The sequence below is a fragment of the Herpailurus yagouaroundi genome, unplaced genomic scaffold, assembly GCF_014898765.1.
Source record: "Herpailurus yagouaroundi ecotype Mexico unplaced genomic scaffold, PumYag 181, whole genome shotgun sequence".
Classification (NCBI taxonomy): Eukaryota; Metazoa; Chordata; class Mammalia; order Carnivora; family Felidae; genus Herpailurus; species Herpailurus yagouaroundi.
Genome location: NW_024412412.1, coordinates 20,121,181 through 20,371,268, shown reverse-complemented (window position 1 = coordinate 20,371,268; position 250,088 = coordinate 20,121,181). Strand labels below are relative to the sequence as shown.

At 38.2% G+C, this 250,088-nt stretch overlaps 4 protein-coding genes across 30 annotated transcripts in view; 1 reads left to right on the top strand and 3 right to left on the bottom strand.

Annotated features, from left to right (window-relative positions):
- Positions 1–24,741: 24,741 nt before the first annotated feature.
- FGL1 (fibrinogen like 1) lies at positions 24,742–77,763 on the bottom strand. Of its 3 annotated transcripts, XM_040490056.1 has the most exons (9): positions 77,609–77,691; positions 53,035–53,183; positions 42,410–42,489; positions 40,278–40,458; positions 32,872–33,031; positions 32,515–32,612; positions 29,204–29,292; positions 28,824–29,011; positions 24,742–25,098 (listed from the first exon to the last, which is right to left on the bottom strand). In XM_040490056.1, exons 3-9 carry the CDS (start codon positions 42,479–42,481, stop codon positions 24,939–24,941), a joined length of 948 nt encoding a protein of 315 aa, XP_040345990.1. In that variant the 5' UTR covers positions 42,482–42,489; positions 53,035–53,183; positions 77,609–77,691; the 3' UTR covers positions 24,742–24,938. The 3 variants fall into 3 exon arrangements, with proteins under 3 accessions (XP_040345990.1, XP_040345988.1, XP_040345989.1); XM_040490054.1 differs by lacking the exon at positions 53,035–53,183 and having other exon boundaries at positions 77,609–77,763; XM_040490055.1 differs by lacking the exons at positions 53,035–53,183; positions 77,609–77,691 and adding an exon at positions 44,098–44,217.
- Positions 77,764–78,045: 282 nt separating this feature from the next.
- Positions 78,046–161,073, top strand: PCM1 (pericentriolar material 1). 25 transcript variants are annotated; one of them, XM_040490030.1, is made up of 45 exons: positions 78,050–78,356; positions 79,253–79,486; positions 79,905–79,970; positions 82,910–83,073; positions 90,923–91,040; positions 92,706–92,951; positions 93,962–94,231; positions 94,948–95,118; positions 95,303–95,419; positions 96,884–97,066; positions 102,057–102,234; positions 102,388–102,477; positions 104,816–104,925; positions 106,632–106,848; positions 108,652–108,850; positions 110,013–110,186; positions 110,699–110,856; positions 110,972–111,207; positions 112,325–112,479; positions 112,619–112,748; positions 113,715–113,855; positions 114,355–114,545; positions 116,567–116,770; positions 118,098–118,317; positions 118,419–118,564; positions 119,082–119,272; positions 121,305–121,476; positions 124,159–124,517; positions 131,578–131,742; positions 134,003–134,059; positions 137,085–137,257; positions 137,600–137,731; positions 141,717–141,837; positions 143,195–143,350; positions 143,606–143,739; positions 145,874–146,008; positions 147,011–147,208; positions 148,800–148,862; positions 149,086–149,221; positions 149,517–149,677; positions 152,417–152,492; positions 153,038–153,294; positions 154,980–155,072; positions 155,182–155,299; positions 159,558–161,073. In XM_040490030.1, the coding sequence occupies exons 5-45, from the start codon at positions 90,945–90,947 to the stop codon at positions 159,686–159,688; spliced, it is 6,660 nt and encodes a 2,219-aa protein (XP_040345964.1). In that variant the 5' UTR covers positions 78,050–78,356; positions 79,253–79,486; positions 79,905–79,970; positions 82,910–83,073; positions 90,923–90,944; the 3' UTR covers positions 159,689–161,073. The 25 variants fall into 25 exon arrangements, with proteins under 25 accessions (XP_040345982.1, XP_040345968.1, XP_040345966.1 ...); XM_040490029.1 differs by having other exon boundaries at positions 79,902–79,970; XM_040490034.1 differs by lacking the exon at positions 82,910–83,073 and having other exon boundaries at positions 78,048–78,356.
- Positions 161,074–162,990: 1,917 nt separating this feature from the next.
- ASAH1 (N-acylsphingosine amidohydrolase 1) lies at positions 162,991–212,953 on the bottom strand. The gene is made up of 14 exons (XM_040490057.1): positions 212,708–212,953; positions 188,840–188,886; positions 180,378–180,468; positions 179,897–179,983; positions 176,996–177,074; positions 172,139–172,213; positions 171,204–171,249; positions 170,452–170,596; positions 169,853–169,907; positions 169,650–169,731; positions 165,651–165,782; positions 165,423–165,546; positions 164,940–164,996; positions 162,991–164,034 (listed from the first exon to the last, which is right to left on the bottom strand). The coding sequence occupies exons 1-14, from the start codon at positions 212,783–212,785 to the stop codon at positions 163,945–163,947; spliced, it is 1,188 nt and encodes a 395-aa protein (XP_040345991.1). The 5' UTR covers positions 212,786–212,953; the 3' UTR covers positions 162,991–163,944.
- Positions 212,954–231,107: 18,154 nt separating this feature from the next.
- FRG1 (FSHD region gene 1) overlaps positions 231,108–250,088 on the bottom strand; it is a 21,877-nt gene continuing 2,896 nt past the window's right edge. Inside the window, exons 4-10 of the mRNA XM_040490025.1 lie at positions 242,627–242,752; positions 241,332–241,389; positions 239,805–239,919; positions 235,678–235,782; positions 233,015–233,106; positions 232,410–232,520; positions 231,108–231,219 (exon numbers count right to left, since the gene is read on the bottom strand). Coding sequence (XP_040345959.1) covers positions 231,183–231,219; positions 232,410–232,520; positions 233,015–233,106; positions 235,678–235,782; positions 239,805–239,919; positions 241,332–241,389; positions 242,627–242,752 — 644 coding nt within the window. The 3' untranslated portion in view covers positions 231,108–231,182. The remainder of the gene's footprint in view (positions 231,220–232,409; positions 232,521–233,014; positions 233,107–235,677; positions 235,783–239,804; positions 239,920–241,331; positions 241,390–242,626; positions 242,753–250,088) is intronic.

Here is a 250,088-nt window from a genome sequence, read left to right as displayed (position 1 = left end):
AGAAAGAAAGAAAGAAAGAAAGAAAGAAAGAAAGAAAGAAAGAAAGACAAAGAAGAAAGACAGGGAGGAAGGGAAAAAGGAAGGAAGGAAGGAAGGAAGGAAGAAAGGGAGAAAGGAAGGAAAACTTTCTACTATGCTGACTGAAAAGTACTGAGGGAATGGTGGAATTAGAAAATCATCATGCCATGAGTCATGGAATGGAAAGGAGAGGATGTTTACAGAGTTACCAAATTTCTCCCCATAACTTCCTCTAATTCATTTAAGGGGAAAAACAATAGTAACTCGCCCATGGAGAAACCTCCGCTACATCACTAGAACCAGGTAATCAAAATGATCATCATCAACATTGAGACCAACTGACATCAAGTGACTCCTGATTTGATGCCCTGAGATACACTTCTTGAGGCACTTTGTGTTGTGCATCCTGAACTAGGACACATGCAAACCTGAGCTAGAAAGAAACCTCAGACAAACCCAGACCAAGGGATAACTGTACACAATAACTGGACTGCGTTTTTCAAAGTGCCATGGTCAGGGAAGACAAAGAAAGACTGAATAATGGTTCCACGGGAAAGAAGTCTCAAAGCTATGACATCTGAACACAGCAAATGTTACTGGATTGGACGCTTGACTGGGAGAACACATAGCTACAAAAGAATACTTTGAGGGTAACTGACAAAATTTGAATGTAGGTTTGGGGTTAGATAACATTTTATAAAAGTTTTATTTCTTTATTTTGAAATTTTTACTGTGCTTGCAAAAGAGAGTGTCTGTATTCTTAGGAAATACACATGAGTATTTGAGGGTAAAGGAGAAAAATGTTGCCAACTCTCTCAAATGGTTAAAAAAATTCATGTGTGTGTGTGTAAAAAGAGAATATGTGTGTGCAAATGGGGCAAAATGGAAGTACTGTATATGAGTGAAGGGTTACAGAAGTTTCTTGTATTATTCTTGCAACCATTCTATAAGTTTGAAATTATATCAAAATAAAACATTATGCAAACAGGGTCATCTAAATTTATGTAACTCTTGGCCCATGTATCTTAGTTTTAGGGCTGGAACATAGACAAGATTTTACTAAAACTTCAACTAAGATTTTAAAGGCAGGGATGTATAACTTGAAAAGGTGAAGGTTAATTACTATCCTGCCTGCCTCAAAAGAGAAATCTTTAACAGAGATTGCTTAGGGTTTTACAGCCACACATGCTCATTTTAATATGTATAATCTTAATTTAGCATTTTAATCTACCGTATGAATCTCCTATTTATGTCAGTAGAAGAACATATATATTTGAATTATTTGAAATGCAAACTGTTTTTCTTCCATCTCATTAGTTTTATCGACTGTATTCATTTTCTGCTTTTGCTATGATGAATTCCCACAAACTTCATGCCTTACAACGACACAAATTTATTCTCTAACAGTCTGGAGGTCGAAAGTGCAAAAGAAGTCTTAAGGGGCTGGTGTCAAAGTGTAGTGCGGCTGGAGCCTGTGGGGAGATTGTCTTTCAGGCCTCTTCTACTTTGGGGGGCCACAGGCTCTCCTTATCTCCATCACTCCGACCTCAATGGCCTTGGCTTTTCCTATATTGTTGCCCAATATCCCTCTGCTTCCCTCTTGTAGGACGCTTGAGATTGCATTAGGGCCTACTTGGATAGTTCAAGATAATCTCCTTTTCCCCAAATCCTTACCTTGATCGCACCTGCAAAGTTCCTTGTGCCCTGTAAGGTAAATTCACAGGTTCTGAACACTAAGATATGGAGGGCCATTATTAAGCCTTAAAACACGGACTGTTTTACCTACTCAGTCTCTGTCCACCAGAAAACTAAATGAAATATTTGGAATTATAATAATTTAGGAATTACATCATATAAATTAGAATCTTTGAGAAAAAAATGTCAAAGCTAAACTTATAATTGTATAATGTTATTCAGTTTTAAGGTTTTTTTCTTTAATTCAGTTCTCTCTATACCGAAGAAAGATTCTCAATAAAAAGTAGCTTATTGTGAAAAATAATAAACGCGAATCAGCTTTGGAACATGGTAAAGCTTACTGTAATTACCTGTTCATTCATTGAACAAATACTTACTCAGTGCCAAGCTCTGTGGTAGATATTGGCCAGTAGAGAAGAGGCTGTTTCCATCTGCATTTTTCTCTCATGGCAGACTGTATATCTCATGATGGCTACGAAATCATCTCCCACTCTACCGCTCATCTGACAGTGTGAAGTTTTCACTCTTCCTAGTGAGAGGTGGGAACTGTATTCCCTTACCTTGAGTACAGGCAGGCCTGTGAATACAGCAATTTTGCTACGTGACTTCTGAGGTTGGGTCATAAAGATCAATACAGCTTCTGCATAGTTCTCTTGGGACGATCACTCTTAGAACCCAACTCCCACACCGTGAGGAAGCTTAGCCACATGGAGAGGCTAACATGTTGTCTTACATGAGCATTCCAATCAAAAGCTCAGTATCACCAGCCAGACATATGACTAAGGAAGCTTTAAAGAATAAGTACATTCATCCAGTCAACCCCCAGGATCATGAAAAATAGTAACAAAATAATACAGCTGTTTTAAGCTACTAAGTTTTGGAGTTATTTGTTATACAGTGATAGATGACCCAACATCTCTTATTATCTACTCCTTTTGTGAATATAGATCATATTTATGCTTACATTTCACAGCACAACATACAAAATTTAGAACAAAACCTGCTTCTTATCAATTTTACTAAACTAAGTGATACTATGTGTATATCGTTCTTCCAGAGCAAAGAATAAAATAGCCGAGTAAACTCAAAGTGCTTTGTATGCGTTTCTTAAGTGGTGACTGATGAGATAAAAGGATCAGAGCGAGCCAAGCAAGAATAAGTGAGAAATTCTGAAGCTTCATGACCTGCTGGAGCAAAATCACTACTTTTTTTTTCTGTCTCATCAAGCCATTTTGACCTTCAAAATTTCTCCACAAAATCTGTTCTTCTTCAAGCATTTCCCATGTCAACATCTATTATTATCATCCATCCAGTTGCTTGAGCCAGAAGCCTCGAAGTGATCCTTGATGTCTCTCTCCTTCAGCACCCATTTCCAGTCAACACAAAGTCCTTAACCATTTCTTCCCACATAGTTTCTGAATTTCTACTATTCTTTTCATCTCCTCTGGCATCATCTCAACATAAGTCTACTTAGAAGTTCCTGAAAATCTCCCAAATCTTTAGTCTGCCTCAATTTTTTGCATCAGAATGCAAATCTGATCCCAGGGGCTCCTGGGTGGCTCAGCTGGTTAAGCATCTGACCCTTGATTTCAGCTCAAGTCATGATCTCCCAGTTTGTGAGATTGAGCCCCATGTCGGGCGCTGCACTGACGGCTCAGAGCCTGCTTGGGATTCTCGGCCTCTCTCTCTCTACCCCTCTCTCGCTCATGCATGCAAGCACTCTCTCTCTTTCTCTCTCTCTCAAAATAAATAAATAAACTTAAAAAATGTTTTTAAAAAGAATGCAAATCTGATCCCATTACTGTCCTGCTTCCTTTTGAGAACTTCTCACTGCTCTCAGAGAAAGGGACCAAATCCTAAACATGGTCCACAAGGCCCTGGATAACTGGACTTTTTCCCCATCTCTAGATTCTTCCCCTCATCCTCTTACCTTGCATTCTAGTCGTGATGACCTTTTATTGTCTCCATGCTTCTCCCACCATGAAATCTCGTTGACTGTGATCCCTCAGTCTGCAATGTTCTTACCTCCTTTTCTTTTTTTTTTTTAATTTTTTTTAATGTTTATTTATTTCTGAGACCGAGAGAGACAGAGCATGAGTGAGGGAGGGGCAGAGAGAGAGGGAGACACAGAATCAGAAGCAGGCTCCAGGCTCTGACCTGTCAGCACAGTGCCCGACGCGGGGCTCAAACTCACAAACCACGAGATCACGACCTGAGCCGAAGTCGATCTCTCAACCAACTGAGCCACCCAGGCGCCCCTTACCTCCTTTTCTTGATTACTACTTATTTAACAGTCTGAGCTCAGTTTAATAGGTCCCTTTCCCAGAGAAGTCGACCCTAATTCCCCAGTCGAGGCCCAGTACTTTGCGCTTTTACATCTACCATGCTGTGTGGATTAAAAACGTGACAGGTACAAAAATCAATTCATGAGCGTTCACATTTTCTTTCCACCACCCCAAACACCGAAATCTCTTATAAGAAGCTAGCTTCATTTTTGAGGGTAGACCAGATGGGAAAAGAGAGGGGGTGGGAGGCCCGAGTGCTAGGGGCTCTTCAGGCTGAAGGCCGGGAAGAAAACTGGGAAAGTTCATTTTTTTTGCCAGTGACTTGCTGCTGAAGGCCATATTGAAAATGCAAGGTACAGGAAAAGATGCTAAAGAGATTTTCTTGTGCAATAATAATGGATTCTCCCTTGTGTATTTCCTGGAAAGACTGCAATAAAGATTTGAGTTGTTTTTACTTAATATGTTCTGCTGCACTAACCAAGAGAGCAGCTGGTTAAAACGGTTACACATTGAATATTAATTTAATGACTCTCTCTTCCCTTCACCCCCGCTTGCATACAAACTTTATAAGGTTGATGTCTGCATCTGTTTTGCTCATTATTTTAGCCCCCATGTTTGCACAGTGAGCTGCAGATGCTGAATCCATACTGGTTGAGTTAACGTGTGATTTGGGGCAATTTGCTTATCCTGTCCGGGCTTCAATTAGCATTGCATTTTGTTTCTCAACTTTTCTTTTCTTTTATTCTTCTTATTTTTAAATTTTTTATGTATTTATTTTTATTAATGTTTATTCACTTTTTAAGAGACAGAGCATGAGCATGAGCAGGGCAGGGGCAGAGAGAGAGGGAGACACAGAATCTGAAGCAGGCTCCAGGCTCTGGGCTGTCAGCACAGGGCCCGATGCGGGACTAGAACTCACGAACCGTGAGATCATGACCTGAGCGGAAGTCAGACGCTTAACCCACTGAGCCACCCAGGCACCCCTCTCAACTTTTTCAATAGAAATAGCACCAGCTGCAGAGGAGAAAAAAATATTTACCTCCTGGAAGTCTGGGTAGCCTGGAGCAGCCAGTTACAGTTCTGATATTTCTCTGGAGTTTCTTTGAAGTTTCATGTTTCATCTTCAAACTTATTTAAATGTTACATTCTATGCCATTGTATGTCAGCATTTATTTAAAATCTAATGTAATTTTAATATCAAATTGTTTAGCAAAAATGAGTGGCATTGTACCTTTCACCTTCAGGGCTGTGCAAACCTCACATCTGTTGAGAAACACATGTATTCATTAAACGATCTGGAAAGCTCCCTTTTTGCTCAAAGCGTTATGACTCTTTGATTCTAACAAGTTGAACAACTCATATTTACTGTGTTCAAGTCACAGGAGGAGAACCCAAGGACAGTCAGATAAAGTGTGTGCTTTTAAGGGAACTGAGCTGTGATGACAAGTCATATGCATGTACAAAGATAATATTATGAGGTAGTGTAGAGTGAATGCCAAGTGTGTGGGGCAGCTTGTCAACACAGAAGAGTCCAGAAGAAGGATTAGGCCCTTTAGGCCTCTATTTCCTCTTTGGTAACAGGGATAAGGATGCTCACAACTTTTATCTCAGAAGGTGGTTATAAAGCTCAATAAGAGGGGTCCCTGGGTGGCTCAGTTGGTCAGTTGGTCAGTTGGTCAGTTGGTCAGCTCTTGATTTCAGCTCAGGTCATGATCCCGCGATTCAGGGGATTGAGCCCCCATGCTGAGCTCTGTGCCGTGAGGAGCCTGCTTGGGATTCTCTCTCTCCCTCTCTCTCTCTGCCCCTCTCCTGTTTGCACTCTCTCTCTCTCTCTCTCTCTCTCTCTCTCTCTCTCTCAAAATAAATAAATAAATAAACATTAAAAAAAGTTCAATAAGATAAAATATACCCACTTACAAATAAACAGTAGTATTGTTAGGAATCCAGGGGCATTTCAGTCACATGGTGGAGCCTTGAAATATGGGTCGACAGACAGGCATGGGGAATGGCCTTCATGAAGCCAGGGAAAGAGAAATACACCACCAAAACTCAGGAAACTAGGGGCACCTGGGTGGCTCAGTCAGTTAAGTATCTGACTCTTGATTTCAGTGCAGGTCATGATCCCGGTTCGAGACTGAACCCCGGTTGGGCTTCATACTATCCTGAGCCCACATAGGATTCTGCCCCTCTCCCCTTCCACTGCTGACGAGCCCTCTCTCTCTCTCTCAAAATAAATAAATAAACTTAAAAAAAAAAAAACCTCAGGAATCTAAAAAGAACATAATCTTTATTGAGCTGAGAGCTCAGTTAGGGGAGATATCTCTGGAAAGGCAGACTATTGCAGACCTTGAATTCAAAGTTCGGGAATTTAGAACCATTCCTGTGGGCTTTATTTTAAAGAGGTAAGTCCCTTGGAATAATTTGGTTCATATTTTGAGACAGCTGGGAACGTTTTGGTGCAGACCAGAGGGCTATTTTAAATGTTTCAACTCCTTTAAGAATATTAAAAGGAGAAATGAAGAAACCAGATAATCGCTTGCAGAGATCAAATGTCATGATTGCAATATTGCTAAAAGAATAAAGGAGAGTATGGTTGCATTTTTTAGTAAAAAATGAATTGGCATTATGCCAGGTATGGGAGAGCAGGATAAAAATACATTCAAAATGGAGTTCCAATATACTTCTTAATAGGAAGTTAAAAGCAAGTGGTCTCCAGCATAATTTGGAATAAACCCAGCATCATGGAATGAATAACAGATGGTTCAAATCTTAACCTGGTCAAATCAAATCAGTTCTGTATGATGAAACCTTGACATTTGTAGAAGGCTGAGCTTTCTGGGCACGATGTACAGGAAATCATACCTGGTAATGGTGATAATTCTACACAGTTGATCATTTAAATGGGATATCTGAAAATCAAGGAAAAAGAAAAGATACTGTTAGTGTACAGCATCAGAATTTGTTTAATGGAAGCATCTAAATGCAAAATCAATCCCTATTTTAAGAAGTTCCTATAAAGCATACCTTCTTGTACAACACAGGAAAAAGAGCACAAAACTTAATGTTGAAACTGTATGCATTGAGCGCTATTAACGATGGCCACATTTGGACACATAGTATAGAACATGTACACTTTGTGTAGAAAAGAAAGCAAGTGTATGTTTAAATACATAGTAGTGTATTTGCTAGTGTATGTTTAAATAACCCTGGAAAGATACAAAATAAACTTCATCATGATTCATCTCTAGGACACAAGAGTAAAGGGGAGAGATTTCTTTGTGCGCTCTTTTGCATTTTTAAAAAAAAATTGGTGTGTACCAGTTATGTCGCCCAAAAAGCAGATTAACAAATGAAATGAAGCGGCTGCAAATAAAACGGTTATTTTTGACGTGGTTTCTGGAGATTCGATGTTCAATGTATGAATAAATAAGCCAACTTACCTCGCATAGTTAGATGGTAAGCTAGTTAAGAATCTGCATTTCACACGAGTTCCTAGGGGACACTGCTGCTGGGTCTGGGGACCACACTTTGAGAATCACTGTCCCAGCAGTTCTACCAGCAATGAGTCACCTCATTGCTGTGCTGGAGAACACTTCTTCACACTCCAAAGGAGAAGTAAAAGTGTGCAATGAGTTGGAAATCAGACCATGGAAAACATTAGCAAAATGTTGTAAGTCTAAAATGTAGCAGGATCTAAATAGTGTGTCTAGGCAAATAGCTCCTCTGAGATCTTCTCAGTGAGCCATAAATCAACACCATGCCCAGCACTCGGCTACTCGTTACAACTCATGCAATGACATGGAAGATGCTTCATCTGGTTAAGCAAAGGACAGCCCCTGTATGATGAGTCATTTAAATGTTTCTCCTAACACTGAATTGCATCGAAAGTATAACTCAAATTATTTCCTGACAAGTTTTGGTATCCCTTGTATTTCCTTCTCATTAATTTTTACCCAAATTCAGATCTGTCAATGCTCAGTGTACAATAAACAATTTACAATTTTCACATGGTGAATCAAAAGCCCATGAAATACAAAGGTGGGCTTACAGACCAGTTTTTCTGCTAAGGTCATGTAAGCTTAACATCTCTCATGGCATTTCCTCATCTAAAATTGGGTAAAGTGATAACTACCCCAAGTTTGGTGTTCCATGATGGTCATAATTATGTCTGCTATATACTGGACACATACTAAGTGCTTTACGTGCATTCATTCATTCACTCTTCATAACTACTTTATGAGATATGTACTATTATCATCCCCTTTTCCAGAGAGGGAACTGAAGCCCAGAGAGGTTTAGAAACTTCTCCAAGCCTGATATATAAACGGCCTTCTGTTCTTTTAATTTTTTAATAAATTCCCCTGATATAATTTATTATAAAGGTAAGGAAAACACATGTGCATAGTTGATTTGTAATATATTATTTTGTGTGTGAGCACATGATATAATACTGTATCGTTAAGACCATGGTATAGAAGGCTGTTGAATCCAGGCAATTTCTGTATGTTGGGTATCACACTCTTTTCTAGCTTCTGGTAAACGTTTTTTTTCTGAACATTTCTCAATTGAGGCATAATTGACACAAAACATTATATTAGATTCAGGTGTGAAGCAACATTAATGGTTTAATACTTGTATGTGTTGTAAGATGATTGCCATCAATTAGTTAACATCTATCACCAGACACAGTTACACATTTTTTTCTTGTGATGAGAGCTTTTAAGATTTACTCTCAGCAACTTTGAAACATGCAACACAGTATTATAACTACAGTGACCATGTTGTACATTATATCCTCATGCCTTATCTATTTTATAACTAAAATCTGTGTCCTTTGATCTCCTTAACCCATTTTCTCCTCCCATCTGCTACCCACCACACTCTGCCTCTGAAAACCGCCAATCTGTTCTCTGTGCTATGTGCTCAGGTTTTTGTTTGGTTTTATAGATTCTACATATAAGTGAAATCATATAGTATTTGTCTTTCTCCATCTGACTTATTTCATCTCGGATGATGCCCTCAAGTTCCATCCGTGCTGCTGCAAATGGCAAAATTTCCTTTGCTTTTTATGGCTGAATAATATTCCATGGTATATACATGCCACATTTTCTTTATCCATTCATTCATCATTGGACACTTAGGTTGCTTCTATATCTTGACTATTATAAATAATGCTGCAATTGACATTGGTGTGCATATATCTTTTCGAATTAGTGTTTTCATTTTCTTTAGATAAATACCCAGAAGTGGAAATGTGTGATCATATGGTAGTTCTATTTTTTTTTTTTTGAGGACTGTCCATACTGTTTTCTACAGACGGTGTGACAGTTTATATTCCCATCAACAGTGCACGAGGACCCCCTCTTCTCCAAATCCTCACCTACACTTGTTATCTCTTATCTTTTTGGCATAGACATGGAAGTGATTTTCAATAATGTCAGATAATTTCTTTCTTTTTTCTAATGTTTTATTATTTTATTTTTTTTGAGAGAGAGAGAGCATGAGTGAGTGAGGGGCAGAGAGAGAGGGTGACAGAGTATCTGAAGCAGGCTCTATGCTGACATGCTGACAGCAACCAAGCCCAATGTGGGACTGGAACTCAAGAACCTTGAGATCACAACCTGAGCTGAAGTTGGACACTCAACCAATTGAGCCACTGGGGCCTTAATGTCAGATAATTTCTAAACATTTAGCTAACTAAAATCAAAGGAAATACTTGATTAGCTCATTTATTTTTCCATATAAATTATTATAATTTAGAATATAACCACTAAACAATGAAGAACTATAACTTCAGAATGATAGGATACTCCTTTATATCTCTTAATCAGAAATTCATCATCCTCTCGCTATAGGCAAAAATTTCTTAAATTAGTCATAAGAAACACTAACCACAAAAACAAGATTGGTAAGATTTTCACTTGTTTGCTTCAAGAACTATTCACCAAAAAATACCACTGAGAGAGTGAGAAGGCAAGTTATAAATTGGGAGGAAATATTTGCTGACCTTACATACAACAAAGATCTTATAGCTAGAGTATATATAGAAAGTCTTTAGGAGAAAGATAAACATCTGAACCTTAAGATGAGAAAAACACTTGAATAGGCAAATCAGCCTCTTAGTCACCAGAATATTCCCTATTAAGACTGGATTGAGACACCACTACATACCCAACAGAATGGCCAACGTTTAAAAGAAACAAAAACAAAACAAAATATCTGATGATACCAACTCCTGGTGACAATATGGAGCAAGTAGAAAGCTCATACACGGCTAATGGAGATTTCAATAGAAATGCAACTTTGAAAAATTGTCAGGATTTACTACAGCAAAACATATGCCCACCTTATCCACCAGGTACACACAGAAGAGAAATTCATGTTTTTGCTCCCTAAAAGGCATACCCAGCAATGTCTCAAGAAGATTCAGAGCAGATATATTCATAATAAACCCAAACCTGAAAACAAACCAAATGCTCACCGACAGAATAGATATGTAAGTTGTGGTATCTTCATATAATGGAATATACTACAAGCAATAAAAAGGAAAGGACTACCTTTGCATGGAACAAATTGGGTAATCTCACTGACAAAATGTTGACTGTAAATAGCCAGACATAAAAGTACCTACTCTATTGTTTCTCTCTATAGATGTATATATGTCTACGTATTTGTATTCATACACATACATACATGTTTATATATTTATACATATATACATATATATACAACTTTATATGTTCACGAATAAGCAAAACTATGGTGATAGAGGTTAGAATAGGGACTGTGTTGAATGTTGGAGGTTGGGGAGTGGTAATTTGGAAGGGGCGTAACAGAGCTTTTGGGTGCTGGAATACATTGTATCTTGATTTGGGTGGTTGTTACACACGTGAATACAAATGAAAATTCACCAAGCTGCACAGTGAAAGTGTACACATTTAACTGTATATATGTTCCACCTCAAAAAAAGGAAAACAAAACCAATCTCTCTGGTTAATGTTATGAAATATACATTTCCATGCTAAATAATTTCTAGCTCTGGAAAGATGAAAAGAATGAAAAAGTATTGAATATGAATCTAGTCAGAAGGATCCACAACTGACTTTGCAAACTATGGAAGTGACATGGTAATGGTACACTTTAGCCTTAGTATTGTGAGCATGTGTCAGGGGAGTGTTTGGGGAGAATATTGAATAACTAATGCACAATGCTTTCTGTTGAGTAATGCTTGCTTCTAATTGCTTTAAATTGGTGACTCAGAATCTGGAGGAGGAGGGAATGGAATCTTTCCCACCCTCTTCTCCCACATGGCGCCCCCACTGACCACAAATTCTTAGCTTTGACTCTTATTCAGAGTTTTCAGGCAGATTTTATGGTTTTCCCATTCTAAAATACAAGTTGTATAAATAAATGACACATGCTTAAGGCCCCCAGATGCCTTTAGATATTTCATAGACTTCCCTGTGGGCCACCTCTCTCCCTTCCCATCCCTCTGCCCTCTTCACTCATAATGTAACAGACTGGACATTTGGACTTGAATTAGCAGGTGACAATTGAATTTCTACTTTGTACTTCATTTGTTTATTGTTGCAGTGGCTCTAGGTGGGGTTTTATTACGGTCCCATAAGATTTCAACTAACAAGCTTTTAGAAATTGCTTGAAAGTTTACATCTACCAAAGTAAAACTTGTGTGATGTCTCTATGAACGTTAACATGTTGGTATACCATGCTGCATTCTGTAAAACTAACTTGGAGCACATCAAATCTAACTAGTAAAGATAGAATTCAGTCAGATCTGACCCTCAGGTTCAAGGATATATCCTGCCAGGTAGGTAGAAGGGAGAAGCTAAAATATCTGCATAGCAGCATGGCTTAAAGTGTTTGCAAGGCCAGGATGCCTGGGTGACTCAGTCAGTTAAGCAGCTGACTTGGCCTCAGTTCATGATCTCACAGTTCGTGGGTTCAAGCCCCACATCAGGCTCTATGCTGACAGCTCAGAGCTTGGAGTCTGCTTCGGATTCTGTGTGTGTGTGTCTCTCTATGCCCCTCCTCTGCTCGCTCACTCTCTGGCTCTCAAAAAAAATGAATAAACATTTTAAAAAATAAATTAATAAAAAAGTTTTGCAAGGCCAGCACATTAGAAATGGTGAAGAATTTTTGTAAGCTCTTTTCCCACTCAACACTGACTATATCAAATTTGTGGGAGGGAAATATACAGGATCCAGAGAAAGGACTGAACATTATGTTCTTTTGTCCCATGGCAGGCAGGTGCCGATCAAGGCTTACAGGGTGGCATATAATTTTGATATTTTACATTTCTTCTACTGCTCCCCACCACCAGCTATATGAAAGACATAATCTTTTCTAATTGCTCTGCATCTGAGGGTGCCTGAAGTTTCATTCATTCTGAGTTTGGGCTTTGGTACAGAGACGATGATTCAAAGAGGTGCTTCCTTCCCTTTGTTCCCGTAGATAATTGCAAAGGGAATCCTTTCAGGCTTAAATCATTGGGGCGTTCGGTCAGATGCATGAGTCACAGTTGACAAGGGGCTAAACATTTAAAAATGAATTTGTTAAAATAATTCTAACATAGAAGAATTAGAATTTTATTATAAAAATCTTCCCTTTTTGAAAAAAAAAATTTTAACATTTATTTATTGTTGAGAGACACAGAGAGGCAGAGTATGAACAGGGGAGGGGCAGAGAGAGAGGAAGACACAGAATCCAAAGCAGGCTGCAGGCTCCAAGCTGTCAGCCCAGAGTCCGATGCAGGGCTCGAATTCACAAACTGTGATATCATGACCTGAGCTGAAGTTGGACGCTCAACAGACTGAGCCACACAGGCGCCCCAGAAAATCTTCCCTCTTTTTTTTTTTCCAGTTTTAAATAAAACATTCCTGTATTAATGGTTATTTACCTTTCTTTTTTAGGTAGAATCTAAAGAATTGGAATTTCTAGTTCATTTTTCCTTAGCTTTGTGGGATTTTGTTTTTGTTTTTGTTTTTTTATGTTTGCCCTTGCTTCTTTCTTCCTCTATGATCTATTTCTTTCTCCTCAGCTTGGAGCCTCTTTATATAGGTGTTATGTGCGTGAATTCCAGAGCAGGGATGCTTGGGTTCAAATCCCAATTCATTGCCTACCAGCTGTGTGGTCTGAGGCATTATTACTTAACCTCTCTATGCGTATGTTTCTTCATTCATCAAAAGGGGATGATTATTATAAATCTCCATTCATAGGTTTTTTGGAGGATCGATGTGTAAGCAGAAATGAAACACCAAGAACGGCATCTGGCACTTGGTAAATACCATGTCAAGTGTCAGCTGTATTCCTGTTCTTGCTGAAGGATTCTCTTATGCCTTTTGCCCTGATTTTCCCCTCTTGGTGCTGTTTCTCTCTCAGCCTTGACTTAGCCTTTGCTCTACATCAACATGCTGAATTCATTTGTTTGTATCTTGGTGTACATTCCCCCCCCCCCCCCAGTTTTGAATCATAAGATTCTCTGGGTGCTAGAGAATGACCTTATTAACCACCAAAACTTTGGTATATACAGTACGTTAAGACTGTCGCTTGCAAAGTGATTCATTTATCACCCACTTCTGTCATGCATTGGTCATAAGACAATCAAAAGGCACAGATTAAAAGAACACTCATCTACTTTGTTATGTCTTGGAAATAATGTGTATTATTAAAAGCACAACTCCAAATCACAAAATCTAAGATTTGGGAGAGACCAAAAAGGTCACTTGGTTTAACTTCCCAACTAATGTTTTGCTGCATTTGCAATATTCTCTGCAAAAGGTCTAGCCTCAATTAAGTAAACCCCATGATGATAATCTTATGAAGTCAAGAGGCAGATTATTTTATCTTTTATATAGCTCTGATTCTGGGGTACTCTAAGTTTAGCCAAAATTAGCATATTTTCAGTTTCCATCCCTCATGTATTTTAATGAAGTTATTTAATTTACTCTTGAGGTCTTGTATAAAATATACAATATAACACATCTTTTCATAAAACTTCTTCAGATATTTGCTGACTACTGACATGCTTCTCCTAGAGTTCTCTGGATATACAAGTTGAGCTATATATTACTCATCTTGTCCACTGTGGATAGTTTCTTCTGAATCAGCTTACGGTTTATTTTATTTTAATCTTACTTTAATTTATCCTTTTAATTTTGGCAGCAAATTAAACTCAATATTCCATATGTAGTTGGCTGAGTCCAAAGGTGCCACTACCTATATCTACTATTCTGATTCTAAATATTATACTTATACTCCTATTAATGGACCCCACAATCATATTAGCTTATTTTTGGTAGCTACATAATCTTTGTGAATAACAGTGTATTAATTCCATCCAACTCACGGTCCCATACAGATCTGATTTGTAGCTCATTCTTTGCAAGTTCCATAGCATGTTGTACAGACTGTTGTTGTAAGACAAAGTGCAAAGGCAGTCTAATTATTTTATTGTGTTTTGATTCTAATTTATTCTAATTATTTTATTGTGTTACTGCACTCAACTATGAACTCTGCATAGGTTAATTTTTCATTATTTTGTTGTGGTAACTAATAATATATCTGTTACTCAAAACATGTTTATCAAATATATTTTTAATTAATCCTTTATACTGCTCTTTAAAAAATTTATTTTTTTCTAATTTTTTTTAACATTTATTCATTTTTGAAAGGCAGAGAGAGACAGAGCACGAATGGGGGAGGGGCAGAGAGAGAGGGAGACACAGAAGCAGAGGCAGGCTCCAGGATCCAGGCTCCAGGCTCTGAGCTGTCAGCACAGAGCCTGACGTGGGGCTTGAACTCACGGACTGTGAGATCATGACCTGAGCCGAAGTCGGCCGCTCAACCGACTGAGCCACCCTGGCGCCCCCTTTATACTTCTCTTTAAAGGTAACTATCGTTAACAATCATTACTGTACCATAATGTCACATAAAATTTTTGATAGAAGAGGCCCACAGAGATGAATACGCCCATCTTCTTCCTAGTGGCCTGCTTATACCAAACCGTCCGGCTGAAGGGTTGTATAACTTGGATCTAATCAGCATCAGGATAAGGGATTATTAAACCCAAATGTTTAGTCAAGTGTATGCACTGTGTATGTATACATCCAACTGTACAACCATTGGAAACATTATGTAAAGAGTGTGGATGGCTTACAGCGGACAGTCAGTATCCACCATGGCAAAGTAATCAGCTTTGGAAGACTAAATGGACCCATGCCAGGGAAACCTGATGCTGGAAACCTTCAGGGAATTTTGCTGCCTTGGCAGTTATAGGGCATCCAACAGCCTGGACCAAGAAAACTTATTTAGAGAACAAGCATGCCTTTCAAGAGACTGCAATGAATCCAACCTTAAACTAAATGCCTAGAAGATTATTTCTATTTATTGTATTTACGTTGTTTGTGCTTTTATAGGTACTTCCTACTTTTTCTTATCTTATCTTATCTTATCTTATCTTATCTTATCTTATCTTATCTGGTTCATACATAACCTTTGGTAACAACTGCTGTAACTGAACACAGAGGAACAGCTATCACAAGACTTTAAATTCTACTCGATTTAATAAACTTGATATTCAATTTCCAGCTTAGCTTTGATAGCAAAACTTCAAAAGGATAATGGATAGAAAATATTGAAACAAGGTCTTCTGACATTGAGCTCTGGTGTGCACAGAGGGGATATGGAACACTGAAAAAGGAGGTGTCCGTGTCTGTGATGTGATTTGCGGGGTGCATCCAGACACAGCTCCCTTCCTTCCTTTCTGTCCAGAAATTACCGACAAAAAAGTTAGAACCAAAATAAATAAAGCTGTTGCTCGGAGGGCATTTCCATTACCTGAGAAGGAAGGGAAGACATTCCTGCCCTTCCTTATTATTACCTAAGGAGGAACCGGTGAATCAGCACCTGAGAAGGTACAAGAGAGAAACTACCGGAGGGACTAAGTCCCTGACACCAGCTCCTAGTGAGTGAACTTGTCCCCACGCCCAAGCATGGAGCCTTCCCAAAGACTCTGAGCAGCTGTGGCAGAAAATGTGGAATGTGAAGGCCTGGGCCAACGTCTAGGGAGTTCACCAGGCTGTCCCCTTACAGAGGAAGGGCCAGAGGCAGGAGAGGAAAAAGCTTGGATTCTCCTAGAATTTGATCTGTGAAGAACATGGACTCTGGGTGGCAGATTTGCCACTGTGACTTTGCAGGGTAAACAAAGCCGGTGTGATCCCACCCAGGAGGCAGTAGGCACAGACCCACAAAGCTGTCTGTGGGCCATTAGAGGCAGTGTCTGCTCGAGCCCACTTTGTGCAGGCAGCGAGAAGAGGCCTCCACTGTGCTCGGCTCTGGAGACAGCGGTCACAGTGTCTTACCAAGATGACAGAACCTGAGCTCTGTGAAGAGTCTCAGGTCTGGCACCCCCTTTCCTGCCAGCAAACACCAGCGCTAAAAACAAGCTAACAAGAGTGCCCTCAGATCCTGTCGCTGCTGGAAACTTTCTCCATCACCCAGTGTGCACAATCCCCTCCTAACACCGAAGAAGGCTCCTTCTGTTTTCTTTCCGGTACTTCAGGAAATTTTAACAAAATGTTTTTTAGGTAAAATGAATAAATATTTATTTTAAAATATTTAAATTGCTATCTTTTAAAGCACTGTCTAGCCCGGAAAGTATTCTTCACGTCTTGGCATGGAAGACTGTGTTTTGGCAGGTTTTATTTATGGATATAGGAAAAAAAGAGTAACTGAAAATGGCCAGACTGCTCCACACTTTACAAAAAAAAAAAAAAAAAAAAAAAAAAAATTCCCTCTGGGCCAGCCTCCAGCATGGAAAAATTTGAGTCTCTAAATAGGCTCTTTCAGGAAGTTTTGGATGATGGCAAAGATGGTATAAAGAAACGTGGTGTGAATGTTTTCCTACGAAAAACTAAAGTGATCAGTGAGCTCCAGGGATTCGTATTTTGTTAAATTATAAAACCACGAGAGGAGCAGCTGGCCTCCGTGGCCCCTTGGCAAGTCCGATCCAGGCTTGCGAGGTGGAGGAATGAGCATGGGGGGTTTACCAGCTGTCTTAGCATCCTGCCTCGGGCACCCGACCCCCCAGAGTTGGTCAAGACTTTGGGAAGCACACCTGAGAGCCAGGTGCATAGTGTAATCACCACCGCATACTGTGTTCTTACTCTGTTTCAGACAACTGTGGAGAACGTGAACCTGAACTTCTCACATGCACTTTTCTCACAGTTACGTTCATCCTGGAAAATCATCCTTGAACTGAAACCAGTACATCAAACTGCTCTACTTCTCTGAACGAGAAGAGTATTGAGGAATGACACCAAGGATCTTGAAAGTTTGGAGTGAGTCAGATTTATTTATGGAGCTTTTAAAGAATTAAGTGGCCCTGGGGCGCCTGGGTGGCTCCGTCGGTTAAGCAACCCACTCTTGATTTCGGCCCAGGTCATGATCTCGCGGTTTGTGAGCTGAGCCCTGCGTCGGGCTCCTTGCTGACAGCTCAGAGCTTGCCTGGGATTCTCTCTCTCTCTCTCCCTCTCTCTCTGCCCCCCCTTCAAAATAAATAAATAAACTTAAAAAAAAAATTAAGTGGCCCAGACCTACAACTTGATATTGAAAACAGCCTTGAGCGTAAAACACACTGCCCTTCCAAATTCCAAGTTCCTTTGTGAACATCCTACTACATGCTGACTCATCATATACAAACCATATGCAGATGTTCTTTAACCCTGGGTTTCAAAAGATCCCTACTTAGAAAAAGTTCTTAACCATATTCACCAAATTCCTTACATAGCCTGAAAGCTTCCAGAACAATTTCTTTTCTGGTCCTACTGGTCCGAGACAACATGGAACTCTTATGAACATATCATTTTAATTTGACATTGCTTACCTTGCATAATCATTGCCTCTATAAAAGTCTCTCAGCTTTTGACTATTTATTTACATTTTCAAGTATATGATTTCCTGCACTTCACCATGAGTAAATACAGGAGGATATGATACTCTTTCAAACCACAGCTATTAGACCAGCCCCAAAACTGCAAGGGCATCATGGTGATTTTCCACCGATGAGTTTCCCCGTGTTGTTTCAAATTTAACTTTCTCAGAACTAGGGAAACCTGGGCTATTTTAATCTTTCTAAAAACTAGTGATTTTAGTTTTTAGCTTTTTAGCTGGTATTCTCTCTGAAGGACTTTCTTTGAGGAATATGTGAGTTACTAAGAATCTGAATTAGTTGGTTGGCTACCAGGAGAGGACAGAGAAGCCTTTATAACTGACTTTTTCTGGGGTTTCATTTTACATTTCAAGAGCTCTGTGTTCTAATATCACTTACCTGAAAAGAGATACTGCAGGTGTAATAGAGGAAGAAAGTAAGAGAGTTAAAGCAGCTGGCTTATGTTAGCTACCTTTAAGAGCTCCAAACTACCTGCTACTGAATTTTGACGTGTATGATAATTCCTAAGGGTATAATCACTCCATTCGGGATACAAGCTACAAAAGGAACCACAGAGAGAGCTAGTATCCAACAAAGCAGTATCTGTTTAGCACACTGAAGGAAAAAAAAGTCAAATTACCCCTAAATCCGAACTGTGCAATGTTGTCGCCTTCTAATGAATGTAAAAACCTAGTACCTCTAAAATATGCTCCTGGCCCATTCCAATTGCTATGTGACCTTGGAGAAACCTCTTTTGAAGTTTTCTGTGTCTGTAAAACCTGGGTAATAATACTATCTGTCCCAGATGGTTGGAATTGTGTGAATTAATTAGTTCAAGCTGGGAAAGTCTTTGATACTGTTAAGTGCTGAACATTGTTAGTGTTATAGGTGCAGGTGGAGGCAATATTACATAGCACATCTATAATTAGAAAGGCCTAGAAACTGCAAACAATGCCAACACCCCAGGAGTTAAGTTAGGGAGACAATACCCTATGTCATTTTCTCCCTGAGACGGGGTTGGCTTGTTATGACTGAAGGCCTAATTCCTTCTTTTATCCTCTTTGAAAGGTTGCAGCTTGTCTTAGACTTGCCCACCCCAGAGCATAGTCTGTACTGGGTGTAGATGCTTTTTAAGGCAGTATTCTAAGTGAAGGGCCAGCGTCCGTGAGAACACAGAGTACAGCCGTGGCTTTACAGTGCTTGTGAATTCTTCTGAGTCAGGGGAGTAACAAAGTCCTTTCCAGAAATATCTGTCATCAGAAAAACGCAGAAAATTTCTTCATCTATAAAATGAAGGGAGAAGTCCAAACCTCCTTTTAGAGATGAATAGCTTTTTTGTTTTTTCAACCAAACACAAAAATATCACGAAGTATTATATGGAACCTAAATATATAAAATAGAAAAAAAACAAAACAAAACAAAAAACAAAAAACCCTGAGCTGTGTTGAATGAAAGAAGAAAGGGAAAAACCTCTGCGTTCCCTGCAAGGAGCCTGAGTCACATTGTCAAAATGTAAGTCTCCCCTGGGTCCATTCTAGAGACCATGAAAGCAGACAATGTCTACAACAGGTTTCAACCTCTAATTTTTGAGGATTTGATTTGATTCGATTCTATTTATTTTTCAATATACTTTATTGTCAAGTTAGCTAACATTCAGTGTATATAGTGTGCTCTTGGTTTCAGGGGTAAACTCCCATGATTCATTGCTTACCTACAACACCCAGTGCTCATCCCAACAAGTGCCCTCCTCAATGCCCATCACCTGTTTTCCTTGCCCTCCCACCGCCCCCCCCATCAACCCTCAATTTGTTCTCTGTATTTAAGAGTCTCTTATTTTTTTTTTTTAATTTTTTTTTCAACGTTTATTTATTTTTGGGACAGAGAGAGACAGAGCATGAATAGGGGAGAGCAGAGAGAGAGGGAGACACAGAATCAGAAACAGGCTCCAGGCTCTGAGCCATCAGCCCAGAGCCCGACGCGGGGCTCGAACTCACAGACCGCGAGATCGTGACCTGGTTGAAGTCGGACACTTAACCGACTGCGCCACCCAGGCGCCCCTTAAGAGTCTCTTATAAGTTGGCCCCCCTCTCTGTGTGAAACTATTTTTCCCCCCTTCCCTTCCCCCATGGTCTTCGGTTAAGTTTCTCAAGTTCCACATAAGAGTAAAAACGTGATATCTGCCTTTCTCTGACTGACTTTCCTTTGACTTATTTGATTTTGGAGGATTTTAAATCTTAGTAATATTAAGAACCTGGACTACTGGGCTCGTAAGAAGATATAGTTTATCCAGAGCTGTAATTCATTTTCTATGTTATCTTCTCTGGAGAACCCCTGACCATCTCCTCTCCTCACACCTCCAGCCCTTGGGGAAGGTCACACAGCACTCCGATTCACCACTACAATATTCCTTTTTTACCTTCCTCTTTTTCATGAGCATTACCACCACCACCACCACCATCATCATCATAGTCAATGTTAACAGAGCACTTCGTACTTTTTTCTCCCCCTTATCTCCAGGGCATGTGTATGTTCCAAGACCCTTATTGGATGCCTGAAACTGGATAGTTCCCAGCCCTATGTGTCCTGTTTTTTCCTGTACGTACAAACTTATGATAAAGTTTAATTTGTAAATTAGGCACAGTAGGAGCCTAATAACAATTATTAGCAACACAGAACCATTACAACAATATACTTTAATAAAAGTTACGCCAATGTGGTCTCTCTCGCTGTCTCAAAATACCTTACTGCACTGTACTCTGACTTCTTCCTGAGATGCCGTGAGATTATAAAATGTCTACATGAGGAGACAAAGGGAGGTGACTGACACAGGTGTTGTGGGCTATTAGGCTGCTAGTGATCTGAGGATACTTCAGGAGGAGGATCGTTGCTTCCAGAACACGGTTGACCACAGGTGACTGAAGCTGCGGAAACCGCGGAGAAGGGGCTCTACTGTAATGCCACGCACAGTATTATCTCATTTAATCTTCCCAACATTACTGTGGGATAGCTCCATTATTAATAGCATTTAAAACTTTTTTTTAAGTTTATTTATTTTTGAGAGAGAGCGAGAATGAGGGGGGTAGGGAAAGAGAGAGAGGGACAGAAGATCCCAAGTGGGCTCTGTGCTGACAGCAGCCAGCTAGTTGAAGGGCTCGAACCCCAGACCATGAGATCATGACCTGAGCTGAAGTCGGATGCTCAGCCAACTGAGCCACCCAGGCACCCCTATTATTCATATTTTAGAGATGAAAATACTCAGCACAGAGCTGTAAAAAAAAAATGGCAAAGATAAAATTTAAATTCCTAACAGTCTGGGCAATAGCTAAGCACAAAGCCATCTTGTTTCTCACTCAGTGTAATTCCTATTTGTTGACTTCTCTTTCTTCCCAGCTTATCTTGTGCTGGTCAAAGGATAGCTTGTGGGCTATATGGATGGATCTTGATTTTACGACTCATAGCCTTTCTGAAACTGTAGGTCTTGGACAGACTTGTGAAGTTGGTACTTTGATGTTTCAGGAACACAGCCCCTCTCCTTCCTTAAAAATGCTTTTTGTCTCTTGGTAGAAAGCCCTTCCGGCAAGGTCAGGCAATCAGCCTTGATGCATTTCTCTATCCTTTGCTCTATTTAAAAACAAAAACGAAAAGCACTCCTGAGTTTGCTGGCCCTAACATGTAATCAGCTGATATAAATTAAAAGCATATTTGCATTTTATTATTTTACTTTATTTAAAAAAAATCTCTGTACCCAACATGGGGCTCGAACTCACAACCCCAAGATCAAGAGTCACGTGCTCTATGGACTGAGCCAGCCAGGGGCCTCTAAAAGCATATTTGCATTTTGAAAAGTAATGGAGCCTAATAAATAACTCTTTAGTGGTGAAATGCGACTGAGATCTTCCTCATCTCTTGGCTTCAGGTAAACTAGTCCAGTTTCTATCTAAACTAGTTCATTTATATCTAAACTCCTCAAATGACCTATTTTCTCTAACTGCTTTTATTTTGGGCCTCTGGCTATTCTCCCCGCAGTCCATTGAAATTAAACACACACACACACACACACAACATTATCACTAAATCCAGTGGTCTTTCATTAGAATGCTTTCTTTTTCATCTTTTTATGGCCTTAACATTTTTTTTTATTCCTTCTGCATTGAAAAACTATTATCCTGAGATTTATGTAATTTACGTGTTTTGCTCCTCTCCCACTTCTCTGTGGAATCGTTTAGGGTTTTTTCCCCCCCTCCTTTAAAAGCTTTTCTTCTTTTGATCTCCTAATTGTGTGATTTCTTCAGGCTACTACTTGAGCAAATAATACCCATATTTAAAATTGTCACTGGTGCCCCATATTTATACCTTCCCAAAGTGTGGCATATGGAACACTGTTCCCACGAGACTGCATTAAAAAATGAACAGGCAGGAGCCCTGGCAGATACTTCTCTTCCTGCATGTTCTAAAGACTGTAAACTTCAACATTCTCTTTCATGATCTTACTTCCAGATGGAGTGACCATGTAACACAATTCTGACCAATACGGTATAAATTGCAGTCTGTTGACCCTTCACCCTTCTTCCTGTTTTTGACATGGACTTGAAGCAGCGAGAAGCAAAGTGAATTGCAGACATAGCAGCTCTCACACTGCACGTAGGCCGGCAACGTTCTGCCTTCTGAGTTCTTAAGGTGCACACATCTCTATTTGTTCGGACTGGAGTAATCAGGTGATTTACACCTTGCAGCTGACCATCCTCCTAACTAGATATAAAAGTGCAACATAACATATGTCCCTCTTAGAACTTCAGAATGCACAATAGAATATTAAAAAGAAGAAATCGGGGTGCTTAGGTGGCTCAGATCGTTGAGTGTCCGCCTTCAGCTCAGGTCATAAGGTCGAGCCCCACTTTGGGCTTTGTGCTGACCTTGCCAGTGCATGTGCCTGCTTTGGATTCTGTCTCCCTCTCTCCCTGCCCCTCCCTCACTCATTCTCCATTCTCTCTCTCTCTCTCTCTCTCTCTCTCTCTCTCTCTCTCTCAAAAATAAGTAAACATTTTAAAAAAGAAGAAATCTGTTTAATTTTGCACAGATCATCTGTGGTCATCTCCCAAACTCATTTGAGCAAGAAGCCCTTTTGTTTCCTGTATTATTACCATCCCATAGAACTGTTTCCTACATTGTTGCTTTCAAAGTGTGATCCCTAGACCAGCAACATCTGTATCATCTGGAAACTTGTTTACAAACAAAAACCTTGGGGCCCAGTCCCAAATTGAAATCTATATTTAAACAAGACCCCAGGTAATTTGTGGGGCATTAAAGGTTGAGAAGCCTTGCTTCGGAAGCAGTGCTTAGAGGATAAAGCACAACTAACTTTAACATCTTTGTATGACCTATTATTTCAAGACATCTGTTAGTATTATCCCTTAATGCCTACTTCACTAACAATCACACAGTTCTTATTCATTGCTTACTCTGCACAAGGCATCATTTGAAATGCTTGTGTGATCCTCAGCCTAACCCTGTGAGGCAGGTACTCTCATAATCATTTTACAGATAAGACAGCTGAGGCTCGGAGAAATTAAGTAGCCTACCCAAGTTCACACAGCTATCCAGTGGCAGAATTCTTGGTTTAAGGACTTAAGGATCCCTATGCTATATTGCTTCTCTAACCTTTTTTTTTGTTTCTTTGCACTTTCCTACTTTGCATACTTTACACAAAGGTTTACAAAGATCTCCCGCCTACACCAGTTAAAAAAATCTCAGCTCAAAAAGTTCTTCCAGGAAGGTTTTTGATCCTCTTCCCCCAAGCCAGGTCAGGTCCCTGCTATACATTCCCCAGGAACATATTTTTCCCTCATGCTTATCAGATTTTAAAATTATATTGTTTTGATTATATGTTTCGTGCATGTCTTTATAAAAAAAGAAAGAGCTTCATTTGGTCTTGAACTATATCCTCTGTGCCTGATAGTTGGTACTCGAATATTTTTTAGAATATCTTGCCTTAACTCTTACTGTTACTCTCACTTGAAAGGTTCTTTCCCTCCACCTCACCTATTCAAGTTCTATCCACAAGAAGCTGTAGCATGGTAGGGGCACCCAGGTGGCTCAGTCGGTTGAGCGTCCGACTGCAGCTCAGGTCATGATCTCATGGTTTGTGAGTTCAAGCCCCGTGGCGGGCTCTGTGCTGACAGCTCAGAGCCTGGAACCTGCTTCCGATTCTGTGTCTCCCTCTCTCTCTCTGCCCTTCCCCCGTTCACACTCTCTCTCAAAAATAAGTAAACATTAAAAAAGAAAAAAAGCCCTAGCATGGTAGCAAAACATTGGATTTCATATCGGAATTGGTATCTGAATTTGAATTTGAGTCCTTGTACGTATTAGCTTTGTAACTTGGAGCAGTCACAAAATCTCAGAGCCACAAACTTCCAGGTGTGTTACATGGGGATGATAATACCTCACAGGATTGGTATAAGAATTAAAATGTGGCTTCTGAAAGAAGTGTTTAACCTATACCAACAGCTTAAAAATATAGGATACTGTCATATAGCGATTGAGATCCTAAATTGTGTCTCCGAGTTCCAGCTCGGTAGCAGAGACTTGAGTTCACGTCCTAATTTATAATATTTATTGTCTATATAGTTGATTTACCAATCTTTTTTTTATTGTTTTTTTCATGTGTTTTTCAACGGCATTCATACTTAATTTATTATGTACTTATATTTGTGTTATTGCCTAAACATGGTACGTTTTCTGCACTGTTGTCTTTTTTGTTTAGCGTAAGCGCTTATCGTAAACTTCTGCATGCAGGAATTCAATAATCTGTATTTATTTGAAGGACTCACGTATTTGCTGTGCTGAAAGTGCAATAAGTAATAAAGGTCAGTAGGAATGAAAAGTAGCACACATAACAGTTGCCATCTATGTGTGTATGTATATGTTCAGAGGTCCAATTTTTCAAAGCACTTTAAAGCGAGACGAATTGCAGAAAGAAAGCCCAACAGGGAAAATCAAACACTATTTGGAATAAAATCATCTGGCCTAATTTTCATAACCACAGACTTCAGAGAATACCACCATCCATGCCAGGTGAGCCACACAACCCCATTGTCCGTTTTAGCAGCATAGGGGCCCTTGTGGTATAAGCCATTCAGGTTTGCAGAGTGACACCTAGTGGGAAGAGAAAATAAACACAAAACAATCAGACTAGAAAGCTCCTTCCTAAGCCTTTTCGATGAAAGCGTTTGACTATGATTTCTGCCATTTTTCAGACAAGGGAGTATCTATCTACTTATGTACTTTTAAGGTTTTATTTATTTTCGAGAGAGCACGCGCGCAAGTGGGGGCCAGAGAGAGAGGGGAACACGAGACCCCAAGCGGGTTCTGTGTCGGCAGCAGTGAGCGCGATGCGGGCTCAAACTCATGAACCCGAACAAGATCATGGCCTGAGCCAAAGTCAGATGCTCAACAGACTGAGCCACCCAGGCGCCCCAACAAGGCAATGTTTATTAGTTTCCAGAAGGCGGGAGGTTTCTATGGCAGATGGGTTTAACTGATGGGTTTGTGTGCCCTAACAAGACTCAGGATATAGCCCAGGTCACCTGTCGTGTACTGTAAAAGAAGCATTTGTGGTCTTAATAGCTTTTAAACAAAAAAGCAAGCAAAGAAAACATGACCTTGTAACCTTTGGCCTTTGCAAGAGTGGTATGATTTAAGGAAACAGGGTGTGGCAGGGCGCTGTGTAACCAGCTTCCCTGGATAATTTGCACTTACGTGTTCACCTCTCTGCTGCCAAGATTTAGCTTTCGTGCTGCAGACTCCCTCCCCCCTCTTTTAAAAATTGCCAACATATCCATTATTTTAACCTCAAGGGTAAGCAAACAAAACCTAAACCACCATTTAAAGTTTTCCCAGCAATTGACCAATAATCATTTGTCCAAGTTGCTGAGTTAATTTTTTAGCCTCTATTTTTCCAATCTAGATAAGTGGGTTAGCTAATCATACATTTTAAAAATGTCGCACTTCCTCCTTTAAAATCTGTAAATTTTGTCCCTGATATGGATAGCTAGGCGTATGTGATAATTTTCTGTGTACTGTTAGCAATGAGTCACTACATATTTCTTTATTGATTAACCAGCGAAAAGATGGCAGACATTAGGGTATAAGGAGAACATCTGCAAAGGATGGTTCTGAAAACTCTATGGAAAGTACCCAAACTATTGAATCAAAAAAGCATATAATTTACCCATAGATGCTGAATGGTTGGCTTGGTCCACTTACCAGCTTAGTGATTTGCTCCTGCCGACCATCCTGACAATCTCCTAATTTAAATCTGAAACTATGTATGCTGATGCTGCAAATGTCAAAGCCTACTGTGTTTTTAAAATTACCTGAAAGGTAATGTTAGAAAAGAAAATACTCTAAAGTTAGCCTCTGGAATATATATTTTGGCCCATCTCTGTTTTCCTAGAGACATCTGTGCTGTCAGCACTGAGCCTGATGTAGGGCTTGAGCTCACGCACCACGAGATCATGACCGGAGCCAAAATCAAGAGTTGGACGCTTAACCAACAGAGCCACCCAGGCACCCCTCTTTTTATTTTTTAAAGTAGGCTCCACACCCAATGTGAGGCTCAAACTCACGACCCTGAGATTAAAAGTCACATGCTCTAACTGACTAAGCCAGCCAGGTGCCCCACCTCTTAGCTATTCTGAGACCAATTGTCCAGCATCTTTCAGTTTCTGGAAAAGGACTTGCAACCACACTGGGAGATGGTTGGGGCTCTGTTGGTGAATGCATTTGCAAATGCAGAGCAGAGAACACATCAACACTCAGTGACCGCTTTGCCATGTGGAGAAAGAACGTTTTGTAAGTGAGTAATAATTATGAAGGGCCAACACTTCATGTAAGTTAGAAGAACTATAGGATTAAAAAAAAAAAAAGGATAAGGAGGAAGAAAATGATAGGATTAAACTACAAGAAAAGGAGACATGTAGACGTAGCACCAAGCTTCCGGAACAATTGACTTTTTCTCTAACTTTACTGATTTTCCACCTCTACAGACATATTATCTCATTTGACTTCACGGATAATGATGAGTTCTTAGGCAGCTCCAGCTCAGTAGCTACCTTTCTTTGTCATCTCTGAACCCCAATATCGAAAGTCAAGTAAATTATTTATTTGCCTGTGTTAATATGTGTGCCAGTTGTCATTTAGACGCAATCCAAGCCAAGTCAACTAGGTAGGTACATGGTAATATTAACTGATATGATTGTTTTTTCTGTATATGTGCTTCTGTTCAAAATCAAACATTAAGGGATGCTTGCAACTTAGTGAATTATGTGTCAGTTTTATATAATGCTGATAATTTTTACATAATGCTAACTTAGAAGGACAGGGGAAGTAAAAGGAGGAGGAAGAGAGAGTGACAAAGATGGCCTTTTAAAAGAACAAGAAAACCACTAGGGAAAAGACTATCAACACCTTTGGTTTGTTAAGTAGGGATGATACCTTTGTTTCTCTGTTCTCTCTCACTGATGTATGTGCTCTAGTTCCTTTACAAGCAACCAAAATTTTATAAAGTGACACAAAGTAAAAAACAAAAGCAAAATCCAGAGAAAATAATGATTTTACAACCACTGAGTTTCAACTTGACGCACCACACTACCCACAACTAGCTGTATCTCCACAGAATCTACAACTATAAAACCAACACCTTGCAATCACCGAATGCTCACAGGGAGGACTCCCATGATTTTCAGGAAAGTTAACATATGCCTGATATACCTCTACTTCATAAGACAGGATTCTAAAATGCTTTGTAGGTACTTATGTAAGAAAAAAAAGGTTAAAATTTGGATTTGGAACTTAAATGAATAGTCTTCAATAATTTGGAAAATCTGACACTCCAGGAATACTCACTAAAGATTCTATAATGGAAAATTTAAATGTCCACACATTTTGAAGTAGTGTTTGTTTTCTAACAAGAAAAGAAGACGTTCAAAACTCATGCTCTGCCTAACAGTTGGGGCACATCTGCTTTGCAGACAGCAGACGCATCAGGTTATTTTTAAGGGAGACAGTATGAAGTTTCCATTCTTGCCTAAACTTTGTAATTACAACAAAGGGAGCTGTCTGGAAACCATCTTGGGTGGAGAACAGTTCAATGAGTCAAGCATATCTGGACTAGAGGAGAGAAAATATTGAGGAATACAATAAATGTCTTCTCATCCACTGTCTGCAGCACTATGTTGAAAAGGAATTACAATTGCTCTTTAACTACTGAGAAGAAAATCTGGTGAAGTGTAAGAAGGCAGAATCCAGATGAATAAAAGGAAAAACTTAGTACGATAAAAAAACCCCGAGTGAGCTAGCTGATAAAGTAACACTGAAGTATTCAAGCAGAGGGTGGAATTAAGTGTCAGGAATACTGTAGAGGAAATTTCTGCACTGAGAGGAGCTCAGTGGAAGTCACTGTGATCTAAAAGTAGTATTACATAGAAAAATTTACAAAAATAACATGGCCATCACGTGATAAGAGAAGGTAAAGACCAAACTGGTTATTAGAACACTGAAAATATTTCTCTTATGATAAATGCTCCCTATTCTTTCATGTCAATCTGTGGCCAACTATTTATAACTCACCCATAGTTCAGGTTGCAAACAATCTTTGCAGAAGTGGTAATTTGATTTATTTCTGTAACACCTTTCAAGCTTTATTAAGGCACACAATGAACAAATCCTCAAAAATACTTCATCACTGAAGAATTCTAGTAAGTGTGATTACATAATAATACCAGTACTACAAAGAAGACAACATTACCTCATGTTATAATTAATGCCCACCAGTGAGATATCATCAACACCATTACAATAGTGTTTATAAAATGTCAAACCTGTTAAACCACCAGCCAGACTGATCTTCTTCTGCACAATTCCCTTCGTAGTTGTCATTATCTCTGTCCCGTGTGCTGAATTTCATTCTTTGGTGACTAGCCCACCATTGCACCTCAGGATTAAAATTCCCTGTAAGGGAGTCTCCAGCTGTTCCAGAATATTCGCCGATATTCAACTCATAGGAATTCTAAAGACAAAGAGGCAAGTTCCACTATCAGTTGTCACTGTAATATGATAATTTAATAATTAATGTTAGTTAATAATATGTTTATTTAATAAACAAAAGACAGGTTCTATCGTGTATTTTTGTTTCCACTGACTTCAGGGTTTATATTTTACACATTAATTCATAATGTTACTTATTTGAAAATTTTACTACCTTTTCATCTCCAACTTTAAAAAGTTTATACTGTGCATAACGGCTATTTTTTTCAAAATCTGCAAGGTCAATTTTTAAAGTGTAGTCTCCTGAAAAAAAAAAAAAACAACAAGAATTAATAGGATATTTCTGAGGTGTGAGATGACATTGATTTATTGAATTTTAAAAATAATTCATAGCTCTATTTTACTTAAACTGTTTCCTTCTGCTATCATTCCGTTTTCAAAGAATAAACAGTGGCTCTATTGTATTTACAACACGAACATTTCATTGTGTATTTTGCTTGAAAAGAGCTAGGAACATAATATTGAAGGTGGAAAATTTCTACTAGATTTATCATAGGTCAAGTCTAGTACAATTCACTTGACAAAGAACAACAGAAACTAAGTTATTATTTAGCTAATACATTAAGAAGCCTAACAATGAAAGAAGAGAAGTTTTAAGAAGTTTAAACATTTATCTTCTTTTTCTTACTTTCAGTAAGAATGTTAACCTTAAAAGTAAATAATAACTAGTTGGTCGCATCAAGCCATCTTCTTTTCTCCATTGTCCCATCATTTGTGAATCACAGTTACTACTCTTTCTCTTTTTTGAAGAGTCAGGAACCAGAAAATTGTAAGTCAAACAAACTGTTAGATAATATATGTTCTATCCTCCTACTTCGATAAATAAAATTTCACAATGACCTAGAAGATCAGGTTTGAACTTACGGTCTTAGTCTCCTTGGGATCCAAGCCAGAACATGGAGGCCCAGGGAGAGAGACCCTCTGGCCCCATCACCCAGGTCTTGTCTGTGGTCAGCCTCCTCTCTTCCTATCCCTATCTCTGTCTCCATCATGCACACAAAAAGGGCCTCGACCACGTTTGTGCACTTTCTAGGCTGCACATCCAAGCTCTGTTTACACCCACACTGAAAGTTGTTGCTTTACCTCCCCTCAGGCTCAGCGATGTGCACACCAGTAACACCATCTTCTCAAGGGGGCTAGATGAAGAAGAGGCATGAACAGGTTTTGGAAACAAGCTCAGGGTTGTTTGGGCAGGAAATGCCAGCTTGCCCCTTACTGAGTGTGGGAGGAGTGTAGGCTTCCAGTGACCTTGGTGCTTTAGTACCACAGGCCCTGCCCCCCATGGAGCTCTCTAAGGTGGAATTTTGGAAGAGGCCCCTCTAATCTGATGGAAGGGCAGTAATGGTTATGTGAGCCAAGACTCTGAGGTGGATGAGAACAGTAAGGCAGGCTAAGTTAAATACCTTGCATTATGGAAGAGCTATAAAGTCAGTCTCAATGTTTCAGGTAACCATCTAAATATCTTTATGGACAATAAATAAATAAAAAGGGAATTATAGACTGTTCCTAAATTAATATTATTGCAAACACTTGCAGTCAAAATTTATGTAATGGAGATAAAGCTATTTTCAGGGGAAATTCACTAGCCTTAGGTGCACTCACAATTAAAGAATGCAGGGACAAAGGCATGCTTTTCCTTAGGATGATGTGGTATGTGGTTGTGAAACCTAGAACTGATAAATACATTTTTGCTGTCATGAGAGTAGCAGCCTGAGTACCCATTAAAACACGAAAGGGAAGCAGATGTGTTGGCAAAGTGCATCTGGGTGAATGAGCATTTAATAATAATTTAACGACTAATTTGAACTTTGTATATTTGCAAGGAGCTAAGGGTTACGTCGTGGAGTTTTCATAGTTTTGATAGGAAACCCGATAAATATTAATGTGCAAAAAAGGCACTATGATAAATGTTATATATATCATAAAATACTCAAAATAAAATAAAATAAATACATTGAGGGAAGGGAAATCTTATATAAATTTAGATAGCATTGATCACAAGAAGGACAAGCAGGGTTCTAAGATTATTCATCTTCTATAGCTATTATTCTGGTGTCTCAAAGATCCCTATAATTATAATCCTACTTATGAATTGTGAATATAAAAACACCAGTCACTTCCCCTAACTTGAATGAAACAAGCAAACCCTTGCTTTTATGTTTAATGCATTGCCAGTGTGATATAGCATGCTTTGTTAAGCAATACAATTGTCTTTTATGAAACATTCTAAATCAGACCCGAATGGGGCTGACTACAATCTCAGACTTACAATTGAGGCAAGGAAGGCAATGAGTTGGAGTAAATGAACATGGCAAAGAGAAGCTGAGAAAATTCATCAAATGATATTTTAGACAAATACTGAACTCTAGGAGAAGATACACATGTACTGGTACATAGCAGGAAATGTATAGATGTCTGCAATTTGAAATATATCAATAAAATAAAATAAAATGGCTTGATGGATGGATAGGTATGTAATGAAAACAATTAAAAAAACCCCAGCAAATGGTAGTGTAGAATCCAGGTGGTAGGTTGAATCTTCTTTCCGTTTTGCTGTATCTTTGAAATTTTTCAAATTAAAAGTTGATGGGGATGGAGACAGGATATTTATTAGGGTATTTGACTGTATAAAACAGCCCCAAGTGCCCAATTCTTTGCCTCAGCGTTTGCAATGCTAATTTTAACTCCTTCCACTGAGTCTACTTCTTTCCCCCTTAAATTCCCAGCAGACCCGGAAGCTGGTCACACACCCATGAGCAAGCCCAGCCAAGATCAGCAGAACACAGACCTGATGAGCAAAACGCTCAGCCAACTTGTAGATTTGTGAGGAATAATAAATGAGTGTGGCTTTAAGCCAGTAAATCTTGAAGTAGCTTGTTACACACTTATTATGGCAATAGATAGTTGACCCAGTATGGCTATTTTGAGGAGTTTGAGGCATTAAAAAAAGAAGGATTAGGACACTACATTTCCTTTCCATAAATTGAAAATAAATAGATGAGAACTCTCCCACCTCAGCCCAGATCTAGTTTCATTGCCTCTAGTCCTAGTTTTAAGTGGCCACATTTTATAAAGGGGATTGTTGCTCAAAAGGGATCACTGGCATCTGCAAAACACAGCACTTACTGAATTCATTCCATTGCCTATGGTTTAGTAGAAAACATTTTAATGTGTTTTTTATTTTTATTTTTAATGCTTATTTATTTTTGAGAGAGGAGGGGATGGGGGCAGGGAAGGGCAGAGACAGAGGGAGACAGAGAATCTGAAGCAGGCTCCAGGCTCTGAGCTGTCACAGTACAAAGCCTAAAGTGGGGCTCAAACCCATGAACCATGAAATCATGACCTGAGTCAAAGTCTGAAGCTCAAATGACTGAGCCACCCAGGTGCCCCTTTAGTGTGTGTGTGTGTGTGTGTGTGTGTGTTTTAACTATACTTCAAGTGAATTTGATATCAGACAAACCTTACCTTGTGTGGTCAATAAGTGAATATTTTTATTACCCAGCCAATATTCGCCATTTTCTTGAACAAAATTTCCAAAGCCATTTTCATAGTCATTCCAGCCTCTAAAAAATTTGAAATGAAAGCTGATTTTAGCAGAACCCAAAAGAACCTTTGCAGTAGTAACTAAGGTGCCCACCACCCTCCCCAATTACCCCCCCAATATATATATATTTTTTTTGATTAGCAAATGCACTTTCAGTATTCTTATTTAGAAAGAGTGAAATTCTAATTATAGACCTCAGGATATAATAAAAACGCTTTACTTGTTACAAATCTCACACATGCTACTCCAAATAAATCCTTGCATCATAATTAGCACACCTGTTAAAGTTCTCACTGCCATCAGATCGTCTCTGAATTACAGTCCATCCTCCTCCATCAGACATGTCACAGTAAACAGAGAATTCTGTTGGGCTCTGGAGAGGTTTGATTTTGTAAAATCCACTGCGCTTATACCCATCATTAAAAATCTCCGAACAGTCTGTTTGCAAAACAAGGTAATGTAACATTTGTTATATGCCTTTTTTTCCCCCCATAGGAGCCTCTGGATAAGATTAATCAATACCAATGGAGATAGATAAACACATGGTGTAGATAATCAGCTTTTTAAAATTGCATCTTGTATATCTTCCAGTAGATATTAGGAAAGCCTTATTTCCTTTTCTAGTATTCAATTTTATCTCCTTGACATGATCATGAAAATAAAAAAGAAATAAAATAGGGATTTGGTTTCTCATTTCTGATTTTTGTGCAAACACTTAAAAAATGATATATGTTCAATCGATTATAGCATATTTAAGTGGAACTTATAGCCTTATCTGACAGAATAAGAGAACTTATCTCTCCTAAGAAGCTAAAATTAAAGTAGAAATAGAACCTCAAGCAAATAATATAATATGGGTTATCTTGACTTACAGCATTATAAATCATCCTGAACATCTGGAGATGAATTCAAAATAGTAATCTTCTTGTTAGATTCTTATAACCTCCCAGTTTCAGCAGATTTTTTACTAGCCCACTGAAATTTCCAACAGTCCATGCATTCTTAGGTGCTTTTGCTAAAAATCGCAAGCTTCTGCTCTTCCTTTTATCCCCACATTCTTTTTGCCAGGATATTTCTTTGACCTTTGAAGCAAACATAACTACCAGTCTGTCGCCAAAAAGTAGTATCTGTTTCTTAAACTACTTGAAGGTAGAATAAATTAATATCCACTGGGTCTCATCTAGGCTGATTTGTACACACTTTTAGAGAATTTGGCAGTATGGACCTCACTACAGTTTCAACATCCAGGAAGCTGTGTAAGGGGTGGTTGAAGTAGGTGGTCACCGTCAAGAGATCGTCTCAAGAATACTTAGTTACAGAGTTTTGAGTAAAAACACTATAACTTAAATTATAGCTGACTTTCACATTTTACCCTCAGCATTTTGTTAATTTCCTTCCTTTAAAAAAACAACCTTTTCTTTTCTTTTCTTTTCCTGATTGGATAATTCCATTCTGCTAGCATATTTTAAAGTTCTTTCTTCTTTTTCATTGTTTTGATGCCAAATTGTCGCAACTCCATTTTGTTACAAGTGAGATATACTGCATGCCAAAAAGATAGAATGGGCGGTAGGAATTAGACAAGAAAATAAAGACTCTTTGTCACTTTCTGAAGCCCTCACCAGGTTAAGACCAATCATATACTACTGCTGTGGTGAGATGTTCATCTTTGTGATGATTTAGGCTATATTCGTGTATTTACTTCTGAGATTCAGAAGCACATTCTTTGTGCGTGTTGGATTCTTAAAAAAAAAGAGAAAGAGAGAGAAAGAGGTCCTTTTCTGGCAATTAAACAAGAAGAAAAACATCACCTAAAATTAGTTCAATGTTGCTCAAAAGCTTACATTCTGTGGTCAAGTAGATTGTACAACACTTTTCATTAAAGTAAGCAGATTTTAACCCTGTTAAGGATAGAGCTCTTTGCTTACATGTAATCTCCTACCAAAGAGCTGAAGAGTAAAGACTCCAAAGATTCAGGCTGTTTTCCAGGCAAATATGGAAATGATTAGCTATAACATTTGCCTCTGGAAAACTTTGTGAATATAGCATGTGGAGCCAACATTTTCTATTTGTTTCTATTTTATGCCAACTGCAAGTTTGTGTTTTTAAAAATGTGTCCTTCTTCCCAGAGGAAAAAGCCAAACATAACTTAAGATCCAGAGCAAAGCTTTCAACTTAAAAAAAAAAAATCAAAAACAAAAAATACCCAACAAATTAAAAAATCTCAAAGAAGCATGAGTAGCAAAATTGCTCCTATGAAAGAAGTTAGAAATAAGGAGGCTGCCTTGGGGAAATGTGAAAATGGGACTTGCACCTCCACAGCAGGAAGTTCAAACAATGTAGGGTATAAAACATTAACTAGATATTTGAAACTATGATTTTCAAAATGTTTTGACCCACTCAACTCCCCAGATAATACGCAGGCAAGGGCAGGATTAGAAAGCTCCGTGTTCCTGGGACTTAAAAAAAAAAAAAAAAAAAAAAAGAGGGGGATTTTTGGATGCTTACATAATACTAGAGTGAGGCCAGGGTTGCCTGCCCTCTGACAAACACTGTGCTAAACTGGAAGAGGTGAATGCTTTCTCTGATCATGCAGAAAGCAAGCCATGTTGGAAGGCTTCCGAATGTTTAAGCTTCACAAAGTGACACGACAGCTTGCCAAATGGACTTTTCCCTTTTGTCCCACAATGGTGGCTGAGCTCAAAGCTGAAGTCCGAAGGCACTAAGTACCCCACATTCTAAATTCAAAGAAAGGCCAGCATGAGCTCAGTTGCCCCCAAAGGCATGCTGGGAAATGCTAGAACTAGCCCTGCTGTAGCCATTCTTTATCCCCACCTGCCCCGTGACATTAGAAAGGAAACAAGAAGAAAGGATGCTGGTTCCTTGGAGAGGGCAGGATTCTTGAAGGGTAGGGTGGGTAGGCTCTCTCCTCTGAAAACAAGGGAGAGAGTATATAACAATGTGGATAGATAGCTGACATTCATTGAGCACCTCTTTTGTATGAAATGCTACTGTAATCATGTTACATGTGTTAACTCTGAATCTTTACGACAAAGAACCATTCTTATCATTCCCATTTTACGGATGAGGAAAATGAAGGATATAAAGATTAGGTAACTTGCCCAAAGGCTACCGCTACCAAGATGGGCAGCTGGACTTTCAAACCAGGCTTCAGAGGCAACACCTTAATCACTACACATGCCTCAAGTGACTGTCTTGTAAAGATTGAAGGCCTTGCAGGAGGGGATCTGGCTAAGCCAGTGGTCTTGTTGGCTGAACAGATGTGATGCCACAGGCTGTAGTAATTATCACCAATTAATGTGAATTTGGTATCTTTTACTTTAAGTACATAATTTAATAGCAGCCAAAAACTTCAAAATAAGATACATTTAATTATATGTTGTATAAAATCACATGATTTGTGCATTATCTGCACAAATTGCTAGGTTATAAGCAATTAGGTGTTTTCAACCATGAGATGAATTAGAATTCAGAAAACAAATTAGTAATAAAATAGTAACTTGTAAATAAGAACAAAGAAATGTATATTTCTATAGATGGTATACATGAATATTTAATTTTTTTAAGTTTATTTTTTTACTTTAAGGTAGAGAGATAACACACACAAGCAGGGGAGGCGCAGGGAAAGAGGGGGAGAGAGAAAATACCAAGCAGGCTCCATACTGTCAGTGTGGAGCCTGATGTGGGGCTTGAACTCACGAACTGTGAGGTTATGACCTGAGTCAAAATCAAAAGTCAGACAGTTAACTGACTGAGCCACCCAGGAACCCCAATGAACATTTGATATTTTTAATTTAAGGAGACCAAAAATATAAACTTTGGTAGCAAGTTCTTATATATTTTATACAATATTATATATTATGTTAAATATATACTTTTTGGAATTTATGGTTATTATATATTTATCAAGGGTTTGCCTGTGGCAGGCTCTTTAGTACTATTTGTCTATATGCTACAAAATAAAGTACAATCAAACTATATATTTCATACTGTATTCATCATATATGAAGAATATTACATAGTTCTACTAACTTCTGGGGTTTTTTTTTGAGGTGGGGGAGGGGGGTAGAAAGAGAGCACGAGAGACAATCTTAAGCAGGCTCCTACCAATGCTGAAGCCAATGCAGGGCTCGATCCCACAACTGTGAGATCATGACCTGAGCCAAAATCAAGAGTCAGATATTCAACCGACTGAGCCACCCAGGTGCCCCCCTGGATTTTTTTTTTTTTAGCTGTTATATCCCAAACCAGAAAATGTCTATCATCTATCTTATTTTATGTGCTATAATGTTACAAGACAGACAGACAGACAGACACACACACACACACACACCCTACAATGGTTTGTATAGACCCTGACCATATGACTCTTCCATCCAATTCCTGTTTATACAGTCAGGCCTCCTCTGATCTTGGTATTTTCATTTTCTAGTAACTGATTTCTGCCTTACTCCTTGGTGACTTCTTGTCTCCCACTTTTTGTCATTTCTTGTGGCCCAGCACTCCTGACACAGGGATTGGAGTTTCAGCTCCTAAGCCTGAGTCTTCCCACGACTGAGTTTTCTCATACACAGTCCTACTAACAAACATCCAATCACCTGCCTCCTGACATTATTGAACACTTGAATCTGTGTTCACAACCTGTTCAGAGTTCCTGGGTTTGGGGCTTAGTTTGGAATTTGTAATAATGGTGCTTCTCTTGCATCCATCAGTTCCTTGCCCTTGTGACCAGCCGTGTACCTACTTTTGGAATCACATAAGGTGCCAGTAGCGTTGGTTTCTTCCGAACCCTCTGTCCTTGGCTTACAGATGGCTGCCTTCTTGCTGTAGCCTCGTATCATCTTTCCTCTGTGCATCATTGCCGCTGTAATCTCTTCTTATAAGGACACCAGTCAGACTGAATTAGGGCCCATTCTAATGGCCTCATTCTAACTTAATCTCTTCTTTTAAGGCCCTATGTCCAAATACAATCATATTATAGACATTGGGGGTTAGAGCTTCAACATATGAAGCTCATATGGGGGGTGCACACAACTCAGTCCATAAAACAAAGTCATCAGTCAAATGGCTTTTCGGCAATTCTGGTTACTCCCTTCTCTGAATCAACCTTGTTATCAACAATGATTGGCCTGATTAATCCAGTGAGATCCAACCCTGAAATCTGTTTCTTACATTTTCCACAGTCTCAGGTAGGTAGCTGAAACCTGCTGAGTGGATAAATGACCACATTACAATTAGGCCTCAACATTCGTCGAATGAAAAGGGTATTCAATTGCTACAATGCCTTACCTCCTATCTGAAAAGAAGTAAAGCCTTCTATACTAGGTGGCCCCAGGAAATCTCGGTCCTCCTCAGCCTGTGGGAAGAAATGTGGGGAGAAGCCTGACCTGATTCTGGTCTTGAACAATCTCATCCACACCCATCAGCAGAAGCACAAATCCTTTGCAGTCTTGTAGGGATTCTCATTTAATTGGTCTGGAGTAGAACCTGGACACTATTTGTAGACAGTTTCCCATGGGTCAATTGCCTTCCTGCATATTTTGCAAGCAGAGTATATGTTCTGGACTATTTTTTCAGGGATCTTTGTATAGTAAACAGCCTTATAAGATAGAGACAGTGTCTCCCTCTAGAGCAGATGGCAGGTTAGTTTCTGCCCACTTTCATAGAAATAACTCTCTTGCAAAGGAGAAAAGACTGGGCAGATTTGCTTGTAACCCATTATAAAAGATTGAGATTTACTAAACTCAGGGTTCCTCACCTGGACACAGCCCACTGCCTGCACATTCTCCACATTGCTTCCTTAGTATTTGCAATCAAGTGATATTGGTACAAACATGAAGTTCTTGTCTCGGACCCAGGAGTCTCTTATCTTCTGCCAACACCCGTGAAACCGAGGCAGGCTAACTCTTTAGGTTGCAAATGGAGTAAAACCTCAGACCCTCCACAGTTCTTCATAGGCGTCAGCATTTTAACAGTCACCAGGTGATTCTATCTGTAGACCTGGCTGAGAATCACCGTCTTCAAGGAATGTCAACTGATTGTACTTCTTGTTCAATTGCTCTCCTGAGCCTTCTTTCACTGATGTCTTCTGAGGTTCTAGTTCCTGTTCTTTGCCCTGAGATTGCTTCAGACAGTCTCTTTGTTTCCCAAGCCTATTTTTACCCGAGTTGTCTTTGGTTCCTTTTTGTTCCATGCCGCCGAGCCACGAGCCATCATCACCCTACATCCATTCCCTCTACCACAGGCCTCTGTCTGATCCTGAAATGGGGGAAAAGCAGTTGGATTCCAAGAATCAAGGGTAAGGGATCAAGTGACTGGACAACAGTGTCAGGAGCCCTGGGCAAATGTCTGACCAGAAAGAGATTAGGTTCTTGGTAAAGAAAGAAAAAGGGAACATTTCATTGAAGCATAGTTTCTAAAATTCTCATAATTCTTATATGCTTCACTGATGAGTATATTTAGAAACACAAAATAAAGATGTCTTTATTCTATCAGCCTGGAATCTCTTTAGCCTCTGTAGTTTTTCAGTTACAGTCAGATATATTTTCCAACTTATATTTGCTTATTTAGCTATTCCTATCTTTCTGTACTACCTTGTTTTCATTCATAAATGTGAGGCTCTGTTATTTTCCAGGTACTCTAATGGGCAACAGGGAAGAAAGAATGATGAGACATCATTCCTAATGAAGTGCCTGCTCAATTGATCAGGATAGACTCATGAACAAAGAAATTATAATACATCATCCCAGTAGCTAGAGCAGACATATAAACAAAGTGCTGTAGATGGCATCCTCCTTACTGACAACTATGGTTTGTTTACTTTAAAAGATGCCTGGAGGAAGGCAAATGAATAGTTCTCTATAAAGAATAATGATATGTGCAGTGAATGTGTTGACAGACAGTTTAAGATCATTAAGTTTCTGGGTGGAAACAATGACCTAATCGAAAGGAAAATTATCAAACCATAAAATATGCACATAAAAACAACCCTTGTATTTCCCTAAATAATTGTGATCCCTTTTTCTCTCTCTGCCCTTTTATTCTATTACCTCATTTACTACCCTAAGGCACATAAGGGACTCAGAAGGGAAAACTGTATAAATGTAACGAGAAATGCTACACAAAAACAAAACTGTAAAATTTTTCAGATATGTCATTTGCACACCATATGTAAACAATCTCTTGTCTTTGATCTCTCTTTAAACTACAGAAATTCTAAGATATTTAGCATTGACATTAAATATCCCCTCAGAGATAAGAGAGAGAAAAGGATGGCTTTTCTGGGTGGCTCAGTCGGTTAAGCGTCGACTTCAGCTCAGGTCACGATCTCAAAGTCTGTGAGTTCGAGCCCCGCGTCGGGCTCTGTGCTGACAGCTCAGAGCCTAAAGCCTGCTTCAGATTCTGTGTCTCCCTCTCTCTCTGCCCGTTCCCTGCTCATGCTCTGTCTCTCTCTGTCTCAAATATAAATAAAAACATTTAAAAAAAAAACTAAAAAATTATTTAAATTTATACCAAATTCACATTTGGTATAATGCTTCATGCTGCTTGTTATTAGAATAGGAAAAGCTCTTTAGCAAAACCTGAAGTGACCAAATAATGAGCACCACCATTGCACAGGGGTGTGAGTCATAAGTTACTGAAACACTTAAGAAAAATAGGTTCTGACCTGCATATTGCCTTTTGCCTCCAAGGTCAATGACAATATTCTCCTCTCCTTTATCGAGGAACTGGATTTCGTTCTCATGCAAAAGCCGGGTGATCTTGACCTGTTGCTGTTTGACCCGGGTCTCGAGCAGGTGCACCTGGGCTCTGAGTCGTGCTTGCTCCCGGAGACAGTTCTCTAGAGCCTGCAAAGGAATGTGAATCTCATTCTCACTGGGAAATAAATGCCTAACAAGTTGGACAAATTAAGTGATTCAACTTTGTCCCCAGCTCCCATTTCAGAATATTATTCTAACCAGAACATGGTATGAAACTGATGCTATTTGATACTATTTGTTATATGAAGAATATGTAATTATGACTACAGTAAAGTGCTTGAGCTAGAATTATATATTAATATGAATTAATCTGAATGACTACACAAAGAGCTTTAGACTCATCTTATTTTATCCTCATAATGATTCCAGGAGGGAGGAATTGGCTCCATCCTGGTAAGGAAACTTGCCCAGGAAGTTCCAGCAGGTAGGAGAGGTCAGGATTCAAATCCAGTTCGAGATCCCTGCTCTCAGTTTCTACATGACAAGAAAGCAAAAATGCTTTCTTGACAGCATCGTTGTGCATTGCTAGTGTGTCAGTCTCTAAAATAAACAGGGCTTTTGAAAGACCTTTTGGTATTAATGTTTTAAAAATTTAATCGAATACTTATAATCTGATGACACGTGGTCACCTTTATAAGAGGATACTTATTTAGACCCTCATATCCCTGAGTGTGTCACCCATTTACCTGTGACTGGAAATTCTACTGAAGACACTTTAACTTTTGCTTTTTTGTTTTTCTTTCAATTATTTCAGACAGGGATGGGAGGAGCCTGAGTTTTCCAGTTAAGTCATTTATCTTCTCTAAAAGGGCAAAACCTCAAGAATATTGCCTGTGCATGAATTAATCAGCTCCTTTCTAAACTGGCATCTAACTGAGAACGCTTGAAAGAGAAAGCAAATGTTGTGGGTGGCGGGGGGTGGTGGTGGTGGGGATTAATTGGGAAGGTGAGCTGCATAGGTGGGTCTCCTGGAAGAGGTACCGAGGCCAAGAAGCTGCAATAAAGGCTCTTGGATACTCAAGGCTGGAAGAGTTACTAGAGGTATAGTGGGGAGAAAAGGACAAAAGACAATTTTTTTTCCCATTTTCCACTCTTACCTTGACATCTCCATTTGCAACTTATGATCTGCGAAGAGTGTAAATGTTTACTTTTGAGAAATTATGAATTTTCATGTGTAATTACCTTCCACTACTACCTTTATACACGTTATTGCCTAAGCCATCAGATATGTTTCCCAATTTACAATTGCCTCTCGGTTCCTAACTTTATGTACTGCCTTATGCCCTTCCGTAATTAGGAGGACCCATCATGTTCCTTCCAGGCACTCTGCTGGCTGGTCAGAATAGCACAGCTGGACACTCTATTTGGGACAAAGAGGTACATGGTCTTAGTGAGTTTATTTAACATTTAGGAGTTTTTTTTTTTTAATTTTTTTTTCAACGTTTATTTATTTTTGGGACAGAGAGAGACAGAGCATGAACGGGGGAGGGGCAGAAAGAGAGGGAGACACAGAATCGGAAGCAGGCTCCAGTCTCTGAGCCATCAGCCCAGAGCCTGACACGGGGCTCGAACTCACGGACCGCGAGAATTCTCTCCCAGAATGTCGAGTAAATGAATGTTTCCTCCCTTTTACTTATGAGTGGAGGAAGGCATGAGTTCATTGTAATTACTGTCAGATAATTTGTTTAGTTTATACTAACAGTGTTCAGTATTGGAAGGCTCAACTTTGGGAAAGCCACGGGTCAAATTTAATTACTATGGATAGTTTTAAACTTCTAACATTAACTACCCAAGTAACCCCAGTAACTCCAAAAAGATTTTACTTGTTTATGGCAAATACTGGTTTTGACTTTTAGAAAAAATTTGAAAGCACTTGGTAAGTGCCTATTACGTGGCAGGTGCTTCCACAAACCCTTTTCATTTTTCCCCCCTTAGTTAATTTTTTTTTTTCAGTGACAAATTACTATAGGTTTTCTGCAAAATAAGAGAAAATCCAGGTCAAAGCAGGCATTCTAGAAACATCAGTAAATGAGCTTACCCAGCTCTTCCTGCCCATTACCAGAGCAGTGGTGACAAGCAGAAAACTGAACATCTTTGCCATTTTCTCCATCGAAACGACTGCAAGAACAAAATAAATTTCATTAACTTATTTACTGTGAGTTTTTCATGAGACCAGAGTTGCGTTCAGACCAGAGGCGATCCAGGATGCTGGTGCAACGCCGTCTCTAATCTGAGAGTCTTCAAGGAAATTCTCCTGGACTTCCCCATGCCTCCCTCACACAGAATGATGCTCTCTGTGACCTCAAATAGGATCGAACCTGTTCAACTTCAGGAACAGAGAAGGGGTGCCTGGATAGCTCCATTGGTTAAGCGTCCGATTTTGGCTCAGGTCATGATCTCACGGTTCATGGGTTTGAGCCCTGCCTGGGGCTCTGTGCTGACAGCTCAGAGCCTGGAACCTGCTTCAGATTCTGTGTTTCCCTCTCTCTGCCCGTCCCCGACTCGTGCTCTATCTCTCAAAAATAAATAAACATTAGAAGAAAAAAAGAAAGAAAGAAATAGAGAAGGGACTCTGACTCTCTTTGAGGGTCCTAATGTTAATGAGCCTCTTGTGCAGAAAAGGCATAGGCTCTGTAAACATGAGGGCCTGGGTCCATATTTTGGCTGAGTCACTTCCTCATTGTGGGACCCCAGGCAACCTACTAAAATGCTCCTGATTTGTAAAATGGAAATCATAATTTCTACCAGACAAGACTGGGGCAACTTTGACATAATATTTTTAGATACCCTGGCATAGGATACGTGCCTAATGAACAGTCACTTATTTTGTATATGGAAGACTGCTTGTATGTATTCAAAGAAGAAAGGGAAAAAATACAACTTAAAGAGGTGATATACATTGTTTTAGTTGATGTCTTAATGTACAGGCAAGCTACTAAGATAATAGAAAACTTTCAGCTCTGTTTCAAGTTGTAGAGGAAAACTCACTTTACCACTTCTTGAGATTATTTTTATACATTTTTTAATGTTTATTTATATTTGAGAGATAGAGACAGAATGTGAATGGGGGAGGGGCAGAGAGAGAGAGAGAGAGAGAGAGAGAGAGAGAGGGAGTCACAGAATCCGAAGCAGGCTCCAGGCTCTGAGCTGTCAGTGCAGAGTCGATGTGGGGCTCAATCTCACATACTGTGAGATCATCACCAGAGCCAAAAGCAAGAGTCGGACGGACACTTAGCCACCTGAGCCACTCAGGGGCCCCTAGAGTGTGAATTTTTAGACAGTGTGAAATTTGTGCATTACAGAGAGTAATAGTCTGCTAGATTGAATTGTATAATTTTACTTCTGGCTGACATTTGCTCTACTATGAATGTAGAAATGCTCTGTGTATTTTATAAGCATCTTCTTCAATTCTCAAATAACTCCATACGGCAAGTACCATTATCTCCGTCATACAAATGAATGGCTCAGAGAGGTTAAGTCACTTCCCTAAGATCACACAGCCACTTTATGGAATATGCAGCAACTGAGCTGAGGGCTTTCCACCTTGACAGCCCAAGCCCTTAACCTGAACTCCACACAGCCTTCCTCGTTATCCACGTATGCCTGCAATACACAGGGAAGCAGGCTGCATGGACTAACGGGAGTCCCTCCCCCTTTGCCTTCTCCAGTTAACATCAGTCTCTCTCCTGAACGTGGCTGTGATTTATTTGTTCCTGAGTCACGTACTTCTCCAAAGGAACGTTAGGTTAATCTGGAGGAGAGGGGGCAGCTGGCCTGAAGCAGAGGCAATCCAAGGGAATGGTAGTGTTTGCAAATGTTTATTCATTATCAGCTGTCTCTCTGCTCCGTTCTGTGCTGCATACTGTGAAAGAATAAACACAGCAGCCTCAGTGAGACAACGTTTCATGCAAGAAATGAAAATACCTATTAAAAGGGAAATTAAGGACAATATGAATTAAGCATACGTGAAACTGTATGTAATTCAATATAAAAAAAAAACTCTGAACTTTCCCAGACCACCCCTCAAGACAAAATTAATTACTTCCCTCTCTGTGACCCCCCCCTCTCCTACATTTACAGACCAAAATAGCATTTATCCACTCAGTAAACACTGTTTGCATGCCTGCTGTGTTCCAGGCACTGTGCCAAGTGATAGAATTATCATTTGGTCAGTTTTTCACATGTCTAGTTAGAAAAACTGCTTAGAATAAGATTTTTGAAGGCAAAAGCCCCACCTTGCTAATGGTTGTATACCCAGTATCTAACTTATTACTGAGATCCCTGTAAATTTGTAGTTGTCTCTGACAAAAATTTTCCCCAGGAAGGAAAAAATCTTTCTCGGAGATGAAAATGTGCTTTCCTTGCTGTAAAACTAGTGTGTTTGCAGTGACAATACTTCCTCCTTCCTCCTCTATATTTATCCTGGTCAAGGGGAAAACAATGGGCTGAGTGTATTTTTGAAAGTAAATGTTAGGAAGGAGTTAGAGATTTTTGAGGCGCCTGCGTGCCTCAGTCATTTGAGCATCCAACTCTTGGTTTCAGCTTAGTTGTGATCCCAGGGTCATGGAATGGAGCCCAGATGTTGGGCTCCATGCTCGGCATGGAACCTGCTTAGATCCTCTCTTTCTCTCTGTCTGCCGCTCTCCCCCACTTGTGCTCTTTCTCTCTAAAATAAAAGAAAATAAATTAAAAAAAAAAAAGGAGTTTAGAGAGTTTTGGTTGGATTGAACACATGAATTTATATTTCCTTTCCCGCAAAACCCCGCTAGGAAAGGAGTAAAGAAAAATGGCAAAGACATGAATTGACAAGGTCGAAGAGAAAGGGGGCAGAGAAAACACCTGGGGTGCAATGTCATCATGTTTTAGGTTGTACAAAGCGTAAGGGGGAGCTGGCAGCGCTGCTAAAACTGAGGAACAAGCAGCAGCAGTGGGGACCGTCACAAATAGCAAGCTAAGCAGCCCTGCCGCGCCCCACCCGGGTGCAGGGCTGAAGGCACCAGCCAGCTTGGAAGGCAGGGTGGAGGTGATGGCCTGGCATTCACATCCTCACCTAAACCCTGAACAGTGCATGAATACTGCTTCTCCCAACCCGCCAGACAACAGGACTTACTTTTTGTTGTTGTTGTTTTACTCTAAATCCAAGTGAGTATAACATATAGTGCAATAATGATTTCAGGAATAGAATTTAGTGATTCATCACCTACATATAATACCCAGTGCTTAACACAAGTGCCCTCCTTAATGCCTCTCACCCACTTAGCCCTTTCCCCCACTCAACACCCCACCAGCAACCCTCGGTTTGTTCTCTGTATTTTAAGAGTCTCTTATGGTTTGTCGCCCTGTTTTTATATTTTTGCTTCCCTTCCTCTATGTTCATCTGTTGTGTTTCGTATATTCCACATATGAGTGAAATCATATAATATTTACCTTTATCTGACTGACTTATTTCACCTAGCATGATAACAGTCTAATTCCATCCAAGTTGCAAATAGCAAGATTTCATTCTTTTTCATCGTGGAGTAATACCCCATTGTATACATATACCATATCTTCTTTATCCATTCATCCATCGATGGATATTTGGGCTCTTTCCATACTTTGGTATTGTTGTTCGTGCTGCTATAAATATTGGGGGTGCATGTGCCCCTTTGAAACAGCACACTTGTATCCTTTGGATGAATACTAGTGGTGCAATTGCTGGATCGTAGGCTAGTTCTATTTTTAATTTTTTTGAGGAACCCCCATACTGTTTTCCAGAATGGCTGCACCAATTTACATTCCCACCAGCAATGCAAAAGGTTCCTCTTTCTCTGCATCCTCACCAACATCTGTTGTTGCCTGAGTTGTTAATGTTAGCCATTCTGACAGGTGTGAGGTGGTACCTCATGGTGGTTTTGATTTGTATTTCCCTGATGATGAGTGATGTGGAGCATCTTTTCATCTGTCAGCCATCTGGATGTCTTCTTTGGAAAAGTGTCTATTCATGTCTTCTGCCCATTTCTTCACTGGATTACTTGGTTTTGGGGTGTTGGGTTTGAGAAGTTCTTTATAGATTTTGGATACCAACCCCTTTTCTGATATGTCATTTGAAAATATCTTCTCCCATTCCGTTGGTTGCCTTTTAATTTTGCTGATTGTTTCCTTTGCAGTGCAGAAGCTTTTTATTTTGATGCGGTCCCAGTAGTTCATGTTTGCTTTTGTTTCCCTTGCCTTAGAAGTCCTGTCTAGTAAAAAGTTGCTGTGGCCGAGGTCAAAGAGGTTGTTGCTTGCTTTCTCCTCTATGATTTTGATGGCTTCCTGCCTTATGTTTAGGTCTTTCATCCATTTTGAGTTTATTTTTGTGTATGGTGTAAGGAAATGGTCCAGGTTCATTGTTCTGCATGGCACTGTCCAGTTTTCCCAACACCATCTGCTGAAGAGACTGTCTTTATTCCATTGGATATTCTTTCCTGCTTTGTCAAAGATAAGTTGGCCATATGTTTGTGGATCAGTTTCTGGGTTGTGGGTTCTGTTCCTTTGGTCTCTGTGGCTGTTCTTGTGCCAGTGCCATACTGAGCAAGACTCACTGTTCACTGAAGTTGAACCAGAGAGGCTCCAGGTAACATGACCACAGGCACAGTGGAGGTCAGGGGAGAGTAGTTTGTTCCACAGGTTGAGGCACCTCTCCATACACCACCAGGACCCATCTGTCCTGGCAGCCAGGCAGCCCTCTCTCTACTCCTCCCACTACTTTCCAGGCCAGAGACCATGAGATTTCTCTCCAGAGGAATGAACAGGCTCACAGAAAAGATCATCAGAGGCTAATGTAGGGCGATTCTCCAACAAAAGAGCCTTGTCCTCGGCTCATCATTCTCCAAAGAAGCCCACGGGTTGTCAAGCCTCATTCATGTACCCAGGAAAGGTACAGACACAATATTTCGCTTATTTCTTTCAAAGTAGTTCTCTCTGAAGGGAGGCATATATTAAGTTTCTTTCTATATCTGTATTTACTTAACAGTCTAAAGAGAAGCACTTGAATACCAAATGTTCCATATGATAACACTGGGCAGAAATCCATACAATGGCAATTAATTTACCCTGAAGATGTATAACTTGCCTGTTTTAACTTAACCCTATCATCTAACATTGTAAACAAAGTAAACATTGCAAATGAAGAAAAAAGTGCAGTGCTGAGTAAATTACAAGGCTAAATGGCCAAAGAAGTCACACAAAACCCAAGAACATCTGTGATATCACTACAGAAAAGCTCTAATAAGCATTTGTAGATGCATTTTTTTCAGTAGGTCATACTTTTATACATTAATAGAATATAATTTATAGCCATATTGTTGAGAAAAATTGATATATTACTCTGTTTGCCTAGTAACCATTTAATATTCAAGCGTGTATTGGGTGCCTGCTTTATGCCAGGGGCTATGTACACTTAGCTCTTATATTTAGCTTATATTCAATATATTGAATTACATCTAAAATATTAGCTTATATTAAAATATACAGAAAATTAAGTTTAATAATGACACTTAAAATTGTTCCCACTGTAAAGAAACACCCTCCATCTGTTTCAGAAGTGAGAAGAGACTTGCCAAGAAAGAGAAGTATGAGCAAATTGAGACGATGAATAGGTTTGCTATCAATTAATATTTTCTAATTGATTAAAATCATCTTGGAATTACACTTTAAAAATTTTCCAGGTAACTTTTACAATTGCCATGAAAACCATGATCATTTTTTTTTTTTTTTAAGAAGTCAACACCAACTACACTAAAAAGCCTTAGTTACAATATAGTAGTGTCCTCAACTATGCATGCAGATACTGAGATATTTACAACGTAAGGAAAATTTTGGGTAGAAATGGATACCCTAACCAAGGGCAGGTGATGTTATAAACAAACACATTTTCATTCCCATCAAGGGGTAGTTTCATGTTTCTTTTGTCTAGGAGTTCCTCGGAGAATCTGTCATTACCATTGGTCCATCTGTTCAAGAGTCTGTTTGTTAAAAAAAAAGAAAAAAAGTCTGTAGAAGAACAAATTCTTACTGCAATTACAATAATTAAAATTTTTTTCTTACTGTTTATTTATTTTTGAGAACGAGAGAGAGAGAGACAGAGTGGAAGCTGAGGAGGGGCAGGGAGAGAGGGAGACACAGAATCCGAAGCAGGCTCTAGGCTCTGAGCTGTCAGCACGGAGCCCAACGCAGGGCTCAAACTCACGGACTGGACCATGAAATCATGACCTGAGCCGAAGTTGGACACTTAGTGGACTGAGTCATCCAGCTGCCCCATAATAATTTGCTTTAGATGTATCGTATATGTTTAGGTATGAAGATATTTCCAACTTTTGTTTTTAATTTAATTTTTTATTTTTTAAAATTTATATCCAAATTAGTTAGCATATAGTGCAACCATGATTTCAGGAGTAGATTCCTTAGTGCCCCATACCCATTTAGCCCATAACCCCTCCCACAACCCCTCCAGTAACCCTCCGTTTGTTCTCCATATTTAGGAGTCTCTTCTGTTTTGTCCCCCTCCCTGTTTTATATTATTTTTGTTTCCTTCCTTTATGTTCATGTGTTTTGTCTCTTAAAGTCCTCATATGAGTGAAGTCATATGATGTTTGTCTTTCTCTGACTAATTTCACTTAGCGTAATACCCTCCAGCTCCATCCACGTAGTTGCAAATGGCAAGATTTAATTCTTTTTGATTGCCGAGTAATACTCCTATATATATATATATATATATATATATATATATATATATATATATATATATATAGGAGATATACATCTTCTTTATCCATTCATCCATCGATGGACATTTGGGCTCTTTCCATACTTTGGCTATTGTTGATAGTGCTGCTATAAACATGGGGGTGCATGTGTCCCTTCGAAACGGCACACCTGTATCCCATGGATAAATGCCTAGTAGTGCAATTGCTAGGTCGTAGGGTAGTTCTATTTTTAGTTTTTTGAGAAACCTCCATACTGTTTTCCAGAGTGGCTGCACCAGCTTGCATTTCCATCCATCTTTCATATTAGGCATAGTAATCAAACACTGTTACAGTAAGATTTATTTTCTTAAAGATTTCCATGTCCATGGTATACTTTTGTTCATTTAAACATAATTATATGCAACTAAGTCCTAATAAAATATAACAATATCTAAAATATGTTTCTTGTTTTCCTCCATCAGAATGAAAGAAAAAAAATGGGAGAAAACAAAGAGAAAGAATCTAATTACTTTCAATGACTCCTCTCCATAAATCATATTGGAAAACAGTATAGGTTGTCAATGTGTCTACTGTTGTCTGTAGTAAATTTCAATAATTATTTATAGTATTTCACTGGAAACAAGACTGATCTTTCCTAAGAAAAGCTGAGATGGTGAGTGGTGTTCTCTAAAGATCATCAGGAAGGAAAAGCTCTCTATAAAAGACTTGAGCTTGTCTTTGTTTATAAAATATATGTAGTATTTCCCTACTTTAATCAGAAACACTTCAAGGCCATTGTTTTCTGCTACATTGCCCAACTTCTACCTATCTTTTTGCAAAATAGAAGAGGCAATTATATTTAGACTTCAATACTATTGTTTATTCTCTCAGTTAACATATTGTTTAGCACTATGTAAAACTGTGATAAAACTGTGATTTTAAAATTCTAGTATTAAGAAAAAAATTAAAAGTTCACACTGTAAAAAACAGATATAATTGAAAGTAGGCATATGGACCGTTATTTGTACAACAATGTTTATAACAGCATTATACACAACAGCCAAAAGATGGTGTGAACAATCCAAATGTCCATCATCCACAGATGAATGGGTAATCAGAATGAGATAACATACACAATATTAACCTTGAGCACCTTATGACAAGTGAAATAAGCCAGACACAAAAGGACAAATGTTGTATGGTTCCCTCATGGGAAGTACCTAGAATGATCAGATTCGTAGAGATGTGTTTGTTATGTGTATTAATTTGAAATATATGAAATTGCCATTGTTGTAGGTCAAAAATATTCAAACGTATACCATTTTTGTTACAGTTCAACCTAATGTATTAAGAAAGGAACAGCTAGACACTAAGGAAATTGAAATTGTATATTCAGATATAATGAACTATTATACATATGTTTATAGCCTGTCCCCTCCCCCTCCCAACTGCTATCTACAATGTAAGTGCCATGAAATGGAGAACTTGATCTTGTTTGTTTCTGCTATATCCCAGTGCTGGGTAGATAGGTACTGAATTAGTTTTGTAGGGCTGCTGGGGCAAATTATCATATAGCTGGTGGCTTAAAGCAACAGAAGTTTATTCTGTCACATTTCTGGAGGGTACAGGTGTGAAATTAAAGTGTCAATATGGCCATGCTTCCTCTGAAAGTCTTGAGGAAAGAGTGCTTCCTTGCCTCTTCTAGCTTCTGGTGGTTGCCAGAAATCCTTGGCATTCCTTGACTTGTAGTAGCAACACTCACCTCTGCTTCCACTTTCACATGGCTGTCTTCCCTCTGTGTGTCCCTGTATCTAAATTTCCCTCTCCACATAGGGACACCAGCCCATTGGATTAGGGCTCATCCTAATCCAATATGACCTTGTTCCAACTTTTTTCATCTACAAAGACCCTATTACATTCACAGGTAATGGGAGTTAGGACTGAACGTATCCCTTGGTGGGACACAATTCAACTCGGTTCAGGTATTCAACAAAATATTTGTTGAATCAATAGAAGGAAAGTTATGAACTGAAGTTAGAATTTTAGAACTTCCCAGCGTCTGTTATTGTAATCTTACAGTTTCTTATTAGACACCAAATTCTTTTTGTTTGTTGAATTTGTTAGCTGTCCCTATCAGATTCCCTCTGCTGTCTCCTGTCTTTTAGTGGTGATTAGGAATGTTTCATAATGTTCTTTGGCTTTTGTAAAGTTTGTTTGATTTGCAAATATGACATTGGGGTGTGTGCTAGCTTATATTGTTTTAAAAAGAGATATTTGAATTTATAAAATCCCAAGAAAAAATAAATAACTGAAAACTTAAAGCTTGATGTATTTAAAATTTGACTATCTTAATAGGCTAAAGCTACTATCGTACCTATCTCATAACAAGTTATTAGTTTGACTCATATTTTTCAATTGGTAATAAATATCAGGCAGAATTACAACAGCTATGCTGCTATTTTCTTTAAAACCTCATTTGTACCTTTACGGTTATTTATCACTTAATTTTTAAACTTGTCATAAAGTTCAAGTTTTAAAAAGTAAACAAGTACCCTTCCACATGATGGAAATTTCTGTAATCATTTGCAGAGTCATAAATATGTAAAGTTTTTTTTTTTTTTTTTTTTTTTTGAGAGAGAGAGAGAGAGAGAGAGAAAGAGAGGGCACACACACGTGCAAGCAGGGGAGAGGCCAAGGGAGAGAGAGAGAAAATCCCAAGCAGGCTCCACACCCAGTGCAAAGCCCAATGCAGGGCTTGATCCCACGAACTGGGATCATAACCTGAACCAAAATCAAGAGTCAAACGCTGAACTGACTGGTGCCCCAAACATATTTTTTAAAGTCGTTATATTAATTTGATCATATTTAGAATAATTCAATATGCCAAGTCATCTAAAATTCCTCAGTGCCCTCGCTGTAATAGTAAACATATTCCACAATGTTGAAGAAATGCTTAGGTATTAGGTATTTCAAATGCTTTGGAGGTCTGGTCTCTATAATTCATAGAGTAAACCATTATTATTTTACAAATCTGGCTTAAGATAAAATTGTATCAGATTATTTAATTCCTCACTGTACATTTGTATTTTTTATGTGTTTGCTTTGGGCTATTTCAAAACTTTAAAGTTTTATAAAACTAAAATAGTTATCAAATGGCTCTTCTTTGACATACTGTGTTATTTGATATTAAATTATTCTAAATCTCTAAAGCCCAATTTCTTCCCCACTAAAATTTTTTTTAAGTTAGTTGACAGTGGATTAAATTTAAAGGCAAAAATGTTAAGTTTGGAACTGAAAAGTTATACAGCTGGTACATAACTTTTATAAACAAAATTATGAAACAAAAGTGCATATTAATGTATTTTTTTAAATGAAAGGATACAAGATAAAAGAGATAAAAAGAAGAAAGAGCTATTGAAGGAAGCATGGTTAGTAAGTTAGCATTCACAAATGGACTGCACCCTTAATGGAAGACAGTTACTTAAAAATTCAGCCATAAACACAGACTTAGAGACTCCTTTAGGCTATTTTTTTTTCCTTTTTCTGAAAATGGAACATAACAATATCTTTGTTATTTATCTTAAGGATTACTCTCAGTAAAAACCTTAGAAAGCTAAATAAGTTAGATTCCCAAAAGGTAGAAATAAAAGCATTTCTGAAGATTTTACTTCTGAAATGGAAATTGTAACATAACCTATTTTCTTTTCCATCTTGCATATTAAAAACTGCAAATTCTATTATTTACATCAAAGTCCCATCCAATTCATTCAAAATGTGCTGGGAATGGAAAGGAGATATAATCCTGAATTTATTTTCCAAGTTGCAAAGGTAGGCTTCTCTCTAGTTAACCTGGCCTAAGAGCCCACGGTTGTTTCTTGAGTTATGCTTAATATCATACCTATGAAGTCAATTAGCATTATTACAATTATGTCAAAAATACAGAGATGTTAAATACCTTGCCTGAAGTCAAAAATGAGTCAGAGACACAGATCAGGCTAGATCCAGCCACTCTGCCTCCCAGGATCCTCTAACTGCATTCAGATTTTGTAATTGCTTCTCTGTTATTTGATTAGAAATAGGGACAATGTTGATTCTGGCTTTACTCTGGAAACAAATATATGAGGAAATCAGTTTAACTGGAAGGAAAGCTAAAAAAGTAGATTCAATGACAAATTGCAGTATTCTGATCTTTTCCTTTTTTTCTCCTATTAGTAAGAATTTTTATGAAAGAGCTAATAATAGATCATTAGAAAAATACATCTCTGGTTTTGTTTTTTTTTTCCAGTTCTTATTTTTGTGCTCATCCACAGAATTTTTGTACTTGAACTTTGATAATGCTCAGCTGTAGATGAAGGAAAACCAAAGTTCAGTTGAAGCTTTGCTTTATAGTACTAATGATAAAAAAGTTTTACCTATAAAGGTATGGATTAAAATGTCATTTCAACTACAATATGGAGAGAAGCCCAATTTCTCTTAGTTATAAAAAATGTGGCAAGATAATAATTGCCAAGATGAAATAGTCAGTTTAGTTAATCTTTAAGAAAAGCAAAATTCTCGGGGTGCCTGGGTGGCTCAGTCAGTTAAGTGTCTGACTTTAGCTCAGGTCATGATCTCAAAGTTCGTGGGTTTGAGCCCCACATTGGGCTCTGTGCTGACAGCTCAGAGCCTGAAGCCTGCTTTGGATTCTGTCTCCCTCTCTCTGCCCCGCCTCCACTAGTACTGTGTGTGTCTCTCTCTCTCAAAAATAAACATTAAAAAAAATTCCCTTAATTAGAAAAAAAAAATTCCCTGAGGTGCAAAATTGTGAAATTTATCCGGAAACATCAGTTAAAATCTGAACAAGTTGTTCCTGTTGTTTTAAACTCTAGAGGAGTTTTGAACGTGTAACAGGCAACTTGTGAGCTCCCCTGGTTGAGTAATGGTTTCAGACTGGAAATCCAGGTTCATCATTTCTTTCTTCATTCTGATGTAACTCAAGCTGTTGTTTGCTATTTGTTCTGTGATCCCTATTTATTAACTCAGATTCCAGTAAAATGCGGAAGTTGTGTTTTCTTTCTGTTCTTGGTTGTTTTCTACCGTCAAGTTTTACCAACGTTTAACCTGTCCTTTGAACATTTTCCTGTCATTTACTCAGAAATTTTAAGCTTATCTAGAAAAAGCTAATCCTGATGACTCACTGGAAAGAAAACCAGTTAGGTTGAAGTTGAGGGGGAAACAGGATACATGATCCCCAAATATGCCACTTTGGCATGGGGCTTATTTCGAGCTGAAGACAGTCAAGCCCAACAGACTCTAGGAGAGCTGTTTGCCTTCCCTTTTACTGCTTAAAAGAATTTAAATAGAGAATCTGTACCAGGAAGGAGTTACTACCAAAGATAACCTTTTATCAGAAAGACATTGGCAAACATTTGTTTACCAAACATTTGCTCTACTCATCTTCCTGTGACTTTTTCTTCTTCCCTTGTAAAGCCCCAAACCTCTACCAGAGTCTCCTTAGCTCATCCTGGCATATGAGCTTCAACTGTCTGACTGCCTTTTGAGTCTCTGTCTTTGGGACTTTCATAAGCACAAAATTTGTTCCTGTCCTATTAATCTGTCTTATGTTAATTTAATTATTAGACTAGTCAAAGAACATGGAGGGGAAGAAGGGAAAAGTTTTCCCTCCTGATGAAGTGATGTATGCCCACAGAAGTGGAGGTTATACATTCATAATTGTAGAGAATTCAAGTTGCTGACATTAAATGTTAAAAGCAAAAGTATGGGGATTATTTGGCTGATTTGATAATTACCTCAATGGTAAAAGAAATATTTTGAAATGCAAACCTATTTTTTCCTTCTTGTATTCCTTTTGCCTTCTCCCCAGCCAGCATTTAATTAACCTTGTGCTCCCTTCTTCAGAAGCGGGAATAACCATGACAATGAGTCTCACTTATGTGCCAGACATGGTAAATATATCATAACTCATTCAGCCACAACAGTCCTATGAGCAGACATTGTTACTATCTCCATTTGACAAATGAAGAAACCGAGGCACAAAGGCTTAAGTAATTTGCCCAAGGTAACATAAGTAGCACAAGGTAGAGCCAGGATTCAAAGTCACTTGCGCTGAGAATCTGTGCTCTTCACCATTAAAGACGGATACTGCTGTCTTCTGAAGACTTGGCCAGATTCATTGCCTTGGGAAAAACCTGGAAAAAGCGAATTAGACACTAAGGACAGAATCTGGGGATAATGTTGTGTGAAAGCATGCCAGACACTGAGTTTGCTAGGGGCAACATTATTCCTTTCATACACAGATGCATTGCTAGAACATGCAGGAAGAAATGTCAATAGGAAAGGTCAAATTGGTGACCTTGCACAACTGTACCAAAGCTATAAAATGAGAATGAGACCTGAGATCGTTGGCTGATAGAAGTGTGAGAAAATGATTTAAGAGGAGTGGGTTACATTCAGCATTGGAGGAGACAGACCAGAAACAGAAGTATTGGGATGCACACTTTAAGGCACAATCCTTAATGCAGCTTCACTGAAAGATAGTGAGGTTATTAAGGCTTACATCGTAAATGAGCTTATCTAGAAGTTGGATTTTACGCATTTACCCTAAGTGTGATTAGCTTCTCGGCGACTAACTTATGCTCAGCAGTTTCTCAAGAGGTATATAAAACAGAAAAGCTAACACATTAATTTAGAAAAAGAGACTTGCTTAGTAAGATCATCTATTCAGTTATTTGCACGGAAAATTCCTCATGGGTGGGCAGAATCACTCTGGAGAGCAAGTCAAAAGCATTTTGGATACATAAAGAACATGAATAAAGGGCATTGGATAGGCTTTTTTGTTTTTCAAAGTAAAGTAATTAGACAGACTTTTCTTCTGTGGCCTGAGAATATTTCCACTGGACAACAGGTATAGTTGTACCAAGATCAGGTCGCTCTGGCTCCTGGACAGAATTGGATGAGCACCGACAAGTTCTCTCCTTCTCCTTTCGGAAGATCTTATTCAGAGAACTCTCAATTCATACATCAGTTATAGCATGATTGTCATCCAACCCCTCTGGACCCTGGATTGTGTCTGCTGGATTGGACACGTGCCCATTATCTGATATCTGACCCAGTCCCAGTGGGAAGGTTTAATTCCAGCTCCCCCCATCTCCAGGCAGCACAAGCCTCTAGCAGCAAACATGTCTGTTCTCAGCCCCATCATGAACTAGACTCAGACAACTGATCTTACATTCCTTAGCATATGCAACCAGCCTATATTTCTGATGGTTATATTTTCCAACCTTAACTCCCAATTCAGGGACATGCACCCTTTATGAGACTTTTAAAATCCTGAGTACAATGATCACATTTTAAACTCAAAATGTGCCTTTTACTGAAAGATTTAGAAATGGAGCATATTGTATCAAGCAAAGAGGTCACCAAGAACTATCTTCATTCAGGCAACTAACAGAGCCTTCTCAGGGGGAAGTAATGAAACTCCTTCCTAAAATGTTGGTTTGGATATTATCTCAGGCAGAGTTCTCAAAGAATGCAAAACTTGTTCTCACATAGCATAGGTCTGAGAAATTTCTATAGAAAAGCATATTATTATGTTTTAATTATTTTTAAATGTTTTCTTTATTTTTGAGATAGAGTGCGAGCAGGGGAGGGGCAGAGAGAGAGGGTGACACAGAATCCGAAGTAGGCTCCAGGCTCTGAGCTGATGGCTCAGATAGCTCAGAGGGGCTCAAAACCATGAACCGTGAGATCATGACCTGAGCCAAAGGTGGAAGCTTAACCGACCAAACCACCCAGGTGTCCCCAAAAGCATTTTAAAATTAGTAAAACTAAACCAATATTATAGAGAATCACCCTATTTCTATAGTCTACGTAACTAGTTAAAACTTAAATTAATAGATGCTAAGTAAATAGCTCCTGAATTAATTAATCCATGCCGTGACATATGAATGATATAGTCAGTGAGTGAAAACAATTTACTGAAAATTGCAAGAACTGCATTGATATTCAGGCTCTGTCGTGGCTCTCTGAACCTCAACTTTCTCATCTGTAAAATAAAGCTATTAGATCAGCTAGTCCCCTTTGAAATTCCACTTTGAAATCCACTCCCACTTTGAAATTCTTCTCTTTCGATCATTTGTTATTATCTACAAGGATCCTCCCTAGAGCATAATGAGGATTAAAGTTTTATATCAAAGTTAAGAGAGTTCAAAGGCTGTGATGTTTGCAAAACAGTTCTGAAACTTGGGGATAATGGAAGGAAATTACAAGGCAGAGAAGGAAAATGTAAACAGGTATATTAACTGTGAGTATTCTCTTCTCCACAGAGATACCCCATGAGCCTTCTCTCATTTAATCCGTGGACCCAAACTGCTGCCATGTTGACGGGGCTATATAACCTCCCATGTGCAGAAGTATCCTTGACTATGTCCTACCCCTAACTCTTCTCTTGCTTCATAGGAAGGGGAAAAATTCTATCTTCCCAGCCAATCAAGTCATAAGCATTAGTGATACAGCTATAATCACAGTGAAGAAAACCATTTGTAGGATTATGTAGAGAAATTTTTCTTTTTACATCAACAGTTTCCCTTTCAAAATATAATATGGGCTATACTTTGTATAATAAAAGCTCATTAAAGTGTCACCCACCAAGAAAAAGAAAAGTTTTCTCCCAAAGATATATATGGACCTGCCCCTAGCTAACAAAACATTGTTACCAAAACCTTATTAAATATGGTGGATTGACCACACACTTTTATCTGTGTTCTTTCCCCAAACCCTTTCAAAAATGACAGCAAAAAGATAAAAAGGCATAAACCTACAATGGCAATGTAAACAGAAATGATACAACTTATCGGAAGAGGTTTTAAAGGAACCACAAAATTCAAGGGTAACTGTAAAAAACTGAAAATGGGTCAGGGAGGGATTGGTGAAATAATATAAAAGGTGTATCTGGACCCAGTAGCCCTTACCCATCCCACGTAACTCTTTATTTACTTACCATCTATCACTTGCCCATCTTTTATGCCTATAAAAATCTGATTTGGAAAGTTTCATTTGGGGATATCAGGAACACTGAAAGGCAGGAGCCATAAATAGAGATATTAAATGAAAACACGCATAGAACGAGTGTGCCCAACCACCTTTTCCAAACCATATTGCTGTCAGACCACCTTATATTTCTTGGAAGGAGACAAGAATTTTTCTTGAGAGAAATGGAATTGCCCCATAGAAAAAAATTTAATAATAGTAAAATATAGTAGTTCCTTCTAAAGATATGCCAGCTCACCACTAGATTATATATTAAAGCTCAATCGTCCACAAACTCTACCCACAAACATAAAGCTAGCTTTTAGTAAACTTTTTTGGTGCTTCACATAGAGACAACCAAGGATCACCAGACGTTTGAAGAATTAATTTCTCCAATATGAAAAACAGACATTAAGATCAATGGTGGGGGAAGAAGGAACCAAGGAACACCGAATATTGAGGGTCCACTATGTGCCAGGCAGTGTTCTAGATGCTGGGGAAACTGCAATGAACAAAACTGACAAGTCTTTGCCCTTATAGAGCTTACATTCTAGCCAAGATGGGGAAGTAAACATTTAACAAAATAAATAGATTAGACAATATGTTAGAAAGTGGTGTCTATCATATTCTGTGAAGAAAAATGAGTCAAGGGAGAGGGCTAATGAGTGGATGGGGAGAAAAGATGAAAATTTAAATAGAGTGGGTTAGAGAAGGCTCCACTGAGATGGCATTTGAGCAAAGTCTTAAAAGTAAGGCATGGGGATACCTGGGGGCAGGGAGAGGGAGAAAGGAGTCCAGGCAGAGACCAGCTAGTGCAAAGGGTATGAGGGGGACTGAGCAATAGCGGTATTACTGCTATAAGAGGAAGTGGGGTAGGGGCGCCGCGGTGGCTCAGTTGTTTGAGCGGACACCTTCAGCTCAGGTCATGATCTCTTGGTTCATGAGTTTGAGCCTTGCATCAGGCTCTGTGCTATAACAGCTCAGAGCCTGGAGCCTGCTTTGGATTCTGTATCTTCCTCTCTTACTGCCCTCTCTCTCTCTGTCTTTCTCTCTCAAAAATAAATAAGCATTAACAAAAAATTAAAAATAAATAAATAAGTGAACATTAAAAAAAAGAGGAAGTAGGGTAAACAAAAAGTTTTATTTTGTTAAGGTGGGGAATGTTTGCATGACAACCCCCCAAACTATATTTAGTATTATCTGAGAAGTAAGGAAAAATAAGAAAATGTTGTTTTTTTAAAGGAAAAAATTAGCCCAGAGCAGAAAGAATAGCAAAGAAATTAAATAGTTAGAATTAAAAACCAAAACCAAAAACTTAACTGATGGATTAGAATATATATTCAAGGAAACCTTCCAGAAAGCGGAATAAAAAGACAATGGTATGAAAAGCAGGAAAAGATAAGAAAATCAGGTTTTATTTTGGGAGTCAAGCATGCGTCAAATAGAATTTTCAAAAAGGACACAGCAAAAAATGGACAGCAAATTATCAAGGAAACAATAAAAAAATAATTCCCAGCAATGAAAGAGATGAAGTGGAAAGGACTATTCAGTGCCCAGCACAATGAATTAAAAAAAAAAAAAAAGTCTAAAAACACCCACCCACTCCTCGGGCTTATCATGATGGAATTTTGAACAGTGATAGTGAAAAGCTGCAAGCTTCCAAGAAGGAATGAAATCACCTAAAAAGAAGCAAGACTCATTGGGTGCCTGGGTGGCTCAGTCGGTTAAGTGTCTGACTTCAGCTCAGGTCATGATCCCGTGGTTTGTGAGTTTGAGCCCCACAATGTGCTCTGTGTTGACAGCTCAGAGCCTGGAGCCTGCTTCGGATTCTGTGTCTCCCTCTCTCTCTCTGCCCCTCCCCTGCTCACACTCTGTTTCTCTCTCTCAAAAATAAATAAACATTAAAAAAAAAAGAAAAAGAAAGAACTGAAACTCAGATTACTATCATGCTTCTCCACAGAAAGAATGCCTTAAAACTCCAAGGGAATTTATATTTTCAAAATCAGGACTCTACACAGCCAAGTTAGCAATGAAGTGTGACGATAGAAGAAAGACAATTCAGACAAGCAAAAACTAAAAAAGAAATTACCTTTACGTGGTCTTTCTGAGAAAGACTCTGACAACATGATCTAGAAAGATAAGTGCAAATGTCAATCAAGAGCAAGACAAAGAAAAGCAACCAAGAAAAAGTGGGGGCGTTGTAATGTGTCAGCTTGGCTAGGCTAAACTACATTTCCCAGAATTCCTTTTCCCTTGTTTCCCAAGGGTCAACCACACTTGAGATTCTTATGGTAGATTTGGAGGTCAGGAACAAGGCAGCCATCTTTGTGGCTTTCATGTGCTGTTGTCTATCTGTTGGCTCATCCTGTTGGCCTAAGATTTTGGTCAGGCCTACAGCTGCTCTGCCTTGCCCTGGATCATGGATTCAGCTCATGATAAAGGGTTCAGGCCCACATCACCAAGGTCAGAGGTAACAAGAACTGATATAGATTTCAGTCCACCCTCCTGCTTCCCTTACAGCCAGCCATCTAGCTTTCTCACTTGCCCTGCATACTTTGAGCTCCAGCATCATATGTGAAGAAAAGGGACTGTTTAAAGACTGCTTCACCAGTCACCACAATTGCATAAAGTCATTCCTTATATGTCCTAGAGGCTCTGCTTTTCTGACTGATACAGGATCCCAAACAGGAAAAACAAATCTCTGAGAAGGAATTTTCCAAATGCAGTTTTTCCTAGAGTACTCAATCTCAGAATCCTGTTTTATTTTTTGCTCAGATCTGGACTGCTCACTCCCTACACCTGCTACATGAATCATGTGAAAAGTAATATTGGTGGAAATTGGATAGGTTGCCCCAACTGTGTAGCTTCAGATGGCACAGTATCCTCCCCTGCATACCAGTTGGAATGAAATACTTATTTGCTATTCTTCTTTTCAGAGGATCCTTGTCTACCTGAAATTTTTTCCCTCTGGTATCTAACCAACTTTAAATTGATTCCCTAACAGAGCAAAGTGCAGAAGATGTTTTCTTCTTCAGTTTTTTTTTCCCTGCAAAGAATGGAAAGACCTCGGGCTAAGGAATGTTTTGCTTTCGATGTGTATGCAAGAACTTCAGAATTGCTTATATTTTATGCCTCTGGAGAATTACATCTTTCTTATTAAAGAATTTCCCCACAAGATCACATGCCATTAAAAAAACTTGCACCCAAATAAACATTTAATTCTAATAGAAAACAGATTTTTTACACTTAACACATTAAGAAGAAATTCAGCTATTGTGTAAAAATATGTAGGGGAAGAAAGAAATCGCAAGTTCATGTTAAGTAAAATCACATTTTAAAGTATGCCTTTGCACATAAAAGAGATGGGCAGTAATGCAAGATCTTCCCTCATTCTCCTCCACAGTATGACTTCTCTGTTTTCTTTGATAAATTTGCTATAAATCTCTTTATTCATACATGTAAATCCACTCTCCATGTGTGCTTTCTCCCCTCCAGGTTTTAGGTTCTTTAAATATAACCTCCTATTAAAACATTATCCAACTAATTGGAAAACACATGATGATTCATACTTTTATGACCCCATCTTAAAGTAGAATTCCCAGGGTTGTTAACTATTCTGACAAAATTTCTGAATACTAGCAGAGAATTTAAAAATATACATTTGAGAAAAATGTATTTGCATGCTTGAATTAAAAATTTGTCCTTATTTTTTATTCATCTTTTATTATTTTTTATTTCTTAGAAAAAATAAGACCACTTAAATACAAGGAGCTGAGATATATATAGCTCCTTGCTTTGATTTCAAAATAACTGTACATTTGCTGAGGAAAAAGAAAAGTTCATTGTGCACAATTACACACACACTCCGATTCATTTTTTTGGTTAGCTCACACATGACATTACAGTGAACTTATTCTTTGGCATGTATGTTTGAGACCAGAAATTGGCATATTAAACTTGAAAAATTTTACACTTAAAAAGTTTACATTTATGCTTTGATTACCAATAACTAGGACTACATCAAAAAACAAAGGATAGGGACCTACTCACATGTGCATGACACAAGAGTATATACTCAAGTGATTCTCCAAGATTGAGGTGTTTTTTTCCTGTTTCCCCTTTAGAGATATTGAGGGAAAATTCTAGAACCTTTAGAGTAGACTCAGTCCCTAGCTGCAGCAATCAAAGATTATGAAATATTAAGGGCTAATTTCAGAGTAACTCACTTACATTGGCTTTTTAAAAAAATTTTGTTTTTGTTTGCAAGCTAAAGAAATGAGCTTCATCCAGCCATCTGGAATAAAAAAAATAATTGGATTTATTAGAGGGACGCTGAGGTAAGTAATAGAATCAATAACAGACTGCCACAAACATGCCAAGGGAAGGCAGAATTAGGACAGCTATAAAAACCCCAGTAAGAGGAGTTCTTCAATTTATTCCGTAGAAGGCAGCCCTTAAAATGTTTTAGTTTCAATCGGAAATTTAGCCCCTGTGTCTTTCTGTACAAATTCTACATCCCTAGGAGAGAGAATCCAATTAGCCAGTCGTCTACATTTCAGTGTGCACGTAGACATATGGCGCCTACATGTCCGGGCCACACCTCTGCTCTCTTGCCCACAAAGGATAGATCCAGGGGTAGAGATTCTCGCAAAATATGATTACTGTGGTAACTTTTATATGTAAGGAAGGCTCCCAGTGTGTACCATTCTCCTACTACTCAATCAGGGAATTTGGAGTAAAGAAAGGAGGATCTATCCAGTTTTGTAGAAGATTGTCTCATTCAATAAAGATGCCTGACAAACCTAAAATCTCATGTCCCATGACTATTTTCGCCAATGAATCAATCACATTAGATGCGTCCTTTTACTATTACTGAGAGTAAACATATGTATATGTGTGTGTATTTATATGAATGCGTGTATGTATGTCCCAGTCCTCTCCTTTATTTGCCTATTCCAGGAATTTCTATGTACCCCCTCTGAATGAAATAGGACTCCCCTGGGGACCTGTCCTTCCCCCAACCCCATCCACCTTGACTACATGTTTTCCTATGTGTTTTCTTGTCTTACATTGTGCATCACTATATTGTATACTGGACTCTCTCTCCTAAGAGAGGTTACAGACTTGTTTTCTTATTTCTATACCCACAGCATCACAGCATACACATACTATATGATAGAAACTCAGGAATATTTATTATTCATGGAACAATAAAATTCCATATCTGTAGCAGCATGAAGTATAAATATTCACACTTGATTTCAAACTTGGTAACTTATATGCAGTGCTTACTGTAGGGCCTAATACACAGAAGAAATGAAATAAATTTTAATTTCCTTCCATCTTGAAACAAGATCAGGATGGCAATTTCATTGATTGAGGGTGAGGCAGCAATATATACACACAGATAATTAATAAATAGTTTTATAAAGATATTGCTTTATAAAGGTGCCTGGGTGGCTCAGTCAGTTAAGCATCCGACTTGTGCTCAGGTCATGATCTCACAGTTTGTGAGTTCGAGCTCTGTGTCAGGCTCTGTGTTGACAGCTCAGAGCCTGGGGCCTGCTTCGGATTCTGTGACTCCCTCTCTCTCTCTCTGCCTCTATCCTACTCGCTCTCTCTCTCAAAAATAAATAAAAACATTTAAAAATTTTGAAAAAAAAGATGTTGCTTTATATAAGGGAAGGAAGAAAATTATTTTTAATAATCTACATATTATTTGTGAGTGGAAAAGCAGTGAGTATAGATGGAAACAACACCTTGCTCCTAAAATCACTTGCTAACACTGCCCAACCCATTCACACTTTCAACAGAACAAGAATCTCACATTCCAGTAGAGAAATGTAACAGTAACCTTGGCTTTAATTGGTGAGGAAAGAGCTTGTGGAGCATGACATTGCTACAAAGAAAAACTTGAAAAGTTAGATAAAATTTTAAAACAACTAGTTGGATTGATTAGAGGGATACTGAGGTATCATCAGTATGAAGGCATCTGGGAGTTACCACCCCAGCCAGGACTTGAGGGACAAGATTGTGTAGAGAAGAAAACTACCCTTACTCACAGCACAACAAATGTAAACTACTCTTTCTTTCCTTTTAATGAACTATTCATCAAAGCAAAAAAAAAAATACAAAAAAGTGCACAAATAATTAGCATAAGTTTCATGAATTTTTTCAAACTGACTTTCCCTGGAGTGTGGACATGCTGCTGATCGATTTTTTTGTTATTAGTTTTTGTGTTATTTGAAAACATTTTTGGGGCGCCTGGGTGGCTCAGTCAGTTAAGCGTCCGACTTCAGCTCAGGTCACGATCTCGCAGTCCGTGAGTTCAGCCCCGCGTCCGGCTCTGGGCTGATGGCTCCAGAGCCTGGAGCCTACTTCCGATTCTGTGTCTCCCTCTCTCTCTGCCCCTCCCCCGTTCATGCTGTCTCTCTCTGTCTCAAAAATAAATAAATGTTAAAAAAAAAAAATTAAAAAAAAAAAAGAAAACATTTTTGCCTTAGATTCTGAAAGGTGTTTTGTTGCATGTAGCATTCTGGTTGCTCCACTTTTCCCACACTTATATTGCTTCCAACAGGAAATGCACTATTATTCTTGTTCCTTTGTATACCTTTTTCTCTTCCTGTTTTCAAAGGAACTTCATTTGCCCATTCAGGTTAATGTTCTCCAGGAATGTGACTCTGAGCGTTTTGTGCCCGGGGTGTTTATGAGGAGACTGTGAACGCTCCCTGTGGAAGGGAAAAGGACTGGCGAAAGAGAGAACCTATGTGGAGGTAATATGGCCCATCAGAATGACAATGGTCCATTAGAGGTATCCTGCTTTGGGCCCAAACGGTTGGGCCTTTCCCCCACTGCTGGAGTGACCATTACGTGTGGGCTGCCCCAGGAGGGGGAGAGACCCCGGAAGGAGGTGGGTGTCTCAGAGGATCCCCGAGTACAACACCAAGCCATGAGACAGCAAATCTTCCCATGAAGGGCAGGGATCTGTACTGTCACCATTTGCAGTACATCTGTGGGCACAATCACAGGAATTATTCATTGGCTTTGGGGAGAAAAGCAGAGTCCAGATGCCCTAAAGAGGGCCTATTGCTGTGTTTCTTGGGGACACAGTGAGAAAGACTATTGCCTTTTTAACAAATCATGATAAAATATACATAGCATAGAATTTACCATTTTAACCATTTTTTCCACTTTAACTGTTTGTCAGTGTATAGGTCGGTGGCATTAGTACACTTACAATGTTGTACAACCATCACCACCATCCGTCTCTAGAATTGTTTCACCTTCCTGAACTGAAAATCTGTCCCTATTAAATATTAACTCCCGTTCCTCCCTCCCCTTGACACTGGCAGCCTCATTCGACTGTCTCTATGAATTTGACTGCGCTAGGTACCTCACACAAGAGGAATCATTCTGTACGTGCCCTTCTGCGTCTAATTTTACTTTGCACAACGTCTTGCAGGTTCCTCCAAGCTGTAGCATGTGCCTGAATGTCCTTTCTTCTTAGGATGAATACCATTCTGTTGTATGTAGAGGCCACATTTCGTCTGTTCATCCATCAGTGGACATTTGAGTTATTTCCACCTTTTAGCTATTGTTAATCATGCTGCTATGAACACTGGTGTACAAATATGCCAGTTGCCTTGTAATTATTTTGAGTGACTACTAAAGAATAAAAGAGAACAAGAGGCCAAAATAGGAGCCGTGAACTTCAACTGGTGAGATCCAATGTCAGATTTTGAGTATTTATTCAATCATGCAGGCTAAGTGAGAAATAAAAACCGGTTTGCAAAGCAGGTAAATGTCTCAAAATGAATTGTTCAGCTTCTAAAAGAAATTGAGTCCCCCCCACACAAAAAGATCTGAACCATCTCATGTTCCCTGCACCCCAGCCAAACTGGATACATGCCATTTCCCAAACACAAGCTGTACTTTCTGTTTCTGTGCCTTTGCCCATGCTGCTCACTCAGCCTGCAGAAAGATTTTCTCGTAGGATTCGTCATATAGGCAACTCTGACCTGCAGTTCCAAACACAGCAAAATGCTAATAACTATTTTCCTGTTCTAAGGTAATTTCATTTAACATCATTTTATTCCACTACTAAAGCCTATTTCAATGTATTCCTGTATTTTTCAGTTTGTCCCTTAAATATTATACATATTGTAGCCAAGGATTCTTGCTCATTCTAGATTATAAGGTTCTTATGGTTATACACTTATCAGTGACCAGTCCCGTGTCATCTGCTGTCAGTAGGCAGCCCCAGCCAACAGCCCGGTCTGGTTACCTGATGAGATTTGCGGTTGACATTTGCTATTCTTTTGTCTCCTGGCTTCTGATCCTCCTTTCTAATAGCAGTTCTATTTCTAGTTGGGGCTCCTCCATAACTTTTGGGGAAAATAATTCGGCAGTTCCATGGCAGGAGCTGAAAGGTCTAAGTCTTTTCTCACCCCAACAGGGGCGCTGGTGGGAAGTTAGATGAGCAAGTTCAGTGCTCTCTCCAGAGAATCTGCATCTTTAAGAAAAGACACAAGGAAGGCCATTCATACCAGAAAGAGCAGAAGAAGCAGTATACTGGCCAGACCCTTCAGGTTATGACATGGTTGCTCTGCTCCTTGCTTTCTGCTACTTGCTTGTTTTTCCATGGTTCACTTTTTTTTTTTTTTTAAATTTTTAAATGTTTATTTTTGAGAGAGAGACAGAGAGATAGAGCGTGAGCAAGGGAGGGGCAGAGTGAGAGGGAGACACAGAATCTGAAGCAGGCTCCAGGGTCTGAGCTGACAGCACAGAGCCCGATGCGGGGCTCAAACTCACGAATGGCAAGATCATGACCTAAGCCAAAGTCAGATGCTTAACCGACTGAACCACCCAGGCACCCCTCCATAATTCCCTTAATTCCTGTTCATTCTGAAGTCTGAAGTACAGATGACTTCTGATTCTGTAAGTCCCACATTCTCCAGTAATTACAATAAATTCACTTCTGCCTAAATTAGCCAGCCAGAAACCAATAGAGAACTGATACATTATTACCTCCTTGTTCCTATTCCTCTCTCAACTTCCTGTCCCGCCCTGGCTGATATGTACTTTTTAAAATGTAGATATATATAGATTTTTACATAACATATATGTAGATGAAAATGTAACTTTAGATATAAACAAAGGAGTAGATGAAGGAGTAGACATGGACAATATCTATCTATCCCCCCAAATGAAGGGTCAGATTCAGAAACAATGGAAGTAAAGGCAAGTGATACATGTTGACAGCTTTCTGCTGCTTCCACAGATCTCTATTCAGGAGGTTCTTATTCTAGATTCCTCATCTGAAGATATAGCACGATGGATATGGAAACAGACCTAGAAACAAAATGAATAACTTGTATTTTGGCAATGGCATGTACTCCATTTGGAAAAAAATTAGCAAAAGTGGTAAAGTACGATTTGGCTGAAAAAAAAAGCCCCAGACCTGGCATCAGAAAGCCTGGGATAATGTTCTAACTCACAATCTATTGAAATTGGGGTTCCCCAAAAGCAGAGCATGACACAAAGATTGGGATGCAAGTAGTTTATTTGAGCGGTGATTCCAGGAAGCATAAGTGAGGGAGTAGTAAAGTGAATTGGAACTGGGAGGAGGGAGCGCCTTGTGAGTGGGCTACAGCCTTAGACAAATGGGGCATCTGAGAGAGGCACGTCAGAATTTCCTCCTCTTGACCCGTGGGGTACGTATCTACCAATTCTAGACTCCTACTGCTTGGGATTTGCTTCTGGAAGTATTGATCCCTCTTGTTTTAGTCTATTCCTTCCATTCCTTCCACCTGGGCTCTGAATTCCAGCCCCCCATTTCTTCTTGAGAACTGCATTTTTTTAAAGTTTATTTATTTGTGGGGGTGGAGAGAATGAGTCAGGGAGGGGCAGAAAGAGAGGGGAACAGAAGATCCAGAGCAGGTTCTGCGCTGACAGCAGAAAGCCTGATGCGGGGCTCGAACTCATGAACTGTAACATCATGACCTGAGCTGAAGTCGGATACTCAACTGACTGAGCCACCCAGGCGCCCCTAAGAACTGCATTTCTTTAATTACCTTCCCCTTTCTCATTTTTAATGTCACCCTCTTCTTTCAGAGTCTTGTCCCTCTTCAACCTTATAAATAAGCTTAATTCTTCTAAACCCTAGGAAATGAAAACTTGCCTTATTCCTGCCTCTAGCTACCCTCTGATTTCTCTTTCCCCTTCAACCAAGCTTTGTAATGAGGGCGATCTACACTTATTCTACACTCACGACTCCATGGTCTCACTTCCTATTAATTTCTCAGCCAAAGCCAGTGACATGTGACCCTTCACTTGGCTGCAACTGCTTGTAACGAGGCCACACGTTTCCTCATAGTAGTTTCTCATTGATTCTCAGACTGTTCCTTCTTCCTCAAAACTTATTCTTCCATACACTTTCATGAAACGCCTGTTAGTTTTCTGGGTGTCCTCCAAGTTGTTCATCTTTTCTTTGTGGAGTCTTCTTCCTCTGCTAGAATGTTAGTGTTTAGCAATTCCCAAATATTTAACTCCAACTCTTACTTGTCTCTGTAGCTCCAGAAGTGTTTGTCCAGTAGCCCCCTAGCTTTCAACTAAACTCTTTGCAGTGTCTTCCTCTTCCCTGCCCCTCTTTCCTTGGAGAGAACATAAGGAGTTGGGTGAACCAGTATTTATTCACTTACCCAGTTTCAAAGCTTGGCATTATCAGACACCATTCCTATCTCTCATCCTTTATTTCTTTTGCCAATCAGTCCTGTTGATTGTATCTTCTAAATGCCAAACTCTCTTCATCAGGCCAATGACACCTTAATTTATGTCCTTATCACCTTAGCATAATCTTCTGGTACTTTCTACCTGATCAATCTACTTCCAGTTTCTTTCCCATGCAGACCATCTCCTATAAACAACAATAGAAGTTATCTGTATAAAAACAAGTGTGACCACAATACCCCTCTACTTAAAAAGTCTTGGTGATGCTCCATAGTCAGTAAGACAAAATCCAGTTTCCTTCCTGTGGTGATCCAGCCTCAGTGTCAGTATCTTGACATAGTCACGTAGTCCCTATGGTTAAAGCCATCATGATTCGGCCAACTGAGTATGGTGTGAATGTTTTGAAATCTATGCTAAAATGGGAGTGCAGGATGGGATTCTGAAAACATGGAGGCCCAAGTCAATATTAGCACAAAGCCTTAGTTGTAAACTTAGTAAGTATAAACATTTATATATCACTTACTGCGAGCCAGGTACTATCTGAATACTTTCTGTGCATTTACTCATTTAATCCTCATAAGAGTCCTTGAGATATGTATTATTATTTTTATTGCCATTTTGTCAATGAGGTAAATGAAACACAAAGAGAGCAACCACTTGCTCAAGGTCACGTACAACAGGATTTGACCTGAAGTAGTCTTGCCCTAGAAATAGGCTCGTATGCACTTGCTATAGTGCTTTACTAGCTTTACACAGAGGTAGTGGAGTTGCCCAACCTTAGAAAATGATTACAGCCTGTGCAAGGATTTATGCTAATCAAAGACAAAGAGCGACAGCCCAAGCTGGTGGTGGCGGAGAGGAACAGCGACCTTAACCGGGACCATAACATTGTAAGAATCCTTGCCTCCACATCTTCCCAGTGCCTACAACTCCTCTACCCAACACACACACACAAACACACACACACACGCACACACACAGTCCATGGGAAGCTTCTGAGACCAGAAGCAGAATCACTACTGCAGAGAATAATAGTGGCCCCAGATATGTGGGAATAACAAGATGAGTGCAGTGTAACAAAGAGCAACAAGAATGAAAACCAGGACCGATCAATCTGTAAAACTGGACACGGTCTCTGTTCCTCTCTGCACTATGGGTTTGGACTGAAGACTGGCTCTGAGAACTAACTTAGCCACCCCCCACTCCATTCTTGATGGCTGGGGGTGGAGATGTCAGGGAAAGGCAGATGTCTCTTACAATTTCTGCTAATCAGGATAATGAAGAACAGTATGCAATTGATTTTAGCATCCAAAGACATAACGCTCTCAGAGCTCCATGCTGAGGAAATGAGTCAGACTAATATCAGTGCAACAGAGGAAGAGCATTTTAATAGTGGGTCTAGCTGGGATAAGCCAGAGGCAAGACCAAGAAAACAAAATTGTTCTGTCAATGAAAAATTAGTGAAGAATTTGGAGTTTTCATGGGTAACCTAGGAGGAAAAAGGTCAAGAGGGGGAAGTGGTAAGACTGGGGAATAGGATATGAAGAAAGAATGTGTCAATATGACAGGGAGTTGGATAAAAGGCAGCCAGAGAGAAGTTCTGGGCTACGGCCAAAGATCTTTAAAGAAGAACAGGGGTGTCCAAATAGCTGTGGTATAAATTTCTCTTCCTTCTCCCCTATCTTATACCGTTAACTCCAAATTTTCAGTGGAACACACTATACCACACAGGATGCCTTGTTTCCATGGGATTTTGAGAAAACAAAGCAAAAGAGGTTGTGTTCTGCCTTGGAAATGATGTGGGATGGAGAAAAAGAACTGCCATAAGAAGCCAGACTCGAAAGAAATCACGAATTCAGCAGAAGCAGGAAATAATAGGAAAACAAACAAAAAGCCATTAGCTCCAAGCATTCTAAAAGATGTCCGCATTGGGATTAGGTTTCCTGCTGTATATGTGACGGAGATATGGTTACTCCAACAGTTTTGAAGACTTGGGGACACTCGGGTAGCAGACATTTGAATTAGGTAAGTAAAGTGGGTATGTTTTCTATGCCACAAACTTACATGTTTATTTTTCTAATTGGATTTCAAGACTGTGTTTGATAGGCTTGAAGAGATTACATGTTTATTTTTCTAAATGAATTTCAAGACTGTATTTGATAGGCTTGGAGAGACCTAATCTCACTCCTGATCCGTTATGTCACACAGTTAGAGTCTCTCTCCTCCCAGGGCTGCATGTGACTTCCAGGGCTTGTGGTGGGCGAGCTTTGCACAGTGCCACTATAACCACCTGTCTCTGCTGTAGCCATGGAGCCTTCCAGGCTCTGTCGTCGGTCATCAATCCCCACAGATTGTACCTTCCTCCTCTTCCTTTGCAGAGATGCAGGGCAAAGCAAAAAATTCTTTGAATTTCCCATCAGTTCTTCCTTTTTCCCCTCAGGCAAATTGTGAGGGGTGGAAAGCGCTCAAATTTTAATCTTTTTTCTTATGTCTGAAACTTGTATCTTTTGTTTCTGGTATTTGCAGCTGTGACAATCCTTTGTGGAGGCAACATGTGGCTGGAACTAGCCAGGATAGGGGAAAACAATATATAAGAAAAAAGTATAAACTAATACCTACAAATGTTGTTCAGTTACATTTGCTTTATATCCTCCCTTCCTCCTTAGTTCAAATGATTCTTTGTAAAATGACCATCCTGCAAAGTAATGAAAATGTATTTTCTTCCATTGCTAATTTCTTCTTGGATCTATCATTAACTATCTAAAAATTTTAAAAGTTGGGTACTCTGTGTCAGGCATCAGCAAACTATGGCCCATGGGGTAAATTGGCCCACTGCCTGTTTTAATATTGTTTTTTAAGTTTATTTATTTTGAGGCAGAGAGTCCAAGTGGGGGAGGAGCAGAGAGATTGGGAGAGAGAGAACTCCAAGCAGGCTCGGGGCTTGATCTCCTGAATTGTAAGATCATGATCAGAGCCAAATCAAGAGTAGGACACTTAACTGATTGAGCCACCCAGGTGCCCCTGTTTTAATATTTTTAAATGGTTGAAAAAAAATCAGATGATTACTATTTTGTGACATGGAAAAATCATATGCAATTTAAATTTCAGTATCCTAAAATAATGTTTTATTGCAACACATTTATGTTCACCCATTATATTTTGTCTGGCTGCTTTCACCCTACAATCACACAGCTAAGTAGTAGGAACAGGGACTGCGTGGCCCACAATACTTACAGTATTTAATATCTGGCCTTTTACAGAAAACGTTTGTCAATCTCTGCCCTACCTATTGTCAGGATTTTACATTTTTCCTTATCTAGGTTGGACTGTCCATCCTGCCACCCAATATCCCCCAGTTTTTAACCCTGAAAATTATTTGGTATTCTGGTGGTAAAGAAAGAGAACTCTAATCTCTTTCCTGGTTAATCTGGGTTCACATATGTTTTGTCATTTTTTTTTTTTCCTGAACTTAGAATCACCCAGGTGCCCCTCACATAATTGTATTTTCAGTAATAGGGTTTTCAAAGTAAAAGCTGAGGATTAATTTTCATACTTTTCCAATATTCTTCATCTGCATTAAGAAATCTCTATCAGCCTATATTTCCTTATTTTGGGAATCGTCCCACCTAATTGCCTGATTTCTCTCCTTAATTAACAATCTTTATCCAAATATATTTAATACTTTCAATCTTATATGCTGTAGGGGTGATAGGAGGCTAGGAAATAAGGTATAGATTATTTTCTTTGTACTTTTAAATTATTTTTTAACTTTATTTATTTATTTTTTTGAGAGACAGAGAGAGAGAAAGAGAGAGAGAGAGAGAGGGAGGGGCAGCGAGAGAGGGACAGAGAGAATCCCCAAAGCAGGGCTTGATCCCGTCAGATCATGATCTAAAGTCAAATGATAGATGCGCTCAACCTACTGAGCCACCCAGGGGCCTGTTTTTTATTATATCCTTTTATTTGACCCCCTCCCAACGTGATATGTCCTGGGAAGCAAGCATTCCACACAGAACTACACTATTGCAGCTCTGATGAGGTTTACATTGAGTAGCGCAAGTGGGGTAAATATATAGACCTTTCAAAAATACATAGAGAAAAATGTAAGAAACAGGGTATCGTGGTTAAGACTCTACAAGAGCTGAGCCATGTAAAGACTGATGAAGAGCAAATATGGACAGAATAGTCTGAAATACAAGGGTACATGTATTGAATGAGTGACTTTTGAAAGAAGAGGACATAAACTGGTTATGGAGGAAAGGGCAGCTCAGACTGGGGTAAACACTAACATTGTATGTGGAGAGCAGCAATTCGGTATTTGGAACCTAGTCATAGAAAGTCTGAAGTGGCAGTAATGAGAGATGGCATGGTAATTAGATAGGGGGAGAATGGAGGAAAGTAAGAAGAGCCTTGAAACATTATTTATGTATGTGGATTTGATATAATTAGTTGATACGATTATATATAGTAATTAATTGATTTAATTATTCATAAGTTTAGGTTTTTGAGCAAAAGAGGTACCTAAGAAAAATCCTGAGTAGCATGATTTTCTCAATGCAAAGGTCAGATCAGCGCTTCTCACTCAGGAGCGCTTTTGCCCTCACCCCCTGCTCTACCCTCCTTGGGTGGGGGGTATTTGGCAATCTCAGAAGACACTGTTGGTTGTCACAATTGGGGAGGCGGGGTGCTACAGGCATCTAGTGGGAGGAGGTCAGGTGTGCAGCTAAATATAAAACACAGGACAGCCTTCTACAACAAAGAATCATCCAGCCCCAAATGTCAATCATGTCAAGATTGAGAAACTCTGGGCTGGATTCAGGGAGAGAAGTAAAGTGCTTAGATTTTGCCCAAAAGTATAAGAACTAGGTCACAGTTCTTCAAGTGATCCCTTGTTTATACAATTTCTTCAACCATTGAACCCACAAATCTAGTATGAAGAGTAAAGATAAAATCATTTAAGTTCAAACTTAGAAATATTCCAAAATTAATTTTACATTCTGCTCTTAAGACGTGTTTCCACTCACCAACAGGGATGAATCTCAGAAACAATGAACGAAAAAGCAAGTCAAGCAAGAATATATTCAGTATGATACCATTTATATAAGGTTTGAAAACAGTGAAACTAAACAATATATTATTTGGGGATATATACATATAGCTATATGAAAAAATGAAGGAATGATAGCACCAAGATCATACAGAATAATATTTATGTTTGCAAAGGGGAATGAGTTTGGAGAAAAGCACAGGGGTCCTTAAATAGATTGATTATATTCTATGTTTTAGGTTAGGTAGTGGGTTCTTGGGTGTTTCTTTTGTTATTATACTTTATAATGTACATAAATGTCATATATTCTTTTGGGTGTATAAAAAATCACATATAAAAAGAATCATAAAATTCAGTATAATAGAAGGGTGGACACTAAAGATTTTTTTCCTTTAAGTTCTATCACCACCTGCAGGTTAAAATTAGGTACTGCGAAAACAGTTCTTTTCCAAGGCCAAATTAGTGAGTATCAAAATACAGTAAATGAACTCTGCAAGGCATTTGGGATATAAAGAACTCCCAAAGGCAGGGTTTTTGCTCTCACCGTACGTAAATCCATCTGTGGATAGAGAACACTGAACACATTAAGGAGATAAATGAGATAGCACAAAATGTTACACTGTAAGCATCCCCTGGTCAGTGTCAGATGGCAGATCAAAAAAACAGAAAAAAATGCCATTTTACACAGCATGACAACTGACTCAGTTCGCCATCAGAATCCAACTCCTTGACTTGATTCGTTTTGCTACTACCTTAGGCCAGGCCTTAATTACTTCATGCCAGTTAACACCCACGGAGCCTATTGCTCTGCTCCTCCCTCTAGCCTGTTCTAAACATTGCCGCTAGATTAAATTCTTTAAATAACTACTTCATTCTATCATTGTTTTTTCCAAAGCCTCACTGCGATTTTACACTATCTACAGAACAAAGCTCATTCTCTTCAGATTGATAGTTAAGATTTTCTACGGTCTGTAGCAAATATACAGATACCTGTTCATCAGTCTTGGCTATCCTCTCTTGCCTCCGCATTCCGAAACCCGTAAGAATCCTCTACTTCACCCAGGCTGGTTTCTGCATTATCCATCACTAATTCTGGTTGTACTATGTGGCTGAAATGTGCCCCTTTCCGCTTACGCCCCCTCTCTCATGTTTAATATGTGTATTAAGTTGTTCATAAATGTGGGAAACTGAGATACAGTTTCAATGTGTATCTCTGAGAGGCCACACATGTCCCCCATCCACATTTCCCCCAGACTGTTGCCCCTAATTTCATTCTACACAGAAATCCTGGAGCCATCATTATCTTCGAAGCAATATATCAATATTCTCTCTCTGAATTCCCAAAGCACTTACTGTCTGTATCATTTATTTGCCATATTCATACACTACTGATACTAAATCGATTCATTTGCACTAGGTTTATTTTCTGAATTAGATGTTAAGTTTTTGGAAGTCTGGAATAATTTTATAGTTTTTCAGGTTTTTTCTTTCCTCTGTTCTCTGCTAAGATCAGTAATGCTCATATTTGAGTTGGAGGGTCTCTTTTACTTTTTTATTAAAAAAATTTTTTTTAATGTTTATTTATTTTTGACAGAGAGAGAGACAGGGCATGAGCAGGGGAGGGGCAGAGAGAGAGGGAGACAGAAATCCGAAGCAGGCTCCAGGCTCTGAGCTGTCAGCACAGAGCCCAATGCGGGGCTCAAACCCACAGACTGAGAGATCATGACCTGCGCCCCGGAGCGTGTCTTTTTTTTTTTTTTTCAACGTTTTTTATTTATTTTTGGGACAGAGAGAGACAGAGCATGAACGGGGGAGGGGCAGAGAGAGAGGGAGACACAGAATCGGAAACAGGCTCCAGGCTCCGAGCCATCAGCCCAGAGCCCGACCTGGGGCTCGAACCCATGGACCGCGAGATCGTGACCTGGCTGAAGTCGGACGCTTAACCGACTGCGCCACCCAGGCGCCCCGCAGAGTGTGTCTTTTAAATACAAAAATTTCTCAGACTACTCCCCTCACTAAACAGGCATAATAGTATTTTGACATTTTTTAGAGACCATAAATTTAAAAGGCATAATGACAATGTTGATTTCAGTAATGCTTTTAAATTCATTTGAATGGTTTTAAGGAGAGTAGCTTCTACATATTTAAAAATAAAAACCTGTATAAAAACAAAATGATGATAGTGATAATAATAATGACAACTAATGTTTTGGAGCCTTACCATGTGCCAGTAATTTTTTCCACTCATTCTCTTAGTTAACCAAAAAATCCCTCCAAAGAGTACAGTAGACCTCACTTTCACCAAGGCTCTACCACTTGGAGCTGTCAGAATTTTGGTAATTTACTTAAATTCTTGCTTGTAAAATGGAAAGAATGCAGAATCAATCTCTTCAGGATAGTTGGGAAAATTACGAAAATCACAACAGAGAAAATGTTTCACTTGGGCCTTGTACAAAATAAACACTACTTGAAAAAAAAAAAATCCCTACAAGGTAGGCAACATGACTGCCTCCCTTTCATTTTACAGATGGGGCAATTGAGGAAAGGATAAATAATTTGCCCAAGATCTTAGAGTGGGGGAATTAAAATGGGGCCCAGGGCACCCTGTCCTTTGGATGCCCACAGCATTTTGTATTCTTACAAGACAGAATTTATTTATACATCCTATTTTTCCATCATTCACTAAAACATGAGCCCTTCAAGAGCAGGGACTATGTGTTACCTAAATAATTATCAATGTTAGACACACAGAATGTATTAAAACATATATGACAAATAAAGTCTCATAGCAATGAGACTGAGCCTGGGTATAGTTTCAGGAAGAGCTTTATTTACCTGAATTATGTATTGAGATATGGTTCTATTAACTGGCTTTTGAACAATTTCTGTTGGTTATGAGAACAACTTGTTGGAACCTAAATGTCTATTCCTCCTCCTTCTATTTTGCTTAAAACAAACCCATCTCACAAACTGTCTAAAAATAGAATGCCCTTGCGCTCAAGTAAAACTGAAGGTGTTTTAAGTTTTCAGAGAGGGACACTGAAGGCCTTAAAAGTCACCATCACATTTTTCGTGTGTATGTGTTGAATGTTAAGAAGGAAACAGCAGGCCCCCAAGAGAATCATGAGTGCCAACCCCCAAATCAGAAAACCAAGACCTAATACCTAACCTGACTGCAGTTTCAACACCCCAGAAATGTAACCTTTAACCAGTCAACCTGGAATTACTTGGTCAACAGGTTAGTAATCCATCTGGTAGGCCTTTCTATTCTACATAGGAAGCCAACCTTGCCAGAAACAATGCACTCTTTGCTAATAATTTCCTTTTTCCAACCCTTCTGCCTTTACAAAACTTTCCTTTGCTACCGCTCCAATAGATCTCCTTTCTATTTGGTACATGGGATGCTGCTCAATTCATGAATTGAATAAAGCCAATTAGATCTTAGAATTCACTCAGTTGAATTACGAATTTTTATGGAGAACCTATCAATTCATTCTCGACAGAGGTACCGATGAGATAGGAGCATCAATAAAAAGAGAATTCAGACACTAGTTTTAAGCGAAATCTCCTTCTACTAAATTTTGATTGAAATCATCTGGCTCTTCCAAGAAAAAACTGGGACATTAGTCCAAGGTGGTGTTCATTACTAACATTTAGGATTCTCCCGCTGACTAGCTATATACAGTTAAGTGGTTTGGCCAATTAACTTCCCATGATTAATGCCTACCGTGTAAAATCAGGACTACATCGTAAAGGCCCTTCTGTTTCCATCTCTTAGTAACTCGGATGTAGGTGTACAGTGAACAGAAGAACGACTTTCGTCTTTTCTCCTCTTTCCGGCTAGAGTCCGGAGCAGGCACCCACACGAAAAACCAGAACGAGCTTCCGGTTTTCCAGCTAAGGAGGGGGCTCAATCTACTTCCGCACAGGCCCGGAGCCTCCCAATCACAGAGCAGCGCCGGGATCTCACAGCATGCCGGGATTTGTATTATCCCTCTCGTGGAGGAGGTGCGGGGCGCGGGGTTCATAAACCAGGATCCAGTTGGCATTCTGGGATATGTAGTCTCTGGTTGTTCGTATAGTCACCGCCAGGCTAAAGAGCCCGAGGTGACACCAAAGACTTCGGCGGTCACATGACTCCAGCCTAGAGCGTCGATCGCACTGCGGCTCCCGCCCCGGCGAATTCTCGCCCCCGCGCGGCCGTTGCCGAGGAGACGGCGCAGTCTCACGGCGCGTTGCCCCCTCTGCAGTCCCCCCGCCCCTCTTCTCCCACCACAATGAGATCCTAAGATGGCGGTGGCTGCGGCGGTTGGCGCCGACTAGCTAAGGTAGAGAAGGCGGCCATTGGGCCCTAGGCAGCCAGGGAACTTGTGGGCCTCCCTGCTCTGGTCTCTGAGGGAGGACCTCTGCCGGTGGCGGGTCGCAGGGCCTGGCCGCCACTCCACCCTTGGCAGGAGGGGCTGCTTCGTTTACAGGTAATGCTGCGCGTCCCCAGCCCTTGGCAACCGAGGGCAGCGCGGCGCAGGGGCGGGAGAGCAACGTCTCTGGGACACTTGACCCTGTAGGCCCTGGCCTCGGGCCCACACCTCTCTGTGGGTTCCTGGGTTTTCACGCCCCTTTCCCCGGGCCAAACGCCGCGATCTCCGGGTGAGCACCTAGGGAAGCGTTAGCGACTGCCGAGCCCCCTTCTTGCCTCCGCGCCCCTCATTTTCTGGCTCCGGAGCGGGGGGCCGCCCTGCGTCTCGTGTGCTACGGAACGACCCTTGCAAGTGGAGGAAGCGGAGCGGGGGCTGTGGTTTGGTTGCCAGGGACAGGGCTCGAGTTCTCCACAGCTAGGGGCCTTAGTGGCCTTAGTGTACGTGACTGCGCCCCCTCCCACTCCACTCCCAAATTCCATCGTGTGACGCTCTCGGTGTCCAGAATTTTGGGTGCCGAAGGCCAGGTGCGGAGCGACGCGACTTTCGGGTTGGGATTTTTGAGTAGCGGATTTTTGCTGTCTTGGGTATTCTTAGAGCAAAAAGGCTAGGGGTGGGGTGGGGAGGCTTTCCTGACTTTGGCAAAGAGGTGGTTTATACTTGTGAGAGGAATGTTGGTTAATTTAGCAACCCCCCTCCCCCCCCCCGCATTGTTTCCCTTCTGCATGTCCAGTTAGAAAGGGCCTAAGATGGGGAAAACTAAATGCCAAGTGGGATTCGGGAAACATCGCTTGCTTTGCAGAAATGGTGTTTGGGGATTGGATAGTAGGCCCTGCTAGGGAGGCGGGTCATCCAAACTTTTCATCCTGCGGCTCACTTCTCGGGAGCTCGTCTTCTCTGATTTTTTCTTTTTTTCTTTATTATTCCCCCCCCCCCCCTTTTTTCACCGGTTTGAGGTCTGTGTCATGTGCCTTATGAGTAACGGATCGTAATTTGGCGCTGGAAGAAGCGGGCTTTCTGGGCGCCCCTATCACCCCCGCCTCATAACTGCTTTCCAGACTCCGCCTTCTGGTATTCTCTGGTTACCGGAGTGGGTGTTAGAGAGCTTCGCGTGCACCTGCTCTTTTCTTTCCCTATCACCTTCCCGGTGAGAGTCCTGGAAACCATTATAAGGAGTTTTTGAACAGAAGGTAAACATGTGTGTATATCGTGACAAGGTTATTTTCTTTTAAGTAGCTAGCTTTCAAGTAAACCTTTTTTCATCATTGGAAATGCAAAGCTCTAGAATAGTTTCAATGGCAGAAAGTTAATGACTTGATTTTGGCTTGGATGTTTACATGAAAATTAGGGTGATCATTTTCATTATGCACCAAAGTAGATATTAATGTATCACATTGTTGTTTGGAAGATTTAATCACTTAAGTATATCATGGTTTTCCAAGAGGATTAAGGTAACCAGTCTAAAATATTGCTAAATTGGATTTTTCCTTTTCTGTTCATTTTTATAAACATGTTTTAGGCTATAAATATAGTATTTGTTATTCTGTACCTTATAGTGTAAGTAAAGAATTTACTAAAGTGACTTTTTTTGTTTTAAATCACAAGCAGGCAACAGCTTTGAAGTGTGAAGCAGAGAAGGAGCCGTTTCTGAGCTTTAAAACTAGTTTTAAACAGGTAATTTGACCTAATTATGTAGGTTATTGTCCTTTGTGTTATAGTTGAAGACTATATAGTGGAGACTGCTGCATGGTTGAGGTTCCTCTCTACTTAGTAAACAGACATTCTGGGTTTGCTGCCCTGTTTGCCTTGTTTTTTGGCATGCCACTTTGGTCTGCCTCTATACTTTTGCCAGAAAAGAGCCATGTTATTCCTAATTACTAAATAGTGGAATAGTTGAAGCACTGCATTTTGAATTGTCTTTGTCTTCACAGAATATCTTCAGCCCATTTGTGTTTGAATTTGTCCTGTAACAGCTATTGGATAGCCTCTCTTTCCAAATCCACTTAATCTTAAGTCATTTTCTATAACTTTTCTATTAATTGACTTTCTATTTTTTATTCACAAATTCCTCTACTTATTTAGGCTTGTGATATTTACTCTTGACTGAAGTTTTGCTTTTTTTTTTTTTTTTTTAGGGATCTAAAAGTACTTTAAATGTTAGTTTCTATGCTCAGTGCATTGTCAGATGCTGGTTATTTAAAGATATTCTCTGACCAGCAAAAAAAAAAAAGTCAATGAAAGTTCACTTAGGAAAAGTTAAGTAATTGTTTCCTAAGGACAGTTTAGAAATTAAATGATTAAAGGATGAGGGTCAGAAGAAATTTTTCTTAAAAAGCATTTTAGAAATAATTGCCCTTTTAAGAAAAATGTCAGAGTCTGAATTTAATTCCATTGTTGAAATTGTAAGACAACCCATTTTCAAAATAGAATATATCCTTGCTTTCCAGGAAAGCAGATACGTCCTTAGCTCCCTTATGATCTAAACCAACTATAGTGAGAAAATACAGATTGGCAGTTGACTTGTATCTTTATTAGTATTCTCAGTATTTTTGTTAATTGGGAGACTAATAGCACAAGAAAAATTGAACTCAGGAAAGGTCAAATGTGAGTGTGCATTTCTTTTTTTTAATTAAAAAATTTTTTACTGTTTTTTTTTGAGAGAGACAGAGAGAGAGAGAGACAGAGGGCAAGCAGGGAAGGGGCAGAGAGAGAGGGAGACACAGAATCTGAAGCAGGCCCCAGGCTCTGGGCTGTCAGCTCAGAGCTGGATGCGGGGCTTGAACCCATGAGCCTCGAGATCATGACCTGAGCCAAAGTCGGACACTCAACCGACTGAGCCACCCCAGGTGTCCCGTGAGTGTGAGTGTGTATTCTTTAACACTAGAGTGATATAGTAGGCATTTAGTAAATAAAAAGAACTATAAAACCAGTTATAAGACAATTTTCTTTTTAACATGTTAGGGAAGATGGATAAGATGGAATAAAAATGTAGGGCAATTGTGTTAACTCATGTTAGAAGACCTTTGGTTTCCTCATTAGAGGATTGGGCCATTTGTAAAGGAGACAAGTGTATTTGACACTTGGGAAAAATAGAAAAAGTATTTGGAATAATCGCACTAGGGAATTCATTAAGAAGCCAACAGAGTACATAGCAATACATTCATCTTACAAATTTAATTGAATGCCTACAGTGTGTGACTTAATGACAGTAAAGTACCGGAGATATGGCAGTGAGAAACAGACGAGGTACCTTATTTCATGGAGTAAACCTACATTTTGAAAGTGTGCATTTGTGTTTGTATAGTGTAATATGGTGTATCTTAATAGTGGACATAGCCAGAGCCATTTTATAACTTTCCCTGCTGTCAGACAGTTTATGAGTAGAAACAAAGAGAGCAGGTACTGGGTTTTATCACTAATTGATAGAATGAGCAAGTAGGTGAGGAAGTCAAAGATCCTTGCAAGGCATTTTTGGAATGGGTTACTTGGGTTTGTGTTTGGGGTTGAGTAAGGAAGCAAGAAGTTAATGGATTCTTAGAAGAATGACCAAGGGACTGGAAGTTTGCAGCAGGGTTAAGAGCGGGTTCTGCAGGAACGGGCAAGTGAGAGAAGTAGAATGCAAGGGTTCAGGATCAGAAGGAGGGATTTCAGAACTTGAGGATCTTGAACAAATTATCAGTCCAGAGTGAAAAAGGCATTGGAATAGAGAAGATGAGATGGACGTTGGGTCTCAAGCCACAGTCTTAGAAAAATCAGGAAAGCAGGAAATGAGGTGAAGAGTGAAACCATGAGCCACTTGTTACCAAGAAAAGTGCAAGATTGTCTTGAGGAGGACAATAGGAAGTGGTGTCCAAGTATGGGAGAGTGATATTTTTCATGACTAATTTGTTCAAAAGAGGAAGGTTAAGCATTAAATAAGAATGGTTTGCAAATGTGATCCTTTCCTCATGAGTCTGGAAGACCAGGAAGAGTAGTACTCCTTTTAGAAAAGATTTCTAAGGAAATAGTGCTTTTAGAGGGACTTGGGATTTTGTTGAAGCAGAAGAAGTAGGACTATTTGGGAAGAAAGGGAAGATGTAGGGAGTTTGTTTGTAATGGTCCAGTGGAAAGGGATGACAGAAAGCTGTTACCAGTGAATACTGGTAGTGAAGACTGAGATTGCAGGTTGATGGTGGTAGCAGGGCCTACAGATTATTTGGGTGTTATATGTAATCCATGACAAGGAAGTGATAGATTTTGAGTATAAATTGTAGGGAGGGAGAGGATTTAGCAAGCAGAATTTAACTGACCTCTGTTCTCAGTTCTCTGAGCAAGGGTATATTTTGTTGATGTGAAATGTTCTGTGCAGAACAACTATACCATAAAATAGACTTGATGCAATACCTAGTACATAGTGAGGTGTAATAAAGTTTTTGTTGATTCAAATTGTTATATTTTGTTGTAGTCTTTTTATCCCCTTTCCCCCAATATCTTAAGTTTTTTTTTTAATTTGAAGAGGGTAATTACAGAAGATATTTTAAATTCTAGAAAATTATGGAAATTTTAAGAAAATCTCAAATTGAAAGTGCTGTGGAAAAGATCCTGTGTGATTTTTTTTTTTTTTTTTTTTTTAGGTACTTGACCATCTTAAGTATGGAGAAGAAATTGAGAAATTCCTCAAATGAAACTGATTAAACAACACATAATACCAAATACTTAAGCATTTTCTTCTCCGTTTCCATTAAAAGTGCTTAGTACAATTGGACACTGTATGAAGACTTTCAGAACAGTGTACCAGGTATTTTTATAATTAGTAAAAGAAACACCCCAAATAATGCAACCTTTAGAAAAACTTGTACAAATATATACAGTACCACTTTTGGTTATTTTGTGACTCCAAGTAAATATTTAGAAAAAAACTGTACTTCCTATATTTCTAAAATAATTACAATTTTCAAGAAGGTATTTCCAGAGATGGTTAGGAGTGATTTAATGCTATGTCAGAGATGATATCTGAATTTGAAGATTTTAGAAAAATAATTTTTTTTCTTCAGCTGATTAATTTCTTCTTTATATTCTTATTTCAAAGGTTAACCTTAGGTCAGTCATAGGTATTTATGTGGTAACTAATACTGTAATTATATATATGTATATATGAATAATTTTGTATAGTTAAGAATCTTGCAACAGGATTTTCTTCAGAAAGATCAGTCACTGAAAGTTTATGAATTGCCATAGTATTTTTGCATTTCATATCTTTGCAAGATAAGGGAGCCAAAAAAGTTCTAAATAGTCCAAATGATACCTTAGCAAAAATAACCAAAATGTCAAAAAATAGCTAAATGAAATTTATTTGTTGCAACTTAGTTTAGTAGGTCATAGGATGGGTGGAAGTGCTTGTTTAAAGTAGAAGAATTTTATTTAAAAAAAATTTTTTTTTTTTTAAATATTAAAGGGGCACCTGGGTGGCTCAGTCGGTCAAGCATCCCACTTCGGCTCAGGTCTGATCTTTCCGTTTGTGAGTTCGAGCCCCGTGTGGTGCTCTGTGCTGACAGCTCAGAGCCTGGAGCCTGCTTTGGATTCTGTGTCTCCCTCTCTCTCTGACCCTGTCTCTCTGTGTCTCTGTCTCAAAAATAAATTAACATTAAAAAAAAAATTTTTTTTTAAGTAGAATTTTACTTTTATCCCCCTTTTTCCCATACCATCATCATCCATCCCTTGCACTGATTGTTTTCCAGTGGCTTCTTCACATTTTCTGTTTTATTGTCTTTCTATGAAATCTGCCTGGCAAAATCCTACCTTGGATGGATTCAGTGGAGTATTTTGGCCAAGGCTGATGAGCACAGCTGGGAAACATTCACACTGCAGATAGGTGCTCTCAGTGAATGTTGCCTGCTCTCACCTGAATCCTTAGTGCTGCCCACAGTCATTCTCCTTTATTCTTCTGAAATCTCTCAGACCCTGCCTCTCACCCTGACATTTAAGGCTCAGTCCTTTCTACTTCACATCTCTTACAGATGCCCTCCTCTTCCTACGAACAGATCTGCTAACCAGCCTCTATCTACTTTCTTTCCCTCCTTTCCTCTGGTTTCAGTAAAAGAGGTGTTTTCTGCCTATCTTAAGCTAATCATTTTTCTTACACCTGGGGTCCCAGTTGCTCCTGATTTTTCAGAGACCACCCACTATGTCCTTTCTTTTCTGCATCTTCAATATCTTCCTCTACTAGTTCTTGCCCAACAAATTTTAAACATGCTTTTAACAAAACTGTCTTCATGCCCATCTCTGCCTGCTTCCCTTCATAGACTGATTTCCTTGAAAAAAATTACCTAATGACCTCTTTTATCCTTGTCCCTTCCCATCAATAGATGCATTCCATATATGGGATTGACCCTCACCACCCTGCTGTAATTGCTCATTCTAAGGTCTTCAGCAACCTCCTTGTTGCTAAATCCAAGTGGACGCTTCTCAGTACTTTTTTAACGTGACAAATATTTGGCATTCTTACCAGTACTCTCCTTCTTTATACACTTTCCCCTTTTCTAACACACGCTCATTTCACTCCTGTTTTTTTGTACCTTTTTAGTGTTCTTTTCCTCCCTGTCTCTTAAATATCAGTGTCCCTACAGTCTCTGTCTTAAGGGCCTTCCTTTTCATCCTCTCCCCAAGCCTTTTGTTCCACTTCAAGTGTTTTTCTGACTAGATGCCTTGCAAGTCTGTCTCCAGCCTAGATTTCTTGTCAAACCCAGCACTGCTAAAACTGAATTTATCATCTTCTCTCAACAAAAACCTGTCCTTTCTCTAGTTGCTGTAAACGTATCCTCATACACCCAGTTGTTCAAACTAGAAACCTAGGACTCAGTCTCTGACAGCTTTCTCACTGCTTCATGTTCCACATCGTAGTAGTCACGAAGTCGTCTTATTGATTCTGCCGTTGGAAGCTTACTTGAATTGGTCTTGTCTTCATACCTAGTATTTTGATGATTAGAAGTCTTTCCATTTCGTAGTTTAAAATAATAAAAACTATATAAAAACCCTAATGTATCTACAGAACAAAATTTAGAAGGCAGGCATCTATTTCTAAAAATGACTTTGATGTGGTTAGAGAGGTTAGCAGGAAGGAAAATACTTGCCTGCAACTTTGTACATTTTATAGCAGGAGATACCATCTTAGATAAATCAGCTGTTAATATATTGAGAATTGATCTACATGCAATTATTTCTTTAGCTTCATAGTAGTACTTTTTTTTTTTTTTTTTTAATTTTTTTTTTCAACATTTATTTATTTTTGGGACAGAGACAGACAGAGCATGAACGGGGGAGGGGCAGAGAGAGAGGGAGACACAGAATCGGAAACAGGCTCCAGGCTCCGAGCCATCAGCCCAGAGCCTGACGCGGGGCTCGAACTCATGGACCGCGAGATCGTGACCTGGCTGAAGTCGGACGCTTAACCGACTGCGCCACCCAGGCGCCCCATAGTAGTACTTGTATAGGACTGTGCCTTTTACATACACTTGGAATCATTAAGTTATTAAATATTCTTTCCTCATGAGTTTTTATCTCATAACTGTAGACAAAGTTGTTTATTCTGTAAACTTAATAGACTTTATTTGGTAAATGGTGTTTTAAAAGATTAGAAAGTATTTGACCTACTTTTCCCAAACTGATTTTAATGTATGGTTTTTAAATTGTTTTAGAAGCTTAATAGTGTTCAAAGTCATTTAACCTACAAATAGATCCTTAGAAGAAGCTTTTCATTTTAGGGGGAGTTCATCATAATATAAAAATAAAATGTAGAATATTGTCTTTCCAGATATATTTTTAATTTATCTTTAAACTTTATTACTCTACTAATAGCACAGCATACACTATTTTAGGAAAACATTGATATGTAAGAGTTTTTACTTCCATTGTAATTTAAATTTTAAAGTTCTTGTATTTTTAAAGGTGGTATTATCTCTACTGCATATGTAGTTTTTGGAGCTCTTATTCTTTAATGTTATAAATTATATTGGTACATTTAGAAAAAAGCAGTTGTGGAATGTTTCATCTTATTGTCAGTTCACTGAACATACCTGTCTATGGGTATCAGTTATTTTGTAAAGTTCTTAAATAAATTTCTAGTATAAAAAACAACATAAAGTATTGCTGAACATATATGAGAGGAGAGCAAAAATGATTACATTCTTGCCCCCACACCCAACAGTTGCTTTCATGCAAGCACTTTAGTATGTATCCTTAGTCTTTTAAAAATCTATAGGCAGTTTTTGCATATTGCTTGTTTTCCTCTTCTTTACTCTATGATGTTATAAACACAGGCAATATCTTTCAGCCTTTGTAATTACATGGTTGAAGGCTACTTTTGCCCAGTAGCATCCAGCTTGTTGTTTAGCATTTAGTTTCCAGTTTTATCACAATTATAGCATAATGAACAATTCCTGCATTATAGTCTCCCTCCCCCCACATTTAAGTTTGTTTTCTTATATTAGCTGTGGAGAGATAGAATTACAGGGTCAAAACTCGGTTTTAGTTCTTGATATAGTACTGCCAAAATGCTTGCCAGAAAGGTTGTGCCAGCTTATGCTGTCACCATAGTGACTGAGCATTCCAGTTTCCCTTTGCTGGAAGATTACAGCAAAGGAATACGTGTAATATAGCAAATTTAATAGTCCCTTATTTTAATTTGCAGCTGGACTTTATTATTAATATTTTTATCATTTTATGTTTACTGACTTCTTTTTAAATTGCCTGTTTATACTTGTTCTTCTTGGAGTTTTTTATTTAATGTTTTTATTTTGTTTTTTTCCCCCATAAATTCTTTGTATAGTAAAGATACTGATTTTATTTCATACTTCTTTCAGAATTTTTTCCCCAGTTTGTCAGTTACTACTTATTCTGTGTAAATTTAGGATTTACTTTTATGTGAATAAAATCCTTTTTATTTCTGCAGTCCATATTTGTAAGAACTCAGGTTTTAAAGCCCATCCTGTTTTCTTGTCTATCTGTCTGATTTTTATCTTCCTGATCTATATTTAATCTACTTAGATACTGCCTTGGTGTTATGGTATAAGGCAGCCTTTTTTACTTGTAAGAGAATTAAACTCTAAGGCATCCATTGTTTACTGAGAATTTATTTTTCTTCTGTGTCTGGACTGGTACTGGGTAGGTACCAGCCTTGGGAGAATTGAGAATTGTCACTTAAATCATTTTTCTGTGTTTTGTGTTTGAGATGAAGAATCCTGGTTAAGAAATGCTGTTAAATCTCTATGTTTATCAAAAGTATTAGCAGATTGTCCCATCAATTGGAAAATCCTACATCATCTTACATTGTAGTATTTTTATGAGGATTAAATGATAAAATGCTCATAAAATACTTAGCATGGTGGTTGCCATATAGTAAGCAAAATGGATGTTAGCTATAATTAATTTTCCTCATTACATTTTTCTAATTGAGTATTTTTCAGCATTTTGGTGGGGGGTGCTGATACTAATTTACTCATATAGGCACTCAATATGATTGAATATCTCTTGGGGCTAGTTTTCTGCTCTCCCAACTTCTATTGCTACTTTTATTTTTCAGATATTTGTTTTGTCAAATTCCAAGAAGAATCCCATTGGGAGTTCATTAAGCCTATATTTTTTAAAAAAATGAGATGTTTATAATACTTGTCTTCCCATTAGGGAAGATAGTTTGTTTTTGTACTTAACTAAATTTTCTATTGTCTTACAGAGTTTACTGGTGCTTCTTTACATAGGGCGAAATTACATTTCGTCCTAGGTGTTTTGTTTTTGCTCACTGTTAATCAGTGGCATCATTTTTCTCCAGGATATTTTCTCTGTGATTGTTGGTGATATTTTGAACTTCTCTAGGTTTTCTAATACATATTTTTAAGAACACTACCTTTTCTGTTTTCAGTGTTAATATTTCTGTTTCATATTTTTCCTTTTTTTTTTTTTTTTTAGCGTTTATTTTTGAGAGAGCACGCACATGTGCACACGTGAACTGGGTAGGGGCAGAGAGGGAGAGAGAATCTTAAGCACGTTCCTTGCTGTCAGCATATAGCCTGACGCCTTGAGGTCGGTCATGACTTGAGCTGAAATCAAGAGTTGGACGCTTAACCGACTGAGCTACCCAGGCGCCCGTCATATTTTTCCACTTTGTAGAACTTTGAAAACAATGTTAAATAACTGATATGTGTCATTCTTGTTTTTTTGTTTTGTTTTGTTTTTTTTTTAATTTTTTTTTCAACGTTTATTTATTTTTGGGACAGAGAGAGACAGAGCATGAACGGGGGAGGGGCAGAGAGAGAGGGAGACACAGCATCGGAAACAGGCTCCAGGCTCTGAGCCATCAGCCCAGAGCCTGACGCGGGGCTCGAACTCCCGGACCGCGAGATCGTGACCTGGCTGAAGTCGGACGCTCAACTGACTGCGCCACCCAGGCGCCCCTTCATTCTTGTTTTTTATAGGGATGTCCTTCATGTTTTATTTTAATATTGTTGGCTGTTGGTGTAACATATACTTGTTTCACCTCAGATAATTATTAAAGTAGGGCGCCTACTTTAATAATTGGTTAAGTTGGTTAAGTGTCCAAATCTCAATTTTGGCTCAGGTCATGATCTCATGATTTGTGGGATTGAGCTTTGCATCAGGCTCTACCCTAATAGTGTGGAACCTGCTTGGGAGTCTCTCTCCCTCTCTCTCTGCCCCTCCCTGACTCATACTTCCTCTCTCTCTCTCTGTCTCTCAAAATAAATAAAAATAAAACATTAAAAAATTACAAAAAAAAGGAAGAAAATTATTAATGTAATATATGCTCATTGAAAAAACCCACAAACAGTATAATATATACAACTATAAGAAAGTGTCACTCTATTTGTACTGTTTAAAAAAATTTTTTTAATGTTTATTTTTGAGAGAGAGAGAGAGAGAGACAGCATCAGTGGAGGAGGGGCAGAGAGAGAGGGAGACACAGAATCTGAAGTAGGCTCAAGGCTCTGAGCTGTCAGCACAGAGCCCAAAGGGTTCCAACTCCCAAGCTGTGAGATCATGACCTAATCTGAAGTCGGATGCTTAATTGACTGAGCTACCCAGGCACCCTTGTATTTGTACTTTTTAAGATTTTTCCGAATTAAGTGTTTGAATTTTATCACTACTTTTTTGAGATGCTAAAATTTAACCTGTCTGTAATCTGTTAATATATTATTGTAGTAGATACTCTAGCAATAAAACGTCTACGATGATTCCTACTTCTCATGGATGATAATCCTTTTAATATTTTGCTCTAGTGAATGGGATAAGTTAGGATCTTACAGTCAGTGTAGCTTGGATTTGTATTCCTTTTTGACATTTTTAGCTGAGTGACCTTGGTGAAATTATCTAACTCCTTTGAATGTTACTGTTATTATTTGTAAAGTGAGAAACCTAATATAACCCTACTGTTTAATGCCTTTCTCTGCCCCTTGAATTCTAAGTAAAGTTATCTGCCCATCTCTTTTACTCAGTCTTCTCCAACCTGCAAGTTCCACACTTGGTGGAAAGCCAGAGTCCTTCACAAGGTTATGTAGAAATCTTGTTTTCTCCTGATTCATCTCTGCTTCTGAACGTCTGCTTCCACCATTGTTCTTTTTGTTTCTCATCTCTTTGACCCAGGTATGAAATTCAGTACCTTCCTTGATAGTCACATAATCCTCAATTTTTTTTTTTTTTTTTTAAGTGGGGAAAATTTGACTTTGGTAGAGTATTCAAGATTTAGGGGGAACTAAGGTAGCAGAAATAAAATTTGAAGTAAAGCAATTGGCATCACTCTTCTTAAATGTTTTTAAGCCACTGTATTCTTGGCTTTTATTGGCCATTCACCCACCTTGGCCTTCTTCTCTCCCTGCCCTTTTTTTATCTTGCTTACCACTACATTTCTATTAAAAACAAACCTTTCTCCACGTTTCATGCAGAGCACTTCTAACCTCTTTGAAACTTTAACACAAATCCAATACCCAGGTCTTTGGGAGTATAATTTTTTTTTCTTTCTTTCTTTCTTTTTTTTTTTTTTAAAAGGAGTAAAGGATTTGAGCAAACATTTATTCTGTTTATTTTTGAAAGAGAGCACGAGTGGGGGAGGGGCAGAGAGAGGGAGACACAGAACCTGAAGCAGGTTCCAGGCTCTGAGCTGTCAGCACAGAACCCGATGCCGGACTCAAACCTGTGAACCGTAAGATCATGACCTGAACCAAAGTCAGATCCTTAACTGACTTGAGCCACCCAGGCGCCCCTAGTTTTTTTTTTTTTTTTTTCTACAAGCAGTTTTGGTTCTAGCCCTTAGTAACTTTTTCCTACCTCATTGCTCTATTTTGTAAGACTGTGTTCAATTAGTTAATTAAAGTAGCCTGAAAGCATGCAGGCCAGGACACATGGTGCATATTTTGAAGTTTTCCTTCCCCTTCCCATCACTACAGCTCCTTAACTCATGTTAATTGTAATAGGTGTCTGGCAGCTAAATCAATTTGTTTATGGTACGTGGTTGACAGTACCTCTTTCTATTTCATTAAATCAATTTTTCTGAGATCTTTTATATCACTTAACCTCATGGGATGATTTAAAAGTTAGAGTTTGTTTTTATGTGTTAAAAATATTAGTGTTCACTTGTTTTGCAGAAAATTAATTGGTAAAGCTAGGATGGCTACAGGAGGAGGTCCTTTTGAAGAAGGCATGAATGATCAGGAGATAGCAAACTGGAGCACTGAAGGTGTTGATGACCGACTTAACAATATGGTATGATAACTTCTGATCAGTTGTGTGTCGTTAACTACTAGTGTTAAAATTCAGCTTTCCCCTGCCTTAGCCAAATCAAACTCACCGAGACTCTTTGTAAGCACAGTTTTTTCTTGCTGGCCAAGACGTTAAATGACCCTGGGCTATTTGTTATATTAGTTGAAGACGTTTTTGTTTATAGTTAACAGATATTAATTTATTATAAGGTTTTAAAGATGTTCTATGGAAAACCAGTTAAACAAATTAGAGGTCTATAGCTGGGTTTTAGGAAGAGACTAGAAAAAGGAACTAGAAAGTTGTCAAGAATTGCTCTTTCACTACCCTGACTATTTGCTTCTGAATTCCTTTGCTTAACACAACTTTCTTTTCGCAGACCGGTTTTCTCTCTTGTGGTTGCCCTTTCATTCAAAAGTTTCGTTTATGGCTACAATTATATACTGACTAGTTATCTTTTAGTTCCAATTTGAAATTTTTAAAGTATGATCATCCCAATTTGGATTAGATATACATCTCTTTTCCAGTCATCTGTGGCCAGGAAGGGGTATGGTAAGTAGAACAACAGGTTGGCAAGAACACCCACACATGGATTGATTGGGGTGGAGAGACAGTTCGTAGAGAAGGCAGTGTGTTATAAATGAGGAGAATATCCCGTAAGGGTTTACTGTAGTAAAACTAGACAGTTCTTCCAGTATGGCTAAGGTAGGAATTTATAGACCTTTTTGTTGAATGACTTAGGTTATGTTGGTATAACTAAGTAAATAAAAATGTTTTCCCATTAAAATATGAATCATATTTGTCATTTCATGTCAGGCCTTATCATATAGTGCATTGTTGTCTGTAAAACATAACAATAGTTAACGTTTATTGCTTACTATATGCTAGCCACTGTGCTAGATGTTTTATGAATGTTGTTTTTAATCATGTTTTAAAGGTGACGCTATTTTAGAAATTAGGAAACCGAGAGTATGGGAAGTTAAATTGCTTAGGGTCATACAGTGGAGCTTTTCTTCAGATAATGGTAATTACTTAACTATTTTTAAGTTTATTTATTCATTTTGAGAGAGGGAGAGAGCTTGCAAACGGGAGGGGCAGAAAGAGAAGCAGAGAGAGAATCCCAAGCAGGTTCTGTGCTGTTAGCATGGAGCCTGATGCGGGGCTCGAATTCACGAACCGTGAGATCATGACCTGGGGCGAAATCGTAAGTTGGATGCTTAGCTGACTGAGCCACTCAGGTGCCCCAACAATAATTACTTCAGAATCCAGGTGGATTCCAGATCTGTTTTCTCATCATACACATTGATTTTAAAGGAGGTCAGTAAAGGTATCTATAATTTATTATACTATCCAATTTATAAATAGTAGGGAACCAGTTTTTAAAAATGGTTTTGAAAGTATCCAGACTGACTAGAGTTTGGGGATTTATGTTTGTTAAAGATCTATGATAGGAAAGTAATCTCTTTTCTGAAGGACCATCTGCGAAACTTAGGCTAGATGTAATAGAAAATGCATTAGTAGAAATAAATAAGGTCTCTTAAGTCTGTATGTTTATGTGAAAAATGTTTTGTCATTTTTAACTTTAAGACTGACCCCAGTTTTTTAAGCATATCAGATTACTTTCCTGGTTTGATAGAGGCCAGATTAACTTTTGCCTTTACTTTTTTAAAGGATTGGGGTGGCCAACAGAAGAAAGCAAATAGATCATCAGAAAAGAATAAGAAAAAGTTTGGTGTAGAAAGTGATAAAAGGGTAACTAATGATATTTCTCCGGAGTCATCACCAGGAGTTGGAAGGCGAAGAACAAAGACTCCACATACGTTTCCACATAGTAGATATGTGACTCAGATGTCTGTTCCAGAGCAGGCAGAACTAGAGAAACTCAAACAGCGGATAAACTTCAGTGATTTAGATCAGGTTTGTGAATTATTTTAAAAATCCAGTTATAATGATGAGAAATTTTTAGAATGAGTTAAATAGCTTAAGAGTAAGAAGTGAGCGGTTTCTTTTTTCTTAGTTTCTGTGTATATGGAAAGAAGTTTAATTAGTGGTGTTGGTATTAGGTTCTTTGGAGGGCAACAAAGACTTTATTTCTAAACTTGCTAAGGACAAGTCTTTTGTGACTTTATTACGTATACTCTGTGACTAATGTGAATAATTTCATTCTGGAACTAAATTTTGCATGTTAGTAACTGAATAAGATGGCAAAAGGGAAGATCCAATTTATCACTGCATAAGGGAATGTTGTACATTACCTCAAATTTAAAATAAAGCTGTAGTTGGTCTTATAATTACTGAAATGAAATTTGGAGCTAAAAGCAAATGGAAATGATAATGAACTCTTGACAAACATTTTATGGTCACATCTGTACTTTAGAGAAACCAACAGTTTACCAAATACACATAAAGGTACATTCAAGTCTGGGTTGATGGTGGTGGTGATCCCATATCATTTAGTCATCTATGTACTAATTTTTGAACATTTGCTATTTAGCAGGCACTGAGCTGAGTACTTTTTCAGACAGTGCTTCATCTAAACATATCTTTGTGGTGATGTTTATATTAATATTTAGTCATTGGGTCCAAAGCCCATACAAAATCTGTGAATAAGTTTGATTAGCAATGTGAGTTATAAATATGGTGTGTGGTCCTAGTACTTCATTTAGACTAATCTTGCTCATATTCATCAGTTGAATTATGTCTGAGAAAATGAGGAATAAGACAAGTTAATCAAATTTTGATATTTTAGTAAAAGAATTTTGTAGATTTGAATCTCTTCTGTGTCTTAGTACAAAAGTAGTATATTTAACTATACTTCCTGAATCAATAGCTGATGGTGAAATTGACTAAGAACATTGGAGTTTTTTGAAAAAAAATTTTATTGAAAAATTAACGTTTGTGGGGTTTGTTTTCTTTTTCATACGTAGAGAAGCATTGGAAGTGATTCTCAAGGTAGAGCAACAGCTGCCAACAACAAACGTCAGCTTGGTGAAAACCGAAAGCCCTTCAACTTTTTGCCGATGCAGATTAATACGAACAAGAGTAAAGAGGCTGCTGTAAGTCCTCCAAAGAGAGAAGTGATTGGATCAGCACAATGTAAAGAGTTGTTTGCCTCCGCTTTAAGTAATGACCTTTTGCAAAACTGTCAAGTCTCTGAAGAAGATGGAAGAGGAGAGCCTGCAATGGAGAGCAGCCAGGTGGTAAAATGTTTCTTTTGCTTTGTTTTCATGAACTTCAAAGTAGAAATAGTAAGATTCAGTTTTACTGAGTTATGCACATAGGAATTTTAGTTGGGTACTTGTGTGATTCTCCTCATTAATCTTTCAGATTTATTCAATTTAGTGTAAACTTGTTTTTACCCATAATGATTGTAGAAGTGCCATATCTAGGTAAATTAGGGCTTCTGTTTATCCACCAGAGGCTGTGTTGCCAAATTTTGGTAAAGGGGAGTTTGAAACAATGTGATTAATAGATGATGGTAAGAATTTTTTTAAATGGTGATATATTTCTTTTGAAAACTACTTTCAGAAGTATTTAGAATACTGCTAAGGAAATATATAAACGTTAGAAAAAATTTACGTTAGTAATGGTTTAAAGGCATGCAGTTCTGGAAGTAAATTTTTTCAAGTAATGTAAATTAAAACAAATTTTGAAAGTCTTTAATCCCCAATAATTAGAGTTGTTAGTATTGCCAGTTATGTTTTGATTAAATTCTAAATTTGATTCAGATCTTTTGCATGTATAAATTCAAATGATAAAGCTAGAAGTATCTTTGGTTATTGTATTTGAAATAAGAAATGTGTAGAATTGTTGGTGTGGAATAATTTATGGTCAGTTTTACATACTGTTTATTTTCATGCCTTTTTGTTTATTTTATTTGTTTATTTTTTACCTCCAAATGTTTTCCCTGCAGATTGTAAGCAGGCTTGTTCAGATTCGTGATTATATTACTAAAGCTAGTTCCATGCGGGAAGATCTTGTAGAGAAAAATGAAAGATCTGCTAATGTTGAGCGCCTTACTCATCTAATAAATCACCTTAAAGAACAAGAAAAGTCATATATGAAATTTCTCCAAAAAATCCTTGTAAGTTTTGTACCTTTTAAATAACGTATTGAGTTATTTTTGTGGTATGTTAGTGTACATATGCTGATGGCATTCTGACTCTACCCCAGAGGAGTTAATATGTTTTCAAAAAATCATGCCATCCGTTATAACATTTTATTGCCTTTTTAATAGTTGTATGATTTATACCACTAAAATATTTCAGGCTAGAGAAAATGAGGAGGAGGATGTTCGGACTATAGATTCAGCTGTGGGATCTGGTTCTGTAGCTGAGAGCACATCGCTAAACATAGATGTGCAGTCTGAGGCTTCAGATACCACGGTAAGCGGCTTTTTGGTAATTAAAAGTGCTGGAAATGAAGATTTAAGCTTTTCCCCCATTTTTCAAGATGATATTTTTCATAGGCATTCCTTAATGAAACGTATATTTCAGGGAAGAAACTCTCAAGTTGTTAATGCTGTATATATTCTTTTTAAACCTGGAAATATAAAAGTTTTTCTTACTAAGATTAAATGTTTTAATGGATGATTTGAAAATCTAGTAATTTCTGATCGGCTTGCAGAAACATGGTTTTTCTGTAGGTTTCATTAAGCACAGCTTTACTCACTTTAAGATGCATTGGGAAAGTTAAAATTCATCGTGGAAAAAGGAGCTGGAATTACAAAGTACCATTACAAAGTATATTGTCTGTTGGAAAAGTCTCCAAGTTCTTTTGCCATTGAGGACTCATTTGAAGGCTACTGGGATTTTTCATTCCTAGGATAGTTTTTGAACTGTAGTAAAACTAGATGACAAACACTGAAATGAAATGGGATACAGTAGCATTTACATTATGATTTATTCTTGTAACTCTGCAAAATGAAATTTATCAGGATACTGGTTTTTGAAAAAATAATCAGGAATTTACAGAACTTGGAGGAAAACTTTGTAAAATGAACTTAGTTTATAGAAGGTAGTGGGCTTTGGAACCTGCTTTTAAGCATTTTAATTTTAACAGGCAGACCTATCACCATGCATTAGTAAATTTGAAAACCTATTACAAGTAAAGCTTTTCTTATGAAAGGATAACCATGTGTGTCTATCTTTTGTTTCTGAGATATGTTCCAAAATACCATTCAGCATGAGGAATTTGAGGGTTTGTTTCCTGTTAGTATCACCTGCATAATTTCTTACTGCCTCCTTTCTCTTCCCTGCCCTTCCTAATTTGAAGAGGAAATTTGAATTTTTTTCCCTACAGTATTTTCACCAGGAGATACTCAGGGGGCTTGATCCAAACAGTTGTTGAAAATAGATTGTGTTGTGGGAAAATAGTTTTTCTGTTTACAGAGGTGCTGGGAATGGTTTTTTCCTCACATTTCATTTCAGCAGAAATGGAAGAGTTGGGGAATGTGGGTAAAGGAATTCTCTTGGGGAGGAGTAGGCGATGGTATAATTGATTATTCTAATTTGTATATGCATATGTAATGTTCACTGTGATGAGAATTCTTTCATAAACATAAAATGACATTATGAAAGTTGCTTAATAACAGCAGAATAAATGTTAAAATGTGCTTTAGTTGTTGTATAGTTGGGAAATTGCCTAGGATATGATATTCACTTGATTACAGTAAGCATTAGTCTAGTCTGCAGAAATTTAGAAGTCTAAGTTTATGCCACTTGGGGGAGGGTGGGTTGATTTTTAAAGAGATGGACTGGGAAATTTTTTGTATTTAATTGACAAGGCTGGCTTGTATGTTAAACAGGAGTTTGTGTTAAGAAATTAATATGCTACACTATTTAATAAAGGAGGCATCTTTTAGTCTGAGAATTCGGCCGTGCATTGAGGACAAACTAGGGAATTCAGCTTCACAAGAACAGGTTTCAGACGTTACCACAAGTCCAAAAGGGAAAGGTGACAGACCTCCTCAGAATGACAGGGAACTGAGGCCTGATAGGAAATATAGCCGAAAACGTGGATTTCCCTCAAAGGTATATTTCACAATATTAATTTGGGAAGTCTCTAAATGAGCACCTCTTTTGTTCACATTTCCTCTTCCTTATTTGCTTTTCTCTTGTTGCTATTACTCTTAAATATGTAAGTTCTTAACATGGCTAATTATACTGTAATTTGCTTTGATAAAGTGTTGTCCCTTAGTGTTTTTATTATCTGTTTTCTTCTACTCCTCTCCATGGATTATATGTGGCAGCTGTATTTAATTTGCGTTAGCAAAGGACTTGAAACTTAATCCATTTTCTTTTTCTTTTTCTTTTTTTTTTTTTTTTTTTGCCTTTGAGAACTCAGGATAGAACATTCTTAAACCTTAACCATTAGTTGCTGTTTCTGGTATTTGTATTTGTGATGAACATAGTGCTTTTAAGTTTTAATTCTTGTAATCATTAAAGAAAAAGAAAATGGAGTAAGCTATTACTTTTCTGTCTTTCTAAGAATGAAGTATTTTTATAGTGCTTTTTTTTATTTGGTTTATATTTTTCTTGTTGGAAACCTCTTCCATTCCTTTTTTTTTTTTTTTTAAGAAAAATACTTCATAGTTTGAAAAAGCAAAAAAAGTTGACTTACTATGTTTTTGCTGTTTTTTTCCACCAATGTTTGCTCTAAATGTTCTTTTAATTTTCCATGATTTGCAAAAAGGTGCTCAGGAAAGGTTTAAGAAAACAACTCCTTGTGTAGTTCCATGTAAAACAACTTTCAATAAAAGAGCATTTATAAAATCTTGTTTCCATTTGGCAAGAGTAAAATACTATTTTAGTAATTATGTATAGATTAGACTAGTTTCTTACGTTTTATTAGTAGCTTATATTAACTAGCATTGGTCTTTGTTTTGTCATGCACATTTTCTTTTTCTGGTTGTTTAAAATGACAAAACTTGTATTTTGGCAGTTGATTTTGTTTTTTATATTTTTTCCTGGCTCCCACAATAATCTGAGGATTTAGTTTGAAATCAGCTGGGATGATCTTTAACTATAAAATGTTAAGCAGAAGGTGCCCCAATATAACAATAAATTAAGTAGCTGATTATTTTTTTTAAGATTTTATTTAATTTTTATTTTTCTTAGAGAGCAAGTGCACATGTGTGGGGGAGAGGGGCAGAGCGAGAGAGAGAGAGAGAGAGAGAGAGAGAGAGAGAGAGAATCTTAAGCAGGCTCCACGCTCAGCATGGAGCTCAGTGTGGGGCTTGATCCCATGACCTTGGGATCATGGCCCTGGACACTCAACCAACTGAGCCGCCCAGTTGCCCCAGTAGTTGATTAGTTTTAAAACTAATACCTTTGGAGAAGAGAATGTATGAGACATAATAAATATTCTTTGGAACTTAATCCTTTCTTAAGTCTTCTGAGTAGTGACAAAACTTAGGAATTGATAGTTGTTACAGCATGCTATCTGCCAGTTTTTCTTTTTTTTCCTGAAGTAGAAAATACTTACTTTCAAAATCCTTTTTTCTGGTTTTTAGTTCCTTTGAATAATGTCATTATATGTGAATATTATTCTCTATTGAACTGTCGGAGTTTATTCCAATTTGATTCTCTTTAATCTTTTGATACTTAGGGCCTTCCTATGGTAGTTCTATCAGTACTCTGTTCGTAATATTTTATTAGAAAAGAACCCTAATTCTCACCAACTGACTTGGTTTCTCCTCTGCTGTGCAGAATTGTGTTCTCCCCACCTCACCTTCATTTCCTACTTAACATCCTTACAAGATGTCATATTCTTTTAAAAGTAGGAAAAGGGGCGCCTGGGTGGCGCAGTCGGTTAAGCGTCCGACTTCAGCCAGGTCATGATCTCACGGTCTGTGATTTCGAGCCCCGCGTCAGGCTCTGGGCTGATGGCACAGAATCTGTTTCTGATTCTGTGTCTCCCTCTCTCTCTGCCCCTCCCCCATTCATGCTCTGTCTCTCTCTGTCCCAAAAAATAAACAAACGTTGAAAAAAAAAATTAAAAAAAAAAAAAAGAGTAGGAAAAAGTGGAGTTCTTAACTGAAATTCAGAGCTTAAAGCATCATTGTAAGTTGCAGTGGGATAGGAAATGGTTGATATTCTCCAGCTGCTTACAAGGACAGTATCCATTTTATGGAATATTTTACAGATATGATGACACTTTGCATAATTTTTAAAAAGAAGCCTTCTGTAAGACCCATGTCTCACTATTTGCCCATACTTCTCTTTGCTGCGTACTATCAGCTTTTAGAGACTTTATAAGCTTTTAAAAATACTATCTACTTCTTTTCTGCTATTGTTTTCATCATTTCTAGGTATATTTCATGTAGGCTAACTTTGTCTCCCAAACCAGACTATGCTTCTTCTGACCACTGTGCCTTAGACTTTTGTATTTAAAACTATCTAAACACATAATTTGGGTGCAGACAGTATGGGGTGGAAAACGCTATCCTAGAACTTAGGAACCTGACTTGCCCTAACTGTGATAATAGATAAACCACAGCTTTATCTTCTCTAGGCTTTCACATGAGAAAACTTGGAGACATATTATCTGAAGTACTTTTCAGCTATAAAAATATTTTTGGACCCATGAATTATTAGAGGAACTTCAGTTGACTAGAGGAAAGAAAGAATTTTCTGAAATTGAACTGTTACCTGTAGGCAACTTTGGAATTCATGCCTAAGTTATTTTTTTTTTTATCTGTAAACTAAAAATGTACTTGTTGAAGGTGACTCAAAAAGTTTAAGTAAAAATATGTGTTTGAAGAGTGAATGTATTCTTCGCTTCCCTTTTGGATTCTCTTTTGGCATCTGCTTGGCATGTTCTAATCCCTAGGTGTTTTTATTTCCATTTTCTTATCTTACCTTTCTTTATTGTTTGACCGTGGTTCCTACCTGCTTCCTTCAGCTTAGATTTCCCGAGTATTAGTTTGAATATTATTTATATGGATGCAGAACTTATTAAACAGTATTAAAACTCTACTAATTTCAAAACTTGTTGGGAAATCATTTTGGATTAGTGAAGAATCTGAAGGTAATTGTGTTTACTTTCATAAATAGTTCAGGATTCTTTATAATTTTAGTATCAGAGTTTTGCAAATAAATCTGACTAACAAGGATTAAAGTTCTTTTAAAAAGTTTGCTTTTTAAAGGGGAAAAACCCAGAATGTTAGTTATTTAGTAAACTCTTTAGATAGCTTTAAGGTTACCTTGAGGGGTGAATAGTTTAGATATAGTAGTTTAGATACTTTAGTAGTATTTTTGAGGGATGAGAGGATCACAAATTGAAATAAGCCAGAACTAAGATGAATTTTGACAGGAATGAATCTAAAAGGCGAAAGATTTATACGATCTGAAGAGAAACCAGAGTATATGACAGGAATGAATGTAAATGTTAGTAGCGTAACTCCACTTGTATAGGTCGGGAGAGAACTAAATAAACAGTTCATGTAAAAAGGAAATTCAGGACAACAGAAAATCTTTAAGTACTGATTTGTCCAAGAGAGGTTATTTCTTTTCCATGTTCATGAAGTCTGGTCACTCAATACAGGATAGAGACAGCACTCACTGTCCTGGCTTCTCTGATACGTACGTCAAATATTCCAACCATAGTCTTCTTACTTCCTTATTTGATTCTGTTTTCTTCAGAGTATTTAATTCATACCCATGTTCTTATTTATTCACTTACTAGTTTTATTGCCTGCCAAGTCACGGTGTAAAAGTTATTCGTAATACTGATGAGTTCTACCCGGGGAGGTAGAGAAGGGAGTTTTGCATAGTTATTGATAAGGGATGTCACTCAGAAGGGAATCTCTCTGGAGCCATCTGTGTTTCTGTAATTTATACAGGAATCACATAGAGAAAGCAGATCAGTGCATTTTTACTTTCAAATGAAATTATTGAACTTTATTTTCCTTAATAACTTTGGTAGTGGGGGGGGATTATTCATTTAAAATCTACATAACTCCAACCAAAATTTGGTAGCAGTGCAAGTTTAAAAGTGACTAAATGTTTCTAATAGAAATAGTCTATGTAAATATTAGGTAAAATCATTAAACTTTTAAAATACAAGATTTTTAAAAAGACAGATCAATAATGAAAAATACCAATATGGTATATATACATTTCATATGTAATTTGGCTTTTTTTTTTTTTTTCCAAGTTGTATTTAAATTGGTCTCTTCGCTTAATTGACTTTCAGTTTTTCTTATTGGGTTACATTTCAGTGGTTTTAAGATTAATGTTTAAAAATTTTGTGATTTCTTATAAGTGGCAACTGTTTAATCTTGTTCCTCTACTTTTAGGCAAAATGGTAGCATTTGGGGGGAATTTCAAAGTATTTAATGTTCTCAGACTCTGCTAAATGAGCATATGTTAAAAGAAAACATAATGATATCTTTGATACAAAATATAAAGTATTCTGTCTTATTTTTATGCTTATAAAATGAGATGCAAGTAAATTAAATCCTTTCACGTCCGATTATCAAATAAAAATGTTTCTAAAATTTCTGTCCTCAGTTAGAAAATAGTGGGTTTATTTTTGTTTTATTAGTGTTTTTTAACATCACTTCCAGAAGTGAGGCAGAATGTTTTTTAGCCTGATCTTCTGCAGGGATATTTTTTTTAGGGCATTAATTAACCTGGTATGATCTGTTTGTTCTTCCTTTTCTGTAAGGCTTGGATCTCGTTTGTGTGTGTGTGTGTGTGTGTGTGTGTGTGTGTTTAGCTCTTTGTAACTTTTTTTGTATGCCTTTTTCTCCCCCTTGGTTAATTCCTCTTCATGCTAAGCCATTGATTATGCTCTTTTACCGTGAAATTACCTAACTACCTAACTCTTAATACGGCAGGCTCTCTCTGTGTCATCATTTTTTTCTTAAATCTTTGTCTTCAAGTCTACTAAACCTGTATCGAGGGTTGTGTGTTTAATACTAATTTATCATCTACGTATGTACTTTGCCATTAGTAGTTGAAACAGGAACATGAATTTTAATAATCAGATACAAGTATTGTTGATCTTATTTTTCAGGCCAGAGATCCTCAGCAGGAACCTATGGAAGAGATAGAAAATTTGAAGAAACAGCATGACTTATTAAAAAGGATGTTACAGCAGCAGGAGCAGCTGCGAGCCCTGCAGGGACGACAGGCTGCTCTTCTCGCTCTGCAGCACAAAGCCGAGCAAGCTATCGCTGTGATGGACGATTCTGGTATGCTGCAGGCTAGCATGTTGATAAAAGCAAGGCTCGGTTAATAATGGTCTTGCAAGGTGGATGCTGGTTATTAGATAACCAGATCTTGATTGTTGACTAGAAACCTACATACGAGGCTTACCCTGTCCTGTGCTTTCTCTGGTTATGCAGAAAAGGCTGCAGGGACAGCTCCTGGCCGTCATACTGTACCAGGCCCACAGCCAGACTGCTCTCCTTTTCATCAGAGAGCACCCTCAAGAGGTAAAAGGGACAGGCTGCAGTTCTGTTTTTGTACCTCACACTAATAGGGCTCTTGATGGGTTGTTTTTTTTTCCACCTGTTGTACTTTATTCACCTGGGATTGCCATACTTTTCTTGTCTCCCTAGGAAAGGTCAAAACCCTAAAAGTGAGGCAGTGAATAAATCTGAAGAGCTTCTTTAGCTTCTGATGTTAGCAGTAGCTCTGTTATTTCAGTTAGATACCCAGTGGTGTGCACTAGTTCCTTTTTACTGAATTTATATCTTGTATAGTCTTCCTGAGACTCAGAAATGTTTTTTTCATTTTCCCTTCTGTCACAGCCATGTATCTATCATTTAGGTGGAAAGTGTGTTGAATTCTTCAGTGTGGAGTCAAATTTTATAGTTTGTTTCATCATCTTCACACCTCTTGAGTTTCTCATTATGTTGAAAACCACTTGTTACCTGTTAAAACTCAGTAAAACTAAGGGGTATTTTCTAGTCTGTCATCCCAGTCTAATAATTTATTTCCTGTGGGCTCTTCTATGTTAGGTCTTCACTGAGGTCATCCTGTTATTACTCATTTTATGCTGCTATCCATACCTAGCCCAGTGGCTGAGCCCTCTGATCACTGTTATACATAATTTAATTTTGCGTTTTCATAAGGAACATCATGACTCCCAAGTAACTTACTCCTTTGTAATAATTACATAATTGTGTATCATATATGTAGTGTAGTATATCATAATTAATATGCATTTTGAACCCATTTTTCTCTTGTAAAGTTCAGAGTATCATTAGCTTTTACATTCATATTTTAGGAAATAGGTAATTTAGAATAAAACAATATTTAAACGATGACTAATACCAGGTAAAGGCTAATGACTAATGTTCTAAATAGTTTAAATATTTTTCAAGTTTTAAATTTCAGAGACTTGCCTGTGATACTTATGTTATTTCACATAGTTACATTCACATCATCTCATTTAATTATCACGAAATTGTGTGTTAGTCACCAGAGCATTTATTTCTTAGGCTCATGTTGTAGAGAAGCAGCTCTAACAGAGTTTGTGACTTGCTTACACTTACATGGAATATTAGTAAAATCAGATCTCTTGAATTGTAGGTCAGGGGTCTTTTTCTGAATATATGAACTTATTTCTTTTTCTTTAAAGTGTACTATGAGGCAGGCACCAGGAGTAGAATGAACAGGAGTTTAAGAGTAAACTTTTTTTACATACTATTTCAAAAATAATTTTAGTAATTTTTAAACATTGCTTCTTGTATGAAAAACCGGAATGGTAATATTTAATCTTCTGGTATGTAAGCAAGTCAAAGTAATTGTTATGGGAAAGAATTGTTCTTTACTGAACTAGCGGATATGTGTTAGTTAAGTGTGTGTTAGTTACCTATACTGTAATTTCATTGTTTTCAAAATAGAGTTTGCACTAGATACTTGGGATTCTATTTAACCCTGAAATTCTAATTTCTCATTGAGAAAGCTAGTATTTTCCTTTAGAACAGAAACAGTTTATAGCCAGTGTCTCTTTTAGAGCTAGAGAGGATGAGCATGGAGTGGTTGGTAGTAGAACAGTGACTGTTATCGAAATTATCATCTGAATACTGCCTCAGGAATATTGCCATAGGAAGGTAAGAACCATGGTCTTGCAGTTAGTTGTGTCCTAAGCAACAGCTTCAGTAAATTACCTGTTCTGTCGCACGGGTCAGCAAGCTATGGCCAGCTGGATTTGACCCACTCTATAAAATAAAGTTTCATGGACTATATCTGTGTCTATTTATGTATTTATTGTCTGTGGTTGTTTTTTCCCTGCAGTGGCAGAATTGTGTAGTTGAGACAAAAACTGTATTTCCACAAAGCCTAACATATGTACCATCTGAATCTTTATGAAATGTTTGCCAGCCCTGTATTAGATCATTGATTCTGTCTGGGGAGGTAGGGATTGAGACCTGACTGTATTAGCTGTGCTTTTTCAGATTAACCACTTTCCCTGCCAGTCCCCCAACCCAATCTGATTGGCCTGTCCTCTCCCTACTCCTTTGAGTCACTATTCTTAATTGGGATGTCGCAGTGTTTCTCTTTGAATGATGGAGTAGAGAAAGATGAACCACTATACTGGAGTTTTCTGGGTCCTTTTGTTTTCAGGTTAGGTGGAAATTTTTATTAAAATGATTGGTCGGGAGATAAATCTGAGAGTTAACTAGTTATAAATTAGGTTAGATTTTTTTTTTTAATTCCTGTTTTTCTCTCAGAATTTATTTTTAGCTTCTCAAATTGAAATTTTAAATTAAATTAAAATTTAATTTATTTGCTTTAGTGAATAGTTGTTAATTTTCTTTCCAGTTGTAACAGAAACAGCAGGTAGCCTATCTGGAGTTAGTATCACATCTGAACTAAACGAGGAATTGAATGACTTGATTCAGCGTTTTCATAATCAGCTTCGTGATTCTCAGGTAACTTAATTTTTTTAGTATAGTTGAGTTTAAAATTACATTAATTAAACTAGTCGTTCCCAAATTTCACTGAGCGTAAATTCACCTGTTATGATTATTAAAAAAACAAACAAACAAAAAAGTAGTTTTCTAGTCATTGGGTTCCCCTCACCTCCAAAAGTGTGTATGACTCATTCATTTGAGGTGGGCTTTCCCACCATGTGATTCTACTGCTGGTAGTCTGGGGGCTATACTGTGAGAAACACTAAATTAGAGGAAAACCTGCCTTGAATGTAGTGATAAGTGAAATTTTCTCCCTCTGTGCTACTAGATAATATGTTCTTTTTTCCTCTCAAATATTCTAATGGTCATAACCTCTAAAACTTAAGTTATATCTGAATCTGTGCCTTTATGATACTTTACTAACAATTTTGAAGAAAGTTCCTAAGTTTAATTTCAGAGTTATTAAGTTATAATTTAATGACTTGTAAATAATGATATAAATACACCATTTCAGTTTATGGGCCTTGAGTAAGAAAGGGTGAATTAATACCTCTTCACTGGAATTGAGTATGAACCCGAAGTGTCCTCTATCGGCTGACCTGATGACAATAAATGAATATGGTCTGCTACTTTCAAGAATGATTGAGCAGTCAATTTTTCTGCAGGTGACCCTGCAGTGCCCCATCTTAGATTCTTCATGTGTTCACAAGGAGATATATAGAAGAGTGTTCATGGCAACAATTTGTTAATAGCAAAAAACTAGAAACAATCTAAATGTCCATAAACATGAAAATGGATTAATAAACTATAATATATGCATAGAGTTAAATCCTATAACCAGTTACAGTAAATGAGCCAGAGTTAATAAATGAAAAATGCGAGTTTAAGAAGGGTACCACTTGGCTGAGGTGTAAAAATGCATAAAGGATGTATATTTTCTGTAGGTGTAATAAAATGTAAACATATGTGAGGATGGTAGAAACCTAATACTAGATTGTGTTTATATCTGGAGAGAGTAATGAGATTGGGGGTTGGTATGTCTAGAGCTTTAGCTATATCTGTAATCTTATATTTCTCTTTAAAAAATTGATGCAAATGTAGCAGAAATTAAAATTTTTTTTTTTCAACGTTTATTTATTTTTGGGACAGAGAGAGACAGAGCATGAACGGGGGAGGGGCAGAGAGAGAGGGAGACACAGAATCGGAAACAGGCTCCAGGCTCCGAGCCATCAGCCCAGAGCCTGACGCGGGGCCCGAACCCACGGACCGTGAGATCGTGACCTGGCTGAAGTCGGACGCTCAACCGACTGCGCCACCCAGGCGCCCCAACAGCAGAAGTTAAAATTTAAGCTTAATGGTGGTTTATTCATTTTATGATTTCCCAAGCCTTAGTGGAAAGAAGTGGTAGGAAAAACTGATAGGTTCAGAAATTAAAGTTCATGATGGTGATTCTAAAAAGATGGCAAGAGAGAAAATGAGATTTTTGAAAGTTCATATAACGTATGACATTTCTAGCCTTAATTTAGTTATGTGTGTCCATAAAACCATATATATGTTACAGTGGCACATCGGGAAAATAGTATGGAAAGGCATATACTTACCCACCAGCACAATCTCGGCAAATATTTATCACTTTTTAGAAAGAATGTTTATGCTTTTTTAAAATGAGAATGAAACCTTTAATTGCTTTGGTCTTCTTCTTCTTTTTTTTATTTTTAAATAAGCCTCCAACTGTTCCAGACAATAGAAGACAGGCAGAAAGTCTTTCATTAACTAGGGAGGTTTCCCAGAGCAGGAATCCATCTGTTTCAGAACACTTACCTGATGAGAAAGTACAGCTTTTTAGCAAAATGAGAGTATTACAGGAAAAGAAACAAAAAATGGACAAACTGCTTGGAGAACTTCATACACTTCGAGATCAGCATCTGAACAACTCATCATGTAAGTAAATCTGGTTCAGCAAGGATAGGTGGAAGACCCATGAGTGTATGTGCTGGCATCTGATAGTTATTTAGTAAATACCTGGTGAACAAATGTACTCATAGTTCCTCAAGAAAATGACAGTATTTGAGGGGAGGTAGGACTTGCATGGGGAAAGTTTTTAAGATGCAAGGCAATCTGTGATGATAACCAGATAGATGGTCGATGTGTTCTATAATTCAGTAAAGGGAAAGAATAAAGTTGGGCTTTGAAAAATTGGTAGGATTTTGATTTGGGGGAAACAAAAAGAGAAGGTAAACTATTAGATACTTGGACATATACTGGATTTTTTAGCATATTCACATTTTTCTTTGAAGGAACACTAATCCAAATTAGTACTTTGATTTAAAAACTACGAAACAGATTTAGAAAGTATACCAAAAAAACGAAACACAAAAAACTTATGTAGTACATAGGGTTTAGTGCAGAAAACGTATAACTTACATAGTTTATAACTTATATAACCTATAAAACCTAGGCTATATAACCTATAAAAACTTGGTAACTTTTTTGAAATATATAAATAGTCATCTTAGGTGAGTATAGTAGGAAGAGCATAGTTGAACTAGTTATACTATGGGAACCACTTTTCTGCTCCACAGATGTCTTACTCGGCCGCTCTCAAATAGTCCTCAGTTGCTGTCTTGACACCTTCTCAAGCCTGGTCCCTTTCTCTTACCTAAAAACAGTCAGTAATAGGAGCTCTAGCAAGAGAAACTGATTATTAGTAGGATCAACACCAGCTGGTCATCATTCAGCATTCCTGCTGCTCTCTTACTAAAGACAGGGATAGAAGAAACATCTCTGGAGTCCCTGTTCCTTATTTTTTACCCATCTCCTATTTGTCTGCTGCCCCCCCCCCCCCCCCCCCGCCACATGCCAAAACTTAGTATTTCTGCCTGAAACATCCTCCTTTCTTTTCCCTAACCTCTGCCGGTCTCTCCTCTTCCAGAGTGTAATCTAATCCCAATGCTTATCCTTCCTATACAGATGAACACAACGAAGAAAAATTTAAACTTTGAAAGTTGTACTCAAGGCCTTGTAGTCAGTTTTATATACATAAAAAAAGTAGCACTCTGCCTACTGATGACTCTTAAAAAGTGATTTTTTTTCACACTGGGAAACTGTGAAAGCAGCAGCAAAAGATAGAACAGTTAAGGAATAGAGCGAAGAGACTGCTGGAAACCAGCTGTAGCAGTTGATAATGTGAGCAACAAATAATGATGGTTATCCCTGTGAGAAAGATAAATGACAATAGTTTTGAAGTGATGGAGATAGAAGAGTGCAAAGATTCTTAATATTCATTCATTGCCCTTAAAGGCATAAGGTATCTTTGGTCCAGGTGGACAGAAAAGTAATTAACATATAGTTCAAGGACTATAGAAGGTTAGCCATCATCTAATTAGAAAATTTTATTGCTGGTCTGTATTTCATGGTATGAAGGTACTACAGTCACTTTAACCTAGAATCAGGTTTATCAGGAGAGTATACTGGTTACTTTTTAAAGTGGAATATCCTAATTCTTGTCGATTTCCACCTTGTCTTTCCTTACTGTTTTCTTGCTGTTTTAAGTTTGTGGTGTTTGGTTAGGAACATGTTAATGAACAAGTGGCCTGGCTGCTCTGTCCTGAAGTTCCTAAAATTGAAACCTGCAGAATTTAACATGTTAATGATTTTTTACTTTTTATTTTCATATGTAAGCCAACTGTTACTTGATGCCGTATTTGTTTATTTATGGTAGCTGATCCTTTGTTTGTTTGTTAGTTGTGCCTTCCTCAGCTTCTCCACAGAGAAGTGTGGATCAGAGAAGCACAGCTGTGGCTCCCTCTGCCCCCACCGGCTTAGCACCAGTCAGTGGAGAAGCCAGTAGCCTCACGTCATCTGTTCCTTATCCTGTTGCTTCTCTAGCTGCTCAGAATGAGAGTGAAAATGAAGGACATCTGAATCCAACCGAAAAACTCCAGTAAAACATTTTTACAAACATTGTTTACATAGATTAGAATTGAATAATGGAGATAAATTATGGGTTTTTTTCTTGGATTGTTGAAAATTCTAGAAAAACTGAATTTATTTATTATGATAAATTAGAATTGTTAAGAGGTGGTAGAAACTGTGTGTGTGATACTGCATTCTTTGAGTTGTCCAAGAGAAATGTGACATTGTAATACAGATAATTTTTGTGAGCTAATGCATTCCCATTTTCCACCTAAAGGATTAGAAATAGCTGGCATTACATTAAAATGTTTTAATATTCAAATGATTCTAAATTCAGAGTTCAGGCTCTAGAATCAGAAAGCCTTGAAATTGTACCTCACAAGGAAGGCTGTGTGACCATGGACAAATAACTTATACTCATTAAGCCTCTGTTTCTTCATCTGAAAAATAGGGATAATAATATACCTATTCATAAAGGTATTTTACACATTAAAAAACATTGGCCTAGTTTCTGGCACTTAATGGAAACTCTACAAATTTAATAATTTGGGTAAACCTATTATACACTGTATAGATCTCTATATGTTTCAAATCAGGAGCCTTCTATAAATGCTTCGTAATGCCTACATCACTGATTTGCCTGAGAAGTAGTATTTGAATTGAATACTTACTACTTCACTATTGATTAAGAAACCAAATCTGCTTCAAGTGAACACTTGAAAATTTTTTTTTTTTTAATGTTTGTTTATTTTTGAGACAGAGACAAACAGCATGAGTCGGGGAGGGGCAAAGAGAGAGGGAGACACAGAATCTGAAGCAGGCTCTAGGCTCTGAGCTGTCAGCACAGAGCCTGACATGGGGCTCGAACCCACCAACTGTGAAATCATGACCTGAGCCGAAGTTGGATGCTTAACCGACTGAGCCACCCAGATGCCCCATTGAAAGTTTTTGTTTTAAAGCTTTTGTCCCTAACATGACATTAGAAAATAGAGTGGTGAGATATTGAGTAAGAAAGGTATCCTTGAAATTAAGTTCATTACTTTATAGTCATGCCCCCTGGATGTTTGACTAGGGCTAAATTTTGTTTGTATTGGCTGCTTGTATATGAGAATACTGCATGCTTTGTTTTGCTGAAATGGGTATTTTATTTTATATATATATGTATATATATTTTATATTTTGTTTATCAGGAAGTTAAATGAAGTTCGAAAGAGATTGAATGAACTAAGAGAATTAGTTCATTATTATGAACAAACATCAGATATGATGACAGATGCTGTAAATGAAAACACAAAAGATGAAGAAACTGAAGAGTCGGAGTATGATTCTGAACATGAAAACTCTGAGCCTGTTACTAACCTTCGGTAACAATTTTGTTTTTCTAACATGTTCCTTCTACTTGGATATTTCTAATATGCAACAAAAAACCCTCAAAAGAGTGCTATTTGCTTTTTATTTAAGCTTTTCTCCTGTAAGTCTGCTTAAGTCTACTATTTTGGCCAGTATAATCTTACTTGCCCTGTAAAGATAAACAAATAGAGAAGCATGGAGTACAGTAGTTTAGTAAATTTGCTGTTTGTTAGATCAAATGCAGGTAAACCATAAGAAGTATCTTACTTAACATTTTCCTACCTCTTTATTTTTAGGTATAATTTTGATTTTCCGGATGTTTTCTTTTTAAATTTCCTAATAGAAGTTTATGAAATGCAAGAGCCAGTTATTCACAGTATGAGTTTAAATGGAATAATAGCCAGTGATGATCTTAGTTTGGAATTATTTTATCAGCAGTTCTAAAACTTGGAATATTTATTCATTCATTCATTCATTCATTCATTTATTTATTTATTTCTATAACAGGCTGTTTTCTTTCTTTTAGAAATCCACAAGTAGCTGCCACTTGGAATGAAGTAAATAGTAATTCTAATGCACAGTGTGTTTCTAATAATAGAGAGGGGAGATCAGGCAATTCTAATTGTGAAATTAACAACAGATCTGCTACCAACATAAGGGCTCTAAACATGCCTCCTTCTTTAGGTATGATTGACTACTGATGATAACTTTGACATACTGTTTTTTCTAAGTGTATTTTATTTCATTAGTACTGTTCTTAAGTTAAATTACTGATTTTAATTATACATGCTTCCAACAGATTGTCACTATAATAGAGAAGGAGAACAGGGGATTCATGTTGCACAAGGTGAAGATGATGAGGAAGAGGAGGAAGAAGCAGAAGATGAGGGAGTCAGTGGGGCTTCGTTAACTAGTCATAGGAGCAGTCTGGTTGATGAGGCTCCAGAAGATGCTGAATTTGAACAGAAGATCAATAGACTTATGGCTGCAAAACAGAAACTTAGACAGTTACAAGATCTTGTTGCTATGGTACAGGTAAATACTGCTTGACTGAAAGAACTGTGTGTCAAAACAATAATTCTTGAAATAATTCTTGAGTCAGTTACTTTCTTTTAGTGTTGGAGTTGATATCATTCAGTTGTTCAGGCACCCTCTCATGGCCTTCTATAACTTACGGCAGTTTTGTATTTTTTCTTGAACTTTAATTTTTCTATTTATTATGTGGAAAGGCCTCATGCAGCCTCTCTATTCTTGTGTCTCAACTCAGTTTCTTTGCAGTTTCTTATCCATACTAGTAATGAATTAGGTTTTTAGATAAATAAGAAGACCAGATAATACCCATTTACAAACTTAAAATGGGCTAACCAGTGTTATAATTAAGAGTCACCACTAACTCTTCAAGGTTTTATTAAAACGATGTTTCCAAAGGTTAAAGTTTCAGTTGAGGTCTTCAGAGAAAGCATGAGTAAATATAAAATTATGTAGAATTAAATGTTTTTTAAGAAAATGTAGTAGTTCACTCCCCAGAAACCACCCTCCCCCCCAGCACCTTAATAAGTACATTAATTTAAACAGTAGATGTGGACCTACTGTTAGGAAGGTAAAAACTTTAGTTGTTTTTCCAGTAGTTAGGACAGATGTGAGATATTCTCATTAGTTTTTGTATTATGAGCTATTGGCACCGGTTTGGCAAAATGAAGACTAAAGTGAGAGAATAGGAAATTTTAAGCAAGTGACAGTAGACATTGATTATTTGAAATTGTTAATGTAAAAATTACATTTTACGAAAAATTACCTAATATCAAGAGTTCCCAGATCCGATAGTGTGTTTTTGATCTTTTTCATATTCTTTACAAAGCTTTTCTTTGATAGCTCTGTATCTGGTCAAAATAAGAAAAGGCAACTTAGTATTTGTCATTATTGGGTAATTGGGAATTCAGATTATAAATGTACCTTTTTGTTGTTGTCTTAGTACTTCTTTTCCTGCCATTGGTAAAGGATGAACTTCAGTGCTCTCAAAAAATCATGTACTTATTAATCTACTCCTTTTTATGTTACATAAATTTTACAGAATAGTGGTACTTAAGGTATGCATTGGACAATGTCTTTAGATCCCAAGATTATTTTAATTTAATGATTTTTTTTTTTTTAGGATGATGATGCAACAGATCAAGGCGTTATCTCTGCCAATACTTCAAATTTGGATGATTTCTACCCAGCAGAAGAAGGCAACAAACAGAATGCAAATAACACTAGAGGAAATACCAATAAAACACAGAAAGATGCTGGAGTAAATGAAAAGGCAAGGTATGTTAAGCTCATGGTCTTCATTTAATAAAAACTGAGTGCTTTTTATATACACTCGAATGGGTACTGTATTAGATCATGCTTAATGTTATAAGATTTATTGGAGTCTGCAAATATGATAATGTTAATTTAATTATAGAGAGAAATTTTATGAAGCTAAACTACAGCAGCAACAGAGAGAGCTCAAACATTTGCAGGAAGAAAGAAGGAAGCTGATTGGGATTCAAGAGAAAATTCAAGCATTGCAAAAGGCATGTCCTGACCTACAGGTAATTAGGAACTTTTTTTTCCCATTTGTTTGAAAAAAAGATAATTAAAACCTAATGTCATTTAAAGTACTCTTTTTCTAGTACTGACGTGATAATGTTTGTATCAGTTTTATGATTAATGAAATGGATGAACTTATGAAAGAGGTTAGGGATCTACATTTACACTGTGAAAGATAGCATATAGGAATTGACTTTGTTGCTTTGATCTTTTCACTTGGACTAGGCAGCTTTAGATTCAGAACATAAGTATTAATAACTATTCTATTAAAACATTCTGGTTTGAGCTTTGCCTTTAAGGGAGTAGCGTTTCCATCTTGTATTGGCCTAAAATTATATAAGAAGGCCCTTAAACCATCATGAATTATCTAAGGAAATCAATTAAAATATTTTATCTGTAGTTTGCATGTTAAATAGTACTGTATGTATGGATCTTTGAACTAGAACGGAGAATGAGCAAACTTTGACCATGTCACGTAATCAGGAGTGGGAATAAGGTTGATACAGGAAGGGAACACCAGTTCTTTTCGAGATTTTTCTTAAAATGTTTTGGTTACCTTTATTCTTCAGTCAGGTTTTGTTTTCAGTGAAAGGGAAACACATCAAATTATGTTTCTCCTAACCTCTTCTACCTTATCTAATCCTTTTTCCCTTCTCCATAGTCTAAATAATATCCAGAGGGATGCATATCAGAGTTGGGTTGAGTATTTGAAATTTTCCATGGTAACATTTTATCCTTCTTGTCTCTGTTGTTCCTGAGGGCTGGCTGCTTGTCTTCAGCTTTATCCTGTGTTTTCATCTTTGTTTTCTTATGTCAGGTTTTCTTTGGATCAAGATGTCAATTGAGGTCTGGTAATGACCAGTTAAATACAGTATCAGAGCCCCAGTGAAATGGTGAAATAACTGCTTTTATGAAATTAACACAGTTGCTTTAATTCCTCATAATAGTTTTTACTAATCCTTTTTTAGCTGTCAGCCACTAGTGCGGGTAATTGTCCCACAAAAAAATATATCCCAGCTGTTACTTCAACCCCAGCTGTTAATGGAAATGAAACCGGTATAAGCAAATCTGGTTTTGAGCCTGAAGATCCTTCAGTAGTAGATAATGAGGTATTGTATATTGTACTGTTGTTCCTGAGTCTTACATCACGTCTTAAAGAAGGAAAACTGAGTATCTGTGGAACATGTTTTTAAATGCAGCCTGTTTTGTCTTTTAGTGTTTTTTTTCCCTCCCAAAGTCATTAAGTTGGGATCTTTTCAAAATAGTCTTGTTTTTTATTAGCAAATATTTGGCAGAATTGTGTTTAAGGGGTAGTTACAATGAACACTAATCATTTCTGTTAGAAAGACCTATCCTTTTCCTTTTTGTTTGTGTGTGATTTGTAGAAAACATAACTTTCTCTAAATAGTTGACGCAGTGTATTTGGCTACTACTTGTTTTTATTAAGAATTGATTGCCTCGTTTTTTCTCATCACAAAAATATTATTTTAAGTGTGGATATCTTAGTGTAAAAAGGATAGAGGGAGAACAGAACTCTTTGTCTTATATTCTTTAAGGCTAAAACAAATCCAAGTATATTATACTAACTTGACTGACTTAAAATAACAGCTGTGGTCAGAGATGCGAAGACATGAGATGTTAAGGGAAGAGCTAAGACAGAGAAGAAAGCAGCTTGAAGCTCTGATGGCTGAACATCAGAGGAGGCAAGGTCTAGCTGAAACTACATCTCCAGTGGCTATTTCATTGAGAAGTGATGGATCTGAGAACCTGTGTACGCCTCAGCAGAGTAGAACGGAAAAGTAAGTGATGTTTCAGTCTTTTTCTTAACATTACCTACCTAAGGCATGTAGGATGGGCAGCTTCATTTCCCCTCTCAGCACACATCTGCTGTTTCCTGGAGGCTAGTGTTTGAGCATCACCTTAGTGGTTCAATTTAACTAAATCCAGCTGTTTCCTGTTCTAACTTCTCATAGCATCACCTCTTTTTTTTTTTTTTTTTTTTAATAACTAAGGCACTTGATCAAATGGTGATACAGATTTTCTTGAGTATATAAGCCGTATTTTCTTAGTTATGTTTTAAGCTTAAAAAAGCGAAATGTTTGTTACTTTATAGTACTTACCTATCAGGCCAGAAATGAGCACGTTTTTTCTTAAAAATCTCCTGTCTGTAAATTTCCTAATGATTAGTTAGGAAATGTTTTATTACATGAAACATTTAGATTTTAGGGTTTACATTTGAAATCTCCATATTTAGAATATTTCTTAAAAATTGGCCATGTGTAAGATTGGTTAGTTATCTATATAGGAGTATTCAGAGTCAACATTTTCTATTTATTTATTTTTAAATTTATTTTATTATTATACATACATATATATTTTTTGAGAGCGAGCAGGGGCTGGGTAGAGAGACAGGGAGAGAGAGAATTCCAAGAAGGCTCTGCACAGAGAGGAGCCCAGCCCCACACGGAGCTCAGACTCAGGAACCACGACATCACGACTGGAGCTGAAACCAAGAGTCAGATGCTTAACCGACTGAGCCACCCAGGTGCCCCTCAGAGCTAGCATTTTGAAATTCAAGTTCGTTGGGACCTAACCTTTTGATATCCTCAGATGGCATTTCTGGAACATTGCATCAAACCTTATTCTCTTCCTCTTAGAAGAACTTTTCCTATTTTGAAGTCCCAAACTGTACTTTATTTATCAAATTATACCTACAGTGTTTTTTTTTCTGTTCTGAGTGAGTAACACACATCTAAACTTCAGAAAAGTTGGATAGTTTTGATCAGCATCTAGGTTTGGGAACCACGGCTCTAGAATTGTGCTTTCTAGGGCACTTGAGTGGCTCAGTTGGTTAAGCATCTGATTCTTGATCTCCACTCAGGTCATAATCTCATGGTTCATGAGTTCGAGCTCCGTGTGGGGCTCTGTGCTGACAATGCAGAGCCTGCTTGGAATTCTGCCTCTCACCCTCTCTCTCTGACCCTCCCCTGTGTGCGTTTCCCTCTCTCTCTCTCTCTCTCTGTCTCTAACTAAATAAGTAAACTTAAATTAAAAAGTACATATAGAGTTGTGCTTTCCAGTATGGCAGCTGCTGCATTGCCTATACCTATTAAAATTAAAAAAAAATTAGGGGCGCCTGGGTGGCTTAGTCGGTTAAGTGGCCAACTTCGGCTCAGGTCATGATCTCGCGGTCTGTGAGTTCGAGCCCTGCGTTAGGCTCTGTGCTGACAGCTTGGAGCCTGGAGCTGCTTCGGATTCTCTGTCTCCCTCTCTCTCTAGCCCTCCCCTGTTTGTGCTCTCTCTGTCTTTCAAAAATGAATAAATGTTTAAAAAAAATTTTTTTTAATTAAAAAAAAAAAATAGCTCAATTTCTCAGTCACACCGGCCACATTTTAAATGCTCATTAGCCATGTGTACCTAGTGTTTACTGTATTGGATCCACATACATAGATCATTACTACTCTTGCCGAAAGTTCTTTTCGACAGCTCTGATCTAGAAAACTGTCACTCAAGGACAAGTTAAAAATTGAAGGGCGTTTAGGAAGAATGTTCAGGGGGTTATGATTACTATTTTAATTTATTTGAAGGATTGTTTTGTGGAAGGCAGAGTAAACATATTCTGTATAACAGCAGTGGAAAGAGTACCATCCATTTTATTACTATGATTAAGTGAAATTGTATAGATCAGTACATCTATGCTTATGTATAAGTATACTTATGTATATGTATACATATGGTACAATGTGTGGCACATAGTAGATGGTAACGTATTTAGCTAATCTCTAGAATGATCTCTTACTTTTTGTCTCTTAATCTCTAGAACAATGGCAACTTGGGGAGGTTCTACTCAGTGTGCACTAGATGAAGAAGGAGATGAAGATGGTTACCTTTCTGAAGGAATTGTTCGGACAGATGAAGAGGAGGAAGAAGAAGAGCAAGATGCCAGTTCCAATGATAACTTTTCAATGTATCCTCCTAACAGTGTGAATCAAAACTCTTACAATGTAAAAGAAACTAAGAATAGGTTAGTTTCACCGTTTTAACTTTTGGCTTAATTCCTGATGTTTCACATCTTTGTGACACTAAGTGCTTCTATGATTCTCTGAACCCGCGTGGTGTTCTTACAATTCAATTCATTTCTGACACTAACTACTTAGAATTAGGGCAGATGCCACAAGTCAAGGGCTCAGTCCCACAAGATTGCCCTCATTTCAGATGCCAGTTGTAATCCCAAGTCTCCACGTGCTCACACTTCTGTCTGACTTTGCTAAAAATTTGGGGGTTCCCACAAGCCCTATTTAGGTTTCATAATTTGCTGGAACAACTCATGAACTCAGAAAAGCACATTTACTTGCCTGTTATAAATGGTGCAAGTCAGGAAAAGCCAAATGAAAGAGGGCAAGGAATGGGTGGGGCATGGGGTCAGAACTTCCATGTCCTCTGGGTGCGCCACCTTCCCCGCACTTCAAAGCAGCTCTTCTAAGCAGCTGTTAAGGGTTTTTTGTGGCAGTTTCATCACATAGGCACAATTGATTAAATCATTGGCCATTGCTGATTAAACTCAATCTTTAGCCCCTCCTGTCTCTCAAAGTTGAAGATGGGGCTGAAAGTTCCAACCCTGTAAACACCTAGTTGATTTTTTAGTGACTTGCCCTTATCATGAAACTATCTAGTGCCTGCCAAGAGTCATTAGCTATGGTTGAATGAGTAGCAAAGACCTTCTACCTCTCAGGAGATGCCTAGGGTTTGGGAGCTCTATGCCAGGCACCTGGGATAAAGACCAAATACATTTTTTATTGTACTGTGAGAGTTTTGCCAAGGTAGATCCCAACTAGACTGGATCAAGATTCATAAGCTTTGATCTTTGCTCCTTTTTGGGGGAATTAAGCAAAACTAAAAATCATCGATGGTGACAAAGGCCTGTCAACAAAATATCCATTACATTGTTATTTCTAACAGTAAAATATGTTTCGTGAATAAAAGATGGTTAAGTAGTTCCACTTGATGGAATGTCATGTGGCTAAGTTTAAAGCATGAAGAGTGGAAACATGCTTGTAATAAAATGTTCATTTTGCAGAGTACAGGATTCTATGGACACTTCTGTGTAAAACCTAAGTAAAAAAAGAGTGGAAAAAACTTACAAATGATAATTGCACAAGGCTAGAAATCTGGCATTCCCTTTCTCCCTCCCTCAACCTCCCCCTCATTTTCTATACTTTTTGAGTCCTTTGAACTTAAACTTTGATCTTAAGAAAATACTGCTCTGTGAACCACAGTATCAGGAGTTTTCTGCCAGATTTTAAAAACCAAGTAATTACATACGATGACCTGATGCTTTAAATCTGTGTTAGGTGGAAGAACAGTCGCCCTTTTTCAGCAGATGGAAATTATCGTCCTTTAGCCAAGACAAGACAGCAGAATATCAGCATGCAGCGCCAAGAAAACCTTCGTTGGGTGTCGGAACTCTCTTATGTGGAGGAGAAAGAACAATGGCAAGAACAAATCAATCAGCTAAAGAAACAACTGGATTTCAGTGTCAATATTTGTCAGACTTTGATGCAAGACCAGCAGGTAAAGTTTTACTACAAAAGTAAATTTTTTATACCTTCTAAACCGTTGCCCATTTTTTCTCAAGTCATCAGTAACTGTTAGGACATTTTTTCTTTCCACAGACGTTATCTTGTCTGCTACAAACTCTTCTCACGGGTCCCTACAGTGTCATGCCCAGCAATGTTGCGTCTCCTCAAGTACACCTTATAATGCACCAGTTGAACCAGTGCTATACTCAGCTGACGTGGCAACAGAATAACGTGCAAAGGTAATCTGTGATTAGAAGCAGTAGATCTGTATGGAAAATGCTAAAACTGGGCAGGGGTTTTCTAGTTATCTTCTGGGAGAAAAGGGCAGGAGCAAAATTGGATACTCCTACATTTTCAATTCCTGAGGATTTTATAAACAGTGACTTGCCCAATGTTCCCTTTTAATACCATAGACTTTTGGTTTTAAAAATTTGTAGGATTCAACTTTATGCTTCTATTAGGTGAGTTATATGCTATGTAAATTATATCTCTGTGAAGCTTCCAGCATCAAAAATCTGTCAATTTCTTAGAGTTCTGCTTACTGTCTGATCGAAGTGACAAGTGCACTTCTTGTTCCAAAGGCCAAGTTACTGAAGTAAGCCTGCAGGACAAGCAGATGTTTGCTGTCACTCTCAAAACAGGCCATTTCTATTGCATGTTTTGAATCACTTTTTACATGTATTTTCTTTAAACCTACTTTAAACAGAAGATAATATAACTGACTTAGAAGTTAACTGACTTCTTAAATATTTACAGGTTGAAACAAATGCTAAATGAACTTATGCGCCAACATACTCAGCACCCAGAAAAACCCGGAAGCCAGGAAAGAAGCAGTGGTGCATCTCACACCTCTTCTCCCAGTTTATTTTGTCCTTTCAGCTTTCCCTCACAGCCTGTAAATCTGTTTAACCTACCTGGGTTTACTAATTTTTCATCGTTTGCACCGGGTAAGTGACTGAAAACTTGAAAATAAATGCAAAGTGCTCGGGAATACTGTTTGTCTCTTGCATGGATTTTTATCTGTCCCTTCTCATGTTGCAAAGAAAGTTACAGACTCGTCTGTGTTGATTCTTTATAGTGAAAAACTTAAAATGGTTGCTAATGAAATTAAGCAAACTGCATATGAAGATTGCTTAGTCTTACACCTTTGAATTATTCAGCAACCATTTATCAAGGAGAAAGGGAATGATCCTCTCCCATGACTGCAACACACCAGGCACTGCGTAGAGCATGAGGGGAGTAAAGATGACTAAAGCAGCGTTCTTCTAGAGGAGCTGCATGTCTTAGTAGGGAGATTCACAACTAGACAGAAGCTTAGCTTAGGCTTAGATTTAATTTATTTAGCTTAGGCTTTTATTCAGACCTTTTTTCTGCACCCGTTACATTTCAGATGCCAAATAAGTGACTGGGATTCAGAAGGGTAGAACTAATGTTTAAAGAAATTTAGAGTCCAGTGAGGAAGCTCTGGGTGTCAGGTGCTCAGCACAATGCCGTGGGTGCTGTAGCGGTGATGCAAGTGAGGTGAGGGGTCTGCTCTTTGTTGGGGCAAAAAATTGTCAGCAGGTTTCTTTTTTTTTTTTTTTTTTCCTTCCAGAAAGCATGTTATTTAAAGAATGAACACAATTTATTTCCAGGGAGATGAGAGAGGAAAGGGCTTTCTAATCAGTGTGACATGTAGAGTTACAAAGCAATGAAACAGTAGATCATGTGGGGAATTTAGAAATGATTAAGTTTGGCTAGTGTTTAGGGCCATCACAGGGGAAGAGTAGTTGATGTGGCTGGAGAGCAGCAAAGGCCTTCTGTACTGTGCAAAGAAGCTTAGACTTTCCATGGCCAACCTGAAGGGCCATTGAAGGATTTTGAGCAGGGGGTTAGCATGAGATTTCTATTTTAGGAATATTATACTAGTGATAGTGTTGCAGAGTTTTGAGAGAGGAGCTAAGAATATTGCTGGTGAAGAGAAAATTGAATGCTGCTGCAGTAATATTAGAGAAAGAATGATGGCTTGGTCCAAGGCATTGGCAGGAGGGGTACAGGACTAGGAGCAATTCAGAAGAATTCTAGAGGTAGAATACATTAGGTGATCAGTTAGATGTAGTGTGTCATGAAGGAAATGGAGTTGAAGGTGTTTGCCAGGGAATATAGGAGGAGAAAAGGGTTTGGAGAGCTGGATGGCTCTGTGAATATAAATAAAAAGAGCAGTGCATTTTCTTAGCAAGATTATAAAAGCAGTGGCATTAACAAATTTAACAAGCACTTTAGTTCTTGGGTATAAATATTGGCAACAAACGTTTTTTTGAGTAGATTTTTAAGTAACATAATATAAATAATTGCACATGTAATTCCTTTGCAGAAATATACTTCATACCAGTGTCAGCTCTGGGCGAAGACCATTCTTCACAAAGTAATTTTGTGAAGACTTTTCTCACCCCTTTCTCTCCCCGAGTTGTTAGTAGCCCCCTCAAATACATCTGATATGGCACTGTATGGTAAAGGGTTAGTGTTGGTCTGTTTTTCCAGTTAAATTAGAGTGGAAAGAATAAAAGCTTTGGAGTTGTGCAGACCTGAGATCTGAACTGCTCTTGCATTTACTAGCTGTTTAATCTCTGAGCCGATTTTCTCCCTGGTAAAATTAATACGATACCTGTGTCATGGCGTTGTTTTGAGCCTTAAACAAAGTGACGGGTAAATGCCTACAGTAGAGTCCAGTATCCGGTCATTTGATAAAGGTCAGGTACTGTTACATATAACTTTTAACTCTGAAGGGTGAGGATCATTATCCATTTTTGTATCACCAATGTGGAAAACCTAGTGGACTGAGCTATGTAAACAGTGATTGAACAAATGAATGTTAATGTATTTAATAGTTTTTTGTTTTGGTGGATTTCAGTGGCACATTTAATTAAAACTGTCTTTTAATTTTATATTTAGGTCTTCAGGCACTTTGTTGTTGTCTTATCCATTGCTTTTATTTATTAGGTATGAATTTCAGCCCTTTATTTCCTTCTAATTTTGGAGATTTTTCTCCGAATATTTCGACACCCACTGAACAACAGCAACCATTAGCCCAGAATTCTTCAGGGAAAACAGAATATATGGCTTTTCCAAAACCTTTTGAAAGCAGTTCTTCTATTGGAGCAGAAAAACAAAGGTACTTAATTGTGAACATAATCCATTGTATTCTTAAATGTCACTTTTGTGATTACATCTAATTATACATAATTTGAAAACATAATTAGGCAGGCTGCTTCTATTGTTCGGCTTGATAGCATTGGGAATGTGAAACTGATAATCTGATCAGGTACCTCTCGGGCATACACCTACTGCTAACCCTGGTATCACAGTTTTGATCAGAGTGTCTCGTGCAGTTCATTTTGGAAGGAGAAAATGTGACCCATACAGTGTCTTTTGCCCAGGTTTGCTCTCTGTCTTTAAGTTCACTTTAGGGCTAGAAACTAATATTAACTTCTAGACGATAGTTGTAAAGTGATGGCTCCTTGATTCATAGCTCCTGATTAGAATAAATTCTTAAGGCCTATCTAAATGTGATGTGGAGTGTACTATTAGATCAGTGAAATATGGTATCAGTCAGAGTCAGGATATCTTTTTCTGTTTCTCAGTGTTATACATATACTTTTTTCTCACTGTTAATATTTTTTAATAGAATAGTCTTCCCAAATAAAACTTTTGACTCAAATAGTGTAAAAGACTACTTGGTTTGAGTCCGGTTAATCATTTAATATTTTTATAGCTTTTTTTCATGTGTGTGTTAATCTGGAAAACGGTTTTGATAGCCAGCTGGTAAAAATAGCCTTTTTATTGTTACTCTTATTTATTTCAGAAAAAACTTTTTAGAAGGATGAAAACTTAGATGTCAGTTCATTGTAGTATTTCTTCTGTAAGAAGTATCTCTTTGATTTTGTCTTTCCTAGCCCTTTACAAATACAGAATTCACATTACTTTTTAGTTATGGATTGGGCATGTCTTGGGCTCTTAAATAAACATTTTGACACTTTAATTGTTAAATCATAGATTTTCTTACGTGATGACACAAAAACTCTTAGAATTCAACTGTTTATTAGACTCTGGGAATCCTGTGGTTGACCTTCCTGACTTTTTCTTAGCTCTGCTAACCATTTTTTCCCATTAAACGCCTTATTGCTCTTTAAAATACTCCCTCCTCAGAGCCTAACAGTGTTTAGGGCATAGTTGCCATTCAGAAATGATGGTTGAATGAATTTCCATCATAAGCAATAAACACTTATTCAAAGCTTTAGTTAATAGCTTTACTATTGGAAGGTCCTTACTTCATTGCTATCCATATTTTGTACATAATTGATAGTAAAAAAGGATGGATCTGGATATCTAGTATTACTTGAGATATTTGACCTACTTCAGATTAGACCTCCCCCAAATCTCACCTATTATTAGGTAGGTTCCCTGAATTAAATGGCTGGAGATAACAAGAGGTCACATGAAACATTGTAGTCCTGAGCTGGGGTCAGAAAACTTTTACTACTGTAAATGGCTTGATAATAAATACTGCAGACCATATAGTGCCTGTCATAGCCATTTATTTCTGCCATTTTTGCACAAAAGCAGCCAGAAACAATATGAACAAGTGACTGTGCTCCAGTAACACTTTGTGGGTGCTGAAATATGAATTTCATATAATTTGCGTCACAACTGTTTCTCTTGGTATTTTTTCAACCATGTAAGAATATAAGAATCAGTTTAGCTCCCAGGCCATCCAAAAACAGGCAGCAGGCTGAATTTGACCTGTAGAATATAGGTTTGCTAACTTTTGTCTTAAGTTGAATCCTATAGTTCAGTCTCCCAAATCACATTCTTTGGAACGCTGTTCGTGTCAGGTTCTATGATAAAAAGTTTTGGGCATCTTGCTGACTATGTTTTCTTCTAAGACATTTATAATATCAAGCACATTGTCATGTTAAAATTTCTGAGAAATCCTGTAGACATACATATTTTTTTAAAACTTAGATGATCAGTGAATACCTATGAATATATTAAAGGATGTCAGTGTTTAGCACACCATTAGAACTAAACTATATGTGTGGCGGAGTAAATTACCAGTTGCATGGACAATTGTTTTCACCAAATTCCAGTTCTTTTTGAACCGCTTTAGGTGACAACAGATCTGTGTGTGTTCCCAAACCCTCTGTTACACACAGCTCTTTCTCAGCTGTTCCTGCATGTGTTTTGGTTTTTCCTTGTATGTCCCATCCTTTTTTTATTTTTATTTTTAATTTACTGATTTTGAGAGAGAGGGTACAAGTGAGCGAGGGGCAAAGAGAGAAGAGAGAATCCCATGAGGGGTGGGGAGAGAGAGAGAGAGAGAAAGAGAGAATCCCATGAGGGGTGAGGTGGGAGGAGGGGAGAGAGAGAGAGAAATAAAGGGGCGGGGCTCACTTGAAGGGAACTCCGGGACTTGTGCTCACCCAAAGCATGATGTGGGACTTGAACTCACAAACCTTGAGATCATGATCTCAGCTGAAGTCAGATGCTTAACCAATTCAGCCACCCAGGCGCCCTTTTTATTTTTCTTTCCCACTCTTTTGCTTCATGAATGCTAGATCTTTTGTTTGGAACTTTTGCCAATGAAAATGGTTTAATGAGAAGGATGTAATATTAAAGTTCAAAGTAATTTAGCACATTAGCATTCATAATACTTGCATATTTAGTTTATTTCTTTAAAAATGTTTTTATAGCCTGTTGATGTTTTTATCTATCTAAATCTAGTAAACTGTATCTACAGTTTTCCAGTAAACATAGGAATCTGTTGTACCTATAAAAACTTCTTTTCATTGATAAGGAATCAAAAACAGCCCGAAGAGGAGGTGGAAAACAATAGGACACCATGGTTATATGACCAGGAAGGTGAAGTAGAAAAACCATTTATCAAGACTGGATTTCCAGTGCCTGTAGAGAAAACTACAAATAGTAATCGCAAAAATCAGTTAGATACCAGCCGGAGAAGACGCCAGTTTGATGAAGAGTCTTTAGAAAGCTTTAGCAGTATGCCTGATCCAGTAGATCCAACAACAGTAACTAAAACATTCAAGGCAAGAAAAGCATCTGCACAGGCCAGCCTGGCATCTAAAGATAAAACTCCCAAGTCAAAGAATAAGAAAAGGCATTCTACCCAGCTGAAAAGCAGAGTTAAAAATATTGGTAAGTATTAAAATTTGTTGAGTATCAATCAGTGTAAATGTTAACTTTATTCTGGCATGTTGACATACTTAATTTCATTATAGCTAAATGGATAAACTATTCTAGACCTACTTGAATAAAGTAATTTTTAGTCACTTTTACAAATTTTTTAAATAAAATTTATCAAATAGTGTTGAATGTTGTAGCTATTTTAAGACATGGTATTCTTTTTTTGTGCTTTCTAAAGCTTCTTATATTTCCTGTGTATATGGTTACTATGAGCTTTGAAGGTATTGTCCGTATCTTGAAGGTTATTAAAATTGCTGACGTGCCCTACTAAAAGCTGCCGAAATGCCCAAGTTTTAATGTTTCTCTTTTTTAATAGTACATCTTATCCTACATCCAGCACTTTCTGGTTACATCCTTGATTGATTCATTTAAAGAACTTTGGGCCTGTAACTACATTGCAGTCTTTGAATGTCATAGATGAAACCACTTTTAAAACAAGTTTGCTCTTAGTCCTTTAGGAAATTACCCTTAGTTAATAAGGTAAAACATTTACCTAGGTTTATTGAATCTTGGCCATTGAGTATCTAATTAAAGTTCTTTTTATAGTGTTAACTGTGTGCCTCTTTAAAAAAATAGATATTCTATGATTTTTTAAAAATTTTACTCAAGTCTAGCTCTAGAATCTGGAATATTAAAGGATGCTCCTTCCAAGTTTTCAGGGGATGCTTTTTGGCTGTGGCTCTGAGATGTTCTTCTGGGTTCGGGAGATAGTATTTGGTGCTTAAGAACAATGTATTGAAGGCATATAATCAGAAAAGTTTGAAAAATCACTGTGCACAGCTAACTCTTGGAAACTCACAATACATGCAAAGATACGGAGGTCCTAGGAAACCCTGTAGTAAAAACCCACTTGTAGATATTCACAGCATTCTTCTTAGCCTCTTATGGTTAATGAAACACTTGAGAACTCTGATGAAAACTATGTATGTAAGAAAGAATAGGTGCTCCTTTATTTCATTTCAGTTCATCATCTGTCCTTCATGTTCTTGCCTCCTACCGCTACTCCCATCTGAAGAGTCTGATTTGATGGTGAAGCAAGCAAATTTGAACAGGGATGATATTTTTCTCAGCACACACGTTACCATCCTTGAAAATATTTGCCCAGTTATATAGGTTTGGGAGGAGCTGATTTTATGTAGCAAATTAGTCACTGATTCAAATGAATGAAATCCAACTACTATGCTTTCTCCAGGATGACTCTTGGTGCCACTGGAGGGTGTTTAAGTAGATAATGAACTGTGGCCGTTTTTAGGGAGTGGTCCTTTGGGTGACCCAGTCAACGTTTTATTCTCTCTTACCTTGCTCCCACAAAAATGCTTTTTGTCATGCAAACAAATGAAGAAACACGAACATTTATTTTCTAGCATTTTCTCATTCAGCCGGTTAATATGAGTGTGCTAGGGCAGTGCTTCTTAAACTTTACTGTTTCTCCCTTGGGAATCTTGTTCAAAGGCAGATAGATTCTGTCTGGGTGGGGACCCAAAGATCTGCATTTCTAACAAGTTCCCATTTGTTGTCGATCTTGGTTTGTGGACTTCACTTTGAGCAGCAGGTTCTTAGGGGACTCTTAAGCCAATTAATGGCCATGTCTACCTAAGCCTAGAAATAGCTGGTATATTGCTATTTTTGAAACCCCTTTATTCTAAGGAATGATGGTTTTGTATATGCAATTCAGCTTTTTTGCTTCAAGGCAAAGGTTGACATTCTGATCTATGTGGTCTCTTCTGAGTATAAAAATACTTGCCAGAAACATACATACACGTTTGTTTGACAAGCATTCAAAACCATCTGTCAGTGAGAGCCCTACTTTAAGGCACACACACAAAAATAAAAGACTTGATAGCAGAATCTAATACATGTAGAGTCAAACTAATAGGGAGCAAAATCAAATTAGTCAGCTAAACCTTGCTATTCAAAGTGTGAACCAGGGATAGGCAGCATCAACATCATCTTGGAGCTTATAAAAATGCGCTCTTGGGTCCAACCTTGTACCACCCGAATGAGTATACATTGTTTTCCAGTGTGCATGTTAGCAAGATTCCAGATGTTTTGTTTTGTTTTTCTAATTTTTTTAATGTTTGAGAGAGAGCAAGCGAGCGAGTGAACAGGGAGGGGTATGGAGAGAGGGAGACACAGAATCCAAAGCAGACTCTAGGCTCTGAGCTGTCATCACAGAGCCCAGTGTGGGGCCTGAACCCATGAACCATGAGATCATAACCTGAGCCGAAGTCGGATGCTTAACCGACTGATTAAGGCACCCCAAGATTCCAGATGTTTTAATGTGAATATATGTCCATTAAAGTCTGAGAAGCACTGAGCTAGACCAGTGCTCTTTTATGGGGTAGGAATGGCCATGATTTCTTAGAAAAAAGAATATTTACTTGTCTTAAATGTAGGTAGATGAAGAGAAATATTGGAAGGCATTCCAAACTAGTAACAATGAAAAAAAAAAGTTTAGAGGCAGGATGAGGCAGGGAAAGATGAGAGGAACTGGGGAAGGAAATAGGGTGTGACAAATAAATCAGCGTGGTGGGACTTAAGCTGCTGTCTTGAGAGAGAGGACAGCTGGTTATACTGTCCCTGATTTACTAGACTGAACTGCTTGTGTGTTTTGCACTTATGGACAGTTTTCAGCAGTAGCATGCTAAATCTTCACTTAGCTTTGTTTGCAATGATGGTGATGTATTTTCATCTTTAGCAGGTCTTTATATGTAAAGGTACATATTACTGCGTGTGAAGTAAGGTGGTACAAATTGAGTGATAGTGACAATTCTTTACACTTCCATCCTAATTCAGACTTTGAGTTGAGCATCATTTCTTGCTGTGCCAGATGTTTCTTGCCTGGCCGGATGCATCAGACCTGTAATTTGGCTACTCTCTAGCAGGTCCATTCCCTCTTTTGATATTGTTAGAAAGCAGTGGGATCCTATAGTCTAGGTCTTCCCCGTTCTTGGAAAATCAGATTGAACTGTTAATGTACTATAACTGTCCCTGAGTCTTTTCATTTTTCTTCTCTTCCCTCTCCTGTTGTTTACTGATGAAGACTGAGTTGAAATGCATGTCAAGCATTGGGAAGGGCAAGGCCTGACAGATGTGGCCAGCAAAGAAACAACACTTTTTAGAGTCACAGAGTTCATTACTTACATAGGCATAGAAATGAGAGCATCTGGGAGTCCTAGCTCCCTATGTTCTTTGTTCTACATGCCACAAGGGGACACTGAAACAGAAGAAGCCAGATGACAGTTGCAACATGAGTGGTAGGACCCATTACTGGGGAGCCGGTGCCGTGCTGCAGCTACAGTCCACTTTATAGTCTGGCAGTGTGTCCCCAGAGCCTGAGAAAGAAAGGTCTCCTATTTCATCAGAACCCAGGAGGAGATAAAAAATACTTTCATGACAGCTTTACGAGGGGGTGGGGGGAGGCAAATAAAAAATGGCCACGTAGTAGTTCCTCACAAGCCTCCCATGTTCTCATATTCTGTGCTCCAGGAGGATCATAAGGCCTTCTGTCAAGACTTAGACTCAGCTGCAGTTCAGTCCTTACCTGTGTCGCCTTTGTGGATATGTGCAAGGTCTCCAGGGTGCCATGGCTGAGCTGTGTCGCTAAAGTGAAGACACAGCTAAAAGTATGGTTTTTTTCTAGCTATGTCGCCACTCATTCTGAGTAACACAGATTGTGGGCAAGGGAAAGAGTGATGAGGTGGGTTGGGAGATCCCTTATGCTAATGAACATGTGGTGGTGGTGGTGTTCTACTAGCTGGCCTAGCCAGTGGAACTCTGGAGTCTCAGTAGTCTTCCTTAATTCTCCATTTTACCTTTTCCTTTTGTCAGTTGTATACCCTTATTGCTGGACCTGTTTATGTGAAGGTCAAAAATAACCAAGAGGGCTCTTTTTCCAGTAAGTTTCATGCAGAATGAATGAGAGTGGCTAGACTTTAGTCTGAGAGACCAACGAAGAAACTAGGAACCCAAATATGAAATGATAAAGTCCTAACTTGAATGATGGCCTTAAAAATAAAAAGGGAAGGTTAATTCCAGAATGGATGTTACAGAGAATAAATCGACAGTATTTGGGGGACTTAACTTGTTATTAGCAGGGCAGCTACTGTGATCTGGAGCATGTAAGTAGCAAGGCTTTCGGCTCTCTTGTCTCATTCTGAGAATGCTGGGGGCAAAGATCAGAGCTCTGTAGTCCCGGGGAAGACTTGGTTGGAGGATGGGCTTCTGTGCACCTCCTATTATTCTTACACCCTCCTTCTTTCGAAGAATAGCAGTCTTTTGCCACTTCAGGATACTAATGGTAAAGAGTGTCCCTGAACAAGTAGGTGCCATTGTCCCTACCTTGCCTGTGTGAGAGCATTGCCTTTGCAGCTGTGGAGACTGAGTAGAAAAGCTTCCTCTTACTGTCTTGGTGGGAGACTGACAACTTGCTGGTGAGAATGTTGCTTCACTCACTGTAGGAGTGAGGCTTCCAACTGCTGTCTGCATGCCAGTGAAGCTACCTACAGTTGGGTCCAGCCTTCAGGGTAGATAGGAGTCCTGACGTCCAGTGAACGTAACAGTGCATGCAAAAGGGACCAGCAGCTAGAGAGAAGCCACAGAAGCTGAACGCTAGATAGAACAGGTAAAATCCAGTAAAAACAGTTATTGAAGGAAATACACACTTGAACAAAATCCTAAAAACACTTAAGTGTATTAAACTAATAACAAATTCTATAGAACTAGAAAAAATGGTTTTCACATATAATGTTTAGATTATTCAAAAAAGAGGGTAACTGCTATTAAGTCCCAAATTATTGGCCTAGAAAATTGAGGGGACAAACCAGAAGACTCTTAAATAGAACAAACTCTGGGTTGCTGGAGGGGTGTTGGGTGGGGGGATGGGCTAAATGGGCAAGGGTCATTAAGGACTGCACTTGTTGGGATGAGCATTGGGTGTTAATATGTAAGTGATGCATCACTGAATTCTACTCTTGAATTTAGTAGAAATGCAGCTAACTGTTGTCCAGCTGGGAGGCAAGGGAGGAAGGTATCCACATACCCCTATGTATATTCTGATAAAATTCCTTAATCCCAAGGAAAAAGTAAACATCTTCTAAGCTTCCAGACTGGAAGAACAAGTTCTGTATGATAAAAAAGGACCAAACTGACATCAGACAACACAAGAAGTAGAAAAAAGTGAAATAATGCCCATACACAGACAGAAGAGTACTGCATCTCGGGAGTCCTGTATTCAAACTGGTCACGATGAAAAGAAGATGCTGGTGTGTCCTATCTGCCGAAAACAACAGGAACAACATATGAATCAGATTAGACACCTTTAATATAGGGAAAGGTGAAAAGGAGAGGTAACAGTTCAGTAAAGAAAACAACAGATCAATCTCAGTTACTAATGTAAATTGAAAAGTGAAATATTAGCAAATTTAATCTGCCATGAATCAAAACAAATATTAGACTGTTGTCAGTAGGGTTTATTACAGAAATGTAATCATGATTCATTATCAGGAAATCTGTCAACATAATTTTGATATCAACAAATTGAAGGACAGAAGTCATATAATCATAGTGGTAGATTAGATAAACTTTAAAGTCATTCCTGGTAAAAATTTTTAAGTAAAATGCACCTAAGAAGACAGATATTTAATATTTGATATAATGAAGGCTGTTAGCTAATGCCAATCACAACATTGTAAATGAAAATACTCCAAAGATAATCTGTATCAAAATTAGAAATTAAACAGGGGTTCCCTCTCCACCATCATAATTGTCTAGCATTGTTTGGAAAGCATTATCACAAAAAAGTTAAATAATTAAATAAATAAATGGAAACATTTTATATTTTTCTGAGAGAGCCCAAGAGACACTGGAAAATAGCTACTAAGGTTAACAACATAAATTAGTAGAGTAGCTGGTTACAAAATAAGTGTGCAAGTATTTTTAGCTGTTGTAGTAACAGAAGAATGGAAGTTGGGGGGAAATACTCTTCCCGTGGTAGTATCCAAAGTTATAGGGGGGTAAATCCTTAGGGATAAGTTTAACAAGGAAAGTACTACATCTATAAAAATGTAAATATTTTTGAAGAACATGAAATAAGATGGAACAAACATAACTTTTTAGAAGAGAATGTGTAAAATTATTAAATATCAGTTCTCCTCAAGTTAAGAAATGCTTTTAATGTGATTCCATTTTGAATCCTCATGGACTGTGGACTGTTTTTGAAATTAGAAAAAAAAATGTCAGCACTTGTATGGAAGGACAAATGTCTAACAATAGCCAAGAAAAGAAGAGAAGCTAGGTAGGACTTGCCTTACCAGATATTTAAGCGTTCTGTAAAACTTTGGTGGCTAAAAGAATGAAAATGGCATTGGAATACGTATGCCATTTAAATAATGCTCAGAAGTAGAACTTAATAAATAGGGACATTTAATATATTGACCAAGGTTGCATTTTACTTCATTGGGAAGAGGGTAGATATAGCCAAGTATCCATATGGAACAAAATAAAGTTGAAGTCCTATCTTGTGCCATATAGCAAGGAAAATTTAGTAGGGTATATAGATAACCTATGGTGGGTAAGACCTTTTAAATCAAGTCCTGTTACACACGAGTTATAATAAGAAGGCACACATATTTGACAAGTGCCCATTACTCTTCTCTCTGTTACGGACATTTTATGTAGACTGGATAGGATTCTTTCTTGTATTTCCTAACACTGAAAAATTGTTAACTTGTAGTCTAGTAGGGAATTTGGGTCATATAAGGCCTGCCATATAGTTTGAGTTGGGATGTACTCATTAAATATCAAAGGACAATGAAGTGTTAGAATATATTATTGTTACCCATGCTTCCAAAGGTTATTGCAAGACATTGTTTTACTATTTTGTATGTCTATTTATACCAGGCCTTCATATATTCTAAATTGGGTTACGTGTACTATTTCACTATGGAAATCAATTTCCCTTTCAGTTTGAGTTAGTTGCAACTGATAACAGTTGTCACTTTTTTTACTCAAGGGTATGAAAGTGCCAGTATGTCTAGCACATGTGAACCTTGCAAAAGTAGGAACAGACATTCAGCCCAGACTGAAGAGCCTGTTCAAGCAAAAGTATTCAGCAGAAAGAATCATGAGCAGCTGGAAAAAATAATAAAATATAGTAGGTCTACAGAAATATCTTCAGGTATGTTCTTTTTTGGTTTGCTTTAATCTAAGGACTTCTTCATCTTAGAGTTGAAAAGTGGTCTGTTGGAATTTTCTGTCATGTGGAAGGTGTTGTATAAGTAGGGTAGATATATTTTTGATATCAAGAGATGTAAACTGGAAATATTTTTATTGCGATACTAGCTTTTGACATTTTGATAAAATTCTAAACAAAAAGTATAGTTGGCATTAATTTGGAACCGATTTGAAATTCTGAAAATCTTCTCTGAATAATAATTCGATATAAAATCATATCATTCCTTGCTTAAAATCTTTGGCTTTACCATACTTAATGGGAAAGTCCAAATGCTTTAATGTAACATCTGTCCAGCGGAGATTTGGCTCTTTCTTGCATCTCTAGACTCTTCTCTGCCCACCCTCTGCCTTGAACTTGTCTCTTCTTTCCAAGGCACTGACCTGAAATTTGCCCATAGTTATCATGCCATTTCTCACCTCAGGAAGTGTCTTTTCTGCCTGAGTCCTTTTTGCTCTTTGTAAGCCTTTTTCTTTACTGGAGTCTTAAATAAAATGTTAATTCTGCATAATTTCTCTGAAATTGTATCCAGATCTAAGCTCAGATATGTTTCCCTTTCTCCTTTTTCGTTTCTGTTGTAGCCTGTGTAAATCTCTTCTGTTGCCTGTATCACATTTTATAGTAATTACCTGTTTAAGTGTCTGTCACCTTTTTGAGTCCCTTGGCAGCAGGTAATACCTTTCATATTTGTACCTTCAATGTTTCTGTGATACTGGACACATGGTAGGCACTTAGTGTTGATTGAATGAATGGAGGAATGAATGAATGAATGAATGGAGTTGTATGTGTTTGTCACTGTTTTACATTAAGTACTGGTACTTTCCCAATTTATAAAGAACAAGTACATCTCAAAGAAAAATGAAGAGGGAGGCAGTAAATATAGACTCTTCTCAGGTGTCAGTAGGACCCTTGGTGAAAAACTAGAGTAGCAGCTACCATTTGTATTATGCTCTACTATTTACAAATTAAATTACTCATCTCATTTGAGCCTCATAATGCTGTGAATTGGTTTTATTTCCATTTGCAGTTGAGGAAACATGGTCAGAGAGACCTGTTTTTTTCCCAGTGTCATAAAGAGCTGGTAACATAAACTGGTACAGTTTTTCTGGAAAGCTTCAAAAGTCACGCCCTTAACTCCGTTAATTGTACTTCTCTATGCTAAGGGGAAAAAAAGTGAAAACAATACTGGTAGTTAGTGTTGTCTGAACGGTATGATTCCAACTATGTTAACAAAAATATCAATGAAAAAAGACTGGAAGAAAATCCATCAAAATGTTAATAGAGATTTTATCATTTTGAAACTTTTCTGTATTTTCTAAACTTTTCATAATGAGTATTTATTGATTTTGTAATCAGAAAAGAACCACCACATTTGTTTGTGTTTTGAACTGATTGACTTCCTCAAGGTCCTGTTGCTAGGAGATTGCATAGTGGAAGTTTCAGTCCTGGTCTTCTGCTAAGTCTAGGATCCTTTTGGCAAAACTATCAATTCTACTGACACAACCCCAGCAGTTTACCAAAATTTTGTAACTTTTATCCCCTTTCACTGTCTTTATCAAATAATGGTATCTTCAAAGAGTAAATGAGTGGAGGTTGGGGAAGGGCATTAAATTGAAAGACTTAATTGGACTATTAAGTTACCTAAATAATGGATATTTGGTCATAGTTCTTCAGACCTTATTACTGTTAGAAAAATATAAGGGTTGAATTTTGTTGCACTAAAAAATGCCTGAATTGTGTAAATATACACTGTGTGTATTTGCATATTCATGCTCTGAAAACACTTTGTTTTAGTCACTACCCTGAAATTCTTTATAGCATGTGCTAGTGCTTTTCGATAACATGATTACTAGAGTGTAGCACATAGGACTGCTAGTATTTAATTGTCCCGTCCTCTCCCTAAGGAGTTGGGGGAGTTTCATCTTGATGTGTATGCTTCTGAGAGTGAATGGCAGAAGTGAATTATGATAGTCGTCATCAGTCACATTGTTTATATATAAGTTTATAACAAATCTTCTTGTATTTTCCCTAATAAGATTATTTTAAAACAAAGTAAAAACCTTATCTTGTGATAACATTTCAGTTCAGGCAAACAATTTTAAAGAAATTTGCTTTTTTTTTTTTATTCACTTACTCATATTATAGACCCTGTCTTTACTATTCATACACATTTTATGTTCATCCTTATGTCTGCCCTTTCCTACAGCACATGCTAGGAGAGTGCTACAGCAGTCTAACAGAAATGCATGCAATGAAGCGCCAGGTAACAATCTGCTTAGTTTTGGTGTCCAGTTTGTGTTAATTTTTTTCCATTAGTCCTAAATATCCTTAGTTTTATTGCTCTGATTATTTTTAGATTTAGCTTAGTGTATATATGTCATTTGCCTTGTAAAAGTGAAAGAGACTTCATAAAATTCTGAAGGCTTTCATTTATAATTCTTGGGTGATAAAATGAGCTGCCTTTCTGGTTTTCATTTTCATTTACTGTATAGAATATAGCCAACACATTCATAAGGGTAATAGAAAATCTTTTTACAATTTAGTGTTTTATTTGAAGTTATTTATTTTGTATTTCTTAAGTGCTTAAAAGCATTAATATTTTTTGAAACAAGAATACCGTTATTTTTTCCTAGCTTTGATTTACAGTGTTTAAGTATTACGTGTGACTTCTGCTGTACCTGCTTATTTTTCGTCACTAGTCAACATCTGTATTTAAAAATGAGCCAATACACCATTAAACAAAAACAATGACATGCAAAGACCTTGATAAAAAGGCATGGAAAATTACAAACATTCCAAAGTGCTGTTTTGATCTTTATCGTATATATTTTCTTTAAATATGGTTCTGTGTGATTTAGAATTATAAATATTCTTTAATGGTTCCCTACACTATACATAAGTGAAAAATAAAACTCTGTTGTGAATCTGTAGGAGAATCTAAAGAAAAAACAAGGATCTAGCACAGACTAAGCTTGACTTATATCTGTGATACTTCCTAAAGAACTATGAAAATAAGATGGAATCAGAGAAACTTGATTGAGCTCAAGGATTTTCTAGCTTAAACAAATGCATTTTAGTTCAGGAGGAGAAACTGGCAAAAACTTTCTACCTCTGTTGCAGGGCCAGAGTCGGGAGAGGGGGGTGGAGCATGTGTTCAGCATAATTCATTATTTGTGAATAATTTAATCTTTAGTGATATATAATTTAGAATGAAAATTTTATCACCTACAGAGGTATGACAGATGTCATTGAATATGCTTTGTTTTTATATCTTTGAAATGATAAACATTTTCTAAATTAACTGGCCAACTGTAGTACATAAACTGGAAGTTTGTGTATTAAAATCTATTTTCTTATCTGGATTTTTCCTTTAGAGATTTCTTACGGAGACTTAAAATAAATATCACATGTGGACATTTTAAAACTAGTAAAAGAACATTGGTATTTTATTATTTTATTTTATTTTATTTTATTTTATTTTATTTTAATTTTATACTTAAAAATGTCTGAGGGATAGGGAAGTTGTGTATTCATTATTATTATTTTATACTTGTAGAAATTGAGACCAGAAGATGTTAAGGTTTAAGACATAAGCGGGGCGCCTGGGTGGCGCAGTCAGTTGAGCGTCCGACTTCAGCCAGGTCACGATCTCGCGGTCCGTGAGTTCGAGCCCCGCGTCAGGCTCTGGGCTGATGGCTCAGAGCCTGGAGCCTGTTTCCGATTCTGTGTCTCCCTCTCTCTCTGCCCCTCCCCCGTTCATGCTCTGTCTCTCTCTGTCCCAAAAATAAATAAACGTTGAAAAAAAAAATTTAAAAAAAAAAGACATAAGTTAGTAGGAGGTTTTCTCATTAGGCCTCATTTGCTTTGCATATTCTTATCCTCTCTTGCAAAAAGTGAATTAAATCTTTATGATCTTTGCGTATTTATTTAAAACCACAGTATATCAAAACACTCAATATTTTAAATTCTCTGTTTTAGAATCTTGTCACTGATATTTGTGGAACTTGAATATTTAACTACCCATGTTTCTACTATTGCTCTAGAAAGGGTACTGAGTTTGATAGCTAGAAGAGCTAGAGACTTTAAAAAAAAATTTCTTTTTAATGTTTATTTATTTTTTGAGAGAGACAGAGACAGAATGCAAGTGGGTTGGGGCAGAGAGTGAGGGGGACACAGAATCCAAAGCAGGCTCCAGGCTCTGAGCTGTCGGCACAGAGCCTGATGCGGGGCTCAAACCCACGAGCTGTGAGATCATGACCTGAGCCAAAGTCGGACACTCAACCCACTGAGCCACCAAGGCGCCCTGAGGCTTTTTTTAAATAGAGAACTGAAAATGGGAACAGTTAAAAAAAATTTTTTTTTTCTAAGTTTATTTATTTTGAGAGAGAAAGTGGGCAGGGGAGGGGCAGTGAGAGAGGGAGAGGTGAATCCATGCCGACAGTGTGGAGCCTGACATGGGGCTCAAACTCCTGAACTGCGAGATCATGACCTGAGCAGAAACCAAAAGCTTAACTAGCTTGAGCCATCCAGGCACCAGAGGAACAGTTGTTAATTTGCACTCTTAAAAATAAAAGTATGACTGTATTCCTTTAAGGGCAATAATTCTGTGTTACCCACAAATACATATAGCAGAATTGTTGCTAAATAATAGAGTGATGCCTAGATTCTGTGTAACTGAAAACTTGAAATGGGTCATACCTGGTCCATCTTAGGCTGAGTGTGTCAGTAAGACATTAGCAAAATTGACCTATATTGTGTTGCAGTTACAAATTCAATTTTCCATCAGTATAGAATGGTAGGTGAGATTTGAGAACTGATAGACCTAACTAGATAGACCTTAAAATAGTAGTTTTTATTGGCAGCATTTAGTTTATTCTAAACCATAACTAAATAAGTTTCCTTTTCTGTAACGCAGTTCGTATTAGCAAAAAAAAAAAAAAAATCTGTTTATTTCATTCGAGTGCTGAAAGATTTCCATTGATTATTCCTATGAAATGTGTAAAATTATCCAGATCATTTTTTTTTTTGAGAAATAAGTAGTCTGAATAATGCTAGGTAATACTATCCATACATTTAAGTATTTTTCTAATATATATCTTGATAATTTTGAGATTATCTTTATCTTGGTAGTTTTTAAGATTGTTTTTCTACTTTAAAAGCCCTGAAATAGAATTGAATATGTTCTGAGTTTTAAGTAATTTAAACCTGAGAGTACTGATACAACCCAGTAGAAATGGTCAGGAATGTATTTCATCACTATTAACTTCCTGATCTTTTATATCTTCCAGAAACTGGGAGTGATTTTTCCATGTTTGAAGCTTTGCGGGATACCATTTATTCTGAAGTAGCTACATTAATTTCTCAAAATGAATCTCGTCCACATTTTCTTATTGAACTCTTCCATGAGCTTCAGCTGCTTAATACAGACTATTTGAGACAGAGGGCTTTATATGCATTGCAGGTATGTGGTACCTAACATTCTTTTTCCTATCCTGTCTGGTACTGCTCTTCATGATTATATCTGGTTGCTTTCTTAGACTGAAGTACATCTTCTTCCATATGTATAATGATCCATTTTTCATGTGTTGTCTTACCATTTTATTTAAAGCTTCTTGCATAGCTTAAATAGCTTTTCTAAAAGTCTTTCTGAGCAATTTTTTAGTGTTTTGTCTTTAATGTTATTTCTTCCTCATAATTAACAGGTGAGGAGAATTGCATTTGTTATTCTATCTGCTTCTGCTTTTAAATTTGTGAAAAAAAATTAAATGTTTTACGTAAGTAACTATTTTATTTCCTTATTTAGGACATAGTATCCAGACATATTTCTGAGAACCATGAAAAAGAAGGGGAAAATGTAAAGTCAGTGAATTCTGGTACTTGGATAGCCTCAAACTCAGAACTTACCCCCAGTGAAAGCCTTGCTACCACTGATGATGTAAGCTGATCATGATTAATGTAGACATAATTTCAGTATGCAGTAAACAAAAGTTAAATAAGTTGTTATAAATTGTGCAGATACCTGATAATTGCGTCTTTAGCTTTCTTAAAATGCTGAGTAAAACACATCATTTTGAGGTGAGGTATACAACTCAATTAAAATATGCCAGCAGTTAAATCCCCAAAATTATCTATAAATGACACATTATAAGGTTTAAAATAGCTGTGTTTATATCTCTGGTGCCCAACATAGGAATTGATTGATAACAGATATTTAGTAAAATGTCTTGTGTTTATTCAAGACATTCAGTAAACCAGACTGCAGTCAGATCACAGAGCCCTTAAGTACATAAATACCAGATAAATCAGGTCTTTGGGTTGGAAGAGAGAAGCCTGGACAAAAAAAAAATTATCCAGGGAAAAAAGCTAACATACTCAAGTTATTGAAGAAAATTTTGAATAAAGTAAAAGCAACTGGGAAAAGGAAAAGAGTGGTGAGGAAAATGGTGTATTTTCAGTAAATGGTGTTCTTCAAGTAGGCCCTACCTAGCATAGAAGTGATTGAATGAGTGAATGGCAAACCACTAGGATAGTGAGGAGATGATGTGTTAGGGGTTTGGAAATCACCTAAAAGGTTTGGACCCTGATGCTGTTATAAAAGGTAATATGTGGTCCTGGGATAGCAAATACATTTCTTTTTTCTGCCAGTTCTAGTATTTGGAAATTCACGGATAAGAGTGCCATAACTGAACAGCAAGTATCTGCTATAGAGAGTCAGAAGCAGTATTGCTGTGTTTCTGCCCATTGTTGATATTTTAACATTATAAGTTCTTTTGAAAAGATAGTATTTTCTCAAAAGATTTCTTGTTTTTTCTTCACATGTACTAATTTCCTTACAACTATTGAGGACATTTTCTGAATTTTTGCTCTTTAACTTACATTCATGTTTGAAACAGTACTTTCCCAAGTCATCTTTTCTGCTTAAAACCTTAGGCTCCAACTCCTATACCTCTCTGAACACAAACTTGTACATGGTTTTAATTCACTTAACAGTGTCAAATATATAATGTAAGTAATTGTTACTTGGGATTGCTGTTATAACTACTTGGAAATCGTGTACTCTTTTTTTGTGGAAAATGAAGAGTGGTCCAGCTGTATACAAAAGTAGGAGATATGCAGTTACATTAAAGTTTATTAGCTACTGAAATAACTTGCTGAGAGCATGAATGATGTCTCTGTCTCCTGTACCTCCCATTGTCTCCCTTTTTATCCAGATTTCATATACATGGTATTACTTCGTTATTTTAAAATGTTTGAGCACATTGGTCTTTACCGTCAGTAGCAAGTTGAAAACTGAGCTACAGTTTATGATAAAGTTAATTTAATCTGACAAGATTTTAAAGTTAAATAAAATTTAAAGATATGTGTTTCCTGAGTAAGTGTCTTAGTTCAGGCTGGTACAACAAAGTACTGTAGACTGGGTGGCTTAAACAATAGACATTTATTTCTCACAGTTCTGTAGCCTGGGAATTCCAAGATCATGGAGCCAGCAAATTTGGTACTCAGTGAGGGCCCTCTTCCTGGCTTGCAGATGACCACCTTTTCCACGTGTCCACATGTGGCTCCGATGTCTCTTTTCTTGTATGGGCACTGATGCCGCCATGGGGGCTTCGCCCTCATTACTTCATCTGAGCTTTGATTACCTCCCAAAGGTCCACCTCCTAATACATTGAGAGTTAAGGCCTCAGCATACGGATTTGGGGGGTCGACACAGAGATTCAACCCATAACCATATTGATTTGGCACAAAGAACTGTACTTAGTATTACTTTTAAATAACTGAATTGTTCTTTAATTTTTCATTCAAAACTTCATTTTGTCATTAATGTTATTAACATCCACACTTTGTTAACGCTATTTAGTCAGTAGCAGCACAACATCCAGTGTTCCAACCCACAGATCTAGAGCAGTGCTGTCCAGTGGAACTTCGTACAATGATGGAAATGTTTTATATGTGCATTGTCTAATATGGTAGCTATTAGCCACATGGGGCTATCGAGCACTTGAAATGTGGGTAACAGGACTGAGGAACTAAATTTTAATATAAATAGCCACATGGCTAGTGGTTTCCATATTGGACAGATACAGACTCTCATTCTCCAAGTTTCTAAGCCAAGGTCTTTTGAGCTTCATTTATGGAGCTTGTATAGACATATTTCAGAGTATGTAAGAGTTTTCATGCCCAGGAAAGAGAGAAGTGAAAGTAGGTATCTGGGAATTATAAGTCAAAAGAGAGTTGAAGAATTGAAGTTTAGGAAGAGGAAGAAACACCTTGTATCTTCTATTCCAGGTGCCATAAAATGGCAAAAGCACTTCTACCTTCCAATCTTAATTGAAGGAGCAACAAAATGACTCCATTTCCTGAATCATATTCTGTAATGCCTGAATTTCCTATAATCAGAGACAGAGGTTTCATTTCATAACTTAAGAGAAAAATTTTAAAGATTAACAGGAGAGAGAAAATTGTGAAGTGGGTTTTAGAATGTGGGACTCTCCTTAATCACACTATACACAAAAATTATTTTGAAATTAAATCCTGAGAAGGCCAAAACTATAAGACTTCTCAAAGAAAATCTTCATGATTGAACATAAGCAAAGATTTCTTAGGGTGCACAAAGCATTAACTGTAAAGGAAAAATTTGATAAACATCATAAAAATAAAATCATTCTGACTTTGAAAAGACACCATTAGGAGAAAATAATTTAAGTACATATATCTGACAATGACTATATAAATAATCCAGACTCTATAAAGAACTTTTACAATTCCCTTGTAAAACCAACAGCTCGGTAAAATATGGGCAAGATTTGAACAGGCACTGCGTGAAGGAGGATCTGTAAATGGCCAATGTCCATGTTAAAACCACATGAGGTGTTACCTCACATGCACTAGAAAGGCTGAAATTAAAAAGGTTGACAATGAGAAGTGTTGGTGTGAATATAGAGCAGTTGGAACTTTCACACTGCTTATGGGATTGTAAAATTGTGCAAACACTTGGAAGGCAGTTTGGCGGTTTCTTAGAAACCTAAACACAAACATGGCATGCAACCAAACAGTTTTTCTTCTTAGGTATTCATCCAAGGGAAATGAAAACTTATGTCCACAAAAATACTTGTATTCTTATGGTGATAGCATCGTTAGTCACGATAGCTTCAAACGAACATCAGCAGATAAATGGATATACAAAAGATGGTATGTCCTTACACTGGAATACTGTTCAGCCATTAAGAAATAATGAACTTCTGAAACATATGACATCATGGATTAATTTCAGAAACATATGGAGCAAAAGAAAAGCCAGACACTGTAGAGTGTATATTGAATGGTTCCATTTATATGTCAAGTTCTAGAACAAGCGAAACTAATTTGGTGATAGAAATCATACCAGTGGAGTGTAGTGGAGACTGACTGCAGAGGGGACAAAGGAACTTTTTGAGCTGGTGGAAATGATCTTTATCTTTAGGGAAAGTGGTTGCATAAGGTTATTTTTAGAACTCATCCAACTGTACACTTAACGAGTACATTGTTGTATGTAAATTATATTTCAATAAAGTGCATTTAAAGTGAATGATGCTGTCATGTTTTTCTTCTGGTAAAACCATATAAAGTCAAGTCCTAGGTATTGTTAGGGTTTAGAGATGGGAGAATTTCCCTGAGGGTGTAGAAATCATTTGAAGTGTTTAAATTTTCCAAGTTAAAATTAGTAGCTGGCTCTGTGAATTTTTATCTACTCAAGGACATAGGTTCTGAAAGGTTACTTAATATTTTAATGTTCTCTGTGTTCAACCTTTAATAACTTTAGTTATATCACAATTTTAAGTATATAGTTTTATGCCAACACTTAGTTTCTTTGTTAAATTTTGGATATCATAAAAATTTTAAAGAAATATTAGTGATTTTTGTTTTTTTAAACTATAACTTAGGAAACTTTTGAGAAGAACTTTGAGAGAGAAACACATAAAATAAGTGAGCAAAATGATGCTGATAATGCTAGCGTCATGTCTGTATCTTCAAATTTTGAGCCATTTGCAACAGATGATCTAGGTAAGCAGAATTTTTTATAATCTTAGAACATGACTTTAATACAGTCTTTGAATTACACTAAGAACCAGAGTTCCAAAAAGGCAAGATGTAGTAGAAAGACCATGGTTAAAAGTCTGTCCATCAGTCTAAAGTCAAGAGTCTCCTGTTAATTCCTTAGCCTTTGGCAAATCGATCATCTGACTGCATATCCTAAGGAAATGGGAGTCTTAACCTACCTTGCTATATGGTCTTGTGAAAAATACATACAACTTTCTAGCATGTGTAATAGGAGTTCAGGAAATGTTAATTTCCTTCCCTTCAGGGAAACGTTATCCTTTAAGGTTTCCTAGTTAATAAATGGGAAAAATTGAGAGGTATCAGGGCCTCATCCAGTCACATTTTCAATAAAAATGTTAACTTCATAATTTGAGATAAGAACTTTCTTAGCATGAATAGTCTTTAGTGAGAAACCCAGGTAACTCACAATGTGCATGACACATTGCATTTTTTTTTTCATCATTAGTAAAGCAAGCATAGAGAGTTGTTGTAGAACTCAAAGGTAAGAAGAAAATCTGGAGTCTTAGACTTGGAAAGGAGACTAGAGAAAAGAAAAATGTATAGGTACCTGATTGTTTCCCTTTCAAGAGATAACAGAGATTCAGTCATTTCAGACCTCCGGGGCATTTAGCTGATAAAATAAGGTGCTATTATTCTAGTGTTTTTTTCACATGGAGAGAAAAGATTTAGGTGATTCCAAAGGTCTCCTACAAAGCAAAGGGCCAGACCTTGCCTTATTAGATGTGCACCTTTTACCAAAGCAGTAAGTCTTCCTTGCCTTATTTTGACTATCAAGGACTCTAAGCCTAGCTCCCTTCTGAGTAAATACCTGTCAAGTCTGAACTGAAGTCCCAATATAGAGAAAAATCTCTGTGTGGCCAGGCTTTCCCCTTCAGGTCATTCCCCCTTTCTGAGTTACCAAGTGTTTTGTTTCATTTATTAATTTTTTTCTTACAGTCCTTCACCACTAGCTTTGTCTGAAGTAGACAAAGGAAAACTGGGAAATCTTTTTCTCAGGCCTTTTCCTGACCTTATTTGCTTGTGTTCAGTTGGATCATTTTCATCAGGATTTGAGTGACATTTGGGATGTATTTTCTTTGTACTGTTTACGTGAAGCAACATGAAGTAGTGAAATCAGGATGGACTTCAGAGTCTAAGAGACTAACACGCCTTGTTACCCAGCTAGTGCAGTATCTAGAATTTGTTGAAGCTACGTTTCCTTACCTATGGTCAGACATTTGTTTTTTATTAATACTTTGTGAGGAATACATGACAAAGTTTGCTTTTATATTTTCTGGAAATGTTTTTATTCCATATGCAGGTAACACTGTGATTCACTTAGATCAGGCATTAGCCAGAATGAGAGAATATGAGCGCATGAAGACCGAGGCCGAGAGGAGCACAAACACAAGATGCACCTGCAGGATTGTTGAGGATGAGGACGGTGCCGCCGCGGCTACCGTTCCTAACTTGGAAGGTGTGTTCCTGGTTGATTAGAAGTAAAAACCTATAGTTCATATGTACAAAAAAAATGTATAGCCCCACCTGACGTATAATAGTAGTTTTATTACCACTCTCTTTTCATTAAGGGTGCTAAAACTATGTAGATACTCCTTTGTGTTATTTTCCCATAAAATCATGAGACTTTAATATTTAGGATTCTGAATAAATGCATATGTATAATATCATAGGCTTTATTTTGCTAATAAGTCATTTTCTTTTTAAAAAATAGAAACTCCCATTGAAAATTGTAGTTCACAACAACCTGTAAGTGAAGTTTCTACTGTCCCGTGTCCTAGAATTGATACTCAGCAGCTGGACCGGCAAATTAAAGCCATTATGAAAGAAGTCATTCCTTTTTTGAAGGTAAGCAGTAATTTCTTAAAACAAGTACTTTGTGTTTTGTTTTTTAAATCTTAAAAAAAGACTTTATTATAGTAAATTCAGAAAATACAGGTACACCTAAGCTAAAAACATCAGTTTCATCAATCCTATAAATTTGTCTCCCATTATTTATATATACTCACCTCTCCAAAAAGAATATTGATATTCCTATAAATTGTAAGAATGTGTATATATTCTTGTAGATAGATGGGTAGGTATTTATTTAACAGTTTAAAACCATTCCTTCAGGTGAACTGACTTAAACTAAGTGATTATTTGCTTTCATCTGAAACAGATGAGTGTTGCCTTTTTTATTTTACATTTTTGTTTTATCATGAGTGACACAAAACATACTTTTAAACATGTCTTTCTTGGTTAAATTAGGTATATTGGTAGTAATATTTAATATGTACAGTTACTGTCTAAGGGTTAAAAAGCCTGAATGATTTAGTTTTATGCTTAGGGAATGCAGGCATCTGCAGTCAGGAAATTTCATTGCTTTTACCATTTTGTTTGTGATTTAAGTGATACCCTTTCATAAATATTCACTTAATTTAGTGTTTCAAAAAGTTTTTGAGGCCAACAAATCTTGACTTTTTTGGTAAGATTATAAGAACTTTGTTAATGTCAGTATTACACCCAGTCACCTAAGCTAGACTTCTTGACTCTATTAACCCTCTTGTCACCAGCGAGTCCAAAACTGATTTTCCTTCCTTCTCTCCGGTAGCATAACCTTAATTCAGATGCTCGTGTTTTACCTAGACTGCCTGTCATAATAGGCAAGAACTGAATGTTTACTAAGCAGACTCCCCCCTCCCCAGCCTTTGAGAGATTTCATTTAGGGACCTGGTATACTTTCCCAACTTCATCTCTCCCAATTCTCCATTTGGTACACTCACTCTAAATTGCTCAAAATTTACTATTCCTGCCATTGCTTTTTCATGCATCAGCCCTTTGTACAAGTTGTCACTATTAAAAATATGAAGCACCTTCCCTCTTTTCTGCTTGGCTGAAATGTCTTTTTCAGAGATAATTGTTGTTTCTAATGCGCTTTTACAAATCCTTCTAGAACCTAGTGTGCTGCTTTTATGATATCTGTTTATCAGCCAGTAATAAGTGTCTCCTGTGAGCTGACCATTGTGCTCAGTCATGAAAGAGAAACAGCCCCTACAGCTAAAAAGTATGATCTACTGGACAGTGCATAGCATGTAGTGATTGATCATTCATGTATCTTGACTTTTCTGGTATTTGATTCCTTGAAGACAAGGGACTGTTATCCTTTTTTTTTTTTTTTTTTTTTAAGTCACCTCTCACAGTGAATTTTTCAAAAGTGGCTTTAAATCCTTCAGTTTAAGAAACCTTAGAAATCATCTAGTTTAGCCACCTCACTTTACACACTTCTATAGAAAAAACAAAAAACAAAAAAACAAAGCCAGAACAGAAACTTGGCTGAGTAAAGGTTAGAAGACCTGCCTAAATGAGTTTAGTGGCAGAAGAGGGATTAGAACCTTGAGGTTACTTGGTGTGGATGTGATAGGGACTCACCTCCAAAAGTGAACCATGATTTGGATTATTAGGTGCTTGCACATGCTTCTCAAGGAAGATGAAGGAGAAGAAACTTGCCCAAAAGGGCTTGTTACAGAAGTTAGGACATTGGTTCTCAACTGAGGTGATTTTGACCCTAAAAACATTTTGTAGTGTCTACATACATTAGTTCCCAGGACTTAGAAAGGTAAAGGTACTAGCCTCTAGTGGGTAGAAGCCGGAGTGCCACTAGACATCCTCCAGGGCACAGAGTGACCACAGTGCCGACACTGAGAAAGCTGAGTTAGAAAACACGTGGAGCAAGTGGGTAGCAGGTGAGCTGTGAGGTAAGGTGTAAGAAAGGAAGTGATGAAAAATAGCCAGTTTCTTTTATTGGCTATTACCTGCTGTGGTTGGTTAAAATGTATAAACCCCTTAACATGTATAGTGTGGGAGTCTGGCTGCTCTATGAATATTTCAAAATGTGTACCTGAAAATTGAGAAGCACCTATGCAAAACAAAAGCTCACGTGAATTAGTATTTCTTAACCAGTAGGTAAGTTTATATCCTAACCAGCTTGGATTTTTCTCAGGAGCACATGGATGAAGTATGCTCTTCTCAACTTCTAACTTCAGTGAGACGCATGGTTTTGACCCTTACCCAGCAAAATGATGAGAGCAAAGAGTTTGTAAAGTTCTTTCATAAACAGCTTGGAAGTATATTACAGGTAAGAGTTGATACTTATATGACTTACAATCTATACCCTCTAGTTGAGACTTTTTTTTTTTTTTTTTTTGGCCATTTTCTGGCAATATGCAGTTTATTCAAATAAATGTCTATTCCAGCAGCATCCATTGGTTGGGGATGATTGTATTAGGGAAAGAAAATCGTGTTAGGGCGTGTGTCTTCATTTGATCCAATCATCTCTAAGGGAATTCTCTCTCTTCTCCCTCCCTCTGCCCCTTCCCGCTGTATCTATCCCCTCCCCCTCCCCAAATAAATGAATAAACTTAAAGACTATAAAAAATTAATAAACTTAAAATTTTTTTAATGTTTATTTTTGAGAGAGACAGACTTTGAGTGAGGGAGGGGTAGAGAGAGAGACAGACAGAATCCGAAGCAGGCTCCAGGCTCCGTACTGTGAGCACAGAGCCCCATGCAGGGCTCTAACCCATGAACCGCGAGATCATGACCTAAGCCGAAGTCAGATCCTTAACCGACTGAGCCACCCAGGCCCTCCCAAAATAAGCAGACTTTGAAAAAAAGAATGCTGGCTCATATAAAAGGAAACTTGGAACATACGCTGATATTAACATTAAAAAGGGAAGACTGTGTGTTTTCCTCAATGGGCACCTCAGCTTCTCGCCGTGGTAAATATGTACCCCTGGTACCGTGTAGTAACATTTGGTGTTAGAGTTCCCTGTAACTCTGGTGGCCACCAATTCTAAGTAGGGACTAAATCTGTGGATGACCTGATGTCCTTTTCCTTTCCTTCTATATACTCTTTAAGCAGAACTAGCACAATTCCTACTTAGGTTAATATCACTCAAGAATATTACTGTTGTTTCCTAGTAATATTAGCCTTTAGTTTTAACTTTTTTCATACTAAAAAGTAACAGAATTGTTTTTCCCTGGGTATTATAATTTAAACTTGTTAATCCTCTGTGTTGCTCTACCCACAATTGAAGTTTACTGTAATCTTAAAGTTACTTGGTTTATCTTTGAATAGGATTCACTGGCAAAATTTGCTGGCAGAAAACTCAAAGACTGTGGAGAAGATCTTCTTGTAGAAATATCTGAAGTGTTGTTTAATGAATTGGCTTTCTTTAAGCTCATGCAAGATTTGGATAATAATAGTATAACTGTTAAACAGAGATGCAAAAGGAAAATAGAAGCAGCTGGAGTGATACAGTCTTATGCCAAAGAGGTAAATGATACTCCCTTTGATTTTGCTTTAGGAGTAGTTATAATTATATAAATATAGTTCTTGATCATTATTATCTGAAATCACACTTGACCTCAGGAAACATATTTTCGAAGTAATAGCAGTTAATCAGATTACACAAATCAGTACATATGGTAGCCACATACTGAATCTCAGTGGAATAGCAGTGGCTAAAAGATCAGGAATACAGACAGAAATTGGTGACAGGAATTGTCATATATATTACTCACATGATTGTCAGTTGCTGAAGAGAGGGGGACTGGGATCCGGGCCTCAACCAGCCAACTGCCTGCTGTAGCAGTTGCCCACCCCAGTAGATGTCCCAGGAACATTGATCACCCCAACCAACACATGTCTTGTTTACAAGTTAGGACTTTGGTTGCACATCTCTGTAGCTCCTTATGCCCTATTAAATTTGCCTTGATCACATATGAAACTGGATGGTTTTTTTTCCCGTAAACTGGAGGCATACCAAGACCTCATACCTCCTCTTGGCTCTCTAAGCATCAGAGGGAAAGCAGGTCAGGACCCAAAACAGAAAGAGGTAACCCTTCTCCCTGCAATGTAAAGTAGATAAAGTCAAGTCATCTATTTCACACTTTTCATAATATTTTCAATCTAGACATAGATAAGTTTCAGATCATTTCAGCCACTGATTGCTAAGAGCTTGAAGAAAATAAAACAGGAAAAAAAACCCATAAGAAATGGTTGGAAGGGCTGCTTTAAGATAGGCAGTCTCTTGAGGCTGTTTGGGTGGGTGTATGAACTAAGGCATGAAAGACAAGGAGTTTATAATGAAGATGAAAGGGAAGAAGAGCATTGCAGGTAGAGAGAACTGTGAGTTTAGAGGCTGAGGCAGGACTGAGCAGTTTGGAGAACAGGAAAAAGGTTAGGGTGGCAGGAACCCATTAAATGAAGTGAGAGTGTAGATGAAGTCACCTAGGTAAGTAAGGCCAGACTGGTAAGGACCTTCTCTTTTATTTTATTCTAAGCATGATGGAAACCCATGGGAACTTTTCACATAGAGGAGTGACATAATCTCTTGTGCAATTCAAAAGGTTTGTCTAGATACCACATTGTATAGGAATTGTAAGAGAGAAGAGAGAGAAGCAGGGAGACTGTTTTAAGGTCACTATAGTAGTCCAGGTAGGAAATGATGTGACTTAGCTCTGAGTGTGCACCAACAGATCTGTTTTGACGATTGAGTCAGTGAGGAGTTTTAATGGTGTAGGTATAAAGTACAGCACAGGCTGGTTTCTGTTGTCTGACTTGTTGAAGGCCCATTTACGGAAACTGGAAAGACTGGGAGGCTTCAGTTTGGGGAGTGAGTCAAGGTTTTTGTTTTAGAATTAGTGAATTTGAGATGCTGTTATATATCCAGGGAGTTGTCAGGTGGGCAGTGTTGGTTTTGTTTGCTAATTTAAAAGATTTCAGTGAAAGAGTTAAATTTACATTTCTAAGATAGCGTTCAGTGCTTTGGATTATTTATCAAAAACTGCAGATTTGTGAAAGTTACTAAATACAAGTATAATGCGGAAAGGTTGCCCCTCATTTCTGTTTAACTTGCTTATAGGCCAAAAGGATTCTTGAAGGAGATCATGGCTCACCTGCTGGAGAAATTGATGATGAAGACAAAGTATGTGCTAATTAATTTGTGCCTAAAGACAGTGCTTTTGAAAGAGAAAAATAACTTTTAACAGCTTTTTAACATTTGAGATTCTGACAAAACTTCAGTTTCTTTTAAAAACAATTACTTTTTGTATTTTTTATTAGATAATGACTAATTTTTTTTTGGCAGACTTACTGTATACGTTTTTAAAATGTATTTTAAGGAATTAATTATGTTTATTTGTGACTAGGACAAGGATGAGACTGAAACAGTTAAGCAGACTCAAACATCTGAGATGTATGATGGTGACGGTCCCAAAAACGTGAGATCTGACGTTTCTGAACAAGAGGAAGATGAAGAAAGTGAAGAATGTCCGGTGTCTATTAGTAAGTGGAAAGGCTCGTACTAGGTGTATATGCGAGTTCTTTATAGGTCACTTATTCACACAGTTGGGGGGAGTGTAATGATTACAGAGGTAGGTGTCAGCCACTCTGGATTTTTTGGTGTGGCCCTGCCTAATTATTTCCCCTTTCTGTGCCACAGTATTCTAGTGCTTACGGTTTGGAAGGTTTCAGATACTAGTTGTAAAGGACTTGTGCAGTGCAGGAATGCAATATGTGGTAGCTGACACTACAATTTAGTGATGGAAATTTACTAGAAACTGTGTGTTAATCAACTTAGACTTATCCAAAGCTGAAACTCAGGCTTTGACGAATTACGGAAGTGGAGAAGATGAGAATGAAGATGAAGAGATAGAAGAATTTGAGGAGGGACCTGTAGATGTTCAGACTTCACTTCAGGCCAACACTGAAACTGTGGAAGAAACTGAACGCGACGATCAGGTATTCTGGTTGGGACTAACACACCTTCCCCGAGTCATCTTCAAGTACTGAAGGCAGCTCCTTTTTAAAGGTGTCAAAATTTACAGCTTCCCTATTCTCACTCTCATGAGTAAACAGACCTCTTTACTATCCTTATTGAAATCCAAATGAAACACTAGTTTAATTTTGTATTTAGCAATGTTTACTTTTAAAGCACTTTAGTCTTTTTTTTTTTTTTGTAAAAGGTCATAAAAACTGAGATTACTGCAGAAGAGCTGGATTTTTCATTTATCTTTATGTATTTCCTAGTCATACATGGAAATCGTATGTGACAAAATAAAATCATTCCATTTCTTGCCTCCACCTCATCCTGTTCCACAGGCAGTATTTTGTATGATTTCTTTGGCTCTTTAACTCTATTTCTGAATAATGTGTTTGTATTTATTTATTTATGTATTAGACATTCTCTGTTGACTTCCTGTTATAGCAGGTGAAGCCTTTTAGGTCACTTAATGATTCCTCACGTAATTATATTAATACCGTCCTCCTTGTTTAATTGTGTCTTTAGCTTACATCTGCATTTAACCGTAGATGTAACCAAACTGTATAAATATTACTGCTGAACTAAGCAAATACTGTTTATTGCTTAGTCGTGTATATTTTTTTCACCTGAAATTAATACTTGTCTCAATTTTTTTTTTTTTTACCTAATTTCCTTTGACCACATAGCCGAGTCTTTGCTCTGCCCACCAATAGCTGTATATACTTCTCAGTACAATTTTCTACATGAACCAGTCTGTCAGTTTTGTTCTTCCTGCTCCATCTTGGGTTGGCTCTTCATTAGACATGCTCACTAGCTAGCAGCCTGGGGATTCCCTTTGTCATTCTTTATTCCATCTGTTTTGAGAATTCAGTCTTGTCATTTCACCTCATTTTGGTGGAGCACATTTCACGTATCTCTCAGAGAAAGAGTGCATAAAAGATAAATATTTTGAGGCTGTATTTATATGTCTAAGAAAATCTTAAATTCCTCCATGTTAAAAATCATTTCCCTCAGGTCTTTGAGAGACAACTGCTCTGTCTTCTAACGTCTTCCAGTTTTCATTGCTGCTGTTGAGAAGGCGAGTGCCTTTTTTAGTTGTGATTCTTTGTATCTTTTCCTTCCTACACTGGAGCTTCCCTGGACTTGTGTTGAAGTTTTACAGTGATGCACATTGTTGTGGGTCTTTTTTTAGTCACTAAACTGGGTACTCAGGGGGTCTGTGAGCAATCATTATCATGTCCTTCATTTTGGTAAATTTTCTTTTTCTGTATTTCTTCCCCGCCATTTTCTCTCTTCATTCCTCCTAGAATTAATATTGTCAGACATTATTGGCCCTCGTGGTTTAATTTTTTTTTTAATGTTTTATTTATTTTTGAAAGAGAGAGAGAGACAGAGTGACAGATTGTGAGCAGGGAAGGGGCAGAGAGAGAGGGAGACACAGAATCTGAAGCAGGCTCTAGGCTCCGAGCTGTCAGTACAGAGCCCGATGCGGGGCTCAAACTCAGGAACTGTAAGATCATGACCTGAGCTGAAGTCAGATGCTCAACTGACTGAGCCACCCAGGTGCCCCTGGTTTAATTTTCCAATTTCTAATCTCCTCTCTTCTTTATATTGTCCCTTTACTCTGTTTTACTTTCTGGGAGGTTTTTTGACCTTAATACTTATGTGAATGTCATATTTTTAATTTCTAAATACTTTTATTTTCTGATTACTTTTTTATAGCATGCTGCTACTTTAAGGAAGCACTGTCTTCTCTTACTCACCTGCAGGCTTTCTTCAAATGCCTGTGGTACCTTTAGTGTTTATATTAAAAAACGACTCAGCATAAAGCAGATTGGGGTTGTTCTGGGCTTCACGGGAGGGCATTTGGGTAGATGGTTAGCTTTTTGATAGAAAATCCCAAATGTTAGTACCTGTTGGTATTTTCTTTGGGGTGTTTTAGTTTCTCCCCAGAAGGGTCATCCGTTGTCCTCCTGCCGGGGAGGAGGTAGATACACCCCTTGATGGCTGCTCTTCTGGAGCTTGATGTGGAAATGACACCCAGTGTCCCATTGCTGCACAGACTTCTGCTGAATCCTTCTGTTTTCAGTGTGACATTTTATCCTGTCCTCATTTGTGCTTTCTGCACCCTACCCTGGCAGCCCCGGGTCTGAGGCTCACTAATTCCCTTTACCCAAAATATAATCTCCCATTTTCTATTTGAGTTTGGGGAGGGAACCTGGTGTTTGCGTCTTCTTTAAACAGTTTCAAAGAACCACCAGCACCCCCCTTTTCACCCACAATGTATTCCTTCCTTCCTAGAATCTGGTACTTCCAAGCATGAGGTGAATGTTACTGTTCTCTCTTCTTGCTGAAGTCACTTTGCTTCATCTTTCTCCCTCCTGCTCACTTCCTCTTCCATTCACTGAACATCTACATACAAATGGATGTCTTTTAGTGTCATTCGTGATCCAGTCTGATCTGAAAAATAAATAGTGGAATCCATAACCCTCTAGTTCTCTATTATTTTGAGGTTAAGAAGAAAAGGAAGCCTTTTTACTTAGCCATCTTAACAGTGGCAACTATGCCTCCTTCTTGAAAGGCTTTCAGAAGATATTTTTAAATACCCTTGTATGAAGGTCTCAAGTTGGACAAAAACCTTACAGTAGTAACCCATCTCCTATATAGTGGCCATATATTTCAGGCCCTGCTATTAAGACATCACTTTTTCCTTCTAGGTACTACAACATGACTTTGAAAAATCAGGAGAAAGCAAAAATGTCCCATCAGAACAAGAACCCACTACTAGTAAAGGCAAGAAATCTAAAGTGTTCAATTTTAAGATTATCTAAAGTGCCCTTTATGTGCTTAAAACTAAAACAAAAAACAAAAAAACCCAACTAAATTCTTACCTAATGTAACTTGGAAGGTGTTTTGAACCTGATGTATGTCTTTTTTCCTTCCCCTAAGTCCTTTGTAGAAAACATGAGGGCTTTGTTTCGGCAAACACTTGTTAAACAAGAGTTGACAAATAAACACACAGAAAAAAGTCTTTAAAGAAGACATCTTTAGCTACAAATGTGGGGGATTTTTTAGAATGCCCATTCCTGGATATTATTCATGAATATCCTACTTCATTAGAAATTGGGTGGATTTCAGAAATCTAATTTTTAAAACATCCCCAGATGAATCTGATGAACTAATTTTAGGAACCATTGATAAGGAAAATTTGTAGCTGCCTCTTCTTTTGGGTTTTAAATACCTTGATTACTCATTCATATATACTGCCTATTTGGTATAATAGTAAAATATAATAGCTGTTTCATTACATTAATGTTAAGACTTTCTTTTGATGCCAGATGACCAAGATAGCACTCCTGTGAAACCCTGTTACCTCAACATCTTGGAAAATGAGCAACCTTTAAATAGCGCCATCCAAAAGGACTCTCTTACTACCATTGATTCATCTAAACAGCCTAACCCTTTGCCTTTACCTTTAACTGAAATTGAAACCTTGGTGCCTGCAGTCAAAGAAGTTAAATCTGCCCAGGAAACTCCTGAAAGCTCTTTGGCCGGAAGTCCTGACACTGAATCTCCAGTGTTAGTCAATGACTATGTACGTATCATTTACATTTCATTTCTGTGTGTATTTCTCCATTTCCAAGTTAACATTTACAGTCTGTACACAGAACTTTCCTTTGTGTTTAGGCTTAGTAACAGCCAAGATAGTTTTCGTTTCAAACTGATTTTAAACTTGAACGGAAGGGTGATAGTAAATTAAGATGATTGTCTCAAAACCTAAAAGCTCTTCTTTTTTATAATTTTGAGCTTTAGGTGGAAATGACGTCCAGTGACGTCAATTAGTTTGACATTAATTTACTAATGTAAATTAGTTTGACACTTCAGAGTTCATTCCAAGTTTAGATTTGGACAGATGATACGCGGGTCACCGTTAATCTCTCACAGTATCCATGTCTAACATCTTACTTATTTTAGAGCATTTCATAAATCCTTGATAAACCTGAAAGTTCACAGTTTGACAGCAGTAGACTCCTTATCTCTATACAGTAAATGACAGAAAAATATGGTAGCAAATCTATACTTAGGGTGTAAGTTGAGTTTTTACCTTGGACATTTTTGTTTCAATTTAATTTTTATAGTAAGTAGGTTTTTTTTTGGATCTCAGATTGTGTTTTATAAACTTGTCAGCAAAAATTAAGGGATTTATAACAATGCACTTTTAGGCCTAAGGAACGTATTTCACTTTTTTTCTTTTAACATCAACTTTCTTCTTACAGATGTATTTACAATTATGATTTCATAATTTCTCAGCTTATAATATTCCCGAAATATTAGTAGAGTATAACTGTCTTGATTGCTTTACCACCGTAAAATTTACACCATAAAATTATTTTAAACTCTGAAAGTTACCTGTTAGACTTATTCTTACTCTAATTTGATGAGTGCATAGAGTTGCTGTAGGAGGCAGTCAGTTGAAATTAAGTTAATGTTTGATTATAGAGGGGACTTGAATTTGAAATTTAGGCCAGGGCCACTACTGAAGGTTCTTGTGCAAGAAAGTCAAATGGCCAAAGTCATGCTTTTTGAAGATGAATCTGATGACTGTATAAGATTTGTTGTCAAGGAGGTGATGTTAGGAAGCTCCCTTACCATGCATAGAGACACCAAGTTCAAGATGAATGAGGGAGAGATGGGTGAGAAATGTTCAAAGAAGAAGAAAAATTTAAGGTTTCCACTTGGGTAATTGGTACAGTGATATCATTAAAAATCAGAAAGGGAAACTAGGGGTATAAAAGATTTCAGGTTTCAAAGAAACACTGAAGAGATCACAGAAGGGAGTTATTAGATTCATACCTCATGTTTCTCAGCTTCCACAGAGCTGCTATTGAAAGCCTATAAATGTTTATTGATAGTCTGCTAGATACAGTTCTGATGCGTTCCATAATCGTATCAAGAAACCAGAGTTTTTCTTCTGATTATTTTAGCCTTCGGTGTAACTGCTATTTTTTCTTTGAACCTATATAAACTGGCTCTTTGTTTTTTCAAATGGAGACAGATGTGCTCGGTAGTATGTCCACAGCTGCAAATGCATGGCCCTTCCTGTGCACGCCAGCTTTGTTTTATTCATGGAATTGAATGCAGGACAAAAACAAATAGGATGGAATTACTGATGTGTACTTATGTCTAAGAATCCACTTTATCTCTTGGCATGGATGACTTTAAAGGCTTAGATCCAGAGATAGAGTGGATTGCCTTCATTAAATATAATTTATCTTACAGGAAGCAGAGTCTGGTAACATAAGTCAAAAATCTGATGAAGAAGACTTCGTGAAAGTTGAAGATTTACCACTTAAACTGACAATATATTCAGAGGTATTTTGCTTTCGTTAATTAATTAAACTTGTCTTCATATAACAAATACTACTGCTGAGATGAAAACTGATTTTGAGGTGTTTTTTTGTTTTTTGTTTTCATTCCAAAGGCAGACCTAAGGAAGAAAATGGTAGAGGAAGAACAGAAAAACCATTTATCTGGTGAAATATTATGTGAAATGCAGACTGAAGAATTAGCTGGGAATTCTCAGACACTAAAAGAACCTGGTAAGAGTTGCCAGTTTCAACCAAATCACATTGAAAAATTAGTGACTCTTGATACCATCATTTTGTTTTTCACATCCATTCATAGTACTTGGAAGATTTAAGCCAAATGTTGGAAGGAAGCATAATTCTGTAAAAAGTCTAGTCCACTGTCGAATTTAGAAATTAGGTATAAAATGGTATCAGATAATTTTCTATTTTTAAAATCTTGAATTTTAGCAAGGTAATAGATGCATGTTGTTTAAGAAGGTACAAAAGACTTAAGGATAATTGGAGGAACCCATTTGTTTTAATTACTGGTTTTTAGTTCTTTTGGATGAGACACTGTTTATCTTTAAATAATATCGTTTTAATTTTTCTTAATTTAAAAAGTTCAGACATCTCTTATCTTCCCTATCAAAAGTGAGTATTTGGACCTACCTCTCCTTTCACGATTATTATTTTTGGTTTTTCTGTTTGAGGATACCTTTGTTATTTTAAGTATATATGGTTGGTTGCTTGTTCTGTCAACTTTGGTCATTACTCAGCCACTGACTGCCTCCTTTTCCTCCTTTCTCTATTCAGTTTTACTCTTCTTCTTACATTAAGGTTATGAAAGCAAACACACATTTTATTTTTATAACTATAGTAGTTGAAACTTCTATACTTTTTCTGAAGACCATTCTGTGTAAGTATGTCTCGTTGCAGAGCCAGGCAGTAGTAATCCCAGATTTCTTTCTGTATCGATCTAATGGCACAGCCCCTGGGCCACTCAGATGAGAACGTGTCTTGCATCAAAATCAAAGGATTTTCTTGTTGTTCTCTGTCCATTCATCAGCCAGTTAATTAAGATTTTTTATTTTTGTTTTCCCTAGAAATACTAAATGTCAAACCTTTAACTGATTTCCCAGTGGTTTAGCCCAGTTCTGCTAGTTGGAGTCTCAAAGCTGCCCCTGCTCAGGGGGTCTGGGATGAGCCCTTCTCGCCCCACACTGCGCCACCGCCTGCTTTTAGCGTCCTGGGGGCTTGTTGTCCCCTGTCCTGCTTTCCCTCACAGCCACTTTTCTTGGTCAGGATTTCATCAGTTTTACCGTTTTTTTCCTAGTGGAGTTTTTTTAAGAGAAATGAAGTATGTGCTCAGTCTGCTGTCCTCAAACTCTCACCTGTTTTTAAACTACGTTAGTATTTTTGTAATAACTTTAATGTAAGAGAACAGTAAATTCTAGTATGTCTTAATTCAGTAATTTATAATGCATTCATTCTGTTTTTCAGAAACAGTGGGAGCCCAAAGTGTGTGAGAGGTCTTCAGAGGCTCATCTAACTTGCTTTACATAGTCAATGCATACATGAACATGGCACTAAATAAACGTCTGTTTTGATCTGTATAAAAATGTAAATTAGTTTGACACTGCATTCTTGATAGGTGTGCTGATTTCTGCCCGTGGCAGTTTAAAACATCAGAAACTGAATTCTGGACAGATTCAAGCCTTGATACACTGTAGGGTTGTTTTTCTTTTCTTTCTTTTTTTCTTTCTTTCTTTTTTTTTTCTCTCCCATTGTGATGTTTAGTATTGTTAAATTTAAGATGTAGTTTTAAATAAAGTTGGACTTATCTGTAAAGTAATCTCTTGGAAATGATGTTGAATTCTAAACAGGAAGTCACTGTTCTGTATGGTTAGGATAGTTAGAGAAGAGCAACAGTCAAGAGTTAGACAAATAGACTAGTTAATATAAAGAGCAGCCATTGGGCCAGGCTTCCAGATAGTAGGAGTGTTGCTGCTGTTGGGTCTGATATTCTTTTAAATGCCTGCATTGTCTTATTCCTGTGCGAGAATAGGGCAAGTTATAAAGGTATCCAGGATATTGGTGACGTTGTTACAAAATATATATTAATATTCTGTTCAAATTGGATTAAGTTCAGAACACATGTCCTTAGTACTTCGAACTTACATCCTTATCAGATAAATATTTTCCAGAATTCAATTCCTATCTATGTTGCCACAGCCTAAAAAAAAGGTTTTATGTAATTAGGGAGTATTTCTGCACAAACAGGTAACATTATGATTAATTTTAAATGAAAAACCAAACCCCTTCAAGTAGGGATTACAGAACTAAATTTTATGCAGCAGAATGTTAACTCTCTGTATGCCTTTAGACAAACTTGGCTTTTGAGATACATCTATGAGATTTCTTCATCACTAAGTAAATCAGTTTTTAAAGGTGAATTACCTTTAGATTGCAACCTTGACCTATACCTGAGGGAGGCTTCACCGAGCCTGTTAACAAGCCAACCTTACAGGTTTCTCGAATTAAATAAGACTTAATTTCAATTAGTCTTTAAAACTTAATAACAATTTACTGAAACATGCCATAAGAAAGTCATTTCATTGGTATTCCTTTAAAATTCTTAGTTGCCTGATACTTGATTGTAAAATTACAGTGCTCATCGGGGAGTCTGTTAAGTGAGGATTTCTGAGGACATTTACTGTATTACTAATTAATTTAAATTATGTGAGGTGTAGATCTCCAACATTAATAAAACCTATTCCAGAGAGAGAGGGGAGAAAAAAAAAAACCTATTCAGAGAACTATCATTCCAGAATCAGGAATTCTTACCCAGTTGGCCTGACTTCTGGGAAACTAAAACGATAGATTATATGGATACTCAAGTTCTATATTTATATGTCTTGTAGACTCCGAACGGAAAGGGGAGAATTTCATATTGGCACACAAGCCAAGCCTTCATGTTACAGCTCTGTCTCTCTCTACATGCCTATGAAAGATAGGTACGGTGGAAGAACTGTACTTAGTTATTAGTCTAGAAGCTGTGGACCTTATCTAACTTATTTGACTTGTGTTATAGCTGCTGTAACCTAGTCTGTTGTTTTCTATTTGAGAAGATAATTCAGTTTTAAAATACTTGGGGCTTAAGATCAGATAACTTGTTTTACATTTTCCTTAGTAACTACTGCTCAGAGGTTAGGCATTCAGGATTCCTGTTTGTTAATTTTTAAGTTGAAAATCTGGTTACAGATAAAAGAGGGAGAAAGGTCAAAATGAGTGAGACAGAATCCTGTGCAGGTTGAGATAATGCTTAAACTAGTGAGCCCACTGGACTGTGCAGGTACTCTTTGTATTTTGTAACATTCACTTTGGGTAAATGCTTTTTCACTGTTAATAAATGTATATCCTCCATACAGCCCTGAATTGCATTTTCATTTAAACTGACATAGTCACTTATGCTTCAGAATTTATTTCAGAGTTAGGGCTTATTTGGCAATTTTAAATGTCAAAACAAAATGGAAAAGACATGAGAAAGAGTGACGTATCAACTAGCCAGAGACTTACAGTTGAGACCATTTTTCTTACACTGTAGCTATACTCTGTTTCTTAATTATATCTATTCTATATAGTATATAGAGAACATTTTCATATTCAGAGTTATCCCATATTCAAATTGGGCCAACAATTTTACAAAAAGTTCTTGATTTGGATATTTTGAAAACAAATCACGTTATCAAGCCTGAATTAGAGTTCTCTCTTAACATAGCTAGTGTATAGACAGTCCCCAACTTAATGATGGTTCAAGTTACGATTTTTTAGCTTTACAATGGGGCAAAAGTAATACAGGCATACATTGGTGGCGCCTTAGGTGGCTCAGTCAGTTAAGTGTCTGACTCTTGGTTTTGGCTCAGGTCATGTTCTCACGGTTCATAAGTTTTAGCCCCACATTGGGTTCTGCGGGATTCATTCTCTTTCTCTCTCTCTCTCTCTCTCTCTCTCTCTCTCTAATAAAGAAACTTAAAAAAATGATACAGGCATCCACTGGAGATATTACAGGTTTGGTTCCAGACCAGTACAATAAAGCAAGTATTGCAATAAAGGGAGTCAGATGTTTTTGGTTTTCCAGGGCATGTAAAAGTTTATGTTTATACTGTACCCTGTTTCCTGTGCAATGGCATTGTATCTGAAAGTTCATACCTTAATTAGAAAGTATCTTAGTGCAAAAAAATGCTAACTGTCATCCAAGCTTTCAGCAAGTTGTAATCATTTTGTTGATAAAGGGTGTTGCCTCAATGTTGAAGGCTGCTGAAGGCTGGGGTGGCTGTGGCAATTTCTTAAAGTTTGCCATTTTCTTGACTTCCCTTCACAGATTCCTCTCTAGCACGCTATGCTGTTTGATAGCATTTCCCCAATAGAACTTCTTCCAAAATTAGAGTCAATCCTCTCAAGCCCTCCTGCTGTTTTACTAAGTTTTATTCTTTTCTTGTCATTTCAACAGTCTTCACAGCATCTTGCCCAGGAGTAGATTGTCTCTCCAGGAACCACTGTCTGTGCTCATCCATAAGAAGCAACCCCTCATCCATTCAAGTGTTAGGAGAATGCAGCAGTTCAGTCACATCATCAAGCTAATTCTAATTCTCTTATTTCTACCACATCTGTAGTTACTTCCTCCACTGAAGTCTGGAACCTTCATAGTCGTCCTTGAGTGTTGGCATCCACTTCTTTTAAACTCCTGTTAACATTGATATTTTGACCTCTCCCCACCAATCACAAATGTTCTTCGTGGCATCTAGAATGGTGAATCCTTTCCAGGTTTAGTTTGCGTTGCCCAGATCCACTTCAGGAATCACTCTGTGGCAGCTACAGCCGTACAAAAGGTATTTCTTCAAAAGTAAGATTCTAAAGTCAAAAATACACCTTGATCCATGGGGTGCAGAAAGGATGTTGTGTTAGCACGCATGAAAACAACATAAATCATGTTGTATGTCGCCATCAGAGTTCTTTGGTACAATGTTAATGAGCAGTAATATTTTGAAAGAAATTTTTTTTTTCTGAGCTGTTAGGTGTCCATCATGGGCTTAAAATAGTAAACCATGTTGCCAACAGATGTGCTTTGTTTACAGAATGGCCTGTGGGCATTGGCTTCAACTTAAAATCACCAGCTTCGATAGCCCCTAACAGAGTCAGCCTGTTCTTTGAAACTCTGAAGCTAGGCATTGACTTCTCTCTAGCTATGAATGTCTTGGATGGCATCTTCTTCCAAAAGAAGGCTACTTAACCCGCACTGAAAATTTGTTGTTTAGGGGCACCTGCGTGGCTCAGTCGGTTGAGTGTGCGACTTGATTTCCGCTCAGGTCACGATCCCAGGGTTGTGGGATCAAGCCCCACATCAGGCTCCTTAAGATTTCCTCTCTCCCTCTGCCCCTCTTGCCCACTTGCACATTCTCTCTCAATTAAAAATCTATATATATTGTTTAGACACCTGCATCAGTTATCTGGATAACTTGCTACATCTTCTACATCAGCACTTGCCGCTTCATCCTGCACTTTTATATTATGGAGAAGGCTTCTTTCCTTAAATCTCATGAACCAATCTCTGCCAGGTTTCTACTTTCCTGTTGAAGCTTCCTCACCTCTCTGAGCCTTCACAGGATTGAAAAGAGTTAGGGCCTTGCTCTAGATTAAGCTTTGGCTTAAGGGAATGCTGTGGTTGGTTTGATGATCTATCCAGACCACTCAAACTTTCTCCCTATCACCAATAAGGCTGTCTCACTTTATCATTCATGTGTTCACCAGAATGCCACTTTCAGTTTCCTTCAAGAACTTACTTGCATTCGCAACCTGGCCTGCCCGTTTGGTGTAAGAGGGCCAGCTTTCAGTCTTTCTTGGCTTTCTTTGTGCCTTCCTCAGCAAGCTGCGTCATTGTGAGCTTCTGATTTAAAGTGACAGACACAGCAACCTACTTAATGGGAGATTTGTCAATGACGTAACCAATAAAGAGTTAATATCCAAAATATATGTAGAATTCCTAAAACCCAATAGCAAAAAAAAAGATTAAAAATGTGTAGACGATCCGAAAAGACATTTTTCCAAAACAGACATACAGATGCTCACCATCACTAATGACAGAAATGCAAATTAAAACCACAATGAGATAGCACTTCACACTAGTCAAAGTGACTAGTATCAGAAAGGCAAGATGTAACGTGTTGGCAACCATGTGTAGCAAAGGGAACCCTCGCGCACTGCTGAGAATGCAAACTAGTGTACCCGCTGTGGAAAACACTGGAAAAATTAAAACATGACCCAATAATTCTGCTACTGGCTATTTACCCAAAGAACAAGAAAAAGAAAACACTAATTCAAAAAGATACATGCACCCCTATGTTTACTGCAGTATCATTTACAATAAGCTAACATATGGAAACAACAAAGTATCCATTGATAGATGAAGATGTGGTGTACGCATGTATATAAAACGGAGTATTACCCAGCTGTAAAAAAGAATGAGATCTTAACATTTCCAACAACAGGGATGAACCTAGAGGGTATTCTGCTAAGTGGAATAAGAGAAAGATAAATACCATGTGACTTCATTCATACGTGGAATCTAAAAAACAACCCCCCGCCCCCCAGATTTGTACATATAGAGAACTTGTGGTTGCTAGAGAAGGTGGGGGTGGTGGGGAACTAAGGGGATTATAAGAGGTACAGACTTCCCAAGGAAAGAAGAAAGAGATGTATGGTTTACCTTGCATTGGAACCCTTAGAAGCCACTGTAAAGTTATTAAGTGGGCTGGGGCGCTTGGGTGGCTCAGTCCGTTAAGTGTCTTGACTTCAGCTCAGGTCATGATCTTATGGTTCGTGGGTTCGAGCCCTGAGTCGGGCTCTGTGCCGCTGAACACTTGGTCAGAGCCTGGAGCCTACTTTGGATTGTGTGTCTCCTCTCTGCCCCTTCCCCGCTCAAGCTCTGTCTCAATCTGTCTCACAAAAATAAATCAGTGTAATAAACAAGTTATTAAGTGGCCTAATTTCAAGACTGTTGTGTCCTGGGGTATAGGGAGGCCCAGGGAGAGAGATGGGCAAATGGCCAGTGGGTGGATCACCATATCAAATACAGTAACAATGAAAAAGTCTGAAATGCTGTACAAATTATTAAAATGTGACACAGCACAAAGGGACCAAAAGCTGTTGGAAAATGGCACCGATAGACCTGCGTCAATGATGCGGGGTCGCCACAGACCTCTTTGTGAAAACACTGTCTGTGAAGGACGGTAAAGCGACGTATAGGAAAACCAGGTATGCGTGCCATCCCGTTCACGTGTCCTTTCCAAGTTAAGCCAGCAGCGGGAACCGCTGTTGGCATGTTGGTAAACACCCTCCCGGTCATCCTTCTACACTGTAGACACGAGGACATACACAAATAGGCTTCTACTCCGTATCCTAATTTATAACTGCTTTGTTGCCACTAAACAATGCTACCTAAAACCTCCATGCTAGTTGTTTCCTCCATATTCTCTGATGAGTCCTGAGGAATTGGGTCTGAAACAGCATCTCACCTATTTATTATAAATATCAAAAGGAAGGCTATTATTTCAGGAAAAATTCCAAGTTTGCCTCATTTCATTTTTATCAGGGGTAGAATTGGAAGTTTAACACAAATCCTCCTGTAATTCCTCTAGCCTCACTAAGCTAACATGAGCATCACTACAGTTTTGTGGAAGCACCTCCTCCTCCCAGGAGAAAAGTAGCCTTTGGACACCTACACACGGTTGACAGCACTGGGTTGAGATGAAAGGATTAGTCACGTCAGCTAGTGACCAGTGAGTCTTAAGTTGAAGAACCCACCTATACAAGCCTTGTAACTGAATTCAGGTATGTTCAGCTTGGATCTCCAGCACGTAGGTCCACACTGCGTCAGCACACGTGTCTGCCAACACTATTTCCAACGACTGTTTATTGAGCGTCATGAATACAAGTGACATTATACAAAATGAAGTGGATACAGTCTCACCCAACTGGCATGCACTTCACAGTTAATTGTGTGAAAGTTTGAAAGGTTAACACATTCCGTCAGCGCTTTTCATAAACAGATTTCTGAAAGACATTTTTAGTAAGGTTTTTAAGAAATACACGATCAGACAGACAAACTAAAAATGTATTAAGTGAACAACATTTGTGAGAGTTTATGGATTCACCTCTCGATTTCCACAAGGCTTTGACCTGTTTACTACTAACTCACAGAACCTAGGACTCAGTTTTTGAAGTTAACAAATGCCTGGAGTGACTGGGAGGTAGACTAATCATGAAAAAGGGAACATTTCAGTTCTGTGTACAAAAGGCTGCCTTCACATACGGATTACTTCATGAACCCAAAAAGTACTTCTATTCAGGGTCAAAGGCTCCAGTACTACTGCCTGTTAAGAGAACTACACAGGTGGGTGGATGTCTCCTCCACATTGCTGTCAAAAACAGCAAAGACCATGGTATGTTAATTTGAAAAGAATCGGAAGGAAAAGACTGCTGTACGGAAAACCATACCAATATGTGGATTAAAGTGAAAGACGGAATGGTGTACAGATGTGCCCGAGTCAATGCCCACCGGGACTCTTGCTTTATTCTGTGGAGGTGGGCCCCACGAGGTCCCTGTCCCCAAACGTCCAAGTGGAGTGAAACCGCAAATTCTAGGTGATTGGTTTCTGTAACGAAGTTAATCATAAATGAGAGTAATCAACTGTTAGCGCAAAAATGGTCTGTGGACTCATGCCCCAAAGAGAAACTGCTCCGAGTCTCAGTCTTGGAAGGAGGTCAGACAGCCGTACTACTCGGACACGGGTGAGTTTCCACCTTCATGCCACACAGCATTCTAGACGCCGGGTGTGTGCTCACCAACCTATGCAAGGGTCTGGGCAATCCCGCAGGTAAGTTTCGTATTGACCTTTGGTAACATCCATCAGGGTGGTGAATACAGTCAGCTGAAAGAAAAGGGACTTTTATTTGAAAAAATGTTTCCAATTCAACCAATTCAACGACGTCCTGACTTACATTAGCATTTCTATACACGTCGAGTTGCTTTATGAAGCTACTTAGTATAAAATAGTATATAAACGGTGTGTATACAAAGATACAAAAATAAATATACAAAGAACCAAATAGTTAATAAGTTAATATTTACATCTCACCATTTAAGAATGCCACAGCAAAACAATAATAATTGAAACAACTGACTTCAATAGAACCATTACTCCAGGTCATGAATATAAACAGGCTCTGGAGAGAACCCCGTTAATTCCTTACAAGATCTGATTCCTGAGTAGCATGCTGCTTCACCACCAGTGCTGTAACACCCCACGTCCTCAGCTCATGCAGAGCCTGATGGTTCCGTGGAGGATAAACAGCCCGGCTGTGGCCATCCTTATCCTTAACGCATCTCTAACACAGCGGGGGAAACTCACGCACGAAGCTCCATCTGAAAACAGACTTCAGACTTCGTTGAGTTCTAGGTGCTAATTGTAGTGTACAGTGTGAGATTTCTGATAGGGAGAAGTCGAAGGTAAAAGGCTGTATTTAACTGAAACGTCATGGAGGTAAAACCAGAAACCATACTCTGATCAGTCTGGACCTCAAACCACACTAATCAGTTTGTCATATCCCAGGAGTGACTGTTTTAGTCACACAAAAAACATTTTTAAAAATCAACCTTAAGCAGAACATGACTTGGGGGTTCTAGCTCTGACTGATCCACGATAACAGGGAAAGATAAAAACACAGGCCCAGGTTATTTCGCTAAAAGTAAATTATATACATGTTTTAAAAATATGAAATTACAATTAAAATTTATTAAAATTAAAAATTATAAATATATATATTTTAAAAATACCTTGTTGAGGACAGGTTTTGTTGACAGGACATCATATATGGTCGCAAATGAGATATTCTAAAACACAGAAGTAATTTTGTTCATTAAGTTAAATGCTGATGTCAGGAGGGTTATCCACACAATGGGCTATTAGAAACAAAGGCTTTCTTCAGTCAACCTCCCAGAAACCCCTAAAACAATTTCCTTTGGGGTCACTGTTAGAAGAGTTAATGGTTCTAATGTGTCACTTTTTCTCTCTCCTCCCACCCTCTTTAATTCTTGTCATTCAGCTACAGAGTGGTGTCCCAACATTAGAGTAAAAAGGCAAGTACTGTAAAATTTTGCTCTTTCAATTCAAAACGAAACAAAAACTCAGTACAGATTGTCCAGAGATACTGAATAACAGGAAGTTTATAAGTTCCTCAAAGGCCAAAGAAAAATGCCACAACTAAGATAAGCTTCAAACGTCACCATTTATTTCTACATAGGACACTGTGACTGTACCTCTTGAGTTGTCCGGTTTAGGCACATCTTTGCAGGTGTTCTGCGATCATCGAGAAAGAAAGGACTTTTCCAACGGTCATAATTTGTTTGTAGCACATACCATCTATCCTGCTTGGGGTTGAGTCTAAATACAAACAGAGATTCTGACTAGGTTTCATGCCTTAAACCTGTAAATATGTCAGTCTATGCTTTAGTTTCTACTTATTTTGTTTGAACAAATGTACTTACTCATATACATCCAAAGATTGTGTTCTATCTCTCGTAATCACACAACCTTCCCCAGACTTGTTGCCTCCCAGGATAAAGTATGCTGGGGCCAATATCTTAGTTTTCGTCAATATATTCTTGGCTTCTTCATAACTACATAGAAACATTTAAAAAAAAAAGTAAACATTTTTAGTGGACTTGGAATGAAAAATATTTAGTTGTGGAAACTAAGGGAAAACAAAAGTATCTGAGAAACATATTCTTTTTTTTTTTTTAACGTTTACTTATTTTTGAGAGAGTGAGAGACAAAGCATGAGTGGGAAAGGGTCAGAGAGAGAAAGGGAGACAGAGTATCTAAAGCAGGGTTCAGACTCTGAGCTGTCAGCACTGAGCCCAACACGGGGCTCGAACCCATGAACAGTGAGATCATGACCTGAGCTGAAGTCGGACGCTCAACTGACTGAGCCACCCAGGCGCCCCTATGCCTAGCACTTTTTAAATAAACGAGCTCATTTGCTTTAAATGCGCGTGCGCGCACACACGCACACACACGCGCGCGCGCGCACACGCACACACACACACACACACACACACACCGTGAACTCCTTATGAATGTCAAAGGTTAACCAAAGAAATTCTGAAATAATTATTCAATGTAGCTAGAAAATATTTTTCTATTTTAATATGAGCAATTTAAAATAAACTACCAATACATTAAAACGAATTGTACACTATACTCAAATGGTATTTATTACAGGGGTGCAAGAACGGACCAACATCAACACATCAATGTGTTTCACCACGATAACAAAATGAAGGATAAAAAGCATATGATCATTTCAACAGATTCAGGGGAAGCACCTGACAGAATTCAACATCCTTTCATGATAAAAACTCAACAAGGTGGGTATTAGGGGGAACATACCTCAACATAATCAAGGCCACATAGGACAAACCCACAAGTAACATCGTAGTCAATGGTGAAAAGCTGAAAGTTTCTCCTCTAACATTAGGAACAAGACAAAGATGTCTACTCTCACCATTTTTATTCAGCACAAGTACTGGTAGCCCCAACCAGAGCAGTTAGGCAAGGAGAAGAAATAAAAGGCATTTAATTCAGAAAGGAAGGAGTAAAACTGTCACTATTCACAGACGATATGACACTCTACACAAAAACCCTAAAGACTGCACTAAAAAACTGTTAGAATAAATGAACTCAGCATAGGTACAGGACACAAAATCAATATACAAAAATCAGTTGCATTTCTATACACTAACAATGAACTACCAGAAAGAGAAATTAAGGACAAGATCCCATTTACAAGTGCAACAGAAAGAATAAAATGTCTAGGAAGAAACTTAACCCAGGAGGTGAAAGCCCTGTATACTGAAAACTATAAGACACTGATAAAATAAATGGAAAAAGACGCAAACAAATGGGAAGATATTCTATGCTCACGGATTGGAAGAATACTCTTAAAATGTCCACACCATCCAAAGCAGTCTACAGATTCAGTGCAATCTCTTGAAATTTCAACAGCATTTTTCACAGAACAAATAATCCTAAAATTTAACTATAAGAATCCCAAGTACCCAAAGCAATCTTGAGAAAAAAGAACAAAGCTGGAGGCATTACACCTCCTGATTTCAAACTATATTTTAAAGCTGTAGTAATCAAAACAGGATGATATTGGCATAAAACAGACAGACAAATCAACAGAACAGAGAGCCCAGAAACAAATCCATGCATATATGGTCAATTTACATTAACAGAGCAAAGAATATACAATTGGGAAAGGACAGTAACATGCAAAAGAATGAAACTAGACGACTACCTTACACCATACACAAAACACAACTCAAAATGGATTAAAGAACTGAACATAAGACCTAAAGCCATAAAACCAGAATAAAATATAGGCTATAAAGTCCATGACATTAGTCTTGGTGATGAATTTTTGTATTTGACACAAAAAGCAAAGGCAACAAAAACAAGTGGGCCTGTATCAAACTAAAAAGCTTCTGTACAGCAAGAAAACCATCAACAAAATGAAAAGGCAATCCAGTGAAAAGGACGAAAGTATTTGCAAATTTTATTATCTGATAAAGAGTTAATATACCAAATATGTAAAGAACTCATTCTTTTATGATCCTTAGGCCCAACTCTAACATCATGGGGGGTTCCCTGTACCTAACACCAAGAAATTCTTGGACATCCTCAAGTGTCCAAGAATTCGACTCAATACTGACACTATCTATACAGAGATAACATTGGATTCACTTGTTAAGGATTCAGACTTATAAGACTCCATCCCTAACTTCAGAGGTCAGTCCTAAGCCCCATCCAGCCAGTTGTAAGCATTACCTGTGCCTCTAGCTGACTGGCTAAGACTGGAGGTTCCCACAAGGTCCTCTTTAGCTTCAATTAATTTCCTACAGTCGCTCATAGAACTCAAGGAAACGTGTACCAGTTTATTAAAGGATATGATAAAGGATACGAAGCAAGAACCATATAAAGAGATGCATAGGGCAAGGCAGGTGAGAAGGGCACAGAGCTTCCATGCTCTCAGAGTATGCCGCTCTCCCCAAAATTCTGTGCTCACCAACCCAGAAGCTCTCCAAACCCTTTCCTTTTGGGGTTTTATGGAGGCTCCATTACATCAGCATGACTCATTAAATCACTGCCCAGTGGCAACTGATTCTACCTCCAGCCCCTCTACCCTTCCTGGATATCCGGTGGCCCTGAAAGTTCGAACCTTGTAATCGATGGCTTCCTTCACAGGCCACCAGGCCCCACCCTTTGGTGCTTTCCAAAAGTTGCCTCATTAACATGACAAAAGACACCTTGATCACTCTCAACACTTAAGAAATTCAAGGATTTGGGGAGCTGTGAACCCAGAAATGAAAACAGATCAAATATCTATCTCTTATAAAAAAAAATCACAATATCGTACTCATATAACTCAATAGCATAAAAAAATTGATTTAAAAATGGGTAGAGGATCTGACTGGGCATTTTTCCAAAGATGATACACAGATAGATGGCCAACAAGTACATGAAAACTATGCTCAGCATCAGGACTCACTAGGCAAATGCAAATCAAAACCACAATGAGTTATCACCTCACACCTGATAGAATGGCTATTACCAAAACGGTAAGAAATAAGTACTGGTGAGGATGTGGAGAAAAGTAAACTCTGCACTGTTGGGAATGCAATTGGTACAGCCACTGTGGAAAACTGTATGGAGGTTCCTCAGAAAAATAAAAATGGAAGTACCATATGATTCAGTCATTCCTCTTCTGGTAATATATCCAAAGAAAACAAAAACACTAACTTTACAAGATACCTGCAGCCCCCTGCTCACTGCAGCATTAGTTACCAAAGCCAAGATATGGACACAACCCAAGTGACCACTGAGGGATGCATGGATAAAGAAGTTGTGGTGTGTACATACAATGATTATTACTCGGCCATAAAAAAGAAGGAAATCCTGCCGTCTGTGACAACATGGATGGACCTTAAGGGCAGTATGCTCATGAAATAAGGGAGACAGAGAAAGACAAAATACCTTATGCTATCACTTACATGTAGAATCTAAGAAAACTAAACTCATAAATGCAGAAGACAGAGTGGTCATTGCTAGAGGGTGGGCAAAATGGGTGTTGGGGGTCAAAAGGTACAAACTTCCAGTTCTAAAATAAGTCAGTCCTGGGATGTAATGTATAACATGGTGATGACAGTTAATAATACTGTATTGTATGTTTGAGAGCTGCTAAGAGAGTAAATCTTAAAAGTTCTCAACACAAAGAAAACAATTTCTGTAGCAACATATGGTGATGGATGTTAGCTACACTGATTGTGGAGATCATTTCACAATATATCCAAATACCAAAACATTTCGCTGTACCTGAAACTAACAGAATGTTTTATGTTGCTTATTATCTCCAAGAAAAACAATAAAATAATTTTAAAATGAATAAATATTAAATTTGATAATAAAGCAATCAAACAGTTTACCTTGTGCTATTTTCCAGGACTGATCTAGTGATAAACCCTATCCACATGGCATCTTTCTTTCCCAAAATCCATTCTATGATACCTGGAAGAAATCAAATACACACAGTGTCACAGGCCTGGAATTAGGCTGTGAACCAGAATACAAAGTTCAGCCTTCCTCTGAAAACATCTATAGAATTCCCATTTAAGAACTCTCTACTCACCCATATAACCACCATTTACACCGAAACGTTCATTTAACGTAAGGCTAAACAGTCCCTGAAAACAAGACAAAGCAATGAGATCAGAAATTTCAACCATCCTGTTTAAGGCCCCCTCTTTTTATACTGGTATACCAAATCCTGGAACAGGAGATGGGGGAGATGCAAAGATGAGTCAAAACTATATCATCACGTTCTATTAAGTTCAATGCGTCTTCACATGCAGCGTGTGACACGAGTAGGTGGAATATTATTGGTCACACTTTCCTGACAAGGAAAACAAAATGCAGAGAATTCATGCCTAACTTGTTTGAATGGCAGACTAAGGACCAGATGCCAGGTTTACATTACGTTCCCGGTCCTCACCATCCAGCCACACGCTTCTTCCTCCTGACAGTCTCCCTGAGACAAGCCTTCATTCCCTTTCTACTCTTCCCACCATGCAAGTTCATACCTATGAAGGTGACAAGAAGTACAAAGGGATGAACTGAGGCTTCATATTCTTTCTAGGTCCTCGTTTCCTCAGACCCCACCTTTCACAGGCAGTAACAAAAGCAGGACCCAGAGCTACCTGTAAAATTATTTAACAGTAGATTTCTTACTGGTTTGAATCCTGTTAACATGCCCACATAGCCAGCAAAGCTTGAGGCCTTGAAGACAGTTTTATTGTTTCTTTGGAAGTCCAAATTCACTGTTAAAGGTTTTAGTTGCTCAGTTACGACCCAGGTATTATTATTTATGTTCCACCTACAAAAGACAAATTTCAGTGATATTTAAGAACAATGATGGTAATAAGGGTGAATATGATGACGATGGCCAGGCACTAAATTAGGTCTTCACCTACCTGGTCCCTCAAGGGGGGAGGAGGGACCCCCCTTGCAACAGGAGTGCTTTGCAACAGGAGTGCTCACAACTTTGCAACTTTGCAACAGGAGTGCTTGTATCCCCCATTTTCCACAGGAGAAAACTGAGGCTCAGAGAAGTTAAATAACCCAACATAACGCAGCCTATTAAATAGCAAACCCCAGATTCAAATGTAGGTCTCTAATTACAGAGCCCTGTTCTAGTTTTTTCAGGAAAGTTAGGAAGACATAAAATACAATACTGTTCTTCCCTTCCGAGCAGTAAACCAGATGTGCATCTGGGGCCTCCAATCCTCCACATGTGTGTTCAGATGTGTGTTCACTAGGTGCAACTCCATTACAGACCCAAACAGTGTGCCCGTCTTGTCTCAAAACTAAGAAACAGGATCTTCACTTCTGGGTCTATTTTGGGCATGATTTGGGATTTACTTTTCATCAATGGAATACAACCTACTCTTGGGAAGAAGAGTTCTACTGCGTCCTTTACTTACCCAAGAAATATTCCAAAATCCAAGTTTCTCCCATGTAGTAGATGACCTAATATAAAGAAGACACATGTCATGGCAGTTATGACAGCATCACTGGTTCTAACTAAAAGCTGGACACGTAGTTCTAGTTTACTGATACGACTATTCCGTCCAACAGTAAGAATTAAGCAGCATCCTAGGATCATAAGCCTTAACAAGATCAAACGGCTGTGCCTGCCACACTGACCAGATCCCCTCACAATCATCTGAACGCACAGGGTTCCAGGTAAAATTAGGGTGTCTGAAGAGGATGAGGAGTCGTTCTTCGGTCCACTGTGTCAGCTACCTGGACACAGCTGTCCTAGCCTCACCTCATGTGACCTGCCACCATCCTTCCCGTCAGGAATTGTCACCTACAGCTGAACACCTTGAGGGTCAAGTACCGGCAGACTTTCTACCCAAGGTAGAGGTCAAAAATAAAGTGAGTCAGGGTACATCATCCTGTGCCTTGCAACAACCTGAGTACCGGCCAGAAAAAAACATGGGAAAGTGAGGTCCCTGGGGTGTGAAATGATGTGACGAGGTTTGTCCCGGGCTTTGAGCGAAGGCTGGATGATCATATATATAAAGATAATGAAGTACCCCTGTGAGTACTTACACCAAATCATGACGAAGAGTGTAAGGAGACTAGGAGGAAGGGTAAGAGTGTATACGGTCCCAAAACACTTCTTCCCTCTAAGTTTTTTGCATACCTGGATTAAACTTTAAGAGGCATTACAGTGGTCTCAAAATAAGGGTAGTTTTAAATTCACCGTTAAAAATTTGGTAAGATCTATAAAACTATATGCAACATACACTGAATTTGAAAAGTAAGCATGGATATTACAAGTTCTAATTCCATTTACATTTTCTTTTACTTTGTACTTTGCACTGCCCGCCCTCCCCCAGCACACATTTACCTTGTTTGTCTTCTGTTATTACTGAAGTACAAATGGTAAAAATTTCATAGAAGACATTGAATGAAATAATCTCACCTATGAGAAAAGATAGGACATTTCTTGGTCAATATACAGAACCATGGCATTGTTAGAAAATTCTTTTTTTTAAGAAAAGGGTTGACAATCATCACTGTGCGAATTTTTGCTTTGTACATGCCTGCAGACAGCTGAAGTATGCCTGAAGAGCTGGTCAGGTGGTGGGATCTCACCAGCCTGTACTCTACAGACACAAGATAAAACATGCCCCCAAAGGGTCAGCTATGTGGGCACGTTGGAATTGTATTGCAATACGATGTCCAGATTTTTCATCAATGTGCTGCATTTTACTTTTGTTTGAGGGCACTAATGTATGGTGACTTAACACATCTGGCTCTTGGTTATATACTGAACATGTTATTTTGCTGACATATTTATTTATTATATTTATAATATAATATTTATATAATATTAATATTAATATATAATATCACTTATATATTATAAAAATATATATTATAAAATATATTATAATTAATAATATTAAATATTTTTAATATTTAAAAATAAATATAATATTTATTAATATCTATTCATTTTTGAGAGAGACAGAGAGACACAGACAGACAGACAGACGGAAAGGGCATGAAAAGGGAAGGGGCAGAGAGAGAAGGAGACAGAATCTGAAAAAGGGTCCAGGCTCTGAACTATCAGCACAGAGCCCGAATGGGGCTTGAACCCATGTGCGGTGAGATCATGATCATGATCATGTCCAAAGTTGGACACTTAACTGACTGAGCCACCCAAAAACACCTTGCTCATATTTTAAGAAGTGACAAATATTTCTAAGGTGAGGAACTATTAATAAAATAATAAAATTAGTGCCGAGCTACCAAGAAAATCCATTTTAAAACATTTTAATTTTTGAATAATTTTCTAAAACTGTATAATACTAACACTTAGCATTTAATTAAAAGGTATACATCCTGGGAATAAAAGGAACAGCATGGAGAATATAGCCAGTGGTACTGTAACAGCACTGTATGCTGAACGGAGGGACTACACTTGTGCTGAGCATAGAGCAATGTACTGAAGCACTAGCTGTAACCCTGAAACTAATGTAACGTTGTGTATCAACTATACTCAAACAAAAACAATTATTTTAATTAAATATTTAAAGATATACGGCACATTTCATCTCTGTCACATTTTATGTTAACATGTAAAGCTTAACATTTTTTCCCCATCCTAACCTAATGTTTATTTCCATTTTGGTAAGATTCTGCCCTCATTTTCTCTTATTACAAATCATCTGTTAATCTTTATAATCCATTTTTCTCTCCAGATATTTATATGTGGTATTTATTTGATAGAATTCTTTACATAATAAAGGAATTAAATACCTGTTTCTCACATGGGCTGCGAGAACATATTTCTAGTATGCTGACCATCTTTTGACATCATTTTTTTAAAGAAGCAAAAAGCAATAAAAGTCCTAGCCACTTTTGTTGATAAATACTATTGATTTGCAGTAATTCTCAATCATCTCTCTTGTAACACCAAGGTACTACTGTCTACTTAAAACAACAACTCTAACACTTTGGTACCTCAAAAATAAAATTAGCGTTGCAGGAAAAGTCTTTTTCAGCAAATTAAATTTGACTTCATTAAAGTTAAGAACTTCTGCTTATTAAAAGACACCAGTAAAAGAGTAAAAATGCAAGCCACAGACTGGGAGAAGATACTCAGAATGCATTTGACAACAGACTTATAGACAGAATATGTAAAGAATTCCTTAAAACCATTTATACTACCCAAAGCAATCTACACATTCAATGCAATCTCCATCAAAACGACATCAGAAGTTTTCACAGAACTAGAACAATCTTAAAATTTGTATGGAGCCACAAAAGATGCTGAACAGCAGAAGAAATTATGGAAAAGAAAAGCAAAGCTGGTGCATCACAATTCTGGACTTAAAGTTATGTTACAAAGTTCTAGTGATCAAGACAGTATAGTACTGGCCCCAAAATAGACACACAGATAGAACAGAATAGAAAGCCTACAAATAAATCCACAATTATATGGTCAATTAATCTTCAATAAAGCAAGAAAGAATATCCAATGGGAACAAGACAGTCTCTTCAACAAAATGTGCTGGGAAAACTGGACAGCAACACACAAAAGAATGAAACTGGACCACTTTCTTACACCATACACAAAAATAAATTCAAAATGGGTGACAGATCTAACTATAAAAAAGGAAACCATAAAAACCCTAGAAAAGAACACAGGCAGTAATTTTTGACATCGGCCATCCCAACTTTTCTCTAGATAGGTCCCCTGAGGCAAGGGAAGCAAAAGCAAAAATAACCTATTGGAACTACATCAAAATTAAGAAGGCAACCTACAGAATGGGAGAAGATATTTGCAAATGACGTATCTAATAAACAGCTAATATCCAAAATATGTAAAGAACTTACACAACCAAACACCCCCCAAAAAACCCAAATAATACAATTTAAAAAATGGGCAGAAGACACAAAAAGACATTTCTCTAAAGAAGACATCCAGATGGCCAGAAGACACATGAAAAGATGCCCATCATCACTCATCATCAGGAAAATGCAAATCAAAACTACAATGTGAGATCACCTCACATCTGTCAGAATGGTTTATTTTTAAAAAAAATTTTTTTTTCAACGTTTATTTATTTTTGGGACAGAGAGAGACAGAGCATGAACGGGCGAGGGGCAGAGAGAGAGGGAGACACAGAATCGGAAACAGGCTCCAGGCTCTGAGCCATCAGCCCAGAGCCCGACGTGGGGCTCGAACTCACGGACCGTGAGATCGTGACCTGGTTGAAGTCGGACGCTTAACCGACTGCACCACCCAGGCGCCCCAGAATGGTTTATTTTAATAAACAACACGAGAAACAACAGGGTTGGCAAGGATGTGGAAAAAAAAGAACCCTCCTGCACTGTTGGGAATGCAAACTTGTGCAGCCACTATGGAAAACAATATGGAGGTTCCTCCAAGAGTTAAAAATAGAAGTGCCCTACAATCTAGCAATCACACTACTGGGTACTTATCCAAAGAATATAAAAACACTACATCAAAGGGATACATGCACCCCTATGCTTATAGCAGCATTATTTACAACAGCCAAAATATGGAAGCAGCCCAAGTGTCCATCAAGAGATGAATGGGTAAAGAAGATATGGTGTGTGTGTGTGTGTGTTTGTGTGTGTGTGTGTGTGTGAAATCTTGCCATTTGCAATGACATGGATGGAGCTAGAGTATAATGCTAAGTGAAATAAGTCAGAGAAAGACAAATACCATATGATTTCACTCACATGTGGAATTTAAGAAACAAAACAATCAAAGGGGAAAAAACAGAGAGAGAGGGACAAATCAAAAACCCGACTCTTAACTACAGAGAACAAACAGATGGTTACCAGAGGGGAGGGGGTCAAATAGGTGATGTGCACTGAGCAATGTATAGAATTATTGAATCGCTAAATTGTACACCTGAAACTAATAAAACACTAACTGGAATTAAAATAAAAACTTAAAACAATTATTTGAAGCCAGTTAAAAATGGGCCAGACTGCAACAAACATTTCGCCTTGAGAAGGAAGGAGAGACAGGTAGACTACCTTTTTAAACCATTTTTTTAAAGAAGCAAAAACAAAACACCAATGAAAGGAAAGACCAACAGCTGTACGATCTCACAGTCATCAGGAAAAAGCAAATTACACAATAATGGGATTCTACACACTCAACAAAATGGCTCAAATGAAAAATATTGATGCTAGCAGGTGGAGAAGTATCAAGTAGAGAAAACAAACTCTTGTACTATGCTGATTGTCTGTGGATGCAATTACTTTGAAAACTGGCTAGCAGAATCTACAAGGCTAAAATACAGCTACCCCATAAACAAATATATATCCAACACAAGTGAGTGGCATAAGTCCATCAAAAGACAGATACAAGAATGTTCCTAACTGCTTTATGCTTAATATCCCAAGTCTAGAAACCACCCAAACATACTACTTACACAGTAGCATACTACCTATAATGATAAGTACAAGAAACCTGACACAAGAGATCACAGTGTAATTAGGAGGTTCAAGAAGAGGCAGAACTGGGGCACCTGCGTGGCTCAGTGGGTTAAGCGTCTGACTTCAGCTCAAGTCATGATCTCATGGTTCATGGGTTTGGCCCTGCGTCAGGCTCTGTGCTGACGGCTCGGAGCCTGGAGCCTGCTTTGGATTCTGTGTCTCCCTCTCTCTTTGTCCTTCCCCTGCTCGTGCTCTATCTCTCTCTCTCAAAAATAAAAATAAACATTTAAAAAAAAGGGGCAAAACTACTGTCTGCTGAAGTCAGAATAAGCAGTGACCTGGGGATGCGGTACTGTCTGTGAGATGGCATGATGGAACATTCTGCATTGCTCAGATTTTCTGTATCCTTTTTTTTGGGGGGGGGGTTATTAATTTTTGAGAGACAGAGCACGGGCAGGGGAGGGGCAGAGAGAGAAGGAGACACAGAATCCGAAGCAGGATCCAGGATCTGAGCTGTAAGCACAGAGCCCGATGCAGGGCTCGACCTCATGAGCCGTGAGATCATGACCTGAGTGGAAGTCAGACACCTAAACTACCCAGGCGCATCTGGAGTTTTCTGTATCTTGATCTGAGTTGTGATTACATGCATGTATGCATATTAAAAACTCTGAGCTGTATACTTAAGATCTATGCAGTGTATCTCAACAGAAAAATACCTCAACAGAAACATTTTAAAGTGTTTTATTAAATCTTTTAAAAGCTGCAAAGGGAACTTTACCTAAAGGTATGTCAGTAACAGCTGCAATCCCCTTCATTTCCTCCTCATAAGGACCAGGAAAGTTGCCAAGTAGACCAGGCTGGAAAACAAATAAATTACCAATCATTCGACCTAAAGGGCTGTTTTGAGATTTGTGGTTTTGTTTGTTTGTTTGTTTGTTTGTTTTACATATAGTTTGCTCTGGATGCCCCTCCATAGTAAATAATTAGTTATTTTTAAGGCACTTTTACATCCCATATTTCTAAAAGACTCTACATAAGACTCAATACTGGGCCCTCAGTCTTGACCTCTTGCCTTTATTCCCTTAAACTTAGCTGTTCTCAGTATGATGCAAAGACCTAGGGTTGTTTTTCCTGCCTCACACTTCACCTCTTCTCCAGAGAGCAAAGATAACTGCACTCAGATAAGCTAACAGGGCCCACGACACAGGAACATCACAACTACCCCTTATCTCTGCCCAAACCCGCCCTCTCACCTTGGCACTACACCCTCATTACTACTTCCTTCCCACACTCCTAAAAACAAATCTGTCTTTGAGTCATTCACCAAGCCTTCTGTCTTCGTTACTGGCTTCTTGGGCCGCGGTGCATGACCACGATCTGGGCACAAAAAAGGGACACAGGGGCAAATTCCCTGTGGACATATAATTTTATTCTCACATGCAACTATTCACTATCAGGGAGATAACAATTTAAGCTTACAGCCTGCTGCTAATAAAATAATGTGTAAACATTTTACAAGTCCTATTTGTCACCAACTTGGTCTTCATGTGTCATGTTACCTAACTAAGCATATGTTTTTCCTTTAGGAATTGAAAGCATTACACAAATGGGATGTTCCTGCGAATACAAAGAGGACCTGTTGAACATTTATTAACCACTTATTATATCCAGGCACTGTGCTTCAAATTCACAGCGTGATTTAATCCTCACGACCACCACATACAATATCTATTACTACTACATTGTTCCCGATGAGAACTCTCATGTTTCACAATGTAAGAAACATGTCAAAGGATACGGCTATTAGGTTGACTGATCCAACCTTAAAATCCAACGCTTGAAGGGGGAAAAACCCCAATATGGTCGGAATGCAAAGCCTGGGCCAGCTGCCCTCACTGCTGGCACAGAGAGTGGCGGGGGCGGGGGAGGACAGCAGGGGCCTCTTATCTGCTGCTCCTGCCAACCTTTGTATTTTGGGGAGGTCTGGTTAGTATGAACATGAAGGACACCGTTTTTTTTTTTGTTTTTGTTTTTGTTTTTTGTGAGAGAGAGCGTGAGCTGGGGAGAGGGGCAGAGGGTGAGAGGGGGAGAAGGGTGGGGCGGAGAGAAAGAGAAAGAGTGAGAGAGAGACAGAGAGAGAGAGAGAATTTCAAGCAGACCCCATACTCAGCTTGGAACCCAACACAGAGCTTGATCCCCTGACCCTGGGATCATGACCTGAGCCAAAAACTGAGTCGGACACTCAACCAACTGAGCCACCCAGGCGCCCCATGGGATACCTCAATTAAAAGCTCTGAGAGCACAAGCATGAGGGGTAACAGGGGTGGTGGCTGGCAGGTGCAAGGGTCACAGGGATTATATGCCTAGATCATCTAGCCTCTAGGACACAGTGATGCTCAACCAGGAGTGGTTTCACCCCCAGGGGACATCTGGTGATGTCCAGAGACACCTGTGGTTCTCACAAATGAAGGGATGCACCCAGTTGGTAGAGGCCAGGGATGCTGCTAAACATCCCACAATGAGCAGACAGCCTCTACAGGAAAATACTATCCAATCCCAAATGTCCTAAGTGCTGAGGTAAAACATCTGCCCTAGGCCTATGGTGTCCTCCCCAGTCCTTTGTACCCTGCGGAACTTTGAGGGTCCAGAGCCGTGACTGAAATAGGGCGATGAGGATCCCTCAGAGGTTCTAAGGGCCAGGACCTAGATTTTCCATTGGTTCCACCTAAATTAAAAAGGAGCTGAAGAAATGGAGTCGTCCTGCATGACCAGGAGGGAAATGAATCGACATGGTGAATACATAGCTACAAGAAACACACAACCCAAGTGAGTTTCACAGCCACTGAGGGACCTCATCAAGTATGCAGCTGGGCTGAATATGTCATCCGGTCATACACAGGTAGAGAAATGTGTCCTGGGATTGCAGGCAATGGACTTAAAAAAAAAACAAAAAAAACAAAAAAAACCCCAATTTCCAATAGTGAACTTGCAAATGTATAATTGACTGTTGAACAATGTTGAACAACGTGGGGGTTAGGAGCTCACCCGCTATACGGCTGAAAATCTCTGTGTAATGTTTGACTTCCCTAAAACTACTAACAGTTTACTGTTGACCAAAAACCTTGTTGATAATATCAACAACTGACTCACACGTATTCTGTATATGTATTTTATACTGTATTCTTACAATAAAAAAAGCTATGTTAACAAAAAAAAAAGTTAAAAAAAATTGTTAAGAGAAAACACATTTACAGTACTTTACTGAAAAAAATCCAGGTATAAATGGACCTTCCCAATTCAAACCTGTAGAGTTCAAGAGTCAACACACTGTGTGAGGGGACAGAAATGACATGCTCCCAGATGAAGTAACATCATTTGCCCATTGTTGTATAAAATAGTCCATACTTCAAAAAAACAAACAAACAAACAGATGAAGGGGCAGTCAACTGCCACAATTTGCCATGCTATTTTGTGTCCTATTACTCTAATACTACCAGAACACAGAATTTTAAGTACCTCTAAAGTTGACAGGTGGTCTAGAATCAATGCAAACTCGTCCAACCTCCTTAGAAGAGGTTGTCAAAGTACGTCTTTAAATACAAAAGCCTTGTTTGAACTCTGCATGTATGTGGGGATGTGTGTATGTTTAAAATTTATTGTGGGGAATAATACTTCTTACCAACTTTTCATCCACTATCTGTATAATTTTTCCGCTTGGCACAAAAGCATTTATCATATTCTTCAGGGAATTCATTATAACCTTTAGCTGAAAAATAAATAATTTAATTAATAGACATAAAAAGTGTTGACATTTAAGATTAATAATGATAAAATGAAAACAGATACAGACCTTTTGACTTATTCATACATAAGCAGAGTGCTGTTTGAAAATATTTTAATCTAATATATACAGAGAATACATCTTTAACAGGCCATACGATTAAGATGAAGGTAGACGATACAGAAACAAAAGGCAAAGGCTAGTAAAAAGAGCAGGAAGCTACAGAAAAATGACATCTTTTCTTCTGTTACTGTTAATGGGAGGAAAGTATCAAAACCGTATCTTTAAAATACCTGGTATGTACTTTCATGAACTGTTCTTTTAAAAATGCAATTGTATTGAGTAAAGTCACAAACAGAAGATTTAACAGTCAGCATACCGCTGGTGCCTTGTCAGCCATCAATTCATGCCATCTTTTATAGGGCGGTAGGTCGAGATTTATGGTATACCACGGAACTGGACCCCTATAGCTGCAAGGAGAGGTGCATCACTGTGAAACGTCAAAAGCAGTTTCTTGATGGGAGTTGGATAGTTACATCTAGATGGATATGTTAGAGGCACATTCTTAACAACAATACAGACAACAGCACTCAAACCAAAGTTTGCAGAGAAGCTCATTTTCCCACCTAGTGTTTCTGCCCTATGTTGCATACACAATCACATGTGATTTCAGAAATCTTAGAGTTCTACCTTCTAAAAGGTTAAGGTGAAATGGTGACATGTGAAGAATCAATGTCGCCTCAAGAGCCTCATGTAATCTATGTATCAGTGCTAGAAGATACCTGCCTTTGGGGCACCTGGATGGCTCAGTGGGTTAAGCGTCTGACTTCAGCTCAGGTCATGATCTCGCAGTTGGCGAGTTTGAGCCCAGGTCAGGCCCTGTGCTGACAGCTAGGAACCTAGAGTCTGCTTCGGATTCTGTGTCTCTCTTTCTCTGTGTCCCTTCCCTGCTCATGCTCTGTCTCTGTCTCTCAAGAATAAACAGACATTAAAAAAAAAAAAAAGAAAAGAAAAGAAAGAAAATATGTGCTTTTTTTCCCCTCCCAAATCTCTGCAAAGATTTAGTCTAGGCTCTGGGCACTTCTCCGACTGGTATCCCAGTCTCAGAGTTCTGTCTTAGACAGTCTAACACTACTGTCAAATCATGTCTTTAGCACTGGCTTCAGTAAGGGCATCTTTTAAGCCCCCAGAAGTGGCAAAATGTATTAGCTTCCCATGACTGGCTTCAAGAACCTTCACCAGTCACTCAGCCATGTGACTCTTCCTGCCATGTTCCCTCTCTTCTCATGCTTCTGTAGTCAGTCCAAACCCAAGCACTATTCCATCATACGTATTCCCTGATTTTCTACTCTTCAACTGACACATAGCAATTTCTACAATGAAGACATTGCAACATCCACTCCCTTATCGATGGAGCTGGGCCACATTTCTGGTGGATGAACTCTACAACTGTTTTCTGTAGCTGCTGAAACATTATCTTCCACCTCTTGTTACTAAACTGAAATAGCCCCTAAGGGTGTGCCATTTGGTGATTTATCAGCTTAGAACTCTGCCTAAAAATAACCAGCATTTGCTTCCTTATTGCCCTGGTGTGAGCCACCAAACCTATATCCACCCTAATCTCCTGATTCTTTTCCAGTTCAGAGCGTTGGGTAGGCTCAAGGACTGCAAAGAAGAAATGTAGAGGAAATAAACTCATTACAGCAGATGATTAGATTAACAGGGCATGGGGAGACCCCAGAAACCTCTCTATAATAATACCTCCACTAATCAGAATTCTTTGAAAATTCTTCTGTTAAACTGAACAAAATTATTTTAATAACTAGAATTTAGCCATGATCCCACATTTTAATTCACATTAAGTGTTTTCTAAAATGCTTTTAAAGTTTTCTCAGCATTTAACATCTCTACCTCAAATTCCTAGAGAAATAAATAGTATCTGCCTTATGAAGGCAGTGATGATTACATGAAATACACAAAAACACTCAGCAGTACTGGTATTCAATCAATAGTAATTACTAGAGAATATTTTCCTACTTGACTACAAACAATAAACATCATTAAATTACTTCTGAGACTTGGTAATTGCTGTGCCCAGATCATCACAGTCACTATTAAGAAGTGCCTGAACCCACCTGGCTCCCCAGGTGGCTTGGAAACTAGTCCAAGTGACACAGTATATGCATGCACAAATTAGAAGGAGGAGAAAATAAATGCTAATGGGATCTGGATGGATTCTGGAGGTGCTCCAGCTGTCAGTCCCTTGATCTCTAGTACTTATTTGACGGGTCAGGCTGGATACACAGGCGTTTCTCTCTTCCCTCACAGATGCCCATGCAGAGCTCTGGAATCGATGTACTCGGTCAAAAAAAAGTACAGGAGGATTGTGTTGTCATTCAAAGGTATATGAATACCACGCTCCCCTCTCACATGCCAAGACACATTTATAGTGCAGAGAAAAGGATCAGAGCAGAATGGAAGAATTTGATGTGGAGAACAGGCCAGTGAGGCAGGAGGAAATCGAGGAGGAATACCCGAGCAAAAATATTTACATTGTATAGATACATAAATATGAGAAAAATGTTTATTTGCACATGTGAGCTTTGTACACATGTATGTGTACACGTGTATACACATACATACACTCAACAACCTAGAACCAATTAAAAGCCCAAGCAGAGAAGGTTTGTAGGCTAACCAATTCATAGACACCTGTAAGGTACACATGAAAGGGAGTAGGAAAAAAGTCTTAAACATGGAAGGTAATCATTACGTGTTAAAATGAACTGTGGCCGTGAGACCAGCCACGAGATGCATGCACTCAGTAAGGCACTGAACGCCAAGATGGTCCCAGTGTTGACACAAAGGAAGACCTCCAGAGAGCAAGCCACATGACAGAGGGCTGGAATGTTCACGGCTTTAGAATAACATGGAAACTGATTACTTTCTTTCTTTTTTTAAGTTTATTCATTTATTTTGAGAGAGAAAGAAACAGCATGAGATGGGCTGGGGGGGGGGGGGCATGGAGAGAATCCCAAGCAGGCTCTGCACTGTCAGCACAGAGGCTGATGCGGGGCTTGAACCCACGAACCGTGAGATCATGACCTGAGCTGAAACCAAGATTCAGATGCTTAACCAATTCTGCCACCCAGGCACCCCAGAGACTGATTACTTCTAAGTTACTTCCTGCCATATATTTGCCTCTTTTGACATAAAGGCGAGTAAATCAAAAGCATTTTGTTTATTACAGTCTGTATCTGGAATAGAGGCTATTTAGAATACATAATTTAGGCAAGTGCAGTACAACATATATACTGGAGTGCTACAAAAATTGAAACTGTCATCTTATTATTACTGGTTTCTGAAAATGAATAAAGGGAAATGTCATTTAGAATGGAATCAGTGGACAGGGGAGCTCTCACGATGCGCCACTGCCCCTCCTCAACTGCTGCCTTAGCAGTAAGAAAGGAACAAGTCCCAGCAGGGGAGGAAAGGCTCCCCTGGCAAAAGCCCAGCCAATGAGAAGCCACTATTCTTCCAACTCCCAGTTTGCTCCAGGAGACTTTTTATTTATAAGAGCTTTCCCTACTTCCCCTTTCCCTCTATAAAAGTGTGTTCCTGTCCTTTGTTCTGCAGACTTGCCTATGGTTTTGCCACAGCTTGCTTGTCCCTCACTATAATTCTCTGCTTTTGCTGAATAAACACATATTCGCTGGTAAAACAACAGGCAAATTTATTTTTAAGGGTCACATTACCTGGTGATCAGAAGTGGAATCCAGAGAAAACCCCCAACAATGCCAAAGTTGGTGAGGAAACAAACAGGTGCCCATACCCACAGAGTCCATTGGACTCCCTGCTTTCTTGCCAATCCTGGGGTTTGAGGGTAAGATTTCTCCAGGATTCAAGTTCCTCTCTCTTTGTATCTGAGCTCTTCAGGCTTTATTTGGGATCTGTCTTAAAGACTTTTTTTTGTTTTTTTTGTTTTTTTGTTTGTTTGTTTTTTTTAAATGAGAGTACTCGTTGACTGCTTTACAGAATTGGACTGTTTCAGTTACAACCGTAATGACCTTTAGTCCAACTCCTGTTTAGAACCAATTGTCCCTGTTTAAATTGTACCAGTCTGTGTTGACATTCCTTCCGACTCATTTTGGGATTGGACTATGCCTGCTGGAAATGCACTAGCCTTTGGTTTGACTCCAGTTTGGAACTGGACTGTTCCTACTGGAAACATACTGGCTTTTGGTCTGATTCTTTTGGAACCAGGTTGTTCTGTTCAAGCTGTGGTGTTCAGGAACTTTTCTCTTTACAGAAAAACATCTAAAAAATGGGAATCCAGTCATCAAAATGCTTTGAGGGTACCTGGCCCCTACTTGGACTCCAGCTGCTTTATGTTTTAAAGTGGATCCATCTACGTGCACATTTATGACTAAATGGACCGAGTTAACCAAAAGGAATTTAGAATTTCAATGGCCAACAAGGAGAAATTTTGATCTCCCCAAACTTGTTTTATTCAAAAGTAAGCTAGAGAGCACAGTTCCTTAAAACATAAACAAACAAACCTAAATAGGACACCCATTTTATCCATTTATTTGAGAATGAGAGAGTGTGAGAGAGCACACGTGCACAGGAGAGGGGCAGAGAGAGAAAATCTTAAGAAGGCTGATGCCTATTTTAGGTGGTACCCTGAGACTTCTGAATCCTTTCCAGGATCCTGAATTCATCTCGTCGTAATAATCAGTAAGTTAACTGATGCAACAAGTGAACAAAGTCAAAATGGTTTCGGAGACCTCTTTTTCTGTTCCCCTACCTTCTTTGTTTCCAGACTCAAGGCAGCCACCTGGTGTCAGGCCCCCCATCAGGTGCCACTTTCCTTTATTCTCACTGCCAAACCTCCTTTTTCCCCTGAAATGTTCCCTGCTTCCTCTCCTGAACCTACTAAATCCTGCCTCTTTAAAATGGACTCTCCTGAGGATCTATAGAAACTCCAAGTTTCTCATGTTCCCAGCACCAAGGGAACTATGTAAGCCACACTTAAAGACTTTTCTAAAGTGACTGACGACCCCCATAAGCTTGCTATTGAATTTAACCTACTTATTCAAACTTAGCAATCTAGTTTCTCAGATTCATATCCATTAGTCCACATGCTTATTTGTGAGGGCCACACTGGATGAAACTAGCCCACTGGGAACATCCTGAAGGATATTTAGAGAAACAGACTCCTAACTTTTGGCAAGATGCTAGAACACTTGCAAGAAATCCGCACTGAGCAATGACAGTAGCTTTTCCTAAGCCCGTTGATGGGAACAAAATTCAGGCCTGCACACAAAAGCCTGATGAATCTCCTCATGGCTACTGTAATAGACTCCAAATTGTTTTCATTTTTTTAATTATTTTTTAAACATTTATTTATTTTTGAGAGAGAGGGAGAGACAGAGTGCGAGCAGAGGAGGGGCAGTGAGAGGGAGAATCCGAAGCACAGAATCCGAAGCAGGCTCCAGGCTCCACACTGTCAGCACAGAGCCTGACCTGGGGCCTGAACTCACGAATCGTGAGATCATGACCTGAGCAGAAGTCGGACACTCAATGGACTGAGCCACCCAGGCATCCCAACTCCAAATTGTTTTTTAAAAAATTCTGGTTTTCTTCCAGATGCTGAATCCACCCAGGTAGCATTGAACTCTATGTTCATTAATGACCTGAAGTGGGATGTTTCTTCTTTAGTTGAAAGGACCAAGATGAAATGGAAAACTACGTTCACTCCAGATTGGACTTGGCAAACCAGGTCACTGGCATCCTAGGTGGGTCACCTGAAAAAAAGACTGCTAAAATTCTCAATTTTCAACTTTGGCAAATGAAGGCTCCTAAACAAAACCCAAAACCTCCTGGTTTCTGCTGTTATTGCAATGAGTCAGAGCATTAGAAAAAAGACTGTTAGAAACTTAAGCTCTCCAAGCGCTGTTAGCCCCCTAGGGAGTCTTTCCAATGTCCTCCTAATTCCCCATTATGTGGCCCCGAGGGACTACAGGGGTTTGTCCCGATCCTCCCTCCTAACTGGCCTGGAGAAACCACTTTCCAGACTGGGAACGAAACTCTGTCTGTAGTGAGACCAGAGCCACACTCTTGGTGCTGAGTGCCACTGCTGTAAAGCAGCCTCAGCCTCAAGAGCGCCAAAACAGTTCAAGTGGGGGGTGGGGGTCTCTGATAAATCTCAACAGGTTCCCATCTCTGACGCTACTCCCTTTTGTCTAGGCCCTTTGAGAAATAGGCCCCTTTTCTCCTTAGTTCCTCTACCTCTATTCACTTACTGGGCCTGGATTTCTCGCAGAACTATCATGCCAGAATCTCCCTCTCCCCAAAGGGGAAATAATTCTAGAATTGGACAACAGTAATCAAAATAGCCAACCAGGGGGATGCAATGACACTTCCACATCTTTCATTTGCTCCATACCTGACTATAGCTGCATCTAGGGACCCTGATTATTTGTTCCTATCGGATTACCTACCATCCCCGTAATGGGCAAAATCCTTAACTGATATGGGGAGAATCCCAAGTGCACCTCCCCATGAAGATTCAAAGAGATCCCTCAAAACATCTCTGCAGAATTAATCAGTAGCCTGTAAATGAAGAAGCCCCTCAAAGCACCAAGCCCTTAACAGATTATAAGGCTCACGGCTTCACTAGTTCCCTGTAATACTCCTATTTTATGTGTAAGAAAATCCAATACCCAAGGATGGAGGTTGTCCAGGACCTAAGAGCAACAAATACCATTGTTTTCTCTCGGCATCTTGTTGTTCTCAATCCTTCTATGCTACTGATATCCATTCCTAGTGAAAGCAAATTTTTCACAATTTAACGATGCCATGCATTTTTGCATTCTAGCTGGTAGGAATAGCCAGTATCTTTTTGCCCTCACTTGGGAGGAAGCAGCACACCGGGACAGAAATACCCCAGGGTTCTGCAGAGTCCCTCTTACTTTTCACAAACCTTCAAAGATGACGTGGATGATAGGAAGTTTTCTGAAGGCTCTACTTTGTTAAAATATGTAGATGATTTCCTTCTCTATACCCCCTTCTCAAACCTCTTCACAGGAGACAGCATCCACCTGTTAAAATTTGTGGCCTTAAAGGGATATAAAGTCTCCAAAGTGGGGTGGGGATGGGGGCGGGGAGCAGTTTGCTCAAATTTAGGTTTGATACTTAGGGCACCTGATCTAAAAGGAAACGCCATTTAGAATGGAATTGGGAGGCAGTTGGGGGAACTCTCCTGCCCTCTCACTTCTCCTCAACTATAGACCCAGCAGGAAGAAAGGAGCCTGGCAAGTTGATAGTATTTTAGGTGCTACTTACTAACCTCATAGGAGGAAGAAAACCTTTCTTCCTCCCCTGGCAACAGCCCAGCCAATGAGGGACTGCCATATCAGCCAATGAGAAGCCACTATACTTCAAACTCCATTTACTCCAATGGCCTTTTTTTGTTTGAACAGCCTTTCCAACTCCCCCCAACCCCACCTGCCACTCCCTGCTCTCCTCTATAAAAGAGTGTTCCCCTCTTTTGCTCTGTAGGCTTGCCTATGGTTTTGCTGTAGCTTGCTTGTAAAGGATTGCAATTCTCTGTTGTTCCCAAATAAACTCCTTTTTGCTGGTAAAATAATTGGGAGATTTATTTCTTTCAATTTTTTTTTAATGTTTATTTATTTTTGAAGGAGAGAGAGAGACAGAGCATGAGCAGGGGAGGGGCAGAGAGAGAGGGACACAGGGAATTTGAAGCAGGCTCCAGGCTCTGAGCTACCAGCACAGAGCCCTTCGTGGGACTCAAACCCACCAAGTGTGAGATCATGACCTGAGCCAAAGTCAGATGCTTAACCGACTGAGCCACCCAGGCGCCCACGGCAGATTTATTTCTAACACTTTCAAGTTGTTTTCTTCCTTCCCCCACACCCAGCAGGCCACTTTCAGAAAGTAGGAAAACAGGGGGCGCCTGGGTGGCTTAGTCAGTTAAACGTCTGACTTTGGCTCAGGTCATGATCTCATGGTCTGTGAGTCAAGCCCCGCGTCGGGCTCTGTGCTGACAGCTAGGAGCCTGGAGCCTCGGATTCTGTGTCTCCCTCTCCTTCTCTGCCCCTCCTCAACTCATGCTCTGTCAAAAATAAATAAACGTTAAAAAAAAAAAAAGAAAGAAAATAGGAAAACAGGGCAAAAAGATTATCCTTCCCTACACCTTTCCCTTTTTTTCCACATTCTGTACCCTCTGGGTGGGTGGGCTATTCTTGGGTCTTTCTCACAGGCTCATTTAGCCACAAAAGATTTGAAAAGGCCATACACCTCGATTAAAAATATAAACATTAAATGCACTAAAATATGACACTGACCCTTCCTTCCCTTATGTTTTTGAATCCTCTGCTGTCTTTGACAGCTTTGATTATCATACCAGGGTTTATTTCTTGAAGGTCTCACATATAAGACTCTATGCTTTTTCCAATATAATCCAGTGGTTCATACTGAGGCACCAAAAAAGTCATCCTCAGCTCTGCACTTGTTGGGATGAGAAAATGCTTAGCGGTAGACAGAATTTACTGGAGAATGGAAATTTTTTTTCCTCTGATTTTGATAGGCTAGAAATGGGCATTTTAATCATGGGGTATTTCCATATTTGTCCAGGGTCACAGGCAAATATGTAATACACAAACTTGAAAAAAATAATTGTCTCAGAAAAAATAAAGGCCTCAGAAGACATCACTTAATTTTTTGTTCATTATTGTCATTTTTATGAGATCATTAATTACATAGAGAAAAATCTCCCTAAAGGTCAAAGTCCATTTTGACCATTTGATATTTACTCACGTTGGTCCAGAAGGAGGATAGGTTGATTTTCTGCAATCTTCTGTCCACTAAAAAAAAAAGAAAATTAAGTTTCAGAAAGTCACAAATTGAACAGGCAATTTGAAAAACAGTCAAAAGTCATGGCGACAAAAAACAAGCATGGTTTGCCCTTTTATATCATTTCAATACCTCTTAAAAGTCTTCTCCTCCCATGAAAATTTCTAAAATCTCAAACTGAAGTACATTTTCAGTCTTAATTCAGTTTGCACTAGTGCTGTAATGTGGCTTCTATGTTGCAAACACACTGAGTAAAGAGGAAATGTAAAAAGTAGAAGGACACGTTCATGTCTGATAGGCTGACTTGTGAGGAACAGTGAATTGCCTGACAAAATATGCTATCGCTTGAATTTATGAGCTAACTCCACTGTGATAGAGATTTGCATCGCAAACCAGATTTTCAGGACACACTGCATAGGCCCTTCATAATCTGGCCATAATTTACCTTCTCCGCTTCATTTCCTGCCACTCCCCCCACCACGTATAGTCACATGCAACCACATCCTCTGATCGCTCACCCTTCCCCGCCCCAGCATGCTGTTCCTGCTGCCTAACATGCCTTTTTTTCCACCTAGTGAACTCTGGGCTTTAAATTCTAAGATCCAGTTCAAATGCTGTCTGTTTTGTGAAGTCTTCCTGTACTTCTCATATGAACACAGCTATCCTCTCCTCTACCTTCCCCATGGCACCGAGCCCAGCTCCATTACTGTAGTTATACACTGCAGTGTAACTATTCATTTTCTCTCTCCATGACCAGATTCTGTGCTCCTTGAGGTGAACGTGGCTCCTATCATTGAGGCCAGTCAGTGAATGAATGAGTGAGACGGTTTCAGGGAGAAGTGTTTTAAGCTCGGTAGCAAAATAAAAGGAGCTCTTAACATAAAATGAGAAAAGTCCACACGGATTTATGATTCTTTTATTACTAATTCAAGATAGCAAGCACGTTTATCTCCTTCTCTCCACAGACCCAATATTGTAAAAGTAAAATAACTTTTTTTATAAAGAAGTATAGGGGCGCCCAGGTGGCTCAGTCAGTTACGCGTCTGACTCAATTTTGGCTCAGGTCATGATCTCACAGTTGGTGGGATCGAGCCCCATGTGGGCTCTGTGCTGACAGCGTGGAGCCCACTTGGGATTCTCTCTGCCCCTCTCCCCCTCTCAAAATAAACATTAAAAAAAAAAAAAGATGGGCGCCTGGGTGGCGCAGTCGGTTAAGCGTCTGACTTCAGCCAGGTCACGATCTCACGGTCCGTGAGTTCGAGCCCCGCGTCAGGCTCTGGGCTGATGGCTCCGAGCCTGGAGCCTGTTTCCGATTCTGTGTCTCCCTCTCTCTCTGCCCCTCCCCCGTTCATGCTCTGTCTCTGTCCCATAAATAAATAAAAACGTTGAAAAAAAAAAAAGAAGTATAAATCCACAATAAAAAGTGGAATAGGGAAGGGAACTACTAGAACTAAAGTATGAGCTCAGAAAATATACCTGCAGCAAATTTGTGTAGGAATGTACATCTAACATCTTATTTTAACTTTTTTTTTAACTGAAGTATAGTTGATACACAATGTCACATTAGTTTCAGGTGTACAACATAGTGCTGTGCTATGCTGTGCTATGCTCACCACAAGCTACCATCTGTCGCCATACAAACTATTACAATACCACTAACTATATTCCCTATGTTGTACGTTTCATCCCTATGGCTTATTCATTTCATAATGTCTTAATTTTTTATAGTAAGGAGGTATATAATATACCCTGACATTACCTGTGATGCAAACATTAACTTTCTAAATAACTTTACTACAGTATGTTTCTTATCAAAGTGCTCAAGTTTTGCCTTGTAATTTTAGACTGAATTCACTAAGAAACAGCAGTGAGCACCAAATGATCAGAAGCTAATCCAATCATTAGAATTTAAAATGTTTCTAAATGACTACAGCATAACATACTAGATAATAAATAATAGCAATTTGATATTGAATTATTATATTATTATATCAATAATGAATTATTATCAAGTTGGCAAAAGCTAATGTCCAAAGCCATTCAATGTTCAGTAACAGTGGTTGACAGTGGTTCTTGTTCGGAAAAATTTTGGCCTGCAGCACAACTTCACCGCTGTTAACCTATCTAACTACTACTAATACAGTAGTTTGGACATTTAGCGTCTATGTCTTATAAAAATTAAAAAAAAAAATGATAACGGTTAAGTCTACGAAAGCAAAAGAGTTCATAGTTGATATTACTGGTTTCATTAGCACATGACAGATTCAAATATTTTCCACAAAGTACCTTTCAACCAGTAATATAATTAATAATCACAAGCTTGAAACAGCTTGCATTTTCACAAGCTTTGAACATCTGTCCAGCTAAGCTTTGTCTCCTCTGCACATATTTTTACCATTGTCAATTGTTATACAAAATAGCAGATTCCATTTCAGGTCTTATTGAATTACCAAGTTCTCAAGTTCTTTGAAAGCATCCTTGCCTATAGTTGTTCCATGCAGACTATTCATTTTTCCTTTAATTTATAACATTTATTGGGGCACCTGGGTGGCTCAGTCAGTTAAGCATCTGACTTCAGCTCAGGTCATGATCTCACCGTCTGCGAGTTAGAGCCCCGTGTCGGGCTCTGTGCTGACAGCTCAGAGCCTAGAGCCTGCTTCAGATTCTGTGTTTCCCTCTCTCTCTGCCCCTCCCCCACTCATGCTCTCTCTCTCAAAAATAAACATTAAAAAAAATTTTAACATAAAAAATAAATTTATAACATTTATTTAGGCAAAAAAAAAAATTCCAAAACAAAACTCTATACACACAACATTAACACCTAAGTGATGCCCTGATGTTAATTCAGTTTCAAATTGGCAATGGTGCTTTAATAAATAGCAATAACTGGTCAGTATCAACAACTGGGAATCAATTTGCCTTGTTCTTTAATGGATATGGATGTTTCTGTCAAAGTCCTGGAGAACTGTTCTCATCTAAAGGCTAATAGTGCAACACAATTTTTTCAGGATGCATTTCTTCTGCAGCAATCAAATGTGATTTCATTAACTTGCCAATGGGAAATAGTTTTCCTTGCTTTGATAACAGATGAGCTACTTAAAGACCTACTTTGACTGCAGCCTCATTTGCTTTTTAAAATTTGTAAATAAATTCTGCTGTGATGAGATATTTTGCTTTAAATTGTCTTGTTTTTCTGATCATTTTTTCCTATAAGATAGGAATACTGTGATGAATGCTTAATCATGCCAAGTTGATGTGTATTTTATTCCTTCAGCACAACTCTAGATGTGCTGTCATCTAGTTGAGTGACAAGATAATCCCATTCTCTACTTTGCCTCAAGGACACAACATTTGAAGCCCACTTTTCTTGCTTCGACATGATAGGTTTGCATTGGTAACTTTCTTTTTTTTCCCCTAAAGATTAAAATAACACAACACATCGATGGGGCACCTGTTTGACTCAGTCATTTTATTTAAGCATCCGACTCTTGATCTTGGCTTAGGTCATGATCCCACAGTTAGTGGGGTCAAGCCCTGCATCAGGCTTGTGCTGACAGCATGGGGTCTGCTTGGGATTCTCTCTCTCTGTCTGTCTCTCTCCTTCTGTCCCTCCTTCCCTCCCTCCGTCTCCCCGGTCTGCTTAGGATTCTCTCTTTCTCTTTGCCCCTCCCCTGATGGTTTTCTTTCTCTCTCCCTCTCAAAATAAATAAAACACACACACACACACAAAATAATAATAACATGGTGCATTGATACATGTGGCACTTACAATGCTGTTGAGTTCAAAGTGCATGCACGTCACCTGAAGTGTGCCAAGCAACCGGGAAAAGCCCCTAGTGCACTGTACCCAGGCTCTGCTAGACCACTCAACTGTTGTAATGCTAAGCAGCCACAGACAGTAAGCAAACAAACAAGTGTGGCTATGTTCCAGGACAACTCTGTTTATGGGCACTGACACGTGAATTCCGTATCATTTGCACATGTCACAAAATATTAATCTTTTGATTTGCCCCTTCCAATTTTCCAGAAATGTAAAAACCATTCTTAGCTTAAAAACAAACAAACAAACAAACAACAGGGGGCAGGATGCATTGGGCCAGCTGGCTGCAGTCTGCCAGCCACTGCTGTAAAGCATGAACACCTATACAAGCTACCTCTGTTCTTCCTACACTCTTTTTTGTTTCTTTAGAAGAAAACCCTTTGCGGTGGTGTGTGTGAAAAAAAGAGAGAAGGAGATGGAGAGAGAGATTGTGTGTGTTTAGTTTTCTGCCCAGTGATAATGCCATATGTGGTTTTGTATGCAGTGGTCAGGATGGCGGTTATTTCCTGTTTACCGACCCCTCAATTTAACTCTACCTTCATCCTCCTTTATTATCTTTATAAGACCCTCCAGAATAATTGCCACTCTGAGCCAGGAGCCTCTTGGCACTCTCCTTTTCTCACAACAGCTTCTTCTACTTTGTCTCATCAGCCAACACTCCTCCATTTACTACCTACATACCAAAAATTAATTAGAAGTGCCCCAGATGCAGAGTCCTTAAAATCACACATGAATGGACTTATGCAGTACTTGGCCGCACTTAGCTTTCCTATGGCTGCTGTAACAAATTACCACAAACATAATAGCTTAATATAACACAAATTTATCATGTTATAGCTCTGAAGGTCCGAAGTCTAAAATGGGTCTGCAGCTCAGAGCTCCCTCAGGGACTCTAAGGCAGAATCTGTTTCCCTGACTTTTCCAGCCTCTAGAGATCACCTGCATTCTTTGACTTATGGTCCCTTCCTCCATCTTCAAAGCCAGAAGTACAGCATCTTTTCTCTTCTCTGGCCTCCTGCCTCCCTCTTATAAGGACCTCTGTGATTATATTGGGCTCCTCTGAATAATCCAGTATAATGTCCTCATCTCAAGCTCCTTTACTAAATCATGTCTGTAAAGTCCCCTTTGCCATAAAAAGCACATACTCACAGCTTCTCAGGACCTGGGCATGTTTGGGAAGCTATTATTCATCCCATCCATACAAAAGAAACTGTCAAATATGACATATAGTAAAATCTCAATACAGAGCAGGAACAACATATAAACATTTGCAATCAATGTGGGACACTAATCCTGAATCCCAATAAGCAAAATGCCCATCCTATAAGAATTCAATTCTTCTCATTAGTAGACCTATGTTACAAAAAAATGTATTAACTTGCTAATATATTTTCATCAACAGAAAATTTGTGGCAATATAGAAATTATGTAAGTACCTACATAATATCCTTTATTTGTCTCTTGGCCCAAAATGCCTAAAAGATTTACTTTCTGGCCCTGCACCAAAAAAAAAGTTGAATGACTCCTGCCTGAGAGTAAAGGTGTTTTTTTTTTTTTTTTTTTTTATGTTTATTTGTTTTTGAAGGAGAGAGAGAGCATGAGCAGGGAAGGGGCAGTGAGAGAGGGAGACACAGAATCTGAAGCAGGCTCCAGGCTCGGAGCTGTCAGCACAGAGCCTGAAGCAGGGCTCAGACTCATGAGCCGTGAGATGATGACCTGAGCTGAAGTCAGGTGCTTAACCAACTGAGCCACTCAGGTGCCCCTAAAAGCCTCCTATTCTAATATGTAGGCACAAAGAAAACAAATTAAAAACAATCTAACTAAAATATACTCCAATAATTTAAGGAACAGAAAAAAATAAATAATATCAAATAATTACCAGTTTTAATATTCTGATTATTCACAATTTAAGGAACAGAAAAAAGAAAGTAATATCAAATAATTACCAGCTTCAACATTCTGATTACTCAAATAGTAACCTCAAGAGAAAGTCAATATATTGTTATATCCATGAAACAAGAGCAGAATGATATGAAAAAAAGGTGACCCAAGTAATTAAAAGCATAACTGCTGAAATAAAAAGGAAAGTAAAGGTGAGAAAATCTGTCTTAGAATATAGAAAACATCATACAGAAAATACAGGAAAAATAAAATAAAATAAAACCATAGGAGGAAAAAAAAGATAAATGTTTATAAAATCAATATGTGGGGTCTAACAACTGATTAATAGGATTTCCAGAAAGAGAAAACACAGAAAACAAAGGGGAGGAAATTATGAGTGAAATTATGTAAGAAAATTTTCTAGAGCTGAATGGAGATGTGTCTTTGAAATAAAAACGCCTACTGATTACTCAAAAAGTGACTGAAAAAAAGAACCTTCAGTCAGACACATTACTGTGCTATTTCAGACATAAAGAATAAAGACAAAAAACATAAAAGCCTCTACACCTAAACTGGGGTGTGGGTCCTACAGAAGAATAAAAATAACACTCCCATCAGACTTCTCAACAGCTATATGAATGCTAGAAAAGAGTTATGCCATTATTTCCTCGGGAAGGAATTAATTTCAAACTAGAGTTTTACAGTTCATCAAGCAATGATCAATTTTTATATTTAAATAGAATCTTTGATTTTAAGTCATTGCAAGGACTCAGTTTACCTCCCACACATTATTTCTTAAGTTACTTCAAGACGTATTCTAGGAAAACAAGGAAGTAAACCAAGTAAAAGAAGGAACAGAATCTCAAAATAATGGTTCCAACTTACAGAGTGGTAAAGGTGATGGAGGGCTCCAGGATATAGGTGTCTAGAAAGGGGGACTCCATACAGTAAACTGTATGGTTTAAGGGCTGGAAGAACTTGAGGATAAGGAGAGTAGCAGAGAACAAAGCATAAGAACAAAAAACAAACAACAACTAGAAACTAAAGAAACCGTAGCATTGGAAAAATATGGTCCCTATAAAAAGAAACTCAGTAGGTTTCAAGAATAGACACAATAAATACTGAGATAATAAGTCAGAAGCTGAACAATATACAGAGTACAGTCAGGATGGCATAGGTTTGGTTGTTTCTTCTAATGACAAAAAATGAAAAGAAAACAATGAGAAACCCCAAGGGAAAAAATTTGTACAAACATGCCATGGTATAAACATGAAGCAAACTAAAATGTGGCATGAATATGAATATTTGGCAGAAAATATAGTTGAATATACTTTCAGTGCCATTAGAGTTTTGGCTTCCGAATTATAGAGAAGGAAATGAAATCACAGCACACTAGGCAATAACCAATATTTACAGGTCATACTTCTTTAAACTGTTTACTATTTCCATTTTTTAAAAGGAGATATACAAAAAATGGATGACTCAATTACAGTTACAATTATGTTATTAATGTTTACTATGCAAGAATAAAAGTATATAGAACTGAAGAAGGGAGAAAAAAGTTAGAGGGGTCAAGGATGTCCATGTGTACCACTTGAATACTGTGCTACAGTATCTAGCCAGAGCAAGTAGGCAGGAAAATAAAAAGAATTCATACTGAAAAAGAAGTAAAATGGTCTCATTTTCAGATGATGTAATCCATAGAAATCCTAAGGAATCCACTAAAATTTTAAAAAATAAATTAATTCAGCAAGTTTGAAATATACAAGACCAATGTACAAAAATTAATCCCATAAATAGCAATGAACTGAAAATGAAATTAGGAAAACAGTTCTACTTAAAATAGTATAAAAAAGAATACAGTACTTAGCAGTAAATTTAACCAAAGAAGTGCAAGACTTGCACACTGGAAACTATAAAATATTGTAAAAAGAAATTAAAGACCTAAATAAATGGAAAGACCTACATGTTTATAAACTGGAAGACTTAATATTGTTAAGATGGCAATGCTCCTTAAACAGATCCACAGATTTAATGCAATACCTATTAAAATCCCAGCTGGCTTCTTTGCAGGAAGACAAGTGATCCTAAAATTCATATGAAAATTCAAGGGACCTATAATAGCCAAAACAGTCTTGAAAAAGACAAACCAAGTTGGAGGACTAACACTTCCTGATTTTAAACTCACTGTTAAAGCAACAGTAATCAAGACATTGCAGTATCAGTATAAAGACATATAAATCAACGGAAAGGAATTCAGAGTCCAAGAAATAAACCCTCACATTTATGCCAATGGCAAAACTTAGAAATATATATATATCTTACAGCTTAGTGAGAAAAAGACAACTTAATTAACATAGGCAAAAGATCTGAAGAGACATTTCTCCAAAGAAAATATAAGTCAACAAACACATGAAAAGATGCTAAACAATAGGGAATATTGTAATAGTCAATAGGGAACAACAGTCAGTAGGGAAATGCAAATCAAAACCACAGTGAGGTACCACTTCACATCCACTAAGATAGCAATACTACTACTACTACTAAAACAAGTGTTGGCATGGATGTAGACAAATTGGGACCCTCACACAGCACTGGTGGGAGTGTAAAATAATGCAGCTGCTTTGGAAAACCGTCTGGCACTTCCTCAGTTAAACATATAGTTATCATGTGATCCAGTGAATTCTGCTCCTATGTATAAACTGAAAAAGTATGAAAACATGTACATGCAAAAAAACCGTACACAAATACAAATGTTCACAGCAGCATTACAACAGGCAAAATGGAAACAACTGAAATGTTCATTAACTGATGGATGGATGATCAAAATGTAGTGTATCCATACAATGGAAATTATTCACTCATAAACAGAAATGAAGTATTGATACATGCTACAATGTGAACGAACCTTGAAAACATTATGCTAAGTGAAAGATGCGAGTCACAAAGGACCACATATTTTATGACCCCCTTTACATAAATGTCAAGAAAGGGCAAATCTATGGACAGAAATTATGTAAGTGGTTGCCTAGGGCTGAGGGGTAGGTTTCAGGGTCAGGGCTAAGGGATAAGGTTTCCTTACCTTAGGGATGATGAAAATGTTCTAAAACTATCTGGAGAGATAGCTGCACAATTCTGTAAGTATGCTGAAGCCATTAAATCATATACTTTTAGGGGGTGAATTGTATGGTATGTCAGTTATATATCAAAACTTAAAAAAAAAGAAAGGTACATGGAAAATGGTTGAAGGTAAGCTAAACTTTTATACATCACTGAAGTATTAGACAATGTCTAAAGCTGAGTGAGACAAATTGAGCACAACCATATCAAAGTCATATTCATAATCAGGAGAGATTCAAAACTTTTTGCCCCCAATATGACACAAGCATCAATTAATCAAAAAAGACAGCTGTAAACTACTAGTGTGATAGTAGACATAAGGTCTGGCTGAATGTCACCTGAGTATTAACAGTTAAAAGTGTTTGCTTCTAGTGAAGGGAATGGAAAAAATCAAGAAGACTGTTGATTTTCATCATAAGCCTATCTACATCATTTGATTTTCTTGGACTATATGCTTTGGTAGAAATTTTAAAACATTAAATTCAAAATTACATGATTCTGAGGTGCCTGGGTGGCTCAGACGGTTAAGTGTCTGACCCTTGGTTTTGGCTGAGGTCATGATCTCATGGTTCATGGGTTCAAGCCCCACATTGGGCTCTGCAATGACAATGCGGAGCCTGCTTGGGATTCAATCTCTCTCTCTTTGTCCCTTCCGCTCTTGCTCTCTCAAAATAAATATACTTAAAAGAATAATAATGTTTCATTTACATGATGTGGAATATTTTCAAAGAATGAGTCTCTGACATTGTTTTTTAGTGTTTTAAAGCATCATTATCTAAAATTATTTAAAAATAACAACTTACAGAGCAAGCACAGGAAGATGGTGGCAGAGTGGAAGGACCCTAGTCTTTCCTCATCCCACAAATACAACTAGATAACTATCAAATCATCCTAAATGCCTCAGAAATCAACCTGAAAAGTGGCAGAAAATACTACTCAAGTAAAGGTAGAGAAGAGGCCACATTGAAGAAGGCAGGAAGTGCAGAGATGTGCAGTATGGGAGAAAAACAGATGGTGGCTGTTGCAGTGGGAAGGGAGCCAAGGTCATAGAGAAGGGCAAGTGACAAACTAGCACACAGGGGAGCACATGGCAAAACAAAATCCCCACAGCAATAGACTTAGAAAGCAAGAGGGGCCAAATTTTTTTACTTCTGGCAAGCAGTGGGGCTTAAAGCCTGGAGTTTTAAGGGTCAGTGGGCGTGGCTGGGATACACCCCAGAGGGCATTGTGCTGCTCTTGGACAGAAAGCAGGTAAACAATCTGCAGAAACTGTGTAGAAATAGCGATGTGAAGAGTGCCTGGGACACACAGTATGGGGATTATTCACTCATGTAGGAGGATGTCCCAGAAAGACAGCATTCACAGAGACCCCTCTAGGAACAAAGGAATCGACTGTCACTATTCCCTCCCCTGACCCTCAGCATAAACACAGGACCACCTGCAGGAACGAGCACCACTCCCACACTTACTACCTAAGGTGCTTAAACCAAGCCTTGATCCCACACACCAGTGGAACTGCCCCTCCTAATAAGCTTGCCTCAGTCTCAACACAGTGGAGCCCTTCCCCCAGAACACTGGCTCAACCTCCTGCTCACACTGCGTCTTCCAAAGTGGGAGTTTTGCAGAGCTTCTCCTCCAACAGGGGTGGCAAAAGGTCTCATTTCACAGGTCAGAGCACACCTAGTCAAAATGTGTGACATTCAGACCAGGGACCAAACACTGCCTGCAACAGGCAAAGAGAGCCTCTGTAGACAACTGGTCTCACAGATAAACTGTCCAGGACACCAGAAACAGAGCATAGGCAGCACACACTAGAGATACTCCAGGAAGCACCAGGCCCTGGAGAACAGAGGACACCATACAACAGGGCACTGTAGGACCTCTTCTTCATAAGGCCATTATCCTCAAGAATAGGGGATATAGCTGACTTTCCTAACACACAGCAACAGGCACAGACACTTGGACAAAATGGAAGACAGAGAAATTTATCCCAAATGAAAGAAAAGGACAAGACCTCAGCCAGAGATCTAAGTGAAACACATATAAAGTAACATGCCTGATAGAGAATTTAAAGTAACAATCATCAGGACACTCAGTGGACTTTAGAAAAGAGTGAAAGACATGAATGAGACCCTTAACACAGAGATAAGGAATAATATAGCAGAGATAAAGGGTATAGCAAATGAAATGAGAGACATGTTAATTGAATGAACAGCAGGATGGAAGAAGCAGAGGAATGAATTAGTGATCTAGAAAACAGTAATGGAAAATAATCGAGATGAACAAAAGAGAGACAAAATATGCAACACTAGAAAAGATTTAGGGAACACAGTGACTTCATCAAGTGTAATAACATTCATGTTATAGGACTCCTAAAAGAAGAGTGAGAAAAGGGGCTAGAAAACTGACTTGAAGAAATAATAGCTAAAAACTTCCTAATCTGGAGAAGGAAACAGATGTCTAGATCCAGGGGGTACAAAGAAACTCCTATCAAAATCAACAAATGCAGGGGCACCTGGGTGGCTCAGTCACTTAAGTGTCTGACTTTGGCTCAGATCATGTTCTCACAGTTCATGAGTTTGAGCCCCACTTTAGGCTCTGTGCTGACAGCTCAGAGTCTGCAGCCTGATTTGGATTCTGTGTGTGTGTCTCTCTCTGCCCTTCCCCTGCTTGCACTCTCTTCTCTCAAAAATAAATATTAAATTTTTTTTAAATCAACAAAAGCAGACCCATTCCAAGACTATTTATAATTAAATTGGCAAAATTTAGTGATAAAACAATTTTAAAGCATGAAGATAAAACAAGGCAGTAACTTACAAAGGAAAACCTATAAGGCTAGCAGGAGATTTTTTCAGCAGAAACTTTCCAAGTAAGAAGGAAGTGGCAGGATATATTCAAAGTGCTGAATGGGAAAATCTGCAGCCAAGAATACTCTAACCAGCAAGGCTATCATTCAGCTAGGAGGAGAGGTAAAAAGTGTTTCCCAAACAAAAACTCAAAGAATGCGTGACCATTAAGCCAGCCCTGCAAGAAACATTAGAGGGGACTCTTTGAGTGGACAGAAGAGACCAAAAGTGACAGTATAAAGGTAGGAAACATGAAAACAGTAAAAACTAATATTTCTGTATAAAAATCAGTCAAGGAACTCACAAAGTAAAAGGACATAAGACATAACATATATCTAAAACATGGGTTAGAGAGGATTAAGGAATGGGTTCAAACACAAATGACCAACAATTTAATATAGACTGCTATATTCAGATGTGGTTATATACAAATCTAACAGTAATTATATATCAAAACCCACTAATAAACATGCAAAGAACAAGGAGAAAGAAATCCAAATATACCACTAAGAAAATCAGGAAACCATGAAAGACAGAAATACAAAGAAAGGATCAGAGAAAATCTTCTGAAACAACCACAAGACAAATAATAAAATGACAATACATACATATTATCAAATACTTTGAATGTAAATAGATTAAATGCTTCAATTACAAGACATAGGGCGATTAAAAAAACAAGATAAAAAAACAGGAATGGATAAAAATGGATAAAGAAACAAGAAACAAGAAACAAGATCCATCTATATACTGACTACAACAAACTCGTTTTAAACTTAACGACAAGTACAGATTGAAAGTAAGGGCATGGAAGAGCACCTGGTGGCTAAGTCGGTTAAGTGTCTGGTTCTTGATTTCAGTTCAGGTCACAATCTCATGGCTCATGGGATCAAGCCCTGTGTCAGGCTCTGCTTTGACAGCATGGAGCCTGCCGGGGATTCTCTATCTCTGCCCCTCCCCTGTTTGTGCTCTGTCTCTCTCTCTCTCTCTCTCTCTCTCTCTCTCTCAAAATAAATAAAATTTTTTTAAAATTAGAAATGGCATGGAAAAATATCTATCATGCAAATGGACGTCAAAAGAAAGCCAGTATAGCAATACTAATATCAGACAAACTAGACTTTATTTTATTTTATTTAAAAAAATTTTTTTAAACGTTTATTTATTTTTGAGACAGAGAGAGACAGAGCATGAACGGGGGAGGGTCAGAGAGACAGAGGGAGACACAGAATCGGAAACAGGCTCCAGACTCTGAGCTGTCAGCACAGAGCCCAATGCGGGTCTTGAACTCACGAACCGTGAGATCATGACCTGAGCCGAAGTTGGACGCTTACCCGAGTGAGCCACCCAGGCGCCCCTAGACTTTTTTTTTTTTTTATTCGTTTAATTATTTTTAATGTTTATTTCTGAGACAGAGACAGAGCATGAGTAGGGAAGGGGCAGAGTGAGAGGGAGACACAGAATCAGAAGCAGGCTCCAGGCTCTGAGCTGTCAGTGCAGAGCCTGATGCGGGGCTTGAACTCACGAACTGTGAGATCATGACCTGAGCTGAAGTCGGTCGCCCAACCTACTGAGCCACCCAGGTGCCCCACAAACTAGACTTTAAAAGAAGACTATAACAAGAGACAAAGAAGGGCACTACATAATCATAAAGGAGAGAATCCAACAAGAAGATATAACATTATACATATTTATGCACCCAAAAATATAAAACAGTTAATAACAAACGTAAAGGAACTAATCAATAGCAATACAATAATAGTACGGGACTTTAACACCCCATTTATGTCAAGGGACAGATCATGTAAACAGAAAATCAACCAGTAAACAACAGCTTTGAATGACATGCTAGAAGAGATTGATTTAACAGATATATTCAGAACATTCCATCCTAAAACAGCAGAATTACATATTCTTTTCTAGTGCACAAGGAACATTCTCCAGAACAGATCACATTTTAGCCCATAAAACAAGCCTCAACAAATTCAAAAAGATTGAGGTCATATCATGCATCTTTTCTGACCACAACACTATGAATCTAGTATAAGAAAACTATATACTATAAGTATATAAAGAACTGTAAGAAAAAAATCTAGAAAGACCACAACAAACACATGTAGGTTCAATAAGATGCTACTAAACAATGAATGTGTCAGCCATGAAATAAAAGAAGAAAAAAAATTACATAGAAACAAATGAAAATGAAAACACATTAGTCCAAAACCTCTGGGATGCAGCAAAAGTGGTTCTAAGTGGAAGTTTATAGGAATACAGGCCTACCGCAAGAACAAGAAAAATCTCTAACAAAGTAATCTTTCACCTAAAGGAGCTAGAAAAAGAATAAACAAAACCTAAAATCAACATAAGGAAGGAAATAATAAAGATTAGAGCAGAAATCAATGATACAGAAACTAAAAAAACAAAATAAAACAACAACAACAAAACAATAGAACAGATCAATGAAACCAGGAGCTACTTCTTTGAAATAATCAATAACATTGACAAACCTCTAACCAGACCTATTAAGAAAAATAGATAAATAACTCAAATTAATAAAATCACAAATGATATAAGAGAAATAACAACTAACGCCACAGAAATACAATTATAGAAGAATATTATGAAAAATCATATGCCAACGAACTGGACAACCTAGAAAAAAGTGGATAAATTCTTAGAAACATACAAACTACCAAAACTGAGATACGAAGAAACAGAAAATTTGAGCAGACAGCAAAGAAACTCAGTAATCAAAAAATTCCCAGCACCAAAAGTCCAGGGCCAGAAGTCTTCACAGGTGAATTCTACCAAAACAAAAGGGGAAGGAAAACTTTCAAATTCACTCTAAGAGGCCAGCATTACCCTAGTATCAAAACCAGATGGGGCGCCTGGGTGGCTCAGTCGGTTGAGCGTCCGACTTCGGCTGGGGTCATGATCTCACGGCTCGTGAGTTTGAGACCCGCATCAGGCTCTGTGCTGACAGCTCAGAGCCTGGAGCCTGCTTCAGATTCTGTGTCTCCCTCTCTCTCTGCACCTAATCCACTCTCATTCTGTCTCTGTGTCTCTCAAAAATAAATAAACACTAAAAAAAAAATTAAAAAAAAAAAAGACACCACAAAAAAAAAAAAAAAAAGAATTACAGGCCACTATCCATGATGAACACAGATGCAAAAATCCTCAACAATATACTCATAAACTAGATCTGACAATTCGTTAAAAAAAAAAAATCATTCACCATGATCAAGTAGGATTTATTCCTGTGTTAAATGGATAGTTCAATATTCACGAATCAGTCAATATGATACATTACATCAATAAGAGAAAGAGAAAAAGATTATTTCAATAGACAAAGAAAAGCATTTGACAAAGCACAACATCCATCCATGATAAAGACCCTCAACAAAATAGGTTTAGAGGGAACATACCTCAACATAATAAAGGTTATATATGAAAAACCCACAGGTAACATCATCCTTAATGGGCAAAAACTGATAGCTTTCCCCTTAAGGTTAGGAATGAGACAAGCACCACATTTATTCAACACAGTATCAGCCACAAATGTCAGACAACAAAAAGAAAAATAAAAAGGCACCCAAATTGGTAAAAAAAAAAAAAAAAAAAAGTAAAACTTTCACTACGTACAGGTGCCATGATACTATATATAGAAAACCCTAAAGACTCCACCAAAAAACTGCTAGAATAGATAAATGAATTCAGTAAAGTCACAGGATACATAATCAATCTATAGAAATCTGTTGCATTTCTACACCCCATTAATGAAGCAAAAAGAAAAACTAAGAAAACAATCCCATTTAAAAGTGCACCCAAAATAATAAGATACCTAGGACTAAAACTAATGTACTCTGAAAACTATTAAACACTGATGAAAGAAACTGATGAGGATACAAAGAAATGGAAAGACATTACATGCTTTTGGATTGGAAGAACAAATACTGTTAAAAGGTCTATACTACTCAAAGCAATCTACACATTTAATGAAATCCCTATCAAAATAGCAACAGTATTTTTCACAGAACTAGAACAAAGGATTCTAAAATTTGTATGGAGCTACGAAAGACCCTGAATAGCTAAAGCAGTCACGAAAAAGAAAAGTAAAGCTGGAGGCATACAATCCTGGACTTTAGCCTGTATTACAAAGCTATAATCATCAAGACAGTATGGTACTGGCACAAAAACAGACACATAGATCAATGGAACAAATTAGACAACCCAGAATTAAACCCAAAACTCTATGGTCAACTAATCTTTGACAAAGCAGGAAAGAATATCCAACGTAAAAAAGACAGTCTCTCCAGCAAATCGTGTTGGGAAAACTGGACAGGGACACGCTCAAGAATGAACCTGGACCACTTTCTTACACCATACACAAAAATAAACTCAAAATGGATGAAAGACCTAAATGTAAGACAGGAAATCATCAAAATCCTAGAGGGGAAAACAGGCAACAATCTCTTTGACCTCAACTACAGCAACTTCTTACTAGACAGGTCTCCTGAGGCAAGGGAAACAAAAATGAACTACTGGGACCTCGTCAAGATAAAAAGCGTCTGTACAATGAAGGAAACAATCAGCAAAACTAAAAGGCAACCTTTGGAATAGGAGTAGATATTTTCAAATGACATATCCAAAAAAAATAGCTTATACAACTCAATACCCAAAAACAAATAATCTAATTAAGAGATGGTCAGAAGAAGTCAACAGACACTTCTAAGATGATATCCAGATGGCCAATAGATACATGACAAGAAGTTCAACATAACTCATCAACAGGGAAATGCAAATCAAAACCACAATGAGGTATCACCTCACACCTGTCAGAATGGTTAAAATCAACAACAAAGAAACAACAGGTGCTGGCAAGGATGTGGAGAAAAAAAGAACTCTCCTGCACTGTTGGTGGGAATGCATACTGGTGCAACCACTCTGGAAAACAATATGGAGATTCCTCAAGAAGTTAAAAATAGAACTACCTTATGCTCCAGTAATTCCACTACTGGGTATTTACCCACAGATAACAAAAATACTAAATCAAAGGGATACATGCACCCCAATGTTTACAGCAGCATTATTTACAATAGCCAAGACATGGAAGCAGCCCAAGGGTCCATCAATAGATGAATGGTAAATGAAGATGTGGTAATATATATGTAATGGAATATTGTTCAGCCATAAAAAGAACAGACTCTTGCCATTTGCAATGACATGGATGGATGAAGCTAGAGTATAATGCTAAGCATAGTCAGAGAAAAACAAAATACCATATGATTTCATTCATATGTGAAATTTAAAGAACAAAACAGACAAGCAAAGGAGAAACAAGGGAAAGGGTCAAACCAAGAAACAAACTCTTAGTTATAGAGAGCAAATGGATGGTTACTGGAGGGGAGGTGGATCAAGGAGGACACTTGTTATGGGCACCAGGTGATGTATGGAAGTGTTGAATCACTGTATTGTACCCTGAAACTAACATTATACTGTGTTAAGTAACTGGAATTACAAACAATGACAACAATATATAACTGCACTGAGGGCACGTCACTCACCAGTCCTTCTCTAGCAAAGTCAGAAAAGGACACCAAAAAGTAGCACTCTACTTAAAGTCTTAAGTTGCAACTATGAATTTTCCAAACATACCATTGCATAAGGGTAATTATTAACTTTAGAAATGCAGCTCTTACTTCATTCTAACTTATTCACCATAAGATTCTCCTAAATATCACAACTTTTGGTTACTTTAAAATGTGATTTGATTCATAAAAATCCAGTGTAAGCCCTTTTACCGAATTTCAAGTTATCAGGAACTTTAGGTTCATGTTCTGGATGCAAGGCCCATCTCCACCCGTGACGGAAGGTTACACAGGCGAAGACAGAGCCAGTCTCCAAAGCCCCGGCCCAGCTTCCGCCCCCCACTCCCTGCTCTCTCTCACACAGTTTCCCACAGAGATAGCAATAAAACCAATGCCTCAATTTAATTCCTAATAGTGAACAATCTAAATTCCCTTCAGGGCTTTTAACGATCACTAGCATCAACTCAGCTAGTAGTGCGATGTAATAATGCTCATCTCTCTCTAATAATTCTATCTGCATGAGCTGGGTGGAAAAGCCAATATAAAAAAAAAATCGAACTACAAAGTATATTTCTTATGAGACAATGTGAGGAAAGTTAAAAGTGCTCTATCAAGTCCAGGAGAGAAATCAACCTGCCCCAGAGGTGAGAGCAGTCTCCCCATAATATATGTGGGACTTTGAGGCCAATAAAACATTGTATTAGGATAATCCTGGCAGCAAAAAATAAACATGAAGTACAGACATGACATCTACATAAACTCGGGCTGAAAGAGTTAAAGTTAAATGTGAATGAAATTTTTTAACGCATCAGCTCAAGACCAGAGTATTTCAGGTGCTCAGAAGGTATTAACACCTAAGTCATGTTAAACAAAAAGGTTAGATTTGGGGGTGGAGTAGAGACAGCTGTATCCTCACCTTCAAGGGAGATTTCAACAAGGAAAGACCACTTCAAAATCTATGTAGAGACTTGAAATGGAATTACAATAATCTCATCTGTTACATAAAGTTTCTTACTATCACCAAAATTAACTATACATAGTTTAAATAATAGACATCCTTATCAAGGTAGGTAAATATTTAAATTTTATTTATTTAAATTTTATTAATAGGTGACAGGTAAAGATTACAACTAGGGGATAGGTAGAGGTGCTATTTGGTTGGCCTGGCATATTGTGCTGCACTTTACCACAGGGGAAAAAAATACAACCAACTTAGAATCTCAATCTCTCTCTCACTTGCTCTCTCTCATTTTTGCTTCCTAGCACCAGAGGAAATACTGGAAATCTCTGGAAAGTGTTTTGTCAACACTTTCTGGGTCAGTGAATTCTCTGATTATTCTAGTTATTTGATAGGAACTTGAACCTCTTTGAAATTAAACAATCTTTATGTCCTCCCCACTCATAAAGAAAACTTACAGAGCTACTGGACACACTATTATTTAGGAAAACAACATAGAAAGTGAAAATTCTTCCATTAGCAACTCAAATGCTCCATGCCTAAAAGGAATGACCTAACTCATCCAGGTCCTCAAAATATTTGAGTCCTGCAGAATCAGCGAGACGAACCAGTCCACGAACTGGGTGCTTCTGACAGTCTACAAAAAAGTTCAGAAAGTCCTCGTGCACATGTCTTATTCACATACTCAGAAAAAGACAATGAAGGGTAACTCGAAGAAATTATGTAACTCACACCAGTGTTCACACCATCAGAAAAGAAGTCAAACAATTCTAGCCAGACAATTTTAATTCTTTAATTTACCAACAACAATTTTCTAAGATTTGTTTCTTAAAATGTTCTCTGTGTAACACAGAGCAGACACTTACCTACTGAGTAAGGCATGTTTCTTGCATATGTAACAAACTCAAATGGGCAAGCAAAACTTACTTGTTTTCTCACCTTTGATGGCATGGCACGCTGTTAAACTAGGAACATTCAGGTGAAAGGAAGGGGAATAAACCTTCCACGAGGGCTAGGACCCTTATACCTATCACTAACCTGTTCCCAGCATCCGGAACAGAATCTGGCACACAGTAGGCATGCAGTATTTGCTGGCTAAGAGAAGAGATTACACCTGTGTGTTCCTTCCTTTGGCGTACTGGGGGAACACAGACACAGTACAGTAATATTGGCCAGGCCAGAAGGTGTGTATGTGGTTTGTGGAAACTTTGTGAAAATCATTGCCAAAAGCTGACCTAGTAGCTCATGTCAACAATGTTATTAATCATACGAGAAGTTCATGCATGAAAAGAAGTTTGATCTAGGGGCGCCTGGGTGGCTCAGTCGGTTAAGGGTCCGACTCTTGATTTAGCTCAGGTCATGATCTCACAGTTTGTGGGATCGAGTCCCACACTGGGCTCTATGCTCACAGTGCAGAGCCTGTTTGCGATTCTCTCTCTACCTCTCTCTGTCCCTCCCTCCCCTTCTCCCTCTCTCTCGAAATAAATAAATAAACATTAAAAAATAAAAATAAATAAATTTGATCCAGCAATTAAGTACTGGGCCACTGGGTTTCACTTTCACACAGTTTCGGAATCTGCTTGCATTTATTACTGACAACAGTCATCTCTCCCATGCTGATTCCTTTCCTTCTCATCACTCCTCAGCCCAACTGCAAGCTATCTTCTGCTCCCAACACCGCTCAGGCCAAGTGACCAATCTCCTCCAACTGCCAAGTATAACGGACACCTGACATCTCAGTGGCATCCTGCACAGGGAGACCACTATCCACTCTCTCCTCTGAGCCTCCCCAAGACTCATCTTCCCACTGTGGCTGCTGCTTCACCTTTGCCATCTCTTCTCTACTTGACACATGTACGTGTGCAGGTGCCCTGACCCCTGCTTAGTCCTCTTCTTTTCTGTGTCACCTTTCTGCTCAACATTCACTTGCTCCTAAGGCTTCAAATGATAAGCCTGGGACTCCCAGTCTCCCTCTTCTGAGCTTCAGTCCCAAAGGCCTGCTGGATACCCTAGAGCCACGGGAAATGCCACATAACCAGAATAAAAACAATCTTCATTCTTCCAACCCCAGGTTTCCCCGTCCTGTGCTTCCTGGCAGTGATGCCGCCATTCAGCCGATTGAGCACTTGAGAAACGTGCTTGTCCCTCCTCCTCATCCAATCCTTCCTTCTGCTCATTCTACCTCCTACTTTTCTCTGGAACCATCTACTTCTCTCCCTCTCCACTGCACCACCCTCCACATGTATGTCACCCTCCACCTGTGTTCTCCCCTGGACTAGTCTCCTCATATCCACCTCTGCTCACTTCCAACCCAGACTTATCTTTTTATTTTTTTGAGAGTTATTTTGAGAGAGAGAGAGAGAGAGAGAGAGAGAGAGAGAGAGAGAGAATGGGAGGGAAAGAATAAGAACAGGGGAGGAGCAGAGAGAGAGGGAGAGCAAGACTCCCAAGCAGGCTGCCAGCAGCCAGCACAGAGCCTGACTCTGGGCTCAATCCCGGGAACTTCATCAACTCAGATCATGACTTGAGCCAAAATCAAGAGTCAGACGCCCAAATGACTGAGCCACCCAGGCACACTGCCCCCCCACCCCCAGACTTTTTAAAATGAAAACACTTGGGGCACCTGGGTGCCTCAGTCGGTTCAGCGACTAGCTCTTGATATCAGCTCAGGTGGTATCACAGTTCCTGAGATTGAGCCCCCATCAGGCTCTGCACTGACAGCGTGAAGCCTACTTGGGATTCTCTCTCTCTCCCTCCCTTTCTCTCTCTGCCCCTCCCCCACTAGCACTTGAGTTCCCCCCCCTCCAAATAAATAAACTTAAAAAAATAAAATAAAAACTCTTCCCAAGGTCACAGAGCCCTGAATGACAGTCTCCATCTCCCTCTTCAGACATTTCTTGTGCCATTCCCATCACCACCGTCTTTTAGTAGGTCTTTTAATAAAGTTAGTAATTAAGAATGACTCAGGAAGACCTTAAAATATGCTATATTCTGAAAAGCCTCAAACACAAAACCCACAGACATTCCAAATCAATAATTTTGTTTGTAACTTAAAGCCAGTCTTCATTGTTCACATTTATCAAAAGTAGTTTTGAAATATCTTTTGTTACTAAGTCGCTATGCACAGTTTATCGTATGATTCAAAAAGTGCTTATTCTCATCAGGGAATGAGGTCACTAGACTTCTATGAGGTTCCAAAGGTCCTTTCAGCCAGAATTTTTCAGATCAATAAAATATTAAGAGAGGCCCAGCACAAGGGAGTCCAAATTTTTATTCTTCTATGTGGAGGTGTTAAAAACAAACAACCCCCCCCCCACCACACACAGAAGAAAGAACACTTTAATAACAAAAATTGAAAAGCCATAAAGTCAGAATAGCAGCTAACATTCTAAATGAATAATTTTGGTTTGATGCCCTCATTTTTCTCATTTCATTAAAGATTTGTGAAAACAGGTTCCCAAACTAAAATCAGTAGCTAGACAAGATTCTGACAACCCCTATCCTAGATAAGAACTACCGTTCTTCTAAAGACAGCTTCATCCAGGCTCTTGCTTGAGGGGCACCTGGCTGGCTCAGTCAAAATTTGACCCTGGATCTCGGGATCATGAGTTTGAGCCTCATATTGCATGTGGAGATTACTAAAAAATAAACACATAAACTTTAAAATAAAAACCTTCTTGAAAAAAATAAAGTATTGAAAGGGGGGAAAAAAGCAGTCCCTGACATCTAAAACTGTTCAGAGGTTCATAATTAGACCCCAATATGATTACAAACTGGTATGATACTTACATGAAGGCCACTTCTGTTTGCCTGTTGGATATAACTAATCTCATGGAATACCCACTGCAGTTAAGGTTACTCCGAGACATGATAAAATGAAACAAAGCAAGGCTACTTCTGTTTTAAGCACAGACAAAACAAGGGTATTGTGCAACCTACAAAATACCAAACATCCCCTTCTCTTGCTAAGTTAATGTTTCTTCTTTACCCAATCACAGAATTTTAAAAGTACCCAATCGTGGAGTGCCCGGGTGGCTCAGTTGGTTAAGAGCTTCTGACTTAGGCTCATGTCACGATCTCATGGTTCCTAGGTTCAGGCCTACGTAGGACTATGTGCTGACAGCTCAGAGCCTGGAGCCCACTTTGGATTCTGTGTCTCCCTCTCTCTCAGCCCCTCCCCAACTCATGCTCCCTCTCTCTCTCTCTCTCTCTCAGCAATGAATAAACATTAAAAATTTTTTTTAAAATATCTGATCTAGAGCAAACCCCCCGTTGCTTGGACCCACCCTCAAATTACACAACCCAAGTCCAGATTATAAAATAGGTTTTGCCAAATGCCCTTCTACCGAGAGGGCAAAAGTTTGCGTTCTTTTCCACTGCAAAGAGTAATAAACCTAATTTGTTCAACTACAGATGTGTTTACTGTTGGCCTTTAGCCGAAGGCACTTAAGAGTATCAAAGTATTAAACTCTTTTAAAATACTCATAATCCCAACCACTTTAAAGCAAATGAATTCCCTACACACTCTAAAACAACCCTAATTTTATGTCTTCTTATGCCCTTCCAGTTCTTGTCCACATGTATATACTGTGTGTTTTTCTGTTACTGAAATCACTGTACATACTATTTCATTCTGCTTTTGCTTAATGTTCTATCAATTTTAATGAATGAATAACATCCCACCGTGATTTTATTCTTAAATCATTTCTTCTCAGAAAAATAAAAGGAGAGAATGCATATCTTGTTCCCACTGCTGACATCCTAACTAAGCTATTCAAGACCACCCTCATCTAACCTCAGGTCAGATGCACCCAAGTTCCTTTATATCTGATCTGCTGGCCTGTCCATTTACTCTGTAAATGGGGTCTTACTGTTTCCAAAGAAGAGCATTATGAAAGAGCACCAGACTAGGTGTCAAGAGGCCTGAGTATCTAGGCATACTTCACTAAACAATAGTGTAACCTCTGGCTAAACGTTTTCCCACTGGGTTTCCTTCCTCCTCTGTAAAATAAGTCAGGCTGGTCCCTCAGTGTCTCTTGCAGTTAACAAATCTGGGTTCCCCTGACTTCCTTCTGGGGAAAGTGCCACGGGACAGGCGTTCCCATGACTGGGGGTCAAGGCCACAGCAGCCACATGGGGCCAGTCTGGGCAGCTCCCACAGCCCTGATTGTGGACTCCTCGGCCTTTCCCAGGGATCTCAGGAGCCTCGGGGGCAATCTCTCCCTCAGCGCCTCTTCACCTGGCAAAGAATGCCCCAGTCATCAAGCAGTCTCTCGCTTGAGTTATGTACACAAGTCGACTGAACTTTTCTCTTAGCAGTGCAGGATGCGCAGGCCTGGAACTGGTAGAACAAGTGCAATCACTCAAATTTGGGGGGCGTGCAAATCACAACCAGCATTCCGCAGAGGCCAGGATTTCCCTAAAGGTTTTCTTGTCCAAAGTTGTACGGAATCAAACCGAGGTAGGGTTCACCAGCCCACTCTGCACCCACACTGCCAAGCGGGATACCGTAGACCCCGGAAAGATGCTGCCCCGCACCAGGTGTTCCTCAAGCCATACCCGCACCTGCGCCACCTCCATGCTGCATGCCCCTCTCCGCGCCTTCCCCTAGAGCTCACTCACCGGCGGCGCATTCTGTGCCACGGCACAGGTGGCAACCACGGTCAAGAGTACGAAGGTTAGGCGACCCCAGCCCAGCATGGTCCCGGTAGCTCTGAAAGACGCCTGCAGAAGCTGCAAGAAGTACCACCTGAACTCGAAAGCAGGCCTCGCCCCGCCGCCTTGTGACCAGATGCACGGGGCCGCACCAAACGAGATGGGGGGGGGGGAGCGACGAGATGGGGCCAAAAAGAGAGGCCGGGGCTTTTCGGTGTTGCGGCAGGTGTAGCAAGAAGAGGAAGCCTTCCGAAAGGAGTGAGGAGCGGGGAGCCCTCGCGATGGGAGTCAGAGCTCGCATGAGGACCGCGATATTGGTCGGGCCTCTCCCCCGGTCTCCTGGGCAGTGGTTGGGCCCAGCCAGAGCCCCTCCCCCGGTGGGTGGGGCTCAGGAACTTTTCCTCGGGTCGCGCCCTATGGAGGTCCGCGCGCACTTCGGCACCCACTCCGCTGCAGGTTGCGGGGCGACAGAAGCCGGGAGCTCCCGCTCGACTCCGAGCTTGGTGCTACCTGTACGATGTCCCCAAACGGCCCAGGACGAACTGTTCATTCGGGCTACCGGGGACCAAATGCTCACGAAACGGACCCAACTCACAAGAGTCTCAAAACGCGGAGGCATAACCCGCTACTGCGAGTCATTTTTGCACTCTGAGCAGAGCAGGCCCGAAGTGAGTGCGTTTGTTCATCCTGACCGTGGAGTCACTGGACGGGCTCAGTTGTTAGGGGCAGGGAGGGGGGTGGTGGGAGTCTAATCCCCACTGACACTCCGGACTAGGAATTACCCATTTAGCTTTCACCTCAGAGCTGACAAGTCACAGAATTTAGGTTTCAGTTACTTGAGCTTAGACACAGGTGGAGTGATCAGGTAGAGTTGCAAACCTTCCTTCACTGATGTATTCAGCTACTGAGCAGCTGTTTTCATCTAACTCGTGAAAGCCTTTAGGCTGGCAGAACTGAGCTAAACCCGGGAGGAGGGGGTGTATTCCGTGTTGTTTAGCCTGCACCTGAAAAACAGTTAATTGCTTGTCATTCATACCTTCCATGGACATGATTGTCCTGTTGGATGTTACTTAAAAGTGCGACTGGAACCCCTACCACCCGGATTGCACTTTCTGGTAGAGTCTTTAGGATATCCTAACTAGCATTGTTTTAATGCTTAATGAAGCTTAGAATACTTTCACTAAAATCTTCATTTATTTCTTTTTTCTTGTGTGTGAGAAATTATAATTTTACCCATTTATAATCCTTCCTTAGAAAAATCAATCTTTTTACTTGGAGATTGGGAAATGAGAATTTAATGTTTGGGGCAGGGGGCTGGGGTAGAGAATCTTCTTGTCAGCCTTAAAATACCCAGTTAATTCACCAGCAGAATAAGTTTGTTGGGAATGGCAGAGTAATTGCAATTTGGGACACTGAAACTATGGCAAACCGTAGGCAAGTTGGGAGAACAAAGAAAAGGGGACTGTTTTTATGGAGGAAAGGAGACAGTTGGAATCTATTTGAATGGAAAGTCCATTGGAGGAGAGCAAGAGTTCGGTTGTGGCCACTCCTCATTGTCTGAGTTTGGGACAGAAATTTTGTCCCAAAATTGTTTGGGACAATTTTCCTTTCTATTACTGGGGTAGTAAAGTAAGCTTCTTCCTATTGTGGAAGGTACAGGTAAGCTTTTTCCTCTTGGGGTCTGTAAAAGGTGGGAAGTGGTAGTGTGTGAGAAGTCTCCCTTCAGGACTTCCCAACTCCATTTTAAGTGAGATTTCCTTTGTTCATTTTCACACTCCTTTTGAGGAAGTTTGACTTTTGAAACATATCACATGATTAAAGTGGTTCCTGACTGAACATTGAATAAGCAGATAACAGAAATGTTAATTAATTCAAGAAATATTTGCTATCAGCCTACAATGTGCCAAGCATTTCTCCAGACACTGACTGGGGTTAAGCAGGTAACAAAAAAGAAAGTTCTTCCCTCATGAGGCTTACATTCTAGATGAGAAATGGACAATAAATAGAATACATAAGAAAGTTCATATAGAATGTTAGAAGGTAATAAATGTTGTAGAGAAAAAGCAGAGTAAGGGGGATCATGAGTGAAGAGAGTCAAGGGCACCTGGGTGGCTCAGTTGGTTAAGTGTCTGACTCTTGGTTGGGTTCAGGTCGTGATCTCATGGTCTGTGAGATCGAGCCCCACATCAGGCTCGGTGCTGGGAGCACTGAGCCTGCTTGGGATTCTCTCTCCTCTCTCTCTGTGGCCCTCCCCCCACTCAAAATAAATAAACATTAAAGAAAAAATTGGGAAGAATCAGTGTTAAATAAAAGGGGCAGAGGGGCGCCTGGGTGGCGCAGTCGGTTAAGCGTCCGACTTCAACCAGGTCACGATCTCACGGTCCGTGACTTCGAGCCCCGCGTCAGGCTTTGGGCTGATGGCTCAGAACCTGGAGCCTGTTTCCGATTCTGTGTCTCCCTCTCTCTCTGCCCCTCCCCCGTTCATGCTCTGTCTCTGTCCCAAAAATAAATAAACGTTGAAAAAAAAATAAAAGGGGCAGAATAGGCATTATTGAGAGGTAAAGTCTGAATAGAGATTTGGAGGTGAGGGAGTTATCCTGGTGGATGTCTAGGAAAGAATTTTCCAGAGAGTGGGAGCGACTGGGACAAAGGCTTAAAAAGAGAATGCCTGGCATGTGTGGCTAGGCAGGGAAGGCAGTGTAGGTAGAGCAAAAGGAAGGGAGGGAAAAGAGTCTATAACATCTCTGAAAAGGAGAGTAAGGCAGATTACACAGGCTGTTACCAGCCATTGTAAAGGACTTCAAATATATTGAATTATTCTGGACCTTAAAATCAGTCTGTAGAAGGAGAGGATTCCCATCTTTTAGTGTATAAATAGCTATTTGGTTTGAAGATCATTCACTTTAAATGCCACTGAGGGCACTTTAAACATGTCACCAGATATGTATTTTTTTCCTCTGAGAGGATATCCATTGGTGGTAAGTGGTCTAGCAAAATCAGATTCTTTATGCAAAAAAAAAAAAAAAAATGATGTCAATTGGCATAATACTCTTAGGCACAATTTTTGTATAATTTTGCATTTAACTTTTAAAGGGCTTTTATATACTGTTGATTGTTTTCAAATTAAAAAATTTAAATTCACTTTTCCAAAATATACCATTTTATGCATTTTTTATTTTAGAGAGAGGAAGTGCATACATACATGCGAGTGGGGAAAGGGCAGAGACAGAGAGGGAGAGAGAGGATCCCAAGCAGGCTCCACTCTGTCACACAGAGCGTACCTGATGAGGGGCTCAATCTCATGAACTATGAGATCATGACCTGAGCCAGAATCAAGAGTCAGTTGCTTAACCAACTGAGCGACCCAGGTGCCTCCATTTAAAAAAAATTTTTTTTAATGTTTATTTTTGAGAGAGAGTGTGAGCAGGGGAGGGGCAGAGAGAGACGGAGACACAGAATCCGAAGCAGGCTTCAGGCTCTGAGCTGTCAGCACAATTTATGTGTCAGCATATGTATTTTCCTACTCCATTCTTAAGTACTAGAAATATACAAAAAGCCAAGGTGAGGCGTGTAGTCATAGGAAAAAAATTTCCTTGGTTTGCAGCATACTGATGTATTCACAGAAAATGACATTTAAATGTACAAATAAGTGACTGTGTCAGTGGGAAGAGTGATTCAAATACTGTCTTTACAACAAGCATCACGTTTAAGACTTGGATAACCTGTTTAGTATGCAAGAGTCAGTGTAATCAAATTGTTTATCAGAATAGCATAAGTACTTGGCAAGCTGTGGACCTTTCCAAATCTCCTCCTAACATTCCTAGGTTTCTGAGGCGGAGCCTTGATTTAAAGTCTATCTTAGCCTAGTGTTTCAGTTTGAAAAATAAACCTCTTGCCATAAGTATTTACCATTGAATTAATTAAAAAAAAAAAGGCTTACTATATTTAAAAGGTAATCTGAGTTTCCAAACTTAGATTACTGTCTACTTTTCAGGAAGGATTCTAGAGAATAAAAGATGTAAAAAATGGAAAATCGGAGGTCATGCAAAATTGTTACCTGATTTCTTCTCTTCCAGTAGGTTTACTATACTAAGAAAGATTACTTGCTTTGTGTTTTACTTGTATATTAAAAAAATATTCAATCATTACATTCAGCTCAAGGCACTGGGTTACACAACCATGAATTCAGTGCTCACATTGTACCTAATTGTCCTTTCTTACATAGTGTCAAAATAAAATAATTACTTAATTATCCTTAGCTTTGCAGTTATCTTTCTGTTTGGGAAATATTTTTGATATTTTATTGAATCCTTGATATCTCAGGCATGTTAGAGTTTGAAGAGCCACTTTAAAAAAATCCTTTTGTCCTATTTGTACTTTTTTTTTTTTATTATTCTGACCCAAAAAGTATTTAATTTAGCTCAAATGCAATAATCTCTCATTTTTCTGTTCTGACTTCATATTCTTATGTAGTTCCATTTGCCATAAACCCTTATGGATACCTATTTAATGTTCTGGCCATTAGGAGAAATGTTGTTTCTCCTAGGTTTGTGGTAAATTCATGTATTCTCTCAATACATTTTGAGCACTAGGTTCTGAATAACTCGTGAACAAATGGCCCTTGCCTTCCTGGGGCTTTCAGTCTTGTGGTAGGGAAAAATGATGATGGAGGGGAAAATGTAAATCAAATGAGTATCTGGAGAACTTTCAGTACATTCAGATCATTTCTCCATACTCCTCTCTGGTTTAGTATTGTACATGTTACACTGACCTCAGTTCCACTCCTTCGTGATGCAGCAGCCACATGATTTGGATGAGCCTTCTCCTTCTCCTTCTCCCTGGAGGTGGCTCCTGGTTGGCCTGACATTGAGGTTGCTTGCCCTGTCCCTCTTGCCACCGTGCTTGGCTTTGGCTTTAACCATGGAGACTCTTGAATCCAACAGGCCATGGTTTGAAGTTCAAGGTTTTGCTCTATGATTGAGGCAACTGTCCTTTATCTTCTAACAGGAAAAAGGAAGCTAGTAGCCCTCATTGCTACTGGCATGCCTTTGAAATGCTGTGCATTTCAAGGGAGCTGCCTAAGGAGGAACAGATAGTGTGGACAGCACAGAGGAGAGATGGACAGAAACCGGGTCATGATGACATTGTTAAGCTGCTAGATCAACGAACCCTGGAGCCTGTCCAATAACTGGACTCTTCATTCATGTGAGCCGCTACTCTTCTTTATTATTTAAGCTAGTTCAGGTTGGTTTGCTTGCGAGTTTGTATCTGAGAGCATCCTAATGGATGCACATATTAAAATAGGTATTGCTACCTTCTGAAGAGCGGAGGATTTATTGTAAAAGCTATATAATGCTTAAGTTTTAAGACCTTCTTCACTCACTTGTTCAGTCCTCTTCCAGACTTTTGACTTAATTTCACACTTGTAATTTTATATTCTTTTCCTTAAAGAGGACTATCCAAATTGTATAACCTCTGGCCTCACAACACATGGATGTACCATCAGATGTTTTGGGGAGAAAATGTCCACCTTTCCCTCTAATTCCTTCCATGCACATCTTCCTAAGAGAGGAGTGGCTTACCTAGTGGGTAAAGAGCTGGAAGGGTCACTGCGCACATGTGGCCTGGCCTCTCCGGCTCTCTCATTCGGATCTGCTTGCCCATAGCGGTACGTTCACTGCAGCAAGCCCCAGGGGACAAGAGTAGAAGGGAATTAGTTGCTGCCTTTGACCACATCTTTCAGAACTGGCACTTGTCCAGCAAAGGTGAAAAATACTGTGTTAACATGATGGCTGTGAAGACTTTGAAGGAAGCATCATGAAGGGCTGGCGGTGCGAGATGTGGAGAGAAGGTAGTCAAGGACTGGAGCCTTTTGCAAGTCCTTGTGTCTGCTACCCCCAGCCCAGCCTCTTGCTGCCTTCAGTCTACACCCCTCATGGTAGAAACTGGCTGCACCTACTGGGGAAGCAGTTTGCATCTGTTCAGGGACCGAGTGCATAAATACATTCCTGAACGGAAAGACGTGGGATCCCATCTCGGCCTTAGGTCCAAGGGTTTTCTCTATTCCAGTTTACTCAGCAATAAAGCTCATATTTAGATCTCCATTTAATGCCTTTGTATATTTCTTAGACATTTTCACCTGGAAGGTGAGGAGAAAGATCACCACCCTGAAATGACAACAGAAGTCAGCAACAGCAATTACAGTAATTACGTATAAAAAGTACTATATGACCAACTAACAGTACCAAGCAAATCCTAAGTGCTATGTGGGAGAATACAAATTCCTGATCTCAGGGGGTCTACAACTGGAAAAGAAAATAGCACTAACATATATACATATCAACTTATGAAGCCAACCACAATTCAAACATTTTATGTATGTTCAGTTACTAGACTGAACCATATGAAATTGCCATTTTTGTAGGCTAAAAAGTAGTTAAATGTCAACATTTTCACATGGCCATGCTAATGTTGCCAACGCCCGACATACTCACAATTATTTGACTCGATTTGGAAGCTGGTGCCATCACACTAGATAGCTGTAGACCTTTGGTGGGCACTGCTTCCCCTCACCCCTTGGAGATTTTTCATACCTGGCTCACTGTCACTCTTTCTAATTTGATTTTCAATATTCTTAGTGACTGCAATATCCACAAAAAACAATTCTTTTAATATTCTGGTTTCTTGACCTCTTGCCTTGCGATGTTCTTGACCTCTATTTTACCTCAAATACCCAATTCCACATTTGTATCTGAGACATTGGAAAACTTACTTCATTTTGCTTAAAAATACCACTGTCTTTGACTCTTCCTCACTGGCACAAGATCTTCAGAGGATCTTGAATATCCTCTGTTGGTTTTTTCTCATCATTCGACCTCTATATATGGGGTGGCCCAGGGCTGTCTTCAGATGTCTTTCCTTCTTTTCCTCTGCTCACTCTTTATATGATCTCATCCAATCTCATGACATTGATGCCTTCTCTCTATTGATGACTTTCTAATTTATATCACAAGCTCAGACCTATCCCATGAACTCTCATCTGTCTTTTCAACATCATCTACTTTGTATATGTAATAGGTATCTTAAGCTTATCATGTTTAAAAATGAACCTGTGGGGTGCCTGGTGGCTCAGTCGGTTGAACATCAGACTTCAGCTCAGGTTATGATCTCACAGTTTGTGGGTTCGAGCCCCACGTCAGGCTTTGGGATGACAGCGCAGAGCCTGCTTCGGATTCTCTATCTCCCTCTCTCTCTCTGCCCCTCCCCTGCTTACACTCCCCCTCTCTCAAAAATGAATAAATATTAAAAAAAAATGAACTCTTTATTTTTTCTGTCCTAATCCACACTGTCCCTATCTCAGTAAATGACAATGCCATTTTCTAGTTGGCTTGGACCAAACCTTTGACTTTTCTCTTTAAAAAAAAATTTTTTTTTTTAATGTTTGAGAGAGAGTGTGCGTGGTGCAAGCAGGGCAGGGGAAGAGAGAGGGAGACAGAGGATCTGAAGTGGGTTCCGCGCTGACAGCAGAGAGCGTGATGCAGGGCTTGAACTCATGAACCATGTGATCGTGACCTGAGCCGAAGTTGGACACCCAACTGAATGAGCCACCCAGGCACCCCTGACTTCTCTCTTTCTTACCATACACCCATACACCAGCAAATCCTATTGCGTCTACCTTCAAAATGTATTATATGCAGAATCTGATCACTTCTTACCAGTTCCACTTCTGTCTTGGTCCTAGTTACTCTCGTGTGGATTACTGTTTAACCTTGTAATCAGTGTCCGCTTTTTCCCATCATGTAATCTCCACATGAATCAGATCGTGTCACTCCTCTCCTCCAAACCCTCCAGTGACTTCCTGCCTCACTCAGAATGGCAGCCAGTGTTCTTACCATGGCTCACAAGGCCACTTAGGCCCCAGCTAGCCTGCTACTTCTCTGATCTCATGTCCTTCCAGCTTTGCCTTTTCTTATGATGCTATAGCCACACTCATCTTCTTTACAGACTTTAAACATGTCAAGTACACTTCATTTGAGAAACTTGGTACTAACTTCTCCCTCTGTGTAGAGTGTTCTTTCCCAGATACTTGTGTGGTTCACACAAATGCTCAAATAGTCCTTTATGAGGGAAGCCTTCCCATAGCATCATGTATAAGAATTCGCAGGTATTCTTTTTCCCACTTTTTTTTAATTAAAATTTTTTAAATTTAATTTTGAGAGAGAGAGAGAGACAGAGTGTGAGCAGGGGAAGGGCAGAGAGAGAGGGAGAGACAGAATCTGAAGCAGGCTCCAGGCTCTGAGCTGACAGCACAGAGCCCGACCCGACGCAGGGCTCGAACTCACTAACTGTGAGATCATGACCTGAGCCAAAGTCGATGCTTAACGGACTGAGCCACCAGGCACCCCCTCCTTTTTCCCACTTAACCTGACTCCAAACATCATCACCACCTGCTGTTAGACATATTTTCTTTTTGTTTAGTTTCTGTCTCCTGGCCAGAATGTAAGCCTCATGAGGGCAGGGATTTTCTTTTGTTTACTGCTTAGTCTCAGCACTTAGAACAGTGTCTGACACATAATAACACTCTATAACAACTAGTTGTTGAATAAAGGAACTGCATTAATATCATATACCAAGTGGTGTCTAAAATAATGTAAGGCATCACCAAATTACAAATGGATTTGTTTCCCCAGAAGCTTTTAAGTTGGGCATTTGGAAATCAATATGCATTTTCCATGCAGATATGAAGGAAGTGCTGTTATTATTTATTCCCATCTTGTGGTTGAGAAATCTGAGACTTAGGATAAGTAACTGTGCTTAGGTTTTTCCTATTCCAAGTACACCTAACCACTACACTAAATTCCCAGGCCAGATCACAAAACCAATATGTACATCCCATAGTTCTGATATATTCTACAAAAAGGAAGAACTACAATGGAAGACACCTATCTTATACACAAACAGCTGTACCCAGAGCCTGGATTGACCTCCCAGCTCTCTAGATGGTTCACTCAATTGCCCCCATTCCTTGATGGTCTTTGGCTTCATCAGCCTTATTGCTTTCTTGCTATCCTCTCCTCTCCAGCTTTGAGCCCATGGTCCATCATTTCAACTACTCACTTGCCAATATATGAGATGTTTTTGCTTTTTGTCCTTTCATTACCTGTCCCGTAAAACCCCAGATCTGGATGAATACAACTATCTGTACTGTGCATCCGCACCAGGCCTGCTGAGTTCTGCTTGACCAATTAAGTATCATTATAAAATCACTATACAAATCTTCTGAGTCCCTAATACTATATAGCAAGTCTGTGATCTCATGTACTTCATCTGTCCCTTAACAACTCTTTCCAACCCTTTTCCTGAAACTTTGATCATCTACTATATCTTCCATTATTCTTAGGTTACCTTATCTTCTTCATGATGAAAATCTAAATTTCAGAAGGGAACGACCTCACTTCTCTGCCACCAAATCTCCATATAGGTCTGTACCTATCCCCACCTTTCTGCTTCTCTTCTGTCACAGTGGGAAGGTTGTCCCTCTTATTTAAGTCCAATCTTTTTACTTGTCTTCTAAGTTCTCACTTCCTTTTTAGGAATGCGATGCGATAAATTATGCCTTCTCTCTTGCATTTCCAACTTCTTCTCTCTTGGCTTCTTGACATTAGCATTTAAACATACTCAAATCTCCTCTACATTAAGAATAAAGTCTCCCTTGGATCCTGTGCTAATCTCACTCTCCTCCATTTGTAGTCAAAGTCCTCAAAAGAGTACTACACTGGAAATTCCCAGACATTGATCCCTAGACAAGTACCAGATTGTCAGGAGATTTTTATGCATTTGTTGTAAAATAGGAAACAAATAAGTTAATGCTGCCCTCGTCTACCCATATAGCCATCTATATGTTGGGTCAAAATTACCAATTTTCTCCTTCTAAGAATTGTCTTACACTTTCCAAATATGTAAAATCTTAGATCTTTTCTTTTCTTTTTTTAATTTTCAAGAGAGAGTCAGAGCACTAGCAGGGCAGGGTCAGAAAGAGAGGGAGACACAGAATTCAAAGCAGGCTGCAGGCTCTGGAGCTGTCAGCACACAGCCCAATGCTGGACTCGACCTCATGAACCATGAGATCATGACCTGAGCCAAAGGTGGACGTTTAACTGGCTGAGCCACCCTGGAGCTTCCAGATTTATCTTTTAAATTTTTTTTTTTCAACGTTTATTTATTTTTGGGACAGAGAGAGACAGAGCATGAACGGGGGAGGGGCAGAGAGAAAGGGGGGCACAGAATCGGAAACAGGCTCCAGGCTCTGAGCCATCAGTCCAGAGCCTGACGCGGGGCTCGAACTCACGGACTGCGAGATCGTGACCTGGCTGAAGTCGGACGCTTAACCGACTGCGCCACCCAGGCGCCCCCAGATTTATCTTTTAAAAACACTCCACTTGTGCTTGAGTATTCTATCTTCCTTAGCTCTGTGTTAATTTCTAGAAATGAATTCCAAGAAGGAATAGTTTCTGCATTTTTTGTTTTTCTCTCTATGGTATATTATCTCTCTTATGGTAAGTGTATTAGAAGATGGCAAAGAAATTAGTAGTCTTTTATAAAATCTAACGGAGGCAACTCCATGTGGATAAGAGGTATCCCTCACTAGGTATCAGTTAACTCTGTAAATTATCTTTTGTTGTAGTTCTAAATAATTCACTGCATTTTACAGAATATATGGTCTTTGTTCCCTTTTTTTATTTTTGGAGGCCAACTTTATGGCTAAGCATGAGTCTAATTTTTGCATGTTCTAAATCCCTGAAAGAGTATGAATCCTGTTATGTAAAGTGGTATTTACATATCCCATAGATCACACTTTATGATCATTCCATTCAATTCTCAGAGTTTTGGGGCACCTGGGTGGCGCAGTCGGTTAAGCGTCCGACTTCAGCCAGGTCACGATCTCGCGGTCCGTGAGTTCGAGCCCCGCGTCGGGCTCTGGGCTGATGGCTCGGAGCCTGGAGCCTGTTTCCGATTCTGTGTCTCCCTCTCTCTCTGCCCCTCCCCCGTTCATGCTCTGTCTCTCTCTGTCCCAAAAATAAATAAACGTTGAAAAAAAAAATTTTTTTTTTAAAAAAATTCTCAGAGTTTTGTCTGCTTGATTTATTAATTATTTAGAGAGGTATGCTACAGTAGATTTTCCAGTTTCTCTTTGTGGTTCTCAAGTTTTGCTTATAGATTTTAAGGCTGTTATTAGATGTGTATAAGTTTAGAACCATTTTATCTTCAAAGTGAAAAGACTCTTTATCACTGTATAATAACCTGATTTATTTATATAGTAATTTCTTTTGAATTTGTAGTTATCACAGCCAAAAATGTTAGAATATCTTTTTTCCATTATTTGATTTTATGAATTCTTATGTCCCTTTAAGCAATTTTTGCTTGACATTTAAAAATCCATTTGAAAAATTTTGGAGTGCTTGGCAAATTTACATTCATTGTGAATGTAACACATTACTTGATTTCTCCTATTTTTCTTTTCCTTTTTAAATTTCTTTTGGATTAATTTTTTCCCCTTTTTGTTGGAGAACATATATATTCTTTGACTCTTCTTTTACTGGTGACCCTAAGTATTTTAATTTGCCTACTTAACAGAGTATAAAGTTAACATTTTTTTCATGTCTTAAACATATCTAAGACCTTGTAATAGTTTGTCCAGTGCCCGTGTCCCTGTCAATAACATCCTATTTTTGTCTAATTTTTAGTTTTAACATCCCTTCTACAAATTATTATGTTTTTAAATGTTTATTTTTGAAAGAGGGAGTGAGAGCAAGGGAGGGGCAGAGAGAGAGAGAGAGAGAGAGAGAGAGAGAGAGAGAGAGAGAGAGAAAGAATCCCAACCAGGCTCTGCACTAATGAGGCTGACACTGGGCTCAATCTCACCACCCTTAGCCGAAATCAAGATCATGACCTGAACTGAAATCAAGAGTTGGACGCTTAACCGACTGAGTGCCATCCAGGTGTCTCTAAGTATTATTGTTTTTAATACATTTTGCTTAGCCTCACCCGTATCTTTGATATCTTTGCTTGTCATTTCGTCTCACATCTCTGACCTTCCTTCTAGGATCATTTTTCTTATGCCTAGATTTTCTCTGTTGTAATTTCTTTTAATAGTGATCTATTGGTGATAAATTCTGTTTTAATGTCAAGAATGTCTTTATTTTGCTTTAGGGTTTTTTGCCTTATTATTGAGATAATTTAATAAAGGATATCATTCTAGGTTGACAATTATTTGTCTCAGCTCACAGAAGATACGCTTCCACTGTCTTTTGGCTTCCTATCTGCTGGTGAGAAGCCAGCAATCCGCTGATTGGCCATACTTTTTGGGTGATTACTCCTTACTTTCTAGCTGTTTTTAAGACAAACTTTTTTCTATGTAGTTCTGCAGTTTCACCACAATGTGTTTAAGCATGTATCTTTGTTAATATCATTCACAGGGATTCCAAGATCTGGTGTCTGAAAAATTCTGTTATTATCTTTATTACCTCTTTCCCATTCTGTTACCATCTTTTTATACTTCAATTGGACATATATTAGACATTTTCATTATATTCTGTGTGTCTCTTGATCTTTACTTCATCATATAGGCCATGTCCTTGTCTGTGAGCTGTACTTGGGGCCGATTATTCAGATACATCCTAGTTGATTCTGTCTGGCTTTGATGTTTAACGCATTGCTGAATTTTTAGTTGTTTTTTATTTTTTGATGTTATTATTTTTTTTATATCTGCTTGGTCTTTTTATTATGTCATATTTCCTACTTATATTTGGGAGTTTTACTTCTTTTTAAAAAATTTTTTTTTCAACGTTTATTTATTTTTTGGGACAGAGGGAGACAGAGCATGAACGGGGGAGGGGCAGAGAGAGAGGGAGACACAGAATCGGAAACAGGCTCCAAGGCTCTGAGCCATCAGCCCAGAGCCTGACTCGGGGCTCGAACTCACGGACCGCGAGATCGTGACCTGGCTGAAGTCGGACGCTTAACCGACTGCGCCACCCAGGCGCCCCGGGAGTTTTACTTCTTTAAACATGTAAGTATATTTAATATTCTACATTTGGTATTTTTAATTGTTCTTGTTTCTCTTGGCTCTAATGGTATTTTGCTTCTCTGTGTATGTTTAATTTTGACTGTGAGCTTATTTTCTTTGAAAAAAAAATTTTTGGTACGATTTAAGATCAGAAAAACAGAACCAACTGAGTATTTTAAATTGAATTCTCTCCTTCAGATTTTTGTTCTCTTTTAAAATAAGTAGTAGTGTGATTCAGAGTCACAGACCCATCTGAAGTCAGCTTATGGTTACATCTCAAGACACTTTTTCCTTCCATTCTACTCAGTGCCAAACAAAACATTTCTTTGTACCCCTGTTTGTGCAATAAGATTTCTCATTGTCTGTTACCTTTGAAGGTACCGTCCTTTGTAGTCATAGATTCCCTCTTGGATGAATACAGGCACCTACATCCCATATCTTGGGCTCTTGTCGAGGGAAAAGCCCAACGTCTCCAGGAATTGGTACAACTTTAAGGTCAGAGTGGGCTTGGTATATATTCTTCTCTGATGTTCCTGCTTTTTCTTTGTTTGGTATTACCTATAGATTCCTTTCCTTGATATGGGTGAGTGACGTTTAAAAAGATATTTAGCGGCCCGAGTGGCTCAGTCAGTTGAGTGTCCAACATCGGCTCAGGTCATGATCTCACAGTTAGTGGGTTCGAGCCCCGCGTTGGGCTCTTTCTGGACAGCTCAGAGCCTGGAGCCTGCTTTGGATTCTGTGTCTCCCTCTCTCTCTGCCCCTCCTCTGCTTGTGCTCTCTCTCAAAAATGTATAAACTTAAAGAAAGATACATAAACATATTTTATCCACTGCATTAGCTGTTTTACTAAGGAGTGCCATTCATGGTATCTCAGCTATCATACTTCTGAAAGTGGCAGCCGTTTTGTAAAATCAAGGTGAAACACTTCCCCTTCTCTTGGGTTTAACATGAGGGAGATGAAAAATCCCAGGAAAGAGAGAGAAAGAGAAAGGGAGAAAGAAGTCTGTGCATTTAGTACTTATTAGTTTCAGACCCTGTGTAGTTCAATGGTAGGTAGATGAGCACCACTCCCCTCGGCTCCTGGGTAGGAGCTGCAAGGGTGGGGCTGGGGAAGAGAAGAAAGAATAGTGAGAGTGTTCGTAGGCATGGTAAGAGGACGTTTCATCTTTCATTGCATTTACACCGTACGGCAAATTTGTCAGTAGTTTTCTAATATTAAAGAGGAAACTTTGGATCCTTATTACAGTAGGAACTGGGCGAGATTTCAAATTTCTAAGACATAATATATTTGTTAGAAAAGAAAATGTTAGCATTGGGTTGAAAAATGGTACTTTATAGTTCTTTGAATGCAGGAACTTAAATAATAGAATGTATTAAAAAGAAAACAATTAGATTTAGAAATAAGACACTAAATTCAAGAAAAGAAAATTAAATCTATTAATAGCAGAGGGCATGGCACTGAGAAAGTATATTGCAAAACATTTTAAATGAAAAATGCACTGGGTAAAGGGATGCTCTTGGAGGGTCACTCAGAGAGAGAGATCAGGATTTCCAATCTCAGAAGACAGAAGCAAAAGTGCAATGTTTAACCCAGCTGGGCTGCAGTTAAAGTGGAGTGAGAGATCGGCTGAGCCGAGAGGACAGAATTTTTAAGGCAGATGAAAGAAAGGTGGCAACGTGAATGCTGGAGTCAGTGAAACCAAGATGGGAGACCCCATGAAGACAGACTGTGAGCCAGGTTTCAGGTGGGTCCAGACGCTTAAGAGCAGAGGGGAACTGCAATGATACTGGGAGTGGATGGTATGCCCTTCACAGCCTGAGTTGATGGTGGGGAAATGAGAAGTTTCAAAACTGATACTTGGGGCCATGGTATGTGATTCTCCAACTATGGGTGTGCTGGAATGAAAGCTGAATTCAGCTTGGGAAAAACCAGAAGGGGCATTTTCATGGGAGAATTAAGTGGAAACTTTGGTTTACCCTTCTACTAAATGCTTAAGTCTTTGTCCATTTTCCTGTATTCTGGAAAGGACACCCAGAATGGTGTGGAATGAAGCTACAGGAGTAAAAGGAATGTGGGAAAACAAAGTTGGTAGTCACAGGTGGAGAGGTAAAAGCAGCAGGGCTGGGATACATAGAGGGCCTGCTGGAGAGGATTTCTGGACTTAAAATGAAGAACAAGGGAACGTGCCAGAATGTTCTGTTTGCGTAGGCAGTTGGGGAAATTATTTTTCTAAACAACATGAGGAAGGAATAAATTGAAAAACATTCCTGCTGCTGTGCAAGCTGATTTAAACTAGCATTTAGGATCGAGGTGCTGTAGAACAGCCTAGGTTGGACTCCAGTCTACTGGTCTTTCCTACATAAGCACCACACTTGAGAAAGTCATTTTACACATACAGGTGAAACCAAACTGAATGAATGCTGGTTGGCTGCTAAACTGTTACCTTAAAGTTCTCCTGAACCTAGGTATATCCCTGGGGTTTTTCTGCTATCAGTTAAAAAGCAAACCAACAAAAAACCCTTGGTGGAATATATTTAGCAGCAGAATAAGAAAATAGGGATGAATACTTATACAAACATAAAGTATAATACAGAAAAAGAAAAAAACAAGACATTAGGAGCTTAAAGCACTGCTTTGGGGCCCCCCCCCCCCCCCCCATGTGATTGACTGTAGCCATACAACTTAATTTTGTCAAGTGGCAGTTAGGGAACTAAGGTTAGAAGTCATGACTTGATTCCCTACCATGGCATCTACTTTTATTCAGGTTTCCAACTTTTTAAAGGAATAAAGAGGTATGCTGTTTTTTTCCTTACAGTTCCACTTAGTATCTAAGGACCAGAATTAGGAAATTGCATGATGGAAAAATAAACACTAACAAGTAGGGCTACACCCCTTTTTCTCTACTAGCAGCACTCAGAACAGGATTGCAAAACCTCATTAGATTTGCGAAACACTCTAAGAGAAATGAACACCTGAAGATTTTAATTTAAAAGTGCTGGCTATGCACTCTGAAAAAATATTTTTGAAAGGATTTTTTAAATGTTTTATTTATTTTATATATAGAGAGAGATAGAGCAGGAGAGAGGCAGAGAGAAAAGGAGACACAAAATCCGAAGCAGGCTCCAGTTTCTGAATTAAGCACAGAGCCTAATGCAGGGCTTGAACCCACGAACCGTGAGATCATGACCTGAACCGATGTGTGTGACAGCAATTTGGAGATGGTAAAAAGTGAGTCAGTGAACTTGAAGATAGAAAAATTGAAATAATCTAATCTTAAATGTGAGCAGTCAAAAAAAATTGGATGTGGGGAGCTTTTTCTTTGGTCAATGTTTTTATGTTTTATTATATATAACCTTTTTGATAAGGCTACTAGGCTGATAAATCAGGGGAATGCTTGGCCAGAACGCATCTTGATTTTTACAGTGCACTTGACTTTGAATGTGGAGCAGATGACAATATTTAGATGCATTTATTCTTGACCCCTGCCACTCTGCCAGATTGACTTCAGTCCTGTAACGGGGAGATGAATATAATACAATGACACAAATAGGAAAGAACACTTATCAGTTGCCTGAGAATCACCGCTGTCCTCCTTCAGGAGCGTATAAACTCCATGAGGGCAGCCAGTGTATATTTTTAACCTGTACCTTCCTTCCCAGTTGCCAGGACCTGTAACTAGTTCTGCTCTCTGGACTGGGGTAAGCATGAGGGTGAGCACGGTGACAGGGAATCCAGTCTCAGGTACCAAGACACTATTGGAGGCAAGACTTTAATTTCTTCAGTGAGTGTTTCTGAAAGTGTAGTTCAGATCACCTGCTTCAGAATTACCTGGACTTTTGGTTAAAATGTCAATTTTGGGATATAATTCTAGACTTGCTAAGCAGGCAAGGGTAGGTCTTGGAAATCTGCAGGTACCCTATGCAATTCTTATTTCTAGGGGTTGGGGGCTGGCAAAGGCAAGGAATAGACTGAGTCCGAGGCAGGTGTCAGAACGCTGGCACTGTTAGCATCTTGGCTGGAAAATTCCTTGTTGTAGGGGCTGCTGTCCTGTTCACTGTCAGATGGTTAGCAGCATCCCTAGTCTCTAGCCCTCTAGATGCCAGTAGCACCCCCTCTCTCAGTTGAGATTGTCTCCAGACACTGCAAAATGTCCCCTGGGAGGCAAAATAACCCCTTGTTGAGAACTACTGCTTTGGGGGACCCAAGTAGTAAGAGATGTTCCCAACCTAAAGATCAGAGGAAGAAGGAAAACACAAGATGGGTGGATGTCCAGCTCTTGGAAATGGAGTGGCAAGTTAGGGCTAGCTCTACAGCAAGAGCTCCTTTATAAGGTTGATATTGGTAGCTTAGCTTCCTTGCTGTAGAGGAGCCGTGTTACCCGAGAGCTGGTGACAGATGGAAGATAAAGGCTGAGAACTAGACAGGGTTTCGCAGCTTAAGTCAGGTCTCAATCCTGGCTGTGTATTATCAACGGGGAATCCTAAAAACATACAGATGCGTCAGCCAACCTTGGTCCTTCTGAAGCAGAATTTCCAGTGGTGAAGTCCAGGCATCTGATACACAACCTGGATTTTGGAATACTCACAGAGTTAGAGGACATCTGGAATACTGTGTTCAGGAATTCAGAAAGAGGCTAAGAATAAAGATGTCTCAGCACTGCAGACATCAGCAATGTGTAGTGTCTGAATATCTTTAATAGCTCCGCTCCCATCCCATCCCATCCCACAAGTGAGGACAAAAGCATAATACCCGATGCACTGTGGGTAAACTGTTCTAAGTAGGGAATTTTCCCAATTTTACTCTTATCCTCCAATCTGAGCCTACTTGCTTTTTTGTAATGTTTTCTGTTCCCATTTCACTGCCTAATACCTGATTTCTTTCTCTCCTCCCAAAGCCTCTGTCTAATAATCTGTTTGGTTTGTGTGATTTGGGCAATATTTAGAAAGCAGAATCAAAGCCTTGTTGACTGGATTGGGAGTTTCTAGCTTCCTTTTAAAGGTACCAATGAAGCACTGGTGGTAGAAAGTAAGTAATATAAATACTGTAAAGCCGTAAGAGATTCATTCCATAAGCTTCACAGGAAACATGAGGTTCATAGAGTAGCACCTCATGCTTTAGGGCAGAAAATGTAGAAAAGAAAAAAAAATTCTGTGGCATGTTGAGTATGTACTCAATGTTTCAATTCCATGTGAAACACTGCAGTTAACTAAAAAGTACATCCATGAAGATCTCAATTAAACTTGATTAATCTTACTTAAACTAGATACAATTTCAGCAGTAATTCCATAATAGTCCAAGACCTCTGTAAAAACACTTCCATTGATTATTTTATTCAGAAAAAAAACAATAGGGGGAGACAGAAACAAAAATTCTGGTCATTTGCAGTATCTATCAGCCTTCAATTTGGCTCTCCTGTTTAAACAAAGACAAATGATAAAAATTATGTAAAACATTCCATATATAGTCAGCTACTAAATATATACTCAAACTCAAATTGTGTTCTCAATTTGGTTTTTATATCACCATCCCACTTATATCAAAATATTTTAATTAAAATTTAACTTTTCAATGTTAGGTTTCATACTAAATGCATTCTGTTCTTATGAAAGCCTTTCCTAATCTTGAAGAAATGTTGCCTAAGAGCTTTTTCAATCCATAATAGAATTTTAATTGCCTCTGAATTTAAGCATGCCCTAAACTTCTATTTAACAGGGTGGCAATCTTCTATTTTCATAAGTGGTAAAAGTTACAACACACGGACCTTATGTATTTTGTGTCCACATTCTGGTATTGTTTTTTTATATCCTATTCTTATTTCTTAAAACCAGATACATGCTTTCTCAGCAGGAAAAATTCTTACATCACTTACTAACTTCAGATAACAACATGATCAACTCAGTTAACAGGAAATATATGATGAAGCATCATCTTTATCAAGTAATGTAAAGAGATGTTTTAAGACTAATTTTGCAACACAGGACTTGAAGGAGTGGCAGATTACCACATTCTCTTTCCTTCTGGTGCTTACTTGATTTATAGTTCTAAATGTACAGCCAACCCTCTCTACTCATTTTTTTATGTTATAAATCTAGGACATTACTTACCTAAAAAGGAATAACAATAGATAAATATTAATAATGTGCTCTGATAAATATCCTGCACACTTCTAAATTCAACTTGGTAAAAGTGCTTCCATTTCATTTATTTCATTTTATACTTGATAATTTTTAAACTGATTCATTTTTACTTCATTTTTAGGAAGCTGTACTACTCTACCAGAACCCACTGAGTTTTGAAATTTAACTACTTCTTTCTAATAGTTATAAAAAGATGATGATAAATAAATTCATGAAGGAGTTTCAGTCAAACCTGAATTTCTTACCACAAAATATGTAAGTTTTTGAAACCTGGCTATTTTTAGATCTTCTTTATTGGTAATCTTTTCCTAGACTTATGATGTCCTTTGTAAGTAACATTACCATGTTCACAAATTAGAAGATGAAAACTTAAGAAGTGTAATAACTGAAAAAGAACACTGGTTACACATAGGCCATTTCTACTGGATCCTGAAAATGGCTGGAAATAAGTAAAAATATACCTACCTGTCCAGAAGTGTTTCATGTAAAAATCCATCCTTCCGGGCCTTTTTGAGAATTTTACTGTCTTCTTTACTTATTTTAAGTTTGTGGTCTTGGAAGCTCTGAAATTTCTTTCTGTTAAGAAAATGCCTTTCTTGAAAATCACCTCAAACTTTGATCATACATGTTTACTCATGAAATTACAAATATTTTAAAAGTTTTTCATTTATTTAAAAAAATTAATTGTATTTCTTTAATGACATACAGCTTTTCAGCTGCAGAGATGACCTCAGCGCTCCTGCCCGCAGAGGGCAGTGGCCTGCGCAGCACTACAAGGCCTCCCTTTCACTGAGGGGTGTTGACCGGGGTCCCGAGTGCTGGCTCTGGAACATTGGGTCAGCATCATGTACTAATAAGCTACAGTCATTCTGTTAATGAACAGGGAGTACAGACTAACCCAAGTGACTTTAGCTTTGAAAGCCAGCAGGATAATTAGGAAAACTGAAGCTTTGAGAAAAGAAAAGCATTCAGCCTAGTTCTTTGTCCTAGAGTCTGTTATGCCTCGTGTCTTTCAGGCCTTGAGAAGGACCCGTCTAATCTGTAAGGTCGAAAAGGAAAATAATACGTACACATAATTGATTTCACACTGTTTAACATTTCCTTTGTCTTCTTCTGGAATATCATCTTTTTTCTTAGTTTCTCTTTCAGCACAGGATCTAATCTGGACAATGGAGAGAACTCAACAGGTTATACATGAATCTTCCCCTTCCCCACTTATTTCTTAAGAACCCTCTAGATGATTTTTTATGCAAAAGAAGAAAACAATCAACTTAGCAATTAGATTCAGAAAAAGACAGGTTCTAGATATGTTTGTATATATGTTTATATATATATATATATGATTTATATAAATAATTGCTATTATATGTTTCTCTAGAGCCCTTGCATCAGACATGGAGAAATTTATTTAGAAAAACATTTTATAGATCAGATCCTGCTGAGCATTTAGGCAATAATTTAATTTAATGGTGGCATCAAAGTAAATATTCAAATTATTCTGTAGTGTTTATTTTATAACACTGAAAATTTAAGATAGTAGTTACTTTACTTTGCATAGGCTATTCACAAATCCATTAAAATTTGTAACATTACACAACTCATTTTTACCTAATTGGAATACACTCCTTCTAAATCTTCCTTATGTCCTCATAAATTGTGACAGATATTTACTATCACATGCCATAAACTGATACAGCAAGTGGGATCCACGGAATGGGGCAAGAAGGGGACAGAAGTCAGGCCCTTGAAATTGGCAATTTGCAACCTGAAGGACTGGGATTCTATCTCCAAGGATTTACATCTCTGAAGTGAGCTTTGTGGCCCTGAGCCCAATTCCAAGACTGCTTAGAAAGCAGTGACCAGTGGCATGCACCAATGCCACGTGTGTGACAGGTCTGCTTAGTGGGGTCCTTACAGATCTGGGGAGATCACTTGCCAGTGCATGTGACAATACTACAATACTACTTTCGGCAGAAGGGAATGTGCTCTGGTCGATAAGGATAGGCTACAAAGGTGGATGGATGATACAGACTAGCAGAACCTGCGAAATAAAATGCAAGGTGGGAAGAGTTTTGGATTATCACTGCTCAGGGCTTCTAGATACTTGACTAACCAAATGAACCCAGGGAAATATGACAGGTACTTCATTTAAAAACAGTTGTTGGGACTCCTGGGTGGCTCAGTTGGTTAAGTGTACGACTTTGGATGAGGTCATCATCTCACAGTTCGTGAATTCGAACCCCGCGGTGGGCTCTGTGCTGACAGCTCAGAGCCTGGAACCTGCTTTGGATTCTGTGTCTCCTGCTCTCTCTGCCCCTCCCCCACTCATGCTCTCTCAAAAATAAACATAAAAAAAATTAAATATTTAAAAACAGTTGTAATTAGTGACAAATACGGCATAGTATTGTTTTTTCCATGAAGTGCAGAGTTACTGCATTTTATTTGCATCGTTTCTCTTCAAAAATCATACTTTTAGGTAAGCGAGAAATCCACCAGTATTTTTCTCACGACCTATTTCTGGAGAGGCGGTGTGGTATGGAATGTCAGTTTCCAGTCAGCTGGGTCTGGGTACATATCCCTGTCTCATTGTAGCTAGCTGTGTGACTTTCATGAAGTGACTGATCAAAATAGGTAAGGATATAAGGAGGGCTACAGGCCATTCCCTCAGAGGTAAGGTGACTAGCTACCTCCCAGGAGCACAGGGAAGATTCAAGATGATGCATGTGCCACCTTCAGCAGAGTGCCTGCAGCTACTTGCTTCTGCTTTGTTTTTGTTTTGTTTACGTAACTGCAAAGTGTTATGACTAACACTTTTCATATACCTTGTAATTCTGCTTGTGGGAATGTGTCCTCAGATACAACGAAAGAAGGATGAATATTCAAAGTTTTGTGTGTTACAGCACTGTGTGAAGGAGCAAAAGACTGGAGGGAACCTAAATTTGCATTTATAAGGAACTGATTAAATCCCTAAAATGGAATATCATGTAGTTGTTAGAAAAGCAAGACAAGGGGTGCCTGGGTGGCTCAGTTGGTTAAGCGTCCGACTTCAGCTCAGGTCATGAGCTCATGGTTTGTGAGTTTGAGCCCCGTGTTGGGCTCTGTGCTGACAGCTCAGAGCCTGCAGCCTGCTTTGGATTCTGTGTCTCCCTTGCTCTCTGCCCCTCCCCCACTCACACTCGGTTTCTCAATAATAATAAATAAAATTAATTAATTTTTAAAAAAGCAAGAAAAAATTTTATACATCATGATAAGGGAAAATTTGCAAGAGACAATGTTAAGGAAAAAACTCAAGTTCTAAAGGAGTATGTATTGGAGGCTAACGTTAGTGTAAAAAGGTAGAAAATTATAAACATATCCATATTTTTATAAACTCTGGAAGGTACAGAAGGATAGCAATGATGTCTTAATATGTTTGTATTTTAAAAATTGTGAACCATGTGAACGTACCTATTTAAAAAACTAAATTTTAAAATTCAGGCTTTAAAAAGAAAATATAGGCCTAAAAAGCATGTGGCAAAATACTAATACATGGGGGTAAGATACAGAGTAATTTTTCTACTGCATGGTACAAACCAGCCACCAGTTATGGGATTTACAATTAAAAATAAAGGTTATTTGGATCATAGTATAAAAAACTATGCATTACATCTTTAAAAGTGATGGCAAATGACTATTCAACATTTTAAAGAGATATATATGTGACATGTATTAATGTATAAAAAGTCATGATTACCTTTATCATTTCTTCTTCTCCTGCTGTTTTACTTTTCGCTTCTATATCACCTGCTTCGTTGCATCTAATAAAACAGCTATTTGAGGCCAATAGGGCCATTTTCCCCTGTAAAACAAAACAAAAAAGTCACAGGAATACCTACAAAATAATTCTTATATCTTGAGAATGAAATTCTACTCTTACCCCCAAGTCTAAAAGTAATCAGCAAAAAGAATTTGGAGAAAACATAGAAAATAAAGACAAACAGAAAAGAACACCAAATCACCTATAATCTTACTATTCAAAGATAACCACAATAAACATTTTTAGTATATTCATTCTGTTAATAAGATGAAATAGAATTGTTTCCTTTGGCCTCAAAGATCTATTGAGAATATAAATGATTTAGTTCAGCTTGAAAAATAGTTTTTAAAACAATACAAATTATAAAATTCACAGTAGTTTACTCAAAAGTACTGTTTTAAGTAAAATTTTCTTCATAATTAGAAAATATAAAAATAAAAGCTAACTTTTGGTGCCTTTGAATTTACTGCTCAGAATGTTAAGAATTAATGTCTGAGGGACTTTTTTATGTGGCCAGAAATATTCATACTCTTTTTATTTTTTTTAATGTTTATTTTTGAGAGAGACAGAGAGACAGAGTGCATGAACAGGAAAGGGGCAGAGAGAGAAGACAGAGGATCTGAAGTGGGCTCCGTGCTGACAGCCCCATGCGCGGTTCAAATACAAGATCATAACCCAAGCCGAAGTTGGCTGCTTAACCGACTGAGCCACCCACACGCCTTGTCATACTCTTTTCAGTTGTTCAATGCCCACTGTGTTATACAGATTCTAAAAGGCAAAACGTGAAAACGAATTTTCTCGTGTTATCTAAACCGAGATTTAATTAAATTTCCTTAACAAATATAAGGCTTAATTATGACTTGCAAAACTTTGAGTACCTTAAACGGACAACATATTTACAAATACAATCATTACAAAATGTATTAATAACTTTATATCACACTCAGTTACAAAAGGGCTAGTAACAGTGGATGTGATTGATTTTCTTATTAAGGTGGCCAGGGCTGGGCTTTCTACCATCTGGACGACGCTTGGTGTGCGGGGTATGGCTGTATCGTCCAGTGTAATTTAAACTCGTAATTTAAAGCTGAATCCCTCTTAGCAATCAAGTTTTCCTTGTTCCATCAGGAACTTTTATGTGTCTTTTTCATTTAAATATTAAAAGTTAGTGTCTTTCCCCAAAACAAAGTGCAAATGAACTTCCCAAACATTCTGTATGAGTGGTAGTGTCTGGGTTATCATCATGCTGGCCTGATGATACACTGGTCTTTTCTGTTGATATAATTTTTATTGAAAGTACCTTATTATAGTGGTAAGATCACCTAGAAGGAGTTGCAATCCATAAGTGGTTCATGAAATCAATTTAGTGGGTCCTGCCCAGTATTTAAAAAAAAAAAAAAAAGACACAAAAAAAGTACAACAGAATAGAAAATATTGAAGTGCACAACACGAAGATTAAATAGGTATTAAGTACAATGTGTGTACTGGGCTGCAATGTAAAAATGTTTTTCTCACTGGACTGAGGTCAAAAAAAGTTTGAAAGTTACTGACCCAGAGATTTTACCCTAGGGGATGAGGGAATGAGTCTAAATAATTCTCTCTTGGGACACCTCGGTGGCTCAGTCGGTTGAGCGGCCGACTTCGGCTCAGGTCATGATCTCGCGGTCCATGAGTTCGAGCCCCGCCTTGGGCTCTGTGCTGACAGCTCAGAGCCTGGAGCCTGTTTCAGATTCTGTGTCTCCCTCTCTCTGACCCTCCCCCGTTCATGCTCTGTCTCTCTATGTCTCAAAAATAAATAAACGTTAAAAAAAAAAAATTAAAATCTCTTTTGGGGGATGTTTGGCATATGGAAACACCGTGGGATCATATTTTGAATTCGTTATTGTCTATTCCCAATGGTTCTACACAGTTACCAAACTCCTCTTCTACTGGTGGCTACCTATCCTTCCTGTTCTCAATATAGTATCTCCTTTTAGCTCTGTATAGATCTAAATATATAGAGCTATATAGAACTCTGTATAGAGCTTGATATAGTATCTCCTTTAGCTAGGAGACTGTTTTAGCTCTGGTATATTTTTGTTCAATCCTTACTGCTTACACAAACAGAAAAAGGAACTTATATATTATTATTTTTTTTTGGAACTTAGGTATTCTGAATAAACAGACATAGACTTAACAAAATATCCTTCCATTGCTAAGTGCCTATTTACTAAGATCAATAAAAATTAATATATTATCTTCATCCTTCTTTTGTACTAAAACTTTTTGTACACTATTTGCTTTTGAGTTTTACCATAAACTCAGATGTTTATAGACTAATTTGATTTCAGTGAACCATTATTATCACTATTTACTATTTTATGCACAGATTGTCACAAGCTGGCCATAAGCTTGCTCCACTGTTCTCTTACCACAGTTTCTAATGTTTTTGAAAGCATCCATAATTTCTCCTAAGAAGGTATTCCTGAACTATCCTATTTTCCTGCCCCAAGACATAAAATGGGCTATCCTCTGAGAAATCTGGAATCTTTAATGAAAAATAAGAACTGAATCCAGGCACCAAGGGTACAGAAATGATGGTGGGCAAAAGTATTTTTGCTATTTTCGTTACACTATTTCCCCCCCCCCCCAGTTTTATTGAGATATAACTGACAAAATCACTGTGTATAAGTTTAAGGTATACAGCAAAATGGTTTGACTTAGGCATGTTGTGAAATGATTATTTCAGTAAGTTTAGTTAGACCCATCATCTCCTGCAGTTACAATAAAAAGAAAGCATAAAATGGAAAAAAAATTTTTCCTTATGATGAGAACTCAGGATTTACTCTCTTAACTTTCCACTTTATTATATAGCAAGGTCAGCTGTGGTCCTCATGCTACACATTATATCCCTGGCACTTATTGTATTTATCTTTAACTGTAAGTCTGTACCTTTTGGCCACCTTCCTCCTCTGATTCTTGCTCCCAGCACCTCTCACTCTGGTAACCACAAGTCCAACGTCTTTTTCTGAGTTTGATTTATTTATCTTATTATTGTTATTATTATTATTATTATTTAAGATCCCACATGTAAGGGAGATCCTACAGTTGTCTTTCTCTGTCTGACTTATTTCACTTAGCATAACGTCCTCAAGGTCCACCCATGCTGTTGCACATGGCAAGATTTACTCATCTTTTATGGCTGAATACTATTCCATTGTGTGTATGTATGTATATATGTGTGTGTGTATATATATATATATATATATATATATATATATATATACACACCACAACTTCTTTATCCATTTGTCAGTGGATGCCTAACTTGTCTCCATGTCTTGGCTCTTGTAAATAATACCCCTATAAACATGGTGGTGCAGATACCTTTTCAAGTTAGTCTTTTTGTTTCCTTTGGATATATTCTCAGACACGAGATTGTTGGATCATGTGGTAATTCTATTTTTAATTTTTTGAGGAGACTCCACACTGTTTTCCATTTGGCTGTACTAGTTTACAATCCCACCAACAATGCACAAAGGTTCCCTTTTCTCCACATCCTCAAAAGCATTTATCTCTCGTCTTTTTGAAGATAGCCATGCTGAGGGTCATGAAGTGACATCTTACTGTGCTTTTGGTTCGCATTTCCCTAACAACTAGCAATGTTGAGCATCTTTTCATATACCTGTTGGCTTTCCATATATCTTTTGTGGGGAAAAAAGTCTAGTCAGGTCTTTTGCTCATTTTTTAAAACTGGGTTGTTTTTTTGATATTGAGTTACATCAGTTCTTAATATATTTTGGATATCATCCCTTACCAGAAATACAGTTTGCAAATATATTTTCTCATTTTATAGGTTGTCTTTTCATTTTGTTGATTATTTATTTTGCTGTGTTGTACTATTTTTTGACATCTTTTTTTGTGACATCTTTTTAAGGTTATGAGTTCATATTGGTTTTCTCCAATTTAATGTATATTATTACATTCTTTTTTTGTTGTTTTTTAGAATATATACTCTCATTGACTGTTAAAGACTGGATCTTACCTTGACAAGAAGCTTTATTATAAACAACAATAGCACTTACATCTTGAAAGACTGGTTCCCATTGTTCTCTTGGTCCAATTGCATCCGAACGCCCCACAACAAGTCCGTCTGAATTAATACCAAGGTATTTTCCATAGCCAGATTTCAGGGCAATTCTTTAGATTAACAGAAAAGAAATGTTACAGACTAAGAAAAAGAAAATTAAATATGGAACATAAAAATAAATGTGGGTGTGTATAATTCCAGAAAAATCCAAAAATTTAAAAATGAAAGTTATCAAAAGCATATGTGCCTAGTGACTACCATATCAGAAAGTGTAGTTCTCTTGACATAATTTTATATTCTAATTATAAATCTCCCGTTGCATGCTATCAAATCACTTCCCAGAAAAAAAATTCTATCAACTTAACATTCTCACCTCAAAACAGGAGAGTATTGTTTTACCACAGATCTTTTAATATTATAACTTTAAAAACACTGGAATACAAGATATAGGAAAAATAGTATCCTATTTTATATTTTAATCATTGTAAGTGATATTTGTACTTCTTTTTCTTTCCTTTTTAGTTTTTATCTTTTTGTTCATTTTTCTATTGGTGTCAATTTTTTTTTCTTAGTATTATGAATCTTGTACACACATGTGAAGAATAAAAATTCATTGCTTGTTAAGGTTATTGCAAATATTTTCATTTGCCCTTTTTGTTTTTTCCTCCAATTGTAAAGAAGTTAGTGTTTATTGATTATTCTTCTGCTTTTATTCTTCCACCATACTTATTTGCCACTGAAGGAAAGTATAGAAGTAATAATGTGATTTTTTTAAAGAAAAAAATATGGTTTCTAACTTCTTAGTCTACCAATCCTTTATGATGCCAAGGGATTGATTTTATATTCACTTATAGTTAATATAATACGAATCATTATCATGTTGATGCAGCTAATTATTAGAATACTGAAATTCCATTTCTGCGTGTACTACCCAAAGTATCATTCTGTACTTTTGCGCTGTGAGAATATAAAAAGTCAGCTTATGAAATGGTTGTAAAACTAGTGAGTAAAATATTCTCTTGCTCTTTATGACTATGTAACATTCTCTACTGGTTTTAACAATACTCCTTTCTTCTATCTTCCTGTTTATCTCTTGACTTCTGACCAGTGAGTTTACATATCACAGCAACATCAGACTCCGTTGTGTCTTATATCTGTTTTCTTCACATGATCTTTCTTCTAATCTACATCTTATTTGGCCTGTGACAGTATTAATCTTCATTTTTTTCTAGCCTAATATTATATATTGCTAGGAATCATCGTGTATGCTTTTATTTGGAGCTTTAATTCTCTTTCGAAGACACAGTAACTGCAAATGAAATTTAATAATACCTAAATATAGGATATATACATATTGTAAGTTTAAAATTTCACAAAATACACTTCAAAAAGACTTTGTTTTTTACCTCAAAATTACTCTGTGGAATTAAGTTGACTTAATTAATTAGCTATATATTGGAATTTTTCAGTGAATAAAATGAAAAAAAATAAAAGGTTATTAATTATAGTTCAACTTAGTTACCTGGAATCAGACAATTTGACAGCTGTAAACTGCTCTGGAGGACTAGGGCCCTCATCAACTATGGAGAAAAAAGCATTTTGAAATAATTTGACGTTTGTTACAAATATACATGTAAAGATATACTTCAGCTTAAAAAAAAATATTTTCTCTTAAAATTAAGGGTATTTTGATACAATATACTATTCAGATTCAAAGTATCAAGATCTACTTTATCTCCTTATAACTACAATATTAGTTTTACATCCTGAATAGGTAAGTCAGCATGATGCTTAGGCTTATAAGATATTTTCTTTTTGGGGCACCTGGGTGGCTCAATGCGTTAAGCATCCAACTTCAGTTCAGGTCATAATCTCACAGTTCATGAGTTTGAGCCCTGTGTTAGGCTCTGACAGCTCAGAGCCTGGAGCCTGCTTCGGATTCTGTGCCTCCCTCTCTCTCTGTCCCTCCCACATTGTGCTCTCTCTAAGAATAAATAAACATTAAAAAAAGTTATTTTCTTTTTGTGTTTTAAAATGCACTCAGTACAGGGATGCCTGGGTGGCATGGTTGGTTAAGTGTCCGGCTCCTAAATAAATAAAGAAAAAGTGTCTGGCTCTTGATCTCGGCTCAGGTCATGATCTTGCAGTTAGTGAGTTCGAGCCCCACATCAGGCTCTGCGTGGATGATGTGGAGCCTGCTTGGGATTCTCTCTTTCTCTCTGCCCTTCCCCTGCTTGTGTGCTCTCTCTCTCTCTCTCAAAATAAATAAACTTAAATATATATATATATATAAAATGCACTCAGTACATAGACAAATAAGCACTTAATATTTAAAAAAGTAAATGCTTTAACTTATTCAAGGGATGGACATTCAGACCAAAACATACTGCTTTTTATCTTCAGTTACTTCATATCTCATTAGTGCTTATTCTGGTGTGCTAGAAGGAATAACAAAACTTTAAGTTGTCAATAATGCTCCAGGTTAGTTTTGGTAAAAGGTCCAAAGAATAAAGGAATCAAAGCTTTGACTCAACCAGGTTTCCCTTTCAATTTCAATTATTCATATTGTTTTCAATTTCTAGAGATACTCTTCTGGAACCATATAGAATGTTTTCAAATGTTTATAACTAAAAAAGAAGGATCTGTCAATATGTGATAAATATTAAGGAAGGAAAAAAGGTGGAGAGTCAAATGCAATGGATTTGTTTCTTTGGAATATACTGGATATTAGTTAGAATTTGGCCTAAGTGAATGAATGTCATAAAATATATAGTGTCAGTGGTCTTTTCCCTTTCATTGCTTCTACTAGACACAAACCTTCTTTATGTGGAGCTCCCAGTGTAAAAAGTCCATTGTCAAGTGCGTGTATATAGGTTCCTTTATCCATTTCAATTGCTATGGTTCCTGAAATTTCACCAAAGTTTGTTACTGTCCACCAGATTCCTAAAAAGTAAAATCAGTATTTTAAATTTGTTAGATTTGATACAAGGTTATTTGTTCTTGCTGTTGGAACTTATTTTTTAAAACGTTCAACTTTGCATTTGTAAGAAACAATACAGAACAATCTCTATACCCTTTATTCAATTCTCCCAGTGGTAACATCTTGCATGACTATATAGTACGATATCAAAACCAGGAGATTACCCTTTATACAAACCATGAGCCTTATTCAGATTTCATCAGTTTTACACATACTCATCTGGGTGTTTATATATGTATGTGTATAGACATGACTACCACCACAATGAAGATTACATTTTTTTTCTAACATAAAATAGCAGAGCATGTGAAGACACAAAATGATAGAGAATAGTCTCTTTCATTCCATCCCCCAGCCATCCATGATTACTTTTCAGAGGCAATGACTGTAATAACCTGTTTCTTATGTAACCCTCCAGAAAGACTTCCCAGCACAGTATTTTTTTTTCAAGTTTTTATTTAAATTCCAGTTAGTGAACATACAGTATAATCTTCATTTCAGGTGTATAAATTAGTGATTCATCACTTACATACAACACCCAGTGCTCATCACAACAAATGCCCTCCTTAACACCTGTCACCATGCCCCCACCCACCTCCCTTCCAGCAACCCTCATTTTGTCCTCTATAGTTAAAGAGTCTGTTTTCTGGCTTCTCCCTTTCTCTTTTTTCCCCTGTGTTCATCTGTTTTGTTTCTTAAATTCCACATATGAGTGAAATCATATGGTATCTGTCTTTCTCTGACTTACTAGGCTTAACATGATACTTTCTAGCTCCATCCACATCGTTGCAAATGGCAAGACTTCATTCTTTTTTTTAATGGTCTAGCACAGTATTCTTAACCAAGATTTTAGATTAGAAACAAAATGAGAAGCTATATACACTAGATATACAAATAGGAATGGGTTTCTTTTTTTTATTCATTTTAAAATTCAAGTACAATATACAGTGTTACATTAGTTTCATATGTACACTATAATAATTCAGTAATTCTGTACATTTCTCAGTGCTCATCAAGATAAGTGTACTATTTTTTAAAAAAATTTTTTAATGTTTATTTATTTTGAGAGACAGAGTACGAATGAGCAGAGAGAGAGAGCAGAGAGAAAGGAAGGCAGAGAATCCGAAGCAGACTCCACACCGTCAACACAGAGGCCCAATGTGGGGCTCGAATTCACAAACTGTGGGATCATGACCTAAGCCGAAATCAAGAGTTGGACGCTCAACTGACTGAACCACCCAGGTGCCCCAAGGTAAGTGTACTTTTAATTCTCTTTCACCTATTCCCCTATCCATGCTGCACATAAACGCAATCCCTATCAAAATACTAACGTTTTTCACAGAATTAGAATAATCCTAAAATTTATGGAATCGCAAAAGATCCCGAAGAGCCAAAGAAATCTTGAAAAAGAACAAAGCTGGAGGAATCACAATCCTAGATTTTATGATATACTACAAAGCTGTGGTAATAAAAACATGATACTGGCATCAAAACAGACACATAGATCAATGGAACAAAATAGAGTCCAGAAATAAGCCACACTTTTATGGTAAATTAATTTATGACAAAGACGGCAAGAATATAGAATGGGGAAGACAATCTTCAACAAACGATACTAGGGAAACTGGACCTCATTCTTACACCACATACAAAAATAAATTCAAAATAAAGACCTAAATGTGAGACCCGAATCCATAAAATTCCTACAAGAAAACATAGGCAAGTATCCATCCCTCCGATTCTTTGACATCAGTCATAGATAACATTTTTCTAGATATGTCTCCTCTGGCAAAAGAAACAAGAGCACAATTAAACTATTGAGACTATACCAAAATGAAAAGCTTTTGCGCAGTGAAGGAAACCATCGACGAAATAAAAAAGGCAACCTACTGAATGGGAGAAGCTAGTTGCAAGTGATACATCCAGTAAGGGGTTAATATCCAAACTGTATAAAGAACTTACACAACGGACTCTGTGCTGACAGCTCAGAGCCTGGAACCTGTTTCAGATTCTGTGTCTCCCTCTCTCTCTGACCCTCCCCCATTCATGCTCTGTTTCTCTGTCTCAAAAATAAAAAATAAACCTTAAAAAAAAAAAAGATTAAAAAAAAAAAAGGGGGCGCCTGGGTGGCTCAGTCGGTTAAGCATCTGACTTCAGCTCAGGTCATGATCTCGCGGTCTGTGAGTTCTAGCCCCGCGTCAGGCTCTGTGCTGACAGCTCAGAGCTTGGAGCCTGTTACAGATTCTGTGTCTCCCTCTCTCTCTGACCCTCCCCCTGTTCATGCTCTGTCTCTCTCTGTCTCAAAAATAAAAAATAAACCTTAAAAAAAAATTAAAAAAAAAAAACTTACACAAGTGAACACCAAAAAAATCCAAATAATCCAACTAAAAAATAGGCAGAGGACCTGAATAGAAAATTTTCCAAATAAGACATACAGATGGCCAACAGACACACAGAAAATGCTTAACATCACTAATCATGAGGGAAATGCAAATTAAAACCACAATGAGATAGGATTTTAACACCTGTTAGAATGGCTAAACTAAAAAAGACAAGAAATAACAAGTGTTGGCAAAGATGTGGAGAAAAATGAACGCTTGCGCATTGTTGGTGGGAATGTGAAGTAGAACAACCACTGTGGAAAAGAGTATGGGGTTTCCTCAAAAACTTAAAAATACAATTACCATGCCATCCAGGAATTCCACTACTGGATATTTACTCAAAGAAAACAAAAACACTAATTCAAAAAGATATATGCATTTCTATGTTTATTGTATGAGTTTGTTTCTGGGCTTTTTGTTCTTTCTGTTCTATTGATCTATGTATTGTTTTTATGCTAATACACAACCTTTTTGATTAGTACAGCTTTGTAATATAGTTTGAAATCAGGAAGTATGGTTCCTCCAGCCTTATTCTTTCTCTAGCTTGTTAGCTATCTGGGGTATTTGTGGTTTCATACAACTTTTAGGATTGTTTATTCATTATTTGTGAAAAATGCCACTGGAAATTTGATAGGGGTTGCAGTGAATTTGCAGATTGCCTTGCAGTAATTGCTTTTAACAGTTTAATTCTTCTGATCCATGAGCATGGGCTCTCTCCATTTGTCTGTCCTCTTCAATTTCTTTTATCACTGTCATAGTTTTCAAGTACAGGTCTTTCACATCCTTGGTTAAATTTATACCTAGATATTTTATTCTTTTTGGTGCAATTGTAAATGGGATTAATTTCTCCTTCTGGTAATTCATTATTAGCATACAGAAATGCAACAGATTTCTGTATGTTTATTTTATATCCTGCAACTGTACTGAATTCATGTATTAGTTCTAACAGTTTTTTGGTAGAGTCTTTAGGGTTTTCTATATATAAGATCATATCATCAGTCTACAGTGACAGTTTTATTTCTTCTTTTCTGATCTAGATGCTTTTTCTTTCTTTTTTCTTTTTTGCCTACTTGCTTTGGCTAGGATTTCCAATACTGTGTTGGATACAAGCGGCAAGAGTAGGTATCCTTGTCTTGTTCCTGGTCTTAGAGGAAAAGCTTTCACATTTTCTCTGTTGAGTATGAAACTAAATTGTACTTTGGCTAAAGAAGAAATGTATCAGTCATTAATAAGATATTAGATGGACATTAAGGAATTCTTATTAATTTTGTTAGGTCTGATAATGACATACTCTTATGTATTAAAAGGCAGAGCAAAACAGAAGAGAGAGAGGGACTGACTTTATAAGCAATGTACATTTATGTATACATGGATAGAATGACATAATACTTGTGTTTTACTTTAAAATTCTCCAGGGGATGCCAGGGTGGTTTAGTTAGTTGGTTGTCCAACTCTTAATTTCAGCTCAGGTCATGATCTCATGGTTCATGAGACAGATCCCTGTGTCAAGCTCCATGCTGATGGTGTACAGCCTGCTTGGGATTCTCTCTCTCCCTCTCTTTGCCCCTCCCTCTGCTCATGCGTACTCTCTCTCCCCCAAAATAAATAAATAAAACATTTAAAAAAATAAAACAAAACAAAATAAAATAAAATAAAAATTCTCCAGAAAGAAGTGTGTATAGGGTATTATTTCAGAGTAGTAAAGTATGTAAATGAAACAAGACTGTCAAAATAATGATCATTACTAATGACGGGGGTATGCGCACATGGGAAGTTCATTATTTTTTTCTACTTATGTATTAGTTTGAAAATTTCCATACAACAAAGTTTTTAAAAATTGAATTTATCACACTGCACAAGATTTCCTATTCATCTAAACAGGGAAGGATTTTTGTAACCAATAAAAAATTAGTAAAATTCTCACTTATATGAAGTTGGACTTTACCTGATATCATATATACAAATTAATTCAAAATGGATCAAAGACCTAAATTTATGAGTTAAAACTATAAAACTCTTAAAAGAAAACATATGGTAGAAGCCTCATGATATTAGATTTGGCAATCATTTCTTTCATAGGACACCAAAGGCACAAACAACAAAAGAAAACTAAGACAAATTAGACTCATCAAAATGAAAATCTTTTGTGCACCACAGGACACTATCAACAGAGCAAAAAGACAACCCACAGAATAGGAGAAAATATTTGTAAATCACATATCTATTAAGGGATTAATATCCAGAATATATAAAGAACACTTGAAACTCAGTTCAGAAAATGGGCAAAGGACTTGAATAGATATTTCTCCAAAGAAGATATACAAATGGCCAATGAGCACATGAAAATTGCGTGATACTGCTAATCACTAGGGAAATGCAAACTGAAACCATAATGAGATACCATTTCATACCCATTATGATGGGTATTATCATGAAACCAGAAATAATAAGTGTTGGTGAGGATATGGAGAAAATGGAACCCCCATGCACTGTCGGTGGGAATGTCAAATGGTACAACCACTATGCAAACGGTATGGAGTTTCCTCAAAAAACTAAAAACGGAACTACCATATGATCCAGCAATTCCACTTCCAGATATATGACCAAAAGAATTGAAAGCTTTGCTTTGAAGAGGTATCTGTACAGCCATATTCATCGCAGAATTATTCGCAACAGTCAAAAAGTGGAAGCAACACATGTGTCCATTGAAAGATGAATGGATAAACGAAATGTGGTCAATGTGCACAATGGAGTATTATTTAGTCTTAAAAATGAAGGAAATTCTGACACATGCTACAATATGGATAAACCTTGAAGATATCACCTGATTTCAAAACATTATGAAGTGACAGTAATCAAGACAAATATATCAGTAGAATAACAGATGAATCAATGGAACAGAAATATGTCAACACATATAAAGTCAACTGATTTTTGACAAATATATCAAAGAAGTTTAATGGAAAAGGAAAGTGTTCAACAGTGGTGCTGGAACAATTGGATATCAATATGAAAAAATGAAAAAAGAACCTCTGGGGTGCCTGGGTGGCACAGCTAAGTAAGCATCCAATTCTTGATTTCAGCTCAGGTTATGATCTCAGTTTGTGAGTTCAAGCCCCAGGTTTGGCAATGTGCTGAGAGTGTGGAGCCTGCTTAGGATTCTCTTTCTCTTCCTCTCTCTCTGCTCCACCCCCCTCAAAATAAATAAATAAACATAAAAAAAAAAGAACCCTGACTCCTTACACCATACCAAAAATTAATTTGAAATAGATCACAGATCTAATGTAAAAGCTCAAACTATGAAGATTTTTAAAGAAAATATATAAGAATTTCTTCATGACTTTGGAGTGTTAATTTCTTAGACTGAAGACATAAGGTGGTAGCCATAATAGAAAAAAAAAGGTAATAAAGTTTTATAAAAACTAAAAGCTTATATATATATGTATACATATATCAAATCATGATGTTGTACACCTAACACTAATACAATGTCACGTGTGAATTTTATTACAGTTGAAAAAAATTTCTAACTTTTGCTTTTAGAAAAATTCCATTTAAGCAAAAAAAGTCAAACCACAGACTGGGAGCAAAGACTGATAACAGAACTGTATTAATTCTTGGTGAGGGGTATAAGATGGCGCAACCACTTTCAAAAATTCTTGGTGGTTTCTTATACAGTTAAATATTCACCTATCTTTTGACATAGCAGCTCCATGTCTAGATATCTAGCCAAAATATTTACTCTAATTTGAGAATTGTTCATTTGCTATTTCAAAATAAAGTGAGATTTTCTAGAATATTAGCTTTATACCATTTCATATAAAATGTGAAGGAGCCATAATTTATGAAATTTCAAAATGCAACTGGCCCAGTTTTAAAAGAGGAAAAAAATTGCCTTAAAGTATAGATGTGGAAAGGATAGAAGGACTGAATAGAAAACAGGCTGGTTAAAAGTGTTTGGGTCAGTTTATCTCTGGTACCATTTACAGGCCACTGAGATGCTCTGTTCTGTTTAATTAAGATTTTCATTCATTTCACGGTATACAAAATAATCACTTTTGCTATCCATTACTGTTCCTTTAGGGACATGCATATCACTGGCTTCTACAATTAAAATGCATAGACGTTCAAAGAAAATAATTTGTGAAATATATTTGATTAGGTAATATTTATAGCAGGTCTTTAAAATTATGTTCAGAATCTCTAAGATATTATGGCATTATCGTATTTTAAATCAGAGAGCTGTGTTTCCTTTCTCTGTGTTTTGTTTTGATGATGAAAAAATGGCATCAGTGACATGTACTGTGGCAGACAATAAAAGGGATCCACAACTGTAAATAATATTGAACACTTTAAGAAAACTATAAACAGGTCATAAGTTCTTTTGACTTTCTTTATACTACTTAATCCCTAACTAAGAATTTTTTTTTTTTTAATGTTTATCCATTTTGTTGAGACAGAGAGAGAGACAGAGCATGAATGGGGGAGGGTCAGAGAGAGAGGGCGACACAGCATCTGAAACAGGCTCCAGGCTCTGAGCTGTCAGCACAGAGCCCGATGCGGGGCTCGAACTTCCAGACTGAGAGATCGTGACCTGAGCCGGTGTTGGATGCTCAACTGAATGAGCCACCCAGGTGTCCTTAAGAAAATATTTTTAAAGGCATCTCAACCTGTGTTAACTTTTTGCAGAGTAAAGTATAGAAAACTGCGGGGCCTGGGTGGCTCAGTCAGTTAAGCATCTGACTCTTGATTTTGACTCAGGTCATGATCTCACGGGTAGTGGTATCAAGCCCACGGATTCTCTCTCTGCCCCTCCCCTGCTCGTACCCTCTCTCTCTCTCTCTCTCTCTCTCTCTCTCTCTCTCTCTCAAAACAAAACAAAACAAAACAAAACAAAACAAAACAAAACAAAACAAAA

Excerpts from the sequence above, each read along its gene's own strand:
- FGL1 (XM_040490055.1), bottom strand. The coding sequence starts at position 44,197 with ATGAATAAACATTTGCAAACACTACCATTCCCTTGGATTGCCTCTGCT. Across the intron at positions 40,459-42,409 it reads TAATGGGCAGGAAGAGCTGG|GCTCTAGAGAACTGTCTCCG; the intron begins GTAAGCTCATTT and ends ATTCCTTTGCAG. Across the intron at positions 25,099-28,823 it reads TCTGGCTGGTGGTTTAACAG|GTGTCACTCTGCAAACCTGA; the intron begins GTTTGACATTTT and ends TCTTCCCACTAG.
- PCM1 (XM_040490033.1), top strand. The coding sequence starts at position 90,945 with ATGGCTACAGGAGGAGGTCCTTTTGAAGAAGGCATGAATGATCAGGAG. Across the intron at positions 95,119-95,302 it reads AATTTCTCCAAAAAATCCTT|GCTAGAGAAAATGAGGAGGA; the intron begins GTAAGTTTTGTA and ends AAAATATTTCAG. Across the intron at positions 119,273-121,304 it reads TTTTTCATCGTTTGCACCGG|GTATGAATTTCAGCCCTTTA; the intron begins GTAAGTGACTGA and ends TTTATTTATTAG.
- ASAH1 (XM_040490057.1), bottom strand. The coding sequence starts at position 212,785 with ATGCTGGGCTGGGGTCGCCTAACCTTCGTACTCTTGACCGTGGTTGCC. Across the intron at positions 170,597-171,203 it reads GATTTTGGAATATTTCTTGG|GTGGAACATAAATAATAATA; the intron begins GTAAGTAAAGGA and ends TGTCTTTTGTAG. Across the intron at positions 169,732-169,852 it reads TGTAAATGGTGGTTATATGG|GTATCATAGAATGGATTTTG; the intron begins GTGAGTAGAGAG and ends GATTTCTTCCAG.